General features: G+C 41.3%; 1 protein-coding gene across 3 annotated transcripts; it reads left to right on the top strand.

Moving 5' to 3' along the window:
• Positions 1 to 40,485: 40,485 nt before the first annotated feature.
• CNTN1 (contactin 1) lies at positions 40,486 to 252,888 on the top strand. 3 transcript variants are annotated; one of them, XM_048499546.1, is made up of 26 exons: positions 40,486 to 40,927; positions 85,368 to 85,404; positions 162,850 to 162,977; positions 166,467 to 166,499; positions 168,091 to 168,129; positions 177,700 to 177,826; positions 181,050 to 181,222; positions 185,492 to 185,587; positions 194,797 to 195,003; positions 196,298 to 196,394; positions 197,667 to 197,848; positions 201,113 to 201,237; positions 203,453 to 203,570; positions 205,378 to 205,528; positions 210,376 to 210,503; positions 211,633 to 211,808; positions 220,497 to 220,617; positions 222,787 to 222,945; positions 225,617 to 225,766; positions 230,615 to 230,685; positions 235,621 to 235,855; positions 240,561 to 240,661; positions 241,389 to 241,575; positions 244,058 to 244,170; positions 247,494 to 247,650; positions 250,151 to 252,888. In XM_048499546.1, exons 3-26 carry the CDS (start codon positions 162,917 to 162,919, stop codon positions 250,228 to 250,230), a joined length of 3,087 nt encoding a protein of 1,028 aa, XP_048355503.1. In that variant the 5' UTR covers positions 40,486 to 40,927; positions 85,368 to 85,404; positions 162,850 to 162,916; the 3' UTR covers positions 250,231 to 252,888. The 3 variants fall into 3 exon arrangements, with proteins under 3 accessions (XP_048355503.1, XP_048355505.1, XP_048355504.1); XM_048499548.1 differs by lacking the exon at positions 166,467 to 166,499; XM_048499547.1 differs by lacking the exons at positions 40,486 to 40,927; positions 85,368 to 85,404 and adding an exon at positions 131,963 to 132,124.
• Positions 252,889 to 259,142: the final 6,254 nt, after the last annotated feature.

Here is a 259,142-nt window from a genome sequence, read left to right as displayed (position 1 = left end):
GTGACAGGAAAGAAACCAAAGCCTGTTCTGAAGCTCAGGCTTTCAGAACAGTGGAATTATAGAATGTGCTCCCCCCCAACCCACGTGTGAAACCCTCAGTACAACTTTCCCTGAAACAACTTTCCAGACCATCAAGGTTATAGCCAGCTGAATAAGACAGCTGTGGAAAAGACAGAGCAGCAGAAGCATTGCATAGCTAAAAGCCACTCTGAAAATACTTATTTTCATATATTATAACAGAAACACACTTCCCACTCCTCAGATCCTTTCAGAGATCCAAAGGTAACCCTGAATTTTGATTTTTGATCCACCCAAACCTAGGTGCCTTTAGTATTATATCAGAAATACTGCTAGAGAATAAATAGATCAAATAATACTAATAATTTATTACATTTAGATCTCATCTGAACAATGCAGGCTGTGAGATGACACATTCATTTGGAAGAAACCTAGAAAACATGGTCATTGCCTCATCCAAGTATTTCTTAAGGTCGATGCATTGTGCCAGATGTCATGACTGAGATTTGCTCCTGAGATTTTACTAAAAAAATCTGTTGAAATTAAAAGAACACTGAGGAGCAGTATCTAAGGATCAAAGAGGAAATACTCGTCCCCATTTCTTCAGAGGCCATGTGAGCCACAGTGCTAATTTCTGTGAACCTGAGTTGAGGATCCTGAGTGAAGTATACCCAAAGCACATATTGCAGCTTCAAAATGAAATTAAAAGTAACCCCTTGAAAACCCTTTGTAACACTTTTGTGTACCAACATGTGCACACCAAGAATATGATTGGGTTTTTCTCTATCGCTTTTCAATGATGTTTTTCTGGTGCAACACACAGATGTACTTTTCCTAAATCGAAGATTTCTAAATCATCATCATCATCAACAACAACAACCTTTTGTTGGCATTGACAGATAATAAATAGTAATAAATAAATAACAAAACAGGATAAAAAGCAAAATAATGCAAAATAATGGAATAATTAAATGTTCAGAGCGGCATGCTGGGCAAGCACCAATAATTTTGCCACATTTTCACACCTGTGGGGTTTCGATCACACAGCAAAATGCAAATTTTCGCCTTGTCAGAGGCAAATTGACAGTTTCGGAAATGAGGGTTAATGAGGGAACTTCTAAGCAAGAGATAGAATTCACAAGATAATAGGATGTGTTCAACTGACTCTATTGACCCCTGGGGGCAAGGGCATAATCTTTTGTTGTAAGGGATTTGTAAGAATCTGCCTTGCAGTAGTGCAGATGGTTTCTAAATCTTAAGAACATAAGAAAGAGCCTGCTGGATCAGACCAGAGTCCACCTAGTCCAGCATTCTGCTACTTGCAGTGGCCCACCAGGTGCCTTTGGAAGCTCACATACAGGATGTGAAAGCAATGGCCTTCTACTGATGCTGCTCCTGAGCACCTGGTCTGCTAAGGCATTTGCAATCTCAAATCAAGGAGGATCAAGATTGGTAGCCATAGATCGACTTCTCCTCCATAAATCTGTCCAAGCCCTTTTTAAAGCTATCCAGGTTAGTGGCTATCACCATCTCCTATGGCAGCATAATATTCCAATCACACGTTGCATGAAGAAATGCTTCATTTTATTAGTCCTAATTCTTCTCCCCCAGCATTTTCAATGAATGCCCCCTGGTTTTAGTATTGTGTGAGAGAGAAAATTTTCTGTCTGTTGACATTTTCTACCCCATGCATAATTTTATAGACTTCAATCATATCCCCCCTCAGACATCCCCTCTCCAAACTAAATAGAGTCCCAAACGCTGCTGCCTCTCCTCATAAGGAAGGTGCTCCAAACCCTCAAACATCCTCGTTGCCCTTAAGGTCTCAGACTCTTTTTAAAAAATGTATTCATAGTCTTTGTAGATACCAAGGAGAAATTGGAAAACTTTTAAAATGCAGACCTGACTTCTTTTAGATCAGAATTTGATCTAAAGAGAAGTTACTATGAGTGAGGATTCAACCTAATAGAATGATACTGTTATCCTAGTGTGTCTTGTTTTTTGAGTATCCTATTCATACCCTACCCATTCTCTAAGGCAGTGTTTCCCAACCTTTTCAAGGTCAGGGTACCCTTGACCTCATTCTTCATATCTCACGATACCCTTGCCGCCACCCTCCACCTTCCCCTCCCAGGGTGAAGGGAAGCACTGGGGGTGGTGGTGGCTGCTGACCTTGTGGCAGGCCCTGCCCCATGGGCCAGCTCCATGTCCTTGCTGGCGCCGGTGGGAGACACCACAAAAATGAGGGGGGGTAGTGTTGCCGCGGTACCCCTGGGACATGCTCACGGCACCCCAGGGTACCACGGAACCCTGGTTGAGAATGGCTGCTCTAAGGAATTGAAAATAATAGCAGTATTTCATAGTAGCCTTACAACAACCTTTTAGAAATAGATTAGGCTGAGATAATGACTTAACTCAGTGAGTCTCTAGAATGGATAGCTTTTTTTATCAAGGCCTGTGGAGTCAACACTCTGCTATGCTGGCACTTTTCTAGGTATAATGTATTTCTGTGAAAAACATTTTTGTTTGAGACATTCTATAGCTACAAAGAGACCATGAAAAAGTTGCTCAGTTGAAATTTTGAGTTTGTGTCCAATTTTGTGGTTCACTGAAAATCCCCTAAACATGGAATTTTTGCTTGTAGGCAGTGTTGAAGTGCCTCAAGCAGCATATGTAAAACAACAACTGCAGAGCTGTGACGTGACTTGCTAATTTATAGGTCAGTAGTCCATCTCACTCAGCAGTCACATTTCATCTGCTTCAAAATGTGCCACAGCAATCCAGAGGTTCTAACCTGAGAGGCCATGAAGACTGAAAAAGCATTTTAGGTAGGAAATTGAGTTCAAGTCACCACTAACATCGACCTGGAAGCAAAAATGATGTTGTTTTTTGCCTGGTCCATATGCACATGTCATTCCTTGTTACTTCTTTAACATCTGAGGAGTTTTGAGTAAACCTACTCCCAACAGTTCAAGTAGATGTCACAATGCCGCTTTTCACGCCTTAACAAAAGCAGTCAAATTCATATCAAGATGCAGATTTTAAAATATCCTATGAAAAGCAAGGTAATAATGCTCTCAGAAGGGCAAGCATAGGCATAGAGGCACACAGCCAATGAAAACAGTGCTGTTTAACAATGTAACATTTCAGAGGAAAGACACTGTTCTCATCCAATTGCAAATAAAGGGTGCTTCAAGACAAGACTATAAATAAATTAACTAAACATGTCCTGAAACATTATGTTAAGAACATAAGAACAAGCCAGCTGGATCAGACCAAAGTCCATTTAGTCCAGCTCTCTGCTACTCGCAGTGGCCCACCAGGTGCCTTTGGGAGCTCACATGTAGGATGTGAACGCAATGGCCTTCTGCGGCTGTTGCTCCCGATCACCTGGTCTGTTAAGGCAGTTGCAATCTCAGATCAAGGAGGATCAAGATTGGTAGCCATAAATCGACTTCTCCTCCATCAATCTGTCCAAGCCCCTTTTAAAGCTATCCAGGTGAGTGGCCATCACCACCTCCTGTGGCAGCATATTCCAAACACCAATCACACGTTGCGTGAAGAAGTGTTTCCTTTTATTAGTCCTAATTCTTCCCCCCAGCATTTTCAATGAATGCCCCTGGTTCTAGTATTGTGAGAAAGAGAGAAAAATTTCTCTCTGTCAACATTTTCTACCCCATGCATAATTTTGTAGACTTCAATCATATCCCCCCTCAGCCACCGCCTCTCCAAACTAAAGAATCCCAAACGCTGCAGCCTCTCCTCATAGGGAAGGTGCTCCAGTCCCTCAATCATCCTTGTTGCCCTTCTCTGCACTTTTTCTATCTCCTCAATATCCTTTTTGAGATGCGCTGACCAGAACTGGACACAGTACTCCAAGTCGCTTGGTCAGCACCACTCGCTTTTATATAAGGGCATGACAATCTTTGCAGTTTTATTATCAATTCCTTTCCTAACTATCCCCAGCATAGAGTTTGCCTTTTTCACAGCTGCCATGCATTGAGTTGACATTCCCATGGAACTATCAACTAAGACGCCTAAATCCCTTTCCTGGTCTGTGACTGATAGCACCCGATTCCCCTGTAAGCGTGTATGTGAAGTTTGGATTTTTTGCCCCTATGTGCATCGCACTTTACATTTTGCTACACATTGAACTGCATTTGCCATTTCCTGAGCCCACTTACCTAATTCTATCAAAAGGTCAGCTTGGAGCTCTTCGGCATGATCCTTTGTTGGTTCCTCACCACCCTACATAATTTGGTATCATCTGCAAACTTGGCCACCACGCTACCCACCCCTACTTCCAGGTCATTTATGAATAGGTTAAAGAGCACTGGTCCCAAAACGGATCCTTGGGGGACACCACTCCCTACATCTCTCCATTGTGAGAACTTCCCATTTACATCCACTCTTTGTTTCCTGTTTCTCAACCAGTTTTTAATCCATAGGAGGACTTCCCCTCTTATTCCTTAATTGCTGAGTTTTCTCAACAGTCTCTGGTGAGGAACTTTGTCAAAAGCCTTTTGGAAATCAGATTATTGTGGGCTTGACTTCCGGTCTGGGTAATGGCCGCTATCGACGTCTCCCAAGATAGTGCGGGAGATATCTGAAGGCAATCTCTAACATCCCTGATTAGTGGGGGATTATTCCTCTCTTGCATGAAAGAAGGGAACCGAGAGAATTGGATCCAGACGAAATCGCTGTTATTGCCGTGCTGTGCTGAGCAACACAGGAGCGGTCTGGTTTCTACAACGAGAAAGCTTCAGAAGGAAACGCAGAAACCTGATAAGGTAACGGCCATACCAGCCTGCTTAAAAAAACGCTGAAAGGAAGAAACAACAAACAGCTAAGCCCTCTTAACAAACAATAAGAAAAACGACTCACCGGCAGTTGAAAGTGAACTAACTTGACTGGAGGAGGAGGTGAAATCTGATCGCTGGGAAAAGCCAACGTTAGAAGAACAAAAGGAGACGCTTGATCGTCCCGACCCCGAGCCGCGATCAGTGAGAGAACGACTTTGAGTTGCGGAGGGGAGCAGAGACTGAAAAACGGAGAGTAAGTGACCTTTAAAATCTACTTCTTGCAAAAAAGAAAGAAAGAAAGAAAGTTGTAGAGGGGAGAGACGGCAGTGCAAGGAGTAATATACCTTTAAAAATACTAAGACTGAAAGGGAATCACACCTAGAGAACCCGGAAGTGCTCTGTTCGGCTCCGGAGGAAAGGTGACGAACAGAAATACCTGAAAGAGGAGGAGGAAAACCCCGCTGGAGGAAAAGGAGCCTTGCACTTTGCCAATAGAACGGTCTGTACTGAGAGGGAAAGGAGAGGGGGGGAAAACGGAGAGGGAATAAAGACCTGAAACTTGAAAATAAAGTGGGACATTTCCCAGAAGGTCTTAATAATAGACGCGCTGCAGCTATAAGATGACTACAAGGAAAGGTGCACAGGCTAAAGGCCCTGCCCAGGACCTGGCAACACCTGAAAAAAATACTGAATATGCAGCAAGATTAGAACACCTGATTGAATTAACAACGCACTCCCAAAAGGAAAATGCTGTATTTCAGAAAGAAAATGCAGAACGAATGTCCAGACTGGAATCTGAATTGGCCAATATAAAGAAAGAATTGGGACATTTTTAAAAAATTGACGAGACCCTGAAATTAATGAAAGATGGACTGAAAGACCATGATATGAGAATTGCTGATGTAGAAGACACAGTGGACAACTTAAAGGACCATTGCATGAAACAAGAAGATACTGTAGCAATGCTTGAATATATGCAGAAAGAAACTACATTAAGGATAAGAGGAGTTCCAGAGCTTGAGGGGGAAATCCTGATAAAGAGGCTTATGCCTATACTACAGGACATATGGGACCTTGATGAAAAAGAAGTCAAGAGAGAGATAGACCGCCTATATAGGGTGAACTCGAGAGTGGCGCGGGATAGGAGACTCCCAAGGGATATAATATTGAACTGTACACGAAAAAGTTTAAGAGATGACATTTTGAGAAGACACTCACGCCACCCACTACAAATAGACGGAAGAACATTGATCATCTTAAAGGAGGTCCCTATATCAATACAAAGAAGAAGGAAAGACTATAAACCACTGACTGACTTATTAAGGACTAATAATGTCACATACAGATGGATCATTCCAGAAGGGATTTCCTTCATGCTGGATGGCAAGAGACATAACATTGCGACAGTGACCAGGGCTCAAGAAGTGGTTCAAAGACTCAGGAAAAGCCTACAAGAAGAAGGAAAGTAAGAGGGGGGGAAACAGGGGGGGACAGGGGTCTAAAGGGGGGAAATGAATAGTAAGATATTATCTTGTAATATTAATGGCCTGAATGGCCCTAAGAAACGGAGACGTGTTTTTTCTCAGCTTATTAAAGAAAATACATTAGTAACCTGCTTGCAGGAAACGCATATCAAAAAAGGGGACGAGGCTTATATTAATTACCCCAAATTGGGGGTTCTTTTTCATGCCGGCTACACAAAAAAAAAGAGAGGAGTAGCCTTATATGTAAAGGAACAAGTGAAACCTAAGGAAATAATAATGGATAAAGAAGGGAGGTACATAGGAGTTGAAATTACAATAAATAATATAAAGACCTTAGTAATTGGACTATATGGCCCAAATGAGAAGAAAATGCTTTTTTATAAACATCTAAAAGATACATTAACTAAATCTGCAATATATGAGAAAAATTGGATTATTTTAGGGGACTTCAATGGTTGTAATAGACCCAGAAATAGATAAAATTGGACCTGAATAAGAAAACATAAGAATAAGCTGTGAGAAAGGACAATAAACTCCCCTTAAAGTGTTTTTTTTGAGTTAACAACAGACCTCTGTGTTTAAAGATGTTTGGAGAGTTAAGATGGGCAATTCAAAAGATTATACTTATTATTCACCAAGATATAATAGTCTATCAAGAATCGACATGATATGGGCCTCAGGGAAACTGTGTAATGAAATTAACAAAATAAATACAAAATCCAGAATACTATCCGACCATAACCCAATATATATAGAATTAAACTCTCAGAGAAACCAAATAAATTGGAAGGTTAAAGATTGGGTACTAAATAATAAACAAGCTAAGGAAGATATTAGGAAAAGTCTCACAGAATACTGGGAAATAAATCAAGGTTCTGTTAAGAAATAAGGAACCTTAGGGGACGCTCCATAAAAGCGGTCATAAAGGGGGGAGCCAAATTAAATTGGCTGAGAGCAACCTGAAAAAAGAAAAGAGGAAAAAACAACAAGAACTAGAGAAAGGGATAAAAGATCTAGAATTAAAATTACTGAAAAAGAAAAATAACAAGAAAATTATCAAACAAATAAAGATCTTAAAAGATCAACTTGAAGCATTACATACAGATCAAATTTTAAGAAATATGACATATATCAAACAGCAATATTACACATTAAATAACAAACCAGGAAAATGGCTAGCCAATAAATTAAGAAAACAACAAAATCAAAACATAATCAATAAAATTAAAACTAATACAAAAACAATAACGGACAAAAAACAAATTAAGGAGGCATTTCAGGAATTCTACAGACAACTATACCAAAAAGAACCAAAGGTAAGGATAGATATCAAGGAATATTTAAATGAGAAAAACATTAAGCAATTGAAAGAAAGAGATATAAGAGAATTTAATAAACCAGTAACGAAAATTGAAATAGACAAAACAATAAGGAATTTAAAGAATAAAACACCAGGATTGGACAGATTGACAGCAATGTATTATAAAACTTTTAGAGAAGAACTAAATGAACACTTAGTAACATTAATAAATAAAATATTCAAAGAAGAAAACATACCTGAGTCATGGAAGCAAGCTGCAATCTCGTTGATTCCTAAAACAAAGAAAGATGATCCAGAGGTTAAAGAATTCCGCCCCATTTCTCTACTTAATGTGGACTATAAAATATTTACTACCATATTGGCACAACGACTGAAAAACGTACTAGTAAATTATATCCAGGAAGAGCAATCTGGTTTTCTACCAGGGAGACAGATAAAACGAAATATTAGAACTGTGCTAAATGTAATAGAATACATTAAGGAAAGACCAGATTTACCATTTGCGGCGATCTTTTTGGACACCGAAAAAGCTTTTGATAGGGTGGACTGGAGCTTCATGCTAGAAACTCTAAGAAAAATGGGGATACAAGGGAATTTCTTCAATGCCATCAATAAAACATATACAGATCAAACGGCACAAATTAAAATAAATAATGAATATTCTGAAAAATTTAGGATTTCTAGAGGGACACGTCAAGGGTGTCCCCTTTCACCGTTACTATTTATTACAGTAACAGAGATTTTGTTAAAGGAAATCATGGAGGATAAAAGAATTAAGGGTATTAAACTGAAAGGTAACAACTATAAACTGATGGCCTATGCCGACGATATAGTTATTTTTCTAGACGAACCACAAACAAAAATAAACATTATACAGGATATAATTAATGATTACAGGAAGGTAGCAGGACTAAAAATAAATTATACAAAAACTAAAATGTTCCTATGGAACATGACACATAAGGAAAAAATGATGATAGAAAAGAACTCAAATATTAGAACAGAAAAAAAAATAAAATACCTAGGTATTATACTTGCAGACAACAATAAAAATTTGATCAAAAATAATTATGACAGGATAGGGAAAGAAATGAAGGAAGACTTTAATAACTGGGCAAATAAGAAGCTTTCATTATTAGGAAGAATCAATGCAGTAAAAATGACTATACTACCCAAATTTATGCATTTATTTCAAGCTATACCGCTGATAACATCAAACAGAATATTTGGAGAATGGAAAAAAATAATAACTAAATTTATCTGGGAAGGAAAGAAGCCGAGGATACGATATAAATACTTAATACAAAATAAAAAAGAAGGAGGTCTAGCAATGCCAGACCTACAGGCCTATCATGACGCTGGAGCTTTGTCATGGGCAAAAGAATGGGTGCTATTAAAAGATACAAAATTATTAAGCCTAGAAGGATATAAACTTCAAAAAGGATGGCACGCATATTTATGGCCACAAACAGACAAGAACCAACAGGCAGATAAAGTGTTTAAAAACCACTATATAAGAGGAAATATATTAAAAATATGGATGAAATATAAGAAATTATTTTATATGAAGGTTCCAGGTTGGATATCAAGAATGGAAGCACATCTAATTCAGGATAGAAATGAAGAAAACCAATGGCCACGCTACCAGGATGTCCTGATATGGAACCATAATAAACCAATAATGAAACAAAAAGAATTAATAAAATTTAAAGATAATACATGCCACTAGTATACATATGTCCAACTATACAATAATTTTAAATCTGATTTACATACATGAGGCATACAAAAAAGGAAGTAACTTGACCTAGATAAAGCTTTTAATGAAACCCTCGAAATAAAAAAAAATATCAGTTTACAATATATAAGATCCTAATACAACAAAAAAAACAGAGGACTCCGAAATTGTTAAAAAAGCAATATGATAAAATGGGCGGAAAAAAATAATGGAACAGTAATAACAGCTAGAAAGCTGGAACAAGTTTTACAATGAGATATATAAATTCACTCCGTGTGCAGATTTATGGGAGAATAGTATAAAAATGTATTATAGAACTTACTTCACCCCAGCCGTATTATCTAAAATGAACTCCCAATACTCACCTAGATGTTGGAAATGCAAAACAGAACCACAGGAACTTTCTTACATCTATGGTGGACCTGTAAAAGAATGAAAAAAAAAAGTGTGGCAGGATATTGAAAATCAGGTAAACAAGATTCTAGGTTATAAAATTAAAAAAGAAAAGTTACTACTTCACCTATTGGGACCCGCGATTCATAGAAGAAAAAATTTCGCAAAGCATAAACATCTATTATTCCACTTTATTTTCAGCAGCAAGGATTGTAATTAGCAAGGCACTGGAGATCAGGACCAGAGTACCAACGCTGGAGGAATGGCTGCGTGAAAGTACAGACTCTTTATATAACTGGATATGATCTTCCGGGCCTGGTCCAGATTAAGAAAAATACCATCAGAAATATGAAAGAAATCTGGCATTCCCTGGACAACGTTATCAATCCAGAATGCATGATATTACTATAACTCCAGTAAAATTTTGAAGTTAAAAAAGCTTAGTACAGCTTAAGCAAACTACCACTGTTTCTTGTTACATGTATATAGTACAAAATGTAAATAATAAATTGAAATATAGGTAAGAAGGGTTAGGATTATATTATTGGAAACGAGGAGAATTAATTAGTCGCTTAGGAAAGATCGCAAATATCTTATAGATAAGAGGGGAAGTCAAGGGTGAAGGGTGGTAAGTAGGGGAGGGTAGGAGTGGGAGGGAGTGAGAACTAGAAACAAAGGAGTAATTTTGAGTTATACTAAAGCAACTGGTAGTTCTTTTTTATTATACACTATACAACTCTGATGTAAGATTGTAGATGAAAGTGATATATTATTGTATTTATATGGGAAACTCCAATAAAGATTTATAAATAAAAGCCTTTTGGAAATCCAAGTAGACAATGTCCACCGGTTCACCCCTGTCCACATGCCTGTTTACACCCTCAAAGACAGGATTTGCCTCTGCAAAAGCCATGCTGACTCTTTCTCAGCAGGTCTTGCTTTTCTACATGTTTTATAATTTTATCTTTAATGATAGATTCTACTAATTTACCAGGAACAGATGTCAAACTGACTGGCCTGTAATTTCCCGGGTCCCCCCTAGATCCTTTCTTAAAGATTGGTGTGACATTGGCCATCTTCCAGTCTTCAGGGATGGAGCCTGATGTTGTGGCATCTCTTTGAAATGCTGGGAGTAGGTTTGTCTTTCCAAAAAGTTTTTAACAAAGCCCTTCACCAAAGCTTCTTGAGTACACTGAATAGTCATATGTTGTGGATCCTCATGTGTATTAGAAGCTAGTTAAACAACAGGAAGCAGAGACTACTAATAAATGGACAGTTCTCACAATGGTGGGAAGTAAGCAGTGGGTGATGCATAGATCAGTGTTGATACCATATTGTTACCAGTTCCAACAATTTGTTTATAAATTATCTGGATGTAAGGTGCAAAGTGGCGAAGTTTTTAGATGAGATCAGGTTGGTGAAAACAAAAGTAGACTGTAAGAAGCCACAACATGATTTCTCCAAGCTGGGTGGGTTGGTGACAAATATGGCAAAGTAAATGTGAAATGAGACACAGTGGAGGGCGGGGAGGAGAGGAGAGTCAAATGTTTATTTGTAGAGTTGATGTAACTATTAATTTTGTTAGGTTCCATGAGTTCTAATATCATAGGAGGCCAGTATGCATATTTTCATTTTTGTTACTCATATGTTGAATTTTGCGCTTATCCTTGTTGAACTGCATCCTTTTGACATCCACACATTTTTCCAATGTGTTCAGATCTCATCGAACTCTATCTCTGTCTTCCAGTGTACTCCTCCTAATTTGATGTCATCTGCAAATTTAATGAGTAGTCCCCCTACCCCCTCATCCAGATCAATTATAAAAATATTGAAAAGTACTGGGCCCAGAACTGACCCCTGTGGCACCCCAATGGACACATCCCTTCAGACGGATGAAATGCCACTGACAACCACTGTTTGGATGCTGTTCTCCAACCAGTTCCCTTTCTACCTAACTATCCTAGATTCCAGTTTACTGTCCTCCAGTTTACAATCATTATCACAGTACTGTTTGTCTTTCTTTCCCTTATTCTCACCCAGATACTTTCCACCTGGCTGTCACTCATCTCTTCCAGTATTTCCTGCCAAGCAAACCCTTTCCTCACTATCCGGGGTCAGGTTAGGGTCATCCTGGGAGGAAGAGGAGGAAGAGCAGCAGGGCATGCCCAAGCATTAGGTCAAGGAGGCCTGATTGGGGAGGGAATAAAAGGTGGAAAGAGGAAGAGGATGGGGTGGTTGTTGGAGTGGAAGGAGTGGAGAGAGTAGAATGGAGAGAGAAGGAGCAGAGCGCAAATGAGGAAAGGAAGAGTGAGAGCAAGGAGTTAGAGAGGCAGAGGGGTGGCTGACCCAGAAGACTGGTGAGGGTGCAGCTTAGGTAGCCCCAAGCCCAAGCAAGCCGTGGGCAAAGAAGCTGTTCAGTGGTAGCTGCCCCCAGGACACTAGGGGCCAGAATGGGCAGACCAACGGTTGGGAAAGGGAAGGAGGGATAGAAGTGGGCCCCAACCCTGGGGCCAGGACGGGGCTTCACCACACTCACATATACCACCGCTCCTCTTCAACGTTTTTGAATTTTCTTGAACTTGAATTAATCATTTCCATTGATTACTACATTCCAGTCATGGGAATTATCCTACTAAGTCTCTGTAATGCCTACCAAATCATATCCATCTGTCAGAAGCTTAAGCTTTTTCTTCTTCTTGATAAGCTTCGGGCATTGATGCATAGTCACCTAAGCCCTTGTTTTACACCCAAATGAAAGGCTCTCCCTTGTGGAAACCAAATAACAGAGCTTGAATACTGAATTATGTTCTATAAACAAAATGTGGCTTTTTTATGTGTTACAAAACTAGAAAAATATTTTTGAAAGTTATGTTACTCCTACAAAAGAACTGGCTCTGGAGTTGCTGTGTATTGCATTATATCCACTGAAAAAATAGAAATTGGGCAGAATGTGCTAGAAGCTGTTTCTTCTATAAATGCCAGTAAAGTTAATAGGATTCTTTTGCTGCTCCCATTCACTTCAGTTGAACTTACAAAGTTCTTGCAAACTTGCAAAATAAGGATTGTTTTAAATGAAACTTGCAAAATAAGGATTGTTTTAAATGAAGGAAACTAATTATAAATATAATAGGCCCCAGAGTGTTCCAGAAGGGGAAGAGGTCCTTCACCTGGCAATGCTGTCTTTCTCAATTTCTTTGTATATTTTCTTTTCATGCAAATGATGAATAATTAATTACTTATGAATAATTTACAAAAAAAGTTAACTGACACAGAATAAATATCGGCACCCCCAGTTATTCCTATTGATTCCATAAAGTTAATTTTGGCAAGCTAGTAGCAATTTCTGGTGGCAGGGATGTTGTAGACCGGATATTGATAAGTCCCAAGGATGGTTGGGTCTTTCTTCAGAGAAGAATGGGTATCCTTCAAACATGCAAAATCATTGACAAGGAGTATTACAAATGAACATTTCCTTCACAGCAAAGTAAATTATCAATGAATTTCTGAAAAAAATGCTACTAAAGAGTTTCCAAAGCAACTTCTTGTATTTGTGAAACTCCAAGATCAGGGATCAAAAAACAAGATCACATGCAAACCTTAGGTTGGGCAGCTTTCACAGTTGATCTCTCTCAGCACTGGGTCTTCTAATGAGGGCGTGGGGGGAGAGGAATTAATGTTGTAGGCGTGCTATTTTGTAAGGCATAGTGGATTCTAAAGAAAACCACATTTCAATTTGGCTTGACAACAATGCTAGAGTACATTAGAATTCAGGATATAAAAAAAAATCACAGAGAATTATTTATATTTCAATAAGTACAGCACCTGACCAAATCAAAATGTTACATTATTCAATTTACTTTGTACATATAAACAAAAATTTGACAACCTTCAAAAATATTTTTTTCAAATATATATTATTGAAAGCTTTGAAAAAATATATGAATGTTTGGAAGGACAAAACTGAGTTGCTATTTAAAAAAATACAAGTAACTGCTTTCTATTTGCTGCTGTGGAATAACATGGCTATTCTTATGGAACTAGCATGTAACTATACTCCACTGAATGAGGACTAGCAATGAACTGCACTGGTACTTGCTGCTTATAATGAAAGTGCAACATGCTTGCAACAGAAGTGTGAGTCCCTGTTCTTTGATTTATGAATTCAACAATGGTCACAAAGAAAAAAAATGTTTTTCAATGCAGGTTGATTTCCAAATATGTGCACAGAAGATAATGTGTAGTAGACCCACTCTCTTTACTCACCATCAAAGTTCAGACTGCTAAACTTCACTTGCACCCAAAACTGTCCTTTACTGAATCAGACCATGTTTTTTTCCAGATCAATATTATCTACTCTGACAGGCAGCGTCTGCCCAGGGACTCAGGGTGAGATCTTTCACATAACTTACTACCTGACTGGAGATGCCAGGGATTGAATCTAGGACCCTGTACATGCGAAAAAGTTGCTCTATCACTGAGTTATGCCTCATCCCTGCTTATTAAGTTACCTTATTGCTACAATTCTTTTAACAAACCTACGTTTAAAAAAAGTAAACTAAAAATAATTTTACTAATGATAAAACACGGTTACCAACTTTACATGTGTACCATGTCTTCAGGGTTTTTTTATTTTAAAAAAACAGGTGTAGAGCACCCCCATCATCTGTGTTCACTGGAAGCACCATGTTCAATGTAGAAACCATCAAAATTCTGATTGCTTCAATTCCAGCAAAAAAGTAGGTTTCAAAGTGGGGGTTTCAGCTGGAAGGAAGCTGACCAGAAAAGTTATCCAGAGATTTTAACCATATCTATAGTTTGAAGGTGCAAACCTTTTATCAGCTTTGTCTGATAGAACAGTAACAGCCACTCTTAAATGCCCAATCAGCTGTGCCCAATGGTGATCCATGGTCTGAACACATTCAGGTTAGAGGACTGAAATGTTCTTTGCATGGGGCTGCTTTTGAATACTGTCCAGAAATGTGACTCTGTCCATAATGTGGCAACAGGGTTATGTCAAAGGCAGGACAAAGGGATCATATGATTGCAATGCTGAAAAATTTGCAGCGGTTGCTTTTCTTTTTCTGGTCACAGTTCAGCGTGGTAGATCTTATCTTTAAGTCTTTAAGCATCTTTATGTCAGGGTGCTTAAAGGACAACCTGCTTTACGTCTAGTCCATCTAGGGGTAGGCAGACCTCTAGCTAATGTGAGAGGCCTTCCAACAATTGCCAAAATTATTATGCAAATGACATACTGCCTCTGTGCCAGTATTTATTATTTTTTTTACTGAAGAGTTTCCAATAATTCCTATTAAAAAAACCTTTTCAAGGTAAACATGACAGAAATTTTGCAAATTCATCTGCAATTTCCCAGATGGTCATTGTTCTAGAATGCTCTGCTTAAGTCCTATTGCCTTGAGAACAGAGCTAGATAGGCACCAGAACCAGAGGCATACAAGGGGAAAATGGAGCGTGGGGGCAACACCTTCTCCAGGTGCGCCCCTTTTCCCTGCACCCCACTTACCTTAGCCAGTGGCTGCTCTGGTGGTGGTGGTCCCAGCAGCTACTCTGGTGGTGGCAGTCTTGGGCAGCTTGGTAGGGTCGAGCCTGGCGGGGCTGGGCTGAGGGGTGCCCGGTGAGCCAGAGCAGCCAGGTGGGGAGCCTGCTGCAGACTGCCCTTTGGCCCAGCCCCACCAGGCTGCTTGTTCAGCCAGCAGAGCCCCCCTCCAAGCTGCTTGGCACCTGCAGCCAGCTGTCTCCCTGCTCCTTGGCCTGGCCCCACAAGACGAGGCAGCAGGGAGGCAGCCAACCGCAGGTGCCAATGGAGGTTGAGCCGGGGGGTGGCAGCAGCCACCAGCGGGTCTGCGCATGTGGCTGACTGCCTGCCTGCCTGGTCTTCGACCTCTTCTTCTTGTGGGGCCAGGCCAAAGGGCAGGGAGGCGGCTGGCCACAGGCACAGACCCGCTGGCGGCTGGCACTCTCTTGGCTCAACCTCCATCGGTGCCTGCAGCTGGCTTTCTCCCTACTCCTCGACCCAGCCCTGCAAGATGACAAGGCCGAAGATGAAACAGCAGGGAGGCAGCTGGCCACAGGCGCCTATGGAGGTGGAGCTGGAGGGTGGCAACAGCCACTGGAGGGTCCATGCCTGCGACCAGCTGCCTCCCTGCCTGGTCTTTTGCCTCTTCCTCTTGCGAATCTGGGCTGAGGGGAGGCAGGCCTGTGGAAGGTTTTGGTGTGTGGGGGACAATTTTGTACCTCCCACATGACCAGATAGGTGGTACCCAGGGACATGGGTTACCCCATGTCCCTCTGGCAGGTATGCCACTGACCAGGACTCAAGTGGAGCATTATAGAACACAGATGGTCAAGGAAATAGCAGATGAATCTACAAATCTCCTGTCATCTTTATCCGGAAAAGGGATCCACCTATTGTTGTACTCCATTGTGATGTAGTAATGTTGGTGATGTCACATGCCTGCCTTGTCCAGGCCCCAACCATCCCACTGGTTGATAGGCTTGGCCTGCCAATCCTAAACCCACTAGTTATTATTGTCCTCACAGTCCCTGCTTTCTGTATTCCTGCCTGTAGATGTGAAGGAAGTGGTTGTCAGAGACAGGGCTAAAGTAGTAGCATCTTGCCTTTGGCATGGCCTTCCTCTTGAGGCTTGAATGGGACCTACCCTTCTCTCTTTTAGGTCCCAGGCTGAAATAGATTTTGACCCAGGCTTTGAATTAAGTGATTGATCTTTTAAAAATTATTCTTACCATGTGTTCTACCCTGAGAACAGTTTAATAATACTTGTTTTAAGGGGCTAAATGTGTGATTCTGTTTTGTGATAAGGCAAAGGTTTTAATTCTGGGTTCTCAACAGTTTGATTGTTTTATGATGTTTATGTATTGAAGCATTTTTTACTTTTTAAGATGCCATAAGCAGGTTCACTTGCAAGGTGGCATAGGCATGCATTATGTTTATGTATTGAAGCATTTTTTACTTTTTAAGATGCCGTAAGCAGATTCACTTGCAAGGTGGCATAGGCATGCAGACTCTGGCCTGGAAAACTGGGGCCTCACTCCTCCACAAGAAGCCTGCTGGGTGACCCTGAGCTAGTCACAGTTCTCTGAGAATGCATCTACCTCATAAAATGCCTGTTTGTGTGGGGGGAAAGTGATTGGAAGCCACTTTAAGACTCTTTATAGCAGAGAAAAGTGGGGTATAAAAACCCATTTTTCTTTTTCATTTTATATATAAGTAAATAAATAAATATGATTGGTTCCTTGAATGTGCTTAATATAGATTTCCTTTTCACCAAGACCACTTAACATTTTTTTTAATTCAGCCTAGCCTATGTAGTATGTATTGACTTGATGGTATGTAAACAGTGTAATGATCAGGGATTCCTGAACCCATGGCAAACTGTTTATTTTCCCAAGTGGGGTAAGTTATGAGGAACAGGAAACTGGTTCAGCCTGAAAACCCACCCTTTGGTATATCTGCCAAAGACAGGCTGATAGATGAGCATCATAAACTCACACTATGTGCCAGGAGGGCGCTTGTGGAATGAATGACACAGAGAAGTGAGTCCACGTAATATCACCATGCAATCAAACATGTAATATGCGTTAGAGAACACAGAGAACTAGGGTGGGAATGTAACAGTCTCAGACAACAACTATTCTTTGTAAGTGAAACAAACGTATCCCAGGAATGAAGCCATCCCAGTTTTTAACAAACATACATGTTCAACAAGAACAACTCATGACTTCATACCAATAAAACAAAATTATGAGGGTAATACTATTATGATTTATCAAGAGAAATATGAATACCCTCATCTGAGGAAATTAATTAATGCATTTATAATAACAGCAATCTACACCATACAAGTAATTATTTAGGGCCTCTGGGTATGATCTACCAGAGCAAAGCTGCACAAGTGGAGGAATAATATGTTGCCAGGGAAGACTCCTTTGTTACTAAGGCAACAACTTAGAGTTGGCAAGCACAATCTGTAGCAACATGCTTGTAACCTTCACTGTCCTGAACATAATGGAGATCTTGGTGACTAGTAATTTTTCAGGAGTTTTCTATTTAGTACTTGCTCAGAAAATGGTAATGTGATAATGGCTGCAACCATGCCATAACTGCCATAAATAAATGAAATCAGAAATGGGAGAATCAACTGCACTGAAAATTCAGACTAGAGCATGAGAGCTGGATACATGCAGCTGAACTAGTTGGGCAGGAGCAGAAAGTACAGTGTAGGGTTGTTATCACTTTGTAAATGAACTGTTTTAATATACAAGTTGACTGATTGATTCATCATGCTGCCATCCCTTCTGACATTTTAATACTGTGAGACGAATGAGACAGAACAATGAGAAGTCAGCAACTACAACATGCCCATTCATAATAGAACATGACCACCTAGCATCACAATATTTTTAATGGAATTAGTGGCAGGCAATAGACTTATGCTGGACTGTGGTCTCTAGGTGTAATCACACTGATCATCAAAATGAAAACTGAGGTGGTGCCCTAAGGACTGCCTCAGTTATATCCAGTAATGTTGTTGTAAATGTTTTTTTTAAGGAGCAAGGTGTATATTAGATTTTATTAACGATTGATGTGCTCACAAAGACATCCAGGTACAGATACCATTACATCATCTTCCATTAGTGACACTGTCTTTGGGCTTTGGTTTTGCAACTTGCATATGTAAACCTGAAGAGCTTCAACACATCTACATCATTTTCAGGATTCAGGAGGCTTGACTGCAGTCTTAGTGCTATCAATTGGGATTCAATATCAGCTTTCTCCACCATGGAGGTAATGAGCTCTTGTTACATCACTCCCTGCCATTCATTTGTTAAAAGCTCAAAGGTACTATCAGCAAAAAGAGAAGGCCTTCGGGTGGATTGTACAGACTAACAGTTTTGACTGTAATAAGAGTGAATATTTGAAATTTGAATGAAAACCTTTACCCTTTTCCTTGACAAGTGTACACCTTTGTGAATACATATTAGTTTACCTACTTAAAAAAATAGCATTATAGCTCATCCTGATATCTGACTTCCCACTCAGTTCCTAGTCTGGATCCTGCAACAACCTATCTGGTATTGCATGTCACTGCCAGTCAAGCATTCTGGCACCTGGCCTTTACACCCCTCCACACCTGGCCTATCCAGCCTTCTATGATGTCTGGTGAAGGTGGAAATGATGTTACCTGTCACCTTTCTTTGGTTGCTAGTTCCATACCAATGGGCCCAACCAATGATACTTCTGCCTGCGGCTGGAGGCTTCCTTCTGAAATTGAAGTGCCACATTATAGATAAGGCACCAGAGAAGGACTGCCCAATTAATTTATAGGGAAATCTCCTGGTAGGCCACTAGAAGTTGGGAGCAAGCAGTGCCAAGCCCCAGCAATCCTGTCAATGCCTCAAGAGTATTTAACTTGGACCTATAACTAGCAGTATGATTCATGACCATGTGACCCACTGTTTCCTCTTTCATTGCTGCCAGTTTACAGGAGTAAGCAATAAACAAACCAATATCCACTGATGGTGCTGCAAAGACTGATCAGTTCAGTTTAATCCAGAGCCATTTTCCCTTGTCGAACTACCCCTGTCAGAGACTCAAGACTGTTCATGTATAATGGGGATCATGTCCTTACTGAGAAAATATCTTCATTTTAAATATATATTTTCAAATGTCTATTTCATTGAAATAATTCTTGATTATTCTTAATTTAATTATTTTAATTTTCTTGCCTGTTAAAATGTCAGAAAAATATTGTACCTTTAAACTAAAATCCTTCATTATTCTCTTTGAAATTTCAGACATTTTCACATTTTCTGATTGCCTCCTTTTTATTTTCCTTGTGTCTTCCTCTTCCTTACGTACTGCCAGAGACAATCTGTTCAAAGGCCACACTTTGCCAGAGGGACTTTCCAAACAGCTCATCATGATGACAGATAGATGAGGGAGGAACAAACCACAAGCGAATAGAATTTGCTTTTCTCATTTGGTGGACTGAAAAACACTCTCAAAACTGTAACTACAGTGTTTATTTATGAATGGATTATACCACAATAATACTAAAAATAATGGTAAAGGACAGAAATGTTTGGAAATGCAAGTGGTTACAGGCAGTGGTGGGATTGAAAGAACGTAACAACTGGTTCTGGTGGTGAGATTCAAATAATTTAACAACAGGCACCATTTTAACAACCGGTTCTGCTGAAGTGGTGCAAACCTGCTGAATCCCACCACAGGACAGGGCTACCTTTGTTTCCTGCCTGATGGATAATGGGAGCATGTTGAGTTAAATGAACAATGTCCTTGGTGCTTTCATAAACTTTGGCACTTGCTTGGCCCTCACCACTATAAATTCTTTCTGTTCTGAAGATACCTCACTGAAAATTTAAAAAGGGGGAAACGACACATTGGCATAATTGGCAGGCAAAACTGAGTTTCTTCTTGTACTTCAATCATTGAAATGGCTTCAGTTGCGATGCCAGCAGAGGAAAACATTTATAGGAAAGACTCAGAAAATGCAGGGGGGGCGGGGGGGGGCTACACAGAAAATCAAACTGCAGTGGCAGAAAATGATGGACAAAAATTTTTTTTCCCCCGAAACACTTTTTTTTCCTGTGCTATGCAGACAAAAAAAGTCAAAACGGTTCTTTTTAAAATGTTTCCCAAACTTTTAAATGGTCTGTTCAGAAAGAGTTCATGTTAGTTTTTTTTGTTTTTGACCTTATGACAAAACTTTACCAAGAGCACGATATCTGCATAGTGCAGAAAATTGTGAGATGTCATCATGCAGTGCTGAATCCCCCTGATCATTTTTGTTGAAAGTGGGGTGGGTGGGATTTTGTCAGTTTGCAAAGAAAGGGGAAAAATCCAAACTCAACCTGAAAAACAAGCTAGGAACCAAAAATGTTGAGAAGTCTAATAACTGTATGCTAAAATATATGCAATGTATACTTTACAATTGAGATCTTGTGATTGTCTGTGATATATTTTGTAATATTGAGATATTCTACATGTTTTTAGATATGGATACATCTATCAAGATTTTTATGTATGGTGTTTTATTGTTAAGAATATAACACAGTGCAATAAAAATATATATTAAATGTATGTTAATGAATAGTTATTAGACTTTTCAACATTTTTGGTTGGTATTTTGTCAGTTTCCTCTGTCTATAGCAGACCACCAACTCTCCTTTCCCACTGTTGCAGAAGGGGGGTTCCAGGAGCAGCATTTTCAAAGGCATCTTGGGAATCAGGAGGAGGTTAAAAGATTTTTTAACCATATGTGGTAGACTGTGTACTAAGACCATAAAATAGAGCAAAATAGTAATACACATTCATTATGAGTAATATTTCAGTTGGCGTTAGCATCAAATCCATTATCCATATCATTTAATTATATACAATATTATATCAAATGACTTTATAAGACTCTCTTTAATATGTTCACAGGAGCAAAAATAAAGTCTGCAGAACATAACACACTGATTATCTGATTATCAATGACTATCTGACAAAGGGAAAATCTATTCAGGTGCTACCATACTTGAATCTAGCTGTTCTACTGCAAACCAACATTACTGCCTTCTCCAACTGTGACTATGTTGCATCAGTGTAAGGAACGTTGCATATTAGCTTCCCACTGAGCTCCAAGCCCAATTGTGCTCTTAGAATGTTATTGCAATTATTGGTCTGGATCCATTAACTCCTGCCCACAAAGAATGACGATGCATTTCTTTCTGCAAAAGCAAAAAGGGAACTTTTGGATCCAACCAATTGCTTTGGATGGAGGCAATCAATATATGATGAGGCAATGAGAAATTCATGCAATATGCTAGGTGTGTACAACATTACAAAAGCTGTTTATACTTTTCTAACAAGAAAATTATTATGGCTTTAAACAGAACACAAAACATGCATGTAAGTATGCAGAGAAAGAAATATAAAGCCTGTCTAAGTTTTGAAGGAAGCATACTATGACTGCTTTAAGGACTTCAAAAAGATATTAGTAGCAACTCAGACTGAGAGAAATAAAACCAATTAATGATTGCATCTGGAAGAGATACTATCATAACATTGTAATGTTCCCAAGCATCTAAAAGATAGACAGGATCTTGGGTTCATTTCAAGAACTCTCATTTGCAGTTGGAACAATATGCATTGAATAGACAGATTTATAAATATTTATAGTGAAGTGAAATGACAGATGAGTGCAGTTCTGGCATAAAATCCCTTCTACCAGAGAAAAGTCTTCTTCTGGTCAAAGCCTTCTCAGCAGACAACAGAGATCAGCTCTAATCCATTAACTTATTTTACTAGTATTAGAGCACAAATAAAAGTTAAGATAAGAGTAATACATAAATCTGTTAATTTTTCAGAGTTGGAACTAGGAGCCACATTTTCAAACAAATACATTCTGAGTTTACATAGATTATTTTATAAGTTATGTACAAAAATAAAAGCATGTGTTGTGAAAGGGTGAGTGGGAGCGTTCTGGTTTTCTGGCACTTAAGAGTCCACTGAACTATTATCTCTTCTCAATTCAAAGAGGCAGAAAGCTATTTTTGTGGAAGCTGAGATACTTATTATTACAACAGCTGGAGATTTGTGACTATATGGGAAATTGTGTGACAATCAAATCATAAAAGCTGACAAGCCTGTATTTTTAAATTGCAAGTGGAACAGCACAGATGATGTAGAGCACGCATGTGTCATAGCCAGCCTATGCAATTATTGTTAAGTATTCTACATCTCTTTAGGGAGATGAAGAGACAGACAACTCAAGCTATATACCCTCTGTGGTCAAATCCTGGTTACTGAGAAACTCAGTAGGAGTAAACAAAGCATATATTTGCTTTACTGGTAGTCTCCATTGATATGAATTAGTAGTAGTACAGTCTCTTTCTGAGTCACCAAGCAGACAACATGAATCACAAATGCTATAAAATAAATCAAGCAAATAATCCCTTTCACTTCTACAAGTTCCATCTTAAAAATGGTCAGTTCTCACAGTGGCTAATTTCTTTGGCACAGAACCTAGACACTGACTGATTGGATGTGTTGATGGGTCAGGTACCTGATCTAGGAATTAGGCTTACCTAATTATTTCCTAGTAAAGCTTACATGTTTACCTTTTAATGAATTCTTTTAAATTTTTTATTATTTCTAGATTTTCTTTCTTTCATATATTAATACTAGGTTGGATACGAAGGTACTGTTTGTGAGTGGAGAATACTTATGCTTGCATTGGATGGAAGCTGACAATGTTCTCAGATTTTTCATTCATACTGCAGCCTATACTTTTTATGGGGTTGCCCCAGCCCCCAGGAGCAACATTGCAGAGAACTACAAAGGAAAAAGAGAGGCAAAAAGGACTCCATGGACAGAACTTTGCTCACCATTCTCTGGTTCAGTTTCCCCTGGGTATTTCTGCAGGAAGAAGGATATGTGCACAATATATGCAATTTTCTAATCTCCTCAAAGAGGATCTGAAATGCTCCCTAAAATATTGTTCTTTGAGAACAAGGGATACCCAGAAACAGGATTTTTTGGGGGGGGAGGGGAGGACATTTTAGGATGCCATTGAAGGGGGCAACATGAAAAGTTGCATTTCAAATGTGCGTTTCCTTCCACCTGTGGAAATACTCTGGGAGATCTAAGCCAATCTAAGCCATTGGTTGTAATGTTTTTATAAGATACCTTTGAAATATTTCATGGACAACATAGGATATAAATTTGAAATACATTACCTGAAGAAAAGTAAAGAGAAGTTTTCAGTTTCAGAGAAAGAGGTTTCAACAGGTGGATGTGTGTTAAGTGCAGTCATGCTGCCTCCTGCTTATGGTAAAATTATGAATTCATGACCTCCAAAATTAACAACCTTTCTCAGATCTTGCAAACTGAGGGTCATGATTTCCTTGATTCAGTCAGTTCATCTCATATTGTTCTTCTTTTCCAGCTGCCTTCAACTTTTCTTAGTAATGTCTTGTCCAGTGACTTGTCTTCTCATAATGTGACCAAGATATGACAGCCTCAATTTGGTCATTTTAACTTCTATGGAGAGTTCAGACTTTATTTGCTCTTAAATCCACTTATTTGTCTTTTTGGTGGTCCACAGTATCTATAAAACTCTCCTCCAATAATACATTTCATATAATCAATTTTATTCCTGTCAACTGTCTTCACCGTACAACTTTCTTACCTATACTTAACAATGAGCAGTACTATGGTATGAATTATCTTTATCTTGGTTGCCTGTGACACATCCTTACACTTAAGAATCTCTTCTAGCTCCTTTATGACTGCCCTTCTCAGTCTCAGTCTCCTTCAGATTTCTTTGTTGCCATTCCCATTTGGGTTGATGATCGAGCCAAGGAATAGAAAGTATTGAATAATTTTAATACCTTCATTATCAGCCTTAAAATTGTATAATTCCTCAGTAGTCATTGCTTTTATCTTTTTGATGTTCAGCTGTACTCCTGCTTTGACAAGTCCTGCTTTAACCTTCATTAACTTTAATTTTTGTGGGCTTAGACTGGAGTTTGTCTGCAAAGGGTTGAACTGTAATGATAGCACTACTCATAATTGCTGGAAGCTCTTCCCCAGTAGCTGTTTGAATGTCACCCAATGTGGGGATTCTGCCTTCCAGCACTATTTCTTTTTTTCATTTTGGATTGTCTCATCATAGACTTTTCAAAGAACAAGATGATCAGAAGTGGTTTACCATAGCCTTCTTCGTGCAGTACTAATCAGGGTTAGCTGAAATGGCATTTCTATTGTATATGATAGATCTTCCTCCAGTGTCATGTTCCACTACTGCCACTGCCCAGTAGGTAGCCTTTAAGGATTCCTCTGCCCTATCAGTATTGGAACCATCTATTCACTTCTGCTGTTGTGGTCACTGATTCCTGATTAGGGTGGATACATCAGACAGCCCCATCCAAAGTGCAAGACATGTGGCTCCACTACCATTACTGCTCCACCATCTCCAGAGAGCTTTTGGTCAGTGCAGGGAGGTAGAAAAAACAACAAACCTCTCCGCTTGGCCAAAGGCCCCCCATGGGGCATAAGTTCAGAGTGCTGACTGCGGTGCCCGTAACCCCAAAGCCCATGTGAACAAACATACAAGTGTGAGCTTGTACCAGCTTGTAGTCTCCCTGAGTCCTTCAGGAGATTGGCGGGGTAAAACTGTTACATACATACATACATACATACATACATACATACATACATACATACATACATACATACATACATACATACATACATACATAGGCATTGCTGCCCCTTTGGATGGGGTTGTTAGTCTCAGCTGTGATCATTCTGCCTTGAGGGACTCTGCTACAAGGTTAGCCTCTTGAGAGTCTACACTTCTTACAGCATTGCAGCTTCATTGGCACACACAAACCTCCTCACCACTTTAGAAGTATAAGTTCAAACACATGCTCCGGGATAAATAAATAATTAAATGTATTGTCGAAGGACACAGTGTGTAACAGACTTCCCTGTGTGATACACCTCTGAAGATGCCAGCCACAGATGCAGACGAAACGTTAGGAACAAGATCCACCAGACCACAGCCACACAGCCCGGAAAACCCACCATAACCAGAATAATTAAATGATAAACGTATATTTGAAGAGCTTTCGATATGATTTTCTACATCATTTTTTAAAATCTGAGAACAATAGAAGTAGAACCTTTGAGCTAGCCAGAGCAATAACTAATTACCCTTGACAGGAAACATAGAGAAGATGAGGAGCACAGGGACCTGTTTTTATGCCACCCCTGAGGGAAAGGGTGATTTATTCCTAATGGTACTGATGGCCTGAAACTTAAGGGTAGGTTAGTGGGGAAGATACAAAATCAGTTTAACCTGAGAAGAGCTGCCATAGTGCTAGGGCACAGAAGTGAATATCTGATGTTGATTTTGTGGTTCTCAAGGCAAGCTAATGGATAACAAATACCTTGGTCCTTACTGCAATTATATTGACCCTGGAGGACTATCAAATCTTCTCTTAGAGCCAGGAAAACTGCCAGACCAGTTTAGATTTCCTATGATAAAATATTTCTTAGTACCTGCTATATTTCAAATCTAGATTAAAAATATTATGAACTCATGGGTAATATATGACTAATAAATAATTAAACTCTGATGTAACGAGCAGAATTTAAGATTGCTCGCTTTTAAATGAATTCTTCACATTGCAAATAGTAATTCTATGGGTAATGCAGCCACGTATATCAATTTGTTCAGAATAGTTAATAATAATCTATCAGCATAGTGCAGTCTCTTCCTGATGGTAATTTCATTGAGCCAGTATAGGTATTGACAGCGTCCTATTCCAGTGTCCTGAGGCATGGAGAATTCTTTTTTGGATATGGACACAGTGAACTCATTGTTCAGATGTGCAGAAAAGTCACTTCAGGCCAGGCAGAGAAATTATTTTGGGGGAAAAAGAGCTCTGAATTGATTATATGTCTTAAATTCAGCCCAAAGAGCCAACATAATCATTTTCTGGCACTATTGAAATAGGGGTTTTTTTTCCAGGACAATGAATACTGTTTTCTCTGTGCCATGTTCATTAGTATTAGCAAATCATATCATAAAATAATATCTCCATGAACTGCTGTAGAACTGAAACCATATTGTTACTCAAGCAGTATTTTGGTATCCTATTACTGCAGTTTAATAAAACCCACACTTTTTAGTATTGACACAATTTTAAGATAGCTCAGGCATATTTCCAGACTAGTATAGGGGATCCGGTTGCCCTGTAGTTTTAGGGACAAAAGCTACAACTTAGGACACTGGTTCTCTTGAAAGTTAGATGGATCTATTTTGCTTAAGAAACTCTTATTCAAAAACATTATTTAACATTTTCTTTGTTGTGTCATCAAACTCAAATTGATCAAAATGACCAAGAGGTATACTAAACAGCTATACTAAGATACAGCTTATGTAACTACAATCTATCTAGCTTTATCTCCCTTTCGTACTCTTTAAAGTCAGGTTCTTGTACTGGTGGTGCCCATCTAATATGCTTACTGCATTTTTAGGATGTAATGTGGCTTGAACATCTACAAAAAGCAGCCATGTATAGGCAAAGCTGCCATTGCTGACTGGGAGGGGGTTGGCGAAAGGGGGGAGCTGAGAGGCCTCCGCCCCCTGGGAAGGCAGAGGTGAGAGGCAGGTGAACCCAGATGGGGAACACCAGGGGGATGCTACGGTGACATGGCATCATCAGAAAGGGCAAGGTGGGCTCCTTATGAGGTGTGGAAGGCCCCCCCGTCCCTCATTGTTCCAGCAGACAGTGATGAGCTTCCCACCTACCTCTCCCTCAAGATACTTGGATATTGTTAATGCATGTGTTCTTTGTCATAGCCAGACAGGCGGGTTGCACATGGGAACTGATCTGTGTGGGAGGGGAGCTGGGGAGCTACCCCTCTTTGGGGAACCTCTGTAGGAGGTTTACGGGGTGGAGCAAGCTGCGTGGTGGAACGCCCACGTGGGGGTGTCCAAGGCTTGCTCCCCTTGGCAATGAAAATGCCATCTGCCCATAGAGTTCCAGCATGTGGCCTTCTGCTCAGCTGAGGAAGCTTAAGATTGAAGGGCATGTAAAGATAGTTTGGCTGTTGGGTGGGCAAGAGATAGGGTTGCCAGTTCCAGGTTAGGAAATTCCTAGAGTTGCCTACACACCTTGAAGTCAATGGTGGGAACTTTTTCCATGAGATAATAGGTTATGACATTGGCCTATCAAAGTCTATGTGGAATTTTTTTAAGGTTCTGGGGGGCTGTTTTTCAAGGTAGATGGACCAAATTTGCAGCATAGCTGTAGGTTACTTTCCTTTGAGGAGCCCCCAACCTTGAAACCATATTTTTGGCCCCCCAAAGGGGTATTCCCATTTTCTATTGGAAACAATTGAAAACTTGATTGGATAGAAGGAGCACCCCATTTGGAGGTCCATAACACTGGACCCTGACCCAAACTTCACCAGGAGAGTCAAATTTGGACTTTCTATCTTGAAAAACAGCTGGCCCAGAGTCTTCAGACATTCCCCATAGATTTTCAGAAAGCAATGTAACACCAGTGGCATAGTGGCCTGGAGATATGGGGTTACCCATGTCCCCAAGCACAACTAATCTGGTCATATGAGGGGGTGCAAAATCAGCCTCCACATGACCAGATGCCTTCCAGTCTAGCAGCCGCTGCACCTGCGCAAGTTTCTATCATGCTGTGGCTGATCGACCAGGAAGAGGGGCTGCTCCAAGCTGGTTCAAGTTCATACTAGCAAGTAAGCACTTTTAAACGTAAGTACTTACTCATGAATAAGCCCTGCTTACTCATGTCTCGGGCTCCAGATGCTCTTCCTGGCTCAGCAGCCACAGCGTGAGAGAACGTCACGCCCACCTGCTGGGCCAGGAAGAGGGGCTAGCTGGCCACGGCTCCTCTTCCCAACCCAACAGCCGTGGCACGAGAAAAAGTTGTGCCATCGTAGCTGGGCCAGGAACAGGGGCTGGCCAAGCTCTTACTCATGAGTAAGCACTTTTTAAAGTAAGCACTTGCTCTTGAGTAAGCCCTGCTTACTCACAAGTCAGGTTCCAGCTACTCTTCCTGGCCCAGTGGCAACGGCGCGAGAAAAGTCACACCCACCTGCTGGCCAAGAGGGGCTGGCCAAGCTCTTACTCACGAATGAGTACTTTTAAAAGTGCTTACTCTTGAGTAAGCCCCGCTTACTCACGAGTCAGGCTCCAGCCCCTTTTCCTGGCCCAGCAACCAGGGAGCCTGACTTGTAAGTGGAGCATACTTGTGAGTAAGTGGGGCTCCAGGCTGGGGGGATGCCCAGAGGGGTTTTTTTTGCCTCTGGGCACCATATGGCCCCCATACGCCTCTATGTAACATTCAAGCATCTTGGGGGGAAAAGTTCCCACTGTTGACATCAATTGTGTTTTGTTGCAATTGCATTCAATAGGATATATTTGCAGGACTCTGGAAGAACTAATCCTCAAAACAAAGGCACCACACTTGTAGCAGAGCTGCTGGAAACTTTTCTCAGGAGAATCCCCAGATTTGGTCAAGTTTGGGTCTGGAGTCCAATTCTATAGGCACCCAGTTTCCTATCACTTTGGGTGCTGTGACTGGCCCGAAGTCATCCAGCAGGCTTCATGAGGAAGAATGGGGAATCGAACCCGGTTGTTGATACTAGAGTCCACCACTCATAACCACTACACCATACGGGCTCTCTGACATGTAGGTAGCCACATTCAATACTGCCATGTAATTAGTCACTTGGTTTAAACCCAGGTGTTTTGAGAATGTGGCTGGGAGGAGGGAACTTTGGGGAGGAATGATCAGAACTGCAAATACCAGTGAAAAAGTGAAAACAAAATGCTGTTGAAAGAATTTTTCCAGAAACTTGTTAGCTTTCCTCTCCAACATTTGTTTTGTATTTCTTACTGAAATCTAATTTTAAAAATTACTTAAATAAATGGACTTATAAGCAATGACATTTTATATATTGACACTTCAAGTTTTAAAACAAGGCATGGTTTGATACATGAATTGACAGTAATTTTAAGCTGACCCCTATTGTTTTTATACATGGGCAAGCATAGTATGTCCAGTTCTGTTAATTCCCCTTCCTGTAGATGTGAATTTAATAATGAGGTAAATTCCTTTAATTTTTTCCCCATTTATTCTGAAATCTGATTTTTAATGCTTGAGAAAGTGCATTTCAAGTGTAAACGGCGGCAGCAGGGGGATCTTTACATTTTCAGAATATCAATTCTCACTTCTGGATGACTTTAGTATCAAAACATCACTTGTTGAAGTATGGCTGAAATGTCCTTTGGGATTTTTTTGTAGATTTTTTAATTAGCAATAAGCTGTTTCCCATAAACTTATATTACAATTCAATTAAGGACGTATGGTTTAAGTCAAATAATTACTGTAAATTTATCCTGTCAAACCAGCAGTATTACATTCATAGAATGTGTCATTTGGTAGATGCTGTATAAGTTGCAGCATTAGCTTCTGGCTCTCTTTGCACCTACTTTTCACTATTTCATCTTCAGTGGCCTGGAGCTATTTTCAAGCATGTTGACAAGAGTCCTTCAGGTCCTTTTATGTTATGTTCTTCTGAAAGCCCCTCATTTCACTTCTACAGGTCTACCAATTTATCTGAGGTTGCTAGACTGAGAATTTCTATATAAGTTCTAACTATTTCACATTCACATATTTTTAAGATTGTGTTTCACATATGAATCATTAGCAGCTGTTTGTGAATTAACTTATTGGCCTATTGTGCACAAGGAATCTGCCATGCGATGGGAACGAATGTCCGTTGCAGCAAGATTTATTTATTTATTTATTTATTATTTATTATTTATTTATTTTTTATACTTTATTTATTTTTTATACTTTATATACAAGATCTCTTGTATGGACATATTTTCTGGAGTCCTTCTTTCTCTTCCCATTGTCTACATGGAAAGCAATACCACTTCAAGTGCAACTTTTAATTTGTGCTGCCAGAGTGGGCAGATTTTGATAGAAGGACTGAAGCTGAAGCCACTCAGCTTCTAGCAAAGCAAAAAATACGCGCAATTGAGTTGCATAAGAAAGTTACTTCTTTATAGCATTTAAAAATAACACAGGCTACATAAAAACATATTTACAAATGAATAAATTAAAAAACATAAGTACTCAAGCACTGGCAAGCAAAAAACAGACTTACATCCATACAAAGTATGTCATAGCAGATAGCACATCATAACAACACGGCAACACTGCATATGAATAGAGTAGAGAGAGAGAGAGTGTAGAGGCCACACCTCTGATAAGCAGTTGTTGAAGGTCACCCTTATTAACCAGCTGCCCAGCATTAACTTACAATTAAACCCAATGGTGCAACTGACATTGCTCCTACAAACACTTAACACATATTGCCAAATACTCTAACACCCCCTCTCAATCTTTACAGAATAAAAGAAAACATGGAAAGATTGAACATTCAACAAATCAAGTTCATCTTCCCACGCAGCTCTTCACAGCGCACACGATTCACAGGCTTGGTGAGGATATCAGCAACCATCCTCTGCTACCATGCTTGAGCACTTATGTTTTTGACTTCTTTTGTAAATATGTTTTTATGTAGCCTGTGTTATGTTTTTATGTAGCCTGTGTCTCCAGGGCATGACTGGCAGGCAGCAGAGCACCCTTGAATTGAAGAACCACTTCATAGACCAGCTGGAGTTGGACAAGCAGCACTCTGCAGAGTGGCAAACATGCGTGAGGAAAGAGGGCACCAACCAGAGCACACAACACACCTGCCACCATCAGAAATTCGGCAAAAATAAAAGGAAGGGGGCAAAATCCAACCCCACATACAAGCCTTTATTTGAAAACACGCCAAAGAGTGTGTGGGATGGGGAAAGGGAAGGGATATTAGCTTTAGTCTTGAGACTATCCATTGTGATGAGATTTCTGTCTTTAAGGCTGTTGATAAGCAGAGTTAAGAGAACCAGGAGAAGCAGAGGCCAAAAGACAAACTGTGCTGCTGGCTGCCTCCTCATGTAAAACAGAGAAACACAAGGAGAGCCCACTTCAAGCCCACTGACAGTGAAGAGCCCTGAGGTAAGTGTTTCATGCATAACAGGTCATTGTAAAGTCCTTTGGTTTTCTCCAGCTCTCCATAAGCAAGCATAAGGAATGGCATTGAGATATTTCAGCTATTTTCATAGTTCTGGCTATATCCTGTCCAACTATTTTCTCATGGGCAAAAGTTTGCCATCTTCCATATATATACAGAACTCTTCAAAAAGATGTCCAATCAGCGTTTACTTAAAATACTCTGATGAAAGAGGTTCTGTTAATACCTGTATCTTTTAGTAAGAAATCATTGTTTACCAGTCTCCCATTCTTTATAACAGACATTTAATTATTTTATATGGTTTCAGGTTTACTTATTTACTGACATTAAAACCATACCTATCTTTCCACTCAAAACAGTTCACATGGCAGTTTATAAAAACATCCTCTGCAAATCAAAATTCTATTAAAACCATCATAATAAATAGTTTATTTAAATAAAGTTAGAATCAATAAATACACTGCAAAGCCCAAAACACACTATCTTACTTTTGTATGAACAATAGTGGCACTACATAAAAATATTGGTGGATACAGAAAGGACAAAGTGCATTCTAGAAGGGCCAGGATTTTTCCTACTTTTGAGTTCTGAAACAAATAACAGTATATTGCACATTGCACTCCTAAACATATCTTTGTTTTGTGGTGAATAAACTGAGACAAGGCACATGTGATGAATTACAGATATCAAATGCATGATTCTTGTGCAGCTCTTCAAAATGGTTTAACAGCAGCTGTTTTGATTTTCAGAATTATTTCAATCAATCTCTTAAAACTGAACTTTATATGAACAGGTATAATAACACACAAATGCAGCCCACCAGGGGGCACTCTCATTTCCACCAGCCTCCACATCCTCTTCTCTTTCCACTTACCAATCAACCTTTCTCTTATCTATCCATCCCTTTCTACTCAATGGGAACCCAAAGTCAATTGAAATCTCTTCTAGATTTTATCCTGATGGTAACCTTATGAGGTAGATTAGGCTAAGAGAGAGTAACTGGCCAATAACACCCACCAAGCTTCCATGACAAAGTAGGAATTTCAACCTAGATGTCCCAGATTCTAGTGTGACACTTTAACCACAATCTTACAGGATATTTTAATATTTCAGATTTTTCTGTAAGCCTGGTTTTTCTAAGGTTTGTAGAAAGATCTGTCTTGCCTGTTCATGACTCCAGTCTCCGGATTTAAGTATCCACAGATGTGACTACATTTGGAATTAAAAATACTGACAAGGAGGAATCTACAAAGACTTGCAAGAGACATTTTGATTTCTATTCCTCCATTACTTCCTCTTCCCCTTTCCTGAAAGCCCTCATAAACTCTTCCCTTTTTCTGCTTTATTTCCTTAGGGTTGCCAGCTGCAGGTTGGGAAATTCCTGGAGATTTGGGGGTGGAGCCTTGGGAGGCAAAGTTTAGGGAGATATAATGCCATAGAGTCCACCCTTCAAAGCATCTGTTCTCGCCATGGCAACTGAACTCTGTCATCTGGAGATCGGTTGTAATTTTTGGTGATCTTCAGTCCCCATCTGAAGGATGGCAATGGTAGTACCGTTGGGGGAAATTGCAGTTTTGGAAGATAGAGTCTCTGACAATATACCATTCTGAGATCCCTCCCCTTCTCAAACCCCACCCTTCCCTGACTCCACCCCTCAAATCTCCAGGATTCCCCACCTGGTGGGCCACTGCAAGTAGCAGAGAGCTGGACTAGATGGACTCTGGTCTGATCCAGCTGGCTTGTTCTTAGGTTCTTAACTTGGAATTAGCAATCTTCTCTTCTTCCCAACAGCCAACCTATCGTTATCTGTCCCTTGGTCTTATGTTTTCCATCTCCCCGTCTCCTCCTCCCCAGCAATCTCTGCCTTAGAAATCTAGTCTTTCTTTTACTACATCACAGGGAGCTGAGAGATTGTGTCTTATTTAAAATCATTCAATGAGCTCACAGCTGAGCTGAGATTTGAGAAGCTTCTGGACCATACCTGGAAAGCAATGTAGTATTGGGACAATGTGTCATGACATGATCAGTCACCTGACTTCTATAGTATATCTATAAAAATAGAGTAGAAAGTTGAGTTTCAATTTTCCATGCTCCTCTTCCCATTGTGTTAAGGTTCTATACACCAGTGTTTGTCTTCTGAAATTTTCATATGTAAATATTTCTAAATGTCATCATAAATTTTTTAAAATGTAGTAGATAATGCTACAAGCAAAGCTATACTATCATATGGATCAATGGAACTCTTAATGACACCTGTAATTTGTCAGGGCCAAGGTCTTTCCAGTAAGTTTCAGTTTCCTTTTCCCCAGCAACTCCCATTCCTGCCACCACTAAGAACTGCCTACTGCACACCCTATATAAACTGGAACTAAGGGCAAGAACCCTCAGTTCCAGCACCCTGTACCTAGGGCTACACAAATCAATAAAGTTCGTTCCTTTAATATAAAGTCGACTGGTTTGAGTGTGTTCTGCCTTACATAAATGCTAATATGCTTGTCTTTGAACATCATGTGTTTCCTCTTCAGTAAACAGATAGAGATAACTGCAGTAAATTAATTTAATGTTTAGAGCCTATATTTATATTGTACTTATATTTAAATTATGAGAGTGCTCTCTTGTTAAGTTGTGTTATGTTGTTTATGTTGTACACTGCTCAGAGCACCTTGAGAGTGAGTGGTATAAATAAATAAATAAATAAATAAATTGATGATGATGATGATGATGATACTAATACTAATACTTATAATAGTCCACTAATTGTGTTCCATTCTAACAGATCTTAAAAAGGCACCTTGTGTTTTATTATAAAGCAAGTACATCATTCCGCCATAGCTGTGAGGGATGTGTTTGTCCAGTCTACAATGTTCATGCTTAGTCAAGGACAAGTTTAATGTTACATAAAATGTACAGTGGGATATATAAGAATTTTAATAATAAATTCTACTTATAAATACCAACTGGTAGGCTGATATGGGAATATCTAATAATACCCAGTGAGTGGTTTTTATCTCCTCTTTTGGCTTGGATCCAAAAACTATTTTTTACTTCCCAAGAGAGATATATATTCCTGCTCACATCACAAAATACATCCAGCCACTTAAGTGGGGCCAAAATCCAATGACAGGCCAGAAGTACATCCAGATCCACATGCAAAACAATTTTCTTGTTGGAGTGGGGTATAAGGCTACTGTACTGATCCAGTAAAATCAATGGAAGCTTTGCAACCCTTCATATGCACATTGAGGCACATGCTTCTTTGTGCTGATATCCCATGTGGTTGTCACGTACAAGTAAATACCACAAAATATTTGCATGGCCAATTTGGAAAGATCTGTGTTTTAATAAATTTCATTCTAAGTATTAAATATTATAAATATTAAATTAATATGTATAAGAAATACACTTAAAGAGACATGAAGCATACTTGTTACAAATTTCAAGTCAACACTTACCCATCTATATACTTTTAACTGCACATCATGTGACTTTTCCCATTTGTTGGCTAAAACAAATTCACTTACTAGACACTCCTCACTGCAACAGTAATTTCTAGTCAATATCTTGCTGTGAAATATTTTGGCCCTTTTTGAAGAACTTAAAGCCATATGAAGTATAGGAATACATAAGGCTATTCCCCACCCCCACCCCTAGTATAAGCACTGGACCAAAATCCCACTGGCTTAATTTCTGCCTATTTCTAAGGCAGCAGCTGTTAAATATCTCTTCTTTCTTGAAAGTGCATTATTTGACATGTGTGAAAATGCCCTTTGCCTCACTCTGTGTGAGCAACACACCCATTTATTTAAACTTCTGATTTATTTAAACTTCTGATCTGGCCCAGGAAATTTGCATTACTGTCTTATGTATATTTTGCTACATTAAAGTACTGTATTAAAAAAAATCAAACACATAGAAATTTCTCTGAAAGTTAAATTAATTGATGAAATGGAATCAGTGATCAGGATTTAATTCTGACATAGTTTTTTTTGTTTCCTATTGTTGCTGTATATGCTGCTGCAAGATTTTAAGACAACATACTGAGATTTATATTTAACAGATCTGTCAAATATAAATACTCCTCAAAACAAAGGACTATAAAATATTTTAATAGATAACATCTATATTTGAATGTATGAGTTTGGATCTTTTGTTTGTGGTAGCCGCAAAGGGAGACTAACATATGGCTACTACTCACTGTTGCAAGTAACTTCCTCCTTCAAATAAACAGCCATTAAACTAAACAATGAGGGTTTCTAATCTCATTAATCCTCTCAAAGATTGCAGAAATTGTGTCATATGAATAAAGCTGCTGCTGGCTTGTGCCTTTGTTATGTTGTAATAACACCAAATGGATGACCTCTTTTGCAGTCTCATGTGAAGGCAAGCAAGTGAATTTATTTGCTGGAGGATGTGTAAAAAAGGAGGGAAGGGCTCTGAGACATTATCCTTCAGTTAGTGCTGGACAGCCAGATCCCCACATAGAACTTACCCTGCCTTAATTTCAGGATCTTTCCTAGCAGACAAGTAAGTGCTTCTTAAAAAATTCATGAATGAGCACGTGGTCTCTGTCCATAATAGTCTGTAGTACTGCAGCAATTTCTGCAGAAATAGCTAGAGTGCAGTGTGGGTATGATGTATATTGTAAATTCAGAGAACACAATGTACTGTATGTTGGCTCTGTGCATGTGTGTCTTTTGCACTTTGTGAATCCCTTCACTCTGGAAAAGGCAATTTGGGTTATAGTAACAGGATGTGTGGGACACTTGGAGATACACAATACAGAGAAAGTATCTTCCACTCAAAAACAAACAAACCCCCCCCCCCTTCCTTAACATATTCCTGTCAGCCGTCTTAATTCCTGGAAATAAACATCTTTCAGCAGGTGCTGAAAGACACAGAACATGCACAGAAAATGTACCAGATTCTATGTCTATAACAAATACATTGTTTGGTTATTAGGTTTGGGAGCAGCAGTGGCGTAGTGGCTAAGAGCAGGTTCACTCTGATCTGGAGGAACCAGGTTTGATTCCCAGCTCTGCCACTTGAATTGTGGAGGCTTATCTGGGGAATTCAGATTAGCCTGTACACTCCCTCATACGCCACCTGGGTGACCTTGGGCTAGTCACAGCTCTCTCAGCCCCACCCACCTCACCAGGTATTTGTTGTGAGGGGGGAAGGGCAAGGAGATTGTAAGCCCCGTTGAGTCTCCTGCAGGAGAGAAAGGGGGCATATACATCCAAACTCCTCCTCCTCCTCTCCCTCCCCCCTCCTCCTCCCCCTCCCCCTCCCCCTCCTCCTCCTTCTTCTTCTTGATCTATAACAAATACATTGTTTGGTTATTACATAATCTCCAGAAACTGAATAGTTGCAGCTTATGCCTAGACAATTGGGAGGAAGACAGAAGATTCAGAAAATTAAAAATGTGCAGTTTAAAGTTTTCATTGAAGAGGCAGTGGAGGGAGCCTTCTTTCTCCACAGTTCTGACAGTGCACACCTACTACTTTCTATCTTCTTTTTGACATCCAATGCATATCTGCACTGTAAACTTTGTACTGAAGAATAAATAAAGCTACATATTCACCTACCACCACACATAAACCTGCAGTTGCAATCAAGACGTTACAGCAATGCTTTCAGGATTGCATTTATGTTCACATAGAGCAGGGGTAGGGAACCTGCGGCTCGAGAGCCGCATGCGGCTCTTCTGCCCTTGCACTGTGGCTCCACAAGCTGAGCCGCTGGCCCCATCCTTGCCCACCCTGCAGGCAGCAGGGCGGGCGCACCAACTGCCCACGGTCGGCTGGGCCACGCCACGGGCTTCCCCTCTCGCCCGCCCTGTCGGAGCGGGGCAGGCGCTTTCCCGGCAGCCGGCAAGGCCGAGCCGCCAGCATCATCCTTGCCCGCCCTGCAGGCAGCAGGGCAGGCGCATCCATGCGCTTCTCAGAATGAGCGGAGTAAAAGGTTAAAAAAACCCGTATATATATAGTGTTATCTTTATTTTAAATGTCAAAAATTATTTGCGGCTCCAAGTGTTTTCTTTTCCCATGGAAAACGGGTCCAAATGGCTCTTTGAGTGTTAAAGGTTCCCTACCCCTGACATAGAGAAATATAAATGCACATTAGACCACAGAAGTAATCGACCATTAAAAACCCACTCATTACAACCATTAGAGAAAAATGTCATGGCATTTCACCAGCTGCAACTTCTGATCACAGTGAGATAATTATTTTCTTTCCAGGATATCTTGCATTTTATTCCTTTTTTTTACTTGCTTCACTTTATGTCAGGATTAAAGATACAATATTTGAGATTGGTGCCCAGTCTGAAAACTCCGTATGGTTTTGTAGGTGTTCTTCTAATCAGATTAAGTCAACAAAATGAGGGAGAGTTGGGGAGGGGGGCAACTGTGCTTTGCTGATTCCATTAGTTAACTCCAGAAAGTGGTGCTGGGGCACTGTTGCTCTGCCCTGTGGTATTTATGTGGTGGGATCCTGCATAGGTCCATCTTGTTCCTCATGCTGTTTAAAAATTTTATGAAGCATCTGGGAGAGCTTGTTTAGAGTCTGAAGTGAAATGTTACCAATATGTGAATGAGTTGAGTGGGTCCATGGAAGCTTAATGTCTGTGTTGGATGCGTCTGTGGAAGTTTTGGACATAAGTGACCAGAATTATCCCAAAACTTCAGTTAACTGAAATGCAGCATCTGTCGTTAGGGACTAAATGTATATCATCTCTGTACTGAGAAATCTGCAGTAGTTTGGGCACAATTCAAATGCTGGATCTTACCATTAAAATCCTAATAGTGCAATCATAAGGAGAGTTAGTGCAGTCTAAGCCCATTGAAATGAAAGGGCTTAGACTTCAATAATTCTCCTTAGCATTGCACTTTAAGTGGGTTTGAATCAATGTACTTTAGAACTGTTCCTTCTCATACTAGCCAGACAGCTAGTTAAGATCTTTCCCCAAATTCTGCTCTCTTTATCCCCATCTGCAGAGGTGGCACACAGATGGTGAGCAGAATCAGGGTGTTTTACCTGTGGAATTCCCCCCCACACACACACACACACCTTCAGCCTTGCCTGGCACTGAACATACTTTTCTTTAGGCAGGTACTATGCTAAAAATATGTCCCCTAGGTTTTTAATGAAGAGATATCATGTTTACCAGTTTTTATATTGTTTAACAGAATGTCATTTTTGCATACTGTTTCATTACTGATAGTTTTAAATCTGTTTTAAAGATCTGATTGGTTTTACTTAGTGAATTGTCTTGAAACAGGTCTTTGGAAAGGCAGCATATTGATTTTCTTTCTTTTTTTAAAAAAATAAGGGAACATAAACAAATGGAAAGAACACTAAAAGTGATGTAGGATGTAGCTGCTTACAAGTTAATGTCCTTACAAGACTGCCAAAAGATGATAAAATATGAATGTATAGCAGTCTTTGCCTTCTCACATAAACAGTTGGTTGTACAGGATGGAAACAAAGATGGATTCTGACAATCTGATTAATTTTGATTACTTAAGGCCTTGAATTGAACTCTGGGAAAAGTTATGTAGAACTTGTGTTACAAATAAATTTGTTAAACAAATGTAACTTATGGTTGTGGTATATGGAAATGTTTGATCTTGGTTTTATCAAGCTAGACTCGTACATTTCAGCACACAGTGTTATTGCCTCTTTTTCTTTGTAATGCAAGGAGGAGGAAAATGAATATCCCAATCTAATTATATTTGTCCTATTTCCTCCCTCTAATATCACAGTTTTAATCCACCATTTCTAAATGGTGAGTGACCAGTCACCACAGGATTCAAAGAGTGCTAGGGTAGATCACCAAGATCAGTGAAAAAATCCATTTCAGAGTTACAGAAATGTACACATTGTTGCATATGAACAGAACTGAATGTTATTTAATGTCTAATATAAATTGATAGTTTTTCTTTCTTTTTTGGATGACATGGAAACTTTGCAGGCTCAAACATCTTCCAATTCAATTACTTCCAAATGTTATATTTGAGTATTTCTAGATAACAATACTGTTTGGTTGAAGTCTTTCTTCTGGCAAATCCATAAATAATCAGGCAGATATAGCAATAAATTCATTAAACAATTGAGTAATATGAGCAAAACATTGTGATTCTAACAATTTTACCCGGAGGTACTAAAAACCCATTTCTTATTGAATGTGGATGGCTTAATTTTGGACATTCCTTAGTAATGCTTGTTTTGCTTTTGATTGTAAGGGATAAGATGACCTTGAGAGTCTGTTTTTCTCTTAGGGATGACTGTACAACGATTTGTATTCATAGGAGCATAGGAAGTTGGGTGACAAAATCTGGATTGAACCCCTACATATGGTTTATGTGAGCATGGGACTGTCTTGTTTCACAATATAAAACAATAACAGATACAGTAGACAAAAATGCTGACTTTATGTAGATTGAGGAATTTTCCAAATCGATTATAACAATTATTGCAAATTATGGTAACTCCCCACTCTCCGACTTACTCTGTTTCTCTTGCTTCCCAGGGCATTCTGATTTAGTTAAGATACCCCACAGATCATCTTGCCGATAACCAGTCCCTTTTACTTAAACTTTCCAGTCGCCTTTTGGAAAATCAGGGCATTCCTACAGAATTCACTAAAAACACCCCAATAGTCATTTCTTTTAGCATCACTCCGGTATGTCTCCACAGATAATCCTTCCATTCTTCTCTTCTCCCAATTTCCCAGCACCAGTGCTTAGCGACGCATTACTCCTCTTGATCTGTATTTCCATCGCTACGTGTATCTCTCTTAGCTTCCCTGCCTCTTCATATCCCAAATCTGCAGCGTTTTTTCATGGCCAGGGGCGCAAAGGAAGCTGAGCGAGAGAGAGAATCTGAGTGACTCTCCGGGGAGGGGAGGACTAAGGGCAGCAGCTACACAGGGGCTTCAGTTTGCCACTGGGCATGTGCAAGGGGGAGATGCACATGCCCAGTGAGCCGGCGCTCTGACTGCTGCGCTGCCTTTGCACCTGCAGTAATGTGTCATTGCGAATAGAAAATAGATGGGCGGGTAGGCACGGAGCGCGCCGGTTGCCTCGCCTTGACACCCTCCCGCGCACCAGGAGGCGGTGGAGGCTTCTGAAGGCATCTTGCTGTGGGCGAGCGTCCGTCCCTGGACCCTCCTCCCGCCCTTGCCTCTACTGCAGTTCTTCGCAGCGGGGAGGCTTCTACTGCTCCCCACCCAAAGCAGCCCCTGCCTGACCCAGCAACGTCCCCCTGAAGAGTGACATCACCCCTATCCAATCAGGGCTTGACGCTCCCCCAAATCCCCCGTTGGCCCCGATCGGCTCGGCTCGCCCAGGGCCCTCTGCAAAGGCAGGGCAGTTGCCAAGGGCCAGCCTGACAGGCAGGAGGAGGGCTGGTGGGGCGCTCCCAGGTGTTTGCAGCTGAAGCCAGAAGCCTCCAGCTGACAGTCCAGCTGCACGGCAGCCAGCACAGGTAGGGCCAGGCTCTTTATTGTGAACTGCGCTGAGGAGCATCGGCATCACTGGGTCGGGTTTTTTTTTTTTTTAATTTAAATGCTGCATTGAAATACAGAGATGCCCTGGCTTCCCTTCGGGAGATAAGGTAAGGGTTGATGCTGTTGCTTGGTGTGGTGGGAAGTGACACTCCAGGGAAGGGCGTGACTGCCAAGTAGTCCAGTTGCAAGCAGGTAATGTGTGTGCGTGTGCTGGGGAAGGGGCGATGCCTGCGACGCAAGGGGAGACGGAGTCAACTTTCGGACTTTAAAAAAAAAACCCTTGCAAGTAACCAGTTAGATTTTTACATTAGTGGCGGCAGAGACTTGAATCCCCTCGGTTTGAGAAGGGTGGTGTTGGTTGGAGGTGGTCGAAACGAATGTGTTCTTGTATGTTCTTTTGGGAGTCTGGCTGGGAAAACACAGATCCGTGTTTGTCTGTGCAAGATGCCAAGGAAATGGTTTTGCAGATATGTTCCTTCTCTGCCTCTTTTGTCAAATGCAGCTCTGCTCTCAAAAAAGGGTGTCCGGGTTTGCTGTGGAAGTTCCCAGAGGTAGCTTTCTTACACAAGATAGGCATTGCTCAGGGATGACATTTTCATTACAATTGTGGTTCACGTAAGCACTGCTAACTGGTTGCAATTTATTGTGTTTGAGCTCATGACTGTTTCCTGTGGAGACCAGAACCATTCCCATTTTGAAGTTGTGTGTGAGGATGATTGATAGGAATTAGATTTTCCCCATGTATTAAACAGGATATGGATTCCTGTGAAAAGGCATGCTAACATTTGGTATCCAAAGATATATCAGCTTATTGAGATACCTTTGTGTGGGGCTTGCTTTATTCATTTAGCACATATATTTCAAAATATGAGGCTGTAAAAACTGGATCCAGGTTTACAATTCATGAAAATAAATCAGAAAATAGGCTTTTATGGCAAGAATTTCCACCGTGACTTTTTAAAAGATTGTTTTATATCCTGTTTTCTTTCCAAATTGGGACCCAACAATGCTTACAACATCATTCTCCCCTCCTCCATTTTAACCTCTCAACAACAAACAACCATGTGAGGTTGGAGAGATAGAATGACTGGCTCGAGGTCACTCAGCAATAATGTTGCCAGCTCTGGGGTGGAAAATACGTGGAGATTTTGGGGGTGGAGTCTGTGGAGGGCAGGGTTTGGGTAGAGGAGAGGAGAGGAGGGACTTCACGGGGTATAATACCAAATCTCACCTTCCAAATCTTGGTCACCTGGAGATCAGTCACAATAGTGAGAGATCTCCACCCATGTTTTCAGGGCTTAGGTGTGATTTGAAGCTGGGTCTCCCAGGTCCTAGATCAGCTGCTACACTAGGCTGTTTTTTAAAAACATGAAATTAGGTTGAATAGTACATAATCTTATTTTTTTTAATCTTACTTACATATATTTTTGATGATTTGAACTTAAATAGTCAAGAAGGGATAGACCAATGTAAAGAATGAAGTTTCCTTTTGAGATGCAGGATGTCTTCTGGCATATGGATGAATAATGCAGTCATTAGTCTCTATCATTGATATCCATGTATCCAGTAGTTGTTCTGAAGATGTCTTGTAAAGGCTGTTTGCATTTGGAAAAGCAGGTTGATCCCTTTCTGTTTGCCAATTATTGAGGAAAAATTGTTTCATATACGAATAAAATAATTTACAAGGCCACAAGTTGATGACATTTACATTTGTTCTCTTGATTTCATTTCAAAACTACAGTCATTATTGTAAAAAAAAATCCCACTTAACATATCTGCAGCAATTTGTTAGGATTGTAGTAACACCTGCTGGTAAGAACAGAGAAATTGGCCTGAAATTTGCCAGCATTAAGTAGAGCACAAGCATTAGTTCATGAAAATAATAGCCTAATTCTAAATAAATAAATTCTGCTGGTGCTAGAAGAAATTATCCTAAATGTAGCATGATATGATAAACTATGATAATAACACCACAGATTTTCTGCTTCCACCATTATTCTGCAGTTGAGACCACTTTCCAGCCCCTTTCCTATGGGTGGGCATACTTTGCACCCAGGACACTTAGGATGCTTGATGAAGGTGTCCCTGGGGAAGAAGGCCTTTCTGTGGGCATGCACTCCCACCCAAGAATCATCAGAGTGCCAGGTACACAGCCTGGATGCAGCAGCCCACATAATCTGAAGTTCTGGAAAGGGAGATGTGGCCTCATCCTCTCCAAGAGTGTGGTGCTGTGCAGTCAGATGACACCCTCGGAGAAGCTACCCAGCTGCCCTGTGGGGATGGCCATGGGTACTCCCTGCAGGCAGAGACAAATGTATGCCTTCCCATTAAAGTGTTCTGTCCTGTTTTTTTTTTTTACTTATGGTTGATTCCCCTGAAAACAGGAGGGGGCTTCAGTAACTTCAGAGCTGCGTTAAGAGATGCATTAATGGGGGAAACGGTGAAGAGCAAATATTCTGCTTCAGTGCTTTTGGCAATTGTTTCTTTTGCCCAAGGACATCTAGAGAAGCCAGGGGTCTTAGAAGAAAGACCAAGTCTGCACATCTATAAGGAGGGTGTTCCATCCATGGAGCATCACTCTATGAATCCACCTCACTGTGGGGGATTGTCCTAGCTCAGATGGCTCAGGTCACTGGGATGAAAAGGCAGCAGCTGATAACTGGTGAAAAGTGGATTTGAAGGTTGTTTATCATTAGGATGGCACTCTATCCAACATGATCAGCTGGAAGCTTGGCATGCTCAGTGTGTGTGTGGCCCTGATCCCTTGCCAATGGCCCCCTACAAAGGCCAGTCTCCATGTTTTTTATCTTCTGGTCCTTCATTAGCATACCCAAATAGGGCTGAAGATCCTGAGAGCTGCTTGGCCCTCCTAGGCCTCCATATTATTATTATTTTTTATCATCAAGTCACAGTTGATTTATGGAAACCTCATAGGGATTTCAAGGCTTTCATGTTTGGAGGTGGTTTGCCATTGCCTGCTTCCATGTCATGAAGCTGGTGTTTCTTGGAGGTTCCCCATCCAAATACTTGCCAGGGCAATCCTGCTTTAGCTTCTGACAAGATGAGATACCTCAGGAATTGAGCAGCTTAGCTTCCCATTGCTGAAAGACAGCCTTTCAGTTTTTAAGGTGGCTGGGAGATTTTCCTGGCTGCCTGTTCCTTCCTCTTCGCCCCCAAACTCTCTGCACAGGGAGGCCACTTTCCTACCTAGCACCTAGGACCCACAGAGCCTGTTCCCAATGTGCCCTCATGCTTCAGGACATGTCTGCCCACCCTCCATCTTAGCTTTCCTGTCCTCCTGCACAGCAGCCTAGGCCCCATCCCATTGCTTTGTTTCACAGATAACACCCCACACCTTTCAGGAGCTCCTGGCACTGTTTGCTCTTTAGGTTGTGGCCCCTCAATTCTGTGGCAGGGAGCCTGGCACCATGAGGTCTGTCTGCGCTAACTTTCCATTATCATTTAGAGGAAGAGCTTCATAACTGCACAGATGGCTTTAAGCATTTGTTCTGCCTGCTAGGCTCTACTTCCTCCCTTCCAAACCCTTCCAAACAAAGTCAGAATAACTCAGTTGTGATCAAACAAAACACTTTATTTGTAGGGCTGGAGGGGCAAGGAAGTTTTAAACTCACCTTTCAATCTTCTGGGAGAAAACAGGCTTCACTGTGCACGTTCAGATGGAGGACTTACAGGTTCAGAAGTGTGCATACCCTTGATATTTTCAAAAGATGGGCTGGTTTTGTGGAGAAACTTCTGGGTGAAGTGGAGCTAGTGTTTGTTGTAAGAACTATACCTGTTGGCTATCTATCTGCAGCAGAAAATAACACATACAACAGCTGCAACAAAGTGCCAAAGACTTCTTGTAGGACTAAGAGGTTTTCCTTTGGGACCTTCCAGTGGTCTAGCTGGCAGCCCTTGGGAAGGGGTCTGGGAAATTGGTGCCACAGCCCCCCCTCCAGATTTGGACTTGAAACATCCAAATCTCCATCACCTGTCAATGTTACAAATAACTGATGGGTACTTGTTGGCATGCACTCCAAGGGTAGGGGGCTGAATCTTTTCCTGCAAGAGAATGGGTCTACTCTAGGGAGTCCTCAGTCACCCACTGCACTATGAGTGGGGGAGCTGTGGTAAGGACCCCTTGCTCCCTATCCATCAGAGGTGCCTGATGACTCCAGAAACTGAGAAACCTGTGCATAGCTGTGAACTTGGCCAGACCTTCCTGGAGGTTGTACCTGCCTCAGCCCCAGCACACCACATTCACTTGTGAATGGGGGCCATAGGTGGATTCATTCTGGATCTCTAGCCATTCCTGCTGGCTGTTGGGCATGGGTGCAAGAGCTGCCATGTCCATGACAGCACTCAGCCACTCAAAACAGAAAGGGGAGAAGGAGATTAGGGAGCGCACTGCCCAGCTTACCTGGCATTGCATGTGTGTTTGTTGAGTTTTGGTTGAGAAGCTGTAGTACCTGTAAGATTATTTAAGTTGGAGAGCTGAACCACAGAGTGTATGGACTTTGTTTTATTTTCACTGATATGCCTAATAAAGGTCAGTTGAAGTTGAGGTGTATGGACTTTGCTCTTTAGGATTGGGTGTTGGTGCAAAGTGCTCTCTCTGTGCTTTTCCTGCCACCTAGGTGCTGTATTGTCTCTGTAATTCCACATGGCAAGTAGATGTCAGACAGTGTCCTATGCTGCATATTCTACATTCTGAGGTGTGTGGCATTTTGCCCAGGGTTTTTAAAGGATGGAGAGAAGCTGCCATTAGTTCCTGGGGAGATGGCTGAACCAGCGCTGGAGAACGTCTCCATCAACCTCTTAGTTGGCAATGGCATCCTAAGATGCTTTGTTCATGTGGGCTGTGCTGTGCTGTTGGAGGTGGGGGGCGGTAGCAAAAATAGCTAACATTGAGCCCAGTGGTCTGCAGCACTGTTTTTGATTGTTCAAATTTGCACTGGAAAAAGGGGGCATTCCAGGTTAAAGGAACATAGGGAAGTAACTAGTGTGGATCTCATCCTGATTTGCCCTGTTTTATGTTGACACAGTGCTCCACACTGCAGAGACATCGTTGTACAAAAGCACACTTGGCACAACTTTGCTGTGGCTATACACTGGCGTAAATTACCCTTTCCTATTGTCCTTGCCAGCATCCACCATAGGATTGTGATGCAAGAGTAGGGAACTAAGATGTTAGTGTTAATTGTTCACGTGAAGAAAAAATAATTATTTCTTGCATATGGTTCATTATTGTAAAAGTGTGTGTTTTGGAGTTTCGGGGGTCTAATATGGAACAGGAAGATACTTGGGGTCTTTCTTCTAAACATATATCATATCTTTAACACTTACATCTTGCCCTCGGAATGTTAAAATGGTGTTTTCTCATTTTTAGCTACACAACATCCCTGTGAGCTAGGTTAGGCTAATAGAGACTCCCTAAGGGCATCTACCAGGACCAACGCTCTATTGACACCTTACAGGCTCTCCAGCAATAACTGAATTTCCTCATGGACAGTTAATTTCCCTGTACAGCAATTTGTTATAAAGTGGCCACTAAAGCAGACAATATATTCTTATCCTTGTGAAAGTGGAAGCTTACAGGCAAGGAGATAAAATGGGGAGAAGATTTGCCCTTTGATTATGTGTTCCTGCATTGCAGAAGGTTGGACTTGATGGCCCTTGGGTCTCTTCCAACTCTATGATTCTATGATTTTAAGATTTCACATGCTCACTCAGGTGGTTGCCCTTTGGTTCATGTATCTGAGAAGCGTGAATTCTTTTGAATTCATGCTTCTCAGATACATGAACCAAAGGGCAACCATCATCCCTTTATTAGACAGCTTCATGACTCAAAGAGGCATTTAGAGGAGAGTGATTTTCCTCAGCATATAGAGAGCCAGGTAGCATGACACTTTCTTCTTTGTGATAGAATTGGGGTAGGGGTGGGGGTTGAGCCCATAAGAGGGACAGCATCAGACCAACCTCATCACTTTCAAGCATCCGATAAGGGAAACCAAAGATGGAAAGGAATAGGGGAGCATGGTGCATGTGGTGAAATAAGTTTTGGGGCTGAAGGAGGAATCTATGCGGTCCAAGGTAATTTTAGCTTGTTTGATAGGAGCCTTCCCAATTCACTTGTTCTCTTCCCCTGTTCAGTCTTTTGCAGCTGGAACCTCCAGTATGCAAAGTAGACAATAGGCTCTACTGGCTTTTACTCTAGCATCCATCCCCTTGCCCCACTGCCTAGGCTACAAGGAATCAGGTAGCAAGAATCCTGAAAACCAAGGAGGCACAGGCCATTTATGCTCTTGTAGTCTCCTTTGCAGCGAGCGTACATTATCTTCGGATCATATTCTTAGTTATGCATGTTTTCCCACCTCCCAAACTCACCATGCTGCAGATGAGATAACTTCCACGGTTTCTGAAAGTGGGTAAAGTGAGACTTTTTCCCTGCCTACACAGGGAAAGTGAAGTAGACCAGGTTTCCAGGTTTTCTGCCCCTCTGTGCCTTCCCCTACCCATGCAGGAGCAGTTCTGCCCACTTCTCGACCAGCATTTCCAGGGGATCAGTGGTGCTTAAAATATACCTTGGGTATATTGCAGGAGCAATAGAATGTTGAAATTCCCCTCACCCAAAAGGTGGCATGCAACCTCCTGAAATGGAGGTTGCAGAGGTCCAGGAAGGAGGAGGCGGGCAAAATGGCAGCTAGGCTCTGAGGAATCAGCAGGGCACTTCCTTGTGTGTAAACTATGAAATGTGGGGAAACCTCACTTTGGAGCAAGCAGCATTTGGGGTAAGTACTGCATGCATAAAGGGCCACAGTGAAAAGGTGCAGAACGGTGGCAACCACATGGAACAAGAATAAATGTCTATTTATATGTGTGGTGGTCTCCTTAGGACTCTGGAAATACTTTGATCTTCAATAATTAGCCAGTGAAACTGTTACCTGCTGACTTGATCTTCAAACAGTCTTCCCCCCAAACATAACAATGTTACCTTCAAGCATCTTTAACAGATGTTTGATTCACAGCCAGTAGATTAAATTTTAATGAATTAGAGATCTTTCGTTTGTGGAGCACAACTGCAGTGAAAACTACATTCTATTGAAATAGCATAATAAATATCTTGTTCTGGAAACTGATGTGTGTGTTAAGCACACTTATGAGGGATCAAGGCCCACTGAATTCAGTGTGACTTACTATCCATAAAAATACTTAGGCCCTTTCTGCACGGGCCAAAAACGACGGCCTGGGGGCGGTAAAAACGCCGCCCCCAGGCCGCCGTTCGCACAGGCGGCTCTGCTGCAACGCAGCAGCGCCGACCTGACTGCGCTCCCCCTCCCCCAGGGCAGCTGCTGCCAGGTTCCGCCCTAAAAAACAACCCTTTAAAGGGTTGTTTTGAGGGGAAAGCTGCGAAATGCCCCGGGCGATGTGCTAACAGCAACCGCTGAACATGCTGTTTCTTCCGTTCATCTTCACCGCCCCATTACCGGCCTGCTGGCCGCCGGTTTGCCCACGCTGTCCTCCCACCCCTGTGGAGGTTGGAGGGCAGCAGGCAGGGCTTCACGGCCAGCAGGCCGCACGCACGGGACACGTGTGAGTGGGCGCCATGGGAAGAGGCGGCTCCGTGCAGGGAGTCTGCCTTGCCGCCTCGCCGTGGCCTCTCTGGAGGCTGCTGCTCCTGCATGTTTCCATGCGGGAATGGTGCCTCCGGCCTCCACGCTTCGGCGTAAGTAGAATTCTGCTGGCGTGGAGGCGCCTCCACAGCCGTGCGGAAACGGCCATAGATAAATGCTGTTTTAAAATGATGGCATGGTAAATGCAGATAATTACATACTGTTAAGATGTTATACAGAACAAGTCAGGGTTCTGACTTAAAACTCCTTGTTAGATTAGGTTTCCACATTCTGAGTAGTGTAATTTCCCTTTTAAAGCTGTTACTTTTATAAGAAGCCTACACTGGTAGTTCTAATTAGGGCACAAAGGCATAATATACATTTTGTAAATAAATAAAAATAATATAATTGCATTAGAAAGCAAGATGAATCTATCTTTCATTATGAGAAGGGCATGGAGTAGAAACAAATGAGACGTGTCTGAAGTATACGTGTTGAAATAAGAAGACATTTTATACATTTCACCAAATAGTACACAATTTACCAGCATAAAGAAAGGTTTGTAGCTCAAACAGTCCTGGGTCTATGATCCAGCACAGCTGTTCCAGTTCCATTCACACACTCTTATTGTCAAATGTTCTTTGGGTTTTTGCTAGCAGCTGACCCAGTCCTTAAATGCAATTGAACTATAAAAACCTGCATTGTACTGGCATCGTATTTGAAGCACTCAAAGGAAGTCATGAGCTCTATTCCTGCCTGAGTCCTTCTCTCAAGGCATCTAGCCATAGAAGCCTGTAATGTTGCTGCTATTTGCTATGTAGAGTCACCCTGGCATTAAATATTCACAGCTGGATTTGTTACTTCCTCTTTTCCCACCCGTCCTTCCACAAAACAAAACTGAAATTCAGGACCAGAAAATCAGCCTTTTGAAAGTTGTTTCTCTTAAAGTCAGGTTGCCTTGAATGACAGCCCTGGTTAGTAAGGGTTAGTGGTATACTAGACCAACTTGGAAATAGCCTTTGTATAGCATCTAGCATCTTCCGGTCAGGAACCTGCGGCTCACTAGATGTTCAGGAACTACAATTCCCATCAGCCTCTGTCAGCATGGCCAATTGGCCATGCTGGTAGGGGCTGATGGGAATTGTAGTTCCTGAACATCTGGAGAGCCGCAGGTTCCCTACCCCTGCACTAGACATATGAGTAAAAAAGAATATAAAATTTGCAATGACAATATAGTTACAAAAATATAGTTACAAAAAAAAGGTAGGTTTATGGCCTTAGACTGGGTTCAAATCCTTCTATTATGTCCATTCTCACCAATATCCCAGTTTTATTAAATTGAAAATGTATTTATCTCATTAATAGTCCAACCTGAGCATATCATCTTGGCTATTCAGCAGGATTGCTTCCTCATATTATGTTTGTAGCTTGAAAGTGTCTGTAAAAGATTAATAAGAAATACAGGGACTTGAATAGATTGGAAAGTGATTTGAAATTTTACAGAATACTCTGCAGAATTTTCATGTCACTGTTAGTATGGCAAGTGTGGCAAAATGGGCTTGTTTTGGCCTGCAGGCCCTGTTCCACCCCTACCCTCTCTCAGAGGTCCCAACTCCTCCTGGAGGGGCTTGACTCTTTTTCTTTCTGAGGTACCTATTGTTTATGGAAATGTACTGTTATGCCAATAAAGGTTGTTGATGTTGTCAAAGGCTTTCACGGCCGGATTCAACTGGCTGTGGTGGGTTTTCCCGGCTGTGTGGCCATGGTCTGGTAGATCCACCAGACCACGGCCCCACAGCCCAGAAAACCTACCACAACCAGTTGTTGACATCGCTGCTGATGTTCTGAGGTAACCACTGCTGCCATCTGACTTTTGTAGTAATTTTCCACTGGGGAGGGTCAGGGCTCCCCAGCTTCCCTTCCAGCTCTGAGGCCTTGCCACGGTGTCTCTGAATTCCGCACTCTTGGGCACTATGGAAATGATTTACTGCCTGGTGCTTCCCTAGAGGAATAGCTGTTTTCAACCTTCCCCCTCCTGGTGCCCACTTCTTAAAGTATCATGTCTAAAATTGTGGAGGTCTATGTGGTACAGAGAACTGCTACCAGCATCCAACATTAAGAAGGATTTATTAAAAAGAAAATGTTTGCAAGCCTATTTTTAGCACAGCACCAAGGTGAGTTAGGGACCCAAAAGTAATGAGAGAAACGAAGTTCATCTGTTCCACTTTCTATACATGCCCTATCACATATTAGAATACAGGACAAGCCGTTGAGTTTAGGATGTTATAGATCATGGGAAGTTATTCTAGTCATGCTACTTGTCTTCAATGATTCCAGTACCCCCAGAGCCAGCGGCTGTCATCATCATGGCTCGCAGCATTGCTGTCTCAATCTATGAACCTAGTTGCAGCTTCAGACCCAGTGTGGCTCCTGGCATTACTGCTGCAGCCAGCGTGGCTCTTACAGTTGCTGCTGTTACCCTCAAAGCCTGGGGTAGCATTTAAACCTAGCCATATCTGGACACAAATAGGCCAGTCCAACCTCTATGCCAGGTTCCCCCATTTCCAGCTGTTAAATATTTCCTTAATATTTCCTTAAATATTTCCATCATTATCCAATCCACTGGTGATTCCAAGGTTCCCAAAGTGAAAACTTCAAGTAGCGCTGCAGGTTCTGACAGAACCACCATTTAAATTACTCCTAGAGGTGTTTCTCAAGTTTCTGACACTTAAAGTACTGTTCCTGGTGGGCATATATGTCAGCAAGAATAATATCTGAATTAGGAGCACTATCTCCAAGGACCTATGTGTCTTCCATAAAAAAACATGGTGGTCTACTTCCATATTCCGGTAAGTTCTGCTTCCTACATTTGTTACTAGAGTAATTTCAGTCTTCCACAGGGCACAGGAATTATTCTGACTATCTTTCTGTCCTAGTCTATCACATCCAAAAGAAAAAAAATGGCATTCACTGGATCTGCTTAGGACCTTGTGCATAAACATTAGAAGAATTAAACTAACTAGAAAGTCAGAGGCCTTGTTTGAGGCATATCAACCAGTAGTACAGGTTAAAAAGATACTCTTAGCAGGTGCTTGAAAGAGTGTATATCAATAGCCTACCTATTGCAAGGCATTGTTCTACCTGATTGAATCATGAACCATTGTACCAGAAGTACATCTACCATGGCAACCTTCCATACAAATGCCTCAGTGGAAGACGAACTGTCGGACCAGAATCCCTACCTAGCCCTGCTCAGTTACGTTTAGAAAGACTGGTGTAGAAGAAGGATCTAAATCAGACTTTAGACAGAAGAATATGTTTTACTGTGTAGAATTTGATATTTCACACATAGGGTGGTCTGTCTAAGAGAGAGTCACACCCAACCAAAGACCTTCATCTTTTATAGATACAAAGAATACATATGTCATATTTCATAATCATACCTGTATAGATACATACATTCTTGTTACACAAAAGCTGGAAAGTTCTGTCCTTCTCTGCCCTAGGCTACATGTCCTTTCCCATAAGCAAAGGGGCAATAAAACTGAACTTAGAATTTCTGGTTTTCTATGAACATAAATAGTTCCCAACATTCCTGAGGGTGGGATTTTCCCAGGAAGATACATCTTCAGGGTGTAAAGATTTCACATACATCTTATTCACTTTAAAAGGTTAAAAATGATTATGAGAATTATAATATGTGATTCTAGTAGAATACATGCAATATATATATTCTTTTCATATATTTCACTATCAGTTCAGTGTTCATTAAAATATAGAAAAACACTTTTTCAATTATCTGGTCAGATGAATCACTATTCTAACCTTTGATCTCTTCATTTCTATGTTTATTCTCGTAGGCCATTTTATCTATTTGAGTAGACCTAAAAGGTCTATTAGATATGCTCTCTCTCATGTCTCTGAACCTGTATTGCGATGTTATAAATTCCTTAGTGAGAAAATCTTCCCTACTGTTTAACTACTGACCATCTGGCATTTATAGAGAAAACCCTCTTGAATCTTTGGTTTTATAAATCCCTTATTCTTGAATATCAAATACAATTTTAGGCCTATTTGCCTGTCCCATACATATGCAAAGTAGCAACTTGGGCATACAATTCCACATTTGTCAGGCATTACAAAATGGACACTGTGGCATTAGTGGGTGTATTCTTTGACCAAAGGGTGCTGCAGCAGGTGATGTAGTTAGGTCTGTGTTTGTGGTTAGAAGTCAGGACCCTCCCATTGGACTTTGTGACATCCCAGATATGCTAGGACGTCTTCTTTAACTAAAAAAAAAGTAACTTTGGACTTAACATGAAGGTTCTGTTTGTTTGAAAATAGACCCACCCAGGTTGTTTTTGTTTGTTTGTTTTAGTCTCTGGTTGTTGGGGAACCATCTGCCAACAGGAAAGTTAGTTTGTGAAACTATTTTTCCTTTCTGTGTATTACAGTATTACTTGTTCCTGTTAAGGTTTAAGTCTTGTTCACCTCACCAAGGTGGGGATGGAGGAAGGCTCAAGGGACTTGGAGTAGTCTCTTTTGGAGCTGTGAGAGCCTTTGAACTGAAGGTGAGCGGACTGCCTTCCTCATCAGAGATGGAAAGAACAATCTAGTTCCTGCCTCCTAGGATGATAGGAAGAGGAGTACTCAAATGCACTAGGACACCCTTTTCAGTCTCAAACAAAAGTAACCTTCACAATAAATCCAATCTTCTGTTCTAAATTTCCCTGTGCCCCTAGTGGCTGCAGCCAGAACAGCGTCAAAAAGAAAATACCGGTAGTTGAAAAGGCATTGAATTGAATGCAATATAATAAGGGCCCTCCAGTTGACTTGGCTCCCCTTAATTTTGGCCCCACTCTTCTCCTCTCCTTATGGTCTTTTTTGACACACGCAAGGCATCCCTTTTGTTTTCCTGAGTTTTAGTGTATATGTATTTCTCAGTCATTCCTAGGTTTTTTTTTTTCATGCCCTTTGGGTGATCCATGTTAAACTAATGGCAAATGCCAGCCACATGGGCTCCTTGAGTCTAAGCAGGCTGTTTGACTAGCTGCTGACACATATCAAAACAGTCAAAATGCAGCAAACTATTTTCCCTGAAGCATGAAAGCAGTGAGGTCAGAATGACTGCCTGGATTTTAATGGTAGTGTGTTGAGGGGAGTCTTTGTGACTGCTGATACTGTCCCATCAGAATGTATGCAAAATATAACATACATTTATATGAAAGTATTTTTGTAAAGTAGGTATTTTTGTAAGGTAGGTATTGTTCATGAGTAAAAGAGGTCTTCATAACAGTGCAGATGAACATCTTTTGAATATAAAAGGAAAACCATTCTGTGCAGGGCAAATATACAGATATAGGTCTCAATAGACAGGTGTTTTTTTTTTGCATTTGAGGCCTGTGAAATAATTTAATGTTAGTAATTACATTCAGTGTGCATTAACAACAACAACAACAACAAAAAGGCAGCAGATTAAAAGCCAGGTTAGAAAGCATGTTAAAGCTGAAATGCCAATAAAGGCAATAATGTACCTGAACAGCCCACCTAAAATCTCAGCAAAAGCCCATTTTTAAAACACTTGACACAAATTTGGTGTAAGTAAAAAGTTTTCACTTGACAACTAAATTAGGTGCCAACCTAATCTGTGAGAAAGGCATTCCATAATTCAGTCATGCAATGAATATCCTTGTGCTGTGTAGTAGCAGCTGCTGAAACAACTTTTAAAAAATCTAAACAGCCACTCAGCTCTCCAGTGGTCAATCAGAATCCTTGCTGGGCAAAAGCCCTCATGGACCCTGCCCATTTTCTTAACAAAACTTGACAGGCACCTGAAAAGTTGTTGGGTGCCACTGGTGCCATGTTGGGACTGTTGACATAATTTGTAGAACCAACTTTATTGCTAAAGATGACTGAGGGAAGAGGCTGGAAAGCAGCAGTGTCAATGTTTCATAACATTTTTACAGATAATCTTTTTTTCAAAGTTGTCATCAGCATACTCTGAGGTAGTTCAGCTTCTGAGGACTTTCAACAGGACCCACAGTATATTTGCTGGTGTATCCTCCTCCACTTGAGATACTTCTTGCCACTCATGCTTCTGGCTGGTTGCATTGCCCAGTACTGTTGGGAGAAGGGAATTCCTGTGGCTGGAGACATGGACAGTTAGGCGTTCATAGGGAAGGAAGCATGTGTGCACTCTGAAACTGTACCTCTCTTTTGTAAACTGTTTATTTTTTAAAAAAAAAACAGACAGAAAACATCACAGGGATTTCAGTCTTGCAGCAACTGGACATTTTTTGAAAGGAACATTCACATAAACAAAGCTGACTTTCTTAGTTCAATGTGATATATTTCAGCATATCAGTTAAGGCTAAACTTTCATATTATAACCTTTAGTTTTATGTCTTTTCATTGCTGTTATTAGGGTCATCTATAAATCTCCTCTACACCTGATGTAATTTTAGAAACTATTTTTCTGTTTGTTTTTAACTCAGTTCTCGGACTTTATTTGCAGCATAAGAATTTCATTGTATGTTTCACTTGCTAAGCTGCAAGTTTGGACACACTTGCATCCTCTACAGAGCTCTATTCTGTGCTGTTTTTATTTATATAGTGAAAATTAGCAGGTGCTTTCTTCCCAAATGTCTGAAGAAGTATGAATTGTGAGCTGTTCTAGTTGTGAATTGGCATAGAATTTGGTGAAGGAAATCACTCCCTTTCCTCACAGTACAATATTGCCTTTGAAAGACAAGTTCTTGTTATGTTCCCATTAGGAAAAAATAGCGATTTATTCTATTTTGTAGAATAACTAGACACAAGGAAACATCAAGCCTTGTGCTCATCTTAACCAGCTGACAAGTGGGTGGCTCTGCTGGTTTGCTGCTTTTCTAAAACAGTGTTTCAAAATAACTGTTTGAAATTCTTTTTCTCTATAGTGGAAAATAAAGAATGAATAACAATTATATACCCTTACAGTTTGTAAACTTATTTCAGCAGGGTCAACTGTCTGTCTTTGGTAATAGAAATCCTGTACTCAGAATACTTATAACACAGTTCTTAAAACAGGGCCTTAGCTTGAGAACAGATCCTGAGGGCCACTTGATAGTTGCTGCCTGCAAACCATCTATCTAACTGTTGCTTGCTTTATTAGGAGGAGGTCTTTTCTATGTTATTGATTCAAAGTAAATAAAAATAATATTTACAAGCATAGGACACATTCTCATTTGCTTGGCAGCCGGTCTGCAGTTCTGCCACCCCTGCCTGTCTGGCTAATGTGGCAGTTTATGCTCCCCCTGCTTGGCCAGATGTCACTGCGGTGACTCCTATTTCTTCTTCTTCTCCCACCTGCCCACCTTGCACATACTATGGGAAGGAGCTATTTTTCTGCTTTCAAAAATAATGACCGAGATCTTGCAACATAGCAGCATAAGATTTCAATAAAATCATTAAATAGTTAAAAATTATTTTCTTTGTAATATGTGGGGACAAATATCTCTTATCTGTTCCTTCTCTGTTTTGTGTATGTGTGCGTGGGGTGTGTGTTAATCGACACAAATACAAGTTTAGAATTAGAATGTCTGATAGTAGTACTTTAGTAATATAGAGGGTCAGCCTCTTTCATGCAAGCTCTTGTCATGGTGTGGTAGTGAAGGTGAAGTAGAATTTGGGAAATTCAGGTTTGAATCCCCACTCTACCATGAAAACTTGCTAGACTGCCATGGGGCAGTTGCACACTCTCAGCCTGGTGAGTATTTGGATTGGAAATTGCTAAAAAATACTAGAGGCATGTCATGGAGGCAGGCAATTTCAAACCATCTCTGAAGGTCTCTTGCCTTGAAAAGTTGCTGTTATTCAGATGTGACTTGACAGCAAAAAAACCCCAAACAATGACAGGGATGAAAATATATATTTGCTTGCATTTGACATTTTAATGGATGTGATTTTGTTACCTGTTTCAAAGTTTGAATATATTCTTATCTCAGTGATAAAACATATTGTGCACATATTAAGTTCTAAGTTCACTCCTTGACATAATCCAGTTAAAGGGCAGCATGATTCTCCAAAGAGCTCCTGAATCACATAAGACAGTACTGAGCTAGATAGACCAATGATCTGACATAGGAGAAAGCAGCTCCTTTTACCTCTGTAAATTACAGATGCTGATGGTTAGGACCTGAATAATGTCATGCCTGGTGCTGAAGGGAACTAGGAGTTTGTGCTGCCATCAGTCCCTTGTGTTATATATCACATTTCTTTGCAGATTGAAGCTATATTTAAGAACAGAGAGAGATTGTAATATGAAAGGGGCTGTCCTATTAAAAGGAAAAACAAACATTCCTTTAATCTCCCGTGGTTTAAAATGTATGGATATTGAAGAATGAGTACATTATTGGAAAATACTTCAAGACACAACATAACTCTAAATTAGAGTATATGGTCAGGGGAACATATCTACTCTAGACATGTGACTGCAAATGTGTCTCAGTTTCTAATTTGTCTCAAATCCACACTAGCCTGATGCAAGGATGAAACACTACTGTGCTATCCAAACTTTTGTTTTAGACAAAGCTTAAAGAAACAACTCCAAACTAGGCAGTTGCTTGTAGGGCTGCCAAGCCACCAGCGGGGTTGGGGGAATCTCCTATCTTCAAGTTCTGTTGAGAGTATCAGCCTCTCAGAGTGGCAGGGGAAGATTTTTTTTTTATGTAGCCCTGTATACTTACTGAAAAGGGTAGCTCTAGGAATTGCCAGACCTTTATGATTTTACCCTAGAGTTCCAGTGACTTTGTCACTTCCAGTAAGAACTTCTGGTAAATGTAGTGGGATACATTAAAAAAAAAAACTCTCATGACACTGCAACCCCCATAGACCTGTTAACTCTGGTTCTCACACAAGGGTGTGAGAGAACATGAGAGAATTGGAGGTCAAGCCCCATATTCTCCTATATCGTCGTTATCCATTACCCTCCCTCTATGGGCCTAGGACAGCAGCAAGTTGGTCTTTCTCTCATATTGCTTTGGGAGGCAATTCTAAACACAAATCACAATAAGTCTGATATATCAAGCACATGCCAGAAATAAATTACCAAACATTGAACACACTCACCAATGCTGCTTTTATTGTGAAAGTGGCCCTAAACTCTCTTTCTCAGCCCCATGTGACCCTGGTATTTAATTGAGGCTGCTATGGTGGGGGTGGGGGTGACATTCCTATTGGCTTGTTAATGGAGAAGCTTGAAGCAAAAAGCATATGTTAATCACTGACACTCTTTTAAAACCTACAAATAACTATTGAGTGCTCAAGACACAGCACAAATGGCTCTTTAACCAATATAAAATGCATCCTTGTCTTAACTCATAGATGGGCTTTCCTCAGTTCTGGAAATAACTATGATGGCAAAATAAGTGGTGCTCCAGAAAACAATATTAGGATCAGAATATTATGTACTGTGGTTGAAAACATGCTAATAGCTAGCCTTTTAAATTGATAATTGTGTCCTGAGTATAGACACTCCTGAAGGGGAAGGAGAAAAGAACAACATAAGAGACACTGGGCTGGAGAAAATCATGGCACAACTTCAACTATTATGTATTTATTAGGTTTTGACTCAGCGTAGGCTGGAGAAAGTGGTTACAACTGACAGCTGAACTGCTATTAGGGATAATCAAGGAAAGGTAGCTAGTCTTAGGCTGGAAATAGTGGAAGCTTTTGTTCCTAGCTACAGCCAGTTTCTTGGGATGTGTGGTCAACATGCCAGCCCCAAAGTTGGCTATCTTGCTTTTTGCCTCTAGAGCCCATTTAGCAGACCCTTGTAGTGTCATTCAGGAAGCCCACCACTTTACACTCTGTACTCACTCAGCAGCCAGTTGTGACAGTTATGCTCATTTAGTAAAAGAAGCAAATATTTGTAGAATGTACTTTTTCCTGTGGGGAATGCCTATTAGCCAATGATGGCTATAGTACAATGATAACACAATATCCAATAATATGCAGATGCAGCCTTAGTCCTTTTTCAGATGTAGGAGTTGGGGTGGTCTGCTCTAGATTGGGAAAATTCCTGAAGATTTGGGTGAGGAGCCTGGGAGGGAATTTAAAAGAGAGGTGAAAAATGCCATTTTTATCAGGGGAATTGATCCCTGTATTCTGAAGATCAGTTGTAATTCTCAGAGAATTCATGTCAGAAGAAAACTTGTAGTATTTGGATCAGTTATGATTGTTCATTTGGCAATCATTGGCTGTTTCTACACAAGTCACTTAAAACATTTAAAAATGTTTTAGACCCCCCACCCCCACCAAGTAACATGGTTTTGGTTCACACTCACTCTCTTGAAATGATTCCTTGCTGACTTTTTCAGTTTTTCCATGTTTTTTCCCAGTGCAATGACAAATTGGTGCTTCTATGCTTTGCAGCTTCCTGTTGTGATTCCCTGGTCGATTATGCACAAAGCATCTGCTACCTGATGGTGGCAAATGTCTGTTGCAACAAGATTTCTCATACTGACATATTTCCTCAGGCCTTGCTTTCACTTTCTAGTCTCACCATGGCAAGTGAGATCACTTCTATCACAAATTTAATTTTGCTTTGCTACCAGAGCGAGAAGATTTTCCAGTGAGCAAGCCTGCCTAGCTCCATCTTTCCCACTCCTTGCTCTGCCATCCATGTTTTCCTCCTTGCCCCACTGTTGCCCGCTACATTCTGCTTCTCTAATGCTCATGTCGATATATCAATGTATCAATGTAACAGAGTTGGGTGGTGCAAGGAAAAGCACAAGTAAGGTCTGCTTCTGGCTCTAGCTCACCTCCCGCATTCTGCATCGGTCCTCCCCGATGATTGGGAGGGCTTTTTAAAGCTTTTTTTTCCAGACAAGCCTCTTTTTTTTAAAAAAAAGCCTCTCCCACAGCAGCAGAGATTGAGAGAGAAAATGAGAGAGAAAGAAAGTGGAGGGGAAGGGGTGGGGGAGAGTATCAGCTCTTTAGTATTGGGACTACTGAGTGTTATTAGATCTGTGACTTTAAGAGGGCCAGTGTTGAGAACCAAGAAGCAGAGATCTGGGGGAGGACTAGGCTGCTTCCTCACATGTAAACAGAAAAATGTGAAGAGACCACTCTTCAGCCCCCCCTCCCCCATGCAGCTGAAAGGTCTGAGGTAAGTGTTTCATGAGTAAAGGACCCCTGAGCCTTCTGTAGTCGATGCTGTGAAAATTGAGTCTGTCCAAATCACAAAAACAGTCTGAAATACTCCAGCAACAGAGCAAAGGGTTTTTGCAGGCATGGAGTGAGCTCACAAAATGTTACGGATGAGGAAGTGCAGGGAAGACAGAAAGGTGACTTAAAGGGACAGTATAGGCAAATGAAGCCATTTAAAAATGTTTCAGCCAGAGAATCGTTTTAAAAGGGAATTCATTTTAAATGTTTTGAGGCTGCAAGTAAAACATTTTAGGGGAAAACAATGTGGAACTCCTCAGTGGCAATGTTTTATTTCCTGCTTCAAAATGTTTTAAAGTGTCTGTGTGGAAAGGGCCCTCAAATGCCAATTTTGTGGCATTATTTGCACTTCTTCAGCCCTACTACTATTTTTTGAAAAAACCCTCTCCCCTCTCTCTCTCACTTACCTGCTGACTGGGTCTTGGAGGGGGCAGAGGTACAGAGCTGAATGCTGGGCTCGACTCCTGGGCCCAACCAAGCATTCAGTACAGAACTGTTGTCACCTCTGAACTCCTCATGGGCAGCAGGTGAGGCAGAGTTGAAGCTTGAAGTTCAGAGACAGCTGGAATACCGAAAAAATTGCACAAACCCAATACAAATTTATCATCTAGTAGTTAACCTAAGCATATTTAATTTTCTCTTTGCAGTGGTATTTCATAGACTACTGCATAAAGTATGAGGCTGTAGTTATTCTTATCACAGTGTTTCATATCTGAGACCTATAAAAGTTTACAAAAGACAGTTTGTGAAGAGAGAGCATTGAGAAGTACAATAGAAGCAGAACTGACAAATTTTTATTGACAAATAGGATAAAAATACTTTGTCATGCCTCTAGAGACAGCCTCACTATTTCCCTTATTTAAGCCTCAGTTGTACCCTTAGTCAGAATGGGTTTAGTTGCCTTTTGTACAGCATTCTGTGAGAGGGAACCTTTGTTAGACCCTGTCCCTTTAAGAAGCCCTCTAGAGCACTATTGCATTCTTACTAGTTAGCAGTTCCTGTTTTACAATCTGTTCAGTTTTTCAGGTATCTGGGGAAGACTGGAGACAGCAATATCTCAGACGTTTAAAGTGTTAGAGATCCATAGGTAACTCAGAGTTAGAAAGTTCCAACAGAATTGCAGAGAAACAAGACTCCAGCTAGAGGACACCCCAGAACTCAGAAGAAGAAGCAAGCAGCGCAGACTTGGAAAATTATTTTAAGGCAGAAAATCAAGATAGATTAAGGTATAAAGGCAATAGAAGATTGCTTTAAGACTGAAAATACAAAACTCACGACAGAACAAATGGTATTTTATTTTAAGCGAAAAAACACAAATTAGGCAAAATACCTGATGACTGGCAACGCTGGTATAAGCATTAAAAGGAAAACAAATCAATCAACTAAAAACAAGGGGCCATGTATTTTTTTTTGGGGGGGGAACACCTCAGTACATGGAAATGGGAAGGGTAGTAAAATAGGTGGAAATGAAAAAGTGAAAAGCTTTTTGTTGTATTTCCTGAACTGCTTTATAAATATTGAAAAACTACAGAGATGCTTTGCTTACCTGGAAATCCTGTGTCAGTTTTAGATATGCTAAAATGGCTTGAATCAAAAATGGTATTTCTCAATGTACAAATAATATTTCACTAGTTAAAGAACAATTGCATTCAAACTTTGAGGTTTTGAATGGTTTTATTGAGTATAGGATGATTTCACTATAATGTGTCATATTTGTATTTGCTATGAATAAATAAAATTAAACATTTTATTATGAAGAATTAAATAATTTGACTTAAAAAGGGGCAATCTAAATGGAAGGTATTGGCAAGAGGAGTTCTATCTGGAATGTCCAGGAATGCTCTTTTGGCATAGATGTAATCGAATTTGTACTGCTAGGAGTAGGGTTGTTTGTTTTTCTGGAAAAATCTTAGGTTATCCTTCAAAACATTAAGTAGGAACTCTAAAAAGGAATGACCTACTTCTTGGATCTTAATATCTTGTTTTGCATTTATCAGCCACTAAAATAATAGAAGAGTCAATATGTATTAAAACCTCAGGGCATCGTTGACTGAGGTTGATGTTGTCAAAAAAGTGGTCTGACATGTCCCTGATTAAATATTTGCATGACTGAATTTTATGAGAGAGCAAAAGAGACACTGCGAACAGTATTATTTTGTATTCCTATTCATGCAGAATTCATATAGAACAGATACTTTTTGTTTATTGTTCTTACCATCTACTAGACAGATATTGCACAGTGACATCTTTAAAAGACAAAGATTTGAACGAATATATTGGGCTACAGCTTTTTCATTATTTTTTGAGAATTTATATAGTAATAATTATACTGCCTTTTCTCCATACATTTAGATAAATGTATATGTGACATATAATGGGCAGGTGTGGGGCTAGTTTCCGATGTGACATAGATCCCTGAGTAATGTACATTCAGGAAAATAAAGTTAAAATATTATACAAAAGGATAATTTGAAGGTTCTAGAAACTGTTTCAAATTCATTGTAAAATAGCTCTTTTAATCTGCCATTTTCCCAATTTCCCAATCTGTCTGACTTGCGACCTATCCTGAGGAATGTTGGTTATGGTGTGGGGGTCAGTTACCCTGGAGCTGCTACTTTTGAATGAGAGGTCGATTAATAACAAACATGCTATGCTCCGGGACTATCTCAGGGAGCAGGCTGTCGACCTCGCATGTGTCACAGAAACTTGGGTGAGGGAGGGAGAGATGGTCTCCCTCAATAACCTCACTCTGGATGGTTCTGTGGCAATCCAGCAGCCTTGGACACAGAGCCAGGGGGATGGCGTGGCAATGCTCATCTGGGAATTCATCTCCTTTAGAATGTCCCCTGTCCCGACTATCGCTGGTATGGAGTGTTCGGGCCTTCATTGATAGGCTGGTGGTCTTGCTGGTGTACCTGACAGGCTGGTGGTCTTGCTGGTGTACCGGTCGCCTAGCTCACTGGCAGATAGCCTACCACGGCTGCTTGAGGTCGTCTCTGGGTGGGCACTGTGTCACCTGAACTTGATTGTGTTGGGTGATTTCAATGTCTATGCCAATTCGGCCTCTTCAGAAGTGGCCATGGATATAGTGCCACCCATGGCAACGCTAGGCCTCTCTTTGGTTAACACCGGGGATCCCACCCATCAGGGAGGACACACTTTAGCGAGTGTGGCGGCGAGGCCTTGACGAAGGGTACAGATGCTCATATAGGATGCTTATGAAGGCCTATGAGTGTGCAGTGAAGGAGGTGAAGAGAGCTTATTTTGCCACCTCCATTGTGGCTGCAGACTCATGCCCAGCACAATTGTTTAGGGTAATTTGGTCCCTTACAACCTCTTCTATAGGTCCTAAAACTAAGGAATTGGCTTTTAGCTGTGAGGCACTTGCGAGTCATTTTGCAAATAAGGTCTTGTCCCTCCACCAAACCCTTCCTACCACAGTTGATACAATAAGTGAACAAAAGCCCCTTGACTGTCTTCTGGTCCCTTTTTGGACTACTTCAGTCAAGTTGACCCCTATGACATGGACAGGCTTCTGGCTGCTGTGCAAGCTACCACTTGTCCTTTTGACCCATGCCCTTCCTGGCTGGTGAAAGCCAGCGGGGAGGTGCTTCAGAGCCACCTGTTGAAGATAATCAGTGTCTCCCTTGAGCAAGGAGTCTTTCCAGGTTGGCTTAAAGAGTCAGTGGTTTATTCGCTCCTGAATAAACCTCAGCTCAATCCTTTAGATCTAGCCAATTACTGCCCAGGCTCGAATATGTCATTTCTGGGCAAGATAATTGAGCAGGCAGTTGTGGACCAGCTCCAGAATTTCCTAGATGACACAGAGGCATTGGATCTTTTTCAATCTGACTTCCGTGCTGACCATGGGATGGAGATGGTTCTGCTCACTGTTGTGGACAAGTTCCGGCTCCAGCTAGACTGAGGCAGCTCAGCACTGTTGTAGTTGTTAGACCTCACCGCAGTGTTTGACAAGTAGATCATTACCTTTTGGTCCACCGCCTCACTGAGATCAGAGTTCATGGGACAGTCTTGGAATGGCTGACCTCGTTTCTCTGGGACCGGGGATGGCAGGTAGTGTTGGGGGAGAGAACTCTACTTGGTGTCCATGGTATGTGGGGTGCTGCAGGGAGCGATCCTCTCCCCAATTATCTTTAATATCTACATGTGCCCCCTAGCTGGGTTAGTTTGGAGCTTTGGGCTGCGGTGCTATCCGTATGCTGATGATACCCAGCTTGTGTTCACAATGGCAGGTCATCCAGCCTCCCTCCCGGGGGCTCTCCAGTGTTGAATCCAGCAAAGATGGAGGAGAGAGACCAGTCAACTTCTGCCTGCCGACGCTTGATGGGGAGACCTTACATCTGGTCTCATCAGTTGGCAGCTTGGGGGTTACCCTGGACTCCACATTGTCATTGGAGGCCCAGGTGGCGAAAACTGGGCTGCTTTTTACCACCTGCGCCAGGCTAGGCAGTTGGCCCCGTACCTCTCTATCTCTGACTTGACCACAGTGATCCATACAATTGTCACCTCTAGAATGGACTATTTGAACTCACTGTATGCTGGCTTTTCCTTTGGCTCTGACCCAGGCACTAAAACTCATTGGTCGTTTCTGCACGGCCCATTAATGACGGCCTGGGGGCGCCAAAAAAGGCGCCCCCAGGCCGCCATTCACACAGGCGCCGCTGCTGCAACGCAGCAGCGGCGACCTGAATGCACTTCCCTCCCCCCAGGGCGGCGTCAAGCCGCCCTAAACAACAACCCTTTAAAGGGTTGTTGTTGGGGAGGGAGCGTCTTCCCTGCGGCGCGGTGCGAACCACGCCGCCGGGAAGACGCTGTCTCCTTGCGCCCACTCACGGTGTCCTCCATTGCCTGCGGTGTCACAGCCCCGCCCACACTGTCCTCCGACCTCCAGGGGTCGGAGGGCAGCGTGGGCGGGGCTGCGATGCCCCGCAGGCGACGAGGAGGACACCGTGAGTGGGGCGGGGGAGGGCGCAGAGGCAGCTCCGTGCGGAGCCGCCTGCCGCCTGCCGGCCTCCCCTTCGCCTGCTCGCACGCTTGCGTGCGAGCAGGCTCCCGCCCCCACGCCGGCAGAACTCCTGCCGGCTTGGGGGCGCCTCCTGGCCATGCAGAAACGGCCATTCAGAATGCGGCAGCCAGGCTCCTTTTGGGAGCGCTTAGTGGAGACTGGATTACTCCAGTCCTGAATCAACTCCATTGGCTGCCAATCAAGTTTCAGATCAGGTTCAAGGTGCTTGTTCTGACATTTAAGGCTGTGAGCAGTCTTGGACCTACATACCTATGGAACCGCCTCTCCCCATATTGTCTCTCTAGACCCCTCTGCTCGTCAAGGGGGGGGGGATTTATTGGAGGTTCCCAGCTCTAGACAGGTTCGACTGGCCCCTACCTGGTGGAATGAGCTCCCAACTGAGATCAGGGCCCTGTGAGACATCTGTGAATTCCGCTGGGCCTATAAGACTGAGCTTTTCAGCCAGCCTTTTATATCTTGTCAGCCGGCCTGATCAGTACATCATGACCTCCCATGGGTGTCTGTTCTGGGATTTTATTGCCATCTTTTATTGTTTTGCTGTTTAAAGTTTTGAATAGTGTGGTTGTTGTTTAGACCGGTTTTATATTGATGTTTGCCGCCCCGAGCCCTATTGGGAAGGGTGGGATATAAATCTGATGAATGAATGAATAAATAGATAGATAGATGTTCTTTATTATAATTTCATAATGCTGTCTGATGCTAAATTGAGCAGACTGTTAAGAGAGTTTCATAATTACATCCTGTTACTGGCATCTATTGTTTCCTAGCAACAAAAAGGCTTACTAAAGGCTAAAACTCTACCAGGTTTGTTCTTAAGTGAACATAAATAGCCTACCATTCCTAAAATGATGACTAGAGTTCTGAGAAATAGAATTAGTTTTTAAACCGTTAACTGCTTTCAAATTCCATGTTTGCGAAGTGGTAGAAGTTCCCAACCATTAGCTGGCAACCAGTGGTGCAGGGTGGGGCCAGAAATGGGAAGTATGATATAATGCCAATGACATGCCATCATGCCCAGTGATTACCTTGATGTGAGATCATGTCATCACTGTTAGGTTGATATGACATTCTAGGATTTGGATGGTAAAATGGTACATTTTACCTAAATTAGAGCATCATGCCAGCAATGTGTTTGCATTTCTGAATATTTGTTGGAAGTGACATTGCTCTGTTGGTGCAGCACCACTTATAAAAAGATCCCCCCCCTTGCAACTACTGGCCTTGGTAGGCAATGGAGAGGAGGGCTGGGAAGTCTCCTGCTTGCTACATATCTTTTTTACCCCACTTCTAGTTACAGCAAAGCCATATGGTTACAGCAAAGCCATATCGAGTTATGTTTGCCCCATGATTATACTCCCCTAGAGGTGCAAATGTAAGTATGTATGGACAATGTATCTATTCATCACCGAGGAAACTTTTATGTGAGAATGTTTTTAATTGTAATTATATAATGTATTTATTCTACAATGTGATTTTAATTATTTTAATACATGAGTTAGCTGCCTTGAACCTGGCTTAGGCAGGAGAGGGCAGGATATTAAATTGAATAAAATAAAAAATAAATAAAGAAGTGAAAAGCCAGGTGATACATGACTTGCACAGCTCGCCCAGGGCCAACAGTATCACCTGGTGGCTCATTGCTATTTGCCAGTAGCCACCACATGAAAATGAGAAAGCATGTCAGACTAGAATCTAGGAGGGCCACCCAGGTTGTATCCCCATTCTGCCATAATTGAATGACTTTTGCCCAAGGACTTACACTTAGTGTGACTCATTTCATAGGGCTCTTGTGAATATAAAATGAAGGAGAGGAAAAGAATATAAATTTGGTTTAGACTCACAATGAGGAGAAAGGGATGGTATGAATAAATGCAACAAATAAGGCTGAGGACAGGGCAGAGAAGTTCAGTGGATGAGAACGGGAGAAGGAAGCAGGGAAAGGTGAGAATATGGAAGTTGCTGAGAGGAAGGAAAAATGAAATAGGGTGGGTAGGAGAATAAGGAGAAACAACATCTCACCCCACCCCAAACTCCCTGGCATATATTTGTATGTTCTCCATTCCTCTTAGGAGGTGGCATAGCTACGCTGTCCTCAGCCACCAGAAAACTACTCCCCACCCCCATGTATTCTTCTCTGGCCAGAAAGGTTATAACTGGATTTTTTTCAAGGCAGGGCCAGGGTATCCAAGGAACTCTGCCACAAATTACCTCAGGGTTGACAAACCGTAAAGGATGTGAAGCACTGGCAGGCCAGTAAATAAAAAAAAGTTATGTTTCCTTTTCCTCAGCTGCGCTTGGTGATGTGATGGCACCTGTGCTGCAGGAGGTTGTTCTCAGTCCTCAAATCCATGCATGCTATAATCATGACTGAGGGGTTTTCCCTGTGAAAATATATTTCTGCCACCTCAAACCATCATAGGAGACTTCTATTTTATCTTGCAATTCCAGCAATCTGAGAGGCTATGCAAGTGGCAGCCACAACTCCTTTTTCCGCTCACTTTGCTTTTTCTTGGCCTCCGCTATGGCTTCCTTCTTTCTGTTTGTATCTTGAGAACTTTTCCTCTACCCTGTTTCTCCAAGTCCTATGTTGAGTTTACATTACCAGCCACTAGTTTCTTTGGCGGTTCATCTCTGAATGCCTCCATTCATTATTTGATTCTTTGCTACCGTAAATTTCAGTGTGTCAGTTTTCACTAGGGAAATATTTGGAGATTTTGGCAGCAATACCTGGAGACAGAGGAATTTGGGAATAGTGGAGCTTAATGAGGATGTGATGTCATTTTGTTATATTAAGTCCTGTGATGCCACTTAGAGGTCAAAGGGCAAGTGATGACATGTTCTGATATCACTTTTAGATCACTTCCTGTGAAATCATTTCCTTAATGGAAAGTGACCTAACATTTTAAGCCAGTTGGTTTAGATGAATTTCAAAGTGTGTTAATCAGGATAGGATGGCTTTGCCAGTAGTTCTATGCAGAGGCTGTTTATAGTGTTCATGCAGAGCCATTAACTGTTGCAGATCCCACACAAATGTATATTATTAAGAAATGCTTAGCCATCTTGTTTGCATAAACAAACTAGTTCATGCAAACAATACCTTTACATTAATTTGCTTGCACAGAAATTATGTCCTTCTAAATCACCTACATGGAACTTTCTCACCAGTGCAAGCTGACCCTCAGATACAGAATGGTTCTACTGGAATAAAAAAGTTAAAAAAACATTTTATACACTTAGCTCTAAAGAGATCTGGCTAGCCTCAACCAGAGCTGGGCCGTTTTTGCTATGGCTCCAACCTGGTGGAACACTCTGTGTAATGCAACCTCTGTGAGATATGTGTAATGTAACCCTCCAGGATATAGCACAGTTCCACCAGGCATATGGTTGTGGTAGCTACTGTTGTACATCTAGGCCTCCCCCTTCCTTTTACTCTTCCCTCCTTTTCTCTCTCCCTTTCCCTTCCTCCCCCCTTTTCTCTTTCCCTCCTTTCTCCCACAGTTGGGTTTCCCTTTCCCCCCTTTTTTTCCATTTCCCTCCTTCCTCCCTCAGTTTGGGTTTGCGCCAACTAAAATGCCCTTTGAGATGAAATGTCTGGATTAAATTTAAATTGTCATAGGTTTTAATTGTTGTAAGTTAAATTATAGTTCAGTTGTTCTGTGGATTGTTGCATATGTTGGAAACTACACTGGGACTACATAGGAAGAGGCTGTATATAAACCAAATAAAATAAATATATCACAGAAAAGCAATATTTGGAACTGGGGTTGCCAAGCCCCACACCAGGGCCAAGAGAGTTTTGTGCCAGGGCTCTTTCCCTTGCGGGTGATCAGCTGGTCAGTGGAAAAAATTACTAGAGCCAAAAGGAGTCCTAGGCAGTGGTGTCACTTCTGGTGCACACTGGAAATGATGTCACTACACTGCTGGTGACACAGGGATGCGCTGCTATTTGAGCAAAACTCCATGATAAAAAATGACTTCTACCATGGAGTTTTTGCCCAACTACCAGAGAGTCCCCACAATGCCAAGAATATCACCATATTGCCATTGATGCCTAGATTTACTACTTTTGTTCCCTGGAAGTTTTTCCCTGACTCAGTTCCCCCTGCCTGTTGAAACAGAAGTATACTGGAGAAAATTTGATTTTATCACTGATCAGTTTTTAAAATTAAGAGTATTTTCCTCATTTAAGATAGTAAAAATAACTAATGAAATCAAGTAAATAGTGGAAACAAGTTGATGCATAAGAGGTCATCTACACATTACTGTAAAATTAAGAACAGTAGTTTCTGTACTCTCTTGTTCCTACCCTAATCCTTGTGCCAATGGCTTTTTTTCTTAAATAACAGTGAAAAACACTGTTGAAAATGAAAGTGGTTATTATCCCTTGCAAATGACTGCATTTTATCTCACAGAGAGGAGTCTCTGTAGTACTATAATTATGCATTGTCTGTCTATTTATAAGCACCAGAACTTTATAACATCGTAAAGATGTACTCATTCCAAGACACCACTTAAGCAAATATGTTCATATAAATACAGCAAAATAATTGCAAGCACACTCAGTGTTTTCACTGAATCATTCTGTTCAAAAGTGATTAGATCAGAGTGGCATTTTTAATAAGAGCTTATTTTTCTACCTAATACTTAAAATAGCATGCTTTAAAACAAAGATATAATAAGATCTCCCTAATGAGATTGCCGGATCACATAAATGCATAAAGTCCATCAGTATAAAAATACAATCAAATTAAACAAAATTAAACACAAATTAAACAAAAATCTAAATACTTTTTAAAAAATACAAGCATATGTAATAACTGCTTAATGAACTGAATGCATTTATCTCACAGTGAACAATGTGTTTCTTTCTGCCTTACTACATAGTTTTATGAGAAAGTGTAAGATTCAATCTAAAGTACTGGGAACTCGCAGAATGGAAGTGATGGGTCTTCCGATGTATACCTTTAAGACTTTGAAATGATGGGTGGAGTTAAGAGACCTGAAAAAAGCAGTGGTAGCTGAGACTGAAGGAGTTAAGACATAAAGCTTCTGTTAGCTGACCACTGTTCCAACCATTCACATTGCTAACTTTAAATACATCTGGTTAAACCCACAAGGACCATCCTGTTGTCCTTTACAATATCAGAAACAGTTTGAGGAGTGTGATGATAGTGGGGGGGGGGGGGGTTGCAGTTCTGTTTCTTAGTCAGGAAAAAAGGTTCAATTCTATAAGTTGTACAATTGGCCTGAATGCTTTGTGACCCACTAAACATCTCACAGCTATGTTTGGCAATCCAGCCAGGAACTCAAAAACTGTCTCATCATACAAGAAGAACAGGAGAACATGATTTATTAAGCACCTGATAGACCATAACACATTTCTGCTAGCTGACTGCTTTTGAGTTGCTAAGTTGCAAGCTCTGATAATTTCCTTTACCTTTGTAAGTCATGATAATTTCCTTTGCTGACTTCTGTGAATTGCTTTGCCAGCATAAGCAGGAGAGGATCATGTTGGATATCACATGGTTGATACCACACTCCAGCATATGCCCATGTAGAACTGCCAGAGCGACAGCTTTTCTTCCTGCTTTTGAAGGCACTGGTGCTTTTTGATGCAAATAATCACAGTTTTAATTTCTGCACTCATTTTATTTGCATGTCTGGCAACCAACACAGCTCACATCAAAGAAAAGGGCAAAAACTGGAGTTGTCTGGTACTTTCTTATGGCAGAAGGACTCCCACCAAAAGCCCTCTTTGCCTGCTAATTGTTTTAGTGAAAGCAAAAATACAGTGCATATTGTAAGCAACTTGATTAGCCTCCAAGCGACATTTCTTCCCTGTTTTTATCAAGCTGATTATAATATGCATTGTACCTTGGCATCTTTACAAGCATTCTTTGCAACTCTTCTCTCACCACCTTCTAACTAGGGTATAAAGATCTCCATTCCTACTTGTATCTGAAGAAGGGACATTTGACACTTAAAAATTTTTATTCTGAAAATCATGTTGATCTTGAAGGTTTCATTTTATGTTGTAAAGTCAGTAGCATAAGTTTAAGCCTGATAGGGAAGTAAGTATTGCATATATTTAATTTCCATTTGACTTCAATGTTTCCCAGCCAAGAAAAAAAAAGGGGGGGGGACAGTATTCACCCTATGAGTTCAGAACTTCTGGAAAACATCTGAAAAACTGTGACAGAAATCCCAAGAACACAAAAATTGGCATTATTTTAGTATTAGGTATGCAACAAGAAAGGCACAGTACACTGGCTGGCAACTGCTTCAACGCTATTTATAATTACACTTAAATACGCATATTTACATACCCATACAGAATGGTATTGTTATATATTTCTCTTCATATATTTGAACTACACTATATATTCTTATATACTACTGAAAAATCCAATAAGACTGTATAACATAATAATTACTCATGCCTGAGTTCAAAATTAATTATTATGTTACTGGTACCTCCCAGTTGATCTAATTACTTAAATTTCATAATACTTTATATCATCAGATTCAAATACAAAATCTTGTTAACATATTATGTTTTAGTAATAACAGTTCCTAAATGCCCCAACCAGGCTTTATGGAGGCGTTAGCACCTCCCAGATAATCAATTTCAGTCTCAAAGAACAAGCCAGGATATATGCTGTCTCGCCCACTGGCTGGAATCAATGTCAGAATTGTAATCCAAAACGTATATCAAATATGTTGTCGAAAAGGCTCCTTTCAAATTGTGAAAAGCAAGATCAACGTGAAAAGCAAGACCAATTGTGAAAAGCAAGATCAAAGGCTCATGATTTTATGAATGGTTTCATGCTGTGATTGAAAGAACATAACATGGCGTCTTGTCACATGCTCCCAGTTTGTGAATGGTATCATGCAACAATTGGAAGACCATAACACAAACACATTCGCGTATATGCATTTTCGAGCTTTCTCTTCTTCAAAGCACAATCTCTTTTTTCTATTATTGCCAATTACAAGGAGTTAACCTTAAGAATGATGGAATTCTGGAATTATAGCTGATCTCCAAGAATTTTCCAACCTGCAGTTGGTAACTATCTATTATTCTGTGTAGACCTGTTTAAAATTGCTCTCAGTATCATAAATTGAATGGTTCATATTGAAAACAGTATCTGGTAGGTGATGGTTCATTCTGTGAAGTTGAAATAAGATTTTGGATGCTGTGTGGTTTCCGGGCTGTATGGCCGTGTTCTAGCAGCATTCTCTCCTGACGTTTCGCCTGCATCTGTGGCTGGCATCTTCAGAGGATCAGATCTAGAACATGCTAGAACACGGCCATACAGCCCGGAAACCACACAGCACCCAAGTGATTCCGGCCGTGAAAGCCTTCAACAATACATTGAAATAAGATGTTCTGAGAATGCAAAAAAAGGCATCCTGGGAAGGCACTCTGCACAGCCTTTTCCCTAGACATCCTTAGGATGCCTTTTTTCTGCTCAAGACATCTTTTTTTAAAAAAAAATGCTTCAATGTTCACCTTTTCCCCCTAAGCTTCCTGCAAGATGTCTTCTGTCTGACTGTGCAGAATGCAGAGCAGTGACGTAGGTACAGATTTTTTATGAGGGGGTTCGGGAGCGAGGCCATGCCCCCACCCACCCCTGGGGGTGTGGTCACGCCTCCCCAAGCCATGCCCATGGCCTCAGTGCTTATAAAAAGCATCTCTCTTGAGGCAAGGGATGGCAGACTCCTGTGACCTGCCCCCTCCCCCACCAGCTGGCAGCCGCCATCCCTTCTCTCTCCCCTCCAGGCAGAGGGGTAGCTAGGGAAAATAAAGCCCAGTGCAAAATCTTAGGTTTGCGCACCCCTCCACACACACACACACTATGGGCGGCTGCTGTGATGCTGGAATCCACTCCCAAACAGCATCACTTTGAACTGTGTTTAAATTAGGGAGCCCAGATTTTCCTTTTAAATCCATTTTAAAGGGAGAATCTGGGGTCCCCAGTAAAAATAACATTGAACGTGATGGTGTTTTGGGGTGGATTCTCCCCCACCCTGAAACAGCATCACTTTCAACGTTTGAACTGGGGACCTCAGATTCTCACTTTAAATCCATGCCGAAGGGGATGGATTTAAAAAGACAATTTGGGAAAATTTGGGGGGTGCCTGCTGTCAGGGGTACAATTGTTAAGCTAGCAGCACCAAACTTTCAGGGTATCTTTAGGAGACTCTCCTGATGATACCACCCAGGTTTGGTGAAGTTTGTTTCAGGAGGTCCACAGTTATGGACTCTCAAAGGTTGGAAACAATGGGGAATGGAGGCACATCCTTTGGGAGTCCGTAACTTTGAACCCCCTGAACCAACCTTCACCAAATCTGGGTGGTATCAGCAGCAGACTATCCTGATGATACCACCTAGGTTTAGTGAAGTTTGATTTAGGAGGTCCAAAGATAAGGACCCTCAAAAGAGTAGCCCCATCTACTATTAGCTCCCATTAAAAACAGTGGGGGATGGGGGCACCCCTTTTGGGGGTCCATAACTCTGGACCCCCTGAACAAAACTTCACCAAACTTGGCTGGTATTATCAGGAGTGTCACCTGACAGTAGCCTGAAATTTTGCTGCCGTTAGCCTAAAAACTGTGCTCCCACAGGCCAAAAACAACAAACCACTTTAAAATGCAAAAACCCACAAACGGGGGGCGGGCGGAGCTTCGGACATGCAATGGGGTTTTTTTGAACCCGAGAATCCCCCCCCCTTACCTACGTCCCTGATGCAGAGCACAGGAAGCATCTTATATTTCCCACCTCATTGCTTTGCTCTCTGATCAATTTCACCCTCAGCTTCAACCCAATGTTTTGTGTGCAGCTGAAGGAATTATCCCTGCCACCATTTGCTGAACGTTGCCCCAGGTTCTGCAGACCTGTTTGCTCTGCAGGCTTTGATCCTGGCTCTGCAGGCTCTTATCCCTTCAGCCCAAAAAGTACATGGATGTATTCAGCTGCTCCTGCCAATTCTGGCAATATATAGTTTCTCTCTATTTTTTAAACATTTTTGAGGAGCTATCTCCGTAGATATGCAGACTCACTTAAGAGAATTGTAGCCACTCAGAAGACATGTCTGCCACCTAGTGAAAGGTATCGGGTTGACCTGCCCCTCCATGGACTGACTTTCTTCTTACTGCACAGAAAAATTACTTTGGTCCGCAGAGGGCAAGTCAACCCAATGCTTTTCAATGGGTGGCAGACTGATCTTCCAAGTGGCTATGATGTGTCTTCATAGCTACAAAGATAGCTCCTCCAAAAAAAAAAGTTGACATTTGAATGACAAAGATTTACCATTTGAAAGTCAAAAGTGAAAGCTGTGTTTGCATACTCCACAAATATGGATTTCATTCTTGTCCTTGAAATATTTATCATGCCTTATTGGCAACCTATTATTTTGCTGCCAGGTACTCCAGCATTTTAAGTGCTTTAGTAATCTTTTGGCAGAGTTGTCACAGAAACAGCAGCCTTGATTTTCAAATGAATTTTAGAATGCATTAGACCGTGTTCTAAATTTGCATCCCCTTCAATAGCTTGTCAAATGACACTTTTCAGATAGCAATCACAGCTAAGTACAGAGTTCCATGGAAAGAAATAGAAATCTTGGATTCTAGACATAACTTTTAAAAACTTCTGTTATTCTTTCATGAGTGTTTTCTGCACCAGTCCTTGGTTTCACCTCCCTTTAATCTGACATTCAAATTAGTCATTTTATAAACTTGTATACAGTTGAAATAAACTGTGTTTTAGTATGTGGAGTATATGGAACTAGGGCTGCCAAGCCCCCAGTAGGGACAGGAAATTCCTTGCCCCAGGTCCCATTGCTTGCCACCGCTTGAAGTGGCAGTGGGAGACACTTTTTTAAATGCTGCATGATGTATTTACTGGAAGATGACAAAAGGTAGCTCTAGAAATTACTGGATCTCTTTGTTTTTCTTGATATTGAACCCCCCCCCCACTTCTCTGCCCCCAACCCTCCGGATATGTTGAGGGCTATCAACCAAGGATAACTTTGTTCACAACAAAGAAAATAACCCAAAACATCATTTAAAACATGAGTTGCAACTATTCTGGTACCCTGGAACTAATGCCAAACATGAGATTGATCTATATCACAGATAAAAAGCTTTTTAAAAATAGAAATTGGGAATTGCATGGTTTTTTTGTTGAATGGTGTTTGGGATTGTTCAATTTATGGTTAATGGCTGCTTGATGGTTTTACTAAATGTTTATGTGGTGCTCAGAGTTTGAAATTCTGATGAAAAATTCTGGTATAAATAAAATACTTAGGTATCCCTGCTTAATTAATCTCCACAGATGTGTTACCACAGGGGGAAATTGTTGTTTATTTTTGACCCATATTATAAACTAAACTAATTTAACAATTTCAACTACAAAGTCATAATTGAAATGGAAGTCCATTTCTGACATTTTTGTACAGCTAAAAGTAAATGATTAGGTCATTACCTTTTTGTTGAGGAAGATAAAGGTTATTTTTATGTGTACTGGTTGTTGGCTGATCACTGTGTTCCATGTCACAGGAAGGCTTGAATAATCTCTTTGAAGGCAGCATTGAAGCATAGAATTAACATTCTTTCCAGCTGTACTTTGGTGCATACAGGTTGGTAACTCATTAGCCATTGCAGGGTTTTCATTAGATCCGTTGAAAAGATGCTTTTCTCCTGTTCAGAATACAAAATTAAAAGTGAATAAAAGAATAGGGAACCAAGGAAGTAATTGTAAAATAATATGTTTTAATTAACCTTTAAAATATCTAGATTATAATTTTTTAAAGTTTACATGTCACTTTATCCAGGGAAGTGTTTTATACATACAAGATTGCCCTGGACAAAAGTTGACTTGTTAAATTGAATAACCATTTAACTATTATAAAAAGCCTACTAATTACGTGATCATTAATTGAAGTTAAAAGGAAAAGATACATTTTTAAAGCCTGAAGTCTGTTATAAAGGTAACTGGCATAGTATTTAATGTTATTTTTCGTGTTTCTATTTGCATAACATAAGAACACAATGAATAACATAAGAAGGGCCTTGCTGGATCAGATCAGTAGCCCGTTTAGTATCTTTACACAGTTCTCAACCAGTTACTCTGGAGGGCTAACAAGAGGACATAGACACCAAAGCTTTGTAAGATTGCCAGTTCTGGGTTAGGAAATTCCTGGAAATTTTGGGGGTGGATCCTGAGGATGTAACCACAGAAGGGGGGTACAGACCCAGAGGCTAATAAACCAAACCGACAACAGAATAAAATCAAAGAAGTAATTTTATTCAACCCAACGAGGGCTCTGCTAGCATCAGGAGAGTCATACCCAACTGGCCAAAATCAAGGATTTATATAGGATAAAAGCAGGGCACATCAAAAGAGAAATAGCTGACACATTGGAAAAGAATTACAACATAATTAAAACAATCAATCAGTCAATATGTCAGGAGATGTTCTTAATGTTCCCCAAACATCCGGATATATAGATACATTGTTGAATGATGTACTATAATTCACACATATTGACTTCCTGTTTGTGAGGATGTTTTCATCAACTATGTGCCTTTATTGCCCCGCTTATCTAAACAAAGAAACTAACTGCTGACAATTTCTCTGGTTTCAGAATGGTTCAGACATATGGTGCCAGGGAGGGAACTTCTCAAGACAGAAAAGAAACACTTTTCTTTATCATGGGGATGCCTACATTCCCATAGGTGTGATTTAGGACAAAGGGGTCTTTGCTACAACTATAAATTCCATTAGGCCAGAGTCTGGAAGGGCCGTGTGCAAAGGCCTACGTGGCCTCACGCTTTGCAGCTTATGGAGGCTGATTTCAGAGGCTTTTTATACTTTAATAAAATAATTTTCCTTTCCTGTGCTCACAAGGAGGGTGGTGTTTGGGGTGGGAAGGGGAGGGATCTTAGCAAGGTATAATCCACTGAGTCAATAGTTGTAATTAGGGTTGGAGATTCGGACAGTCTAAATCCGAATTTTTACCGAATCTGCACTGATTCGGACGGATTCGGACGAGGAGGGGCCGAATCTGAGCTGTCCGAATCCTAACAGATCCGAATCCATGGGATTCGGATCACCAGCCGAATTGCGTTTTTATTTTTTGGGGTTTTTTCACGTTTCGGCCTGCAGGGGGCGCATTTTTAAACATATCAGCACCAAAATTTCAGGGTATCATCAGGAGACTGTCCTGATGATACCCTCCAAGTTTGGTGCAGTTTGGTTTAGGGGGTCCAAAGTTATGGATCCCCAAAAGGGGTGTCCCTATCTCCCATTCTTTCCAATGGGAACTAAGGAGATGAGGGCTACCCTTTTGAGGGTCCATAACTTTGGCCCCTGAACCAAACTGCACCAATCTTGGAGGGTATCATCAGGACAGTCTCCTGATGATACACTGAAATATTGGTACCGATACATCTACAAATGCACCCCCTGCAGGCACTATAAATTTGCACAAGATTCTTTGTTCTGCAGTGACTTAGCTGCATTGCTGTCAATAAGGAAATTTCTGATAGAGGGCTGTGGAGTGCACATTTTTTCATGGTAAACCACAAAACTTTCAGGGTATCTTCAGGAGAGTCTCTGGATGACACCATCCAGGTTTGGGGAACTTTACTTCAGAGGGCAGTGAGCGCTTGACCCTACCCTTTTGGGTCCCATAGAATTAAACCCCCTGAAGCAAAATTCCCCAAACCTGGATGGTGTCATCCAGAGACTCTCCTGAAGATACCCTGAAAGTTTTGTGACCATACCTTCAGAAATGTGCACCTCACAGCCCTCTACCAGAAATTCCCCATTGACAGCAATACAGCTAAGTCACTGCAGAACAAAGAATCTTGGGCAAATTTCTGGGGGTGCCTGCAGGGGGTGCATTTGTAGATGTATCGGCACCAAATTATCAGGGTATCATCAGGTGACTGTCCCGATGTTGCCCACCAAGTTTGGTGCAGTTTGGTTCAGGTATGGACCCTCAAAAGGGGTGCAACTATCCCCCATTGTTTCCAGTGGTAGCTGATAGGGGCTACACCTTTGAGAGTCCATAACTTTGGCTCCCCTGAACCAAACTGCACCAAACTTGGGGGGTGTCATCAGGACAGTCTCCTGATGATACCCTGAAAGTTTGGTGTCACTAGCTTTAAAAAATGCTGGTTTGCGTGTTTCACCACTCACTCACTCCAGCAGGCTTCATGTGCAGGAGCGGTGAAACATGAAAACCGGAATTTTTAAAGCTAGTGGCACCAAATTTCAGGGTATCACCAGGAGACTGTCCTGATGACACCCCCCAAGTTTGGTGCAGTTTGGTTCAGGGGGGCCAAAGTTATGGACCCTCAAAAGGGGTGCCCCATCCCCCATTGTTTCCAATGGAAGCTAACAGGAGATGGGGGCTACACTTTTGAGCGTCCATAACTTTGGACCCCCTGAACCAAACTTCACCAAACTTGGGGAGTGTAATCAGGACAGTCTCCTGATGATACCCTGATATTTTGGTGCTGATATGTCTAAAAATGCGCTCCTGCAGGCACCCCCAAAAATTTGCCCAAGATTCTTTTTTCTGCAGTGACTTCTGCATTGCTGTCAATGGGGAATTTCTGGTGGAGGGCTGTGGGGTGCACATTTATCAAGGTACAGTCACAAAATGTTCAGGGTATCTTCAGGAGAGTCTTTGGATGACACCATCCAGGTTTGAGGAACTTTGCTTATGGGGGCAGTGGGAGATGGACCCTACCCATAACATTGAACCCCTTGAAGCAACGGTCACCAACCCTGGATGGTGTCATGAAGAGACTCTCCTGAAGACACCCTGAAAGTTTTGTGGGTTTACCATGAGAAATGTGCACTCCACAGCCCTCCCACAGAAATTTCCCATTGGCTGCAATGGAGCCAGCCAGCCACTACAGAGCACAGAATCTGGGGAAATTTTTTGGGTGACTATGAGGGGTGCAGTTTTAGAGCTACTGTCACCAGAATTTCAGGGTATCATACAAGTACTGTCCCTATGATACTCCCCAAGTTTGGTGAAGTTTGGTTCAGGGGGTCCAAAGTTATGGACCTTCAAAGTGTAGCCCCCATTTCCTGTTAGCTTCCATTGGAAACAATGGGGGATGGGGCACCCCTTTTGAGGGTCAATAACTTTGCCCCCCCTGAACCAAACTGCACCAAACTTGGGGAGAATCATCAGGACAGTCTCCAGATGATATCCTGAAAGTTTAGTGCCACTAGCTTTAAAATTGCACCCCCTGCAGGCCAAAACGTGTAAAAACACCAAAAATTCAAAAAAATAATAAAACGGACCCGAATTTTTCGGATTTACCCGAATTTTCGGGCATATCCGAATTGGCTATGATTCAGATTCGGGCATACAAATCATTTTATGCCCCAAAATACCCAAATCCGAATTTTACCGAATTTTTTTAGTATTGACCAACCCTAGTTGTAATCTTCAGCTACCACTGGAGGTTGGTACCCCTAGTTTCTTGATGTTGCCTACTGGCATTGTTATTCAGAGGTTCACTGTCTCATTTAGTTACCATGGTTAGTACCCACTGGTAGACTTATCTTCCATTAATCTGTCTACTTCCCTTTTAAAGGTGTTTGATGATCATCACAATAGAAGGAGTTTTCTGCTTCATCTCCTGAACTGTATTTGTAAAAAAGATAAGATAGGGATTGCTCTTAATATGTTTGTTTTGTACCTAATTTGCTTATCATCTCAAGATGAGTTATTAAAGCATCAAATATAAAAGTTTGTGTGAAGTTGAACTGGCTTTTCAATTAATATACTTAACCTTGAACTCCATAGAAGAAAATATTTATGTTCTGAACTGGATTATTAGAAAAATGTATGAAAACCAAGTAATGTTAATATCTGTTAGTGCTGGACCTTTCAGCAGCATTTGAATATTATTGATCATTGTAACCTTCTAGACCATCTTTTTGGATTATGACTGGGAGAAGTACTTCTGGTGATGGACTGGATGGTGGAGAACTTTTTCTGAAGCTCCTATTCATGTTCGTTAAACCTTGTTCTTTACAAAGCCACTGAGATATATTTTGATGGTTTCCAGCCAATTTGTTTCGACTTTAATATACTATCCTCAGAAAACTTCAAACCCTCCTCTTATAGCTATTGTAGAACATTAAAGCCTGCAACAAAAGAGCAGATTAGAGAGGCTGATCAGCGGGAGATGTAAAGCATGGGAAGAGCCATTGAGTTGTCTTCTGAGCTGCTAGTTGCTCGAAGGTGCAAAAGCTGGGATGAAAACTGATATCTAAACTGACTATTGAGATGATGGCATGCTGGAAAAAATGAAAATCAAGGGGCAGGGAGGCTACCACCCCCGTTTCTACATGACCAAAATACCATCAATGTGGTTGCTGTTTCCACTGATGATGATTATTGTTGCAGACTGTAGATTGTGGAATGATTTTGAGTCAGGCTGCCAGCCCCCCAGTATTTTGTGGCCTGCAGTCATCTGTTGCCAAGTTAGCCACACTCTTTTGTTTATGTGGCTGGGCAACCTGACATAGAGGAAAATCAAATCTCATAAGCATAAGAAAGAAATAGAGGCTGACTCTCCTCCAGGCTCTAAGCAATCTAAGATTGGAGACCAGGTTTCCTCAATAAATGGTTTATATTTATTAATTCCAACCTCAAGGTTGAGATGGAATTGCTGAGTCCTTGGAGGATTCTTTAGGAACTTTTCTCTGGATAATCCTTTGGGGATCTTTGGATGAGGTAGAAAATTTAGCTCCCTCACTGGTATAGCTGGTAGAACCTGAATCCTAATCAAAGCTGAATAGCAGCCTAACTGCATCTATCATAAGGTCTAGTGGGTCAGGGCTTAGTTCTGTAGGACTGACACAGAATATACTATCTTTGCGACTGAATGTATCTGTTGTCTGAAAGTTGTGCCTCATCAAGCCCACCTTTCACCAGTCATAGTGGTAGGTCAATGGGAATCTCAGTGAGAATGTGGGACACTGTGTTTGGTGCCCAATGACCAGGTAGCCCATTTTAATAAAGATATGATATTATTTTGCCAGCCTGAAGGAGACAGTCTCTATCTTCCTTCACCATATAATCCTTTACATTTCCAAGAGCTTGTTGGGCTGTGTTGTAGTTTTTTCAAAGAAGTTGCAGCCTTACAAAACAATCTCATTTGTCATGTGGTCAGTCTAGTGGTTCAAGAGCAAAGATTGTTTCTCTGATAATGTTGAGGATTTTATATGTATCTAATATATTTAGTTTAGAGATCATTATCTGCTTTTAGACCATTTGTATGGCGGTAGGAAGGGCAGGTTGGGAGCTGCTGCTTGAGAAGCCTATGTGCTAAATCATTCTTGAGCATATTGGAGTAGATGAGTGGTTTCTTGCCAATTAAAAATTATATAAGAATTTCTAAATTATCCAAAATTGCCAGAAATGGCACATGGCTGAAATGCCTTTCCTGCAGCAGTCTCTGGATACCATCTCTGAAACAAAAAATTCTCAACTGTTAATAGGAAACTGTCAGTACAGTTCTATGCAGAATTACTACAGCACTTTGGCTTCAAAGAACGTAGACTAGTGTAACTCTGTAAATGCAACCCTATGTGAAGTTATACAATCACTAAGCATTTCATCAGTGTAATCCAATGCAGTCCTCTCACACCATAAAGAATCTTTCAATTATAGCAAAGTCCTTTCTATAAATATGATAAATCAAAATCATACCAAATTTTTCTTGATCTTGTAGTCAATATCTTCTACTTGTTATATGTTCATTTAGAAAATGTTCCCCAACCTTTTGAAGAAATCAGAAGAATTTTACTTGATTGTATCTAATGAAACTATTTTCAACTACATTATCCTCAGATGTTTCTCGTTTCTTTTTCCTTACACAAAGTCCCACATAAAACAGTCTGAAATAGTCTGAAAGTTATTGTTTCTGTCAATTCAAAGAAAATGTCGTGAGGTGGGCTGTGAAACTAATCCAAGAGGCAGGCTGTCTTATTCTCCAAATTTGGTGACTGTTTCACCTTGTCAGGAACTTAGCAGCACTTCCAAGGGAAAAATTTAGGCTCGAGATAATTGTGTACTTTAGAATTAATGTGTTACACAAATTGGCCATTTTCATCTGAAAAAAATCTGTCTGCCACTGTTTCTTTGTGTTTGTGTGTGTATTTAACAGAAATAAAGAATGGTGTTTTAGCCATTGGACTGGAACCTAAATATTTTGCCAATTTAATTATACAATATAAAATGTAACGATTTTTTTGACTTTCAGTAGAATCCACCCCCCCCCCCCAACCCCCCCCCCCCCCAAGAAAGCAATGCTGGTACAATAGAATTTTCTAAAACAATTAAATGGGTCAAGGAGTGGAGTCTTAGGTTAAATTTGTATTGTATTAAGTATCCTCCCCCCCAACTTATATAAGATTATGTACATGTTTTTCTGAGAAATTATTTGGAATATGACTTGGTTAAAAAATTCAGTAAATTTTCAGGAATTCAGATCATACTAGCTACAGGTCAAAGAAATTAATAAAGGTGCTGTCTATTGTTGGATTCAACATGTACTGTATGTATTCCCTTAAGAAAAATCCCATCCTTATTTAATCTTTGTGAGAATATAGCTTCTATAGTAAGACCAGACAAAGCTGAAAAGCAGCCAAAACATTTTAAAAGGATAGAAAATTGCTACTGCTTTACACAGGTTCAAGGGGTCCCAAGGGGTCCCATTTCAGCAAAATACAGAAGGACTGAAAAAGGATAAAGCTCATGAAGAAATGGGGGATGGGGTACCCCCTTTGGGGGTCCATAACTTTGGACCCCCTGAACCAAACTACGAAACTTGGGTGGTATCATCAGGAGAGTCTCTTGAAAAATCCCCGAAATTTTGGTGCCGCTAGCCTAAAAACTACACCCCCTGGTCGCTGACAAAGTAAAAACCCTAAAATATTTTTTAAAATACACCTGACTCGACTTATATTCGAGTATATACGGTATATGAATCAGTAACACAAGTTATAATATCTGTTTCCCTTTGCTCGTAAACATTCACTGAGAGGGTAGAAAAATTAGCACTGCCTAACACCATTGATTGTTAGTACAGTAGATCAGCCTAGAGCCAGCCTCCATTCTATCAGTTTTCACCAGCATGGCCAATTGGCCATGCTGGTAGGGGCTGATGGGAATTGTAGTTCCTGAACATCTGGAGAGCCGCAGGTTCCCTACCCCTGGTCTAATGGGTTATAAAGAAAACATATCGTACATGTGAACATTCATGTTGCCACAGAATCTTAATTTCTCAGGAGCCACTGGAGTGTGAAATAAATTAAAATAGCTGCTAATTTGGAATCAGTGCATGTTTCAGGGTTATTAACATGTCATATTTAGACATTTATTTATTTATTATTAGATTTTTATAACCGCCCACCCCTGGAGTGCTCTGGATAGTGTACAGCAAGGCATTGAAGTTGCCTTATTTATTTATTAGATTTTTATAACCGCCCACCCACGGAGGGCTCTGAGCGGTGTTCAGCAAGGCATTGAGGTTGAAGTGTTTGTGATCACAGATTTCTCCCCAAATTCCTATCCTTCCAGCAGTTTCTTCCAACCCTGAAGTATTCACAGGATTATAGAGACGTATGTTGATGGGCTGGGGGCTGCACTGAAGAGGGCAAAGGCCTGAAAATGGCTTCTTGCATCTTGGACTTTCAGAGGTTAAGCTAGTGCAGGGGTAGGGAACCTGCGGCTCGAGAGCCGCATGCGGCTCTTCTGCCCTTGCACTGCGGCTCCACAAGCTGAGCCGCTGGCTTCATCCTTGCCCGCCCTGCAGGCAGCAGGGCGGGCGAACAAACTGCCGGCGGACGGCTGGGCTGCACCGCTGGCTTCCCTCGCCGGCCTCCCATTGGGGCGGGCGGGCGCCGTACGCAAGCGTCGCCGCTTCATCTTGCCCACCCTGCAGGCAGCAGGGCAGGTGCACCACTGCCCGCGGGTCGGGCTGGGCAGTGCCAGCTGGCCCTCTTCCACCCCATTCAAGCAGGGCGGGCGCTTCCGCTGCCAGCAAGGCTGCCGGTCTCTCATCCTTGCCCGCATTCGTAGGCAGCAGGGCGGGCGCATCCATGCGCTTCTCAGAATGAGTGGAGTAAAAGGTAAAAAAAACCCCAATATATACAGTGTTATCTTTATTTTAAATGTCAAAAATTATTTGCGGCTCCAAGTGTTTTCTTTTCCCGTGGAAAACGGGTCCAAATGGCTCTTTGAGTGTTAAAGGTTCCCTACCCCTGAGAGCTAGTGGAAGAGGAAGGAGAAAGAATTATGGTCCTTTTCCATCTCCACTGAAGTGCCGCAACCTGTAAGTCCTTACGTGGCCTCTGCAACCTAGGGAATGCTGTGGCAAGGGGAATGGAGGGAAAACCCTTGATTCTTTTGCCAACAGTATGTTGGTTTCTTTTGAGTGTTTTAAAAGTTTATGGTGTGAAAATTTCTTTGCAAGGAAACTAAAGTCTCATAGTGGGATGATTTTTTTAATATTTAGGGTAGTGCAGCACAGTGCCCTAGACTGATGAACAAATCAGGAAGTTCTTCGTTTAAGTTTAATTCCTGTTATGGAGTCACAAGATAAGCATCTCCAACACCTCTCCTTCTTAGTAAATAGATAATACTACTGACCTATTGTTACAGGCTTATCGGTACTTATTCATTAAAACGTTTATTGGACACTTTTCTCCACAGAGACATGCAAGAGCATACAGTAATTTCCAAAACAAATGAAATTAAATAATAGAATGTGAAAAACTTGACAACAAGCACATTTGGGTGGTTGCTAGGGTTACCAACTTTCAGGTGGGGACTGGAGACCAGAGTTTGAGAAAATTCCTTCTAGAAATAATTTGGTTCTTGTAAGGAAATATTTTATTTTATTTATGATTTGTCCTATCTCCCATCCCTATTAAAAAGTCCCTGCAAAAGTCTTGGAGCTTAAAGTTGCTCAAAATTGAAGAAAAATGTATGCTGTTCCTTATAGCCACACTGAAAACCTTGAAAAGGTGCAGTGTGAACATCCTTTAACCATCCATGTAAGCTGAAGAATATAATCTTCTCACTATACCGGTAGTTTGTCATTCAAATTCATCTGTCCTTTAAATTGAACAACATTATATAGGTAATTGCTATATCAATAAAACATTTTATATATTACAAGCACATTTTAAAGCTAATTATCCTTCTGATATGAATAGCATGGACACAAAATTAAAAGTTCAGATATGGTAAAACCCCCCCCCCCCATTTTATACAAAAATGCACCCAAAAGTCAGTGGTCTGTTCGGTTTGGAATTGTTCTATAAGAACAGTGAACAAACATAGTTCCTTGATGCAGCTGCAATGAATCTGTAATGCTGTATTATCCAGGAGCGCTCAAAGCAGGGAAGAAAATGGGAAAGGAAGAATGTTTGGGAGTCTGGGATAATGATATCAGGAAGCAAGCAACACTGCCAATTCTGATTTTTCATCTCTTTGTCTGTTTCAGGTAACTATAGTGGGCGGTAGCATCTGAGAATCATCTGGTAAGTCAAAATTGTGACAAGCTCTTTGACCCTGCTGCTATCTTCATTACAGACAACATTCTTTATGATGATGATGCACTTACTATTTCTTCTAACCATACAAAGAGTAAAATAAGTGACTTTGAAGGCTAAAACTGATGAGGCATCACAGAAAAGGGAAAGATGGAGTGTCCCTTCCAAGAGAAGGTGCTGGGAGGGAAAGTACCAAAATGTCAGTTGGTTCCAGTCATCAATCATCCAATTTGGCTTGTTTTTCCCTGCTCCTCCAAGGGGAGACCAATATCTGCCTTTCTATGGGTTAGTAAGCAAGTGATGGCCCATTGCCACAAGAAAGGCAGGTGGGTGAAAAGAGATAGTAAGTGGATTGTTTTTTAATCTAATTACTGGTGAGGTTCCTTGTGGAGAGGTTCCTTGCCTGTTTCACGCAATCAGGCCATCAAACAAAATCTGTCAAGGATGAATCACTATGCTTTTTGGCAGTAGATGAGTTTATACACACATTTGCATTTTCCACAAGTATATCAAATGCTCGACATTAACAAAATCAGGACTATGTGGATTGGCTTGCAGATACTACATGTTATCAGTCAAACCAAGACTGTTCCCAAACATACCTTCACTCTACCTGGAAACATCCCCTCTGTTTCCTTTTTTGGAAATACTTCCAGGACTTGGGGCCATCTTCCTCTTCTCCTTTGCCAAGGCATAACTGATACCTTTTCCCAACCTGGAAATAAAATAACCTTTTTTTAAAAAGTGTAAGTTGCTTGGGATCCCATTGGGGAGAAAGAGGGAGTATACATTAATTAAATAAACTTCTTGTCCTGTAATTGGAACCGTAATCTGCACCAAAAACTGTTAGACTGTTTTCAAAGGATTTACTTAGCTGTGGAAACTGGAACTAGACAGTTTTCATGCATCTACATTGTTATTTTCTCCATGGGTTACTTTTTGTTACATGGTTCCAAGTCATTCAAACCCATGTCTAGGGATCTTTTATCTGCACCTCCTTGGATAAGTAGAGATACTTTCCTGTGTTATCTGAAATGGTGGGAGCCTCTCTCTTAAAGTAGGGAATTAGCGAGAGCAGTCTCTTGGCCTAGCAAAAGGTTAGGCAAGCTTGATACCTTAATTACTTATTTATACAGAAGGCAGCTTTTGCAAGAAACTTGCAGGAGGGTGAATAAAGTTTAATAATTTGTGTTAAGCGACCTGTGTTTAGCTCTGGAAGAACAATGCTATGTGGAGCAATATCACAGACAGAGAGGTGTCCAGAGATATTGAACACTAGTTACTAGGAGAGGGGGCTTCTTGTAAGGAAAAACAGACTGTCAAGGTTCTGTTGAGTGATCCTTAATCTCCCAGGACAAAGAAGAGCCCTTCCTTCCTGGGGAAAGACAAAAATCAACCCTAATGATTGCTGGTTGATCTAATGGGTTGAGGCATCAGCTTGATGTTTCAATCCAGGAGTACCTCCAAGGGGGAAGATGGTGATGAAATTACAGCTTTAAACACTCCCACTCTTGGGGTAGGTCTTAAATTTGGGTTCTGCTGGACGCCTTTTTATTGTGTTAACTGTTCTATTATATCAACTGCTGTTTTTAAAGGGATCTAGGAATATTTTAAATGGATGGAGCCTGAATGCTTGTAATTTATTAACTATGCTCCCTGTTGTTTGTAGTAGATTTTATGTTGTACATCACCCAGAGTCCCCCTGGAATAGGGCGGCATAGAAATCGAAATAAATAAATAAATAAATAAATAAATAAATAAGAAAGAAAGAAAGAAAGAAAGAAAGAAAGAAAGAAAGAAAGAAAGAAAAGAAAAGAAAGATTCCTTAGATTTTCTATAGTTGTGGAGTTTCTGTAACATGGTTACGCTTCTGATGTTAAGCCAGAGTCTGTGGCTGGCATCTTATGATCCTCTCTGAAGATGCCAGCCATGATGCAGGCGAAACGTCAGGAGAGAATGCTGCTAGAACACGGCCATACAGCCCGGAAACCACACAGCACCCAAGTGATTCCGGCCGTGAAAGCCTTCGACAATACATTGACTCTTGTAATGTTTGGATTTTCATGTAGGTTTTGTAGTATTGTTCACTGTACTGAGTATGCAATATTATTTTGACTGCTTGAATCTGCTAATTTTCCAGACCTGATAATCAGTCAACTTGGTTTCAGATTTCATTCAATGTAATTGTTAATGTTTCTCCCAAGCTTGTAGAGGTGTTTTTCAGCTTTCTGAAAGAACCATTACAGAGATTAGAGCTTGCTCTAATTGGGGGTATTCCTTTAAAATGGGTGTACTACACAAACTAGCAGCTGCCTCAGCTTAGGACTGAAAAGTAATGGATATCTCAGGCTATTTTATTATGGATTCAGGCTGAACTTGAAAGTGATCCACAACCCAAGTGACATATGTTTAAGATATGTTTATCTCCTTGACCACATGCATTCATACTGATATCTTAGGTTGGAAGATCTATCTTGTTCTGATTCTGCGAGTTTGTGAAGCTCCCACTTTGCTATACTGGTTCATCTACCCTCTGCCATCCTGGATAGGTTTTAGGCCAACATCCTTGCCAGGCCCAGAATGGGAAAGAGAGGGGGTCCTCATCCTTTCCCCTGAATAAGCACGGTTTCTCTCTCTGTCTCTGTCTCCATCTGTACTCCACAGGTTCTCCACAGGTTCTCCCTGACATGAAAACTTCCCTTTTGTACCTCCATTGGCTCCTCCCCCTGGACCTGGATTTCAGTCTGGGCTCAACCCTCATACTTCCTGGAAGTGTTAAAAGGGGGATGAGTACCCACTCTCAGGGCTGTTTGTCCTTTGCTATCCCTCCTGGACATTAAAGATATTTGGTCCCACTTACCTCCTTATCTTCGTGGTCTTTCCTGGCTGCTGACATTTGTTCCTATGGTCCAATGCTGTGCTGTCCATGTCCTCAGCCTCCTGTCTAGCAATAGTAGGGACTCCTGGTTGTTTGGAGCCCATTCTGCTTGCTTAGATGGCACTGCTGCTAGCTGGGCTGTCTTGCCCTGGCTGTTCCTTTCAGACATCAGGCTCTCCCTCCAACTGGTGCTGGCTGATATCAGGGGCAACCAACTCAGAAATGGCAATGCTGTCCCTTGGTGGATGCTGCCTCTAATGTTCTCCATGTACCTATCTCTGCACTGATTAGGCTGGTCACTGCTACTGGGTTCCCTGATACTGTAAGGGCTCTTTGGGCATTAGGGTATTTAGAGCTTGTCTGGTAATGGGCCTAATTTGGGTATGGAAGCTGGCCCCAGATGCAGGTCCAATGGCCATAGAAGCAAAATAAATTGGAATGGAGTGGAGCTACCTTCTCTGATTTGGATGAGGCTTGGTGAACTGAATTATTTAGAAGAGAATTCAACTTAATTCTATTCCACATCCAATTTAGAAATTTTTTCACTTCTAATAACATAGTATCTAGTATTTCAGAGTCTAAGTGCTTCCCACAAACCCTCCATGATACTCTATAACCTATTACATCTGGCAGTGTCAGTGATTGCTTCTATGTCTGCTTCAGTGATGGTAGGAACAGAGATCTCCCTGCCTTTTCTATACGTTCTCTCTTTCTTAGTCATCCTCTTTATTCTTTCATTCCTCCTTCCTTCCCTTGTACTTGAAAAGTTATGTCAACTGCTATGCAGTTTTCCTCGATCATCTGAGAAATCAAGAGCCCTGGGAAAATGTGCTTTAGTGGCTGCAGCTGTAGTCAAGGAAATGAGTAGGACAAACGACAGAGGGGAAGTTTATAGTATCTGAACTAGAGAAGAACTATACACTTTCCTCACAAAAGAACTATACACTTCCCTTACACTAGAAAAGAACAATGTGCCTCCCCTTACGGGGACTCTCTGGCATGCTTATATATGACCAGTGCTACATCAGCTGCATTGGCTCCAGTGGAGTGCTGAGTCAGGTTCAAGGTTTTTCAACGGCCATTACGAAAATCTATTGGTGATCCCTGGCCCATGGGAAATCTGGTTTGCCTTAACCAGAACCAGGGCCCTTTCAGTCCTGGCTCCCACCAGGTGGAACGTTCAGAAAGACCAGAACCCTGGGGATTTAATGCAATTCCGCAGAGTCTGTAAGACACAGCTGCTCCACCAGGCATATGGTTGGGGCAACTGCGGTGCTACATCTGTACCCTCTCCCCTTCCCCCTCTTTGTGTTCCTTTCTTCCATCTTCCCCTTTTTTTCTTCTTTCCAAAAATTAATGGCCTCATAGTAGAGGGAGGGATTAGAAGAAGAAGAAGAGTTTGGATTTATATTCCCCCCCCTTTCTCTCCTGCAGGAGACTCAAAGGGGCTTACAATCTCCTTGCCCTTCCCCCCTCAGAGCAAACACCCTGTGAGGTAGGTGGGGCTGAGAGAGCTCAGAAGAACTGTGACTAGCCCAAGGTCACCCAGCTGGCGTGTGTGGGAGTGCACAAGCTAATCTGAATTCCCCAGATAAGCCTCCACAGCTCAGGTGGCAGAGCTGGGAATCAAACCCGGTTCCTCCAGATTAGATACATGAGCTCTTAACCTCCTACGCCACTGCTGCTCATCTAAGGTCATCTTAGACATATAAGGTCTGACTGCTGCAATAGTGTATAGTTTTAGAACTAGGTACATCTTAATGAAGGATTTTAATGTATGTATTGTTGGTTTTATATTGTTTAATGACAGTTGTAAATTGCCTTGAGCCTCCAGGGAAGGGTGATGAAGAAATCAAACAATTTGGAACCCAGTCAGGATTTTGAAAATAACAAATTTGTTTTGGGCACTTTCAGGGTTTGACGATAGACCTGTTCAGTTAATGAATGCCATTCTGAAATCACTGACTCTACCTGGATTACAATTTTAAATAATTTAAGATGAATTCTGAATGACCAACTTTCCATAATACCATATATATTCGTGTATAAGTCGAGTTTTTCAGCATATTTTTTGTGCTGAAACCCCTCCCCCCCCCAACTTATACATGAGTCAGGTTTATTTTAAAAAATATTTTAGGGTTTTTATTTGTCGGCTGCCAGGGGGAGCAGTTTTTTAGGCTAGTGGCACCAAATTTCAGGGTATCATCATAACTTTGGACCCCCTGAACCAAACTTCACCAAACCTGGGTGGTATCATCAGGAGGGTCTCCTAAAGATACTCTGAAATGTTGGTACTGCTGACATAAACATTCCTCCCCTGGCCAAAAATCCAGTTTTGAAGGAGTTTAACTCTTGTGTTTTAGCTTGGTTTCTGGTTGAGCTAAGGTTTTTGTACTTTTAACGTTATTGATGAGACCATATTGTTTTTGTTGACTCCCTTTTCCACTTACAGAGCTAGTTTACTGTTTTTCTTTGAAATAAATATTCAAAAATATTTAACCTACTGATGCCTCAATTAATGTAATTTGATTGGTATCTATTTTTATTTTTGAAATTTACCAGTAGCTGCTGCATTTCCCACCCTCGACTTATAAGCGACTCAATAAGTTTTCCCAGTTTTTTGTGGTAAAATTAGGTGCTTTGACTTATATGCGGGTTGACTTATACACAGTACTTGTCGGGCATAAAATTTGTGTGCAATTTGTGTGTAGGAAATACGATGAAATTTGGTAAAGGAATTTTGATGCTATCACTGATTATGAGTTCAGTGATTAAATTTGGAGGGGGCAGTGAGCAGTACAGAAAGAAGGAAGGCAAGTGTGAATTGGGAAAAGGGCTAGAAATCCCCATCCTTTCCGCATTCTTGCATATCAAACCTGTTATGCCTTTCCTAGTATTTTATGACATGAATTTTTAATCCATTGGAGAGAGAGACTTAAAGAGTAATTGTGTTCTATCTTGCAGTGTTCACTGGAAGGAGGAACATTCATTTAATATTTATAACATGTTAGACACTGATCTTTGCTTTTGCTCTTATAGCTGAATCTCACAACACTAATAATTCTCTCTCTGATGCTGGTTAGATTCACAGATTTGTTTGTTAAAACAACCTGAATTCATTTTGGATCCATCTCAGTTGCATCTTGTCTAAGAAACTTTCAAATCTGACTGATGTCTTGCTTATGGGACGTGAGTTGTTTTCTCTATCCTGATCAGTTCTTAGTTTACTTTGTGTATTTGAAACTGCCAGAACCTTCCATTCTTGATATACAGAGTGAATCATGGTAAAGTATGAGGAATAGCTCATAGAAAGCAATAGCTATAGAATATAGCTATAGAAAGCTATAGCGATGGTTGCTTTGGTATGACATTTCGTGTGTATGAATGTGTGCCTTAGTCCTTGTATCTTCTTTCTCTTTGGAGCAGCAGTGGCGTAGGAGGTTAAGAGCTCGTGTATCTAATCTGGAGGAACCGGGTTTGATTCCCCGCTCTGCTGCCTGAGCTGTGGAGGCTTATCTGGGGAATTTAGATTAGCCTGTGCACTCCCACACACGCCAGCTGGGTGACCTTGGGCTAGTCACAGCTTCTCGGAGCTCTCTCAGCCCCACCCACCTCACAGGGCAGCCAGGGGGGAAGGGCAAGGAGATTGTCAGCCCCTTTGAGTCTCCTGCAGGAGAGAAAGGGGGGATATAAATCCAAACTCTTCTTCTTCTTTGGTTAATACATAATGATACACCTCTCTGAGGAATTTCATGAATACATAAGCCTCTGAAAAATGTTCTCTTATAATAGGGAGGATGGGGGCAATTTTCTAATGATTATTCTTAATTAAATCTGTTTTTTTTTTAATGTTCAAGGAAAATATGACTAGGTCATAAATTATTCCAAATTTGAAATTAGAAATACACAAAGTTAAATTAGATTTTATTTGAAATAATAATTTAAAACATTTTTAATTAAATAGATTGAAAAGGTGGTTGTGATCCTGAGCCCTTCGGCGGGGGGCGGTATAAAAATGAAAAAAATAAATAATAAAAATGCAAAAAAGTTTTCTGCTGTTGTTGTAGTTCTAATGGGCTTTGTTTCTTATACAGTTTCATTTGAAGCTATAATCTACATGGTTATATGCTAAGGGTGCTGAAGTTTCAGAATGTTGGCTAGCATGATGTAAATAGAATCCACAAGGTGAGGGTGGGGGTAGGTGGATGGTGAATAGGGACAGCAAGGAAAAAAACAGAGGAAAACTTACTGGCTATGGTGCAACTCCCCTATCTATTTGAGTGGGCTGTGCCTTTTTGCTGGCATAAATTGCCCATGTGCAAAGGGGGTGTTCTCAGGCTGCAAGGCCTGAGGAAGCGGACTAAGCTTGACTCTGCTCCCAGGATCACCACCATCAGTGCCAGTGTCGGCTCCTGCACCAGAGGAGCACTAGTGCAGTGGCATGTGGGCGCCTGAGTGATGCAAAGCTACATGGCTCCCTGGTACCTGCAAAAATGCTCTCCACACCAGCGTGGATGCCGCTTACATTGCATGGATGGCAATGACACTGGCACCAGGGTCATGCTGGCTCCCCAACCCTTTAGTCCCTCTCTCCTGCATGTGAATCATTGTAATGATGGTGAAATGGCACAGCATATTCATAGTTGGTTTGTGATGCACAGTTTGACTGGAACTACACCTTAGATTGGGTGTATGGATAGCAGGTCTATGTTATGCAGTTGAAGTAGACAAAATGAATGAAAATGGGTGTCAGGCAACAAGGAAACAGAAAGCAGATTGGCCAACAGAATGAGGGAAATATTTATAGAGGGATGATATAGAAACCTCAGTGAAAATAAGTACAAGAGACAGAGGTCTGGGAAAGACAGGTAATGAACAGCTAGAACTGAGAAAAGGATAGTTCAGTGTATGACCTGGAAGGTATTTAGCAGCAGTGAAATTCAGGAATGCAGGCTTGTTCATGGCCCAAAAGGAAGGTCCTGGGAAGTTCCTTGTAAACTTCTTTGAGCTTTTAACAAGGATGTTATGATAATGTTGACCCCAAACTTCACCAAACTCGGGTGGTATCATCAACAGTTTCCAGATGAGACCCTGAAATTTTGGTACCACTAACTTTAAAAATGCACCCCTGACAGGCACCCCATGAAATTGCCCAAGATTCTCTGCTCTGCAGTACCTTGCACTGTTATATCTAATGGGACTTTTCAGGTTGCACATTTTTGAAGATAGAGGCACCAGACTTTCAAGGTGGTTCCAGGAGGTCCTCCTGGTAATAGCATGCAGGCTTGGTGAACTTGGCTTCTGGGGGTTCAATTTTACGGGCCCGCAAAAGATGTATTTTGCTTCCTCACTCCTAAACATGAAACCTGCTGTCTGAGTTCTCTCAGAATTCTCTCAACCTGCCCCTCCCAGTGCCCCAAGAAGCGAAGTTCATCAAGACTGGATGCTATTACCATGAAGGCCTCCTGGAGCCACCTTGAAAGTCTCAAACTATCTTCAAAAATGTGCAGCCTGCACAGAAATTCCCCATTGGGTACAAGGAGCCACTGAAGAGCACGGAATCTGCCAGGCTTGTCAGCAAGTTCCATGGTTAACTAACTTTTCCCACCATAGACTTCAATGGGACTGGCTGTTATGCCCAGCTGGCTCTGTGCTGAAGATTTGGGGAGGGGTCTGGAGGGTGTTGTTCTGAGTAGGGGCATCTAATTTCCTGCAGAGCTGCTGGTGTGAGTCTCCTGAAAGGAACCAGCCAACTTTGCTGTGGGCATCAGGTTGCCATCACCGGATGATACCCTGAAATTTTGGTGCCGCTAGCTTTAAAAGTGCGCCCCCTGCAGGCTGAAACATGAAAAAACACCAAAAATACCCCCCAAAAGCCTGAATGCATTCAGATTAGTTCAGATTCGGGCAGGACATATTCAGCCGATTTGGGCCCAAATATGCCCAAATGCACCCAAATTCGAACCGAATCTGGGATTCGGGGAACCTGAATCCCCAAGCCTAGTTACTATGATGAATATTATTACCATCAGCATACTTGATAGTGATCCTGTTTATGCATTACCAAGAATGCAACAAAAACAGGACATTTATGAGTCTTGACAGGCTGCCATATAAGGAAGCTATGCTGTATTTAGCTTGGCAGCTCACAAATTTGAAGCAAGAGCTATTGGGGGAGAGAAAGTTTGTGTACATGTGCATAAAAAGCTTGCACAAGTTCTGATTTAGAAGGTGAATAGTATGCATGACAGGATAGAGTGGAGTGGAGGATAGCTGACAGTAGTAGCTGGCAGCTTTGAAAGTTAAAGGAAGTAAGGCTTAATTAAGCAGCACAAGAAGGCAGGGACAAAGAAACCCTGGGTGTTAGCTGTTTATTCTGCCCAAGTTCATAATTTTATTTCAGAATTTACCCAATTTAATAAGTTTAAATGTGACACAAGTCCAGGTCTCTCTTAGTAGACCTCTGAGTTCTGTAAACTCCTGTGCATAGTACAGCTTCTTTAATCCCACGATAGTCTGCTACAAATGGTATTGTATCTGTGAGCAACTCAGTATAGAGGCCAGACATGACTCCATTGATCACTGTACAGAAAAGCAATCTCCATGAAGACATACCTAGTTCTAGGTCAGTGGTGGCGAACCTTTGGCACTCCAGATGTTATGGACTACAATTCCCATCAGCCCCTACAATTGGCCATGCTGGCAGGGTCTGATGGGAATTGTAGTCCATAACATCTGGAGTGCCAAAGGTTCGCCACCACAGCTCTAGGTACTGTTTTCCTTTTCTATCTCTACCTTGACCTATAGTGCATGTAACATAATACAATATTAAATACTATGTCTTTCTCTGCCACTCCTTCTCTAGCTATTTTCTCTTATCTACCTTCTCCCCTCATCCCTTGTATGTCCATTTTACCCCTCTTACCAGCCCTTCTCAGACAATTTCTCCCCACTGTTTCCCTCACCCTTGTCAGTTTCCCCTCCCTTTCTCCCCTCTCTTTCTCTCCCCAGACAATCTACATCTTTTCTTTCTCCCCTTCTTTCTCTGCTATCCACTTCTTCCCCCTTCTTTCTCTCCCTCCCACTTCTGCCCTTGCTCCACTTCTTTTTCTCTCCTTCCCACTTCTTTCTCCCTTCATGTGAGCTTGGAGGCATCCATGACTGGAAGCTGCTCCAAACTCAGAGCAGCTCCCAGTGGTGGCTGGGCCTGCAGCCTCTCCTGGCATCTGCTACTGTAACCCCTATGTTAAGAATGGGATGACCCAGAAAGGGGTGGAGTCTGAAGGGAACAGAAGGCTGCTGTACTCATGAGGTTGGAGGAAGCAGGGCTACCAGGCTGGGACCTGGATATATTATTATAAGCTCTTAACACCTTGTTTAAGGTAACGGCAATGTTGTTGGGAACTAGTGGGAAAGGGGATGCTTAATTTGGCTATATTGTAAATGTTAGAATTTATTGTTTCAGGGTTGTTGTGTGTGAATGGTGACCTTCATCATCTTGAATCCAGTACACCAAGCTTCTGGAGTTTCATGAGCCAACCACTTGCAGGAAGAAATGGACTTGGAATTACAAGACTTTGAAGTGTTATGTTAAATGTTAATGTTTGATGTTATATGTTAAGAAAAGTAAACCATTTTGTTTAAAATTTAGTTGTTGCAAACTCCTTCCAAATTCTAGCCCAAAGAACCCATAAGGTTACACTTTCATAGCAGATAGAGCTGGAACAACTACCAGCCACTGCCACAGTCAGGTCCTGAGTGACTCCAAAATCTGCTGCAACTAAGCCCAGAAGCAGTTCCTAGACTCTGCTGTAGCTGGGTTCCGAGGTTCCACCACAACATCAGCTGCTTCTGAGTTCCTGGACTCTACCACCACTGGGCCCCTCAATGATAACTGTGTAGTTTGACTTGCATATATAATGCTTTATTTGATTTGGAGGCAATTTAACCTTTCCAATATTTTTTTCATCATTTTAGAATTTTCTGAACATTTGGGGTCTCCTGAGTTTGTGGAGAAATATATTTTGGGTAAGAGTGGCCCCAATCCACAGATTTAAATATCTACAGATGGAGATCACACTTAAGATGTACAGATAATAGATTTAAAAAAACTCCCTGTTGTGGTCCTTTTGGATGTTGTCTGATGGTTGAATAACATTTGGAGCAGAAATGCATCTGTCTTCTTATTGTGTAGCTGTCAAGATATTAAAGATCTCTAGATTCGCATTCAGACTAAATTTCCTGGTAGTGGAACAGAACAATTTTGCCTCCACCCTCCCACTATAACTCACTGATCTCTATGAAATATGCCTCCTGTGAGTTTGGAGATGCCCTCCTCCCCACTAGCAGAAAATTTAGTCAGGGTTCAATGGCTATTTTTGAGAGAGGGGTATTTTTAAATGGTGGAAGTCACCAATTGCCTTGTGGTTGGAAAGTAGGATTTTAATGCAGTTAAATATGTAAATACATAAAAATAAATAAGAATAGTTTAAGGATTTCATATTATATTGGCTAAAATCAGTATTTTGCAGCAACTTTAAAATAGTATAATGCTGGGCTAATGTATTTGGTTCCCTTTCAAATATTTTTTTCTAGTTTAATACATTTTTGCTTTGTCCATTTGTTGATATTCCCAGTCCATTAAATAAATGCAGATAAGTTCAAAACCATTAGTATTGCATACCAGTAGCTTCCTCAGTGCCTTTTTAATTAGCAACCTGATATTTATACTTTTTAAATCTTTGAATCTTTTAAATTCCCAGAAGTAAAACTGAGATAGGGCCTGATTTTAATTCATGGTCTAAATCAAGGATAGTTTCAATCTAATCAGGAAAAAAATATGTAAGTATTAAACTACAAATGTTTGGCGATTATATGCAGCAAAATGCATTAATTGTAGGCTAAGCTAAATAGTTGGGTTTTCTTTTGCTTAAAAAAAGAGGCACTCAGTGATCCCTGGAAGGCCTCTCGAACATATTTTGGCACTTTTTTTGTTTTTGTTCAGAATTGGGTTTTATCTCAATAATAGTAGTACCAGCACAAAACCAGTTAAATCTGACTGGGTAGTGATAAGGCCAATGAAGTTAGTTTATTCTAAATGTTATTGTTAATTGAAAGAAGGAGAACAATAATAGAGCTGTTAGCAATCTAGGCTGCAATAGGGCACGTTGTGGAGTGTTTCTAGGCAATTATGGAGGAATCAGAGCTTCCTTTTAAGTATCACCTTTTATGTGGTCATTTCCCTGAAAACAATGAAAAAACATTGGAAAAAATGACCCAAAATTGTGTGAGTCTTTATAGGTGCAGAAAAGGTTTATGAATATTCTTGCCCCTCCGCATTGGCAGAGTTTAAGTAAATTATGGAGTATTGCAGTTTTAAGGATAGCTCAGTTATTTTTTAAATCACATGTGAAATATCCCAACTGTTAAACTGGTGGCTGTGTGCATCAGATGAATATTTCTCTTTCTCTGCTGTTCTGATCAGTATGATTAACCTGGTTATCACCAGGTAGACATTGAGCAGAGGGAGAGGTGGAATAAACTGAACATTAATTAAAAAGATGGGGCAAACAGATTTATCAAATTATAGTGGTTCTAATGCACATGACATGTGTGATGAGCTCACTATGCTGCAGATTCCACAGGTTAATCTGGGAAATTGATAATCTGCATCCAAGACCTCTCTTGGAGACCTTTTGTGAATTGTGTGTGTAACCTCCTTCTGTGGGTTCTGTGGGGCAGTACTTGGAATGAGTTGCAACAATTTTTAAACAACAAAATGGTTTACTTTTCTTTACAATTTACACTTTTAAAACATCAACATTCAACGTTACAATTCAAGGTCCTGTTCAGGTTTGCATTTCAAGTCCTTCTATTTACAGTCTACTGATATTGCCAAGTCCAAATTCTCCTTTGCAAGTTGGCTGGCTCCTGAAGACTCCAAGGGCTTGATGAACAGGTTGCAACATGATGAAGGTTTCCAGGAGAACTCTCACCCATTACAACCACAAAAGAAAACCCTGAAACAATAAACTCCAACATTTACAACACAGCAAAACAACAACTACCTTCCCAGTAGTTCCCAACAATATTGCAAATTACCTTAACAAGGTGTTAAGGGCTTATAGAAATCAAGGTCCGAGTCTGGTACCCTTGTCTTCTCCAAAGAGCTCTGAGTTCTGCAGCATTCTGCTTCCCTTCAGACTCCACCCCTTTCTGGGTCAACCCATTCTGGGCCAACCCATTCTGGGCATGGGGGTTACATGTGCACTCAGAAATCCCTACCCTTACTAGGCCTAATGTAAATATTAAGAGTCTGGCATGGTCTACAGAGAAATATATATTGCTTAACTACTGGAACTGTCTGGGACTTTTTGCACTTTGGACATTAATTCTTCTCACTTTCCAACTTAAGTCGCTGACTTTAGGGACAGTTTTTTCAAGTGGCCTTGTGTAAATATTAAACAACTTAAGGGGGAGAGCAGAACCAAAGTCGCAAGGCTGTCTCTGTCTCTGTCCCAAACCCAGGCCTGAAGGCAGATTTGAAATGGTTTACAGGCAGTCTGAAAGTATACCTTCTAGTCTGCTCAGGACCCTGACTTTGGCCTGCATCCATGGTGTATTGATCTGCCATTGCAGTATAACAATCAATTTCAATTGCATTGGGTATCTATCTAGTTGTGAATGATAACTAGTGAGTGGTGATAGCACAGTATTCATTGATGTGTCGATGCAGCCCTTGTTTTGATACACTTAATGACAAAGCTGCCACATCTTCAATGCCAGAAAATCCACTTTTCTTTGAAAGATCGATTGACCTCAATGAAACTTGATTCTGCTTGTCTTTAAAATGGTGACCAAAACCAGAGCAAAATTAGAATAACAGTATAGTTTAATATAGCAAAGATCATTTGAAAGGACATGACTCTATTTGATGTGTATCCCAATGCCAGGCTACATCAGACTTTACCAAATAATTCATAGGATGTAGAACTTCTGCCAAGTTTGGCCAGAATCTTCTTAGGTAGTGGACCATGCCTAAAAGCTTTTAAGTTATTTAGTGTTAGTGGGAAGATCCATTTCTAGATCACTTCCATTCTCTTCAAGTCAGGTTTAACACCATATTCATTGATGGAATATCCTAGATAAGTGAGAGACTTCTGGCATAGAAGACACTTAGTTTTGTTCAGCTGTAGACCTGCTTTTTACAAGATGTGAAGGTGTTTAATTGAGCATTGTCCTCTTCTTTCTGTGTGGTCATAGGCCAAGATAGCCATATAAATGGATATGCCTTCTAGTGCTATAACAGATGAATAATCTCTCTCTGGAATAACTTTAGGGTGCTGGAAATTCCAAATGGCAATCTGTAGAAGAAATATCAGCCAAAAGGAGTAATAAAAGTGGTTATCTTTGCACTTTCAAGCTCTAAACGAATCTGCCAAAATCTACTTGCAGCATTCAGCAGTGAATGGGGGGATGGGGAGTCAAATGTCCTTGGGTACAGCCCATTTCATCATGTGGGGGGTACAAAATCGCCTCCCCACACCCCTCCTTCCTCCTATTCTGCCCCACATGAAGGGGGAGTCCCCCCATGCCGACGCTGCCCAGCCCATTCCCCGCCACCTGAGCAGCTTCTCCGGGGCTTGGCCAGGCAGGCTGACTTCCCCAGACAAAGGGATCCTGCTTGGCAAACAGGTGGCCGAAGGAGAGCCCAGAGGGACTACCCAGCACAGCTGCAGACAGCTGCAGCAAACCTTTCCCGGGCTCGGCTGAACCCTGCCCCACGGCATGAGGTCTTCTGGCTGGCTGTGTTCGGAGACCAGGCAGCTTCTGGCCTCGCTGCTCTTCACCCTGTCAGGGCCTAGGGTGGGGCCTGCCGACCTCATTCCAACCCTGGGGCCGCCTACCGGGCCGACCAGAGGCTACAACGGAATGGAGGCCACCAGCAGCCCTGCTGGCTTCCCTTCCCATGGTCTTGTTGTCCTCAGGTGAGTGTGGGGCCACACCCCATGGAAGGTCGGTCGGGGGGGACTGTGGGGACCGCAGCAGAAGCCTTCTCGCCACCCCTTGTCCTCCAAAAGGCCAGCTGGGCCCATGAGCAGAGGCCTTCTCACCACCCCTGCTCCCAAACTTCCACTCTCCCCTACCACTAGCCCTTCCTTGGCACCCTCCGCTGACCCCTAGCCACCTTCCCTCACCTTTAGCCACCCCTTTGCCACCCTCCACACCCCTAGCCATCCCCACCCCCCACCCCCACCCTAATACTCACCTGCCATCCTTCCCCAATCCCTAGCCACACCTGCCAAGCCTCCCATCACCCCAAATTTAACCTTGCCATCCTCCCCCACCCCAAGCCACCCTCCCCTCCTCAATAATTACTTCCCACCTCTAACCATACCTTACAACCCTTCCCCAAGCCTCACTTTACTATCCTCTCCCACTCTAATACTCACCTTCCTACCCCTCTCCTCCCTAATACTCACCTTCCAACCCTCTCCCACCCCTAGCCACACCTTTCAACCCTTCCCTACCCCAAACCTTACCTACAGCCCTGCCCCCACCCTAGGCTTCACTTTGCCACCCTGCCCCACCAGAACCCTCCCCTTTCTACCCTCTCCCACCCCAAGCCTCCCCTTTCAATCCTCCTGCCATCCCAAGTCACTCTGTTACATCTTCTTCCACTCCAAGCCATTCCTCTCCACCCTCCCTGTATCCTCATCAAGATGAAGGTGGAGGGAGCCAGAGGGCAGCTGAGGGAGGGTGCCCCTGGGGGGGAGGGGCAGAAAACTCAGATTTTGTCCCAGGCTCCATTTTCCCTATATACGTCTCTGCTTGGAAGGATGTCATTTATGGTTGAAAGAATAAAGTGTACACACTTGACAGCTTTGTTCAGTTCTTTTAAGTCTACACAGACATGCACTGAACCATCTTTTTGAATACTGACACCATCGGAGTACACTAATCTGTAGACTCTGAGGTTCAATCACTGTGCAGTGGACCATTCTGTCCTTTTCAACTTTCTCTTTTGGAAGTAGAGGTACTGATATGGAACTAACTGTGCTGACAGCAAAGTGTGTAGCACTGCTTTTTAGCCTTATTTTAATGGAGGTATTGTCGAAGGCTTTCACAGCCAGATTTAACTGGTTTCTGCTGGGTTTTCTGGGCTGTGTGGCCGTGGTCTGGTGGATCTTGTTCCTAACGTTTCACCTGCATCTGTAGCTGGCATCTTCAGAGGTGTATCACAGAGGGAAGTCTGTTACACACTGTGTCTGTTATGATTTAATTAAGATTTAATTAACTGTGCAGATTTTTATCAATGTTGCTTTGCCAGGAGGGCAAGAATTGTCACCATGTGACTGAAAGTGAGCTGTAGCAGCCATTTTGCAAAGGTTACCATCAGTCAGTCCAGTGTGTTTAAAATGTAATGAAAACATACTGAGCTACTGTCTATGACTTCATCATTATCCAAGGGGTAAAACACTTTTTGAAAGTGGTATGTAAAATGTTAAGTGGGTAAGTATGTTTAATCGAGCAATATTGCTGTATTCATAACCTTGGTGTTAGCAGGAAAATTTATGATGAGTTGTTACAGGTTACAGCCCCCATTTGGTTTCTGTATCACTCATGTTAGATTTCATTCTGGGCATTTTCAATTCTTACAAGTCTACTTTTTGAAAATTAGGAACAGTTTTCCAGTAATGTGCATCTAATGAATTAAGCAAGTTATTAGTCATTTGTTAAATGTTATTTATTGTGTCTATTCTGCCTTTATAGGAATTTTTATAAACATTTTAAAAGGCACTGTAACTGCAATAAAGTTAATTGAATATAGTTATTTGCATAGTATGCTATCATTGCCATGTGAGGTATTATTGTCTTTAAAAAAAATGATGTTGACGTTGGACCCATAAAGTATAACAATTCTGGAAAGAAATTTATATAATAAAATCTACCAATGATGGGAAATACTTTATTGAACTTAGTGGTTCATTTACATAGTTCATAGCGCACCATTCTCAGAAGACTCAAGCTGGATATTCAAAATAAGATCGTTTTTGTTCAGTACTTATTTAGATTTAGTATTATGAATTTTCAGCAATATTTCAGCAAAACTAATATTTTCATATAGAGTGTCTGTTTTCACTCCTTTTCATTAACAGTTAAGAAAATTAAATGTGAATATATGTAAATACAAAAGAAAATGTTTATGATAAAATTTCTGGGGTGGGCAGTGGGTGCAAGGGAGGTAAATCATTGTTTGGTCCTATGCAGGTGGATGTTCATAATTTGCAAAAAGTTTAAGATGTACTCTTAGAAAAAGCATAAACAAAGGATAAAAGAGAGCCTGTTTCTAAATAGTAGATTGTTGTTGAAGTGTTCGTGCCAGCCAGTACAGTGACAACAATTGCATCTTATTTCTCTCAAGAGACATGAATTAATCAACTGCTTCTATTCCTGCTGTTCTCCAGTGTTATCCCTGAGTAATATAATGACTGAGTGTTTTCTGGGATTACTGCTGTGAAAAAAAACCAATTTCTTACATAACGGAACATAAGTTAAAAACATAATTGTACAATATTGTGGTGTGTAAGTACCCATGAGGTCACTTGAATAGATTCCAATCTTAACCAAAATTTTCTTTATATTGAAGAAGCTACTAGCTGTGTGAAATTCAATTCTTATTGAACAAACTGTCTGAAGGAGGCCAAGGTGGGATGAAGTACCTGGGCAGCCAATCCGGACCCTGGGGTGGCCAGGGACAGCATCAGTGCAGCACTATCCTGCTTCATCCAAAGGGCTTTTCAGTGATGCGGGGAGGCTAAAAAAAAACATCCTGCTGCTGAAAAGCCCTCCATTAGGCTCAATAGACTTATGCCATCCAAAAGGGTGGCATAACTTCAAGGCCTGGGTGCCAGCATCCCAGGTGGCAAATGAAAAGTGAAAGCTGACTAACATCAGCTCCACCCTGACCAAACTGCTGGCATACCCCCGCAGAGGCTCCAAGGGGGCAGAGGGGCACAACTCACCGGGCGCGCACCCCTGTCGGGGTGTGGTGAGGGCATTGTGGAGGTGTTCCAGGGCAGGGTGGGGGCATTCTGGGGCGGGGTGAGCGCATTCCAGGGTGGGGACAGAGGACACACCAATGCACCGGGTGCTTTTCCCCCTTGCTAGGCCTCTAGGCCCCTGCTATGCTGTCAGAGCCGGTGGAGGTGCATGAGCACGGATTAGGCACTGTGTGCCAAATCTGGCCATCATGGACTGCCATGGTGGCTCCTGCCAGTGGATTTGCACTTCTGATGGGATAAGTGCCCCAGGGAGGTCAAATCCACTGACATAAGGCCCCACCGCCTCCCAACTCCCTTGTCCCCCCCCCCCATATTGGACCTTTCTCTTTATAGTTTTTGTCCATCTTCTCAATATTATTTGAAGTAATATAATACCAATAAAACATCTTGTGCCAATTTTCATTTAATGCTTGGCTGGTTGTAAATGTAATTAGCTTTTGTCAACAAGGTTTTCCATTGTTGGAGAGATATTTTATATCCATTTAACCATATATGTTATAACTTTTGCTGTTTCTGTAACAAATAGCTTATACATTCATCCTAATAGATGTTGTGTGCAGATGTGCGGACTTCGCTTTGCCCAGTAATGACAAGATAACTCTTATTTGTTGGAATAGAAATGGCCACAGCCTGGTTTATTATTAACAATAACTGTAGGAAGCTGGGCAAGCATAAACGGGACACATCCTGGCCACCAGGCAGCGTACCACTGAACCCTGGTCATGGTCAGCCCCCATGGCTGACCCCTGGCCCTTCGGGCAGCGAACCGCTGAACCCAGCACCCCACCAAGCAGCGTACCGCTGAACCCTGGTCATGGGATCGGGACAGGAGGTTTCTAGATGACACTTGGGCGCCTACCCATTTGTGACACCCCCTCCTGCCGGGATTAGCAAGCTCGAGACAGGACCAAGGCCTGCACCCTCAAGCCCTCCACTACCCCAGACCTCTTATTGAGGCCCCCGACGCAGGAAGGTCTGGCATGCAAGCCTGCCTACCTGATAAGGATGTGCCCCTATGCCCCAAAAAACTGCCCAGACTCCGACAAAAAGCATAACATTAAATAACATGCATAACACTCCCACATCACTTAGGGAGGGAGGGTGGGTCTGCTTGCTCGCAGCCTCGTGAAGAGGCCGAGCCAAGCCAGGCACCGGCTTATGTAGCCTGCCTGGCTCCCTTGTCACATGATGGTTCCAACCATCACATGACCACCCTCCGAGGCATAAAGGGAAGGAGAGCAGCCGCTCCATCCTCCCCTGCTGCAACGGCACTCCGGGTGAGTCTGGGTCCGCTTTTTCTTTTTGCTGCATTATCACCTTTTCAAATTCAGTCAACTCCTTTATTATACCTCTTACTGTATGAGTGACTTCTTAAAATCTTGAAACTAGTTGAAAATAGAGTAATAATTGAAGTTTCTCCCCTTTATCACTCATCTTTTGCCAAAACTTAGTTTCTCCTTGAGATGTACTGTCAAAGGCTTTCATAGCCAGAATTAACTGGCTGTTGTGGGTTTTTCAGGTTGTGTGGCTGTGGTCTAATGGTTTCTCCTAATGTTTCACCTGCATGTATGACTGGCATCTTCAGAGACATGTCATGGTAAGAGAAACTATAACATGTCTCTGAAGATGCCAGCCATGGATGTGAGCAAACATTAGGAGCAAAAACTACCAGACCACAGGGCACTAGCTTGGAAAACCCACAACAGCCAGATCTGCTTGAGAGTTTATCATATCTCTACATGTTATACAACCATTATTTTTTTATCACGTTCTTATCATAGTATGCCTCTGTCGAAGACATTAATAGGGATACTTGAGGACTAATTCTTTTTTGGGTAGAATCCCAAATTCTGAGTAATCCATCTCTAATTAGATGGCTTCTATTTTGCATTGTATTTTTTACTAATTTTCGAATCCATAAATAATTGCATAGACTTTCTTCTAAATCTGCCATTTTCTGATTCTATTACTCTTTGGACAGGGTTTTTAATCCAATCAACAGTCCAAACCTGATAACTACTGTTAGTCTTCCTCTCTTTTTCTTATCTTGTAAAACTTTTAATCAGATTCTTGACTTTTTGCTGTTCCACATGAACAGTAGCCTTTCTTCAAGGTTTATTCTTGCATATAGATTGGTAACATCAGAAATAAAAAAAAAATAGTAATACATTCACTTTTATTGTGCAGATTCTATTTAGCAGGGAAATTTTTTAGTTTAGATTGTCCCTGCAGGTCCTCTTGTATCTCCACCCATTGTCTTATATGAGTGACTTTTTAATAGACTTGTTTTATATTTATCTTTATTGTTTTATATTTGTATTTAAATAATGTACCATTTTGCCAGGCCATGTTTATCTCCAAATATCTAACTACCCGGTAGATTTGACATTACTCCACATCCTGCAATCTTTCTCTTCCTGCTTCATTAACACATTTAAGATTGTTTTCATCTTTTTTAAAAACTGATTTTATTATCTGGATCTTTGTTCTATTATATATTGCATTGAAAATGGGGGTTTGACATTGTCAGCATCACATCATCAGCACAGCTTTTCATGTTGAACTCTTTCAATCGTTTAATTCAAGATTCTTGTCTGATCTTAGTAGTCAGCATTTGTAACACAAGACTAAATGAAAGTAGTGTTAGTGGACATCCTTGACATATTCCTCTTTCAGTTTGAAATCCATCAGTTAACACTCTATGTATCATAATCTTTTCATTCTGCTTTGTTTAAATACTCTGTATCCAATTCCTGAATCTTGAACCGCAGTTTAAATTTCTAAACATTTTTTTTTGTTTTCACTATATTGTGCCAGTGTACAGCATAGATTTGACAGTGGTCCACTGCAGCGGGGCGGGGGGAGGCAGCAATAGGAGCCTGGATGACAGATGCCTGCAGTCAATTGGGGGCCGGAGCCATGAGGCAGAGAAATGGCTCAGTCAGCTCAGGGGAGAATAGGGACAGGACTGGGCAGATGAGCTGCCAGTCATGGTTTTGCCCTCCTGGCCCCTTAAAGGGATCATGTAAGGGGTGGGAGTCTCCAGGTGGGACTTGGAGAATCTCCTGGATGGAGATGGAGATCTCCTGCCCAGGCTTCATCCCTCAAATCTCAGGGGCATGTCCAGGGACAACTGGCAATCCTTTCCCCCTCCCTCCAACCTTCTGACCCACACTGTATTTGTGTTGTATTGCTTAATATTCCGGGCAGCTGGAACCATTTATTCGCATCTGGAAAAGGTCTACTTTTTAATTAGTGTCCAAAAGTGATGTGAGTGCATCACTCAGGAACTTTGCTATTACAGAGCATCAATAGTGTTCTCCAGTGACACACTGACATCATTTCTAGGCACCTGGGGAGTGATGCCAGGGTATTGTGGAAGCTGCTAACATCTCCCCCTTTCCCATTATTTTTTTCCCAGCCAGCTAGCTGAGTGGTAGCATGGAAGTGCTTGCTGCTTGCAGGAGAATGTCTAACCTGATTTTGATTATATCAGTTTGAAAAGTAGCAATAAAAAGATTGTTCTGTTCATATTCACTTCAACCTTTTTAAAATGTGAGTTTGAGAAGTTAACTATGGGTTGTATGCAAAATAATGACATTTGCTTCAAATATACTTTTCTGCTCATGGAAGAATTCATGTTGTGACCCGAGATTCCTTCCATGAGTAGAAGGAGTCTCATCCCATGGTTTGAAATGAATCATATTTATTTGTTTATTTAAAAAATATTTATACCCTGCCTCATACCAAAGTCTCTAGGTGGCTTACACAGGTTAGAATAATAAAAGAACACAATAAAACATCATAAATAAGCTATGACAATTAAAACAAAACAATTAACCCCACTCCCCATGACATCCACTCTCTAGACCAGCGGGGGCTTCCTGGGCAAAGAAAAAGTCTTCACCATGCACCTAAATCCATAAAGAGTAGGTGCATGGTAAATCTCCGAGGGGATACTATTTCAGAGCCTGGGGGCAACCACAGAGCAATGAAGGACTTGATTCATCTATATATTTTTTGTTGATAGCAGTCCCTTGTTGAAATTAATGGAGAATGTGTTCTGGGTATCACGTTGGTTATTTTCTTTGCTCTCATTTATTTGCCATGATCAGTAAAAAGAATCAATTAATGAAACTGTCTGAGAGACTCGTGCCCAAAATATCAATTACATGCATTCTTTTGTCAGAGTATTTAAGTTTTCCAAGAAGTAGAATATTTAGGCTTAATTCCAGGAAACCACTTATATGTGCTTTAAAAACCATTATGAGTAGATAAGTTCTCAGTTGTGATATCTGAAGAAAGTCTGCATTCAAGTGTTTAAGCAAAAGCTTAATTGATCTATGTTTTAGTCAAGGTAAAAGACCTGTGTGTGAGTTATTGTTAAGTGTCTTAAAGCAGCTGCATTAATGTGAAGATTGTAGAGATTGCCAATAACTAATGAATTTTAAAAGAATCTTGTGGCACCTTAGAGTCTAACAGAGACTTTATTGTGTTTGCTGCAACAGACTTTTATGGGCCCAGACTGGAAGTTATTACAAAACAGTTATCTACTTTACTAATTGGTTACATAATGGCTGGTACAGATCTTGTTCATCATGATATCATTTTGAGAGCCATACTGTATTAGAGTGAACTCTGGAATACTTTGCATAGATTTCTTATCGAGTAACAAAGAATATTTTGACATGGGTAGTGAGATAGTGTCTATATCACCCTATGTCTGTTTCCTTTCACTGGAACACAAGGAGGTTTTTTCCCCAAGGGGTATTTACAAGTGTATCGGGGTGATTCCACACAGCACAAATAAGATGTCCTGAAGACCTAGAAACAAGGTGCCTTGGGAAGGAAGCCCCCACAGATTTTCCCCTAAGATGTCCTCAGGAGACCTTATTTAAGCTCAAGGCATCTTTTTTTGAAAACACTTTGGAATGCACCTTTTTCCGTAAAGCACCTGCAAAATGTCCACTGCCTGCTGTATGGGATGCAGAACTCGGGAGGCAAAAATATGCAAATTAACTGTAGTTCTGATAATTTCTGTTATGGCTTCATTGATGACTAATTTGACTTTTCTGAGTAAGTTTTAGGAAGGCAAGGAGTCCACCCTGTTGGGATGTTTTTCTCAGCCCACAGAGCTTCAATCTGTCACCCAGAAATGATTGTCTGATGGGTTTAATTGTGCACTGGAGAAGAGGGGCATGTGGGAAAAACCACGATAATCCAAATATGTGCCTTTGGGTCCATGGTGAAAGCAAATTTCTCTATGTGACTAAATATGAATTTAGGAATGTATAATTCTGTGTCCTTCATAGGTTTGTTAATATTTTTTATCACTACTTTTGTCAGACACTTCAAGGACTTAATTGTCTTGATGACTTCTTAAAGTGTTTGTAGTCTGAATTTATTTAGCACTTCATTTTAACCAGTGTGTCCTTTAAAATTAAATGAGCATTTTCTGCTTCCTTCCATTTACATCCATTATTTATTGACTAGGCATAGTACAGCATGATTCCTCGATCTTGTGCCAAACAAATCCTTCAAATCACATTTCATAAGAGAAAATTTCATTGCTCTTCCAGTTTTCTCCCTAAAGTGGTTAGAAGAGAGGGGGTAATCACAATTCTAAGTTATAGATTCAAATTATGTCTTTTCCTCTACATGGCAATTATGAAACACAATAATCTTTCTCTCTGTTTTGTTTAGCGTATTACACTTCTATCTTGTATACAATTTCAAATGTGAATGTGACTAACACATGTTTGTGAACAATTCCAGTTGGAGTTCTTTTCAGATATTACAGTCATGCATAATGGGACCCTACCAAGCATGTATAAGCATGTTAAGTGTGATCCTATAGATATGTGCAGCTGCAGTGTTCTATGAGCAGAGACAATTTGGGTATTTATGCAAACACTGGATAGTCTAATATTCAGATTGCATTTACTGAAGATGCATGTTGTCTCTAGTCATATAAAATGGAAATCACACATATTGGAAGAATTGTGAGCAGCATGCACTTCCATTATGTGTGGTTGATTAGCTACCAATATATGTGATTGGAAATCATTGCAGTTCTCTGTCAAGGGTATGCTTAGTGACAAATCTGTGTGTGCGATTATGCAGTGTATGAAATAGTCTTACAGAGCTGTGGCAAGAAGCCTGAAGGAAAAAGTAGTAGCAGGGACAGTCTCATCTGGTGTTAAGTCTGACTACCAAAAGTCTTATGGTCTGTATAGCTACATATTTTTGAATATTGCACTGCTAATGTGCTATAGCAACTATTCATCACCTGAACTGACTTTTCCTTACAGTAAAACCATTAGTAAATGATTTCTACAGTGTATTATTCAACTATGCATTGATGCAGTCTTGAAAAAAGAGAAGGGATATGATTGCTGGATATAGATCTTCTAGAGCAGGGGTTTTCAGCCTTTTCATGTCTGCAAGACACCTTTGGAATTCAGACACTGGGTATTGGCCGCAATTGGAATTCAGACACCCGGTATTGGCTGCAACCACAAAATGGCTCCCACAAGTCAACAGAAGGATCCAACTATAAAATGTCAGTGAGTTAGGTTATGCATAATTCTAATAGTAACCCTTCAACATTTTAGATGGAAACACTATGTAATAGGGTGCCTTTTAAAATGAGCATATTGTTTAAACATATTTTCAGGTATATACACAGCTTACCCTCAGCTACACAGCAAAGACCCTTGTGCTATTGTGGCAGCTGCTGACAAAGGAACTTTTTCAGGAAAAAAAATCTGCACCTCCAATCATAATTTCAAAGGTCAGTCAGAAGCCCTACTGATCAAATGTCTCACTGGGATCCATCCACTTAAAAAACAACACACATTGTGGCTCCAAGAAAGGTGCCAGCAAATGCCATGGTTCCCATGGGTACCACATTTGAGAACGCTGCTTTAGAGGTGGTTTACACAAATGTCAATTAGTCAGAATTATCATCTGCCTGTGGATATATACATGCAATATAGTCAATTAATAAACAATTAATTCCCACATCCCCTGCCTCATGATTCCTAAATTCACAGATGTGGGCACACCAATTTTTCTTCAAACTTGGTGTACTTTTGAAGTTTACAGAATAATCTGAAAACTTTAAAAAAAGGAGGAGGGAGGGGAGTTGTCTACAGACACATCAGAGACTGTTAAAGTGGTGGGCCTGACATGACTTTGGGCAAGCTGGGGTGAGGCCTGCCCCCCCTCACATCCTTGCTGTTGCTGGCTCACCCAAAGCCTTTGTGCAAGCAAAAGAGGCCTCCCCAACTGCTCTCAACCGCTTTTCCAAGTGGGCAGATGAAGACCCCTCGCTCATGCTGGCTCATCTGAAGCTAAACTAAAAACAAACAAATCAGGGTGAGGAGAATGCCAGAAGCCACTCAAGACCTGGTGCACCAGAGGAGGAGCAGTGGGCTCTGCAGCAGAGGCTGTGAACCATGCTGGACTCAGTGGTAGAGATGATGGGGAGAGAAAACTGCAGCAGGTTCAGGAGCACTTGAAGAGGATTCCAGACCTGACCACACCACAGAGGATTGGTGGGGAGAGCATGAAGATGGTAATAAGTGGAGAGAGCAGCAAGGGTGGGGTAAGAGGAGTCTCAGGTAGATGAGGAGATCAGCAAGGATAGGAGTGAGAGTAGTTCCAAGGGTGGGGGGTAGGTAGGGGAAAGCAGTGAGGGTGGCGGTGAGAGGAACACTGGAGGGTAAGAAGCAATTCACTCTCTCTGCAGATTCCTACTTGTTTCTTCATATTGGTGCAAATTCAAGTCTACATATATAATTTAATATTAATATGTATTGTCGAAGGCTTTTATGGCCAGATTCAACTGATTGTGGTGGGTTTTCTGTGCTGTGTGGCCATGGTTTGGTGGATTTTGTTCCTAATGTTTCACCTGCATCTGAGGCTGGCATCTTCAGAGGTGTATCACAGAGGGAATGCAAATGTGAATCATGCCCTGGACTGAACCCTCCCCGCCCCCACAATACTATACTATCAACCACACCTTTGCATAGCAAGTTCCACCCAAACACTTACTGATTGGTTCCCCACCCTGGGACATGACAATTTATACCCCACTAAAACATTCCCTTCTCATTGAACACAGTGTGTAACAGACTTCCCTCTGTGATACACCTCTGAAGATGCCAGCCACAGATGCAGGCGAAACGGTAGGAACAAGATCCACCAGACCACGGCCACACAGCTCGGAAAATCCACCACAACCTGTTATTGATATGTTTATTCTTACAACAGAATAGCTCCAAATTATTTTTAAAGTGCCATTCTTTCCTCTTAAACAAATTATGTAAGTTGGTACACACAAGCTAACCAGAACAAAGAACAGTAGAGAAAAACAGCAAAGTAATGTGTATTCAGCAGTCCAAGTGAACAAAAAAGCCTTTCAATGGTATTTTTGCTCAGTTAAATTCTGTCAAACTCCTCTTCTGATAGATAAGGCATCCAAGTTCCAAGAGTGGCAGCTTGGGCTGTTGTCTTGGAAAACTCTGCCATTGCCCTGGGAAACCAGAGCTCCAAGCACAAATATTCCAGAGAACCAAACCAAACCAAACTAGCAGAATTCAATCATGGGATGTAAAGTATGAGACTTGTGTTTGAAGAGAAATAAAACTATCGGAACTGTTAATTTAAGAGAAGTAACTCATAAAGTAAAACTGAATCAGCAAAATATGCAATAAATAAAAGGTTAGAAAAATAAATCTGAAAAGTTTCTTGTTATTTTTTAAGTAAATTGTTCTTTGACTTGATGATTACAGTGAGGACCCTACTTTGGCTATCTCTAATATTATACATTTTTCTGTTAGAAAGCAAAACCTTACCAATAGGCCTCCATATAATTATTTTGCTTTCTGTTGTCCTGGATGTACATATGCTAGAATTGGCAATGGCTTCATAACACAAGGACAGCAGTTGTACACTCAGCAAGACTTGTACATGCATTAGTTACAAATGATCCCCCATACGTGAGCTTCATACATTTTCCTTGATAGAAATGTATTTTTAAGGGAAGAAACTTTCTAACATTCCCTAAAAATTAAAGTCTGATACAGCATCTGGTATTTTTTAAATTTTAGCCTGTTTTGAATACGAGGTTTGCTTCTTTCTTGATTGTAAGCTATTTTTGGAAGGCCTTGCTGGGTATCACACGTCACTTAGTGCCAACACATGCTGGCGTCTTCTGTTTGAAAGGGGAAAGAGAGGAAGAGAGAATCCCTGTGCAAACATAAAGTTCCCAATGCTTAAAGTATCTGGAGTGGAGGAAAAGATCTCTTACTCGTCTCCCTCCCCAACAATGCTGTTTTGTGTAAATACTCCATTTTGTATGGAGTCTCCAGATTGGGTCACTGTTACCTGGTTAAAATGAACTCATAGATGTTTCTAAATTCCTGTTTTAAATCCTGTATGAAAGAGGTGGGTTTTTAAATCATTTGATGACATAAAATGGAACTTTGGGGTTGCAAGTTCTGAATCCTTTCCAACTGCATTTTTTGATGTGTAAGAACCAGTGAGCTTTGTTAGGAAATATTTTTTTCATACTGCGAAACTCTTGTTTTTTAGAGTAGCTTTGGATGTTCTTCGCCATTTAGGAATAGACTCATGACATTTGTATCATGTACGTTCTCTGAGAAATTTTAGGTATATCTAAGTTGTTCTTGATTCCTAGGTTTCCCTTTCCTGCACCACAGTGCTGCTCTGTATCTCTCTCATCTACAACATGCACATGCTTCCAGTGAAGAGACAAAGTGTGTCTACCCAGGCAGCAAATATACAAAGACTGTAGATCTGAAGCTCCGCTCTTGGTACTTTAGATCTGATCCCATGCTTGAATACCATATTGTTGTACACTATGAACTAGGGAATTTTTTTTATTCATAACATGTGTCTGAACATTATAAGTTGGACATATTTGTTCTCCGAACTAGGTAGGAACTTTGTTGATATTGCTGCTGGTTTTGTGTTGTTAAATGCCATTTACATCAAGATTTCCTGGCATACAGTAACATCAAACACACTTAAACTTTATAATACACTTTAACATTCAAGGGATTCTGTTTACAGTATCTGGAAGCCCAATCATTTCCCCATCATTCTGGTGCCTGCCTTTCTCCCATGCACAAGGGAGGACGTTATGGAATAAATGACTAATGCTAGATTCCAGTCAATCACAAATAAGTGGTGTTCTTCAGATCTGTGTTTTAATTCTCCTGAAAAGAAATCATATGATATGTTTAATTTAGTATTGACACTATCATTCATTGACCATAAGTAATGAAAGGCTCGATGTTTGATGGGCAAGCTCAATATGTAATGATGAACTATATAAAATATTTTAAAGTGTGTACCTTAAGGCACCTTGTTCATGTATTTATTATTATTTAATAAACAATAACAAGCTTGGTAGATGAAGGGAATGCTGTGGACATAGGATACCTTGATTTTAGTAAAGCTTTTGACAAGGTGCCCCATAATATTCTTAGTATACTAATGAAATGTGGACTTGACAATTCTACTATGAGATGGATTTGTAATTGGTTGACTGACTGAACTCAAAGGGTGCTCATCAATGGCTCATCTTCATCCTGGAGAGAAGTGACTAGTGGGGTGCCACAGCGTTCTGCCCTGGGCCCAGTGCTATTCAATATTTCCATCAGTGACTTGGATGATGGAACAGAGGGCATGCTAATCAAATTTGCAGATCACACCACATTAGGAGGGGTAGCTAATATCCCAGAGGACAGAGTTAGAATTCAAAATGACCTGGACAGATTAGAGAGCTGGACCAAAACAAACAAAATAAATTTCATGAGATAAATGTAAGATACTGCATTTAGGCAGAAAAAATGAAATTCACAGATATAGGATGGGTGACACCTGGCTTGACAACACTACATGCGAAAGGGATCTTGCAGTCTTAATAGACCACAAACTGAACATGAGTCAGCAGTGTGATACAGTGGCCAAGAAGTCCAATGTGATTCTGGGCTGTATCAATAGGAGTACAGTGTCTAGATCGAGGGTTGTAATTGTACCTCTCTATTCTGCATTGGTTAGACTTCCCCTGGAATATTGTGAAAAGTTCTGGGCCCCGCATTCCAAAAAGGACATTGACAAGCTGGAACGGGTCCAGAGGAGGGCAACCAAAATGGTAAAAGGTCTGGAATCCATGCCCTACGAGGAGAGACTTAGGGAGCTGGGTATGTTTAGTTTGGTGAAAGGAAGGTTAATAGGTGACATGTTTAGATAGCCATGTTTAGATATTTGAAGAGATGTCATGTTGGTGAGAGAGCAAGCTTGTTTTCTGCTGCTCCAGAGACTAGGACCAGGAGTAATGTGTTCAAGATGAAGGAAAAGATATTCCACCTAAACATCAGGAAAAACTTCCTGACAATAAGGGCTGTTGTACAGTGAAATGCACTACCTTGGAGTGTGGTGGAGTCTCCTTCTTTGGAGGCTTTTAAAGAGAGGCTGGATGGCCATCTGTCAGGAGTGCTTTGATTGTGTGTTCCTGGATTGCAGGGGGTTGGATTTGATGGCCCTTGTGGTCTCTTCCAACTCTATGGCCGTTTCTGCACAGCCCAAAAACAGCACCCTAGAGACAGTAAAAACACTGTCCCTGGGACGCTGTTCACATATCTGCCACTGCTGCACCACAGCAGCCCCATGCTCACCCCTTCCCAGTGGTGAGAAAATGCTGCTTTTAAAAAAAGCTTTTTGGAAAGTGCCATCTTCTCGCCAGCGCCATGCAAAGGGCACCAGTGTGAGGGCGCTGCTTTCAGGCACTGCCTGTTTGCATGGTTTGTTTACCTTGTCTTCCCTCTGAGACTCCGAAGCAAGAAGGGACATCCCGTGTGAGGGCAGCATGGGCATATCATTTCCTCCCTCTGGAGCCTTGGAGGGAATAAAAGGTAAACAAACCACACAGACTGGAGGTGGCTCCATGTGGATCTGCCTCTGCGGTTTGCAGCAGCTTTGGCGCCACCCGCACAGGACTGTGCAAATGGTCCCATGGCTCCACCAGCATAAATTATGCTGGTGGCTAGTCGCTTCTGCCACAGTGCAGAAATGGCCTGTGATTCTATGATTCACAGGGACCTTGCTGGTTCCCCTCTCCCTGTGTAAAGCCAAGATCCAGCTTTGCAAGCAAAGTCATGTGTGTGCCTATGGAGATGGGGGGAACTCTCCCCATCTTCACAGGCACCCTGTGAAGCTAGTGTAGTTTAGTGGTAAAGAATGGTGGACTCTAATCTGGAAAACTGGGTTTGATTCTTCATTCCACATGAGCATCAGGCTCTTATCTTGTGAACTAGCTTTGTTTCCCTGATCCCACACATGAAGCCTGTTGGGTGACCTTGGGCTAGTCACAGTTCTTCAGAACTCTCTTAGCCTCACCTGCCTCACAAGTTGTGGGGCAAGTAAGGAAAAGGAGTTTTTAATCTGCCTTGAGTGTCCCTGTAGGACAGAAAGGTGGTGTTTAAATCCAAACTCTTCTGCTGCTGCCGACAGGATCCAGCTTTTCAAACAGGGGAATGCACATGAGAAATGATAGAAGGTTTTCTCACGTATCCTTAGCAGAGTTGAATAATACACGCAGCAGAGTTGTTAAGAAAGTTACTTCTTTTTATATAGAGTTTAAAAAGTTAAAGCAGGCTACAAAACATATATACAAAAGAAAGCAGTAAAAAACTTGAGTGCACAAACATTGGCATAAAACATACTCAGCAATATTACGATGATAGAATCATGCACAGTAACGTGCATGAATAGAGAGAGAGTAGCAATGGTAGCAGTAGTAAGAATGTAGAAGCCAAGTCCCAATCAAGGAGCTGGTAAAGGTCACTCTAGTTAGGCAACTGCTCAGCATTAACCCAAGGATGCAAGTGGTATTGCTCCTACAAAACTTAAACATACATAGCTGCCAAATACTCTAACAAAGAGTTTCCCCATCTTCACAGGCACCCTGCTGGCCTACCCCCCACCTTTGCAAAGCAGGGGTTCAACTTTGGAAATGGGTGCTGGTGTGCCCCTGGAGATGGAGGGAACTTTCCCCATCTTCACAGGCACCTTGCTGGCTTCCCCCACCCTGCTTGCAAAGCCAGGATCCATCTTTGCAAACAGTGGGAGTGTGTGCCAGTTGAGATGGGAAGAGTTCTTCATAGGGACCCTGCTCCTCCCTGCTCCTTTGTAAAGTCAGGATCCAACTTTGCAAACAGTTTTCAAGAGCCTGTTGTGTTTTCTCACTCAACAGGCTTTATTGCTACTCTTTACATAATTTGTACAGACAGTAAAGAAAAGATGTTACAAATGAAACCATTTCAAATCTATCAGGTTGGATCCAGTGGAAAGGATTTCCAACAGAAAATGGAACTTTCTGCCTCTCCCATCTCTCTGCAGCAAAAAGTGCTCTCCAAAGTATCTGTCCAGGAACACAGCACACTCTTTCAGGAATAGCATTATTCATTAATCTACTGATGAGGTGGAATTGGTCAAAAATCCCCTAGTTTATATTAGAGGAAATCTGCCATTGGATCCAACCCAAAGCTTGAAAGCACAGTTTTAATTAAATGAGTGTTCATAATGCACTGTGGTGTGAGTCAGACGTTCAGAATAATTTGTAGGCATCCGCTTGATCTGCAGAGAAATGCCATGAATGAAACCATCCCAAACCGGGTTGTTGCATTGTGAAGCATCAAATTATAGATGTATAGAAAATAGTCTCCCTGCCTCTCTGATTATATTTCTTACAGTTTTAAAATGGCATGTGGACTTAATAGTTCAGGCAGAGACTTTGGTTGTGAAGAACTTTGTGTCCACTGAATCATCTTTGTGAAATTCAGCTGTGAACACCACACTATTTTAGGTCTTGGACACTAAACATGAATATTGATTAACGGGCTATTAAGGTCAGCTAGTAATGCAGGTCATAGTTACTTGTTTGGATGTGAGCTGAGATGGTGTTCTGGTTGGGAAGATACAAGACAAATTGATCAGAGAGGCTGTCTGACAAGAAGTTATTCCTTGAAAAGACTGCTGTGTTTTCAAGATTGCCTTTCTGACTGTCAACATATTTCTTTCTGCTCAGCCTGTATATTGGGAAATAAACTGATAATTGCAAAAACACTTAAAATCTCCAGTTCCCTTTGTTCCCAAGAAAAACAATCCAGGAATGTCCCATATGCACAAACTGTAGGGACTGGGAATCAGTGTAAAGTAATAGAATCTAAAGTTGTTTTCACAGCTAAATTGACCAATCCCAATTATTTCAGAATAGTAGTAGTAGTAGTAGTAGTAGTAGTAGTAGTAGTAGTAGTAGTAGTAACAATTATCATCTATTATTATTTTTGAAGCCTGTCTTGTGAGTCACTTTTTGAAACTAACATAGAGGTTTTTTCACAACAGGAATTATCCCCTACTGAGAAAAAGAATGAGCATTTTCAAACAATAGTATTTGTTTTGCCATTTTTATGAGAAACTGCAACAACGCAGATTAACAGCCATAAGAAATACAGTGCTGGTTAGGATTTGGGAGACTCTGGTTTGATAATCCACTCTGCCATAGAAGCTTGCTGGGCGATATTGGGCCAGCCACACATTCTCAGCTTAACTTACCTCACAGGATTGCTGTGAGGATTAAATGGAGGAGAGAACAATGGTATAAGTCACTTTGGATCCCCGTTGGAGAGACAGACAGAAATGAAGTAAACAAATAAAATAAAAAATAGCTTAATCCTAGTAAAGGATCAAACCTCTCTCTTATTTGGACTACTGTGTTGAGTGTATTAAAAGTGTGCACCAACTTTTTCCAGGTTTTTTTTTGGGGGGGGGGTGTTGTGTTTAATACACCCAAAACATTTTGAAAAGCCAATGAAATCTGAATCCCCATATTGATTTTTCACCTTTTTTTGAATAGTCAATTTTTTTGAGTCTATTAAACCATATAGGAAATCTTTGAGGGGCTCTGGGGAGGGGGTTGAGGTAGAGTTACCAAATTGGCAGCATAGTTGCAAGTGATTCTCCTTACAGGAACCCCAAGTTTGGTGAAGTTTGGGTCAGGGGGTCCAATTTGATGGGCTGCCAAAGAGGGTACCCCATCTGTTCTCCATTGGAAACTATGGAGAAAAACTATATGCTTATGAAATTGCATCCCCCAACCCACACTTAACCAGCTTCATTTGTCTCATGATTGGAGTCAAGCAATTTTACATCAGATAATTAAGCTGAGACAATTTTCCCCATCATTCTTACAATAGCAGGAGATTTTTTCACCTACATTGCACTCTTGGGAGAGTCTTTGTGGGGGTTTAGGGGTGCTGCTTATTGAGGTAGAGGCACCAAGTTTTCAGATTAGTTGCAAGTGCCTCTCCTAATGAGAGCCTTTGACTGGTTAAGTTTGGGTTGGGGTGTCTAATTTTACATGTATCAGAGGCGAATCTAGGCAAACTGGAGCCCGGGGACAAAACCTGAGCTTGGCACCCCCCAACTCCGTATGGGCAGCCACCCTCCCCCACCATGACCAAACAATGTTTTTTGCACCAGCTCACAAAACACCCCCCACCCCCAGCAAAACATACATGGCTTTCTCCCCACCAACTCTCTTTCCTAATTTTGTCCTCACACCAACCCTATGAGGCAGTGGCATACGTAGGCAAACTGGAGCCCTGGGCAAAACCTGAGTCTGATGCCCCCCCCATGGGCGGCCACCCTCCCCCACTGTGACCAGACAATGATTTTTTCCACCAGGTCATTCAAAGTCATCATCACATTATAGAACATGCCACAACTCACAAATCTGAACACAGCAATGGGCCATGCCATGCAGCAGAAATATTTTTTTGAAAACATTTTCAAAATGCTTCTGAAATGTTTTATTACTGCTATGAAAACATTTTATGGTGTTGTATCCACTCCCCCCAATTGGAGAAAACAGCATCACTTTCAATGTTATTTAAACTGGGGACCCCAGATTCTCCCTTTAAGGTGGATTTAAAAGGAGAATCTGGGCTCCCTAGTTTAAACAAATGATGCTGGAATCCACCCCCAAACAGCATCATTTTCAATGATGTTTAAGCTAGGGAGCCCAGATTCTCCTTTTAAATCCACCTTAAAGGGAGAATCTGGGGTCCCCAATTTAAACAACATTGAAAGTGATGCTATTTTGGGGTGGATTCTCCCCCACCTTGAAACAGCATCCCTTTCAATGTTTAAACTGGGGACCTCAGATTCTCCCTTTAAATCCATGCCCAAGGGGGTGGATTTAATAATAGTAATAATAACCTTTATTAGGCATTGAGAGAATAAAAGAAAGAAAGAAAACAATCATTGGCAGGAAGGGAGTGGATTTAAAAGGAGAATGTAAGGAACCTCGAAGGACTCGAAACAAGTAACTTAGAATAGTTCTTTATTTCATACACTTCAATGATCACACTACATGGAATGCAGATTCTGACCTTCCCGGGAATAGGCGGCCTCTTTTACGGGTAATGGAGCTCCTCCCATGCCTCCCTAACCCAATTCCCACGATGTAAGAAAGCAAGCTTCACACACATATATGATAAGTGCAAAAGCAAGGTTAACTTCGCAGCCACTCTGGGCACACAGCCCAGATCCTGGAATGTACCAAGGCCAGAATGCCTGAACAGAAACACACATCAACCCCCTACCTTACAAGAATCTGGGGAAATTTAGGGGGTCCCTGATGTCAGGGGTCCAATTATTAAAATAGTAGCACCAAAATTTCAGAGTATTTTCGTGAGCCCCTACTGATGATACCACCCAGGTTTGGTGAAGTTTGGTTCATGGGGTCCAAAGTTATGGACCCTCAAAGGTGTAGCCCCCATGTCCTGTTAGCACCCATTGGAAACAATGGGGATGGGGCACTCCCTTTGGGAGTCCATAACTTTGGACTACCTGAACCTAACCTCACCAAACCTGGGTGATATCATCAGAAGAGTCTCCTGAAAATCCCCTGAAATTATGGTGTTGCTCGCCTAAAACCTGTGCCTCCTGCAGGCCAAAAACGGAAAAAAACACTGAAAATACAAAAAACCCACACACGAACCTGCATTTTTTGCGCCGCCACAAGGGGACGCCCTGGGCAACTGCCCACTTTTCCCAGTGGGAGGAATGTTTCTGCTATAAGATAGGTTGTTAGCCTGAGAAACAGCTCCAAGCAGTGCAAATGGGTATTAAGCATGTAAATCTCTCACAAATCACCCCCTGCAAACATTTACTAAACATGTCAGCATCATCTCTCACGAAACACCTCCAGTGAAATCCACCCCCAAACAGCATCACTTTCAATGGTGTTTAAATTAGAGAGCCCAGATTCTTCTTTAAATCCACCTTCAAAGGAGAATCTGGTGCCCCAGTTAAAACAACATTGAAAGTGATGCTATTTTGGAGCGGATTCTCCCCCACCTTGAAACAGCATCTCTTTCAATGTTTAAACCAGGGGACATTCTCCCTTTAAGTCCATGCCGAAGGGGGTGTATTTAAAAGGAGAATCTGGGTAAATTTGGAGGGTGCCTGCTGTCGGGATGCAGTTGTTAAGCTAGCAGCACCAAACTTTCAGAGTGTCTTTAGGAGACTCTCCTGATGATACCAGCCAGGTTTAGTGAAGTTTGGTTCAGGGGGTCCAAAGTTACGGACCCTCAAAGGTGTAGCCCTCATCTCATATTAGCTCCCATTGGAAATAGGGGATGGGGCACTTCTTTTAGGAGTCCATAACTTTGGACCCCCTGAACCAAACCTCACCATAGTTGGGTGGTATTATCAGAAGGGTCTCCTGAAAAATTCCTGAAATTGTGGTGCTGCTAGGCTAAAAACTGCACCCCCTGTAGGCCAAAAACTGAAAAAACACTAAAAAACAAAAATACACGAACCTGAAATTTTTGCATCCTCCACGGGGGCGGGGGGGGTGCCCGGGGGCATGGGGTATCACATGTCCCTAGGCAAATACACCACTGACAGGCACCCAGTTTTCCTCCATTTGGGGGCCTATAAAATTTTCCTGTGTTTGGGGCCCCCTGATCCTATCTTCACCAAATCTGGCAGTTCTCATAAGGAGAGGCAGTTGCAGCTATGCTAAAATTTTTGTACCTTTGTTTTGAAAAACAGCCTGCTCCCCTGATCCAGAGCCCCAGAAAGATTTTCCATAGCGTAAGATTGGGCAGTTTAAGTAGAGGCACCAAATTTGCAGTGCAGTATAAAAAGTTGATGTATTCTCATGCAGTCATTAAACTAGAGGTCCCATTTAAGATAAATAGAATCATTAACCTTAGCTGAACCTTTGCAATATGCCAACATCTCATTTCTCAGTGGCAATTTTTAGTTTGGCAAGACCAATACCACAGCATTTGCAAATGCCAGGATATATATTGTCTCATGTTCTTCTGCCATGATCCTAGGCTTAGAGTGCATGTGGCGTATAAGCCCCAGGGAGACCTATATGAAAGTAGCTATCAGGTCTGTATTTCCCAGGACCTTTTTAGGCTTTGCAACTGGTAGAAGGGGATTTTGTGGGAAAACTGGGACCAATTTTGGAATGGTGCCTAGGGAGAAGGAATAAGAGGCCTTGCCCTAAAAAGGAGGCTGGTTCACTCTTAGGGAGCAGAGCTGGGGAGAGGCTGCCACACTGGAGGGTAAGTTGGTCTGAGGTCTAGTACCAGTAGACAGCTTAGGACAATAAAAATGGATGTGTTAGGTTGTTGCTGTTTTTAGTTTGCTTACCAGCCTTTACTGATCTTGTCATCCTATTTGTGGCTTCAGTTATTAGACCTCTTTAATAAATGGTTTGTTACTCTGCTTTGTGTCCTCAAGCCTCATTTGGTCACCTAGAAGGTATACTCTTTTGGGAGAAGAAGCAGTTGGGACACTGAGGGTGTTCTGGGCCCTCCCGAGTTACACCTGCACCAGAATTGTGGCAGCCAATAGAGATCTCCTTTTACCCCACTTGTGACAGCATCATGCTGCATTTAGCTGATCTTTATCTTGACAAGTAGAACCAATAGAAATGCCAACAAGATCCTACTTAATTATCATTCACTACAATAGTGACCCTAACATCTTTTTGTGAACTACTATTTGTAAACCAGCCATTACTTTGGACTGTCCATGTTAGCCCGATCTTGTCAGATCTTGAAAGCCAAGCAGAGTGGCCCTGGTCAGTACCGATAGGGAAAAACACTGATGATGTCCAACCCAACTCTGTTTTTCTTTTGCTTTGAAACCCTATGAGGTTGCCATGTCAGCTGAAACTTGATGGCACTTCAGACAGATATATATGGGAAACCTTAGTAGTTTTTCTTTAACTTAATTTTTTTCTATAGATAAATGTTTAGTTAGATATCTGGATTGCCAGCTCTGGGCTGGAAAATACCTGGAGATTTTAGGATGGAGCCTGGGGAGGGCAAGGTTTGGGGAAAGGAGGAACCTCAGGAGGATATGTTGCAATAGAGTCCATCCACTAAAGCTATTTTCTCCCGGGTAACTGATGTCTATTATCATGAGATTAGTTATGATTATGGGACATTCTAGGCCCCATGTGGAGGTTGGCAACACTATTTAAAACATCATTCAGACAACATTCATAAGCCATGGGTTGCCATGACAGGCATGAATACAGCTTGTTTCTTATGTCCATGTGTGCCCCTCGCTGTTCTGCCTCCTCTTGTGTGTTGAGTATGATTAACAGCATCTCTAACATACAAATATAGGTGCCTTGATTACTAGAACTTGTTTGCTATGCTGAATCCAATTCAGCTCAGTGTTGACTTAGATGGGATGGGGTGGTCTATAAATTTAAATAATAAATAAATAAATAAAAATAAGAATCAGTTTGGAGGAATAAATATTGCACTTCTAAGTGTCTGCATTTGTATGCCATGGGAAGCAATCCAGGAAACTTGAATCAGAGAAGGGAGCAGAAAGTGGAACACAGAAGAGCAACATTTGTGCCCATTGCAGCAAATCATGACTTAACTTCATATCTGAATGTAGCCTTGAATATTTAAGCACAGAAAATGTTTCCTATGAATATTTTATATTTTTTAAATTGTTTTTGTATTTTGTTTCAATATATTCTGCATTGCAAAACCAGTGTACACTCTGCTGTCGTAAATGCTGCTTTGCGACTAGACACAGGCCTCATGAGAGTAGACAGTACAGTGTGTGTGGCCATACTTAACTGTTGGCTCAGCGTATCTTTCCTCCCATTTGGCCTTGCTCCACTGGTTGTGAGTGATGACTTTCAGTCTGCATGGAAACAGGCAGTGGTATCTAAAATTTCATCCCTGGGTTTTTCTTCACAGCTTTTACTCAGCATGGGTTATGAACTGGCCAAAGAAGCCAATTATCAGCATGCGGCAGACACAGAACAGACATAGAGCACCAATTCTATCTAACCAGGTCTCCAACTTTTTATTGCTAGTGAATTCAGTAGGAACTCTGTCTCTTCTGTGGCATATTTAACTCATCTTGAAATACCTAAATATCGCAGAGCTTTTACTTTTACAATGCCATGCCCCCCCTTCAGCAGTTCTTGGAGGCCAATACAGGAAGATTTTTTATTGGGAGAGACAACGTCCCTGTGAATCTGGACACATAGAAACAATAGAATATAGGTTTCTCCAATGTCAGTATTATAAAAATATGCATTCTATTTTTATTTTGCCACTGCTGCACAGATTTCCAGGTCACACAGGACTATTTTATACTTCAATGCTTCTTACAGATACTACTCCTGATATAACATACAACATTGCCACATTTTGTGCAACAGTACTTGAAATACATCATAGGATAGTGTTGCGTTGCAGTGAATTAGCAGAGTAAATAATAGGGCAGAGATATGAGTGAGTTGTTTAGTAGAACTTTACTAGATAACAAAATAGAGTTACACTAAATATAGGAACAGCAAACTCTATATATGCAAGTTCTCTGTCAGGGTGTTTGTGCAGTCTATGGCCCCTTCTGCATCGGCCAATAAATCCAGGCTGGGGAAAGGGAAAAAACCATTCCTGGGGGGTGGGGTTCATACTGCTCCCTCCCCTAAAGCAAGGCCACCCCATGTTATCTCCCTGAAACAGGTTATTCGAGAATTGTGCTATCCACAATTCTTTTGATTTAACATGGGTTGCAGCTGCTCACGAGTGAACTGCTGCCCGGGAAGCGCAACCACGCTTCCCTTTGTTGGTAGAGGTCCAGCCTCTCAGCTGTGTAGCCATGCAGGATCACAGGGATGGCAGCATGGCTGTGGGGGTCCATGCCTGCCTGCCTGGGTAGCTATGCAGCTAAGGGAGGTAAGTACCAAACAAAAAATGTGCCTCCATGTGAAGGCGCGACAGCAACCTGCATTGTGTCCGCGGGCTCCATTTGCTGCATGCACGGAGGCATGCAAATGTGAAAACAGGAGAGCAGGTTACTTTATCCTGATTGCAAGCTGAACTGCCTGTGCTGTGTGGAAGGGGCCTGAGTGTGCCTGGGTTTCTGCTTCTCTTTTGCTGGAAGAAGAAATCAGAGAGATATTTTCAGAAGCTTCGTGATTCCAGGCATGTGACTTCAGTATTCTACCCATGCTAGCAGCAAAGACCATTGTGGGAGAGATGAAATGGACCCTAGCAAAGCGTCGAAGAGGAAGCATCTCCCCCTGCAATGGGCTTTAGTTGGGCTGTAGCGGCCCCCACACTTCCTTGTGGTGCACCACTTACTGTGGCTTGGGAATGGGAGAGGTGTGGCTTGGGGTAGGTGGGAAAGTGAGGATAGGGGGAGGGGTGGAGAGGAGTGGCTTGAGGTGGGGGGAGGGTGGCAAAGTGAGTGTTGGGGTGGGGAGGGGACAAGATGAGTGTTGGGGTTGGAGTAGGGTTGAAAGATGTGGGTAGGGATAGGGGAGGGTGGGAAAGTAAGTGCTGGGATGGGGGAGAATTGAAAGGTGTGGGTAGGGGTGGGGGTGGGCAGCAAAGTGAGTGCTGGGGTGGAGGGAGGGTTGAAAGATGTGGTTAAGGGTGGGGGAGGTTGGCAAGTTGAGTTTTGGGGTTGGGGAAGATTGAAAGGGGTGGGCAGAATGTAGATGGTTAGGGTGGGAGGGGCTGCTGCTGCTGGGCCCTACACAGCCTGACTGCCCTTGGGGATGGGTGGGAGAAAGTGGGGGCTCTCCTGCCAGGCCCCATGCGACCTGGCTGGACTTGGTGTGAGTGGGAGTGTGTGCTCCTGCTGGGCCCTCACAGCCCAGCTGTAATTGGGGGGTGGGTGGGAGCGGACTGAACAGCCTTTACCAGGCCAAAAACTAACCGCTCTGCAGGTGGCAGTGGCCAATGAGAGTGCATTGGGTCTCTGTCTGTCCTGCACCGTAATTGGCTAAGCTGGGCAGTGGTGGGATTCAGCAGGTTCGCACCACTTTGGCAGAACCAGTTGTTAAAATGGTTCTTGGAAACAACCAATTGTTAAAATAACTTGAATCCCACCATCGGAACCGGTTGTTAAATTATTTGGATCCCACCACTGGCTAAGGGTTCATCGTCGATTAGTTCGATAACCAATTATGTATTGTTAGATTAGATACTCAATAGTTAACTCTTGCTTGACTGAATGAAGCAGGTACTTGTAAAATTCTAACAGATCGTCTGTGCTATATATCAGGTTTAATGAATATTAAAGTTGTCTTACCAGCGTATACTGTGATTTGATAGTTATAGTCTATCTAACAATTTCATTGTTCTGTTATGCCTAACCCCCTTTTTAGTTTTAAAGTTTTTGTTTCCGTTTAATATTTAAGTTCTTATCCCCTTTACTTTATGTTCCTGTACCTTTTTTGTGTTTCCATTTTTCCAGCAGAAATATATATTTATTGTTTCAATATAACATATATTTTAATTGGCTTTATTTTATCTAGCTTATGCTGGTCTGCAAAAACAAAAATAAAGATTGACTGACTTTTGTAATTGCCGGAGTTCTCTGGGACCCACTTGGAGGTTGGCAATACTCTTAAGACATTATTTCAATATATTGCAAAACCAGTGTACCCTCTTTGGGCTCTAAATAAATAGCTTAGGTTGTATATTTCTTCAACCTAGAAAGTTAAATGCTAGTATATATTTAAAATCCTTGCTGTGGTGATATATACAGTTGTTTAGACATTAATTACAATGCAGTCTAATTTGCTGCTAGCAGAATTTCAGACTTTTGTGGCACAGATCTTATTGACAAGTATGAATGTTGACATCATGGAATAACCCAATGATTGGCTTCTGTGTCTGTGAATTGACAACATTCCAGCATGTGAATAAGAAATAAAGCAGAGCAAGATAATTTGTGCAGGCGCTCTGAGAACAGCTGATGATGTTCTCTTTGTAAACTCACACTATCATAAGTGAGGCTACTGGGCACTAGAGACAGGGATTTTTTTCTGCCTTAACTACCATCTTCTAAATATTCTTCCCCACCCTTTAACTTCCAGGACTTGTTTTAAAAAAATGCTGCTTATTCTATAGGATTTTGAAATTGAATACATTGCCTTGCATGTACTGTCCTGCATTCTTGTGTGTAATATCACTTTAATTACCATCTTCTGACCTAACTTTAATTACAATAATTAAATTGCCCAGATTGGTCTTTATTAAAGGAAGTGACACAATTTCTTTTTTCCCCCAGTGTTTTTCCCTATATTTTTAAGCTTTATGTTGGTCTTAGCATGGGCTTTCAGGGAATTTTTCAAGTGTGACTAATCAATCAATCAATCAATAATTAATCAATAAATGCAACAACTCTGTTTGAGACCAGAGAATCTACCCAACAAATAACTCAGATTGCACCATTCCTAAAACCAGGATTAGAACTTTGATGCCACTTAAAAGGATTGATGCCTATGACGAATGCTGCTGTTGATCCTTCAGGTTTGATTTCAGATTTTGTTGTCAGATAATTTATGTCTTTTTTTGTTTGTTACATTAGTCTTAATTGCTAGACAGTCTGCAGCTCATAACTGTTATACTGCTAGACTGTGTGTAGCCATCTGAGGGACAGAAGCACTTAATTTTTTCCCCAAGATGAGCTCTGATGGCTAGACAATTCCGGAAAGATGGGGGTGGGTGGGATGTATGGCAGAGGAAGGCAGATTAGCACAAAGGTCTACAAGATGTAGGTGTGCTTGTTGTCTTTCTAACCTCCTTCCCATCCTGAGGAATGACTGTGTGCAGTGGGGAGAGGGACAGAGAAAGTAGGGGGAACTGACTTGGGGAAAAGAGAAAGTGAAAGAAGGGAAGGAGAGCTGGATGCAAAAATGGAGAATTCCTCCCTCCCTGCAAGTTACTTATAGGTTCCCACTTGTAATAATAATATCCTAATAATATTTTCACAGCAGTCCAAAAAGGAAGACTACTCTTGTTTCAGTGTTCAGTATGTATGGCCCTTCTGTTTTCTGAACTTGAAGTGGAAGGTGAGGAAAGCAGTCTATCTTGCAAAAAGTGGTATTTTATACATTTATAGTTTACAAAATATTGCCTTAATCCAGTATTTATACTCTGTGACCTGGTCATGCCCCATTTAGAAGATCAATCAGTAACCTCACTTGCAGGCTGTTTTGCCCTGTGGTGAAGATTGCAAAGAAAAGCTGTTTCTTTGCTACCATTGTCAGTTCAGTGTCATATAGTGGTTTCTCTGGTGAAAATGCAGAACTTCAAGGTAACTATCTAAACTCTCAGTTGCTGTACTTGACCTATTTGTTAGCATACATACAAAAATTAATTTCTGTTTTATCTTCTCAATTCACAATATATATATATATATATAGTCCATTGTAGAAATGGCTGGTTGTATCTGGAAGACAGTGAGTAGTTTCAACTGTTTTGGTAGAGAGTGCTGTGATATCATTTTTAAAGAAGCCATCCCTGGATCCTACCACATTTCCATTTACCATCTGGTCACCAATATTTAAATCCATTTTAGTGTGGTTTGCAGAGCCAGTTCCAAGTGTTGATGGGCCTTAATCAGATTGCTGAGGACTCTCTCCTCCCCTATCCCCATCACCAGGACCCCTTCTCACACTTTCCTTCCTAACCTCACCTGTGTATCCTCCACTTGCTGATTCTTTTTTCCCTTGTCTGCTCATGACCTCTCCCACAGCCATTTACACACATTTTTTTCAATGGCACTGGGAGGTGTGTATACCTGGGAATGCCACTGCTATGACTGTAACCATCTGCACACTCTGACAGTCCTGAGCAACGCAGGTAGCATAGGAGGTGTGACACTTGCAAGCAAGTTGGTGAGAGAAGAGTACACAGGAAGGTGACAGATGAGGTATATGGGCATGTTTCAATAGCTGTTGGCCCTGACAGAAGCCCTGGGCCCTGGTAGATGTCCTGCCTCAGAACACACGCACATGCCACCCTGCTTTTTTGATTGGCCCAGTTAACAATCCTGTCTTAAGAGATACAATTCTTTTATTGTTTGTTGTTTTCAATAATAATTACCATAGTGACCCTTTAGCTTACCTTATAGCATTAGACAGTGGGCCCACTGTATTCCACTGTTTCTATTCCTACCAGACAAAAGTTCCACAGGGCTCCATGTTGTCTCCCCTGATATTTGACATCTGATATGAAACCCTTGGAAAGGTAATTCAGAAATCTGTGTTGAGATATCATTATTTTTTCTTTTCCACTTTTTATTTTCAATGGAACAGAATTTTGCATAACAATGACACAGAAAAAATATTTTTACAATATTACAGAAAAAGATACTATCATAATTAATAGCAACATGCTCATTGATAATCCAGTTGATTAACATTTTTCTTGACCATATTGCAAAGCAGTGATCTTAATCAAGACATAACTCCTGGACTTTCCCTAGCCATTCTTGGAATAGTCCTCTCCCCCACTCAAAACCTCCCCAAACCCCAGCAAGTTGCTTTTAGTGCATTAAGCCTTAAATTTGAGGCTTTTTTTTGGTATCATTGCCACAGTTTGAGATAGAGGTTTTGGGAAACCGGCATAAAATATCTGGAGAGCTTCTGATACATGATCTTCCAGTTGGACTGTGCCTTAAACACTCCCACAAGAGGTGACTGAAAGAGGTGCTGTATTTACCAGAGGTTGGTGGGGGAGTTGTACATTTTGGCAGTATTTAGGAGGGAACAAATGCCACCCTATCATTTTTCTAGCTTTTTATCTTAATAATAAGCAGACTGAAAAAGTAGGATCTATTTAAAATAGATGCTTCCATACCTCTTTACTGATATTTCGCAAGTCATATAGCAAGGCTTTTTATGCAAGGTTTTGAGAGCAAGCAGAATTCTAGAGGTTATCTAGAAGTTATTTGTTCCATTTTGTTGGAATAGTGCTTCACATTCTGTGGTGAGACATTATTAATATGCAGAAAACACCCCACTCGGTTATTTTCATTCTTCTAGTTGAGGCAATGGAGATTCGGGTAGCCCCATCCAAATCCGGAGGCAGTGGGCCATGGTGCCAATGCAGCACCCCCACCACCACCTTCAGAAGGGCTTTTTGGTGACTCAGGGAACAGGGAAAAGCCCTGGATCTCCTCATCACTGAAAAGCTCCATAGAGTTGAATAGACATAGGCTGCCAAAAGGCAAGCGTATGTCTGTGCCACCCTACTAGTCCTCACTCCCAGTAGAGAGCTGACTAAAGTCGGCTACGTCCCCAGTAATTCCCTGGTCCGCCCCCTTCCATGCTGGTGTCTGAGAGGGATGTCAGTGCAGCCCTGCTGCAGGACAAACTCTCAGGTTCTGCCCCAGAAAAGGCAAATGAATTGGCATGAGGGAGCACCACTCCCAGTAGCCCTTCCCCCCCGCCTCCTTTGGATGGGGCAGTAAGTCAGTAATGAATCAGTCATGTGATATGTTTTTAACTAATCATACAGGTCTACAGAAATATTTATTTTTATTTATTTTTTATGTAATATTTTATGCCACTTTTCCATCCATATAGGGTCCCCAAGGTGGCAAACATCGAAACATTAAATCACTTGAAAATTAAAATGTTTAAAATTAATTCAGTAAAAATATCTAAATACATTAACATACTATACCAAAACCAGTGAGGAGAGCCAACATCAGTTATTTGAGGTATGCAAATTGAATTAAAAAAAAAGAAATGTTCACCTGCTGGCAGAAGACAACAATAGAAGGAGACAATGTAGGGAGGGAATTCCAAAGTTTTGACAAACCCATGAAGGCTCTTTCTTGAACTGCTATCCATTTAGCATTAGATGCCAGGAAAATCTGAAGCAGGGCCTCTGGCATGGATGGGTTGGTTCATATGGGAGAAAGTGTCCTTGACATTCCAAATTATTATCCCCTTCCCAATGGCTACACATTAGACCTTCAACTCTGTTCTGTTTCATAGGGATTTTGTATAGAAGTATAGCTTGGGCTGGAAGAGATGAGATTTATAGTTGCAGATAAATATCCGTCTGTAGTCTCACTTGTATGTATCCAGCTATTCACAGATTTTATGAAATGGGAATTTCTTCATTTTACTTCAGCAGACAGCTCTCAGAATCAACACAGAGGGCAAAGTGGGGGTCTGCAGTGAAAGGAGAGAATTGGCAGAAATCACCTCCTCTTCTTCCAAATCCTTAAGTTTCTTTTGGGCTACATAGTTGTATGTGTACTTAGTAGTGCATATCTAATACTAAACTAGCTGGTCCCCATGAGGATAACAAATTTTTAAATTGTTAATGGGAAGAAGTGGTGGTGGAAGAGAAGTCAGCCTTCTCAAGCCCCTGAAACTTTACGGAATCATGGAAGGGAAGATTTTGGATGGAGGAGATAAGATTTCCAAATTATTCAACCAATTGCTTGGTTTGTTACAAGTTCCCAGTACTAGCCTATGTATTTGTAGCACTCCTGAAATGAGCAAGTGGAAGACAAATTAGAGTCTTGGCTACTACACAGGCAGCTACTATACAGTGGAACAATTGTGCTGTCATCTTGTGGAATTTGTAGAGATAACCAGGCAGGACATGTTTAGAAAAAATGAAAAAAGAGAAGGTGATACAGCACTTTTATCCCAAAAGGCTGAGATAAAAGGTTTAGATTAAGAAGGCTGAAATATAGAAATCTCAATGCATGTGTTCTGGGTTTGCATTTCAGTACTGTAGAAATAGACACCTGGATCTGCTTCTGATATGGGTTGGAGCAACTGTTTGCTGCAGTGAGTCAGTGCTTCATCTTGATTATTTTAGTGAGCTGATCAATATATCCCCATTACTGGCTGTAATGCTGGCTGCAGGAAGTGCTCTAGAGATTTTAAGTAAGTGTATTATGCATGTTGTGTTCGTTGTAGTCTCCAAGCTGAGTGACAAGGATCTCAAGATGACTTGGATGATCTTTTGCAGAAAGTGACTGCAGTCATATTGCCATGCAGACGGAGCAGACCTGAGTGGGACGGTCTTCTTAAGAAGATATAAATCCCTGAGCTTAGGGTGCACAGAATGCTTGATTTGAAAGTGTTGCAGCCTTATAGGAAGCCTGTTTATCTGCTGTCAAGCCTGTTTTCGACAGAAGGATGGCTGAGGGATACTAATGGGTGTGCTTTGCTCTGAGGTCACAGCTTGAAGTCCTCTCTCTCTCCCCCCTTTAATTTGCTTTCTGCTGCAATAGTGGGTTTATAAAATTTATTAGCACAACCTTGCAAGTATATTTGAAAGCATACACTTAAGATATTATGGACAAAAAGACCAAAGAGAACCCGGCATCTAAGGTAAATAAAAGAATGATTCTTTTCTTCTTAAATATGGCAATGTAGGAAGCTAGAATGTGCTGAGACAAGCTAATGGTGATGCAGCATTTGTAATATTCAGTCACATCAGATCTCTGTGCCAGAGGTTTTTTAAGGTAGCTATTGTTTTTTGAATGCATAATATTAAGAGAGCATCTAAAAATTACTTATGCATTAGCTTTGCCTGTAATAGCTGTTTTGTGGCAGGAAACATGTTTCCAAAATATGTGTTTTTGATTAGTCTGTTTGCTGTTGATGACTGCATCATGGGGAGGGGCAACATAGTAGTTGAGCTGAATCTAGAAGGGAAAAATTATCTGTTTCATTAGCAGCCCTACTGAGATAATGCCATGGGAGCTTTCTAGGTTTTGATTTCTGTAGTAGTGTTCACGCTGCTAACATTTTTAAGGTGTCCAGTGTAGACAGTAGGAGAGCTATCAGGGGCTAATGTCAAAATAGGTTGCAGTGAGTGGATGGCCAGACTGGCTAAAAGTCTCAATAGGGTACAATCCAGGAAACACTTTTATTTGCATTGTCTGGCCTTCAAAAGAAACCTTCCTGGTAGATTTTTTAAAGCCTGATGATAGGCTTTATAATGACCTTAATCAATGGGATATGTGTTCTTGAAAAAATACATGTGAAGTTGTATGTTATAGCGTGGAACAGACCAGAAAAAAATTGTAGTAATGTTTACATGTTAGAGCAGGGCTGCCTTCATGGGCTCCTGACAAAGATTCCATCTCCGCTTCCCCCATATGACCCTGATTCAAACTGAGTATCATAACAAACCAAATCACTTGGTTTCCTGTTAACATGAATAGAAAAAATAGTTGTTCATTAGGCAAAAAGCAATAAAGGAAAAGGAACAGGATTGTTAAAGAATAGATTTTACTGATGATTTAAACTGTGCAGATTGCAATAGGATAGCCCATTCCTCCCCCCAAAAAACCCTGTTCTGCCCCCCCAAGTGAATCTATTTGAGGTGCCCTGTACTTGGCTAGGACAGAGTGGAGGAGACGCAAGCCAGGTTTAACAATTCTTACAATGGGTTTATTACTTGAGAGAAACAAGACCCTAATTCCTCCCTTGGGTCTGTCTAAGTCAGGGTACTTGCTTGTCTTGAGCAAGTTTGAAGCTGTAGACGATGTCTTCTCTTGGTTGCTTTCAAGAAAGTCCACTGTGTCTTGCTTCCTTTCAGTTCTTTCAGTCTTTATCATGTGCTAACTGCTGTTAAACTTAACTTTTGCTTTATGGACCACCATATACTAATATGGATGTCACGAATATTCTGGTGTCCAACTACCCTTAGCACCTCTCTCAGACTGACTGACTAAAACTAAAACATGGGATTGCTGGGTGAAGAAAGGAAACTGCCTATGGGGAAATGTCTTAAAAGGACAGGGGCTAACTAAAATACGCTCCTTTAGAAGACTTAACAATGAACTAAAACCATGCTAACTATGGGGAAACTAAAGCTTAATGGGGAAATAACAAAAGCCTCTGTGGGGGCATGACAACCCCCACATCGAATCAGAAAGACACTCCAGCCAAGGGACCTAAGCCAGAAGACAGGGGGAGACACACATTGCCTGGGAATAAGCCCCACTGAATGAAGTGAGACATGTGATTCTAAAGAAGAACTTAATTGAACAATTCTTCAAAATATGTTTACTTATCCAAAATTGAAAAGCAAGCTCATAACAATGTGAAGGCGCTTAATGAGGAAGGAAATTTGTGTAGATGTGAAAAGACAGCCATATACTCCATATAGTGGCATTATTTTTTTTATGATGCCGTAAGATATCTTTTTTTGTTTTGCCACAACAGGCTAACATGGTTATCTCTTTAGAATCTGTCTCTACTAACTGTTGATTTTCATAACTACTTGGTAGATATTTTTATGCCAAGATTTCACTAGGGTTTAGCTCAAGGATTTGCTTTTAGAACAGGCTGAATTGTGGAATTCTGGCCATATACAGAATGCCTTCCCCATAATGCTAGAAAAAAGCAGTCTGATTTCCCACACAGTTTAATAATTCAGTAGCGTACTTAAATATGCAAAGAAAGCAGTGGAATTACTGAATTATATTTTAATCCTTCTATAAAGATGCCAATGGGAAAGACTGCATGGTATAGTCCAACCTTGTCAGAACTCAGAAGCTCAGTAAGTAGGGTCAGTACTTGGAATGGAGACCTCCAAGGAAGAATCTGCAGAGGAAGGCAGTGGTGAATCACCTCCGCTTCTCTCTTGCCTTGAAAGTCCCTAAGTCAACTGCAACTTGAAGGCACTTTACCAACACACAAGGATGCAGATAAGATAAGATACTATGCATTCATAGTAGCTTTCATAAGAACAAAAGAAAAGATTTAGTAGATCAAACTAATTCTCTGTCCAGTACAACATTCTGTTTTCCTCTCTGGCCAACCAGAGGCTTCTGGGAATCCCACCAGCAGGGAATAAAGGGAAGAGCCTCACAGTTGTCTCAACATCTATCATTTAAACATATGCTGTCTCTGATCATGCAAGTTCTATTCAGCCATCATAGCCAATGTGCAATGGTGGACTGGTCCACCTGCTTAAATCTGTCTAACTGACTTTTAAAGTTTTCTGAACCAGTGGATGTCACCTCTTATGGTAGTTTTTCTCAGTAAATTAATTATGCAACATGTGATGTACTTTGTTTGGGCTTTCCTGAATTTACTTCCAATCAAGTTCACCATGGATGAACTGTAGCAGTAAGGCAGAAAAAATATTTTCATTTTCTCCACATCATTAATTAGTTTATAGATGTAATTATTAATATTGCTTATTTGTCTACATGTGCCTTCATAATTATATGGAAGAATGAGGGGAACCAGTCAGAGGTGGGATCCAGCAGGTTCTCACAGGTTCCCAAGAGTACGTTACTAATTATTTGTGTGTGCCAAGAGGGGGTTACTAATTGGTGATTTTGCCACGTGATTTTTGCCTTAGTTACGCCCCTCCTCTCAGCAGTAGCGCGCAGAACTTGAAGCAGTCTAGCAGGAGGTGCACCGGCATGCGTGGCAGCCTGCACCTGCGTGCATTCATTTCCCACCCAAGGAATGCCCCACCCCAGGAAATGCCCGGCCACGTCCCTGTCGTGCCCCGCCCAGCCCCATTGGCACTATGCCACAGTTTGAATCCCACCACCATGGGAACCTGTTACTAAAATTTTTGGATCCCACCACTGGAACCAGTCCTTCAGCAAGTATAATGCCATAGAGTCCACCCTCCAAAGTAGCCATTTTCTCCAGGGGAATTGCTCTGTAAGTTAGAAATTAAATTCCAGGAGATCTTCAGGCCCCAAGTGGCAACACTGTTTCCCCTCCAAATACTGACCTTGCTTAGCTTCCAAAATCTGACAAGACTGAGATATCCCATGATTCCAGTCATTGATATAGACCTTTAAATTAAAAACTGAAGGGAAGCAATAATCAACCTCTTTCCACCATTTCCTTTGTATTGAATTTTTAGGTGAGAATGGCCTAGGACAGTTGATATGTCAGTAAACTGTTGCATATAAAAAATTCACTCTGCTATTGAAAATATGGAGTTGTTCCTTTTTTTGTAATAATAATGTTATATTTAACCCATACTTCCTGTAACTGAGATCAGTTTTCATTGTTGCTGTTATCCTCATTATTTTCAAGTCTGAAAGGGAGGGGCAGCATAGTGAATCTAATAAATAATAAAAATAATAATAATGACACTTCCAATGCACTTTGCAACTGGAATTTACTGTGCAAAATGGCAAAATTCACTTGCAAATGAGTGGATTGAAAATGCATTATTCAGCTTGTGTATTTTAGGTGATACATAGCAGAGTGTTCAAGACAGTGATTTTATTAAAGTGGCCTTTTGAAGGCTGAGAGATTACTCTTTAATGAACACTTCCATGATCCTTTTATCAATCTCATCAATGTTTGTATTTGGCAACGAGGCAGAACACTTCATTGCCATATAATGAGAGTATGTTCATCTGTGTGCCTCTTGCATGTTGGGTCTCTGAACTGCTTGAATGTTGATGACACACAGTGTCTGTGAGGAAGAATTATTTGCTTGTAGTTTTGAAGGCCTCCTGGATGCTGAGTCATGAGCATTCTGGGCTCTGCTCACTTGCCTGCTGATACTATATTATTCAGCAACTCTATCACTCAAAAATGTGTAGAGGCTGGCAAGCCTTAGAAGTTCTTGCTGGCATAAATAGAATTGCTAAATTTAAAGTAGTGGTTTCTAACACCCTTCTGGCTGTGTTTTCTCCAAGTGTTAAGTAAAAAGATGTCAGTCAGTTGGTTGACCTGAAATAGGAGTAAATATACAATAGTGGTTAATAAAGTGGAATAAAGTAGTTAAAGTGTTTGCTGCTTTTGCCACTGACCTATATTTCCTTTGGGGGAAATCTCTGTCAGTTTTGTATCCTGGTGTGCAAGTTGCTAATTAATTTTTTTTAAGTGAGGAAGTAATGTGAAACTAAAATATTACTTAATAGAAGAGATGGGAGAATTTGCAGAAGCAAGTACCAGCAGAACCGCTCAAGTTGTCCAGGATGTAATGCCTGAGGGGTGAAGAAAAGGTAGTACATGAAACAGTAGGAGAACCCTTGATGCCTGTCTTTGATCAGGGAACTATGTATTCAGAGCACAGAAAATGCACAACTGGAGGGCAATTAAGAATGCCATTATTTCTAAGCATCAGCTTATCCATTGGTTCTACTTTGCTGAGTATCCTCCCAGTACTCTTCACCAACCAGCGGAGCATGGGGGTCAAGGCTGTCCCAGTGAGAATCAGCATCCTGGGCGCCATTCCAAAAACTCTAGAGCACTTGAAACATCTTCAAATCAACAAAATGGACATCTGTCAGATTCAAAAGGAAGCCCTGCTGGGATCCACACAAATACTACATTGATACATTACAATTTCCTAGGCCTCTGGGTGAGACTCAAATGGTAATAAAAGGCTACCAACCAGCTAAAGAACTGGCAGCTGTGATATCAAACAAAATTAAATAATAATAATATCTGCATTTGTGTATTGTAAAGTCATATAGTTTGTTTATGGAACATTACTCCTATGGCTGTGATGTGCACTAAAGGTGAATTTAGCAATTTCTTTAGGTTAACTTAGGCCGTTTCCGCACGGCCGTAAGGGTGCCTCCACGCCGGCAGGAATTCCGGGGGTCGGAGGACAGCGAGGGAGGGACTTAGGAGGCCAGCAGGACGGCGACACGAGAGGTACATGGGAAAGGGAAGGGGAAACAGCGTGTTCCCGGCGGCGCGGTTCGCACCGCGCCGCTGGGAAGACGCTTTCCCCTCAACAACAACCCTTTAAAGGGTTGTTGTTTAGGGCGGTCTGACGCCGCCCTGGGGGAGGGGGAGCGCAGTCAGGTCGGCGCTGCTGCGTTGCAGCAGCGCCGCCTGTGTGAACGGCGGCCTGGGGGCGGCGTTTTTACCGCCCCCAGGCCGTCGTTTTTGGCCCGTGCGGAAAGGACCTTACACAAAGATTTTGTACATAAATTAAAAAAATGTCATTTTGTTGTGACATCTCCAGAATTGCCAGTCCAGTTAGTGGGAAGTTTTGTGTAGAGTTATTATATAAACACTTTGGGGCCCAATATATGCCTGAAAAGGTATATTGATGAAACAAGTAATATGTATTACTGAATACTTTAAATAGTTTCATACTGCTAAGTTTGACAAACCACATTGAACTTTCATCCCCTAAATATTGTATCCGTCACTTGGAATATTGCCAGAAACCATTTTTTGTAAGGTATTTAGCCCAAGCAATCTCTTTCTTATGAGGAGGTATCCCTGGAAGGGCTAGAGAAGACCAGTTTCAGATTGGGAAACTTCTGGAGATTTGAGGACAGGAATCACAGTGGGGTAAAATGCCACAGCGTTAATCCTCCAAAGCATCCATTTTCTCTTCAAGTTTTTCATTTAGTTAAGGTGGAAGAAGCTGCATTTTTGAGAAAATTGCTGATGCCATTCACCAGGCAAGTCAGATAACATGCAGAAGAATTATTTTGTCTATAAATTGCCCATTGGTAGTTTTTTCAAAAAGAAGTTATCAAAATTAGGAAGCAAATCTGTAGCAGCAGATTATCATAACAGATCAGAACGTTGGTCTTTAAGTATTTGTAGGTAAAAACCATGAATGAATCTAGAAAAATTAAAAATTTTAACTAACAATATATATTATGTAACACAATAATAAAAATATGTTTTTCAGGAAATTGTTTTGTGCTATTTAACATTATATTGTGATATTTAACATCACTTTATTTAATTAGAATATATTTTATCAGAAGTTAAAATACAGGCTGATGGACACAGATTTAATTTGATCACTGTGTGACAGAAGTATCCTGAAGTTGGAAAGTGCATGACTTTGCCACTGAAAAGGTGACTTGTTAACTAACTCGATTGTAAATGTATTGGATGATCTGGAATTAAGATTTCCAACTCTAGTTCCGAAAATTTCTGGATATTTGGTGAAGGTGGAGTTTGGGAAATGTGCTGTCGCTAGGATCTCGGTTGATCTCCACTGCTAAGAAAATGGGGAACAATAGGCATTTCTCCAGTTCTGCAACATATTTTCTGGAACAAATCTGCTCTAGGATTCCCCCCAAACATTATGGAGTGATGCCTGTTGGCATATTCCCACTTTTTAGATCTCCTGCAAGTTATAAGTTGCTGTGAGGATAAATTGGAGGGGCGGGGAACAATAATCAGTGCCCTGAACTCTTAGAAGGAAAAGTGAGATCAAAATGTCCTAAATAAATAAGAAATGCTGAGATGCTATATGTTTCTTTTTATAGTTAAGACAAAGGAAGCATTCAATTAACAATTAATTTTTTTCCTGAAGATAGCTGTGCACTTTGCAAAAGCATATTTAGGGACTGAAAGTTTTTAGAATGTAGGTCAGGATGCCAGTAATGGCCCAATCCAGAAGGGGGAAACAGCTTCTGGTAATGGCACAGGATTGTACCTGCATCTTTGCCCTTTCTGCTGGCAAAAGGATCATCCCCGCTGGTGGAGGGAGACACATGCCGGGGTCCAGGCATCCTCACATTTCTGGGGCAGCAAAACTCAAGTGCCGACGTGCAGCTACATTGGCATCCAAGTAAATGTCAATGTGGGGGGTGAAACTGACTAGGGCATTTCCAGGGTGGGGCAATGTTAAGTCAGCCTCGATCCAGGCTTTGAAGCCAGGTACACTGTGGTCCAGGGCTCAGAGTTATATCATCCTTTGGGGTGCCATAACTCCTGTTATGGCCCTGATCACCCCCCACATATTACTGCAATAATATTTTCTTTCAAAATCATATTGGCAGAAGCCAGTTGTCACAACACCACTCTGTGTAGGTAGCAGCATGTCCACTTGGCAGCAAGCCAAAGGTCGAAGGTTTGCTTCACAAAATCTAATCAAGAGGATGAGTTATTCCAGCATAACCTGGAGGTCTCATTTTGTTTGAGGGCATGCTTGATTACCACACCTTGCTAAAATACTATAAGACAAAAGAATATGGAAAGCCACCTTGGTATCAGATGCTGCATTTCACTATCTCTTCTAGAAACCAGGTCAGCAACAGATGGTTTCCTCTTTGCATTTCCTCCATCTATTGTTATGACTCTCCTAAACCACTCACCCTGTCCTAATCAAATGTCTCAGCCAAATCTGAATAGCTTGGACAGTGTCTCTACAGAGTTAATCCTCATGAAGCCTTACAGTGTTTCCTCGTTTAGCTTAACAGAGCAATTGACTTCCATTGTCCCGGGTACTTAGAACAATAGATAGAGCTTTTTGATTAGCTCAAGCCCTGCAATCCCAGCATGGAAACCCAGAAAATCCAAGAATAGAAACTTACTAGCTCCCGCCCCTACCTGGGCAAAAGGGTATAAAAGTACTGAGCACCCCAACTCCAGTGCTCAATACTAGCCTGTACCTCTCTTGGTCTGGTTGGGTTGAGACACGATATCGTCCTTCGCCTGCATTCAGATGCTGGTCATTTGAATCCTTGCCTTCTACAAGATCTTTATTTATTTATTTATTTATTTATTATATTTGTATACCGCCCTCCCCGAAGGCTCAGGGCAGTTTCCAACAACATAAAAATTTAAAACATCATAAATATAAGTTAATTAAAATACATAAAATATTAAACTAGAGATGGCTTCAATTTGGCTTCAGCTGAATTTAGGTTACGTATAGTCCCTGCTTCCCCAACTCCCTGCGCTATCATCCCACCTATCTTCTCCTCCCTGTTTATATCCTAGGAACTGTGTGTATGTGCCTTGACTTCTTACTGTGTGATTGTGTGCAACCAAAATTTATATAAAAATATTTAAACTGCAATTTGGTCTTTTGTGAATTCTCTGCAGATACGTTTCAAGCCGTTTCTGGTATACATACTCTAAAAAGATCCCTACCCAGCCTGCCTCTGCATTGCCAAGCCGAGTTATTTTCCCCATTGCTACTTTAAAATAGTTGTGTGCTGTTACACTCTTAGCAGCTGGTGGAGATTCCTTAAAAATAAGTTCACAACCTGTGAAAGCTGGGTAACACTACCTTCTGGGCTCTGGAGGGCTTTGCAGATGGTCAGGGGATTTCTCTTTGCTCCCTTTATGGGGGTTGAATGTTACACAGAGCACTGTACCAGTGTTCCAGTGCCCCCACTGCCCTCATGGCATACTGGGGGTGGCCCAGAGGTGTTGCCAGGGGCATTGTTGAGACAGTGGCTGGGTGGAAGCTGACTAGCATCGACTCCCACCCAGCCATTGTCTCAACAACACCAGTGCCTGGGGTTTCAGATTGATGCCACCTTTTGTGGGGACTTTCTAGCAGTGGGGAGGGTTTTTTTGTGTTTTTTACATCCCCATGCTGCCGGAAAGCCCTTTTAGGAATGGGAAGGTGGCTGTAGCTTTACATCCAAGTGCCCAGCCCTTTGGAGGGGGCTGCATGAGTTGATATAGGTAAAGGCTATAGTAATAGGTGGTAGCTTCTGTCATTAACATTTTGAAGTAGTTGAAATACTCCAGAATTAAATTAAGGAGCTCACTGCTAAACCTGAGTGCCTGATTGCTATAATCAATAGATCCCTGACTGTTTCAAAAACAGAAATGGTTTCCCCAGAAGTAAACTAGAAAATGACTGGGGCAAAGCTGTGCTTGCTGGCAAATTTGCCCCATTCTGGTGGCAAATTAAAATCACACTAGAAATAGCATCTTCTGCCATGGCGAGAATGGAAAGTGAAAGCAGGGCTCAGGGGAGTACGTCTGCACAAGAAATATTGCACCGATGGACATTCGCCCCTGCAGCATGGCAAACTTGTGCATAATCAGCCTTAGACTGTAGTGGTGTGTCTCAGAGTGTACCCTATCAAGCTCATTGGGACTGGTTCCCATGTCCACATGATTAGAACTGTGTAGCTAAATATAATCCAAGAGGGCCTAATGTCTAAAGGTTGAAGATTTCAAGCTGCAGATAATAACTTCAAAGAAAATTCAGAATGCTGTGCAGCTTTCAGAATGAAGGAAAAATTATACTTTCAATTTAATCATGGTGAGGAAATGTAGTTTAAAGAAACTCAAATCTGAAAAATAAATCTTCAATCTCTTCTCTTTTTATTTATTCATAAAGCTCAACTTTGAAGAATCACAGTACTATGCATATATTGTTTCTTTCCAGACCTAACTATTAGAAAATGTGCATTTTACATTGCTGTGATACTAAAATATTGTTAGTTAATCTCTAGACTGACTTGGTTGTGTCTGTAGCATTCCTACATCTCTAAGCTTGCTTTAATCCTATTAAAGTTAAATTCTGCTCTATACTGCATTATATTATTCCAGCTCATTTATTCATGATTAAAGAACATTTCTGGGTGAAGCTAACACTGTGTCTTCAGCATGGCTTCACAGACTGTGAACTGTAACAGTATTTCTCATTCTTGTCTCCTCAGCCTTGTTGCCCATGCAATTGCTTCTTCGCTGTGCCATAAATTACAACCTGGGACTTGCTTTAGACCTTCACAGTCTATTCACCATTGGGCATCTGAAGTAGGGTGGCCACCATTAAGTGGGCCTGCAGTTCTCCAGGAATTATAATTGATTTTCAGAGTGCAAAGATAAGTTTTCCTGGCAAAGCAGTGGCATAGGAGGTTAAGAGCTCATGTATCTAATCTGGAGGAACCGGGTTTGATTCCCAGCTCTGCCACCTGAGCTGTGGAGGCTTATCTGGGGAATTCAGATTAGCCTGTACACTCCCATACACGCCAGCTGGGTGACCTTGGGCTAGTCACAGCTTCTCGGAGCTCTCTCAGCCCCACCTACCTCACAGGGTGTTTGTTGTGAGGGGAGGGGAAGGGCAAGGAGATTGTAAGCCCCTTTGAGTCTCCTGCAGGAGAGAAAGGGGGATATAAATCCAAACTCTTCTTCTTCTTCTTCTTCTTCTTTTTCTTCTTCTTCTTCTTCTTCTTCTTCTTCTTCTTCTTCTTCTTCTTCTTCTTCTTCTTCTTCTTCTTCTTCAAAAGTTACAGCTTCAGAGGGCAAATCCCTAATTCTCCCAACCCTACTCTGGAGATAACCAGTAGCCTAACTAGGGGTTGGGACCTCTGTTTCAAAACACATTTTCTTCCCTCCAAATATATTATTATATTAAGTATATTATTATGAAATTGTTTTTCTAACTGCGTATCCAGTTTTTTCTTACTTTCTCCTGGCTTCACAAAATTTAATACAAAAGAAGTGTTCCTATCAGAGGCTCTCAAGCAAGCTCTTCAACAGGAAAGAGTGCAAATGGAATGAAGTTACGTGTGTTTCAGTTTGCTGTAGCTTACTGGAAGTGGAGCAAAGTGTCTTGGCACAGGAGTATTTTGGAAGTGAGCAGTTGCTGGATGCTTTCATGATACAGGAAGTTTGCTTCCAGCAAAGAAGAAGCAACTGTGCTTGGATAACTATCCTGTTGTTCTTAAATTGGCTTGGCAAGTGGAACTTGAGGTTTGCTTTCAAGTAAACAATAGCTATCCCTGTGCTAGCCTGTTTTTTTTTCCTCTGTCCCTGCAAGTACAACATAAAGTACTGCCTTCAGACAGTCCTTTATTCTCACTAAATGTAAGAATTATCCGAGAAACTGTATGTACTTGCAGGAGGTGCTGGATGTGGTGATACCCTCCAAGGTGGGATTGGAAGATAGGAGGGGGCTACTTCAGAAAGGCAGCGATGTTGCTGCCATACAATTACATCACTTCTGGTGCCTTTAGCCAGAGCAGTGCTCTAACACTTGCCTCCAACTCTATGGAAATCATGGTTGTGGGGAGAGGGAGGAGAGTCCTACAGTGTCCTCTGGTGCAATGCTGGTAGTTCTGTGTTGCTGCAGAAGTAATGACATTGCAAATCTGCAATAATCACTGCCCCTCCATTTGGCTGGCCTGCTTCTGCCCCCTGCCCAGCTGAGTATTGGTCAAAATTGCTGTGAGTTTTTTCTGCCATAAGCAACTACCTGGCAAGCCTACCCTAAGGTTGTGTTGTAGGTTTTGTTTTCATAGGCGTGCATCTATTTTATCAAATACATTGCTCTTTTTAAAAGAGCCATTGCTCTTTTTAAAATGAGTTTGTGCAACATATTCATAATGGTTAGAGTATCAGCCCGTGGCAGGGAGAGTTGGATTCAGATCTCGTTCTACCATTGTTCCTTGTCAAGACTAATCCATCTCACAGTATTGTTAATGATAAATTGGAGAAAATAAGAATCACATACACTGCATTGAATTACGGGGACAAAGGATGGGTTAAATATATACTAGACCAAGGCCCCTTCTGCACATTTAGAATAATGCACTTTCAATCCACTTTCACAATTGTTTGCAAGTGGCTTTTGCTATTTCGCACAGTAAAATCCAGCTGCAAAGTGCATTGAAAGTGGATTGAAAGTAATTATTCTGCATGTGCGGAAGGGGCCTATTCCAATTAAAATATTAAACACTGTGACAGCTTAATACCTGGTTATGGCCAAGCAAGTTCAATTAGGTACCAATCATTATAATGAAAGACAAATATATGGTTAAGACCTGTGTTCACCCACAAAATTCTAGATTAGTTGTATTATCTCACTAACTCAACCTCCCAATCCTTTCCATGATTGATTCTTGGTTCACTATTCATATCTTATAAGGAATTATGTAAGGTGTTTAATTTCCATTTTTACCTTTTGTGAAATTTTGCAGTTGTTTGGGGGAGGGACTTACTTGACTATCTTATGGGACAATGCTTAAGTTTGAATTTGAGTTCAATCATATTCCCGGAGGAGATACATAATTTCTCTAACACGCACTAGATTTATTTCCTTAGATGGGACACTGACAGCAGAGCTCTGATTAATACTACAATCATTTGTTCCATATGGGTTCATGTGATAATATAACATTTCACACGTTTTAGATCAAATCCAGCAATTTGAATTAGATTTGGAAACAAAATTACAGCCACAAAAGATCTTCCAGTATTGGTGAGATGGAGTAAATCCCACACATCCCAATGAACCCATTGCACTCTGAACCAACTGAAGTTTATGAACCATTTTCATAGGATGGCCCATGCAAAGTGCATTGAAGAAAATCTATCCTGGAAGTTAAGAAGACATAGGTGATTGCAGAGGCATACTGGGCAAAAATGACACCCAGGGTATGACCAGCTCCCCACACCCCACCATTTAGTTCCTTGCCCCCCCACGCCGTACTTATGGCAGCCAGCAGGGAGGCCAGGACGGCTTGGACGGGTGGCTCAGGTGGGTGCTGTGGTGACAGGCTGGCTTTTGCCCTCCAAGGACTGGCCTGCTGCCATGGCGCCTGCCTAGGTCGCCTGCTGCCAGATCCTGCCCTTTCTGGCCTCCCTGGGGAGGGCAGGAGCTAACCTGTAGGGGGGCAGGGCTGGATGGTGGGTTTCTCCTACCCTCCCCAGCTTCCCTGGGGGGTGGGGAAGAACCAGCTGCTGCAAACAACTGTGCTGGATTCTTACGATGAGACTGGGTGTGGGGGACCGGGTCAGAACCCTGCACCCCCCACATGATGAAATGGCATGTGCCTGGGGACATGGGATACCCCATGTCCCCATGGGCGGTGTGACCCCTGGGTGATTGTGATCAGATCATGCTTATTCAGGATTCCATTTGATGTCAATTATGCAGGATTCCATTTGATGTCTATTTGCAAGGCCAAATCTGATAACTTGTGGACCTGATTATTTAGAAGTTCCACCCTCTGTAGTTTCAAATTATGTCAGCCATATTCATGGTCAGTAAGGTCAATATCAGCAGTCAAAACAATCTTGACATATAGTCATTCCTTACACTTATCCTGCATCTCAGGAATTTTTGACTATCTGATTTTGTGATGGGCAAAAACAACTTATTCTTTTCACAAGACAGTACAGCACAAAAATTCAAATTTGTAAGTTCAGCCATAGAATAAGAGAATCCGGATTGTAACCCAAAATTGTGGGACGCAATGACCCTCTTTGGTTGGGGAAGTTAGCTGTAGAGCAAAAAGTTGCTTAACATGGCTTGAAGAGCGTGTACACACACACACACACACACACACACATACACACAGAGAGAGAGAGAGGTTTTAGCTCATCATAAGAAATAAATTTCTTAAAAGGATTTTATTGAGAAAAAAAGGAAAATGGAATAAAATAAATTCCCACTCACAATCACTCAGTTACTGGCGGTAAAAACACACATACAAAGTTTCCTGAGATGTAATTTAGAGGTGAAAGACAGGTTTTGGATATAGAGTAGAGAGAAGGGATGGGACATCAAAGATTATATTTACTAGTCCTCTAGTGGGCATCCAGGAGACAAAGTCCTAATGATCAGCACTAGGCTCTGGATGATCAGCACTGATGGAACTATATTATCAAACAGCATGGTAATGTCTGATAATATCAAACATCTAACTTGGGTCTTAGGCATGCCTTTTATAAGGGAAAAGGTGTCTTGGGGCACAAGAGAAGCTTTGAACAAAGCATTTTTCCTGCTGTTCCAGGTGAGGCAGTGGTCTTGAGTGTAACACTATTGATCTGATGCCTGACCCATTATCTTGATGGGTTTTGCGGAGTGTTGGTCAATAAACAGGTAAGTACCCTTAATAGGGGCTATGTAGATAGTCAGGAGGAGGGTGTGTCAGAGGAAGACCCTTGAGTAGATTAAGAGATGTAGACAAAAGAGAACTGGTTTCTCCAGGTATGCTGTTCATATTCAAATTCTGTTTCCTGAGTACGTGCAAGGCATGAGTTCGAGGGAGGACGTCATTTAGGCAGTCTTGCCCACATTTCCAAGATAGAGTTTTTGAATTCAAACTGGCTGCTCTGTTCAGGGCACTGTTTTGGCAGGTCAGACAGGGCAGCACTCCAGGCAGAAAGACTATTCTCCCCCTTCCCCCCATGCCACTATAGGCCACTATTGGTTACAAGATTAAATCCTAACTTTCATAACTTTCATAGAGGATGTTTGTGGAAACAAATCTTTCTCATACTTTACTTGCACAATGACAATAAAGTTTTATATTATCTTTTATCTTATCTCGGTACAGAAGAGGGCTGAAGGAAGGGAAATTGGTCAAAATAATTTCCTTCTTCTTGTGCAAACAAAAGAGGGAACTTATTCCACTCATTTGAACTCCATTTCCTTTTTCATGTTTTTCCTTTGGTGTTGATGCTTTTGCTTGTGGGTGCTTCAACAGCTACCTGGTTTGGTATTAAGATATTCCAGTGGTGGTTTTTTTTCCGATTGAAATTTGGTCTCCCGTCTCTGTTAATTTCTAATTCACCTGGTAAAAGCATCTCTTCTCAATCTTTCCACGAGGAAGCAATTGAAACTGCATGTTAGCTTGCCTGGTTTAATGAACATAGCGCAACTATCAGGTCATATGTATTGATGGCATATACCATTCAGAATGTCATATACCATCAGTTTCATTATCATTGAAATCAATGGGAAATGACTGCAGTTCACAGATTGTCTCTCATTGTTTAATAATGATGCTTTTTTGGACCACATGGAGGCATATAGTGTTAAACATTTCCCAGAATTTCCATATGGTGGTTCTAATACTTTTACTATATTAATATTATCAGTATTTAACATACTCATCTTGGTATTGTTTCATTTAATTTCCAACATTTACCACTTTTAATTAGCATTAAAAAAGCCCAATAGTGAATGTATTCTTGCTTTGCTTTTGTGGTCTCAGAGATCAGTTTTGTGACTTGCTCCCCAAAAGGTTATGCTATAAGGCATCCCATGGGGACTATGTATCGTTTAATCTTCAAATTACTTAAATGTAAACTCATATAGGACTGTTACTTCACAGGTGCTAAAATCCTTATATGGGAACAATCCTCAATGTAGTTATTGAATAATTGCTAAACAATAAATACAGCATAAGAACGTAAGAAAGAACCTGCTGGATCGGACAAGAGTCCATCTAGTCCAGCACTCTGCTACTCGCAGTGGCCCACCAGATGCCTTTGGGAGCTCACATGCAGGATGTGAAAACAGTGGCCTGCTGCTGCTGCTGCTGCTACTCCCAAACACCTGGTCTGCTAAGGCATTTGCAACCCCAGATCAAGGAGGATCAAGATTGGTAGCCATAGATTGACTTCTCCTCCATAAATCTATCCAAGCCCCTTTTAAAGATATCCAGGTTAGTGGCCATCACCACCTCCTGTGGCAGCATATTCAAAACACCAATCACACATTGAGTGAAGAAATGTTTCCTTCTATTAGTCCTAATTCTTTCCCCCAGCATTTTCAATGAATGCTCCCTGGTTTTAGTATTGTGAGAAAGAGAAATTTCTCTCTGTCAACATTTTCTACCCCATGCATAATTTTATAGACTTCAATCATATCCCCCCCTCAGACATCTCCTGTCCAAACTAAAGAGTCACAAATGCTGCAACCTCTCCTCATAAGGAGGGTGCTCCAATCCTTCAATCATCCTCGTTACCCTTCTCTGCACTTTTTCTATCTCTTCGATATCCTTTTGAGATGTGGTGACCAGAACTGAACACAGTACTCCAAGTGCGGTCGCACCACTGTTTTATATAAGGGTATGACAATCTTTGAAGTTTTATTATCAACTCCTTTCCTAATAATCCTTACCATAGAGTTTGCCTTTTTAACAGCTGCCATGCATTGAGTTGACATTCCCATGGAACTATCAACTAAGGCGTCCAAATCCCTTTCCTGGTCTTTGACTGATAGCACTGACCCCTGTAGTATGTGTGTGAAGTTTGGATTTTTTGCCCCATGTGCATCACTTTACATTTTGCTACATTGAACTGCATTCGCCATTTCTTAGCCCACTCACCTAATTTATAAAGGTCTGGTTAGAGCTCTTTGCAATCCTTCGCGGTTCTCACCACCCTACATAATTTTGTATCATCCGCAAACTTGGCCACCACGCTACCCACCCCTACTTCCAGGTCATTTATGAATAGGTTAAAGAGCACTGGTCCCAATACGGATCCTTGGGGGACACCACTCTCTACATCTCTCCATTGTGAGAACTTCCCATTTACACCCACTCTTTGCTTCCTGTTTCTCCAACAGTTTTGAATCCATAGGAAGACTTCTTATTCCTTCATTGCTGAGTTTTCTCAATAGTCTCTGGTGAGGAACTTTGTTAGAAGCCTTTTGGAAATTCATATGGACAGTTTCCACTGGTTCCCCTTTATCCACATGCCTGTTTACACCCTCAAAGAACTCTAGTAAGTTTGTAAGGCAGGACTTGCCTTTGCAAAAGCCATGCTGACTCTTCCTTAGCAGGTCTTGCTTTTCTACAATTGGACTATATAGGCTAAAGTCCAGAGGTACAAATAATAATAAAGATTCAGAAGTACAGAATCTAAGGCAACACTTGCAAAAGTATCAAGGCAACATTTTCAAATGTACAAAGTCCAATACAAATACAGTAAGCAGAAATCCAGGTACAATTAACTGTTTCCAATATTATTTTAAGAACCCATGTCCCTGGGCGCAATGAATCTGGCCACCTGACCACATGGCCACATGTGGTCATGTGGCCACATGAATCTGCCGCAATGTGGCCTCAGTGGATGCCGCAATCTGGCCACATGGATGCCTTCCGCCACAAAGACTCTTCAGCCTCCCTCGGCACAGCCCATGTCATCCTGCTGCTTCATCTTCAGCCTCCCTATGTCCTGCTCATGTCGTCAAAGGTGAGGCAGCAGGATGACATGGCGGGGCTGAGGGAGGATGAAACCCCAAGAGCCGCCTAAAGACGGCTCTGTCTTTAGGAGCCTCCTCCATGCTAACCCAGCTCTTCCAGGTCTCAGGGGAGCAGGCGGGTGAGGGGCAGGGAAAGCCTGAAAAGGGCAAAGGTTGTTTCCCCATGGTAAGTGGCTGCGGTGTTTGCAAACCACTTCAAAAGGATAAGCAGGCATTCTTCCAGGGGCAAGCAGGAGCCATCTTGGGTTCCCTGGTTTCTCGTCCAGACTGAGTTTGAGAGGCCACAGGGCTGCCAGGGCCCCTGCTGGACGCTGGCCTCTTCCCCACCAGTGCTTCTGGCTGTGCAGGGCGGCTTCTTGCTTTGCTGGTGAGTCAGACACTGGAGCGCCAGTTGCAGCAGCTGCCTGGTTGGATGGGTTTGGACAGGGATCCGGAGCAAGCCAGCTGCACTGTCTCTCCTGCACATTCCACATTTGGCCACCCTGGTGATTTTCACGAGGTTAACTCAGCTGCTTCCCCAGCGTAGGATTTCACTGCCCTCCAAAGCAGTTTTTAGGCTAGCAGCACCAAAATTTCAGGGTATCTTTAGGAGACTCTCTTGATTATACCACCCAGAGGTTTGGTCCAGGGGGTGAAAATTATGGACTTCCAAAGGGTGTACCCCCATCCCCCTTTGTTTTCAATGGGAGCTAATAAAAGATGGGGGCTACACCTTTGAGGGTCCAAAAATTTGGACCCCCTGAACCAAACTTTACCAAACCTGGGTGGTATCATCAGGAGAGTCTCCTAAAGATATCCTGAAATTGTGGTGCTGCTAGCCTAAAAACTGCATCCCCTGCAGGCCACAAACTGAAAAAACACTAAAAAAATACAGAAAACACAAATGAACATGGGGAGGCATGCAAAACTCAGATTTTGCACTGGACTCCATTTTCACCTAGCTACGTCTCTGCGCCTGACTCGGGGCCTTTGAGCTTTTCCAGGTCATGGGGGAGGAGGGGGTGGGGCAGCCCCAACCCGAGCCCCGGCTTCAAGCATGGGGGGCACCTGGAGAAGGTTTTGGCCCCAGCTGCCATTTTCTTCCCATACGCTTCTAGCCCATACCTCCATATCAGTTATAGTGCTTCTACTAGGATGATGAAGGTCAACTTCAGTTACTTGCTCTGCAGCCTTTGTCCTTATTGGGAAGACTTATTTGTAAATAGTTCTGAGAATTGATAGGGTGCAAATGAAACTTGTCTTCTTCCAAACCATACATTTTTATATAAGGTGTGTTTTTGCTACCAAATCAATCAAGGTCAGATATATTAATATAAACCACCATCCTTGGGCAATGTAAAAGATAGATTATTATCGTATTGCAATCCATGTATTTTTTTTTAATATGAGCTTTCATGTGGCTATGCTATTACTGGAAAGAGGCTGACAATATTATCATCAACTGTGACTTGATAACATTACTATGCAAATATATACACAGAGTCTTAGACATCCGTCTGTGCTGCAGTGCCACAAATCTCTATTAATTTCCACAGATTAATTCCATTTGTAGAGTCAGGGACCACTGAGTATAAAATCTGGTATGAATGGTCACATTGACAGTAAACATTAGAAAAGGGAATTTATAGATTTGACACATAGCATCTCAGTTTGCAGGCCTGTTGTGTGCATGTCTAAAACCAGACAATATATTAATAGATACAGATTTTATCAACTGGAAGGATCTGACAGGCATGCAATGAGTTGCTCTTCTGTGAGTTTGCTGATAAATGGTTGGGATTCAATTAATTAGTTTGCCATTGAAATTAAAGTATGCCACATTAATATTATTGGATTCAGCAATCTTGAGAGAGAGGGAGAGGGAGGGGGAGAGAGGGAGAGGAGAACTGAACCAATGTCTTCTTTTCTATGAGACTGACATGACTCCCATAGGAGTGCTGTGTGGTTTCCGGGCTGTATGGCTGTGTTCTAGCAGCATTCTCTCCTGATGTTTCGCCTGCATCTGTGGCTGGCATCTTCAGAGGATCTGATGTAGGAAAGGAAAGCAAGTGGAGTATATATACTGTGAGGTCAATAGGTGAGGCCATCTGAATAGAAGTAGCTTGGCATGTGAGTAACAATGAAGTCTGTAGCATGTGAGTCACAATGATGATCGCAAGGTCAATAGGTGAATGCATCTGAATAGAAGTAACCTGGCCTCACCTATTGACCTCACAGTATATATACTCCACTTGTTAGAACATGGCCATACAGCCCGGAAACCACACAGCACTCCAGTGACTCCGGCCGTGAAAGCCTTCGACAATACATGACTCCCATAGTTATTTTATAAATTTGTGAAATTATCTGTCATGTTAACAGAAATATGGATAGAATTCTCTGCTTGAAAACAGAGGCCCTTTCCGCACGGACGGCCCCAGAAAGAACCGGGAAGACGGCGCCGCTAGGCGCTGTCGCCCTGTTGACTTACCTGCTCTCCAGCCCTCCGGCGCGTCGCCGGGGCCTGGGGACACGCCTCCCCTGCCCTGCGCGCCTGCTTCCGCGTTGCAGAGCAGGGGGGCGTATCCTCAGGCCCCGACAACACGCCGGAGAGCAGGTAAGTGAAGGGAGGGAGTGGAGGGGAAGCGCCTGGAAGCCGCTGCCATTCTCACGGCAGCGGCATCCAGCCGGCGTTTCCAGAAAAGTGCACTTCCCAGCACACTCTGGAAACGCCGGTTTGGCGCCGGTCGGGCGGTGCGAGGGCGGCGCGGCTGCGAAGCAGCTGCGCCCCCTGTGCGAATGGCGGCCTCGGGACGGCGTTTTTGCCGTCCCCAGGCCACCATATTCCGCCCGTGCGGAAAGGGCCCAAGTTTATTTTTAGCCTACCAGGAGCATCTATATATGCCTTTTTAAAAATTACTGATAGAATTAATAAGAGAATTATGCAAGGATGTTAGGTCTCTTAATTTTTCCAGATATAATTGTAAAGGACCATAAATTAGGGATCATCAAATAATAAAATAAAAAATGTAAATAGTGATTGAATCTGATATTTATATATATGGATAGATGTGAGATAAGTATTTATGTATGCATCTTGTAATATGTATGTATTTTCATAAACTACTGAAATAGAGACATTCAGTGCTTGGAAGGGATATTTAATTATGGGTAGACTGTAAAAACAGGAGCTTGCCCTACTTTCAAGAAAAAGTATATAACATAATTGATTAAAGACACTTTTTAAAATTGGTGTGTGTACCAATTCTAAAAATGGTCTTTAATCAATTGAGTATATAACTGTTGATTATATTTTGTTCTAGTACAATAACTAGATAATCTCTACACCCAGCATAATTATTAGTAGGGAATCTAGAATTGTTACAGCAGCTCGTTACTGTGACTACCCAGTTAAATTGAATGGATTATTTTCTGCAACGAAAGCTTGGCTGTAACTGTAACCTCACAAGCATGTTTGTTCTAATTTTTAATTCAGCCAGTACTATTTTAGTTGTATCCCAGAATTCCGCACTAAGACGTATTCAGCCCAAGCCCTTTACCTCACCAAAGTGGTGACAAGCAAACTGACACATACACAGGATGTAGTAGCAAAGGGGCATGGAAGAATAAAGGGTCTTTTTGACTTGCAGAATCAGGAATATATAAAGAACCCACATAGTCTGACCCAAGGGTCCCTGAAAATACCGGGTGTGTGCTTTAAGGAAAATGATTTCTTTTGTTCAAAAGATCCATGCTTTTAGTCCTAAATATCCTAACGTACCTGTCTTGACTGCATTGCATTTCTATTTTTGTATGCTTATATCTTGTAGGAAAGTTTTATTATGAAGCCTGTGATATTACTTGCCTGTCAAAGTTTATGAAGATAGTTTGTAAAATGTTTATTAAACTGTTGGGAATTGGGTAAGCCTGCCTGGTGCCTTCTGCGGCAACATAACCTCTGCCTTCTCTGCCTTCTCCTCTGCCTTCTCTGCCTTCCCCCTTTCAGCCTCTTTCTCTGCCCCTGCTTTGCTCTCCTCTGCCTTGTTCTCTGCCTCCCCCCTTTCAGCTGCTTTCTCTGCCTCCTTCTCTGCTTCGCTCTCCTCTGCCTTCTTCTCTGCCTTCCCCCTTTCAGCCGCTTTCTCTGCCTCTGCCTTCTTCTTGGCAGCGGCTAGCCCAAGGGTAGGGAACCTGCGGCTCTCCAGATGTTCAGGAACTACAATTCCCATCAGCCCCTACCAGCATGGCCAATTGGCCATGCTGACAGAGGCTGATGGGAATTGTAGTTCCTGAACATCTGGAGAGCCGCAGGTTCCCTACCCCTGGGCTAGCCCCTGGCTCTTGATGGGGGACAGCCAGTCGACCTGGGTGAGCTGGACAAGCTGCGGGATGGAGAAGTCGGTGGCAGAGACCTTGGGATTGGTAAGATGGGGGGTCAGTGGCAGAGACCCCCAAATAGCGCCCGACCATATCTATTTTTATTTTTAAAATTTACCAGTAGCTACTGCATTTCCCACCCTAGATTTATACTCAAATCAATAAGTTTTCCCAGTTTTTTGTGGTAGAATTAGGTGCCTCGACTTATATTCGGGTCGACTTATACACGAGTATATACGGTAAGTGAGTTTGGAAAAAACTAACTCTGTTAAGACAGAACTAGGATTGCCAAGCATGGTCTGGCAACCAGCAGGAGACCCAAGGGCAATTCCTAAACAGGACTGATTTCATTTTGGGATTTTCCACAGAAGTAATGTCAAACTATTGTCGAAGGCTTTCACGGCCGGAATCACTTGGGTGCTGTGTGGTTTCCGGGCTGTATGGCCGTGTTCTGGCAGCATTCTCTCCTGACGTTTCGCCTGCATCTGTGGCTGGCATCTTCAGAGGATCTGATGTTGGGAAAGCAAGTGGATTATATATCTGTTGGAGTGTCCAGGGTGGGTGGGGAAACCTTGTCTGTGAGTAACAAAGGCGGCAACAAGGTCAATAGTTGAGGGCATCTGAATAGAAGTATGAGTAACAATGAAGACTATAGCCTGGGAGTAACCCTGTAGATAGCAAGGTCACTCGTGGGAGCATCTGAATAGAAGTATCCTGGCCTTTGTTTCTTTTGTCTATGGTCATCCTGTGTTTGTGTGGAGCTGGTTTGACACAGTCTTGACCCTAGTATTTTTCAACACTGGCAGCCAAGTTCTGTTCATTTTCATAGTTTCTTCCTTCCTGTTAAAATTGTCCATATGCTTATGGATTTCAATTGCTTCTCTGTGTAGTCTGACGTAGTGGCTTTCAGAGTGGTCCAGAATTTCTGTTTTTTCAAATAATATTCTATGTCCAGGTTGGTTTATCATGTGTTCTGCTATTGCTGATTTTTTCTGGCTGAAATAGTCTGCAGTGCCTTTCGTGGTTCTTTTGATATCGATGCAATCTGTGCGCCATGCTTGGTGGTTCCTATGTAGACTTGTCCCAAGCAGCTGCATGGTATGATATAGACTCCTGCAGTAGCTAGAGGATCCCTCTTATCCTTTGCTGAATGTAGCATCTGTTGAATTTTCTTAGTGGGTCTGTAGATTGTTTGTAGGTTGTGCTTCTTCATCAGTCTTCCTATGCTGTGTGGTTCCCTTGATGTATGGTAAGAACACCTTCCCTCTAGATGGCTCTTTATCTTTGTTCATGTGGCTTGTTCTTGGTCTTGCAGCCCTTCTGATTTCTGTATTAGAGTAACCATTAGCCTGTAGAGCCCTGTTTAGGTGATTCAGTTCATCTTGTAGGAGGTGAGGTTCACAGATTCTGTTTGCGCGATGTACCAAAGTTTTTATGGTGCTCCTTTTTTGCCCTGGATGGTGATTGGAGTTTTTGTGTAGATATCTGTCTGTGTGAGTAGGTTTTCTGTATACTGTGTGTCCCAATTGCTGGTTTGGTTTGCGGATGACTAAAACATCTAAAAATGGCTGTTTTCCTTCATTTTCTTTCTCCATAGTAAATTGGATGTTTGGGTGGATCTTGTTGATATGGTCCAGGAACTTGTTTAGTTCTTCTTCTCCATGGCTCCAAATGGTGAATGTGTCATCCACATAATGGAACCATATGGTGGGCTTTTTTGGTGCTGTTTTCAGGGCTTGTTTCTCAAAATGTTCCATATAAAAATTTGCTATTACAGGGCTAAGAGGGCTACCCATGGCTACCCCATCTTTCTGTTGAAGGAAAATGAAGGAAAACTGCCATTTTTAGATGTTTTAGTCATCCGCAAACCAAACCAGCAATGCCATGCAGCTGTGGACAAGTCTACATAGGAACCACCAAACACAGCGCACAGACACGTATCAAAGAACACGAAAGGCACTGCAGACTATTTCAGCCAGAAAAATCAGCAATAGCAGAACACATGATAAACCAACCTGGACATAGAATATTATTTGAAAAAACAGAAATTCTGGACCACTCTGAAAGCCACTACGTCAGACTACACAGAGAAGCAATTGAAATCCATAAGCATATGGACAATTTTAACAGGAAGGAAGAAACTATGAAAATGAACAGAACTTGGCTGCCAGTGTTGAAAAATACTAGGGTCAAGACTGTGTCAAACCAGCTCCACACAAACACAGGATGACCATAGACAAAAGAAGCAAAGGCCAGGATACTTCTATTCAGATGCTCCCACCAGTGACCTTGCTATCTACAGGGTTACTCCCAGGCTATAGTCTTCATTGTTACTCATACTTCTATTCAGATGCCCTCAACTATTGACCTTGTTGCCGCCTTTGTTACTCACAGACAAGGTTTCCCCACCCACCCTGGACACTCCAACAGATATATACTCCACTTGCTTTCCCAACATCAGATCCTCTGAAGATGCCAGCCACAGATGCAGGCGAAACGTCAGGAGAGAATGCTGCCAGAACACGGCCATACAGCCCGGAAACCACACAGCACCCTAATGTCAAACTGTTGGTCATATTGGTATATGTGGAATGAGAATAGTTTGAGAGCAGCGAGAAGTACTTGAAGAAATTATCTTGCATTCTGATAGACCTTACCACATTGTAACATGCATTTGGCTGTATCTCATTGGTAAAGCATGTATTTTTAGTGCAGAAGATCACAGGTTTAATCTCTAGCATGACAAGTTAAACTGTTCAAGTAATACATGTCATAGAAGACCTCTGCATGAAATGGTGAAAATCCACTGCCAGTGAGAGCAGGCAATACTGTCCTTGATGGGTCAATTCTATCTAGCTCAATGTAGAGCAGCTTCAAGTATTCAGACCCCTTCTTTCCCTTGCTTCCTGCTGTATCTCTCATGGTGACTTCAATAGAATATAATGCAGTAGAGCCCACCTTTCAAAGCAGGCATTTTCTCCAGGTGAACTGATATGTGTCACCTGGATATCAGATGTAATAGATCTCCAGCCACAACCTAGAGGCTGACAACCCTAGCTTTAAAGTAGATCCTTTTCCTCTCCATAAATGCTAGGATTGGCAGGTCCACCCTGGCTGCTAGCAGAGGATGTGGGGTAGGGTTGTCAGATGCTTCCAGAGATCTGGAAATGGAGCTTTGGAGGACAGGGACTTCATTGGGGTAGACTGCCAAATAGTCCACTTTCCAAACTAGCCATTTTCTCCAGGGGAATTAAATATCTCTGTAGTCTAGAGATGGGCTGTAACACTGGGGGATCCCCAGGTGTCACTCCTAACAACTACCCACATGTTCCTTTGAAGCTTCCTGTTTTCTCCAGTAACACAGTACTTCTTGATTCTGGATGCTCTGGTTAGGTCCAAAGTTAGGTTTCTACTAACAGAAGACATTTCTGTCAATAGAACAGAACATTCCTTCCTCCTTCATTTCACTCCAACTCACTGTTCTCTCCAAAATGCTGCTCCTGAGAGACAGTGGACCCACAAGAACAGACCAAGCAATAATGAGGTGTCTGCAATAAGAAGGGAAAATGGGAAATTATCCTCCCCTTCCACTATGGATCTAACCCTATGTATTTTGATGTGTCTTCTCTGTTACAGGACTTTAGAAAATATCTAGTTAAGTTTGGAGCATGTAGGGAACAAGAAAAATATTAATTTAATTAGGAAAAGCCAACTGTATCAAACCACAGAGTTTATGTCCAACTAGCAGGGCCCGGCCACGTGTTGCTGTGGCAATTGTCCTTCTCATCACAGTCCGCAACCCACATAGATGTTCCTGCAGGTCCAATGATCCCCAGCATAACCTTTTGGGGTGGTCAAATGGAATCTATCTTTCCCATTTCAATTCATAATGTTATATGGTGGTGTCTTGTTTTTTTAGTATAAGGTAACCCTTTCCATTCCACAACGGGACTGTCCAGAGTGCGAATTCCGCTGTCCATGAGGCTGGTTGACATGCACAGTCCTGGCTTGGGTAAGGCAGAACTGGGGCAAGCAGGCTATCCCAGTCAGGCAGCAGAGACAGGGTGGTGAGGCGCTCAGATCAAGACCAGCTCCCTGGGTTCGTAAAGGGCCCTGTGCAAAAGAAGCGGAGGCAGTAGTGTTGGTTTCGCCCCCGCCCCGCAAATTTTCTTAGAAGAAAAAGGCAAACTCCAGCTCGCTTTTAGTAAAAGAGAGCTGTTGCGAATATGGGTGAGGAAGTGGTAAGTGGTGGTTGAATGTGAGGGAGGGCAGAGTGAGGTGTGTGAGGATGAGCTGGATGTGTATGAGAGTATGTGTGTTGTGTGGTAGTAGTGAGTGAGGCACAGAGAAGGAAAGTTACCTGTGTGTGAGGGGGCGACCCCACCTGACGTCTTACGCAGCAAAGTGTGTATGTGTTTCACTTCCACTTGTATTACCTAACAGTATTACCTATTTACTGTTTTCAATGCTCATCTCTGGCCATCTGCGTGAACATTGTAAGGGCATACCAGCCCCTCAGGCCACAGACATGCTGCATGAACATTCTAAGGGTGACAGTTAAACACAACCAGCTTCATGGCCTGGTGCGCCAGGAAAAAGACGTTTTACCTATCTCAGGTATTGAATTTCAGCAATGTGAATATCCAAAAACCTGCCCGCATTGGAAAGGCACATTGAGTGAAAATTCAAAAGCAATTTGTCCAGTGGTTTCGGAGTTAGAGCATGACTCACAAACAGACGGTTTGCTTTTTATATAGATAGATTGAGTAGTTTGGAAACAGTTTTAGACTTGTGAACATTTCTGTTCCTGAACTGTTAATGGGACTTTAACTGCTTTATCAAAACAGGGCTTTTATTTAAGAGGAGGCAGTAGGGTTTAATTGAAGCTAGGCCTTGCCAAGGATAACCACTGGAACAGTTTTTTGTGCCGGGGCATAGCTTTGGAACTGACCAAGTGATGTGAATAAGGCAGTGTTATCTTTCGCTAATAGTATAAATTGATACAAATATTGAATTAGAATCCTTGTAAATATTGAACACTTTTGTGATGTGGGTTTCATTTGGAACAGACTTCTATAGTGGTAGCGGAATTACTTCCAATACATGGAAACTTTCTGCCTCCCATTGCCTAATATTTTATTTAATACAAGTACACTTGCCATCCAGATCCTTGCATTCTGTCTAGTCCACCAACTACAATCTTCCTCACGAGTACTACTTTCTGTACTCCTACCTTCACAGGGAAGTGAGGGATGATCAGAGACAGCGTAGCACCTCAGCTGAAGAATACCCTTACTCTTGTGTCTTGCCCAGTACCTATCCCCCTGTCTTTTAGGTGCCTTTAAGGTGTCTTTTAGGAAAACATACCTTTTTTCCTAGACTTTTAATTGAGTGGGCTCATCCTCTGTATTCTGGAGGTAGATTCTGCATGGTAGAAATATAATGGGTTGATGAGGGGAAATATCCCAGTTTGGGGAAGAACTTGGTATGGGTCCCTTCTCCAAAATGGGATTGGCCTGTTATATTTGTCACCCTGCATTTTTCAAAAATCACCAAAATTGCAATGTTTTTGAAAAATCCCCAGTTGAGCCTGTTACCAAGGGAATGGCATCCGCACCCAACCACTTAATTTTTTCTTTCTGCCCCACTGCGTGTTCTTCTGCCCTACGTCATGTCAGTTTTGTTTCTGCTGAGCTGCCAACCGGTGTGATAGCCACCATTTAAGAAACGTCCCCCAAGCACAGTTTCTCCTCTTGGTAGCAACTGTGAGTGCCATTTCATCCAAATGTGTACAGCAACTGATTATTTTATTTTGGGGATGCTCAGAGCATGTAGCTAGGCAGGTGCAGACCTTTGGATGTGAATGGGACATATTGCTTTGCTCCCTTTTGGATAGCTTTTATTATTTCATATATCACAATGTTAAGGGGAGGGGTTGCATGCCTCATGTTTACATATGTCATGGTTTCAAAGTCCTAAACTTAAATTTTTCCATGCTGTAGAAATGGGAGGGTGAGGTTTTGCTTGGGCTCCCAGGGTTGCTGTAGCTTCTCCACCAATTAGAAGCATTCCCTTTGCAGAGGGAGAAAGTAGGCAGAAGGGGGACTGTGATGATGGAACAGCCCATCAGAATGCAGGAAAAACAGGATGTTTGCGCCTGTGTGTTTGCATTGTTAAAAAAAAAAGGCAAGTCCATGTGAAGGAACAGAAAAAAATGGATTGCTTCCTTCAAGGAAAATGGGCACTCAAGCAAAGGACAAAAATGGAATAAAATAGACCCGGTTTCAAAAATAACAGATGTAACCTGTTGTTATTATCATGCTGTGTGGAATCCACCTGAGACTTCTTTTTTGAAACTTGTTATAAGCTGTTCAATGTTTTATGCTATTTTTATACTTTGACTAGTTAAAACATTTCTAGATTTTAAATAATGTATTAATAATTTGCAGTATTTTACTTAGTAAGCCACTTGGAGCAGCTTCTCTGGAGAGGCAGCATAAAAGTTTCCTAAATAATAAATAAGTTACCAGGAAAGGGAGAAAAAGCAATGAAATGCCTATAGCTGTTTGTGTCTAATGACATCCAGTTCTCCTGTAAGTGTAAATAAAATCTGGAGCACTGGCTTTTTAATGACTGTCTTTCAGGATAGAGACAGTCTCTCTCTGTCTCTCTGTCTCTGTCTTTCTCTGATGTGCAAGTAATGTAGAGCTTCAAAGAAAAAGATCTTCAGATCCTGAACAAATAGTAGACCTGAGGCATTGCACAACACATCCAAAACCTGTCCTTTGTGCATATGGCTGTCTCAGATCAATTTGAACTGCTGTTTGGGCATCTGAACTGGAATCTTCTGCTCAGTTATGGTACTGCGTTACAGAAGTAACTGGTGTGCTTCCTCATTTAATAGCAGACAGCTCTGAGTCCATTTTGACAGAACATTGTATCAAAACACCTCAGTACTTTTGCTTCTCACTAGTGGAGTTCTTCTGTTTTGAAATAGTAGAACATCAGGGAACATCCTTCTTTCCCCAAAATACCCTTGGGAATTTGTGAGTGGCTTGTGTAGAACATGGAGTTTGTCCATTAGTGATTTCTTGGTAATGTCCGGCTTTCATAGCAGAACTTAGGAAAAAGTCATTGGGAAGGCTTTTTAATCTAATCCAGTTCAGGTTAGATAAATGCAAAAGCAAAGCCCCATTCTAAATGGGTAGCATAACTTCATTATCAGTATCATACACTTACTATTAAGCCTTTATAATGTCGTTGTACAGTGAGCAGATTATAATATTTGTCATGCATTCATACACAATTATCATTTCTCTTCCATTGAGTTACTCTATTATCACATAGAGCCATCACAATTTAATCAGGGGCAACCTTTTGCAACCATTTAAATTCATGCTGCATCTATGAAAATGTTTTCAAGGCGACACTGCAAAACAAACTCCCGCTAAGTCACATTCTAGTAAGGAATGTGGAAGGATTTGATCTGAAAATAAAACACTTTTTCATAATTAGTTGTACACTATTGTTTTGTTAGCTGTAAGCAGAGGAGAAAAGATGCAAAGAAAATAGTTTCCTTGAAGGTCAATACCTGGGGGCCATTACCCTTTTCCATGGATCTTGATTTTATTGGTCAGTCTAAAGTGATGTGGAATAATGCAAGGCAGTTTATGCTAACACTTTTCTGTTTCCTTCAAAGATGTCTAAATACTCTAATACTCTTTTGAACTGAGATACAATTCCTTGATCTAGTGTATATGCCTTTATATATTTAAATACTTCACTAATGAATGAAACTTTCAAACATCTAATGTTATTTTTTTACATATTACCTCCAACGCTTGAGTTACAGCTGGAGGTAGCCTTGTTTCCAGTGCAGAGGCATTCCTCCCATTGGGCAAAGTGGGCAGTTTCCCAGGGCGCAGACTTGTGGGGGGGGGGCGTAGGTTCGTTTGTGGGATTTTTTGTTTTTTCAGTGTTTTTTTTCAGTTTTTGGCCTGCAAGGGGCACAGTTTTTAGGCTAGCAGCACCAAAATTTCAAGGATTGTTCAGGAGACTCTCCTGATGATATCACCCAGGGTTGGTGAGGTTTAGTTTAGGGAGTCCAAAGTTATGGACTCCCAAAGGGAGTGCCCCCATCCCCCATTGTTTCCAATGGGAGCTAATAAATGGGGGCTACACATTTGCGGGTCCATAACTTTGGACTCCCTGAACCAAACTTCACCAAACCTGGGTGGTATCATCATTGGGGTCTCACAAAGATACTCTGAAATTTTGATGCTGCTATCTTAATAATTGCACCCCTGACAGCAGGCACCCCCTAAATTTCCCCAGATTCTCCTTTTAAATCCACCCCTTCCTGCCAATGCTTGTTTTCTTTCTTTCTTTTATTCTCTCAATGCCTAATAAAGGTTATTATTATTATTAAATCCATCCCCTTCGGCATGGATTTAAAGGGAGAATCTGAGGTCCCCGGTTTAAACATTGAAAGTGATGCTGTTTCAGGGTGGGGGAGAATCAACCCCAAAACATCATCACTTTCAATGTCGTTTAAACTGGGACCCCAGATTCTCCCTTTAAGGTGGATTTAAAAGGAGAATCTGGGCTCCCTAGTCTAAACACCATTGAAAGTGATGCTGTTTGGGGGTGGATTCCAGCATCACTTGTTTAAACAGTAATAAAACATTTTGAAATCATTTTGAAAATGTTTTCAAAAAATATTTCTGCTGTGTTCAGATTTGTGAGTTGGGGCATGTTCTATAATGTGACAGTGACTTTGAAACGACCTGGTGGAAAAAATCATTGTTTGGTTACCGTGGGAGAGGTTGGTCACCCATGGGGGGGGCATCAAACTCAGGTTTTGCCCAGGGCTCCAGTTTGCCTAGGTACGCCCCATCATTTCTGCAGGCAAAACAATTTCTGACCATGGATCATCATTTTCTCATCTGCCCTCTGCTCCTGAAGCTCAAAATGCCCCCTGAAACCATTCTGTCAACAGAAATGATCCAATGAATCCAAGCCATTCATTGCTGAAATTTTTTTTGTAAGGTGACATTTTCTTTTTCTTTTCTTTTTTTGCCAGCTGTTATTTAGTATCTGAAGTGCACTGCGAAAGGACAGAAGTCCTTGTGAAATAAACACATCTGAAGATGAAGCTGCAGCCTTTAATCAGTTATTTTGTTGCAATCTGTTCCTTCTTTTTTCTGGCAGGTAAGATGACCTCTAAGTTTAATCAACCACAGGTTCTGAAATGACAATCGCTGTTCTGGGGACAGGGAACCACCAGTTTAAGTGTAATTGGGAATATATTCTAAGTTTCATTTTTAATATTTTATTAGTAGTTTTTTATTTTACAGAAACATTGAATCAACATTCAAATATATAAAAACAAAATTATTACATTTCCATTTTGTTTGTTCTCTTCGTGTTTCTTGTCTTTCTGTTTAAATAAACAAAACATATTGTAGTGTAGGGTTGCCAACTCAGGGCTGGGAAATATCTGGAGATATTGGAGGTGGAGTTTGAGGAAGGCAGGGTTAAGGAAGAGAAGGAACTTCATTGGGATATGATGCTGTAGAGTTGGCCTTCCAAAGCAACAGTCTTTCCAAGTGAATGGATCTCTATCACCTGGAGACAGTTGTAATCCCAGGATATCTCCAGCCACCACCTGGATGTTGGCAACCTAGTGTAGTAGTTGAAGTATTAGACTGGGATAGAGGAGACTGGTTCAAATCATGTCTATATAATGAATGGCTTGCAGCTACTTGTCAAATACTAGGCTGGTTTTGACTGTCTGTGGTGTTGAAGTTAAGCTTCTTTTTGGCTTCTATTCTTGCTTGTACTAGGGTTTTTCTACTTCCTTTTACTATGTAATATACATGCTGCATTTGCATTCATTGCGAACTATGGTTTTTTATTTCTCTTTTCACTCTTTGAAGAACTCATCTATTGTTATTTTCAAATCACTACTTTGCCATGTAGGTCACTTACAATGCAATCTCTATGCAGAGTTATTCTAGTCTAAGCCCAATGAAATGAAAGGATTTAGACTGGAATAACTCTCCTTAGAACTGAAGTATAAGTAACCTTGAACTTGATTCTATTTTCCTGCCTAACCTATCTCATAGGATTGTTGAGGATGGTAAAACAGGCAGGTGAGAACTGCACGCCCTGAGATTCATATTGGAAGAACCATGGGATAACTGTTTGACAGATATGTGCTGAAACTAGTAATATTCATGGATAGCTATTTAAGTTTTCATTTTGAACAGTGAGCCCCTGATTTGCTTCAACTTGATTTGCTGGTCCTGCTTCTTATATGGACAACAATAGGGGTACTAGAAAGGTGATTTTGTAGCCACATGATTCCTTATTTAATAAGTAAATCACATCCAGAGAGAAACTCATATCTCGGATCCCAATGATAAAATTTATTGTTTTGTAAAATTTTACACTTACAAAAAAGGGAAGTTGGATATAATGAAAATATATAACGACCAAGGGCAGCTTTTTGGAAGAGTCACTGCTGCTCTGATGAAATTCTGAAGTATTACTCATAATAAATTTTGAATTCAACCCTATTTCACAGGTTCAGGTAGGTAGCAATAGAAAAATCAGATATTTAATAGGAAAAATTGAAGCCAATAGAAAAAGAAAAGGGCCTAACATGATTCGGATTGGCTCAGTAAATGAAACCGCAGCCTTCAGTTTGCAAGACCTCAGTAAGGCTTTCAATGATAGGATGCGTTGGAGATCATGAATTCATAGGGTTGCCATAAGATGCAACCCTATGTTATACTGATGGTATATAACACACATTTAAATGGTATATAACACACATTTAAATGGAAGCATTACACTTGTTACATCAAGTCTACTAACTTTTAGGTGTTACTCTACAGACCCAATGGAGTATGACTTTTTGAGAGGAATATGTGTGTTGAATTTTTTGGAGCTTAACTTCAAGGGCTTTTTTCTCTATTTAAGGACTGTCAATAAAGCTAATCTCTGGAGAGCAAGAATCTCATTTCATGTACTTTAACTTTGAGAACTTGGGCACCAGGGAGATGTCTAGTCAAAGACAAAGGTGTGAAACAGACTATTTCTGATATATTCCAATCCCTTTTCTTTGCAGAACTGCAGCTCCTTTTGACATGTTGGACTATACTATTTTTAAACAGTAATTTGACTTTTATTAGCCAGATGAAGTGCTAGTCTTCCCCCAATAGTCTTCTCTTTATATAGCTGAGTCAACTGTTTATGACTCTAATAAATTATCTTTTTGTGCAAGTAAACAACTATCACTCTTGCACAGAGAAAGAGAGGAAAACATAATTTGAAAGGAAAATAAATTTGATGTTGCAGACCAGTGTGCTGGTTTTGTGGGCCAGTGATTAGAGTCTTCAGTCATTTGGAACTAATTGTAATTTATCTAACTAAAACAAAAAATTAAATCCACAGCAAATAATGAAACCACAGAGCCAGCATAGATTAATAAGGTTTGAACTTGAAATTGTAAACACTGTTTGTCTTAAATGCTTTAACTGCTATTTGACCTAAAGCATTGCCCTTTAAAGCAGAGCCCTTTGGGGATTGGGCGGTATAGAAATCCCATAAATAAATAAATAAATAAAATAAAAATAATAGTTTGGTATATGACAGTGCCACATGGTAAAGACACTGTTGATATTAAATTAGTACAATTCGAAAGGGATTGATTCCAAATTGTGGTAATTGTGGTCTTGGAAATAGTCAATCTCATTAAATTAATTTTCTTAATAAAATAATCTAACTACCTGAAGGCAGACATTTATAAATTATTTATTGTCAGTGGTTTTTATCCAGAAAAGTCTGGGTGTGTACAGCTCTTCTGGACATGAGCACTAGTGTGCAAACTCACATAACTTTTACTTCCAGCATCAGCACCTGCGCTTTATGGGGTACCATTCTGAAGGAAATGTCTTTTCATGAAGCATCAGTAGCTGCTGCTTAGCCACAGTTTACCATGTGTGTGTGTGTGTGTGTGTGTGTATTTTAGAGAACTTTTTTTCTTTTGCAAATAAAAACTCAGGAATTGCTTTATCAATCAGGAGAACGCTTGAGAAGAGGGTGGATTTGGAAACTTTAAACCTATCTTCCCTCTACCATTTTCTTGTTGGAAAAAGCTATCCTTGAATTGCTTTTATCACAATTGGAAGAAAAGAAACAACCAATGTTACAAGTTTTCCTGAAGGGTGTTTTTGTAAAAAGGAAAACCACTACTGAAAATAAACATGAAAAAATCAGTAATATGTGAATGAGCCCTAAAAAGCCCCTCACAGACACATGTGATGCTTTGCATTTCACCCTGTTTGTGGTGGAGATGTGAAATTTTTGTTGATTTCAATTTAGGTGTTTGGACCTTATAGCCAAAAACTCTTGACTAGCATATCTCTGTACAATATTATCTCTGCTATTCATTTTACAGTTCTTCCAGAGCCCATGTGAATTCCTATTTGTCCTAGTGGGTTTAGGGGGACTGACCTTGTGGTTTGCCATAAAGGAAAAAGGTCTCACAGGCTTTGAATAAATTCTTACTGTTTTTCTCTCCTACAATTTCTGTATATATTTAAAACAGACAGAACAATATTCTCCCATTTTTGTTATGAAAGTACAAGCTTTTGAGTTGTTTAGAGTTTGCTCTTCTTTTATTGAAAATAGGGCTGAGGTGCTGCAGTGCTGTGCGACATTCTGGTGAGTGATGTGACAATCACAAACTTCCCAGTTTGCTTCTGCACAGATTTATGCAGTGGCATGCTCCTAAGACACATGATTGATTATATTTTGATTAATTCTAGGCTGGTAGGCAAAATTCCAGAATGTCAAAGATCTGAAGGCAGAATCAGCCAGTTGCTTTTTGTGTATCTGCACCTATGGAATTTTGCACTGGGTTTGAGAACATCTGACACAGAATTCTGAGAATCACAACCTTCGTTTTTTTCCTGTTCTTGTTTAGAATGAAATGTCTGAAATAGTGGTGTCTGGAAATATTGTTGTACACACTTTATATGCTTTTCTAATGATTTAAAGGCACTTTCCCTGATCCTGTTCTTAGTACAATACATTTTTTATGAATCTGATCATTGATTATCCAGAAAACTCAATGCATTGGCAAACTCAATGCTTGGGCCTCCTCCTCCTCCTCAGCCCTGTGTCTTAAGGTGCATGCATGTCCTGCTTCTACCAGTTTAGTGCCCCATGTCATTTCTGGACTTCTACCAGCTGGTGCTGCCAGCTGATGTGATCCTGGGGGCTTCCTTCCCGCCCAGGCTCCCTTGAGCATTGAGAAGCCAGTTCTGCTGAAGGGCTCCTGTGCTACTGACCTGCTTCTCTGGCTGCCGTGTGGAATGATTCTGAGGCTCAGGCGGAGGTGAAGGGTTACCCCTACAAGGGGTAGGGGCTGCCATTGTATCATCTCTAGGTTTGGTTACTGCATTATAAATGTTGTAAGCACATCTCAGTAATCCAAAACATACCGGTATCACTTTACAATCCTATCGAATTCAACAAGACAGCTTACAATGAGTCTTACGTCTTCCATTGAAATCAAGGGAATTAAAAGTGTTTATTTTTGACTAATTGAGAAGGGAAAGTGTTCAAATTTGCATATAATATCCTGATTTACAGAATTCTGTGTTGTGTGTGTCCCCCACCTTCACATCACTTCAGTGTTTTCTTTTCATGCCAAATATATTGTTTAATTTTTTTTAAGTTACATGTTCATGCTGTGCACAATTAGTAAATAGATTGCATAAACACATGAGAATCCTTGTAATATTTTTAATTGGCATAGTATCTGGTGCAGAGTTTCTCTTTTGGGGGTGGAACATCTTCATTGTCCAAAACCCAAAATTGTCTGCATGGTGCTCTGTGATCCTCATTGTTGTCATGTATGCCCTGACAATATAAAACATCAGATCTGGGTAAAACATGAACATTCTTCAGTGACAAATTTTTACAGTCCTGTACAGTCCTGTACTGTAGTCTGAATTTGTCTTCTTAAATTTAATGTCAGACGAACCAGAAGTTAATGTCAGAAGCAAAAAATCCAATCAAAAGTATGTACTGTTGAGTAGGACTCAATCTGGGTTGTTTCTCTTTTTATGAAACCTACATTCTGTACAAAACTGACTGTCAAATCACATTTCTGCAAGCAGTTCTGGGTACTTGCATTTCATGCTATCAGAGCAACAAAGGCTGTTCATGAACAAGAATTCTGAGACCAATGCAAAGTAATTTTCTTCCTTGTGTTTTCTCTTATTTTCTCTCTCAAATGTGCCTGAAGTACTTGATGCATTCCAAGGGCATAGAGTTCACATGCAAGGTAAGTTTCTACCCCTTAAATATTCCATGTTGGGGATTCCTATTCATTTAGCAATTACATTTCTTCAGTAATGTAGTGTTTAAGACTAGAACATAGTAGCTTGACTCTTTCTTTGGAGCAATCCATTCAATACTGTGGAACATACTTACTTCCTAGTAGGCCTACTGAGGATTGCTCCCTAAGTAAATATTGAGGATAGCAGTGAGCACATTTGAATGTGCTCTGTTGAAGGAAAGATGGTGATCAAGAAAGAAAATTACATGTGATTAAAAATAATTAAACATGCAGAAAAATTAATGAGTTTGACTTATGGATAGAAAGTTTGAAAGACAAGATGTTTGTATTGACATGATACAGTGGTATTTAATTTGCAGCAGTGAGGGGGGACATATTTCCCAATTACCATGAACCAAAGAACCCACATTTAGTTCAATTCCTGGCATGAGCCCTGCACCTCAGTGAGCACAGAGTTTACCTGTTCCTCAGGTAGTGACTGTTTCAAGGTGGAAATCAACTGCCAACCACAATTCTCAACTGGCAGTGGTGCTCACACTTTTCTGGGAATGCCAATGGGAAAACTGTGCTTAGAAGAGCAGCATTGATTACTGAGCCACTGAGTGAGTATCACTGCTATAGAATAAGGAAAAAATATTGTATCATCTGCTGATATGGATTTTCTTGTTTGGTGAGTTGCTTATGAGTTGTGCCACCATGGCTCTAAGCTTGAATGAAAGAATTTGCCTGATTAAATCATGAAGGAAAACTCACAGAAATACAGTATTTGTACTCAAGCTAGAACTGAGCTGACGGATATTATTTGACTCTAAGGCCCTTTCCGCATGGGCCAAAAACAGCACCCTGGGGATGGCAAAAACCCTGTCCCCAGGGAGCTGTTCGCAAGGGGGGGGCACAGCTGCTTTGCAGCTGCGCCGCCCTCGCTCCTCCCCAGTGGCGCGAAGCCACTGTTTCCCAACCTCGCTCCCCGAGTGAGGTTTTTGGGAAACAGCGGCTTCCAACCGCTGCCATGCGAATGGCAGCAGCTGGAAGGCGCCATCCCTCCCCCCTTCCTCAATCGACCTATCTTCCCTGAGACCGTCCGGCGCGGTCACAGGGAAGGTAGGTCGATCGGGAGATGGTGCAGCGCGGCGCCGTCTTCCCGGTAATTTCCGGGACCGTTCGTGCGAACGGTCCCGGGGGGGGGTTGGGTCAGCATCATGTACGCCGCCCCGACTTCCAGCGTGGCCGTGCGGAAATGGCCAGAGTGTCCTGGCATGAGTTTATATATTAATCCATGATGCAAACATCATCCTGGGCCAAGGCTCTGGCAGAGGTATCAGCGTGTGATGCTGAGACTAGCTCGCTACTCTTGAAAGCGCCAAATAATGCTAAAGCAAAGGCAGTGCGAAATAAAAGTGTCTCAAAGCAGGACCTGCAAACCCAGGGGAGGATGGAAATCAGCCGGCTGATCAGCGAGATTGAGATTGGATGTCGCCCGTCAAGCTTGCAGGCGGCCATCCTGGACCACCCTTTCACTGCTTGGCGAGCAGCAAAGGAACGTGAGGGGTCAGGTATGGAGGCGGTCTTGCAGTGAAACGATACCACCGCAAGAAATACACTTAGGGTTCTGGCCGATTGTCCAGCTCGCTGCAGATGGGCCAGGCTGTGCTTCTGTATGGATGTATGCTCACTGCCACCATGCAGATTATACTGCAATGTTAACCAATCCCTCTGTAAGAGAACTTGACAGTATAGAATCCTGCTTTATTTTTCAAAACAGTAGGGAGAGATCATGGGAACTGTGACTCCCACACTCCCAGGAAAGGCCTGGTTCACACTGCTGTCTGTATGATGGATGAGTAGGACAATAGTACTGTTAAACTGGTTGTTGTGGGTTTTCTACTTGGATACATGCAAATGTGCTCAACCCCCCTCCCCCACACCAACTGTGAGGTGGACAAAAGAGATAGCCCACCACACAATCACGCCAACTATGCTATGGAGATAACCATGTCTTACTGTGACATGCCTCTGAAGATATAGAAGCAGGTGAAATATTAGGAGAAAAAACTACCAGAAATGTTTGGAGCAAAAATTACCAGACTACAGCCACACAGCTCAGAAAACTCACAACAACCAGTTGATTCTAGCCACAAAAGCCTTCAGCAATACATAATGCTGTTAAACATATGAATTTCACACATTTGCCTCTTATTTCTTGCACCATTACCCCTTCTAGTTTTTCTAGTAATATTAACTATAGCATAGTGGTAACCTATATGTACAGATCATGGGTAGCTTAAAAACTCAAATTGAAGCCAGGATTTGTATCTTATTTGGAAACACTGGTTACTGTTAACTTCTTTACTGCCTTGTAGCAGTGTGCCCCCAAATGGTTAATGTTTGAATGGTGACATTTATGCAGAAGGGAGTATCAGCCCAGGAAGGATTACATCTGAACCATGTTTGAGATAAAAATGTATCACCCCTTTTCCCTTCTGAGTACACTGTCTCATGATTGTGATAGTTCTTGAAACCTAATGATATGTGAGGCATATGTTCATATGAATTTGCTTTGGTCAAAGAAGAACACAACAAAATTGAGGTCATAGAGTGAAAAATTTTGTGGCAGTTAATTTGAAAATCTCATAAGAGCTGTCAGTGTGAAGTCGATAACTGCTTGGATGAGCATATTGTCTTCAGCAGTTAGCTGGTGAAGCAATAACTATTTGTCTTTCAGATAAATCGTTGCTGGAAATCTGTTTCACTTATTCATCTCTGTTTGATATGTGCCTTTCAGGTGCATGTTCTTTGGAAAAAAGGTGAAATGAGGGAAAAATTACTAAGTTAAGAATAAAGAGACTGTTAGCGTCAAGCTCACAGAAGATGTTTCAGAATGTATTTTTCTAGTGACATTATATCCTTCTTTTCCTACAGCTTATCTATTACCTAATATTTTAGTATTTCATAGTTAATCTGTGAATCTGTGTCAACCATTCACATGTACATATGTAAACAGTATAATGGCAGACTTTTCACTGAGTATTGTACAAAAAACATGGGGAAGAAAGTTGTCTGGAACTAGTTTGATGAAGAGTTCTGGAGAACTCAAACACTTGTGCCCCATTTCAGTAAGCTTTAGATGCTTCTAGGGCAAAGGTATTACATGATGTTTGTTTTTTGGAATTTTTCTATGGACCAATGTGGCTAAGTACAACATTTTATCATAAGTAAATAACTCCTGTAAGGAATTATCCTGCCTCAAAATTGCATGGGTGACATATTAGACTATACTTTTTTATTTTATGTAACAAATATATGTGTGCAGATTTTTTAAAAAGAATATTTTCCATCTTGTTCAAGACAATTCACATAGCATTGATGGATTGGATGAGTCACTGTCATAATTAAACAGATATTTCATATTATGTATTTTATGAAGTTTTTACAAGGCAACTTCTTCAGAAAGACATATTGTGAATTGGAAACTCAAATCTAGCCTTAAGGTTCTACTAGGATTCCCTGGCTCTCCATTTGCTCTGTTGGGCTTGTTGGTTTGCTTTGTATTGGGAGGCTTGTTCTTGTGTGTTTGGCTATTCTTTGCCCAGAAAGAAATATGGAGTGGTGGATTCAGCAGGTTTGCACCACTTCGGTAGAACCGGTTGTTAAAATGGTGATTGTAAACAACCAGTTGTTAAATTATTTGACTCCCACCACTGGAATTATGGAATTCCTTTTTATAGGAAACAGTGGAAGATGGCTGGGGGCATCTTGTTCAGGGGACCATAGAATTGGAATCCTGATCTAACCTACTTTAAACTTGGGTGCTCTGTAGGCGGCACCAGCTCTGCTGCAATTTTGGGTGTCATTTGCTTGAAAGTCGGCCAGTCTACTCCCCCCCCCCAAGGTTTCTCATAGGAAATAATATCAGACTCCCCCACCAAAAAAAAAAGAAATCCAGATACAAAACCAGTATTTATTACCTGAATAACCCGAATATTAATAATTATGCCCACTCTGAAATCCAGATTTTAAAAATACCCTTTTTCTTTCATAGAACTCTGCTTGAACGTTTCGCAGTAGAATTCTAAACAGAGTTATTGTTATGTTAAAGTCAGAAAAATTCAACTTTAGAGGTAAGGGGGGTGCTTGGCATGCAAAAAGGTCCAGTTTCAAATCCCAACTTCTCCAATTAAAAGCATCTAGTAGTAGGTAATATGAAAGACCTCTACCTGAGGGAGCCACTGCAAGTTGACCTTGATGGACTTAGTCATAATCATCATTTATTTATTATGGTTATAGACCAGAAATGTAAGCAGCCAAAATAATAAAAAGACTTATCAAACACCATTTCTGACTTACAAAAATAAAACAGGTAAAGATGGACTTATAAGTAGTTATATATGTGTAATTCCTATTAGGATTCTTCTATAGAGGTATGTATCTCTTCCAGCTCATGTAAAACTGTAAAATTGTACTGACTAATACCTCCTTATTCTTGAATACTTCCACATTATGATGTGGTCCCATAGTCTTTTATTATGATGCAGAAATCTTAATTGTAATCAGCTCTGAATCCTGGTATTGGTTGCCATGCAAATTGGCAATAATGTGCATCATCGATGGTCTTAATTAGCTATCTATATTATTGTCATGATTTTTTTTTACTATTTTAAGCGATTTCATTGCAAGCAGGAAAGGAGAAACAAAGGATGAATTTAAGAATTACATGTGCCTAATTTCCATAATCTTCCTAATGTTTTGTCTCATCCTACAGCATGATACTTTAATGGCATATTTACCCTGCTGACTTAACCTGATAATCAGTTCTCTCTTCCTTGAAAAACTTGACAGTTATAATTCTTTGGGTTGAGGGATCTTTCCCACTGTACCTCACTAAGCTACAATTCCTATGATCCCTTGCCAGAACCCACTTTCATTAATATTGTATCATACTGTGATGATAGTATGGATAAATGCATGGGTAATATTTGCATTTCAAACATGAAAATTATGACAATTGGTCACAGCATTCTTCTTAGTTTTATATCAAAACCATGAGCAGAGTGGCTATTAGTTAATGATGTCATTTATAATTCTCTTTAATTGATTGTTTTCCATTTTGTGCACTTTAATTGGTATCTTTAATATGGTTGCAGATCTAGCTCATGGGAACAGATGAAATAAAACCAATAAAATTATTCATCACAATGTAGTTCATATTCACTTGTTTGAGGTGACCTGATTTATATCCTGTTTCATTTCAAGTTCAAGCAAGTGATGTCCAAAATTTTGATGATAGTCTGTCTGTAGGCAATCCAGGGAGTATTGTAAAAAGAGCAAAACAGTGGGTTCCCAAATATCTTTTTAAGAAAGAAAAAAACATTAGCAGATGTGCCTTTAGAAAGGTTAAATGACATATAAAACCGAGTAAAAACTACTTTGCTAAATAGAACAAAGTTATTATTTTGTAAAATGTTATGGTAGCCTTCTTACAGCAGAAAACAGTCACAGCAGAAAACAAACTTGGTCACTCTTTAACATGACAAGGTGGAACAAGCTTCTTTTCAACATCTCTCTTCCTATGTATTGTTCAGGTATGACTATCCAGATGTCTAAATTTAATCCTTAAAATTAATGTCATTTATTTGATACTAAACACCTATAACTCCTGAAAAAAAAGACAATTTTCCAGGTACAAAAAGATGCTGGTTTTGTTCTAAGAAAGCAGTGAAATACCATTGTTTAGAGATTATTGCTTTAATATGGGCCATTCAGGATTCAGTATTGAAGTTAATGAGTCTTAAAGACCATTCACAAGATCTCTTTACCTAGCACTATTTTTAATTTTGCTTCCATTGTATCAATAGGAAATCTTCCACTTCTCTTTATTTTGTTTTCACATATAAGTATAACCAACTGAAAGGTGAGCTTTTGAATGAAACAACATTTGTGCTTCTATAATACAAAATGTCAGTAGATCAGTGTTCAGTTCAGTGAATGAAGCCTGCAAAGTTACAGCCAGAGGTGGGATCCAACCAGTTCTCACCACTTCTCTAGAAGTGGTTACTAATTTTTTCTGAGTGCCGAGAAGGGGTTACTAAAGCAACCTCCCTGCCCAATAGGGACTAGAGGTGCGTGTGTGCGGCGACGCCACTGTTTGAATCCCACCACCATCGGAACCTGTTATTAAAATTTTTGGATCCTACCACTGGTTACAGCTCTTGGACTACTGGTGCCAAAGAGGATTTCTGTCTTCTGTGCCAAATTTAGCCAAATTCTTTGGTGTGGGATTCATTTTACAAAAGCCTCTAAATTATGAATTAATCATAATTCTTGGAATATATTAATGTAATGATTATGCTGAAAAAAACAGGATATAAGGTTCTTTCCCTCCCTCTGGAGGCTATTGATTCATCTCCTGATAGATCCAATATTCTTAACCAAGGTATGTCATGAGCAAGATCAGCAGGAAACAATATACAACAAACAAAGCAAACTTTGGTGCTGATTTTGCTGCCTTCAGAGAACACAGCCATATGCTGAAGTGTAATCCAGCTGACCTATATCCAGTGTTGAATAGCTCAAAACTATCTAGTTTGTATTAGAACCAGGGTTGTGAACTGGTCAACTGCAACCTACTGATAGCTTACCATAAAGGCAACTGGCTGATGCTCCCTTGCTGTCAGTGCAGTTGATAGGGCCAGATAAGGCCCGTGCAGCAGATAGGGCAAAATGCTTTTGGCCAACTCAAGCCAGGGGTGTTTGGAGCTGAAATAATGATTGGGCCATAGCTTTTGAGTCCATTAGCAGTTTGGTGTTGATGTGGCGAAAGTTTTCCAAGGACCAAGGAAATTTCTGCCAGGATCCCAGGCTGTTTGATCAAGGCATAGGCTGACATATTTTTCATTAATGAGAAGTGGTTCTCATGAAAGAAAAGCTTGGTGAACCCTACTTTAAAATCATAGACCAGAAAGTAAAAACTTACCATTGTAAACATATATATATATAATTGTTTTGTCCACGTATATTCAGAGGTTTTGTAGGGCTTTCTTTTCTTTCTTTCCTATTCATTTTTTTAATTTCAGCATGTCCTTAAAGAAGCTTCCTTACTCAAATAGATTATGTTTGTGTCAATTGGGGTGAATTGATACATTGGAACATGGCTGAATCCCCACTGAAAATTTAATCTAGATACAACTAAGTTTCAAAAGAATCGGCACCTTTGCATCCAGGTTCCAACATCCTCACTGCAGCATGTTTCTAGTGAAGACATCTAGCCCTGCCCCTTTTGGGAGGGTGCCTGCTGTCAGGGGTGCAATTGTTAATCTAGAACAGTGGTGGCGAACCTTTGGCACTCCAGATGTTATGAACTATAATTCCCATCAGCCCCTGACAGCATGACCAATTGACCATGCTGGCAGGGGCTGATGGGAATTGTAGTCCATAACATCTGGAGTGCCAAAGGTTCGCCACGACAGATCTAGAAGCATCAAAATTTCAGAGTATATTTGGAGGCCCTCCTGATGATACCACCCAGGTTTGGTGAAGTTTGGTTCATGGGGGCCAAAGTTATGGACCCTCAAATGTGTAGCCCCCATCTCCTATTAGCTCCCATTGAAAACAATGGGGGATGGGGGCACCCCTTTTGGGAGCCCATAGCTTTTGACTCCCTGCACCAAATGTCACAAAAACTGGGTGGTATCAGTAGGAGACTCTCCTGATGATACCACCCAGGTTCATGGGGGCCAAAGTTATGGACCCTCAAATGTGTAGCCCCCATCTCCTATTAGCTCCCATTAGAATTTTTTTTCAAAAAGGTGCATATACAAGCAGGTCCAGGCAAATCCCTGATAAAGGGGTGGGGGGAGGAGTGCCAGAAACGGGTCTGATCTGTGTTCGATGGATTGGCTGTGAGGATATCTCGAGGAAACCTGGATATTTCGGGTGACTATCCCAGGATTAATCACCAGTGAGGAAATCACCATTGTCTTTTGGATATAACAGAATTATGGATTTTATTGCTTCTTCAAGGAAGGGCAAATATACTTATTGGGAAAAAAAACTGAGAGTGCTCCTGGCAGGCATTGAACACAATACCACTTTGGCTGTTGCAAAGGGTTGGGTTTTTTCCCCAAATTATAGCAAGGTATAATAATATGGATAAATAAATGAGTCTGAGTCTAGAGTGGGGCTATTAGGATTGTTTTTAACTTTATTAGTGTTATACTGCTCCAGGCCATTGGGTCGAATAAGTATTTCATTTAAGTGATGGTAATTTTGGCATGTGCTTGTACCTAAAGCCATAAGTTAATTTTAACTGGATAGCTGAACATTCTATCTTTTCGTCTCCTTGTTTCAGGCCCTTTCTCAAAATACATTTTCTGGTTACCTGAAAACTATGGATTTTGTAGCATGTGCAGGTGCTAATCTTGACGGGGACATCTTTGGCCTTCAATTTTTATTTACTGGTGTATTCACACACCACCTTTATTTATAATAAATACCATAGTGCACGTGGAAGCAGTATTTATAAACTACAAGTTTATATTCAATCCATTGCATAAAATGGATTATCCCTTGCTGTGTCAGAAAAGTGGTACTATCCTGGTTTTAAACCTTTCATCAATATTGTTTCTATGGACAGTTGTCATCTGAAGTCAAAGGATGATCTTCCTTTTCAGTAAATATTAGGATTTAATTGGCATTGGAAAATACTTACATTTTCGGCTGTAGTAAGGTGGGAGATGAGTTTCATGGAAAAAGCTGCTGGATACAACCTATTATCTGGAAAATCTTCCACATGCTAGATATATATGTTGTAGTTTTGTACAGTGTAATCCTGTGCAGATTTACTCCAACATAAGTCAGTTGATTTCACTGAGCTTTCAGAGTGGCATAAATCAGCATTGAATTGCACTGATAGTAGTGGAAGGACATTTTGCATGTGCCCAGAGACTCCCCCCCTCCCACACACACACATTCTATCCACATTCATTCCAGAACTGAGCTCTGGAACTGTCATAAAGTCCTTGAGCTAGATTGAGAATGTCCTGGATAAGATTAAAGCCCCCCAAAACAATATAGCAGGAATAGCGGATGGCAATTTCAATTGCTGTGTGTGGTAAGCATACTGCTCATGAAATTAACCTTTCCACTTCAGTTTCCTCTTTATTGTCCAAGCCAGAGGACATCAGATGTCATCACACTTTGGTGGTTGTTTGCTGGTCTGTTCAAGAGACTTCAGCCTCAGCGTGTTTCAGACAGACAGATGTGTGAGTCACAAACGTCTCCGCTAAATCTGGCACCGGTTGGCAGGATTGTTGATGGTGTCAGCAATGGCCTTAAGGGGAAGTATAACGAGCTAGATCTCTTTTCTTATGGGTGCATATGCTGACAATAATACAACAGAGAACTGAAGTGATAGCATTTGACTATTTTACACAGCGGTCAATGTTGATTCACTAAAATATGTGTTTCCTTTTTAGGAATTGTAACTTTGCATTAGCCTTTTACACTAAGATGATATATTTAAGCTGAAATTTTAAGAATTGATTTATCTTTTATTTTTAGAGGAATTAAAAGGATATGGGCCAATTTTTGAAGAGCAACCCATTGACACAATCTACCCAGAAGAGTCCTCAGATGGAAGAGTTTCAATGAATTGCAGAGCCAGAGGAATCCCTGCTCCCATTTACAAGTAACATACTTTTTGCTCATAATTATTCCAATCTAAAAGAAATTAACATTAATTTATGGTTTCTTTGTATTTATTTTAAAGGACTTTTTTGTAAATGTATATACCAGGGTTATTTTACTGAGAAAGGGCGTTGAATACTTCAACTTTTTCCTCTTCTGCCATTTTGTTCCTGGAAAAAGCCATGCTTGAGCTGTTTTCATTCCTGTTCAGGAAAAAAATACACATAATCATACATTTTTACTAACAAGGATAAATGAATCTCAGGAATAGCTTTTCCCATTGTTTTCTTCATAATAAAGCAATTCTAGCTGCATTTGCAAAAAAAGGTTCTTTAAAATAAATAGGGAATAAACCTATAGCTGAACCATGTGTATGACTTTAAAATGTGAATTAGTAACCTGCCTATACTATTTGTCTATGACATTTTATAATAATGTATTACTAACAGCCCAATCCAGAGCAGGTAGCAGCCAACAGCATAGCAAGGGGGAGGGGAGGGGGGAACCCCAGCTGCTGAAAAATTCCTATAGGGGAAAATAGGTGTATGCCACATTTTTTGTGGCGTACATCTGAAGCCAGGGTGGGCAGTTTTCCCAAGCTGGAAGCCTCATGGGAGCCAACTAACATTGGCTCCATCCCAGGAATGCCTTTGGCCTGCCCCTGCTGTGGGAGTACTGATGCAGTGCTCAACACTGTGTTTGGGCATTCCGGAGTTCTATAGCATCCACCTACCAGTGTTTTTGCCCCTCTGCCAGGGTAAGAGCCCTGGGGAAGCAAATCCATTGGCATACCCTGCACCACATCTACAAGTCGATCCCCCCACCCCCGGGATGGGCTGTAAATATGTTTAATGTATCTTACCTTGATACTGTCCAGCCAACATCACTCTATATTATTGTGCAAGGCATTTTTATTTGGTCTGGTTTTCAGTATCTCGAGTGACTTGGGAAGGGAGTGACGATTAGTAACATCTTAGTATTCTACTATGAATTAATATGAAGTAACATTGTAAGAGTATTACATTCCAGTAGCATTATGGATATGCCCAGGTTAGCTAATCGGAACAGATTTTGGAAGCTAAACAGGGTCAGCCCTGGTCAGACACTAGGAGACCACCAAGAAATATGAGAGTCACTATACAAGAGGCAGGCAGTGGTAAACTACCTCTGAATATCTCTTGTCTTGAAAACCGTATGGGATGCAGCTTGATTTGATGTGCCCATCTGGACTCCTCCAGGGTTTGTTAAGTTTGTTAAGCTGAGAGGGTGTCATTATTCCTTGTAGAGGCCTTCCCTCTGCCTCCTAGTTTTCTGAATGAATCAACTTGTGCATTTTGTTGTTTAGAAAACCCTGAAATATTTTCTTACTGGAATTTGAGTTTGACCCTTTCTCACAAAATGTATAAAAATGTTTTCCCTAAAATATATAAAAATGGTGGTATTCCAGTTGCTTGTTTAAATTTCTATAGGATTTATGGAAGGTTATGTACTCCCCCTGGTGGCTCAAATGTTAACCCACAATTTATGAACAATCATAATAGAGAGCATGGTCATAATGTAATCCAAAATACTGAGTCAAGCATGATCCTATGAGCCTCTAATAGCCGGCTGTCATATGATCTGTGCAGACTTCTAGCCACTCAATGAACTGATTGTTTCCACACTGGCCACAATGTGCTGGACTTGGTACCCAACTATAATGGAATCTTTTCAATGCAGCTCCATCTGCATTGAATTCAGCATTTGACTTCTACTCAACCAATTTAAGCCATGATTCTGCTGCTAGAGATTAGTAAGGATAGACTAAAAACTGGAACTGCAACAAATTCTCAAGGAAATACATTAATTAGCCCATAGTTCCTTTTAAAAATACACACACAGGCAAACAGGCAAGGGATAAGAGTGCTCAGAATATCAGGGCTCTGGATACATTAATAAAAGGAAAGCCATATCTATACTTAAAACACAGGTGCTTAGTCATTCTGCATAAATCCATCCTTTCTTGCATCCACTGAAAAGTCCTTGTTCTGGGCATGGCTAGGCAGAAGATTCTGGGTTGGACCACATGTCAAGAAGGCTCCTTTTGACAAAAGAAAGAACTCCTACTAGTGCAATGTATCTCTGGGATCCAACCCACAGCTTCTATTTTACAGCTGTGTTGCCTTTACATTCAGATTACTACCCATATATTAAAGTATTAATGCCTTTTTCTGCTGCTGAGACCAACTGCTTTCAGTTCTGAAGGAGTCTTTCCTTCTTTAGAAACTTGGCCCACAGACATAGTACTCATAAATCAGTTTATGATCTTTGTTTGAAAAGAGTAGTGTTTTTGGAATAGGTAATGAAACTTAGAAGACTTATAATTCAAAGATGATGCTACTTAGTAGTGTTTTTAACAGACTGTTTTCCTGCAGATTAGATAGACAATACCAAAATACAGTCATGTATTAATTTGCAATGTGGGATCTAGATTTTCTTGCACTCAAATAGCAAGATTTTGGCTGGGATCCAGGTTCCAGCATCCTGGAAGCATTTCCCATTGAACTCAGTAGGAATTTCTTGCAGATTACTCTCCCCTTCCAACACCAGCCCATCCTTTCTGAGTTAGTGCTAAATGGACCATCACTGTCAAAGAAACAAACTACTAACAATGATATCACTAGTGATAAGTAATGTAATCCCCCCAAGCACAACCTTGCCTGGGCAATTTTGCAAACAACTTGACATCTTTTCTTTCAGTTTTTCAATGTGTTTTTATGAAGCTGAGCATTTTCCAGCATGGTGTGTCTCACAGTAATGCTTTAAGATTTCATGCCCATTTTTCCTTTGCATAGAACTAAATAATATAAGGGAAAACTAAATAATATAAGGGAAAATCTCTTCTCTCCGATTTTTTAAAAGAAGACAAATGGGTATGGCTAGTGGTGAGATTCAGCAGGTTCGCACCACTTCGGCAGAACCAGTTGTTAAAATGGTGCTTGTAAACAACCAGTTGTTAAATTATTTGAATCCCACCACCAGAACCAGTTGTTAAATTATTTGAATTCCACCACTGGGTATGGCATTCCTTCTGTAGTAAGATAATTCCCTCTTCCCTTAACATGGCAAAAGGGTATCATGCTTTATATTAGTGCAAATGTAGCATTAACATGAAAGGACAGATATTCTGCATGTCAAAAATGACTTTGATGTTTAAAAATACTTAAATCTGCATCTCTTAATAGGTGGAAACTAAACAACTGGGATATTGATATTACAAGGGGGCGCCACCTTATGGTAGGAGGTAACTTGGAAATCACTAACCCTGAGAAATCAAGGGATGAAGGAATATATGTCTGCATAGCATCCAACATACATGGAATCATACGGAGTCGAGAAGCAAATCTAAAGTTTGGATGTAAGCAGTACTTTTTTAAAAAAGCACAGATCTGTGAATGTATACTTTCTGGTGATTACTATGTTAATGCATTTCTACTGTTGGATCATGTTGGCTTAAACAAAACATATAGATATACATGTTTTATGTATCTGCAGGCTCAAAGCAAAGAAACAGGTCTGTAATACCCTGCTCAAAGTGCAGTTCTTCCAGTTTTTGTTTGTTTACTTCATTATGCCCTTTCTCCTCATGGAGACACTGTTCATCATTTTCTCAACACAACAGCCCTTGAAGTACGTTGGCTAAGTGTTTGCTATCACCTCAAGGTCATCCAGCTAGCTTCCATGGCACAGTGGGGATTCAAACCTGGGGCTCCTGGATCCCAGTCCAACATTCCAACCATTATACTACATTGGCTATCTTGTTCCACTTTTTCCCCATTTTTTGCATTCATTATATTTAGACTATGGGGAACCCCTTTCCAGTCATTTTCAAAGGAAAGATGTCATTCTCTCATTTCACCATATGCTCTACACTTTCTCCAGTGGGGCAAGATTCAGAGCGAGTCCTACAAAACTAATTTTCTGTTTGAATAAGGATTTTTGGAAACCAAGCATCTTTTGTAATATCTGTTTATTTACCAAGCAGATGCTGAGCAGAAAATGTCAGTGGAGTTAAGCGATATGAGTTTTCTTCAACCAAGCAGCATGTCTTTCCTGATACAGTGGCTCTTTCTAACCAATGCAGCTGCCCAAGTGAGACCTGCTTTTCTTGCTGGCTTCCATTCTTGCACCAATTTTCTTTTCCTTCTGCCAAACACACAAATGGGCAAATTTGTATGTTTGGCAGAAGGAGAAAATTGGATTAACATGACTGTATTTGTCCCCATTCCACAATGTCCTATATTGTAATAATATTGATTGTAACATCCTGAGCCATTGAAAAACATGCTCTTGTTATTGGTATGTCATCCACCCACAAACATCCTTTCTTGTCATCCTCACACAGTAGGATTCTTGTCACTTCATGTTTACAAATAAGGGACAGTGATGCAACCCCTTTCTTGTTGCCTCTTGAAAACTGAAGTCCGTTATAATGTTCTGTGATTTCTCTCTGAGCACTGTCAGTCAAGTAGCAAGCACTGCCTCCCCTTCCCTGTGATTATTTGTGATAACCTGGTTTTAGAAACTATGCTGTGAATCCTGGGATCACCTGGGAGGAAGGTGCTCTGAGAAGTTGTGCTCTCTGTCATTAGAAATTTCTGACATTTAATCTTAAACAAAACACTGTGGCCTAATTGATGTTGTTCACAGAATTCATGGAGATTACTCAATATCTCTCAAACAAACTAACCTTATGGGCCAATAGAAATAAGATTATTGGCCTGGAACAAATTGGGTTTACTAAAGGGAAAACTATATTAGACTATGACATTCTTCTAAATATGATGATATCTAAGTATGTCGCAAGGGGCAAATCCAACTTGTATGTTGCCTTTTTAGACCTAGAAGGGGCAATTGACTCGGTGAGCAGAGAACTTCTATGGGAAAAACTTACAAAAATGGGCATAGATGGCAGGCTGCTTGCCCTTGTTAAAGCCTTGTATACTAACACCACTTTCCAAGTGAGATGTGATCCATCGAGAAAATTAATGCCAAAAATTCAATCTTCCAAATTCAATCTTCTACTTATTAACCCTGCCAAATCTAAAGTGATTGTGTTTGCTAAAACCTATAAACCCAGCAGATGGATGCTCGATGGTGCATCTGTCGAACAAGTCAAGTTCTGTAAATACTTGGGAGTTGTTTTTCACCACAAAGCCCATTGGTCCAAACATAGAGACCTAGCTATGAAAGCTTGTACAGCTGCTGTGGCGGGTGTGGATAATTTTTTTTTTTTACAAAAGGTAACAGGTTTATTCCTGCCGCAGTGAAAGTTTTCAATATGAAAGTTATTCCTCAATTGTTGTATGGGATCCCCTTGTGGATCAATGCTTGGAATCATAAAGTTGAAAGGATTCAGTCAGCTTTCCTATATAAAATATTTGGAGTGCCACATTGTATTCCGTAATAAATGCTACTTCCTGTCGCAGGAAAGCTGAGGACAACATCTCCCACCTGAAGTTCACGAAAGCCTGGCTGGTTACCTTGAAGTTTTGGGTCCGCCTGTGCTTTAACTCAGACACAGACAGTCTTATCTATCTTATCCTCCCCCAGCTTCATGAATCTAAGTGGTGGCGGGCAGTGGAAACTAAAATACTTTCCCTGGGATTTTCCTGGGAAGCCTTGCAAATGCTGCCTGCTTCTGAAATCTTCTCTCAATTAAAAATGTGACTGTTAGAGCAAGAGTTTCAAGTTCTGCAGGACAAGGCGAGCAGCAATTGCTCTCCTCTCTTTTTTAACATCAAATTTAAAATCAACCATATGGCAGATTACTTGAGTTTACTTCGGGAGCTTAAGCATAGATGGATAATTACTAGGGCTCGTTGTAACTCCTTCCCTTGCTCTATGTTACAAGGGAGGTTCTGAAAAACCGACCTGCAAGAGCGGAAATGTTCTCATTGTATCACAGCAATTCAAACCATGGAACATATATTGCTCGACTGCCCCAAATACGAGGGATCTAGGGCCAGACTTTTTGCTCTTTGTCCTGTAGAGCTTAATGAATACTCCACCGTGGGGAAGATTACGTTTCTACTAAACAGTTCCGCTTCTGAGATTTTTAACTTTTGTAGTTAGGTTCCTTATAGAAACTTTGGAATGATTACCTGTGATGGTTCTCATGTATGGGATACTTGTTCGGACAATGTTAGCTGTTATATAGATTCTATGCCTAATAAAAGTTTATATTATATTATAAGTCAAGGATTTAAACAGGGTTAAATGGTGGTCCCTTGTGATTCGTGTATTTGAAGAAAGGTGTACATATCACTTTGTGTTAAAAATATAGTTCTAATCTTTGCCCGTACACAGGGAATCCTGCTGAAGATACATTATATGATGTCATTGAGCTTTGGATTAATGCAGTTGAAATTATTGTTTAGACCTTAATACCTCATCAGAAAAATATTTATTTTTTATTTCATAAGCACAGTTTAATGTTTTAAAAATTGGGCTATAAAATCTATAAAATCTATGAAGAGAGTTTTTGCTAATTCATTTTTAGGGTAGTGCGTGTCAACCTGTGTGTATTTGGTCTTACAACTAGTCGTATCTGTTGATTTAGGGTAATTCCCACAAATATTTTGAAGTTTACATTTTAAAAAGAAATAATTTTGAATTTTAAAACAAAAAAAAATCCAGTGCTTACATGTGAAGAATTTATTATATAGCATATATTATCAGCTATGTGAAGGACATAGTGTGGAGGGCCCCAAAAATTTATGTGCCCACAGATACATTGATAATAGCACCCAGATATTTCATAAATAATAAAAGGGAATAATAACCATTCAGGCAGCACAATCCAGATGTGGGGGATTCCTCTGTGCCACCTCCAATTGGCTTTGGGCAGTTCAGGGAGGAAAGAAATAGAAAAAAACTACAGAGGGGGGAATTCCTGGGCTGGAAGCCTGGTGGAAGACTCAACACACCCCTTCCTTCGCTGGTGTCTGCTCAGACACTGGCATAACTCTTCTGCGGTGCCCACATCTGGGTTTGGCCACCAAGTTTAGAACTTAATGGTGCCCATACGGCAGAATCTTTTCTCTCTCTACTACCATGTCCCTGGGCGCACGCCAGTTGGTCACTTGGGGGGGGCAGAGAATCTCCCCCACACCCCTCCCCTCAGCTCCACCGGCTGAAGGAGCAGCCCTGCCCCATCACTCCTTCAGCCGGTCCCACCAGGCTGCTCAAGGGGCGGCCCATTGCAGGCTGCTTCTGGCTAAGGTAAGTGGGGTGCAGGGGGGCGGCAGGAGCAGGTATTGCCCCAGGCGGAATTCCCCTCCCCATACCTCTGTTGGACTGGCCCATAAGTCCTATATTTTTATATCATAGGTGTCCCTGATAGCTTGTAGCTCACTTCACTTTGATTATTATGAACAGGATAGATAGTATTAAGAGGAACCTTTTAAGTTCATTATGAGCTTTCTGAGAAAAAGTCAGAATATAGTGCTTTTTGAGAGAATAGGAAAACAATGTTTATATAAATTGTCTTTATTATTCAATAAAATAATGGTCAATATCTACAGTGATCCGTAAACCACTACTTTATTGTATAGGTGGTTATAGTTATATGATTTTAAGTGTGGTCAAATAATTCTTTTCTCCCTCTTCTTGTTGTCTTGAACAGATTTAAATACATTTACTCCCGAAGAGAGACATGAGGTAAAAGTTCGGGAAGGTGTGGGTGCAGTGCTTCTCTGTGACCCCCCACGTCATTATCCAGGTAATTTAATCTGTTCTCCATATTCCTGAGGTCAGGATAGCAATAACTGTCATAATATTACAAAATTTACATCTCTAGATACAACTGTCTAATAAGCTGTTGCACTACAAGAGCAGTGCAGCATGACTCTCTGCTTGTAGTTTTAGCACGACTTAGAATGGCTGGTCTCTGCAGCTTGTTGTTAAAAGATCACACTTCAAAGGTTGGGTGAATGAACCTCAACAATCGTACTCCAATGATCTGCAAACACATTTTTCTTTAGACAGAAAAAATGATCTGAGTGCTGTTTCATTCCCTAGTGAGTTACTGGTTCTTCTCGTGTTGTTTTTGTTTTTAATTTAACTATTTGATAATTGTAACTATATTTTAAATTGCTTAAATGTGTTTTATGTTAGTTAACCTGTGGACCCTGATTGGCTGAAAAAATGTTTAAAATAAAGTAAAGTAAAGGCTATATTAAATCATGTAGAAGTACATTAATGTATAACCTCATTATGGTGTGTAGCAAGAAGAGGCAAGAGGATTGAGGGAGAATATATTCTGTGCCACCTGTCCTCTGCAAGGAACTGGGAGGTTAGAAGGAAGTGAACAGTGAAGGCAAGTTGTTATAGTCCTTAGAAATTATAGTGAGAACAAAGTAGCTGAGAAAATAAATCTTCTCATCTGGTAGTTGGGCAGAGAAGATACAAGAAGTCTTATTGTGATTCTCTGTAGAGTATATTATTCCTAAGCTTTCCCTGTATTCTTTAGCATATTGTTTCACAGTTAGCAGAGAAGTCATCACTGGGAAAACATAAAAGTATATATGTCCTTCCATACTGACAAAAGCATACATTGCCTCCTGTCATATTTAGTGTGTTGTGTACTGGTCTGAGTTTTGGACTAGGGTATGGGAGATCTGACCTTGGTCTTACCACACCAGCATTTTCCCCTCTGGAGGCTTCCCCCTGCCTCTGGCGTCAGAATGGCAGATCCTAAATCTTTGCCCACAGTTGCAAAGAGTGAAGTGGGATGGACTTGGTGTCCTGCAGAGACTCTCAGTGCTTGTGGGTCTAGCAGCAGCTGAAGATCCGCCTATACGTCTCTTTGAAGTGACTTGATTTGATTTTTTTAAAAAAATAAGCATTTATAACAATGCAGGAAAAAATCCTCCGTTGTTTTAAGGTCTAAGTTGTCAGGGCAACTTCTTCTGTCACCTCCTCCCTACATATTCCCCTTTTACTTATTTGTCCTTTCATTTCCATTAGTTATCTCCTCACATAATACCTCAAATTCAGGTTTTGCTGCTGCTATGATTTAAAAATTTTTTTTAGTAAGCTTATATATCTGTCCTGAAATGTTCATACTTTATTCTGATCAAAGAATACGAATCTTCTGATTGCAAAATATGTTGTAACTTTAGAGGGAAAGGATTACAGGTCTTGAGAAGGCACATGCTATGTGTGTTTGTATAAGGTTCTGTGTTCAGTTCATTATCATCTTTGGTTAGAAGGATGTTGGTGAAAAGCCAGAAACACCTCTTCCTGACAACCCTTAGACAGACTACACAGTACTGGATTGAATGAACTAAGGATTCAGTGAAACAGAGGAAGTCAGTGTTGTGTAGTGAATAGAAGGGAAGGCCAAAGTTCAGATCCTTACTCAACCATGAATTTGGGGCCGATTATTGACTCTTAGCTTAATGTAACTCAAATGGCTGTTATGATTATAAAATGGAGGAAGAGAGAACCATATTTGCTGTTCTGAACTTTCTGAAGCATTGGCAAGGTAAATGCAGTTGGTTGTGGCTCCTGATTTAGTATTGATGGTTTTATTTTTAGTTTATTTACAAATTTATATCCCACCCCTTCCCCCTCACAAAGATAAAAAAGGTAGCTAGCAATTTAAAACTTGTATCATAAGATCACCTCTTAAAACTATTAACATAACTTCCCCAAAAATACAAACCATTAAAACAGAAACAGAATTTGAAACATAAGAGTTGGAAGGTATATTGAATGTCATCTAGTCCAACCCCATGCACTATACAGGAAATTCATAATTACCTACCCCACCAGTTCTCTAATGACATTTGCTCTATGCCCAAAACATCTCCAGGAACTCTGACCTGAAGAAAAATTGCTTCCTGACCCCAAAATGGCATTCAGCCATTTAAGGAATTCCAAAGAGCATTTAAGGAATTCCAAAGAGCAGAAATAAAAGGCTTTGGGATGTAAGACCGTTTATTCAGACATCTTAGAAAGCACACACACACGACATGACAGGAATGAGACCTCCCGCCCAAACTTCAGGTTATAACGTACTTCAACTCCTCTTCCCCCTCCCCACATCCAGGCCCATCCTATGGGAACGGGAATGCTCATCCTGGACAGCAAGATAAGCCGGCCCACCGTTGTTGTTGCCGCCGCCCTGGCTCGCCGCCTGGCTGGAAGCATTCCGCCGAAGGCTAGCTGGCTGGGAGAGAACCAAGCAGAACTGCCATCCTTACACTCTATTTCTAAGAAAAACCTCCTCTCCTCCGGCTTGTCAGGAAAGGCTTTGTGAAAAGCAGAAATATGGGAGGGGGTACCAATATTTTCTGTATATACCTGTATTGATTATGGCTAGAGGGGATAGCCAACCCATGAAACTAGATAATTGTAGATCATCATGGGAGAAGCTGGAGTCCAGAATAGCATCTATTTCAAAGTGCTTTGTGGCTACCAATTATGGAATCTGAGTGGTGGTTCCGGAGGGACGCTGTGGCATCTGAAACGGGAGCCTCCTCTTTGAGCAAGCTAGAATGAAAAAGATAGGGTGAATAAGCATTACTTAATGAGTTAGGCAGTTCCAAAGTTCCAGCAGTAACATCATTGATCAAATCTTTGTAATCCTAAAAGGGCCTTACAAATTTCTTGCCAAGTTTTGAATATTTCCAGCACGTCCCTAAGGTTTTTAGGTGGGACAAATAGACCCAATGCCCCAACATCATCGCAAAGGGAGGGTCTGAGCTGGTATCGCGAAACCGGCTGGAACCTTTAGTGATTCTTGGGCCTGCTGTGGAGTGTAGACTGTAATTGTTTTCCAACCCTCACCTAGCTTAAGAAATCCATTGTCGATCTCTCTGGAGGCTGCAGTACCCTCTGCAGGCAGTTGGGGCAACGGTGGAAATGACCGACTGTCAATCTCGAACGGGGTCTTTGGCGCGGTTACTTTCAAGGAAATCGGTACTTCATTATAATGCGCATACCTTTGCAAAAGGAAGCAAATCGTACCAATTGGTCCTGATGATAGTTAGTATAACACCGTAAAGCCTGTTCTAATCGCTCTGTCTGGCCCTCGTCTGATTACCGCCACTTTGAACGCGGTAGGGGGCGGCGACCACTGGAGTGGTTCCTAACAGCTCCAGGAAAGCCTTCCAAAACTTAGATATGAAATCTGGGACCAAGCGGTCTGGATACCACCTTGTCAAGGAAAGAGGAGTGTAGGCGATAGACATGTTGGATAAAACAAACCGGGCCAGCTGAAGTGCTGGACGGGATTAAAAGTGCAAGGGGAACAAAATGCTCCTGCTTCTAGGAAAAAGATCCACCACCACCCACAAAACAGTGTTCCCGTGGGCTTCCCGGGCAACCGGGTTGGTTATAAAATCCATGGAAATGACCTGCCAGGGCCCAGATGCACTGCTGAGGGGTTTTATTAACTCCCATGCGGCTTTCCCGGTATTCCACCTTACTTCCGCGACAGACAGAACACCCTTTGATATACTGCTTCTACCGTTCCTATGCGCATGGAGCCGCCACCCAGAACTGTCGGTTTCCATGGCCAGGATGCAATGTTTTTAAAAACCCGAAGTGCCCTGTTTGATCACTCACAAGTGACAAATTACGAGAACCTGCCTCCGGAGAGGAGGAGGGATCGCATTTTCAACACCCTCCTTGCTTCTAAACACCATCCTTCTAAACGTGAAGCCAGTTGTGAATCCTCTTCCTCCGCTTCGACAGTTCGCGGAACCCCGCCTTCCTGAATCCCTGGGAGGAAGGGTGAGACGGATGTTAGGGATGGTTGGAGGGGGAGGAGCCACCAGAGTTTGTGATCGGGTGACAGCTAATCCCAGCTGGGAGGGAGAGAGAACTGTGCTGCAGGATATCTCAGAGAGGAATTTCCCCCCCCCCTCCGGGGAGGCGGTGACAGCGCATCAGCTAGGTTTGTTGTTTTTACCAGGGAAGAAATGGATCAGTGAAAGAGAACCTGGAGAAAAAATCACTCCAATGCAATTGTTTCGGTAGACATTCGGAGTGGTGTGGAGAGGGCAGCTGATTTTTGTGGATCTGGACCAAACCTGGAAGGGGTGTTTGGCTCTTTCTAGCCAGTGGCTTAAACAGTCAATGCAGCTTTGATATGGTTTCCTTATCCCCCACAGTCCACCCTCTAATTCAGCTTCTCCCAGAAAACTTTTTTGGATAAGTGGGCAAGCACACGGTTCTGAATTTGTTATCTCTTATTTTTCTGCAAAGAGGGCAGTGCCTAGCTACTTTATCCGGGACGCATCCAGCTACGCACCATGAAAGGAAGATCTGGGTCCAAGTGCCTTAATATTGGTCTCCAGAGTAAAAGTTGTTTTTAGCCGCTGGAATGCTGACTGGCATTCTTGAGAGACCAGAGTAAGGGGAGCCCTGACTTTAGAAGCCTTAGTCTCTTTGCCTTCGGTAATGAGGTAGGAGATCGGGTGGAGCGGTGGGCAATTTCAGCAAACTCAGGGAATAAAGTCACGAGAGAAATTGGTAAAAGCCTAGGAAGGATTGCAGTTCCTTCCTGAAGCTGGTGGGGGCAGGCCATTCACTCACTCGCGGCCATTTTTGCTGGTTCCATTTCCAAACCTTGCATGAGAGATTCTGATAACCCAGATAGTCTAAGTGGAGGGAGCTGCATGGAAACAGCATTTTGACAATTTTGACAAAGAGGGAGCATCTAGTAGACGCTGTAAGACTTCTCGTACTAGCTTCTCATGCTCCTCAATGTTTTGTGAATAAACTACGCTACATCATCTAAATATACGACCACCCCCTTGTATGCTAACAGGATCTTGTAAAACTTCGCTGATAAGGGCCATGAAGGCTCTCTGGGGCTCCAGCTAATCTGAAATGGCATTACTAAATATTCATATTGTCCAAACTTTGCATTGAAAGCTGTCATATCTTCATAGCCTTCCGCACGCGGACTCTGTAATAAGCCTCTCTTAAGTCCAATTTAGTAAAGATCCGCCCTTTGCCCAATGCATCCAAGAGGTCTTTAATTAAGGGCAAAGGATACTTGTTGGATACGGACACTGCATTCAATCCGCGGTAATCAGTACAAAGTCTTAACGAACCGTCCTTTTTCTTAACAAATAGAACAGGGGCGGCATGGGTATGTTTCGTGGCTCGTCGTATGAATCCGCGAGCCAAGTTTTTATCTAAGAAGGCGCGGAGTTCCTTCTCCTCGGTGGGACTCATGCGATAGATTCTACCTTTAGGTAACTGAGCTCCGGGTTGCAGTAAAATTTTGCAGTCAGTATCCCTATGGGGGGGTAATTGGTCGCACTCCTGTTCTTGAAACACTCTGGACAAGTCTTGATACGCCTGTGGGATTTCCGTAGGACTAGGGGCAGACACTACATTTAAAGCTTTAGGACCCATGAGCTCATTCTCAGTGAGAGGTAGGCTTTCCTCCCTGTTCATGTGATCTCCACAGGGGGGATCCGAGAATTGGAGGATCCGCTCTTTCCATATGATGGTTGGTTCGTGTAAGAGCAACCAAGGCATGCCTAACACAATAGAGTGTTTAGCAACGGGAGCAAGGATGAAACTTATTTTCTCCCAATGGTCGGCACAACGGAGAAATACTGGCTGGGTTTTAAAACGTGCCGGACCTTCACCGCCTAGAGGGCTGCCATCCATTTGGGTAAAGGGAATGGGTTTCACCAAGGGTACTCGATCTAAACCAAGTTCGTCGGCCACTTGTGGTCTCATGAGACAGTGGGAACAGCCCGAGTCCACAAGTGCGGAGGCCAGAATGCGTGTATGTTTACTCGGGTTGGCTAGGGCGGTTAAAATGGTAATGGGAGCACTGCCTTCACTCACCGCATCTGGAGTAGGGTTAATGTCCTCGGGTGCTGCTGACAGGCAGAGCGCTACATCTCCGTCTTCGAAATCTTCCTCGATAGCGGCTTTAGACGATCCCTGAGGCGGCGGACCTGATTTACGCGGAGGCTTGGCTGCCACGGTGCGTGTAGTCGGAATTTGGGGTTTTTGTTTCTTCGGGCAGTTGGCAGCCAGGTGGCCAGGTCCCCCGCAATAAAGGCACAATCCCAAGCGGCGACGGCGTTCCGAAGTGGTTTCAGTTGCGACGGCAGGAGTTGACTTGCGAGTACTTGGTGCTGGTGTTGTGGCAGGTTTTGGGCGCGGACGGCCATCTGCGCGGGCGCGCGCAAGACGGGCAGCGACTTGTGATCCCAGTTCGATCCATTCGGCTACTGTCCGCGGGATCCGGATGAGGATAACCGTTTCGCGCAGTTTGACGTCCATGCCTTCGAAAAAGTACTCACATTTCATGCGTTCCGGCCAATCTGGAGGAAGTTTACTGGCCGCTGTACGAAATTCCCGGGCATATTCAGCGAAAGAACGGTTACCTTGCTGGATGGTTTTTACTGTACGTATAGCAATGTTTTCTGCATCAGGGTCTTGGAAACGAAGGCGTAACGCCTGGAGGAACCCCCCCACTGTTCGAGTGTCGTCAGCCTGTAATTCGTAGAGGGTAACGAACCATTCAGCTGCTATGCCATCCAGTACTGATCCAATGTCACGAACTTTCTCACGTTCAGAACGATATAAATCATCATACTCTTGCATATGGGCATCGAGTTGTAAGATGAAGTAGGGGAGTTTCGATGCAGTCCCGTCAAAACGAGCTGGGATGGGGGGTCTGTAAAATCCTCTCTCAACAGCTCGAGGTGCGTGTTGAGGTTGTTGCTGTAGGTGGCCTGGTGGCTGTAAGGGGTAAAGTGGCGGGGCTGGAGGAACCGGGAGTGGCTGAGGCGCCCTGGGTTGAGGGGCCGCTGGAACCGGGCCTCGAAGTATCGTGCCTCCGGCGGGGAGGGGGGCTGTGGGCGCCCGGTAGAAGGTGTGGGCGTTATCTGGAGCCCTTGCCAGCGTAGCCCGCTGTCTTCACAAATCCTGTTCTAGGTCGGCCAACTCTCTTTCCTTACGTGTTAAGGCGTCCTGGTGCGCATGCAAGGCTGCCCTTTCACGATCCAATTTAGCACGTTCATCTCGTTGTATGGCTGTAGTCAGTTCATTCTGTGTTTGGATGGCCCTGATGCCCTCGCGCTGGCATTGTAAATCCATTTTTGATTGATCCAGTACTTTGTCATGAACTGTCAGATTCTGCTGGAACTGTCGACGCAACGCTTCCCTTTCGCGATCCAACTCCATTTGGATTTCTGCGCGTTGCTTCTCACGGTACCGTTGCAGATTTTCGCGTTCCTCTTCCCAGAGTTCGCGTTCGCACTCCCAGGCAAGTTTGGCTTCATGCAGCAGGGCCACTTCATCGTCCCAACTTTCCTTCGAGGGCATTGGGAATGGGTCAGGGTCGGGATTAAGTTCCACTTCAGATGGACTTCTTTCGATTCCTCCGACCGCTCCACGGAGCTCTTCCATCCGTTCACTTGCTCCCGGCTCTGGAGCCGCAGTTTTAGTATGGAACCCTCTACCGATCATCGATCCGACTTGCGTCATTGTTCCAGCTTCAGCCGTAGTCTTGGGGCGCGCCCCGGTACTATGCCACTGCTGCTCCTTGGGAATATCATCAAAGTACTTGTCTAGGAATCTTTCCATGGATTCCTGGGTGTCAGCATGGATGGTTGTCAGTCCCAGTTCCTCAGGGACTGGTTGCATTTGGGGTTTGTAATCCACTCGTTGTCGGAGGGAAACGAACCGGTCGACCGGCGCCCGATCCATGGATAATGCACCAAACGTTTCATGCATCTCCATGCGATCGAACCCACCTTGTTCATCCCAATGAAACAAGGGCAAACTTGTACTGTCTCTAGGTCTGGAGAGAGTCACCAGAGAGATCGGGCCATCTCCATCTCCTAGATCCTCGGAATCTGGAAGGGAAGGCTCGAAGCCCTCTATGGGGGCTATCGTGCCTTCCACATGGTCAAGCGTACTCAATCTCTGCATGTCGAAACACCAGAGATCCACTTCGATGTAACAGTAAAGGTTAAAAAGTGATTCCTGTCATAATGTAAGGAATTCCAAAGAGCAGAAATAAAAGGCTTTGGGATGTAAGACCGTTTATTCAGACATCTTAGAAAGCACACACACACGACATGACAGGAATGAGACCTCCCGCCCAAACTTCAGGTTATAACGTACTCAATCCCTTCCCCCTCCCTGGGCCATCCAGGCCCATCTCATGGGAACGGAATGCTCATCCTGGACAGCAAGATAAGCCGTCCACCAAGGTTGTTGCCGCCGCTTCTGGCTCGCCGCCCGGCTGGAAGCATTCCGTCAAGGCCAGCTGGCTGGGAGAGAACCAAGCAGAACTGCCATCCTTACAATCACCCTGTAAGAAAGGGCCACAAGAGCCAAACATTTATCCATCCTTTTCTTTCCTCCTTTTCATGATCTGCCAAAGTTCACAGAATCAACCTTGCTCTCAGGTGGCCATCTAGTCTTTATTTAAAAACCTCCAGAGAAGGAGATCCTACCACTTCCTAAGGGAGCTTTTTCTAATGAGTAACTGTTCTAATGTTCTTCCTATTATTTAGCCAAAAACTCTTTTGACTTAATTTCAACCAGTTGGTTCTTGTCTGATCTTTTGGAGCAACAGAAAACAGTTCCACACCATTCTATATAGGGCAGCTCTTAAAATACTTGAAGATGGCAATCATACCACCTCTCAATCATCTCCTCTCAAGGCTAAGCTTAACCCAGCTCCTTCAACCTTTCCTCATAGGAATTGTTCTCTGGACCTTCACCATCTTCATTGCCCTTCTCTGGTTCCAGCTTATCAACAGTCTTCTTAAACTGCAGTGCTAAAAACCAATCACAATACTACAAGTAAGGTCTAACCAGAACATAGTAAAGTGATACAATCACTACGTGTGATCTGGACATTGTACATCTGTTGCACCGCAAAATTGCTTTTGCCTTTTTAACTGCCACGTCATATTTTTCTTTCTCCAGATGATCTGAGTTACCGTTGGGTTCTGAATGATTTCCCTGAATTTATTACTTTGGATAAACGACGATTTGTTTCTCAGACAAATGGCAACCTCTACATAGCAAAAGTTGAAGCATCAGATAAGGGCAACTACTCTTGCTTTGTGACCAGCAACTCAATAGCTAAGAGTGTGTTCAGCAGTTTCATTCCACTTATTCCCCAACCAGATCGTAAGTATTTTTATCCATATTATTAAGTACATCATATATCCTCTTTGCACCATTATTTGCTTTTTAATTTTTAGTGTTTGGAGTCCATCTCAGAGAAATTGCAACTGATTTATAGGCAGCTTATTCCAGGGCATTTCCTCTTGTGATTGGTTCTGTTTCTTTCCTGTGCTTGAGGCTCCCAAATCTAATTTGGACATGGCTTGCCATTTCTAAACAGCCTATGCTCTTGAAGTATTTTCTAGAATGTAGCATGAATGTGTTAGATGTGTTTTCAGGCCAGGCATCACGTGTCAAATTGGCTCATTGTAAAGCCTGTAAATAGCCATGGAATCTTAGGGTGCAAGTAGATAAAATGCTAGAGATCTTCCCTCATGTCTCCCAGTTGCTGTACTTTCTGGTAAACCTAGGTTTATTCTGAGTTGCTTATGTAATTGCTCAGTGAGGGACCATTTACACAATGCAAAGTCCTTGTGATTGTTGGGGGGAAACACAAGGACTTTGCATTACAAGTATGATGGGAGTTTTGTGCCTTCCGAACATACACCAACTATTTTCTATTTAAAATCAAAGTATGCAAGGAAAAGCAGCTTTAACCTCTCCCTTGTGCTGTTTTCATGTCTGTGACTGCAAACCACCCTATGGAGCTGATGATGATTTTCATGGAACTGGTGTGGCTACACATACATTTCCCAGTGAAGCTAATATCAGCTCTGTGGGATGGTTTGTGGATTAGAAAACAGTAAGAGGAGAAGCTCAAGTTGCTTCTCCCTGCCAGCTTTGGTGCAAGCTGGTATGAGTCTAAGAGGCACAGAACTCGCAGCACGCATGTGATGCAAATTCCTCATGTTGATACCTAATGAACATGGGGACTTTGAAATGTACAAATGGAGCCATTAAGATGCAAATACAAAACTGAATAAAAACAAACTGACAGAGAAGAGACATATGTTGAACTGAGAAACATGAATATGCTACTTTGAGTCTCCTTGAATGGAAGGGAAGAAGCATAAATAAATGAATGATGTAATGTATCAAAGTTTAATTGAACTTTGGTAAAACTGGAGACAACTGTTGCTAGAAGAAAATATCAATGGGAAGCTTTTTGTAAGGATGCAGCTCTTGAGCTATTCTTGAGTAGGACTCCAGATATCTAGAACCTGTCAGTATCATCTTGCTAACCTGTCAGTATCATCTAGAACCTGTCAGTATCATCTTGCTAAGTGTTAAGGAGATTTTTATGTAGTAACATTCTCTGAAAGAGGCTAGATATTTTGTCATCTTTCCTTCATGTTAGGTACGAAAGGTTATCTGCCAGATATCAGAGTGAAGTTCAAAGATACCTATGCACTTCTAGGGCAGAATGTGACACTAGAGTGTTTTGCACTTGGAAAGTAAGTATGTTTTAATGTATTTATCCACAGGGGAAAACTTTGGGTAGAACAGGAACACGGTTGGTGGACCTTATCTGCTTGCAAGAGTAGCTCTTAGCATCTGTTTTTTAGTTTCAGAAAATCTAAGCCATTTTTACATACACATTTTACATGCAATGAAATTTTATATTCACATTTAATATTCTTCAGTTGTTGCTTGGAATTATTGGATACATACAGTAATAGCCACATGCATTATCTTTATTTAGGGCTCCATTTGATTAAAGCAGTCCTAAAATGGCATTTTAAATTTTAGTTTTATGTCTTTTTATGTATATTGTAATCCACCTTGAGCTCCATAAGGAAGAAAGGTAGCTAATAAACATTTTAAATAAATAAATGACCACAGCACTGAAAAACACAGAAGTAGTGCATATTATCTGAAGTTTCTATATCTGGGTTTGAAAGTAGTTCCCCACCCCACCTCACTCCCCTGCTATTAAATGTGTCTGTATTTATACAATTCCTTCCAATACATTTGTGTTAAGGTTTCCATTATGTGAGGGAACTTTATTATTATTATAGTTCAAAAGCTGTTAAGCACTTAGGGTTGTCAGGTCCTCCCTTGGCAATTGGCGAGGGGTAGAGGTTAGGGAGAACTTACTAGCAGCAAACCTAGTACACCTCTGTCATCAGCAGTGTGGCAATATCATAACCTGAGTGGATCAAAATTGATGGCATATTTAAAACAGGAACCAATTGATGGCATCATGTTGCCAATGACCACGGGGATGGTAGAAGCCATAGAGTTTTACCCAACTACTACAGAAGTTTACCCAATTACCAGAGTGTCTCTTTAGTCATCAATGTGTTATATCACTTCTGGTGCATGCTAGAAGTTGTTACCATATTGCTAACAACAGAAAACTAGGCCTAAGTTTACTTCCAGTAAGGTTCCCCTCTGGTTGAACAGCACCCAGAAGAGGAGCTGGAAAGCAGGCAATCCCTTGCTTGTGGTGGGAGTCTGAAAACCCTGTAGGCAAAATAAGCACCTTAGAGAAATTAGTGATACTAATTTGTATTAGAATGTCAAGGAAAGGATTGACAGACATTGGAGGAGCAGCTAAGGAAAGAGGCCCACTTAGTTCCAGTGAATTTGACGTCTGAAAAAAGTGAACTTGAAGAGAGAAAATAAAAATTACCTGATAAATGAGGGTTGGGGCAGCATGTTTAAAGGCCCAAAAGAAATGAGTCAAGTCCTCTCTATTAACATACTCTTATTTTCCCCCAAAGTCCTGTTCCTGAGATTAGATGGTCTAAGTATCGTGAACCCATGCCAACCACTGCTGAGATAAGTGTGTCTGGTGCAGTTCTCAAGATTTTCAATATTCAGTTTGAAGATGAAGGGACTTATGAATGTGAAGCTGAAAATCACAAAGGAAAGGATAAACATTCAGCAAATGTTTATGTTCAAGGTATAATAATTTTTCACATCATTCTATATTATATCCTGAAAATTTCACATTTCATACTGGAAAAGGTTATGTTTCAATTAGGAAATTTGTGAAATTCAAGTACAAAGGGTACTGTGAAGTTGTTCATGTTCTTCATATTGTATTTGAAACTTGTTTGCAGTGTAGTCAAACTTATTGTATTCTCATTTATGTTTTTACTTGTACCTTATGCAAACAATTTCTGTCCTCTATTATATATTAAGAGAAAAATACTTGATATTGCACAAAATCTTTTTTGATATTGCACACTTGCTCTAGCCCAGGGGTAGGGAACCTGCGGCTCTCCAGATGTTCAGGAACTACAATTCCCATCAGCCTCTGTCAGCATGGCCAATTGGCCATGCTGGTAGGGGCTGATGGGAATTGTAGTTCCTGAACATCTGGAGAGCCGCAGGTTCCCTACCCCTGCTCTAGCCTTTTCAGACCCCGCTTCATCCTCCTCAGCTCCTCGTTGTACCAATGAGCTGGATTGGTGCAGGTATGGAGAGGGCACCTAGGAGCAATAGTCTGGCAGCGACACAGAGGTACTGATGGTGCCCTGCTCTGCATCTGGATGGTGCCTCTGCTCTGCTCTGCACCATCAGTCCCAGCTCTCTACCAGTTCATCAAGAGTGCCGCCAGTGGGAGGGGTCCCCTGCAGAGCATCCTGGAGCCGCTCTGGTTCAATAGTCTCCGCAGGTTCAATAGTCTCCGCTCTGGTTCAATAGTCTCCGCAGGCGGGCCAAAATATACCCGTCGCCTAGACAGGGGGGCCTTCAGGACATAGTGGTCAGACCATGGCACTCTTTTAGTAGAGGATATGGCCACATACACACCTGCCGTGAAGATCAGGTCCAGAGTGTTGCCTCCTTGATGGATGGGACCACCCCTGTGTTTATAAGAGAGAGGCCTAGTGTTGCCATGGATGACACTAGATCAATGGCTACTGAAGAGGAGGCTGAATCAACGTGGACATTGAAGTCACCCAACACAATCAAGCATGGGTGCTCCAACGCCCATTCAGAGACGACCTCCAAGAGCCATGACAGGCTGTCTTCCGGCACGCTAAGCGACTGGTACACTAGCAAGACAGCCAGCCTCTCTGGGTGATCCCAATGAAGGCCCAAACACTCCATGCCTGTAATCACTGGGAAGGGGATGTCCTGAAGGAGATGGTATCTTGAACGAGCATCGCCATGCCACCACCCCCCCCCCCGGCCCTGTGTTCGAGGCTACTGGATCTTGATGCAGAGCAGGGCACCATCAGTACCCCTGTGTCGCTGCCAGTCTTACCAGTAGGGGCATTCTGGAGGTATGGCTGGGGGTGGATTCAACATTAGTTGGTTTCTACCCTGGCTTTGCCTATGGATATGCAGCAGCCTGAGTCCTGGACTTACACCATCCTTTTGGAGCCCAATGGAGGGCTTTTCAGTATTAGGGAGGTTTTACTTTGCATTTTGCACTGGGTTGGGCTGCCCAATATATATTTTCTTCAACAATATAAAACACAAAATGCAGATTGCTTTCCTGCTGTTAATATAGAGAAGAACTGTTCAAATTATAAGACACTATTCTTTCTACCTCTATAGAAACATACAGTTATCTCAGGGATGTAGCACGTTTGGAAACAACTAAGAATTCTAGTCAGATTTATTTTATGACTTTACTCCCAGGAAAATGTTCTTAAGATTTCACAGTGGTTATTATTGAAACTGGTGCAATATATCTTGAGGTGGGATAGAGGTTCAAAAAGACTAGCAAAATGTAACGTTTTAGGGCTACACCCCCACCACCTGATTATCTCAACTTGGAGACCACAATGGCTATGTATGCATGCACTACTTACCCTATGGCAAAGAAGCAGTCAGTTCTCTAACTTTGCTTTGCAGTGGGTTTTTCCTGTTTGCACCATCTTCCCTTCCCCGCTTTTTTTTGTTTCCCTGTCTGATTCAATCTGCTATTTTGCCCATTTGTGTCTTTGTTGTTGCCATGTAACCTCCATTTTGCGAGGGTACCTTCTGCCTTTATTTGGGAGAGGGGGTCTTTTGTCTATTGGTAGTTTGCAGAAACTACTTGATTTATTAACCGGGGCAAAGAGCAGTTCCTCTGTCATCTGATGTGCTAAGCAATAAAAGCAGGAAGGAAATGGGGGGAGGGAGGGAGGAAAGAAGGCAGAGGCAGCTGAAGAGGGGAAAGAAATGAGGAAGGGTGGCAAGAGTTTGCTTAATGAACTCAGCTTTGTCAATTTCATCAGGTTCACTGCTCTATCAATAGACTTTAAATGTGAAAATGAAAGAAAAGAGAAACCAGTATGGGAACCTACCCAAACCTTCCAATTATCCTCGAGGTAGAGTGAAACTACTATTGTGTGGGTAGGGGAAGGCAAGGAGGAGTGAGAAAACCCAAGGAAATGTTAACACATAGGGATCTCCTTCACTTTCCCTATAAAGGGAGAAAAAATCATGTTTAAAGAAGATTCAGAAAATGTGGGGATTCTTGGATCTAAGGCCATTTCTGCATGGCCAGCTGAGCGGGGGTGCATTGGCATACTTCATGCCAATGCACCTCCAGGGGCCATTCGCATGAACGGTCTTGCTGGCTGCGCAGCCAGCAGCACAACCTTCACACTGTGCCACTCCTGGACGCCTCCTACCTCCTGCCACCTTCCGTCGTTTTGTGGAGGCCAGGGGACACACCCCCGTGTCCAGAGCAACACCTCTGGAGTTGGAGGCCAGGAGGTATGTCCCCTGACCTCCACAAAGTGGAGGAGATAGGAGGTGTCCGGGAGCAGTGCAGGAAATACGCTGGCTTCTACCTGGTGCCATTTACTCGACAACGGATGGAAACTGGTGTTTTCAAAAAACGCCATTTCAGAGGGGGGAGAGCACCACTGCATCAATTTGGCAGTGGCGTCTGTGTGAAGGCTCCCCCCTCCGACGTTTTACTGGGCCAAAATCGATGATTTCGACCCGTGCAGAAATAGCCTAAGAGTGGGGTGAGTTGAAGAGGGGAAAATCTGGGTGTAATCAAAAAGTCAAACTTGATGAAAATGTATTCTCAAAATGAAGGAGACCACATTTATATAAGTGGCCATGGTTCTGTTAGGTTTTAGATGATAAGTAGGGTTTTGAATTATATGTCAACTATTTAGGCACTACTGTGAAGAGAAAAAATGGATGTAGAAATGGAAAAAATAAAGTTTCATAAATCAAGCTTCAAATAATAAGATTTGCATTTCTTTTTCAGCGATGCCAGAATGGGTAGAACATATCAATGACACAGAGAGAGATTTGGGAAGTGATTTACACTGGATTTGTACAGCTGCTGGCAAGCCGATTCCAACAATCCGGTGGTTGAAAAATGGATTACCGGTAGGCTTAAGTTATGGTCTGTGCCATGCAGACATTTTTTTCCATTTAACATAGTAACAGAAAGCAAATGTAAAAACAGAAAGACTATGTCTAAACTAGACAATTTTTTGATAAATAGGAAAAAAACATGTTTGTATGATCTCATCTATGCTTGTGAAGTAAAGTTTTAACCAGTCCATACAGTCTCTTCTGCTTTCAAATGATTTTTGTTCTACCCACAGAAAAAAATATCAGTATTTATAAGAGGTGTTATTATTGATCATTTTAAAAGATTACTTTTCTACTTGTGCAGCAAATGTATTGTGATCATTACTTGGAAAAGCAAGTATACCATTCAAGGTACACTTCTTCAACACCTCTCCCAAAAACCCATTCAGAATTTAAAAAATGAAAATGATCACATATATTTTATAGAACGTGCTGAGATGAAAGCTGATATACTAATGAAGCAATAATAAAGAAGAGGTATTTTTTACTTCATTTTCAGAAGATTGAGTTCAAAGAGAAAAATGTCTGTGGTTGTTTGGAAAATGATAACTAGAACAAAACTCATGACTTTATGGTTTATGCAAAGGCTGTAAAGAAACATTTATTAAGTAAATTGACCTTTTTTGATAAAATCTGCATATTTGGCTACAGTACTCAGCACATTGTGCTTAGTTTGTCATGCAATTATTTAAGTGTTATGATTAGGAACAGTACAAAACAAAATGCCATGACTGCTGTGAGAGTGTTTAATTTGTTAAACTCAGTAGACTTGTTAAAATAGTTTTTGATCATTTTCACTCTGAAAAGGGACAAAGGTGCTTCATTTTTTTAAATTACAGGAGAAAAGAAACTTTTCTTTCTAACATGTTATGTTAACCTTGCTCGAATGGCCAGTGTATAATTAGACTACGGAATCCTTTGAAGGGTCGCCATGAACCCGGACAAAATTCCAACCAGTATGTTTCATGGAGCATGCTTCCTTCCAGAGGATTAGACATAAAATTCAAAAAGAACAAACAAAATCAGGAAGCTTAGGTCAGAGGGTCCAAAGTTATGGATGCTCAGAAGTGTAGCCTCATCTTCTATTAGCTCCCATTGGAAACAGTGGGGGATGGGGCACCCCCTTTGGGGGTCCATAACTTTGGATCACCTGGACCAAACTTCACCAAACCTGGCTGGTATCATCAGGAGTGTCACCTAATGATAGCCTGAAATGTACCTGCTGCCAGCCTCAAAACCAACTCTGCTGGCCGACAAAAAAACACATCTGGGTAAATATTTTAAAGTACCATGAAACCAATCCCAAATTTTTCTGCGCCTCTCCCCTGGTGATCAAATGGTGGGTGCCCAGGACATTTGTTCCCACATGCCCCTATGGTAACTACACCCCTGCATACTCCCCAGGCTAAGATACCCGCACCAAATGTCCAGATGTTTTCCTAACCAATCCAGAACTCGGCAACCAACTAGGAAGCTGTGCCAAAACTTTAAAGGAAAGCATTTGAGTGACCCAATACAATGCAGCAATATTAAAGAGATATTGTGTCCTTCAACTGAACTAGATTATTCTTCTCAAATAGATGGATATAGTAATGATGAAGAATAAAGAGAGAACAATTGACTGAAAAAGGATACTTTTCTGTGTCTTTTGTAACTATATCATCAATGCTAAGTATATTATTCACTTGTAACCTCCCCAAAGACAATTGAATCCAAGCATCTAAGCAGGCTTTGGCATGCAAATCCTGTTGCGACAATGTGCTACATACATTGATCTCCCCGGCATGATGCCAACAATCAACTTCCTTTGCTTATTCAGTCACTGAGTCTGAAGATACATGTACTGCACCAAAGAGTTGATTATCAGTACCGCCAGTGAGTTTGACAAAGCTGGTAATCTATTGTAGAGATGGGATGACTGAATTCAAGTAACACATCCTCCAGTTCAGTTTATGTAGAACCAGATGTTTGGCACTAATGTATCCAACCCTCAAAACTCGTGCCTGGCACTATCAAAGATGTAAGGTGTCCATATGCTAGGCACAAATCAGCCAACTCACCTCTGCAGATGTCCTATGAGGCACACCTTGCCAGTAAGGATGATTATTTTGAATGAATGTAATAACACAGGAACATTTAGAATCCTGATCTGATAGTAATGTTTAGAATTTAGATTATCTAAATCCTTTAAACTAACTGGTGCCTTGATTGCGTTTTTTCTTCTTAGTACTGGAAAGGAGAACTGAGACTTTATGATCTGAAGTTTGATGATGCTGGGATGTATCAGTGTGTAGCAGAAAATGTACATGGAATCATCTATTCAAATGCTGAACTGAAAGTTATAGGTTAGTGAAAACTTATATAATGTTTGAAACCACTATCATTAAATTTAAAAAAATGTAGTTAATATTGATGCCAAGTTTTGTTCGTTTAACCAAGAAGTTGGTCAAGTAAAGCTAGGCCAGCAATGACTAATATTAGCGGGTAAATTAAAAACACCCTTGTTAACATTTGGTGGTATTTGGATTATGATAGGGAATGAAATCTATACCATTTGTTAATTTCATATATTTCAGGAGTTCCAAACTGGCACAAATAACTATCTGTTATTTCATATATTTCAGGAGTTCCAAACTGGCACTTATATTGATGTTTTAGTAAGATGCAATTGTATGATTTGATTAATTGATTGAAAGGAAGATGATTAACCAAACAGTCTTTTCACACCACTGGAATGGGCTTGGTAGATGAGATTTTCTTAGTTCTGCAGCTAGGGTTGCCAGACCCTTCCCCCCCCCCCAAATGCTAGCAGGGAATGAGAGGTAGGGATGCCAGCTCCAAGTTGGAAAACTCTTGGAGAGTTGTGGGTGGAGCCTGGAGAGGACAGGGACCTTAGTGGGGTACAATGCCACAGAGTTCACCCTCCACAGCACCTATTTTTTCCAGGTGAACTGATCTTTGTTGTCTGGAGAGGACCTATAATTCTAGGGGGTTCCCAGGTCCCACCTGGAGGCTGACATCCCTATCTGCAACACATAATATTTAGCATACTGAATGAAAATGTGATATTGAACAAATGTTTTATATCACTGTCTTCTACAAGTGGGTGAGGACATTTATTTGGTGTTTCCTCACTAACTTTCATTGGTCGATTTCCCACGGTCAATTGTTCGCGTGATACTCATGTGAAATATCCAGGTTTCAGCAAGAATTCCCCACTGCTTGAGCGACGAACAGGGATTCATCCCATTTCTGGCACTCGTTCTTCCCCTTCTCCCGCATTCCGGCAGAACCTGCTTGCAAGTGCAACTTTTTCCCTTAGCACACTTTCAATCCAGTATCGTGGGGAGGAACAGGGGTCCAATCTGTGTTTGAAATTCCCGCTGTGGAGCATGACGCAAGTCTAGTAACCAATCAGCTCTCGGCAGATGCTGAGCAATGTGTGCGCAGCCTTTTCCGGGTTTTGATTTCGCCGTTAGTATCGGTGAGAGACGTTAGCATAACAAAAAAACCGCTTAAACGATTAAGCGTTCACCCTTCCAAATGAGCAAAAACCTGCTTAGTGTTTAAATGCTTAAACGTTCATCCTTGCAAACAAGTGAATGTCAGGTTAACTGGTCACAGGGAAAAATTTCCTGTCCCAAAAAGGTCCCGCCCCATCACAGCACGCCAGCCAATCAGGAGAGACCCGCAAAGGAGATCACGTGGTAGTGGGGATTGCTACATTTTTGGGATCCAAGATAGGCCTACATGCCTTCACTGCAGTGGGGAGGTTGAAACCTCGATGAAAAGGTGTAGTTTCTTTACAAACTTGGTTTGATCTAGATAGAATTTCCCCGTGGGGAATGGACCATTGACCTCCTCCATGTTTCTGTTTATATGTTTTATTTAATGGTTAAAAATGTTTTATATATATATGTGTGTGTGTGTGTGTGTGTAGATAGATGGATAGATGGATAGATAGATGTGTGTGTGTGTGTGTGTGTGTGTGTACACACACACACACACACACACACACACACACACACACACATACATATATGTGTGTGTGTGTTTTAACATTGTGTTGGCTGTCCATCACCACATATACATGTTTTAAATAAAATACATTAATAAATATCTAATCATATTTATGTTTGTTTTTCTCTGCAGTTTTACCTCCTACATTTGAATTCTATCCCATGAAGAAAAAAGTCTTAGCTGCTAGGGGAGGTCACGCTATAATTGAGTGCAAGCCTAGAGCTGCCCCTAGGCCAAGGATCACATGGAGCAGAGGGACAGAAATTCTTGTAAACTCCACCCGGTCAGTATTAGTAGTTATAACAGGACGTTGCAATCTGTATCTAAATGTGGTTCACTAACCATGGTTCCATAAGATACCCCTTATGATGATTGATCTGGTGTTCAGCAATTGTATTTTCAGACATAATGGGTCTCTTAAGTGATTGCTCAGGCCCTGTTTGTTGAAGGAAGAACCCGATTATGGAAAAAACTTACTTCTTTTACTTGGTCAGTACTTCACCTACTGCTAAATCTCCTTCTGCAGTTGACTGCCATTGGTATTAACCATCCTACACAATTGGTGTTACACTCCCTACACACCCTCACTACTCAAGCAAATAACATAAAAGCCTCTCCAGACTAACACATTTCATATAGAAAAGACCTCGCTAGCCTCTTAAACAGATTCTGTTGCCCTCATAATCCCAAAGCTGTGGATATAGAAGTGACTCTCTTTGGTGCTACCCCCATGGGTGGCCTGCTACTAGTGATCTGGAAATACCAGCAATCCCTGAAAAAAATCTGTGTCTAATTTGTATAAAATGTTGAATGATGATCTGCAGTCTTCTTCAAAGTTATTATAAGTATGCTTGGGAGACCAACGTAAGTCTAATAAGAGATTATCTTTATATCTGGGCTATGAAATCTACTTGCGTAATGTTAAGGAACCTTTACAATTAACTTTAACTCACAAGGAGACTGACATTTTGATACATATGTGATAAACATGCCTATTCATATAACTGTTTTTGGCTGTGATTCATAAAGAAATCAGTGGCAAACACCCAAATGACATACATCTTGGAAATAATCACAAATTAACCACATAACCACTCCATGCAAATATGGTTTTAACACATTGGTATATTTTATGATAATAATAACATCTTGTTAGACATTCTTGTCTAGTCAAGTCAAGAACTTTTAATGGTGTACATTTAAATAAAAGAGAACACACAGGCTACAGTAACCAAATAAGAACTTACAGTGACCAGGCAAAAAATTGATTAGGAGTGCTTACTTGTAACTGTACTAAGAAACCTAGCTATTTGCTCTAAAGCTGTACCCAAAATATTATTCAGAAGAAACGATGTTTTTTGTAGATCAGTCCAACCTTCAGAACCTGCCAAGAGAGATAGCAGAGGCTTTAATCTAGCTCAAAGGCTTTCACAGCTTTCACGAGTGGATTCAACTGGTTCTGTGTGGTTCAACCGGGCTGTGTGGCCGTGGTCTGGTGGATCTTGTTTCTAACATTTCGCCTGCATCTGTGACTGGCATCTTCAGAGGTGTATCACAAAGGGAAGTCTGTTATATACTGTGTCCACACAGTGTATAACAGACTTCCCTCTGTGATACACCTCTGAAGATGTCAGCTACAGATGCAGGTGAAATGTTAGGAACAAGATTCACCAGACCACAGCCACACAGCCCGGAAAACCCACCAGAACCAGTTTAATCTAGCTGTCTTATATAGAGGGCAATGGAACAAAACATGGTGTATGGATTCCTCACTATTTAACCTGCATACACAAAGTCTTTCATGATGTGGGATATTGGTACCTCTTCCTTGTCTCACAGCAGAGGGTAAGATATTGCACCTAGCTAAAGATAGTGCAGGACACAGCTTGGGGTCAGGAAATAAGAACAAATATTTGGCCATGCCCCAGGAGTCGTATGGAATACCTAAGGAATTTGGCAAGCAGTAGAAGAAGAAGAGTTTGGATTTATATCCCCCTTTCTTTCCTGTAGGAGACTCAAAGGGGCTTACAATCTCCTTTCCCTCCCCCCCAAAAACAAACACCCTGTGAGGTAGGTGGGGCTGAGAGAGCTCAGAAGAACTGTGACTAGCCCAAGGTCACCCAGCTGGCGTGTGTGGGAGTGCACAGGCTTATCTGAATTCCCCAGATAAGCCTCCACACCTCAAGTGGCAGAGCTGGGAATCAAACCCGGTTCCTCCCGAATGCTCCACTACGCCACTGCTACTCTCTTGCTAGCCTGGGCCATCAAGCCATGATATCCAGATATTTAAAAAGCTTAACCTGCTCAATTGATTCACCATTAAGAAACCACCTAGTAGATTGCTATGAACTAGAAAATACCAGAATTTTAGACTTTGTATAGTTAATATTGAGGCTGTTGTTACTGCAGTATTCACTGCATCGGTCCAAAAGCCGCCTAAGACCTACTTTCATGCAAGAAAGCATTCTTGTCAAAGCTAGGCATCCTGGCATGGTACAGAAAACTTTGAGACTACATTGTAATTGATAACCTATCCATAAAAGGAAAATAGTGAAGGATTAGGCTGAAATAGAATAATTTTATGAGTGCTAGGATTTTATAGTGGTCAGAGTGGTAGACTAGGTTCAGAAACAACTGGGTTTGAATGTCAGTTCTTTAGCTCTGCTGTAAAAGCTCCACAGGTGACCTTGGACCCATCATAATCTGTCAATTTACCTCACAGGATGGTTGTTGTGATGATTGGGAGGGGGTGGAGAATGGTGTGGTAAGTTGCTTGGGAGAAAATGAAGACAATAGGGAGACTAAGAGGTAGGAGAATGGTGGAGTAAGTTGCTTCAATCACCAAGAGGGAGACAACAAATAACAAATGAGTAACCAATCCATTCAGACTAGTCCTCCCGCTTTTTTTGAATTTCTGATCCCGCATCAGAAACAAGTTTTGCCAAATTACTTCCAGATTTTGCTAACTTTCTGTAAGACTGAAGAACATGTAATTCTATTTAACTTGACCTATAAACAAATAGTGCCATAGCCAATCATTTATTGTTTCATTTATCTTGTGGAGTGACTATATATTAAACTAGCGAGCCTGGCCACGCATTGCTGTGGCAATTGTCCTTCTCATCACAGTCTGCAACCTGCACAGATGTCCATGCAGGTCCAATGATCTGCAGCATGGCCTTTTGGGGTAGAATGGAATCCCTCTTTCCCTTTTCAATGCACATCGTTATATGGTGGTGTCTTGTTTTTTTTTAGTATAAGGTAACCCTTCCCATTCCACAACAGAACTGTCCAGAGTGTGAATCCTACTGTCCATGAGGCTGGTTGACATGCACAGTCCTGGCTTGGGTAAGGCAGAGCTGGGGCAAGCAGGTTATCCCAGTCAGGCAGAAGAGGCAGGGTGGTGAGGCGCTCAGATCGAGGCCAGCTCCCTGGGTTCTTAAAGGGCCATGTGCAAAAGAAGCAGAGCCGGTAGTGTTGGTTTGCCCCCACCCCGCGGATTTTCTTAGAAGAAAAAGGCAAACTCCAGCTCACTTCTAGTAAAAGAGAGCTGTGGCGAATATGGGTGAGGAAGTGCGTAAGTGGTGGTTGGATGTGAGGGAGGGCAGAGTGAGGTGTGTGAGGATGAGCTGGATGTTTATGAGAGTATGTGTATTGTGTGGTAGCAGTGGGTGAGGCACAGAGAGTGAAAGTTACCTGCGTGTGAGGGGGGGGGAACCCCACCTGACGTCTTACGCAGCAAAGTGTGTATGTGTTTCACTTCCACTCGTATTACCTAACAGTATTACCTATTTACTGTTTTAACTGCTCATCTCTGGCCATCTGAGCAAACATTCTTAGCCCTCATACCAAGCCCTCAGGCCACAGACAGACAGGCTGCATGAACATTTTAAGGGTGACAGTTAAACACAGCCAGCTTCATGGCCTGGTGCACCAGGAAAAAGACATTTTACCTGACTCAGGTATGGACTTTTGGCGATTTGAAGGTCTGATTACCTGCCTGCAACAGGGAGGGACGTCCTGTGAAAATTTGGGGGCAATCCATCCAGCAGCTTCTGAGGGAAACCATCAGGGACAAACACACTGTTAGATTTTTATATATATAGATGATATAAATTTTTAAAATGAATTTTAACTAGCAGAAGGAGTACTAATCAATTTGATGTTCATGTTTTACTAACATTTTTGGTACTGAAGTTGAAAGATCAGTCTGTACTTTGTTGGCCCATTTTGGCCAGATTTTTGACTGCACTGATCTCCTGTTATTCTGGCTCACAGTGCTTTGTTACAGATAACTAGTTCTACTTCAAAAAGTCATAGAGCAATACTTTTCAGCTCATTTAAATTTTCCTTAGAATATATTTTATTTTAAGCATTAAAAAGGGCAATTAGTAATTAAAAACACAAAGTATATCTGCAATATGGTTTTCTAATTCGAGACTTCAAAATGTAGATGTCTTCAAAGTAAATTAAAACTTGGTTTTCCTATTTTGTTTGGGTTGTGAGGGACAATCGTGTTTCATTTCACTAATATACTTCTTTAGAGTGATTATGAATTATTTGCCTTAAAAAACTAACTATAACGGTAATAAAACTATAATTGTGTGATTGACTTAATTTTTTTAATGGGTCCTTGTTAGAAACATCCACTGCTGCCAAAAAGTTAGAGAACTACCACAAAGATGTAAGAACTCATTCCTCATTGGAGTTTACTGGTCTTAGAATGGTGTGACTCTCTTTAGAGTTGCACTGTCAGCTTCCCAGGCATATGGGTATACTTAGATGAAACCAGCTAAATATCAGTGATAAAAATCAGGGTCTCCATTCCAAAGCTTCTGCTGTGCCCCCACCTTTTCAGGTTAGATTTTGGGAATAAGATGGTGGCTAAAGGGTCTGGTAGTATAAAGTGCTAGTTACAATCAATACCCAAAGTTCAAGAGTTTTGGGACTTGGTTCATATTTATTTGTTATTTTTCAGTGCTGAAAGTATTTGTTTTTGAGCACTTTTATTCTATAGTTACAATAAAGCAATTTTAAAGGAACACTTGCTATGCATAATTTCAGCATATCTCTGTCTGACTGGCATTGATTCTTCTGAGGTAACTTCTACAATAAATTTTCTTTCAATAGGATGCGTATTTGGTATGATGGAAGTCTGGAAATTATTAATGTCACAAGGACTGATGGAGGCAATTATACATGTTTTGTAGAAAACAACAAAGGAAAAGCTAATGGTTCCTCTACTCTTGTAGTCACAGGTAATTATTTCATTGTGATGAAGGCTAAATTCACAAAATAGATTGAAGCCCAAATAATGTTGAATGCTCCCAAATCATACTCAGAACAGATCAACATTTCTGTTTTATGATTCATTAATTTGGCATATTTTGAACAATATAGCAGCTCTGTATGGGACAAGCTGCTGATGTTTGTTCAGAAAAACAAAGACAGAATTCAAACACTTCCTAACCATCCAGTACCATTTTATCTTGTACCACGAAGATGGGAACTTTCTTGGACTCACTGTGTGAAAATAATTAATAACAGAGGTGCACATTCATTTGAAGATGAATAAAAACAAACTGGATAAACCTTATTATTTTTACTAGTGTAAAGAAAACAAATGGAAACATCAACGGATGAACATCCAGAATGATTGGCTGGATTTCTCCAATTCCTCTTCCTCTCACTGTTCCTAATCAACCCGTGTGCTGTGCTGTGACTGTTGCTTACTGGAGTGCCAGGCAGGCTTGTAGGAGCAGTCTGGAAGGACAATCAGCCAGCCAGTGAGAGGAACAGGAACAGCATTTTTCTTTTGAAATGCTGAAAAGATCCACGGTAAAGTTTTTTTCTTTTCTTCATCTATATGGGAAAACAGATATGGAGTTGAGTAGCCCAGTCCAGATGGGGAGAATGGCCTTAGAAAGCATTTGACCCCTTTTGCCAGCGTAAGTGGCACCCTCGCAGGCACAGGGAACAAATATGTCGGCATCAGCTGCCCCCTGTTCTGAGTGGGCAAACCCAGAAATGGGAGCTGCTGTGAAGCTATTCTGGCATCTGAACAGATGCTGGCATTGAGCTGGGGCATTCCCGAGGGTAAAGCTGACATTAGTCAGCTTCCACTGGCATTCCAGCGCAAGAGTGCTGTCCTCCAGGCCCACAGACTGGCCCATAAGCCTGTTCTGCCTATGGAGTAATTGGGGTGTCAGGAGTATTTTTTGTTTCCCTCCCTTCTGCACCACCTGAAGCCCCTTTGGAGGGAGCACAGCACTGCTTTCACAGCACCACCTCCAGCTGCTATAGTGCAGTCCCTCCACATCTGGATTGTGCTGTTAGTTATTGTGAATATACTGATTTGGTCCTGTACAAGGTTCCATTTTTTCACAGATTCTACAAGGATTATTTTAGCACCGACTAATGTTGATGTCACTGTTGGATACAATGCTACCATGCAGTGTCTGGCAGACCATGATCTCACTTTGGACCTGACTTTCATTTGGACACTTAATGGATACCCAATAGATGTTGATAAAGAGAGTGATCATTATGAAAGGAGCATCATGGTAAGACTTTTATCTGATGCATTTGGTTGTTAAGAAGACTTTTTAAAAAATCTCTTTCCATTCTCATTTATTGGGAATGAATAATCTTATCAGGGAAAAATCCTGGATTGTTAAGGTTTTTTTTCCCTCACATTAGCAGTTTCCTCTGAATGAAGATGATTTGTTACCTTGAAAAATATTCATGTTTAAGTGCCTGTAGAAACCATATTGTTCATGGATAATAACAGAACTCAAGACATCAAATTTAGCAATTTCAAGAGTCTTCTGCTGTTTATTGCAGTCCCTTTCAGATATTCTGGTTCCATGCAAGACCCAGTTCTTAGGCTGTTTCATCAGCAACATTGTATTTCACATTAATAATATATTCAGCCAGATTCTATTTCAGGGTTCTCTTGCCTCCTTTCAAGGTGGAGAAAAGCACTGTGTTTACATCATATTGTAAGTTTTCTTCTGCAAAAGTACATTAAATTTTTTTGTTATGGCCAGATCACATAGTACATCCTCAGATCATTTGATAATATGTAGTATCAGACAAGAACACTTCATATTTACATGATACCCCTTCAAGTCAATTTTTGCCTCAGGCATGCAGTCAGGGAAATGATGCTCCACTAGGGCTTTTGTCCATAGAGTTTAAACCATATATACTTGGACCCAGTGACATGGGGCGGGGGGAGTGGCACTCAGGGCAAAATGGTGCCCAGCCCCCCCCCTCGCCCCCCGCTTACCGGTTGAAAAAGAGCAGCCAGCTGAAAAAGCAACCTGGTGGGAACTATACTTCCCAGGAGACCTTGTGAGCCCCAACTCCTGCAGAGGCCTCCCGGGGCGGGGGTGGCGGATTGCAAGGTCTCCTAGGAAGTGTAGTTCCCACCATGCTGCTTTTTCAGCTGGCTGTTCTTTGCAGCTGGCTGAACTAAGATACGTGGGGGGCGTGGGGGTGGGAACTAAACTTCCCAGGAGACCTTGCAATCCCCAACTCCTGCAGAGGCATCCCGGGGGGGGAGGGGGCCTTTGTAATTTCTGCTCCTGCTGCACCAGCAGGCTACTTTGGGCAGCCGGGCCTGGTGGGCCAGGGGCAGGGGTATGGGGGGTGATTTTCCGCCCCCACCTGACTCCAATGGCGCACGTCCAGGGCAGGGCGCACCCCCTTGCCCCATTGCAGTGATGTGACAGCTTGGACCCTATGGTCAGTTGTTGAATTTTATCTTGGAGACTGATGAGCCTATGTGTGTGGATGGTATGCATGAACATTATGCTCCTCTGTGGACAGAGATGGTGGTTTTAGAGATGGGGTAGATACGCAGATTGAGTTGTATGATATAGTGTGTACAGGAGCCCTATTTAAATGTTGTGCTTGTATATGGTTTCAAAGACTGGGCGGATGCTCATGTTGAGGTGGAGAACAATGTATTAAAAATATTGCCTAACCAAACACAGAACATTGCACTTCTTCTAGAGCACATACCTATTTAAGTAGATTCACAGCTCATGTAGATCATTATGCTGCAACTAAAATACTTGAATTTTGCCTGGTACATCAACATGGATCTTTGACTGTTCTTGGTTATATACTTTCTTTCAAAAACAAGACATATTAAAAATTAACCTCTCATAAAACCATACTGATCCCTCATTAAGTTATTTGCTGGTTATTTTCAGATTATTTTTCCCTATACATTTTCATCTCCATGATCAAACACCAATCATTCAAATCATCCTGTGATTTTTTTAAAAAATACACCTATTTATTTATGTTCTTGGAGTCTTACAACAATAAAAAAATAAATTTGAATACACTAAACCCCCAATAATAAAACCTCAATGTATTAAACTCCAATTAGTAAACGTAATGGCACACACCACAAAATGGAGGCCAATCATAAGAAACAGTCAAAATTGACTGAATATGAATGCTACTACCCTAACTTACAATTTCCTAAGGGATGGAATGTCATGACAACTCACTTCCACCAATCAGCGCCCAGCCATGGAAGTGAGTCCTGTGCCCTGATTGGTTGGAAGCCAGACCTGTGGGGCATTGGCAGCTTGCCACTTGCTTCCCTGTCAACCCTGGTACCACCCTCCCCATTCCCCCGCACATCCTCCCCTTAGCCCAAAGACCAAGCCAGATCAGCAGGGCAAAGGCTGGGTGCCCACTGCCCTGCTGGCTAGCCCCACTTTGCCCATCTCCCTGCCCATCTTTTCCTAATCCTGGAAGATCAAGGCAGGCCAGCAGGGCAGTGACACCTTGCTCCCTGCTGCCATGCCAGCCTCTCCATTCCCCTGCTTGCCCTCCCCTTGCCTCAAATACCAAACCAGGCCAGCATGGTAGTAGTGACTTGTCTCTCACTGCCCTCCAGTCCCAGCACCACCCTCCCCATTCCCCCGCCCACCCTCTCCCAACCCCCAAAGTTTCTTCCCCAGCTCTCTGCTCGCTTGCCCACTGCTCCCCATGGTACTTTCCTTCAGGTAAGTAAAACACAGTCCTCTTCTGCCCTCATCGCTCTGCCCTGTCTAGGACCTGCTCTGTTTCTTGCCATAGCATGCTTTACTGCTAGTAATAGTAATAAAGGAAGAAAAAAGGGGGGAGGGCAGCTAGATGGAAACCATCACTGCTCTCAATCATAGGCTTGGCAGAGCAGCTCAGTCTTGCAGGCCCTGCAGAACTGTATTAGATCCTGCAGGGCCTGAGTCTCACTTAGAAGAGAGTTCCACCAGGCTATACCCAGAGGCAAAAAGGTTCTTATACATTTCATTTCTGCCAATTAGATTCTTCCATTGGTTTGTAACAATAGGTATATCAAAGTACTTTTAGTTCTCTATGAATGGAAACACATTACAAGGCATACTCAAATTTGCTGTGAAATGATACTGAGGAAGTAGAGAGGACATTTGCAGAAGAGAATTGGTAGAAGGTTTAAACTCCATCTGGATCAAACTCTACTACTGATCTCTGCCCACCAACATTCCCGAGTAATTTTTAACCTTTTTTCCCCTCAGCTACAATAATGAGGGGCTGTGGCTCAATAGTAGAGCATCTCTTCTGCATGTAGAAGGTCCCAGGATCAGTCCTCAGCCTCTGTATTTCCAGGGATCAGGAAGAACTTGATGTGGAAGACCTCTGCCTGAGACCATAGAGAGCTGCTACTTATTAAACACTAACAGTGCAGTCCTTTGCAGAGTTACTTCCATCTAAGCCCATTGAAGTGAATGGACTTACTCTGGAGTAACTCTCCTTAGGATTAGACCAGTGGTTTAACTTGGTGTAAAACATATCCATGTGTCCTGTGAGGAGCCCCATGGTGCAGAATGGTAAGCTGCAGTACTGCAGTCAAAGCTCTGCTCTCGAACTGAGTTTGATCCGGACGGAAGTCTGTTTCAGGTAGCCAACTCAAGGTTGACTTAGCCTTCCATCTTTTTGAAGTTGGCAAAATGAGTACCCAGCTTGCTGGGTGATAAAGTGTAGACAATTGAAGAAGGCCATATCAAATCGCCCTGTAAACTTAGTCTGCCTAGTAAATGTTGTGATGTGGCATCACTGCATGGGTGAGTAATGACCTGATGCTTGCCGAGAGGAATACCTTTACCTTTTTCACCTATATGTTCTATCAATCTGTGAAGAGACAGGGGGTGGGGGGATGCCAATGAAAAATCAGCAGCCCTTGTCTTCCTGTTCATTCCTACTAATTCTGTTAGACACATTTGGTTTCATGAGGCACAAACCGGACTGGAAAAATACTGTTACTAAGGTAATGTGTCATTTTTCAATCCCATTGTCTCACTTGGAGTTGTAGACTCTAGCCACCAGGTGGCACTTTCACATTAGAATTTCTATTTTCAGTTTGATTACAACTTTGTGTGTATAGGGAGAGCACAGCTCTGATACATTAAGAATTCAGGGTGGTGAACTGCCATGAAGAAAAAAAGAAAAAGGATATTATATACAGTATTATAAATATCTACTGGAAATTCTGCATCAATATTTCTTCTTGATAAGGTCACAGTTATTTTTCAGAGTTTAGAGTAATTGCAATATGGTAGTACCTGGAATAACAGTAAGCCTGCTTGTTTGTTTATGAGATTTTTATGCTGCCCCTTCCCTTCCAGGTTCAGGGCAGTTTCCATCCTTCATAGACATGAAATATTAAAAATGAATATAAATATAGCTACAAAATTATTATTATCATCATCATCATTATGGTAGACTTCATATCTGCTAGATCTTTAGCTGGTTGTTGGCCTTCATTACAATTCGAGCCTCATCCAGAGGCCTAGGAAGTTGTAATGTATCGGCGTAGTATTCGTGCGGATCCCAGCAGGGCTGCCTTCTGAATTTGACAGATGTTACTTTTGTCAATTTGAAGATCTTTCAGGTGCTGCCCTAGTGTTTTCGGAATGGCGCCCAACGTGTCGATTACCACTGAGACAACCTCAGCTGGTTTGTGCCATAGATGCTGAAGCTTGATTTTCAAATCATGGTATTTAGTGACCTTGTGTTCTTTTTCAGTGACCCTACTGTCACCAGGCACTGCTATGTCGATGATGGTCACTTTCTTGTCCTTGATCACGGTGATGTCTGGTGTATTATCTTTCAACACTTTGTATTGTGTTTCAACACTTTCAGCACAATATTGGTGTATTGTGTTTCAACACTTTGTTCAAAAGTCCCACAGGATCTTGACCTTCTCATTTTCCATTACTTTCTCTGGACTATATTCCCACCAGTTCTTAGCTGATCTTATGTTGTGATTCTTGCATAAATTCCAGTGGATCATCTTGGCCACTGAGTTGTGCCTCTGTTTATTCTCAGTCTGAGCAATCTTTTTGCAGCAGCTGAAGATATGATCTCCAGTTTCATCAGCTTCGTTGCACAATCTGCATTTTGCATCATCCGAGGATTTTTCAATTTTGGCCTTGATTGAATTTGTTCTAATGGCTTGCTATTGAGCGGCTAAAATCAGGGATTCAGTTTCCTTTTTTAGACTTCCAATTGTTAACCACAGCCAGGCCTTTTTGTTATCCACCTTGTTCTTGATCTTCTCCAGAAAGTGGCCGTGCAGAGCTTTGTTGTGCCAGCTTTCGGTCCTCATTTTAGTCACATTTTTTTGCATTTTTGTTTAATTTTCTAGGTCTTCAGCAAATTTCTGTTCTTCACCTCAATCAATGCCTGTTCTTGACTTTTATTCACATAATCGGCCAGCTCATGTTTCTCCTCTTCCACTGTTGGCTGTACTTGCAGTAAGCCTCTGCCACCAGATCTCTGGGGAAGGTATAATCTATCAATATCACTGCATGGGTGTAAGGCATGGTGTGAGATTTTTTCCGAGTCTTTGCCCGTTTGATATCCCAATGTTGTTTTCTTTAAAATTACTGTTAGTGGGATCATGGCAACGATAAAATAAGTGTGATAGTGAATCACCTTGGAAAATTCCTCGCTTAATATTGACTGTTCTGAAGTTTTCATTTCCGAATGTCAGTTCAGTTTTCAACTGTCTCTTCACTTTTTCAGTGAATACCTCAAATATTTTCGCTGATGCCAATTGTTTCCAAGCATTTCATGATCCAACTATGGGGCAGTGAGTCAAATGCCTTCTTATAATTGATCCAGACCTTATGCAAATTCATTCTTCGATTCTTGCAGTTCTCCATTATCATGTTGTCTATCAGGAGTTGATTTTTTGTACCCCTGCTCCTTCTTTTGTTCCCTTTTTGCTCCACCGGCAGGATGTTATTTTCTTCCAAGTAGTCCACGATGTTATCTGCTATTAGGCTGGTGAGCAGTTTGAGCATCGTGGGCAAACATGTTATTGGCCTGTAGTTTCCAGGCGTTGTTCCTTTGGCTGGATTTTTCTGAATCAAGTATGTCCTTCCAGTTGTTAGACATTCATTGATTTCACCCTTTTGCATGGTTTCACTGAACTGCTTGGCCATTGTCAGGTGCAAACTGGTTAGGTATTTGAGCCAGAAGCCATGCAATTGATCATGTCCTGGCGCTGTCCAGTTTTTCACTTTCTTGCTTCAATTTTTTTTAATCAAATCAGTTATTTCCAGCTCTTGCATTTGTTTTCGGCCAACATCTTTCTCAAAATCTTTTATCCACTACACTTTTCTGTTGTAATCCTTCTTGTTTTCCCACAAATCTTTCAGAAACTGAAGTGTTGCATTTTTCTCTAGTTTTTTGCTTTCAACATTGATCTTTGTGTTGAGGCTTTGATAGAAATGCCTCTGGTCTGATCGAAATTGCTGATTTTGTCTGTAATGGATGTTTCTTGCTTCATATCTTTAAATTTTTCTTGCTGTGGCTGTTACTTGTTGTTTGGTGATCTCCAGTGCTTCTTCAATTGTTCTAGTGTCTAGCCAGTACCTTCTAATTAGTTCTTTCATGATCTTGAGGCATTGAGACTGAGCCTGTGGGGAGAGAGGTCTCACCACTCCCACACAGAGCACTGTAAGCAAGCTGCCAAGAATTTGGCTGGGGGGAAAGAGAGAAAGAGATTGTTGGAGTAGGGGCACCTCCCACAGCCGCACTGAAGCAGCCCATCTGTCATTGGTGGGCCTGGGCGATGGGCCATGCAGGGAGGGTCTGGAGCTCTTGGCTCCTTGCCAATCCACTCTTCACCCCTCTTCGCCTGCCACCAGGCCTACCAGCCTGACCTTCTTGCTTCTGAGAGAAAGACCGGCACTGTGGCCTTCTGCAGCCCAGCATCCTCACTCTCAGTTGTCCTGGTGCCCATGGTGTGTGAAAGGGAGCCAGCTGCAGTGGTAGATTCTAGCCAGGTGGCAGAAACTGGAATAGCGGCTGCCGCCATCTCCAGACACTAGCTTAGGAGGATTCATTTTCTAAAGCCCATTGCATTTTTTTTTTGCACAATGGCCTTTATTGATAGCTATAATGTGATTGGTACTTTCAATTTCTCACCTCAGTCAGTTCTGATATGCTGAGCTTGTTAACTGGAATGAGACAGAACATTGCAAAAACATTTATTTTATATTCATTCCAAGGTCCTACTTAGCATCTTCTGAATAAGGCTGAGTGTTGTATGCTAAAAAAAACAAATTTTAAAACAGTGTATAATACAGTTTCCAAATAAAATATTGGACTGTGTTTCGTCTACTTCTGCATAGACCATTGCTATATGTTGACCTCATTGATAAGTAAAGACATGCCTCGAATACCACTGGGTATTTGTACACAGCATTTAATGACTTCTGGCACAAAAATTCTGCTTAGGAAGGTGATTAGAGAAGGACACCGCTGGCCTACGTGCAACCTACTTTTTTTAATACTACCTAGTTTTAGGGACATCTCCACAGGAGTCACAGCTTGAAGCATACCGGAGCTCAACTCCATCATCTCTTGGTTAAATAGGAGGTGTTTGATTTTAAGCTCAAGGTCCTCAGTCCAGCAAACTCTAGCCCCCCAAAATGTTAGAAAGGTCTGCATCTGCAGAGGGCAGCGAGGGAAAATAATGATTGAAATCAACTATTAAAAAGAGGGGCAAGTGATCGCTTGATGGTATAGTACCTGAATATCTACAACCAATTTGAGGCAGTTGGGAGAAATTAAAACATAATCAATCACACTGCTCCCTCTCCTAGAAACAAAGGTGAACTCCTTAGCATATTTAAATTTGAAAAAAACCATTTAGTATTAGCAAGTTTGAGAGAATAGCAAATGAAACTAGTTATTTCCCAGCTGGTTTAGTTTGGTTGTCTTTAGAGTGCCTAGGGACAGAGAAATTCCAAGGGAGAGCATCAAAATCGAACCCAGTGGTCAGGGCAAGTCACTGAACTAGACTGTAAAAAAAAAAATCCAGTATTTGTTCTTTAAACTTCTGCCTTGCCTTCTTTGTTCCATTTAAATCTGTCATTGAATTTTCACCTCCCATCCCCCTAAATAGACATTCCTTTCCAGTTGTTAGCTAGCACCACTTCACACAGCAGTTGTGACCAACTACTGTGGGATCAAAGGGCTCAAGGTGATTGTAGTAGCTCCCAGAAGAGCTTTCCAGTGCTACAGCTGCTCACTTGGTCATGTATGCCCTAGTTGATCTTACCGTTTTCTGGCAATGGAAGTGAACAACAAAATCACATTGACTACCTCGTTCCTTTCTTCTGCTGTTTGATGAGGCCAGGAGCTAGTAGACAGTGAATGAATCCATGAACAGAGAAGGATAAAAAGAGGTTCTCAGTGACTGGGTTCTTTTCAGTTCTGTTCACTAACTTTAACAGTGGAACCAGTGAATGTATTTGGGGCAATAGGTTGCTCATTAAAAACAGGAAAGCATCCTGATGTTGCATAGTTCATGCATTCCAGTTGATTTGTAAAGTTAAAAGAATATGCTGCAAAATCTTTTACCACTCTGAACATATTAATCAGTGCATGAAAACCAACTATTTTTAGAATGATTTTAATTAATTATGTGGAACTATGTTCGAAATGCAAATCAGGTACCATGCTGAACAGAGAAATTTGTTTTCACAAACTTTTAAAATGCAGCAAATGGTTATGCTCTCCTCAGTATCAACAAGCTTGTCACAGGTGAAGGCATTGTTTTGTTTCTTAGTTATAGGAATACATTACCACTGATTGCACAGCATTTTGTGACAGTAACTTGGAAGGTATGTTAGTATACCATGCTAAAACAGAAGAGAAATGTGGACTTTAGTAGTCTCTATTTTTCACAGATAAAGAACAATGGTGAACTTATAGTAAAAAATGCACAACTGCGACATGCTGGAAGATATACATGTGTTGCTCAGACAATTGTTGATAATGCCACAGCTTCAGCTGATCTTGTTGTGAGAGGTAAAAGAACCTGTTTATATTTAAAACAATATTTCAAAAGTCATGTGTATTAACAAAATCCCTTGTTAATAAATTAATGTAAAATGGGGGTAGGTAATGTATACTTTTTGAAGTAAAAATGACCATTCTGTTTTGCTATAATGGACACTTGAGAATTCTTATTAACTTCAATGGGTGATCAGCTCTGGATATACAACAAATCTAAGCAGTCATTTTATAGAAAACTGATAGTAGATCCACCATTTGATTATATAAACATGGGCCACTAAGCTAATTATGGTGTTGCTAGAAATAGAACAGAGAGAGAGAGAACACTGGAAGCTTATGGTGTTTCTGGCATTTGCTTTATTTATATAATATACATGTAAAGCACAGGTGGAAGCACAGAGGGATTTACAGAGCAGCAGGATATCCAATACCCCACATCAGATCCCCTGAGAGAGAGGGCCTTTCCCCACTCCCTTCCATCCCCCCTATGCCGCGCGCTGCTCTCAGCGCGGGCATCCCAGGCGCGCGCCCAGGCGTCCCCACGCCCCCGCGCTCTGTGCGGGGTCGTCAAAAGGCGCCGTTCGGAAGAGCGCCTGGGATGCCGCGCGCTAAGGGGGCGCGACAGCGGCAGCGTCGGGGCGGCTGCGCTGTGGCCTCCCCTGCCGTGGGGAGGGAGGAGGAACCCCGCGCTACTCTCCTCAAGTAGCGCGGGGCTTACAGTAAGTGGGGAAAGGCCCAGAGAGAGAGATCCTGCACCTTATGGTGATTCAGCTAAATCATAGCTCTCTGCTCCTCTCTGTGGTGGATTCCGCATGGACCAAAAACAGTGGTGTGAAAATAGTGTAAAGTGGTTTAAAACATTGTAAAAGGGTTTACACCGTTTTCACACCATTTTCACATTGCTATTTTTGGCCCATGCGGAATCCACCTGTCTGACTCTTCAAGCATTCAAACTGCCCTTCCTCTTTCACACTGATATCTGTCTACCTACTCTGAACAACTGAAGTGAGGTCATCCTTAGGGATGTGCATTTGGCAAAGCTGAACCAAAAAAGGGTACCTCTAAACAGAAGCCAGCATATCCCAATTTTCCCTCCATTTGGGGGCCCATAAAATTGACCCCTGACCCAATCTTTACCAAACTAATGGGTTCTTGTAAGGAGAGTCACCAGCAACTATGCTGCAAATTTGATGCCTATACCTTAAAAAAAGCCTTCCCCCAACCCTTGGGAGGACTCAGAATAGGCTATGATGGAGCCAATTTTTTTCACATCACCCCCCCCCCCAGAGAAAAGCCACACCAGTATGGGTGATTTGGCAAATTTAGGAATCCCAAAATTGGGGGGGGGGGGTTTCCACTTGACCCAAATGCAAATTTCCCAAGATTTTTTGTGCAACCCTAGTCCTCTTCCTGAAGTCCTGATGAGCTGTTTAAACAGAGTAATTGAGACCCACTGAAGGGGATATCTGCAGTCACTGGGAAAATTATCATTTCTTTTTTCTCATGTAGAATAAATCTAAGGCCAAATTTATTACAATGCTGTACTCTGTGCATCAATTCCAGTGGCTTGCTGGGCAATAATATACATGTCAAGAGATCAGATTTTTAACATGGACTGGCTCTAGATGTCTTATCACCTGAATAAATTTTGAATCTTGACATTCATCTTATTTACTTAGATTTTTACACACACAAAAAGATGTTCATACATCTTCTCTTTCTTATCCATTGTGCACACTAATAGTATCCATATGTAATGAATATGTAGTGGCATGCTTGGAGCTTTCATTAGCCTACATTTAGTTTGTTTGAGCTGAGTAAGGCAAAATCTCCTGACCTAGTAAAAACCAAATTGCTTAATTAAAATATGACTGCAGTAGGATGTAAAATAACAGAAGACTCCTTATGATTAGCAATGTCCATTTGGGACAACCATCTAAAGTATTGTGCAAGGAGCATGAATAAACACAGTGCAGTTTCTATTACAGATAAAACTTCTACCAATTAAAATATTATTTGTGCAGTTTGTAATTGGGTGTGTGTAAATTTTTGCATCATTCTGTAATATATACAGTCATTCCTCTTAATGGGAAAGTTTTTGCAATGTCTGAAGGAATTGTAGTGCATTCATTTGGAACTTTTAAAAAATTGATATATGATTCCTCATAAAATATTTTTCAGGACCTCCAGGACCTCCAGGAGGACTCAGAATTGAAAATATTAGAAACACATCTGTAGTTATTCTGTGGAGCCGGGGAACAGACAATCACAGTCCTATTTCAAATTACACTATCCAGTCAAGAACCCCTTTTCATGATGATTGGAAGGATACCAAAACAGGTAAAGACAATAATAAAAATATTAACCAGTAGCTGCTGGGTTGAAAGTAGTACCCATTTGAAAACTGGAGAGGGATGGAAGCAAACCTTATGCTGTACGTTGATGGCACCCTGCTGTCCCTGTTGATGGGTAGCCAGCCGGACACTGCCCCAGATATTTTGGCCAGTTGTCTGGAGACCATGGTGAAATGGTTGAAGCAAAGCCAGCTGAAATTAAAACAGTTGAAGACAGAGGATCTATGGCTGAGCCAGGGAGACATGGTGGGCACTGATCACCTTCCGGCTTTTGGTGGGGTGCATCTAACAGCTGACCGTCAAAAGCTTGCGTGTGATACTTGACACTTCTCTGTCTATGGAGGTACAAGTCACAGATGTGGCCAGTGTTTATCATCAATGCCAAGCCAGGTTACTGGCCCCTACTTGTTGCACTCTGACCTAGCTACAGTGATCTATGCAACTGTCATTTCTAAATTAGACTACTGTAACTCAGTCTATGTTGGGCTGCTTTTGGGGCTGACCTGAAAACTCTAACTGACTCAGAATGCAGCTGTACAGCTTCTTACCAAGGTGGGAGCATATCCATCCATGGCAGGAGCACAGCCATCCAGTGCTCTTCCAGATGCATTGGTTACCAGTGGAATACCAAATCAGGTTCAAGCTTTGGTACTAACCTTCAAAGCCCAGAGCAGTCTGGGACCTTTTTACCTGTGAGACTGCCTCTTCAAGCACACTCTCAAGAAAGTACTCCACTCTATGGATAACAACTTGTTGGTGATCCCTGGCCTGAACAATATCCAGTTGTCCTTGACCAGCCCTTGTCCTGACCTGGTGGATCGTTCCGTCTAATGAGACCTGGGCCCTGTAGGACCCATCACAGTTCCAAAGGGCCTGTAAGGCAGAGCTGATCTGCCAGACCTATAGTTGAAGGCAGCAATGGCATTCTATCACAGCTGGGTTTCCCTTCCCCCCTTCCTTTTTTTCTTATTTCCTTTCCCCTTTCCTTCCCCTCTTTTTGAATTCATTCCCTCTTAGTGTGGGACTGATTTTATGCCACCTTGTAAAATGTGTGGTCACATATTTTAATCTGTTAATTTATTGCATTAAATCACCCTGAGCCAATTAAGTGGAAGGATGGCCTAGAAATCAAGTGATAAATAAATAAATATCAAGAAAATATGTGATGAGAAAGTTACAATAAAGCAAAAATAGAACAGGACATCATATCCTTAGGGATAGGTTTTAAATTGGGGTTGGACGCCCTTGCTTGTTTATTTATGTATTACCGTTATTTGCTGTTTTATGAGTTTTAAGTTATTTTATGGGATGGAGCCTATATATTTATATTTTGTATGACCGCTCCTGTTTGATGTTTAGATAATGTTGTTTACCGCCCGGAGCCCTCCGGGGATCGGGCGGTATATAAATCGAAGAAATAAAAATAAATAAATAAATAAATATTTCTTGTTATTATGATGCACTGCTTATCATCATACAGAGTTGCTTAATCCCCAGAAAGCAAGACAAGAATAGTTTGTTCTTTGATGGGTATTCCCACTTGGCAAGTTTAAAGACTGCACCTGAATTTTCTTACTACAGCCCAATCTAAAATTGTTACCTTTATTTCATTTTTAATTTTTGTTTAATCTTTGAGCCAAACTAAACATTACAGTTTTTAAAGATATGGGTACGAGTTCCCACAACAGCTGTGAGGATGGCTTCCAAAAAAAGGGAAGAACAATACAGCACAGGGAGAAAGGATTTCTGCCCCAAAGCCATTTTCCTGCATGTAGATGATGCTGGGTGTGAAGTTATTTCTCTTATTTTGCTGCTGCATGTGGAATATCTGTGCACATGGAACAGCAAAACTGGGAAAATAACGTATCCAGTGGAAAACAGTTTGGGGAAGCAGGAGCCCTTCCTCTCCACATTTTTTTTTAGAAGCTGTTTCCTGTAGTTGCTGTGTGGCTGCATGGAACCTGGACCCAACTCTTTAAAAACTGTAAAATATAATTTGACCCTCTGTTGACTTTAATGGCATGTTGCCTGGGATTACCCTCCCCCAGAGACAAATCCACACAATCCATACAAAAACCCGGCTTGGCTTGGCAAGATATGTTTAAAAATCTTCTGTTTGCTAATGGCAAGGTTATTTAGATTCAGGCTTGGTGATATTCAGCAGGAGACCACTGCCTCATTGGTTGACCTGAACTGGGTAAATGTCTGAAAAGCTCCATAATCAGTGCTAAGTACAAAGGTAATGAGTTTCTATATCTGTGGTTACAGCCTCCCAGAAGTATGGGAATCTCTGGCCCCCAGCTGGTGTTTTCCACTGCTGTTCCGAGTGATGGAAGGAATAAATGATATTTTAAAAATGGCCCTCACTTTCAGGAAAATCTGGACATAACATCACACCTCCTAGGAACTGGATTCTATACTTCCCTCACCACAAGATGCTCTCAAAAGTTGGAGAAGTTGGGATTAAAATGGGACATATGTGGTTTAGGTGCTTTGCCCAATTACATTTCATTTACTACGTTTGAACACTTTCATATTTAACTGAATTAGCTAACTGAATACATACGCCTACTAATAATGTAAAAAATGTAACCATGGCAATCTTGATCTTACTTCTAATGATATTTTGCAAACTTGCTATTTTTGTTTCCATATAGATCCAGCAATAGTTGAAGGAAATGTGGAGTCAGCCAAGTTGATTGATTTAATTCCATGGATGGAATATGAATTTCGGATAATGGCTACTAATACTTTAGGGACAGGAGACCCTAGTATACCATCAAAGAAAATTAGGACAGAGGGAGCTCGTATGTATACTCTAATGCAATGTTGATTTAATTATCATGTGGAGCACAAAATAATAACATTAGGTTCTGAATTGCTTAATGTTAGATCTCAGTACACAGCTTTGCTTATTCATTAGCTTTGGACAGACATGAGTTCATTTACAGTCAAGATAATTCATGTTGCTTTGACTGTGGATAACTTTCAAGGTGGGTCACAGATATCTGGGAGAAAGGCAGGCTTATCAATAAAATAATAACGTGAGCATTTCTTCTGGAAGACATATGTCATGCAGAAATGCCCAGTGAAGTCTGTATTAATCAATTGCAATTAATTGATTGCAAATGCAATTGATTGACTGCAAATGAGATTGAAAATGCAACAGCAATCTAAATGGACTCCACCCAGCCAAATGCAAATGTGCCTCACCCCCCTGTGAGGTGGAGAAAATATGTACCCCACCATACAATCTTACCATTTCATACTGTGAAGATGAACAGCCCTAGATGCAGGCAAAACATTAGCAGAAAAAATACCAGAGCACAGCCACACAGCCCAGAAAACCCACAACAGTCAGTCTGTATTAATATTTTGTTTGTGCTCTTCAGTCCAGTTGTTATCCTACTGTCTCAAGTAAGCATGCATTGTGAGAATAAATGCAGACCATTTTTGTTGCTATAGAGCAAAGCTACCAGTGTTCACTTGAAGTAAAAAATTGGTTTGGGAACTGAGGAAGCATTAGTTTGACAGCATAATGAAAACAGGAAAATATACTTAAATGAAAAGATTACTGTAATCTGAAGTCAAGTAAAATTGCTGTCAGTTAGCAGGATTAATGTATTTGTGATATCTGTACTCCCCAGTGCTTTAATATAAGAGTCTGGTCAGAAATAAAATGTATACAAGCTGAGAGAAGCAGTTTGGGTATGCTGATACCCCAAATCTCTTTCCAGGATTATATAAGTCTCTGGAGCATAGCCCCTTCTTTTCCACTCTTAATTGATTCTCAACTGCTCTCAACATTTCATGGCTCATTGTCAGGCTGGAGTTTGGAAGGGAGGTTCCTTTTCTTTTGATTAATTTATAAAGACCCATTATCCCACATACCTGGAGAGTCTCCTCAGTGGACTTCAATGCGGGAATGAGCCATTTAGTGTTTTTAACACATTTTATATGTTTGGAATAGCTAATATATTTTATTTATTTATTTATTCAATTTTATAGGCCACCTCATCCCCAAAGGGCTCTAGGCGGCTCACAACAGTTCCAAACAACCACATAACAAAACAAGTAATCTAATAGGATACATAAACCATCTAAAACAGTAGTAGATAATAAATTAATTAAAATACCACATAGATGCTAATGCTTCCATGATTAGCATATATGCTAATGCTTCCACAGCAGGTGGACTCTAATCTGGAGAACAGGGTTTGAGCCCCCACTCCTCCCCATGAGCATCAGAGTCCTATCTGGTGAACCAGATTTGTTTCCCACTCCTACATTCCTGCTGGGTAACCTGGGGCTCATCACAGCTCTTTGGAACTCTCTCAGCCCCACCTACCTCACAATGTGTCTGTTGTGGAGAAAGGAAGGGAAAGAAGTTTGTAAGCCCCTTTCTCCCTGGTAAGAAGATTCAAATGGTGGTAGAAATCTAAAACTCTTCTTCATGTTCATCTAGTTAATTAGTGTTCATTTTGTGTAACATGCATAGTGTAAAAAGTAGCTTTGTAACCAGGTCACTCTTATCTTGTTAAGCATTGGTTCTGTGTCTGCCCATTTCTGTCATAATCTGCTAAGAACCAAAATATATGTTACAAAGCAAAAATTACCACAGTGGCAGGAATCTGTGATCTTGAGGGGAAGAAACTGGGGGAGTTTATATAACATTTCCTTAAAAAAAAGGAAATATAACATTTCCTTTTTAAATGTCATTAAAACTTGGTCTTACCCTGTTTATCCACTCACTTGGGGAAAAGACATGGAGTAGAAAATGTATATGTTTTTGGCATCTAAAAGCAGCATCCCAGAAAAGAAAGAATTGAGGGATCCTATTTATGCATTTTCTTCTCCACTGTTCAGTAATTAGTAACTTTTTCTGAAAATCTTTTAGCCCTGTGCATATGTTGGGAACATATAAACAGAGTCACACTTGGGATGTTTTGGTAAAGCATGAAATCTCTTGCTGTTTATTCCCTCTGTGCTTGTTTAGTTGTTCACTTTAAATGAACAATATCAGCTAGATTGCATTGCCTGCTTTTTGTACCTTCATAGTTTGTTCAAAAAGTGCAAACAAGAACAATGCAGGATTCCTAGATTCATAGGCATACACAGATGCTTAAATAACATATCAATTCAAAAATCTTATTTTTTTTCCTTTTTACTATTTGCTTTTTTAAAAATGTGTTGGATGTTGGAGTTTAGAGGGGATGACTAAGGAAGCAATATAATCATGTTTAAGAAGCACTATAATCATGCTAATAGGGTTCATCTGAATTCACTTTCATGTATTTCAAGAACTTGGTGAAGTATTGACTTCCTTCTTAGAAATCATGAGCAGAATATGACTAGACATCGGGTGATCAAGCATGACTCTATGCATTATTCTGATTGCATAGGTTTCTTTGCGGTCATGAAATCCAATACACAAATTAGGCAAGGAGAGAGACAGTCAACGGAAGAAAGGCAGGACAATGCAATCCCGATTTGTTCATTGTACATATATTCAGAACATCATCAGAAGGATTTTATTAGCACTACATCATTAGGTTTTAGATGCCAGTAAACCTCTCCCATTCCAGGATAGAGTGCCTACTTGGTTAATATTTTTGTGTACCGGGAGTTAGTTTTTCAGTTGTCTTAAATTGTTTGAATTTGATTAATTGTTATTAATTGTATTATTAGTTTCGTTTGAGACCAGTCTCACATAGAAAGGATATAGTTTATACAGATTGCATTGCCAGTCTCACATAGAAAAGCAGGATATTTTGCTTACCCTTTTTTTGCTTTACTCAGTTTAAATTCTCTGTATCTGCAAAATCTTCTTTTAGACCTGAGAGATGATGTAATTAGGAGTTCTGTTGCTTTTAGTAGGAGTACATATTATTTCTGTATAAGCTATACACTTTAAGCATGGGCTTATGCTTTGAACCAGAAATGCATCCTCGAGTACAGAGTTCAGAGGCAAGAAGAAGAAGAGTTTGGATTTATATCCCCCCTTTCTCTCCTGCAGGAGACTCAAAGGGGTTTCCAATCTCCTTGCCCTTCCCCCCTCACAACAAACACCCTGTGAGGTAGGTGGGACTGAGAGAGCTCCAAGAAGTTGTGACTAGCCCAAGGTCACCCAGCTGGCATGTGTGGGAGTGTACAAGCTAATCTGAATTCCCCAGATAAGCCTCCACAGCTCAGGCGGCAGAGCTGGGAATCAAACCCGGTTCCTCCAGATTAGATACATGAGCTCTGATTAGATTACATAGACGAGCTCTTAACCTCCTACACCACTGCTACAATAAATCTTCTCTGTTTGTCCACTTACAAAAAAGAGAAGTGACTAACATCTATATATATAAAAAGCTAACAGTGTTTTTGTTGATGATAGTATAACTCAGTAACTGCTGGGCCAATTCCTCTGAAAATTCCCAGCCACTATAGTCAGCCAGGCGAGAGTGTTTTTAGATGTTCACATACCTGAAATTTCACACCTGGCCCAGGTAAAACGCCTTTTTCCTGGCACCTAAACCCTGGTACAGGAAGGACGTGCAGCTGCCTGTGCTTGTAACTGTCACTCCTTAGAATGTTCGTGCCTCTTAGAATGTTCCTCAGATGGCCAGATATGAGCAGTGAAAATGCCAGTACATAGGCAGTAATTTGAGGTGGAAGTGAAACACATACACACACATACACACGCAGGGAGAGGGGAGGGAGGAAGGAGGAGGGAGGGAGGGGTGCAGCGAAATCAAAGAGAGGAGAAGGAAGAGGAGGGAGGAGAAAAGGTGACGGAGGGGAGGCATGTAAGGGGAAGAGAAGTGAGGAGAGGAGAGAGTGAGGGGTGGCGGCTGTGCAAGGGAGGGGAGGCAGGGGCCTGGAAGCATCTTGATGCATGCAACTCCACCCACCCTAGCGGAGGGAAAGGGAAGGGAAGGAGGGGGAGGGGTGGCATGCAAGGGAAGAGAAGTGAGGGAGGGAAGAGAGTGAGGGGCGACATGCAAGGGACGGGAGGGAGGGGCCAGGCACCCTAGATTCCCTGAATACTGTGGTTACAGTTAAGAAAACCAGGCACACATTACTCAGGAGTAAGCTTGGTACAGCAACTGTGACATACTTTGAATGGCTGCATCGCGCCCCTCAGAGGGTTTCTTTAGAAGCGACACCCATTGCCACCAACCAAACTTACTCCCAGGTAAAGGATCATGACCAGCCATCCTAGATGTGTGGGAGGGGTGCCTTTCCATCCCCCCCCAAGGAATGCAGGCACACACATCAATGACATCACACAGTCTCAGGCTGCGTGTTTGCATGAGCATGTACTGCTGGCCTCTGCAATTGATTTGCTGCTACTATTCCTTTCCCATTTCACCACAATAAGCCACAGCAATGCGTGGCCAGGCCCTGCTAGTACTCAATGAAAATAATTTGCTATAGCCAAGCCCAGGTGTAATAATTGAGGGGAAACTGGCATATGTCTTCTGGTAGCAATATATGGTTTACATTTGGCAAGAGCCATAAATTTCTCAGATATTACAGGCTATCATTACTATAATTATGTTGGCCGTACGGGCTTGTTGGCATTCCTAATAAAAGGGGGAATTAAATAATGGTTTCTTTATTGCATGGAAGCAAAGAAAATATTTCTTGTTTCTTTCCTATTTTAGCTCCCAATGTGGCTCCTTCTGAAGTTGGAGGAGGGGGTGGCAGAAATCGAGAACTGACTATAACATGGGTGGTAAGTACTGTAATAGAAAAAATCTTACTATACTTTCTGTTATAAAGGTAAAGGTAGTCAGTCCCCTGTGCAAGCTTCAGGTCTATACTGACCAATTGGGTGGTGTCATACCATGATGTTTATGGTGTGGTTTATGGGGTGATCTGCACTTTACTCATAGCAAGCTGAGTGATCATTTTACCAACATTGGAAGGATGCAAAGCTGAGAACCTTGAGCCAGCTACCTGAAACCAACTTCCATCAAGATGGAATTCAGGTCATGAGCAGAGCTTTGACAGCATACTGCAATTTACCACTCTGCATCATGGGGCTCCTTACGTTCTGTTACAAAGCATCATATTCTGTGAAAATTGAATCAGCAGTAGATTTCTTATTAGCATCATGGATTTGGGTCAATTTAGAAATACTCTTCTGGTTAAATAGTAGTAGATTATGTTTCAGTTTACATACAGTTTACATTTTAAGAAAAGATAATTATGTCATTTCAGGGAACTCTTATTCAAGATTACAATTGCTTATAGTAGCAAAGTTTGTAATTATCTGAGTTGGTATAAAAATTGTTCATCTTGTTACCTCAGTGGTATTATGGATCAAGTGTTATTTCACCCCAGAAATGTTTGTTTAGCTCAGATTGCCAGATTAGATTAGAGGATTTATTCCAAAATCGCAAGAGATCATGAACTGTTTAAGCTACAGATTACTTCATAAATCCTGGTTTCATAATGGGTTGCTGTCCGAGGGTGGACCTATTTTGCGTGAAACCCTTTACCAATAATACACACCACTCCATTGCTGGGGTAATAAAAATTGGCCATAGCCATTTTATTGAGCGTGAGGCTAAGCATGGGTCTGGATCTGGTCATGTGGGTAACGTGTTGAAGCTTCGTAGGGTGGGCACCCAATACCCAAGCTTCACTCTACTGTGGGGCTCTGCCAGGCGGCCTCTCCTGGCAAGAGGTTTCCCCCTTGGCCCTGTTTGGCAGGGCGGACGCCTCTTGCCGTTGTCGCTGTTCCCAAGGGAAAGTCCTAGCTCCCTAACTCCCTTCCCCTTGCCCTTTCAGATCAATACCCATGCGCCAAACCACCATGTATCTAGGCTATGACAAAATAAGCATGCATTAACACATAAGAAAATTAGGGAGAGGTGGGCAGGCAAATCGTCAGCCGGCAAGCACATGGCCAGCCCAAAGGAGGGCGAGCCCCTTTAAAGGCTCATTTCGCCCCTCCTTTCCTCCGGTGACGTTAGCCCTCACCAGGCATGGCTCCCCTTCCACCCACATTTGGGTGGCATCTGCTGGTTTCGCCTCCTCCCACCCCGAGCAGCAACTGCGGCCCGGGGTAATTCCCAGCTGTTTTTGGATCCAGCCATATTCTTTTGGTCAGTATCACCAATTCCCTTCCTTATTAGATTTTCTTGTGACACATGCCTTTTGCTTGTGCAGGTCTCATGATATAGCTTTGTGGGATTTCAGTGTGTCCATTCACCTTCTTTTCACTAGTGGAAAAGCTGGTTGGATCAAACTCAATTTCTGTAAATGCTAGTTAATCTTCTGCTTCTCCTGCTTTGAAGCTGAACTCTGTAAATGTTCTCTGAGCTCTGTTGCATTGCCATGCTTCTGCTACAGCCTCACTGCATATGCAAGTCAGTTTGTAAGCCCCTTTGAGTCTCTTTTCAGGAGAGAAAGGGGGGATATAAATCCAACTCTTCTTCTTCTTCTTCTTCTTCTTAATTGAAGATTTTCTCGAATTCTTCTCGAATGTTGTCATCTTTTGAAAGTACAAAACCATACAACTATATAGATATTACTGAGTGCAAACAAAAGACATAAGCATTCTATAAAAATTAGTTTTTGAATCTTCCTCGCTGTGCCATAGTAGTTTAGAAAAATATGAGTCCTCTTTTCTTTTGCAGATTAAAAAGTAGTCTACTAAAACTTATACCACAAACTGAGAAATATGGACTACGGTTGCCTTCCAAAAGCATAAAAAACTATGGTGACACATCTTGTGTTGCATGTGGAGGCTCATATCCATAGCTATGCTGGCATTGCAAGGACTGGATAGTTTCCAACTGTGACTAAATGTTTAAAATTATAACCAGGGGGTGGGTAAATAATTCAAGATCAGAGAGCACCAAAATAAGATCACTTTGTTCTTTCACGTAGATCCAAACAGATTTATATACCAATTATTTTTTTCAACTAATGGAAGTTTTTCCCATCTCTTCTGTAATGGATGGTTCATATAACCTGTAAAAAATAGGTGGGTAGATTTTATTTCAGTGATCTTCTTCTAAATAGTCCCTGATGTATCTTCTTCATATATAGCTGGAATTTTTTGAATAACAAAATAAACATTTCATTATCTTCTTGAAATAAATAAGATCCTGTTGATTCTGTGAAGTGTTCAAATTGTATGACATGAGAGCAGAATGTAACGTAGGTGGGAACACCTAGAGGATTTGTTAAGATTCATTAACTCTCAAATTTCTTTCAAATCTTGATTTAGACATTGAACAATAGGGTTGTAAAGTTTCTTCTCATCAACCATCACTTTCACCTAACAATGTTGTTAAAATTTTGTTAATACCTGTTCATCATATGCATGGCTTGAATTAAGTGTTGAGTCCTTTACTGTACACCCTTTATACATATGATGCAGATGACACAACAGTTGTGGGGCTTATCTCTGCTCTCGTGGTGCAGGGAAAATAATTTGGTTCTTAATATTAACAAGACAAAGGAGCTTATAGTAGACTATAGAAGGAATAGTTTAGAAATTTAACCCTTGGTTATAAATGGGAATCAAGTAGAGCAGGTGACCAGCTTTAAGTTCCTGGGTGTTATGATTAAAGAGGACTTGACCTGGAGTGTTCAGACTGCCGTGGTGGTAAAGAAGGCCCAGCAGTGTACAACCTGAGACTTTTAAGGAAACGACAACTGAATGAAAAACTGCTGGTGACCTTCTACCACTGTGCTATAGAGAGCGTTCTAACATACTGCATCTGTGCACCTAGAACCAGGGGACATTCATTGAAAATGCTGGGGGGAAGAATTAGGACTAATAAAAGGAAACACTTCTTCACGCAACGTGTGATTGGTGTTTGGAATATGCTGCCACAGAATTGAAGTGCGATGGCCACTAACCCTTTATAGCTTTAAAAGGGGCTTGGACAGATTTATGGAGGAGAAGTCGATTTATGGCTACCAATCTTGATCCTCTTTGATCTGAGATTGCAAATGCCTTAACAGACCAGGTGATCGAGAGCAACAGCCGCAGAAGGCCATTGCGTTCACATCCTACATGTGAGCTCCCAAAGGCACCTGGTGGGCCACTGCGAGTAGCAGAGAGCTGGACTAGATGGACTTTGGTCTGATCCAGCTGGCTTGTTCTTATGTTCTTATGTTCTTATGCCAGTTGCACAATGGCAGATAGGAAGGCGCTCCAAAGGGTGATCACTGCTGCCCAGAGAATTATTGGCTGCCCTCTCCCCTCTTTGGAAGAACTTTATAATTTCCGCTGCCTAAAGAAAGTTCAGAATATTCTGAAGGACCCGTCTCATCCGGCATACTCTCTTTTTGAACTGTTACCATCAGGCAGACGATATAGGATTATAAAAACAAGGACAAATAGGCTCAGAGAGAGCTTCTATTCTAGAGCTGTGGCTATGCTGAACTCCATGGTTTCGTGCTGATGTGGTTGGGGCTGTCTAGTGATGGGATGTGAGGATGGGATGTGAGGTCTGAAATAATGAGCATCAGGGAATGCTTGTAATTTTCATTGTGCGTGCACAGTGACAATAAATGCTCATTATTATTGTTGTTGTTATTGTTGTTGTTGTTATTTGCGTGTCACTTTCTGAGCTGTCATAAATGTCCATAACTTGGGTAAAGAATTGCTTTTCAGCTGTGCCATCTGCAGAGTATTACTTTGAATAATAAGACAGTTTGGAAAGCTTTAAAAGGTGTTTTAGCATCTGGCAGCCCAATCCAGAGGGCTGTGATGGCTGGGAATGGCACCACTCCCATGCTGCCATGCTGCCTCCAGAGGACAAGGCAGCATGGGAAGGCAACTAAGGCAGCAGGCCTTTCTGGGTCAGGTGCCACAGAGCTCCCCGTTTCCCCTTGCCACTGGTCCAAGTGCCACTTATGCTGGTGGGGTGGACAAGTGCACTGGTATGGCCCCATGCTGGTTCCTAAAGATGCTTTAACACTCCCCCCCCCCAAATCTGGAGTGGATATCTAAAATAGGAGCAGTGGTGGGCAAGTTATTTCCAGTTTAAGTTGAGTCAAAAGTCTTAAATTGTTTACAATTCAACACTGTATCTGTTTTTATGAATTATATTAAAACAATAGGATTTGGGATTAGTATATACATTAGTTTTTACAGGTAATTTCTGTAATTCTACTAAGCTTGTTTTCTATGGCAATAAAGAGGTACCATAGATTTCTTTCTCTAAGTTTTTTCTTTATCATTGTGCATTATTTTCACCATTGTGAGTCATATTTAAATGTAATAAAGGTCAGAATTTGAGAGAGCTTAGTGTCAGGCCTGTGCCATTCTCGGCCTGGCAGCTTGCACATCCACACCAAGGTCCCAGATGGCCCTGCCATTATCATCGCCCGAGGCTAAGGAGGCCTCCCCCTACTTGCATGTAACTAGTCAATAGAGCTTAAACATTCATTCTTATATGGGAATGCAAGGGTGGGGGGATTATGAGTTGAACCTTTCTGTAATTTACAGGTATATACCAAGGCCAGACTTTAATTTTGGCTATCTGAGCCTTGGGCGACACAGTTCCATTAAAACTCTTGAAACCTTCTTGAGTCTTGTTTGATGACCAGGGTAACAGACCCTAACACTGGTATTATATGGCTCTGTTAGTCTTTCTAATCATTTGATCTAAAACTAATATTTATTCTTTTGTTTACTCAGCCTTTGCCAAGAGAGTATCACTTTGGTCATAATTTTGGATATATCGTATCATTTTCACCTTTCAACGAAAACTCTTGGAAGAGAGTTAAAGTTCCTCAGTCAGATGCTAGTCGATATGTCCACAAGGATGAATCGATGCTCCCTACCTCAAAGTATCAAGCAAGAGTGAGAGCATTTAATAACAAAGGGGAAGGACCTGATAGTATCACTGTTTCCATTACCTCAGCAGAAGATGGTGAGTAGAAATTGCGCACCGAAGGATGAAAGCTACAAGGGCAAAAACCAGCCTAGGGACATCTGCCTGATTTACCCAAAGCTTATCAGTTCTGGTCAGGTTTAGTGAGACTTCCCTCAACATAGCTTGGCTCTCAAGGCTAAACTAAACATCATGGCAACTATTTGCCCAATCCTTTTCAAGTGCCAAAACATCTATGGGATAGGGGGAGTGTTTGAGTAGTTGATAAGGCTTAGAGGAGACAAGCTCACCAGATCCCATCATACCACAGGCCCAATGAAGATCAGACCTGTGAGTGGCAATGGCTGTAACTGACAGTAGGTGGATGTTTTCCCATGCTCTCACCTTTCCTCCTGCCTGCAATAACCATCTAGAGGCTGCCAGGTATAATTGTAGCAGTATTTAATTAATAGGCCAACTAAGATTTTTCCAGCCCAAATATAAAAGGCAACTGGACTTTCTCTCCCTGACCCTCTTGTTCTTCACTGCCTTATCCCACCCTCATGGTGAGATTACTCTTTGCCATGATAACTACACTCAATCTTCCCAGAGGGCGTGGCTCTTCTTCCCATCCTCACCCTAGGGGAATGCTTCATCTCACTGACTGTCTAACTGCATGTTACTTTCACTTGCCACAGAGCCTAGATTAACCCTTTAGGCTCACTTCCTACCAATAAATTTCAAGAATTTTTGTTTATTTTGCACATTTGGATAACACATACATAGAAAGATAAAGAAGAAATCCCAATCTAATCCCCCTACCCCATAAAAGTAGTTCTAAGCGAAAGAAGAAAAGAAAAGAAAAAACACGTACACACACTCCTAAACATGTACATCTTGACTTCCAGCTGTCTCACTATGGATCCAAACTAACTCCATGTTCATTACTAATATCTAGGCTTGCTGATTCGGCATGGCTGAATTGCCAAAACAGCCGAATTGGGCTAAATTCAAGTGACCTGAATCTGAGCCAAATCCAAATCCATTTGAATGCCTGAATCGGGGAAGGGAGGGTTGGGAGCCTCATGGGTTTCCTTTTAAAAATGCTGAAAGCAGTGTTGTTTTGTTTGGCTAAATTTGGCGTGGACTGGGGAGAGATTTAAAGGGAGCTTTCCATTTAAATCTCCCCCAATCCATGCCGAATTAAGGCAAACAACGCTGCTTCCTCTCCCCTACCCCCTCCCTCCCCTTCCCCAGATTGTCACCCCTCCACCTTCCTCTCCCACTGCCCCTGCTTGCTACCCCAACCTTCCTCTCCCACAATCATGCATCCCATGCTCCATGGCGCCACAGTGGCACAAAAATGTGGTAAAAAAGCACAGATCCTCATGGATCCTCCTGATTTTCCACTTGGACACCCCAAAATCACCCATCACATCACAGCTCTTACCCCAGGAACATGTTGGAACACAACAATCATGCATCCCATGCTCTGTGGTGCTGTAGTGGCATAAAAACCTACTTAAAAATGTGGATCCTCATGGATCCTCATGATTTTTTCACTAAGTCACCTCCAAATCACCATCACATTACAGCCCAAGCCCTTAGCCACATGTCTAAACACAACAATCACATATCCCACACTCCAGTTTGTGTGGGATGGGCAAATGCTGAGGGTACCCAATTGAAGGTGAAGTTGATGCCCACAGAATGAGTGCTCAGCCATCCAAACTTCAGCAAAGTTGGCTGGTTTCTTTGAGGAGACTCATTAGCTGCCATGCAAGAAATTTGGTGCCCCTACCCAGAACAAAACCCCCACCAGAGCCCCCAATAAAATAACAGCAAGCCCCTTTTAAGTCAATGGTGGGATTCTCTGTTCTGATGTGGCTCCATTGCAGCTAACGGGGAATTTGGGGGGTGTCTGTAGGATGCTCAGTTTTTCAACGTAGAGGCACAGAACTTTCAGGGTGGCTCCAGGAGGCCCTCCTGTAAACAGCATCCAGGTTTGGTGAACTTCACTTCAGGGGATGGGCCTTGCCCTTTCTGGGATCCATAAAATTGAACCCCCACAAGCAAAGGTCACCAAACCTGGGTGGTGTCATCAAGAGAGTCTCCTTAAGATACTCTGAAAGTTTTGTGCCTCTACCTTGATAAAAAGTGCACCCTGCTTACACACCCAGAAATTCCCCATTGGCTGCAATGGAGCCAGGGCAGTTCAGAGCAAAGAATCTGGGTAAATTTCTTTGGGTGCCTGTCAGGGGCGCATTTTTAAAGCTAGAAGCACCAAATGTTTAGGGCCGTGGTGGCAAACCTATGGCACTCCAGATGTTGATGGACTACAATTCCCATCAGCCCTTGCCAATTGGCCATGCTGGCAGGGGCTGATGGGAATTGTAGTCCATCAACATCTGGAGTGCCATAGGTTCGCCACCACTGGTTTAGGGTGTCTTCCAGAGACTCTTCTGACAATACCACCCATGTTTGGTGAGGTTTGGTTCAGGGGGGTTCAAAGTTGTGGACCCTCAAAGGGGTAGCCCCCATCTCCTGTTAACTCCCATTTGAAACAAAATGGCATTGAATGTCCACAGGTCAGACCCATGGGCACCAAAATGCCTAGTTTGACCATTCAGGAACACTAACTAGAACATAAGAACATAAGAACATAAGAACAAGCCAGCTGGATCAGACCAAAGTCCATCTAGTCCAGCTCTCTGCTACTCGCAGTGGCCCACCAGGTGCCTTTGGGAACTCACATGTAGGATGTGAACGCAATGGCCTTCTGAGGCTGTTGCTCCCGATCACCTGGTCTGTTAAGGCATTTGCAATCTCAGATCAAGGAGGATCAAGATTGGTAGCCATAAATCGACTTCTCCTCCATAAATCTGTCCAAGCCCCTTTTAAAGCTATCCAGGTTAGTGGCCATCACCACCTCCTGTGGCAGCATATTCCAAACACCAATCACACGTTGCATGAAGAAGTGTTTCCTTTTATTAGTCCTAATTCTTCCCCCCAGCATTTTCAATGAATGCCCCCTGGTTCTAGTATTGTGAGAAAGAGAGAAAAATTTCTCTCTGTCAACATTTTCTACCCCATGCATAATTTTGTAGACTTCAATCATATCCCCCCTCAGCCGCCTCCTCTCCAAACTAAAGAGTCCCAAACGCTGCAGCCTCTCCTCATAGGGAAGGTGCTCCAGTCCCTCAATCATCCTTGTTGCCCTTCTCTGCACTTTTTCTATCTCCTCAATATCCTTTTTGAGATGCGGCGACCAGAACTGGACACAGTACTCCAAGTGCGGTCGCACCACGGCTTTATATAAGGGCATGACAATCTTTGCAGTTTTATTATCAATTCCTTTTCTAATGATCCCCAGCATAGAGTTTGCCTTCTTTACAGCTGCCATGCATTGAGTTGACATTCCCATGGAACTATCAACTAAGACGCCTAAATCCCTTTCCTGGTCTGTGACTGATAGCACTGACCCCTGTAGCGTGTATGCGAAGTTTGGATTTTTTGCCAACTAAGGATGAAGTTGTCCAAATGTGGGGAAGTGGCAAACAAATTCCGACAGATTCCGCATGGGCCAAAAACAGCGGTGTGAAAAAGGTGTGAAAACAGTATAAAATGGTTTAAAACAGTGTAATAGGGTTTATACCATTTTCACACCATTTTCACACCTCTGTTTCTGGCCCTTGCGGAATCACCGAAGTGTTGAACACAGTCCTACATAAATATTGTTCAAGTCTACTCTATTTCACACACTCTAATTCAAGAATTTGCATCTTTACATTATTTTCTTTTATTCAATTTTTATCCCACCGATTCCTGTCTGGAGTCTAACTCAGAGTGGCTAACAACATGAAGATATAATTAAAATGGAAATTTCCGACAAACATCTTCAGAAAGCAAAACACCAGAAATGCCACTAGAAAACTGATGGCATAAATAGGGAGAGCAATCAAAAGGGGACCACAAAAGGGAGGGAGAGAAGGAAAGGGGAGGAAATGTGACAGGGAAAGTTAATGGGTTAGGGAAAGAGAAGCCAGGTAGAGTGAGCTAACACTGTCTTCAACCAAAAGCCTGGTGGAATTTTCCTGTCTTGCATCTTTGTTCATGTATATACAGAATATAGATTTTAATGAGTGGCTAAGTTGAACAAATTCAAAACAGTCTCTTAGGGCAGTGCTTTTAAACCCATTTAACTAAGAGCCATTAAAATAAACAGGACAAAGAACTCACTGATTCATTGTAAAAATATATCATTTATTAAGCATGATAGTGTAAGAGGTGATTTCCTATAGTGAAAATTAAGGTAAAAGGATCTCTATGATTGGCTCTATCCATCTGGTTCTGACCTTCCAAACGTTACTACAATGACATGGGAAAAGATCATGGTATAAAATTTTCTTAGACTCAAGCAAATATGTTTGATAGAAGTTTAAAGTATTTAATCAATTAGCATAGTTACTTCACTAACATCCCAATCCAATTGGGGGGGGGGGGAATTGGCTCTTGGAGCTGGCACAGGGCTGCATCAGCATGTTTGCCCATCCTGCTGGCGTAAGTGGCACATTTCCAGCAAGGAGAGGTGCACATAGAATTGTCTCAATGGAAAAACAGCTTAGGTTTCATTAAGAATCTTTTTGAATCAGGAATTTTGTATTATAAAAGTAGCAGCTAGTTAAAGAACAACGACATGTTGCACATGGTGTACCTTAGTTCATTTATTTGCAGTAACTTCTATTGTTCATGTTCATGTTTCCAGCTCCCACCGAGCAACCAAAAAGAGTGGATGTAAAAGTCAGATCAGCCACTGAAGTCACTGTTATTTGGCAGCAGGTTATCCAGCAGATTGATGGATATGAGGTGAGCTAAAGCACTGCAAGTTAATAGAACGACTTCCATAAAAACATCACTGCCACAGCAGAAGATACTAATCTGGATTCCCTTATATACCCAAATGGGTCAATCTCGAAGTGAATTTAAAGTGATGTAAGAACTGGATTTTAGATGATATGAAGATCTCTTTTTTTAAAAAAACTACTCCTGATGAATAACAAAAATCCTGGTTCTTCTGAGAGAACACCCAGTTTCTATTTATGCACACAACAAAAGTAGATTTTAGTGAATTGGGAGACAGTAGTTCCATCCATTGAAATGAGCTTGCTCTTCCCTGGTCTCTTCTTTTACAGCTTCCTTCCATAGCACCATGAGTTGGTTATAGCCAGCTTCATCATTCAATCTCACCTAATTCTGCATTTTACCACCTGCCCTGTCATGTATGATTTTTGCCCATGCAGGCCTCATGATTCCCAGCATAGATTTTTTTGGCAGTCAGAGGAGACCACCTTGTTATCAGAATAAAACTGATTAGAGCTAACCCACTGATTTGCTGTTATGTCCAGTTTCTGAGTGTAATTTGGAAGGCAAGCATGTCCAGTTTGAGAAAAATCTGAAATATTTTCTGTTCCTGATATTGTTTGCTTTTGAAACAAATCTCAGCCAAGTCATAAATGTTGTTGTCTCACTATTTAATGTAAAGAAGTGTTAATTCTTTCTGAAAGAGTTATGCAGTAAATTTTTTACTTTTCAGATCCGCTACTGGCCTGCTAATGAAAAAGATGTGACTGCAAACAGAGTACAAGTGAGCAATCAGAATTTCTCAGTGAGGCTGGAAAACCTGAAGCCTGACACACGATATGCCGTGAGAGTGTTTTCCTTTAACAGTGCAGGCTTTAGCCCTCCCAGTAGTCAAGTATACTTCACAACACAAAAAGCACGTAAGTAAAGTAGATGATGTACTTTATCCTTAACTCTGTCGGTCAGTGTTCTATAGATTATCAAACGTTTTCACAAAAGCAAAATAAATTTACTGCCATTTGCCATGTACATAGAATGAATCACTAACAGTGCTATTCTAAGCAGAGTTTAATGCTTCTAAATTAATTTAATTCAGTAGTTTTGGAGGGTATAACTGTGCTTCAAATGTACCATAAAGCACGAAAATCAAGAAAAAAATAGGTATTGGAAAAAATTATGCATTAGTATCTACACCATTTTTTACAGTACCATTGAGTGGATTTCGATTTGTAGTAAATTGTTTTGTACTTTGTCTTTCATCTATTGTTGCATAGTTCTAAACAGTTCAGATAGTTATACTATTTGAGATAAAACACAAAAGGTTCATTCAAAGGAATGCTTCACTTAAAACGAAAACACATTTCTATTTTCAAGCTGGTTTTTCTGTTCTTTTATACTATACAACCCAATCCGGGGGGGGGGGGAATCCCCCTCTGGAGCAGGTACTCGCCCCACTGGGGCCAAGGAGCAAATGAGCTGGTTAATGGTGAACCCCAGTGGCCAGGTGCTGTGCAGCTCCGCAGCACCTGACTCAGAAGCTGTCACAAAATGCTGCTCCAGTGTGGCTGGGGGCAGGGCTTACCTTAGCCTCCACGGCCTGGAGATGCCCTGTGTGCCGGCAGAGTTGCTGGCAGAAATAGACCATGATTTTTGTGGCATACTTCTATTCTTTCCTAAGGGGGAATTTTAGGGCTTTTTTGTTTCTGCTTTTTTGGGCTTCCCATGCTGCAGGGATTCCCTTTTAAATGCCTAATAAAGGTTGTCGTTGATTCCCTTTGGAGGGGGTGGGCAGTGTCGGAGCTGAGCCATCCTTGCCTGCCAGCCCACTCAGAATTGGCTGTTAGACTCTTATGTTTGTATTGGGATTATAAAGATTGATAAAATTAGTAGAAGAAGAAGAATATAAGAACATAAGAATGAGCCTGCTGGATCAGACCAGAGTCTATCTAGTCCAGAGTCCATCTAGTCCAGCATTCTGCTACTCGCAGTGGCCCACCAGGTGCCTTTGGGAGCTCACATGCAGGATATGAAAGCAATGGCCTTCTGCTGCTGCTGTTGCTCCCGAGCACCTGGTCTGGTAAGGCATTTGCAACCCCACATCAAGGAGGATCAAGATTGGTAGCCCATGGACTTCTCCTCCATAAATTTGTCCCAGCCCCTTTTAAAACTATCCAGGTTAGTGGCCATCACCACCTCCTGTGACCGTATATGCCAAACACTAATCACACATTGCATGAAGAAATGTTTCCTTTTATTAGTCTTAATTCTTCCCCTCAGCATTTTCAATGTATGCCCCCTGGTTTTAGTATTGTGAGAGAGAGAAATTTCTCTCTGGCCCTTTCCGCACTGCGGAAAGGGCGCTCCTCCACCGGCAGGAATTCTGCCGGTTGAGGGGTGGGGGCCGTTCGCACTGGAGCGTGCAAGCGGCCCCTGCAGAGGCCAGCGCGGGAGAGGCGGCTTCGCACGGAGCCGTCTCTTCCCCGTCCCTCTCCAACTCACCTCGTCGCCTTGGTCGCCCTGCTGGCCTCCTAAGACCCGCCCACGCTGCCCTCCGACCTCCAGGGGTCGGAGGACAGTGAGGGAGGGTCTTAGGAGGCCAGCAGGGTGACGAAGGCGACGAGGTGAGTGGGAGAGGGACGGGGAAAACAGCGCATTCCCGGCAGTGCCGTTCGCATTTTTGCAGTCCCCAGGGCGCCATTTATGGCCCGTGCAGAAAGGGCCTCTGTCAACATTTTCTACCCCATGCATAATTTTATAGACTTCAATCATATTCCCCCTCAGACGTCTCCTCTCCAAACTAAAGAGTCCCAAACGCTGCGGCCTCTCCTCATAAGGAAGGTGCTCCATCCCTCAATCATCCTCGTTGCCCTTCTCTGCATTTTTTCTATCTCTTCGATAGTAGTAGTAGTAGTAGTAGTAGTAGTAGTAGTAGTAGTAATAGTAGTAGAAGAAGAAGAGGAGGAGGAGGAGGAGGAGAAATTTGGATTTATACCCTGCCTTTCTCTCCTGTAAGGAGAATCAAGGTGGCTTAAAAGCTCCTTTCCCTTCCTCTCCCTCTTCCCACAACCGACACCTTGTGAGATGGTGGGGCTGAGAGAGTTCTGAAGAACTGTGACTAGCCCAAGGTCACCCAGCAGGAATTTAGGCATGCAGAAACATATCTGGTTCGTCAGACAAGCATCCACCAGATGGAGGAGTGGGGAATCAATCCCAGTTCTTCAGATTAGAATGCACCTGCTCTTAATCACTACACTACACTACAATAACTTCAAGCATAAAGCCTTCAAAAGACTTCCTAGAAAGAATGAGTGTTGAGAGATGGAGTGAAAGTGCTGTGGTTATAACTGTTCAGTAATGAATGTTTTATCTAGGGAAAATAAATGGCATGTGTTATTTTTTCAGCTCCAAGACAAAAACCAAAAATTACCAGTTATGTAAAATCTGGTTCAAAATACATCATCACCTGGGACCATGTCAGGTCAGATTCTAATGAATCGGATGTGAAAGGATATAAAGTAAGATCTATATTAAAATGCTTTAGTCTTTGTGTGTGATTTAGCTGATATGGTACTTTATATGTCATGACAATTAGTTAATAGAATCCATTGATTAATTAATGGAAAATAGCAAATTCATTTCTCATGTGTTGACAGCTCTGCTCTGAAAAAGATTGAGTTCTAGTTTCATCTATACAGTATGATTTCCCCCTCCTATTGAATCAGAAAATAAACACAGAGGAAGATTTAATGGAAGCACAACTTTATGTGTGAAGAGCTTAAATTGTGTGTATGTTATGTGCCATCAAGTCATTTCCAACTTATGGCAACCCTATAAATTAATGACCTCCAAAAATTATCCTCTCGTTAACATCCTTGCTCAGTTCTTGCAAACTGAATGCTGTGGCTTCCTTGATTGAGTCAATCCATCTTATGTTGGGTTGTCCACTTTTACTGCTGCCTTCATCTTTTCCTAGTTTGATTGTCTTTTCCAGTGAATCTTCTCTTCTCACAATGTGACTGAAGTACAATAGCCTCATTTTAGTTATTTTAGCTTCTAGGGACCATTCTTTATTTGATTTAGAACCTTTTTATTTATCTTTTTGGCAGTTCCCAGTATCCATAAAACACGTTCATCACAACATTTTATATGAAACAACTTTCTTCCTGCCAGTTTTCTTCATTGTCCAACTTTCACAGTCATATATAGTAATGGATAACACTATAGTATGAATTATCTTCATTGTGGTCACCAGCAATACATCATTATCATTACACTTAATAATATTTTCTAGCTCTTTCATCGCTGCCCTTCCCAGTCACAATCTCCTTGTGACTTTTTGGTTGCACTCTCCCCTTTGGTTTAAGTTGGAAACAAAGAACATAAAATCTTGATTCTTTGTTGTCAGCTGTGCAATTCCCCATTAGTCATTACTGTTGTCTTCTTGATGTTTCCTTGTAATCCTGTTTTTGCATTTTCTGCTTTAATGTCATCAGTAGTCATTTCACGTCTTCACTATTTTCTGTCAGTAATGTGCTGTCATATCTCAAATTGTTAATGTTCCTTCCACCAATTTTTCACTCCACCTTCATCTAAACCTAATCCAACTCTCTTTACAGTATGTCCTGCATATAGATTGAACAGGTGTGTGTGTATTAAGTGCCATCAAGTCCTCTTCAACTCATGGTGATCCTATGAATCAGTGTAAGGAAATCAAATTATTTTCTCATACGTTTGCCAATTGGAAACCTGAGCACTCTAGGAACGGGCAGGATAAAAATATGATTAAATAAATAAATAAATAAATAAATTCTCCTTTTCCATATTCTGTCCTAACAGTAGTCTCTTGTTCAGAGTACAGGTTGATCATCAAAACAATCAGATGTTCTTTTAAAACGAACCATAGGTTTTCATGATCCACACAGTCAAAAAGATTTATGGTAATCTATGAAACACAAGCTGATTCTCTTATATGCTCCAGTAGTCAATGTAAATATGCATTATGATCTCTAGTACCTCTTCGTTTTCCAAATTCAGCTTGAATATGTGACGTTTCTCATTCTATATATGGTAATAGTCTTTGTTGTAAGATTTTAAGCATCACTTTGTTTGTGTGTGAAATCAATTTGATGGTCCAATAGTTGCTGCAAACTTTGAGATCTCCTCTTTTCAGAATTACAGTGTAGATGGAACATTTTCAATCTGTGAGCCATTGTTTTGTTTTCCAAATCTGTTGGCATATTCTTGTTAAGATTTTGTTGGACTTTGTTCCTGTGACTTAACTGTTATTCCATCTACTCCAGTGGTTTGTTTCTCTCAGTGCTTTGGTCAACTTCATTTCACTTTTCAAAATTACAGGTTCTTCTTCAAAAGATTCTTCTTTGAAAGAATCTGCCAACCTTTCATCTCTTCTATATAGTTCTGAAAACTTCTTTCAGTGTCTCCTACCATTGATACTGTCATCTCTTGGTTAATATAAAAATAGCTGTCTCAACACAATTCTTGGCAGAACATGAAAACATCCTTCTTATCATCTTATGCAAATCAACCAACCAACAGGAGAACTATATTACTCATAATGCTAGAGGCTGATTCATGGCCCATTATGAAAAAAATGCATGGAATGCATATCTCTAATACTTGTTTTTGGAGCTTAGTTGAAGGCCTCCATTCCTGTCTTCGAGAAGTCAGTGAAACTGGTTATAGTTAGTGATCTCTCCTTCCAATAGCAGCAGAAAATGGCATGAATAATCTCAGACTGCTTTATCAGGGAGGCATAGTAGGAGAGCCAGTCCTTTGCTTCCCTCTATATAAATGCACGTGAAGAAGTAGATCTCAGGTCACTATCACTAGTTTAATCCACCCACTTATCCATGCAGGCACTAATAATAAAAGGAAGAAAGTTATTAGTTGTTCTGCTGAAGCTTCTCTCAGCATGCTGTGGTCCTGCTCACCTTTGACAAGCAGTGACTGGGAATCATTCACAAAGTCTATGGGAATCTTTATCCATTATTCTGTGTACTAATATACACGTTAAAAATGGTGAGGGTAATGTGCCAACCAAATGTGAGGGTAATGTGCCAACCAAATCTTAGTAAGCTGCAGTGTAGGGCTAATTATCATTTACTGCAAATCTGAAACGTATGAAAAAGAATAATTGTACTGGCTTATGATTACATTCACAATACTTTCTCTACCATTTCTGCATAATACACCATAATTTTTGTGTTTATTGCATTACATAAACTCTGATCTCTTATTTAAATCCCTGTGAATTAATTAATTAAAAATATATTTATTTTTGTACTGGAAAACCCAAAAGTGAGGGTTTACAGCTAAAAATATCTAAAACTGCAGATCAGTTTGACTTCTTTAACAGCTACATTCCAACAAAGCAGTTAAGATCTGGACAGGTCCTTTGGATGTGAAGTAAGTGTTGATTACAGACAGGGCCATTTCCCCTGTCATGTTTTCATTTAGAAACTACTTTCACGCAGCTGTTTGCCCAGTATAAAACATACTAATCTTTAGGTGAACACATGTCTTTCTGCCAGGCTTTTGATTGATTTTTTCCCTTTTTCTCATTTTTAGCTGGATTGTGTTTTTGTCTGTTCTGCTTTTTTGTTGCTAACTTTACTGCTTTGAAAGTTGTGGAGATTTTTTATTGCTGCTCCACCATGCAAATATTTCAACTGAAATGAATACATTTATCTGTCATTACGGAATAACATTGTCCTTTTGAGAACAGTTTTCATACGTCTTCTCTAGAATGAAGTGAAGTTTTGTTGTTTTAAATATGTGGATTTACTACTTGTACCATGATATATTTTATCTTTAACAGGTGCTTTATAGACCGGATGGCCAGTATAATGGTACACTGGTTACAACTGGTAAGCATTATATAGAGGTTCCTGCTCCTGTTAAGGGTCAATATGTTGTTGAAGTTCGAGTGCACAGTGATGGAGGTGATGGAGAAGTAGCTCAAGTAAAAATTCCAGGTAAGTGTATGTTAAATATGTCTGAATTTGAAACTTAGGCTATACATTTCATTTTCTGAAAGCAGATATAATTCTCTATAAAAAATCCAAAGCTCATATCAAGTCTTTTTCCATTCTAAAATTAATACACTGTATTGGAATTGAGATACTTCAACATCTACTGATTCAGCTCATATTTTGCTTGCTAGTTAAAAGGAGGAAGCTGGTTAAAAGGAGGGAGAGTTAGCGAATACCCCAGAGGCCAGGGTCAGAATTCAGAATGACCTGGACAGATTAGAGAGCTGGGTCAAAACTATCAAAATGAATTTCAACAGAGATAGATGTAAGTTACTACACTTAGGCAGAAAAAAATGAAATGGACAGATATAGGATGGGTGACACCTGGCTTGACAACAGTACATGTGAAAGGGATTTGGGAGTCTTTATAGACCACAAACTGAACATGAGTCAACAGTGTGATGTGGCACATCTGGGCTGCATCAATAGGAGTATAGTGTCTAAATCAAGGAACATAATAGTACCACTCTATTCTACACTGGTCAGATCTCACCTGGAATACTGTGTCTAGTTCTGGGCACCACAGTTCAAAGATATTGACAAGCTAGAATGGATCCAGAGGAGGGTGACCAAATGGTGAAAGGTCTGCATTCCATGCCCTATGAGGACCTAGATATGTTTAGTCTGGAGAAGAGTGACACGATAGCTGTGTTTAAATATTTGAAGGAATGTCACATTGAAGATGGCGCAAGCTTATTTTCTGCTGCTTCAGAGACTATGACAATTAATGATGGATTCAAGGTACAGGAAAATAGGTTCTACCCTTTTCTCAGAGTGGTTTCTGATCCTGTTCATGTTTTTGGAAAATGCAGCTGTATGGTAAGGGCTGTGGAATACGCTGCCTCAGAGTGTGCCTCGGAATACGCTGCCTTGGAGTCTTCTTCCCTGGAGGTTTTTAAACAGCGGCTGGATGGCCATCTGTCAGGAGTGCTTTGATTGTGTATTTCTGCATGGCAGAGGGCTGGATTTGAAGACCCTTGTGGTCTCTTCTAACTCTATGATCTTTTTTGTTGAGTTTGGTTGTTCGGGAGCAGTTTGAGACTGTTCAGTGGGATACTTTCTTTGTACTCAAACAGTACAGTACAGTGACATCCATGGTATTTAACAAATGAGTTTTCTCAGACATCCTAACGGGAGTTCTGGTCTCACCATTCCAACAAATCTGTTGTCACTTTGTGCAGATCAGAAGCTAATCATTTAAATAAAGACTGAGCAAACAAGTCAGTCAGTCAATGATTATAAATCAACATCACATTCTTTAACAAAAGAACACAGTGTTTTCCATTTAATGTTCCTCTAAATGTGTATTGTTGCTGTTATTTTGTGCATGCATATTTCCACTCAACCTTAAATAAACTGAATAAACAAATAATCATTTTCCCCCTCCTGCATCATTTGTTTAACTAGTCCTGGGAGGTAGCTGGTTTCAACTGCTGCACTAATGCAAAAGCAACCAGATGGTGGAAGAATTTAAACTCTACCATCACAACTCCTGTGCAACCACAAAGCCATTTGGCAACTACTTGAGTTAGACAATATTAAGGTCACAAGCTATGAGTGTGTCCTAACATGAAGCTCAATTCATAAGTGATCACAATTGTCAATGCAGCATGTTCATCTCTTTTCTGTAAAAGTCACAGCACCTCTAATTAGAATCAGGGTCTTATATTTTCTGTATTTATACTTGCTTTAAGATGAATTACAATGCCCCATTTTTGTACAAAATGTCAATGCCCCATTTTTGTACAAAATTTGAAAAATGTGAACTTTGAGGTATGTTGGCACCTGATCGTTTGGATTTGGGCAGGCCTCAGGGATCAGATCTCACAGAATGTCAAGTGTCAGGTACTAAATACTGTGCTGTGACAGCTCTCAAGTTCTGCCAAACACCAACTGTCAAGCAACCAATTTAAAATATTGATCAAGTATTGAGTGAGTATTTGGTAAACATGCAAATAATATTTAGTATCAGAATTCACAGAAGAAACTTACATGTAAACTTTTTGAGCAAATGTGTTTCTCTTAAAGTCTATATCAATATTTAATTCATTAAATCTTATAGCAGTCTTTATTGTGGCCCACAAACCATATAAAAGCAGAGCAAAGGTAATTCATGAACTACCCCAAAATCATATCTTTACATTATGTATTTATTTATTAACATTCTCCTGCCTTTTCTTGTGCTTCAGTCATATGTCACTTATCCTAGTACATCCAACAAAGAACGGCTGCGATTCACCGTGACTGCCATTGCCGGCCAGGAAGGGCACGGCAAAATGTTATAAGTAATGGATTCAAGCCTATTTCAAAAATGGCTACTTTTGCCATTTATTTCTTGCATTTGTATCCCGCCATATCTCCAAAGACCCAAGGCAGCTTTATAAGACTAACAAAATGGATAAATATGGGTGAATTTAAGAGGCTTTATCTGTTTATTTTCTAGGAGCTGCTTCTGGAATATCATCTAATTATCTTGGTTTTTTGCTGCCTATCATTGGCATCCTTGCCTATTTGGAATTCTGAATGTAGCTGGAATTATCTTGTCTTCAACTTAGGGCAGAGGACCTTCCAACTTGAGAGGATTGCAGTTCTTTTTATTATTATTATTCCTGTGGCACCATCCTGAGCCAAAAAAATTTCCAAGCAAGACCCTTCTGACTTAACTATGGACTTCTAACAGAAAAAAAGAGACTAAGGCATCCAGGAACTCCTTCATCAAGCAACTCAACTTTTGGAAGTTTGAGTAATGATTTTTAACTTGTTCCCGTGATGCCTTATATAGCACTTTGTGCTGATCTGCAACTGTTGCATGATTTGGTCCAATGGGGCAAGTTACAGTGTTAAAATCCAATAATATAAGCTGTACAGTGAAAATAAAATCACCATACATAGGTACTTTACCTTTATTAACAAATTGTGAAAACATAATAGAGATTGAAATGTTGATTGTATGTGGTATATGTAGGAGTAACTACGTCTGTCCGTACTATCCTATCTGTTTTGTGTACTACATATTTTGAAAGGCCCCATCATTTATGACATTTTCAGGTTTTTAGAGATACAGTCAAAGCAAAAACATTTCAATTCTTCTTTCTGCGGCTTTTCTTCTTGAAGTGACTAAATATTAGCAGATAACATCAAAAGCCAAGTTTGTCAGCAATGGACTTTATTTTAGATGAACTTAAACAAGTTAATGCTGAATATTATGAGTAAAGATTTTTCCCAGCACCTTAGTTTTACTCCTGTATGTCATTTTAGAAAAGATGCTAGGCAAGTCAAGTATGATTTTCCTCAGCCACAGAGATAATATTTTTGCTGTATGAGTAATATTAAAATAGCTATATAAGCAAATTTACTTATAATATTTCATTGTATCCAGGGATATTGCTACAATTTAAGTAAATTCCACTTTTAGCATTAATTATTGGACTTGAATTCCCATGTTATAAGCCTCCAAATATTTGTTAGCCAATAGGATGACCTGGTAAAAAATTGAAAAAAAAAATTCCAGTGTAGCATCAATATTAAAATGTATAGAGTATTTAGCTTTTTAAAAAAACTTGGGTCACTTATAGTAATAACAGATATGCAGTAAGAAGACAAAAGAGCACATAGCAAAAATTGTCCTGAGATTTATTTTTTTGCAATGCAAATATTGCCTTACTTCAGAGAAGGTCAACCTTTAGGAGAATGATTTTCATTTTCCAATAAATTGATATTGTTCTACATTCTATAGCTGTAAATAAGAGTTATAAAATTCTAAATGATTTCCCTATTTATCATTTCCAAAAAAGAAAGATGTTGTGAAAGTCCAAGCAAATCTCAGCTGTTCTTGCTACTTTTAGATATTCATTCTATAATTTGCAGTGCTGGAATTCCAATAGGAAGTACCAGAATGTCTTTGTTCTGACTGTGTCTGTATTGTATTTAAAGTTACTAAAGAGAAATACATATTTCTTTCAGAATCCATAGTTTGCTGGGAATTAGGTGTGAATGTTGAATACAATAACCCCAGTGATATTGAATCAGCTGGCTCAAGTAATAGTGCAATGTCTGATGCTTCAGAACTATAAGCTTTGAATCATATTTTATTAGCACAACCTTGCTAGCAATTTAGAGATAGACTTTAACTTTTTAGGTCTAATGATATTGTAGATGTCCGTAAGAATGCTATCTACATGAAATGAGAACAAATTTGTCAGTACTTTACACCCCTCCTTTCATGATTTTTGTACTATGTATTTACATTTTAAAATTCTAGACTCTTCATTGGTAAAATATCAATAATACTGTTTGAATTTAATTTTGGCTGCTTGTTACAGGTTGAAACTTTTAAAAAACACACATTAAAATTATAATTTCTCTGTAAAGAATATCAAAAGCTACAGAAGCACTATTAAGGTCCTTTTAAATTATGCAATTTCTTGAAAGGAAGTACAATGTCTTCATGCATAAGGAAAGCCTTCATGCATAAGGAAAGCCTTTGGTGAAATTCAGTGGGGGTCATTTTAATATAGTCTAAACCACAACTAAAACTTTTGCCAAAATGTATAACTAGCTTGTAATTTCTTACTACACAATGTAAGGAACAAAACCAGTTTCTACATGAAGATGACTTGGAAGGTCAAAAGGATCCTTCTTAATTTAGACCTAGATTTCATCATTCATGCTAATTAGCAAATCTCAGATTTACATTGTTTCACACAATTGTACCGGTTTGACTGGGACATTCAGTTCCCAGAAACTGTCAGCACAACTAACTATATTGTATCATCTGCTTTACAATGCAAGGTTCTTAATTAAAAGTTTATATAGATAGACATACTGGTTGTTTCTTTGCATTTCAAGAGATCTTGATATTAGCATTATTTGATACTGATGATGTTGGGATTTTTTTAAAGTTACCTTTTATCATTTTCTTTCCTACTGAGTAGACCAGGACCGTGATTTGTCCATTTTATGATTGAAAAAATAAATTATAATTAAATAAACATATTAATGGTACTCCAGATGCAATAATTGTCATTTGAGTTTGATAGGAATTTATGGGATTTTGGATGTCTGTTGGAAGGGGGAGAGGGGAAACATTTCATTTACAGAAATATCATCCTTGTGAAAAATTTTATCATCATGGGACCTATAAATTAATCCTTGATAATTAAACTTAACCATTCTAAAGGATTATGTTTGGCAAATTTTGTGTCTCTCTGTATGTGGGGGGAAGTACTTGGCAGATTCTGTTTCATTTCATTATATCAAGCAAGTGGGAACCCTCAAGGACTTGCAGGGATAGTCTTATTTCCCTCTTCCCCATTATATCCTATTTCCCATCCTTGAAAACCGCCTTAACATCTTCCCCTTTCCTGCCTCCTTCCGATTGGCCAACCCATTTATCTTCATCTCTCCCCATCTTCATTTTTCCATTTTCCCCTACTCCTAGCATTTTCTACCCAGGAAAACTCTGGTTTATGGAGCTAAACCAGACCAGACATCACCATCTGTCTTACCTCTTATACAATTCAACTGGACCAGGGACAAATGTCTGCCTCTCTTTGTGCTGGTGCTGCCCTCTGCCTTGCCTCACTTTGCATGGGGCTTAGCTAGGCTCCACTTTCTGCCTTGCCTTGCTTTGTGGAGAGTTCAGCTGGGCTGATCACCACTGTCTGGCTTGCCTTGCATGGAGTTCAGCTGGGCCAGATGCCCCTTCAAGCTCTCTTTGTGTGGAATAAGGAACTCCTGTCAGGCTCCACCAAGCACCACCATATGGCTTGCTTTGTGTGGGGTTTGGCTGAGTCAAGTGCCAATTTTTGCCTTACCTCAAGCGGGCTGAGCCAGGCATCATCACTGATAGTGCAAGGCTCAGTGAGCCAGGCTGTGTACCTTGACTCACCTCAGGCTGACTAGGCACCATTATTCCACAGAATAATTGGAATTCAAATCCTAGTCTGAAACTTTAACTATTAAACTACACTGGCATTTGTGTGGGGGTAGGGTGTGAGGAAAGGGGTTGCTGCATGGCCTTAATAAGTCATACAAGTTTCATGTTAGCAAGTTGCCAAAAAGTTCTTGCAGGACCTAGCCCCAGTGTGTCCTCCCTTCAAAGCCAAAATATCCCAAGAAAAAAACATCCTCCTGCCTTTTATTGACAAAAACAAAGCCAGTTGTGGTTACCACTAAGGAAATCTGTTTCTTAAAGCTACAGGTGCTTTTAAATCATTTTATATACCCCCATGCAAACATGGGGTGTTTTTCAGGTTTGCAAAAAGATCTGTCTTGTCAGTTCATGGGTCCCATTTCTGAAGTTAAGTATTCTCAGATTTGGTTGACTTGACTATTATCATATATTGGAAGACCCACAAGAATCTTCTGGGGAGGGTGTATCCCCTTTCCTTCCATTGCTTCCTTCCCTCTGCCTCCTTCTATATGAAAATTTTCCCTATTTCTTCTTCTCTCCTTCTCTGTCAACCTATCCCCTCCATATTTACCCCTTCTCATAGTATCCCCCTTTCCCCTCTTCCTTTATATGACAGTCTGATAATCTACCCTTCTCTCTTCCCCCCCTTTTGTGTAAATTTTGTATAAATTTTCCCCTCCAGTTCTCTTTCCACCTACTTCCATTTTCTCTCCCTTCTCTTACCTTTTCACCTACTACCTCTTTTGTCCTATCCCTTCTCCATCAATATCCCCCTCTTCTTTTCTACACAACATATTTCCTCTCTATTTCTCTTACCTCTTTCTACCTCCTCCACTTTTTGTCAATATTCTCCCCATCTCTGACACTGCAGCCAAGTCTGGAGAGACTCCCAACATCCTCCACTGCTGTCTACTACATCTCTTGGCATCTGCAGGAAGGAAAGTGTGTAGGATGATTTCACAAAAAAAAATTCCATGACACAAGGTTTGACCACTGAGAAAATCTGCTTGTAAACCGACATGCAGCTAGAAAGGCCCAACTGGTGAGGAACAGGGTGGCAGGATCAAAAGTTCACCAGCGACTGACTGACTCGCGTTGGCCATTCAAATTCGTCTAGCGGCCTTCAACAACCAAGAATTTTGCATTGACAGCTGAATTTGATGAAATTGATTGTGCCAGGCATACACCAGCCAACCTCAGCAATGTGCCTTTTCTCACTGACTCATATTGTTGATTTTCTTCCAGATTGGCTAGGGAAATAAGATTTTCAGTGCTATATGTCACAATAGAAAATTTCCATCAATACTATTTTTGTGGCAAGAACATGTACACACAAAGTCTTTATGCACAAGCTCTGACATGGTGAAAAGGATATTATGGAGAGTAAAAATAAGCTACTGAATAAAAGTGGAGATACTGACTGTATATTTAGATTTTTCTAAATGATGGCATTAAATGTCTAATGACTTTCTTTAGCAAATTATAGTCTGCTTTTATTATCATGTTTCCATGCTTTTAATTATTTACATTGGTATGATTTTAATATTTAGTTATGGTGTAAACTGTGAAAAGGCCCGTTAATGGAAATTGTATCAAATAAAAAATTGTATCAAATAAGAAATTACTAGGTAATAAGGTATGAAAATTAAAGCTCAAAGAAATTTAGTAATACACTTATATAGGAAACTTAAGTTAGATGGGAACTGAACATGATTGAACAGTACAATTACAAGACTGTTGTGTTTTTCTTGTATTGAAACATTACTTTTAATAGTTTCCAGGCTCTCTTTTTAGCTGGAATTACACCTTCCTATGTTTGACAGGATAAATAAATAACCTGTCTGGAACAATAATAAAGGAAAATTGAAAGATGTCTCATTTAGATTCTATTAGTCACTATCCCTTCATATAAGATAATTTGGATGCAGCTGGAATGCATCCAGATCTTTTGGATGTCAACTGAAATATGTCTATACATACAACACAATACATTGTGATGTTTTAATGCTTCTGACTCTCTACATTGTATGTATGTTATTGATTACTTTCATCTTTTTTAAATATCAGAAACTAATAAAAATATGTACAAAATATGAAATTAGGAGAAACATTAAATTATAAATGAAGTAGTATAGTGTACTCAGGAGTGATAGTTACCTTAAAAATTCCCTGGGTGTGAACTACAAGTTTCCTTCTGTAACTAATATATTATTTATAGGAAGCTAATTTATAGAAGGATGCTTCATAATCTGGACATAAGGTGTATTAAAAAGGAGCTTTAAAAGACATGTATTCATACAGACCCCAGGTGTACTTCAAAAAGGCACCATGAATGTATTTGGGCAGGATTGTTCCGATGAGCTCTTTGGTCTGTCTTTCTGGAAACCCCAATAGAAAGGAACTTCTCTATTCCTGATAATGCCATGGACAAAGTTGTGGATGTTGTGAGTTAGAGACATAAGGTGCTTGAAGGTGCATCAAGAAATTCCTGAGATCTTCACAGCCACTTATTTTCTCAAGGAAAAGAGCAATAAAATGCACCAAAAGGTCAGAAAGAGTAGGAGATGAGATTTCGCTGGAAGATGGCCAGAGATTTGGGAACAATTGGTGGATGGACTAGTTTGTACTTCGAATTCTTGACACACACTGGTTTTATGCCTAATAAAGGTTCTGGAATGGAATGGAATGGAATAGTTGTGGGGAGGAGCAGCACTTGCTGTGAAGACAAGACTCATGCATCCACTGATGTCTTTTGGGTGCATGGGCAGGGGATGGTCAGAGGCTTTGTGAGCAACTCATGTAATACAGCTGCAATGAATACTGTATTTCTTCATCCATCCATCATATGAATTTATATTTATACCTTTTAATGAAATAATTCCCCCATGAATTGGAATTTGTAGCCAAATGATTTATGCTTTTAGATTATAGTTTATTTTTTATCAATATGAGTTGTGTTTTAATTAGATAGCCATGAATTTCCCTATGAATTGCCTCCCTTTCATGAAATGTGTTCTAGCTTTTATGAATTCCTTCTCCTCATATGAATTGTGTCTTAGCCCAGCATATTTGTCAGTTTTAATTATTAATTCTCTCTTTCCTTATGAGTTATGTAACCTTTATGAAATCCAATTCTAATCCTCCATTTTTTCTATTTTTAAATAAAATGGCCACATCTTCATAGCACTTACTTTAACTACCCCTGGTCCAAAAAACAGAGTTTAGCACCTCACTCCCCTAGTTAGGCAATCTGGGGTGGTCTCCTCCAAATTGCCATATTTCCCCCAGTGCTTCCACACATGGTTTCCCCTTCAAATGAAGCTAGCAATTGGCATCACAGCCTTCATTGTGGGTAGGAATGTTACCAGATTGAACAATGGTGGGTGGGTGGAGGCTGTGTTTTAATGCAACAGCATCTCTACCCATCAAAACCCTTGGGTTACCTAACACTGTTGTGCTAAAATGGGGGGGGGCATTCTCTGCATTGACTGGTGTTTCCACAAGGGCACAGTATCTGCCATGCAAAATACCTGAATCACACCCTTCCTAAAGGGATTAAAAGGAAACCATACCCTTGCATCCACCCAGCGAAGACAAAAGACTTGTTAATGTATTTGCTCCAAGTGTTCCCCTCTTGTAAAGTATTTGTGTACCCCAACCCCCATGCGATATACCATACGGTATGCCTCTCTAACAACCACCTTGTTTACACTGTTATGATTGTTTCAGACCTCTGCCCAATCTATGGGCACTTTCAGATTAGGCCATCAGACTAAGTTCTCAAATCATTAGCATAATCACTCAACACTTAAAGTTGATGTCTGCCTCTTGTCTCTCCACAAAAAGGCAGGATTCCCCTTTGTCCTGGGAGATTAAAGGCCACTCTGCATAATCCCTGAGGGTCCCTTTTTCCCCAGAAGAAGCCCTCTCTCATAGTAGCCAGTGTTCAATATCTCTGGATACCTTTCTGTATAGTGACATTGTTCTCAGTGTGGGTCACTCAGCATCATTCATTGGACCTTTCTGCTCCAAGAGCAGGTGACCATAACCATTTCTCCACAAATTCCCTTTATCTATTCTAAACTTATCCTCTCAACTTTGCTTATATCCTGGGACTGTGTGTGTGTTCTGCTGCTTTGATTATTGTGTGCTTGTGTACCCCTATTACCCTTTATTTTGTTCTCCTGTGGATTTCTTGCAAAAGCTGATCTTGGTATACATAGGCAACAACGTTCTTGAGCTTGCCTGAACTTTTGCTAAGCCGGAGTCTGCTCTTACTATTTCCCAAATCTAAAAGGGACAAACTCCCACCATTTTGGGTAACAAAGTGATAGAAACAGAAGGAAATTAGATATTTTTAAAAATCTACTTTATTGTAGATCAGATTTTCATAAATTCACAGAGTTCATTGTAGTCTATTTTAGCAAACAGCTGCTCTCAAAAGTCTCATAAATATTTATGAACCTTCCTACCTAGGATTGTTTACAATCAGATATGCCAAGGGATGAGACTGGCATATGCAAAATAAGTGCTCTACCTGTGACATACAGCTCCTTGTTGCTTAACAGAATTTCTTTTTCGCTACCTCATGTCCCAAAGCAAGCAACCAAAAAAGGAGGTAAGTCCAAGGTCTAGGCGTTTGCTATGCATATTAAAATGTAGCATGTGATGGGGGGCCTTGGCAGCAATTTGTGTACATACATATGAGCAATTTGTGTATAGGTAAACATTCTTAGACTTAGTTCTGCCTGCGCAACTGGACATATTGGACAACGAATGCTCTCCACTATTTACAGTTCAAGCTGCTGTATAGCTTTGTTCCATTCATGTCAGCCTCTGTTTGGTCTTCTTACAGGAATCATTCACCATGTCTTCCATGGTCTACCTTGCTTTTGCTTTCCTCCAGATGGTACTCATTGTGTCATGGTTTTGGGGTGATGGTGAACTGGTAGGCATAGGATGTGCCCGGCAAGATGCAATTGTTGCTCTGTCACAATGTCCTGTAGCTTCCGTATACTTCTTCTGTGGAGAATTTCCTCATTTGTAATGTGGTCACGGTAAGTGACTTCCAGAACCTTGCAAAGGCACCACTGCTGGAACACGTTCAGCTTTGGGCTATTCTTGTGGTGATCTTCCATGTCTCACTGGTGTAAATTGGCATCACAGCTATAGCAGTTGGTACAAAAATGGTGCTGAAGAATTATATTTTCATCCGAGTATTGATGATAGATGTTGGCCAGATTTGGCACATCTTCTGAAATACTGCCAATGCCTTGCCAATTCTACAATTCACATTGGCTTTGACATCTCCATCACAGGCCAGTGTGCTACTGAGGTAAGTAAATCATTCTACTTCTTCATTACATTGTTGGATGACCAAAAAGCGGCATTTCCAATCTGCAAAACCTTTGTCTTATCAGCACTGATCCTGAGACCAATCTTCTCAGTATCCCTTTCCAGATTATTAGTCATATTTTGGAGGCATTCCTTGGTGTCAGTCAGCAGGGTGATGTCATCAGCA

This window comes from Sphaerodactylus townsendi, linkage group LG06 (assembly GCF_021028975.2).
Source record: "Sphaerodactylus townsendi isolate TG3544 linkage group LG06, MPM_Stown_v2.3, whole genome shotgun sequence".
Classification (NCBI taxonomy): Eukaryota; Metazoa; Chordata; class Lepidosauria; order Squamata; family Sphaerodactylidae; genus Sphaerodactylus; species Sphaerodactylus townsendi.
This window is presented reverse-complemented; position numbering and strand designations above follow the sequence as displayed.

Coding starts and splice junctions, on each gene's coding strand:
- CNTN1 (XM_048499546.1), top strand. CDS start 162,917: ATGAAGCTGCAGCCTTTAATCAGTTATTTTGTTGCAATCTGTTCCTTC. Junction 177,827..181,049: donor ATCCCTGCTCCCATTTACAA/GTAACATACTTT, acceptor ATCTCTTAATAG/GTGGAAACTAAACAACTGGG. Junction 196,395..197,666: donor GAGTGTTTTGCACTTGGAAA/GTAAGTATGTTT, acceptor TTTCCCCCAAAG/TCCTGTTCCTGAGATTAGAT.